The sequence below is a fragment of the Bufo bufo genome, chromosome 7, assembly GCF_905171765.1.
Source record: "Bufo bufo chromosome 7, aBufBuf1.1, whole genome shotgun sequence".
NCBI classification, from domain to species: Eukaryota; Metazoa; Chordata; class Amphibia; order Anura; family Bufonidae; genus Bufo; species Bufo bufo.
The window spans coordinates 124,488,708-124,777,065 of NC_053395.1; the positions used below are offsets into that span (position 1 = coordinate 124,488,708).

The 288,358-nt window shown below is 45.2% G+C and overlaps 2 protein-coding genes across 2 annotated transcripts; one reads left to right on the forward strand and one right to left on the reverse strand.

Moving 5' to 3' along the window:
* Positions 1-56,807: 56,807 nt before the first annotated feature.
* Positions 56,808-65,695, forward strand: LOC121007686 (gamma-crystallin 1-like). The gene is made up of 3 exons (XM_040439798.1): positions 56,808-56,816; positions 63,113-63,355; positions 65,423-65,695. Exons 1-3 carry the CDS (start codon positions 56,808-56,810, stop codon positions 65,693-65,695), a joined length of 525 nt encoding a protein of 174 aa, XP_040295732.1.
* A 53,106-nt stretch (positions 65,696-118,801) lies between these two features.
* Positions 118,802-240,301, reverse strand: LOC121008785 (carboxypeptidase O-like). Its single transcript, XM_040441479.1, has 9 exons — positions 240,183-240,301; positions 218,176-218,290; positions 209,093-209,194; positions 198,834-198,938; positions 196,016-196,126; positions 194,086-194,176; positions 150,121-150,323; positions 124,813-124,897; positions 118,802-119,100 (listed from the first exon to the last, which is right to left on the reverse strand). Exons 1-9 carry the CDS (start codon positions 240,281-240,283, stop codon positions 118,802-118,804), a joined length of 1,212 nt encoding a protein of 403 aa, XP_040297413.1. The 5' UTR covers positions 240,284-240,301.
* Between the last annotated feature and the right edge of the window lie 48,057 nt (positions 240,302-288,358).

The window sequence follows — 288,358 nt, forward strand, 5'->3', positions numbered from 1 at the left end:
CGAGGAAAGAATGTGGGTTCCAGCGTCTGAGGTAAACGCCGACAGGTTAGTTCGGGCTTTTCATGCCTCTCATCCTGAGAGACCTAGTCCTGAGTGTCCGGAGGCCCCTCGTGGAAAGGGGGGTACTGTCACGAGGGTGTCAAGAGCCACGTCTGACTCCGTTATACCCGGGGTCAGGAAGTCGCAGGGCTGTTTCTTAATGGTAGCTTTCTGGGTTTGCCTTGCAACCCTTTTTGGCTCACTCAGGGATCCGTAGCTTCTTCTCCTCAGCTGTTTCTTGTCCAGCACTGCCAACCTCCTTATATTCCCCTCTCCCACTTCTCTGGTTGCCAGATATAGAGCTTCCTGCCTGGACTTCTATACTGACCCACTGGAGCTGAGTAGCTGTGATCCCTAGTTGTTGTTCCAGAGCGTTACCCTCCGGATCCCTGTTGGACTTTTGTTGTCTGCTGTTGTCGCCCACCTGGGATTATATGTTTTGTCTGTATTGTCTGTCCTCTCCTTGGTGTTTTCCTTTAGTGTCAGTGGTGCGGACTAGTGATCCCACCGCCCTGTTCACTACGTAGGGCTCATCTTAGGGAAAGCCAGGGTTTAGGCACGTGATCGGCGTACGGGTGAGGAACCCGTCCAGGGACGTCAGGGCAGGCAGGTGCCAGCCTCAAGGTGAGTCAGGGGTCACCACCTTTCCCTCTCCCTTGGACAGGGCCTTCCCATTTCCCTCCCTTTGCGTGACGCCGGTCATGACAGGGGGTAAATGATGAAAAGTGGAGGACCTCCTCTTACCACTCCATTCCAGTCTGTATGGATCAATGCAGAGCTGCTTGTGAACTTCTAATACTTGCTGTTAGGGGTTGAAGGACCTGTGATGATGTCATCACAGGTCCTGGCAGATATACCTTTGAAACCTAGGAACTACACCATTTTTGGTGCAGTTCCTTTGCTAGATTCTGCAGGACCTGTGATGTTGAAGATGATGTCATCACAGGTCCTGGCAGATGCACTGTTCTAACCTGGGAACTACACTTTACACTGTGCAGTTCCCTTACAGGACCTCTGATGACATCATCAAAGGTCCTTTAGCTTTAGAAAGATAAACAGGAGCAATTAGGGGGCGGGGCCTCTCCTCCACTTGGGCCCCTCTTTCTCACGGGCCCCATAGCAGCTGCGTGGTCTGCCTATATGGTAGGTACGCCACTGCAGGGGGGCCCACTGATGCTTTATCGCCCAAGGGCCCACATGAACCTGGAGCTGGCCCTGCTTATCAGCCACTAGAAGCTCGCAGGTCCTTAGTCCCTACATACACACAGTTTTACACCAGGTTTCCATAACAACCCAGCCATTTTTCTTCACTGCTGTATGTCAGCTTTAAAGGGACAGGGCGCTGTGGATGACACTGTTAAGGGAGAGGAGTGCTGTGGAGGTCATAGTTAAGGGGGCAAGTAGGGTGGCCATTCAGGCCACCCTCAAAAGATGTCTTAAAAACCCCACCCTGTCCCCTGCTAAGCCATGCCCCCGGTTAGGCCACGCCGCAGCCGACGGGGATTGAAAAAATGAATGCAAAAATCAACTTCTGTCAGCTGCAGTGGTGGGAGGGAGAGTGACTTTCTCCCTGCAGCTCACGCTCAGACAGCACAGTGCTGCTGTCTGAGAGTGAGCTGTTCAAAAGGACATCCCTGTGCTGGAGGGCATAGTTAAGGGGATGGTCTGCTATGGAGGTCAGTGTTAAGGGGCAGATTGCTGTAGAGGCCACTTTTAAGGGGGCAGGGTGTTATGGAAATCACTGTTAAGGAGATGGGGTACTGTGGAGGTCACTAATAAAGGGGCGTCCACTGTGGAGGCCACTGTTAAGGGGACGGAATGCTGTGGAGGTCACTGTTAAAGGGGCCGGCGCTGTGGAGGTCTCTAAGTGGGCGGGAACGGTGGAGGTCACAGTTAAGGGGACGATCCTCTATGGAGGTCAGTGTTAAGGGGCGGGGTGCTGTAGAAGTTACTGTTAAGGGGGCGGGGAGTTGTGGAGATCACATTTTAAGGGAATGGAGCTCTGTGGAGGCCACTGATAAGGGGGAAAGTTATTGTGGAAATCACTGTTACCAAGACAGGGTACTGTGGAAGTCACTAATAAAGGGGCGGCTGCCGTGGAGGTCACTGTTAAAGGGGAGGGTGCTGTGGATGTTACTGTTAAGGGGGCAGGCTGCTGTGAAGATCACTGTTAAAGGGAACCTGTCACCGGGATTTTGTGTATAGAGTTGAGGACATGGGTTGCTAGATAGCCGCTAGCACATCCGCAATACCCAGTCCCCATAGCTCTTTGTGCTTTTATTGTGTAAAAAAAAAACGATTTGCTACATATGCAGTCGCTGTGGAGGTCTCTGTTAAGGGGGCCAGGAATGGTGGAGGTCAGTTAAGGGGATTGTAACCTATGGTCAGTGTTAAAGGGCGGGTGCTGTAGAGGTCATGGTTAAGAGGGCAGGCCCCTGTGGAGGTCATTGTCAAGCGGGTGGGGTGCTGTGGAACTGACTGTTAAAGGGTCAGGCTGCTGTGAAAGTCAAAGTTAAGGGGGTGGGCTGCTGTGGAGGTCATATTTTTAGGAGACGTGGCACTGTGGCGGGGGGTTCAGTGTTAAGGGGGTGGGGTACTGTAGATGTCACTGTTATAGTGGATACTGTCTATATCTTTTAACGACACACACAAACATTAAATTAAATAGATTAAATAAACCTGTGCGAAGCTAGGTCCTTCAGCTAGTTTACTGATAAATTCCGACATGCACAGATCGTCTTTTTTCACAGCTCTAGGATCCTTGCCAAGTATTAAAATTACCTAAAATTAACTGACAGGTCAGTGGCGGTCTCAACAGTCAGACCGAGAACAGGGGTCCCATGTTCCCATCCTTATTGAATGGCAGGCGGAGCATGCACCCTGCCACTTCATTTGTTCTTTATGGGACTACTGGAAATAGCCAAGTGCTGTACTCGACTTTCTCCGGTATGTTGCCTCTTCTGTGCTAAAAAAAGGGGGCCTGACATGCTCAGCTTTGCTGCATCATCTTTACTGAACCATGCTCACTTGACTCCCTTCCTAAAGTACACATCCTCTGCGTCTGGAGAAAAGAAGGTTTGTACACAAACATAGAAGAGGATTCTTTACGGTAAGAGCAGTGAGACTATGGAACTCTCTGCCTGAGGAGGTGGTGATGGTGAGTACAATAAAGGAATTCAAGAGGGGCCTGGATGTATTTCTGGAGCGCAATAATATTACAGGCTATAGCTACTAGAGAGGGGTCGTTGATCCAGGGAGTTATTCTGATTGCCTGATTGGAGTCGGGAAGGAATTTTTTATCTACCTAAAGTGGAGAAAATTGACTTCTACCTCACAGTTTTTTTTTTGCCTTCCTCTGGATCAACTTGCAGGATGACAGGCCGAACTGGATGGACAAATGTCTTTTTTCGGCCTTATGTACATTTGTAAGAGGTGGACCTGAGGGAGTCCATTGGGATACAGTGAACCACACAAGAATGAATGCACGGACAGTGAGCTTTGTGAACCAAAATAATTTTACTGACTTTAGAAGAGAAAACTATATACAATATAATGTACACCGTGATCCAGCCGGACCACACGGAGTGAGGTATGCTCTGGTGTACTGAAGTGGTGATACAACCTCTCTGGGTTGTTAGCAACCCAAGATTGTCCACAGTGGGACCCCAGCCGGGAATTCCCTAAATTAGGTACTGTACCTTTAAATATTCATATTTTGCCTAAATGCCACTAAATATGGTAGGATCTCCTAACCAAACACAGCGAACCGAAGCTACTAGGAATCAACACTAAATTTGGGGTCTGTGTACCTGGGATCTCGGCACTGTGGCTCACAGAGGCCAAATACAGAAAAATCCCACACTATCCCCCCAAATGCCGGTAATGCCCACTCCCCCACCTCAGCTAGACTCCCTTGAACTTCCACGTGGCTATTTGTAAATCCAGAGCGGGGATGTGGATCCACTTGCTGTCACAGTAAAGCTTTAATTGCTGCAGCGGTGCCAAAACTTGTCCTCACCCTGATTGCAGGGAGGGACCTGAGCTCAGGATTTAAGTCCCATTAAAAGTGCGCACTAACCGAGTGTAAAATGCTTCAGGCTGAGATCTCCAGTGCAGGCTTGAATGGCAGCTTGGTTTTCTTGATGATGATTCACCGCTGGCCTCAGGGCAGGCAGGCCTCTGGTCTCCTCAGCTCCTGATTATAAATGAAGACTACAGATCTCCTTTAGCAGGCAGCAGATATTCACCAATCGTCCCTTGCTTGCTGTGGATCAAGCCTTCAATCTCTGGCTGATCACAGGACACCTCAGGTAAACAATTTAGCAGACACGTCTGAATCCGTTGCTCTCCAACTGCCGACTCTCTGTCCTCCTGCCACTTCCTTTCTCCAGCCCCTGTAGCTTTTCCCAGGAAGTTAGGACATGGCAACAAAATAACAAAATGCACAAAATAAATAGGAAGCTATTTTTTACAGTCTATTTCAATAAGAAAGCCAATCAGGTGCAGCTATAAGATTACTTTTCTTTTTATATATTAATTGTCAACATCTTGCTCCATTAGTTCTAAGGGGGCTGTCCGACTAAGGGCCTCTAGTGGCCAGTCACACAAACTGCATGTTATATCACTATACAGTAGCTTATTCAATGTAGTCACAGATGTATCCAATTGGAGTATCATATGTTTCATCTTGGGGGCCCCAGACTGTGACCCCCTCACACTATGTTACTTGCTACTGTTCCACATACCAGGCTCTGCTACATTGTTAATACTGATGCTTGGCTATAAAGACTATATAGATCATATAGTAGAAGACAAGCTCTTTCAAACAAAGCTAGAACCAGCTCTGTACCTCACATGGATCCAGAGATCTCCCCAGACCCCATTCATTGCTCCAATTGCCCAACTAGATTTATATCAAGCTGGCTCAGGGGCAGTGTCCTTTCTCATGGGTTGTGTCTTTCTTCTGTAGCTCTCTCCTGATCACAGCTCAGAAGGCAGTTGGAGGATAAAACTGAGCATGCCTTCTCAGTAAGTAGGACAAAGAAATAAGAAAAAAGCAAACAGCAGGTGGTGCTATACAGATAGATTTAATTGAATAACTCAGTAACTATAATACATTTTTAATGACATTCTCTTACAAAAGTATTCAGACCCAGGTGCTGGTTTGAAAACTTTACAATATTTTTCGTGCAACAACTGCTTTAATATTTGTTTCCTGATACTACATCTTTTTGTTACCTGACTTTTTTTTCAGGTACATTTTAGGGTACTTTCACACTAGCATTTTTCTTTTCTGGTACTGAGTTAGATCCTAGGGGCTCTTTACCGGAAAATAACTGATCAGTTTTATCCCCATGCATTCTGAATAGAGAGTAATCCGTTCAGGATGCATCAGGATGTCTTCAGTTCAGTCTTTTTGACTGATCAGGACAGAGATAAAACCGCAGCATGCTACGGTTTTATCTCCAGCCAAAAAAACTGAACACTTGCCTTAATGCCGGATCTGGCATTTTTTTCCATAGGAATGTATTAGTGCCGGATCCGGCATTCAAAATACCGGAATGCTGGATCCGTCCTTCCGGTCTGTGCATGCGCAAACCGGTTTTTATTTTTCTACAAAATAAATGGATGACACCGGAAAGACGGATCTGGCATTTCAATGCATTTGTAAGAAGGATCAGGATCCTGATCCATCTTACAAATGCCATCAGTTGGCATACGTTTTGACGGTTCTGGCAGGCAGATCCGGTGACGGAACTGCTTGCCAGATCACTCTGCCGCAAGTGTGAAAGTACCCTTAGTGACCTTCACGATTCACTATATTTCCTATTATGTATTCTCATGTAGGCTGATTCTACATTTTCTGTCTTCCAGAGAATTAACCACTAGACTACCTAGTGGCATCAAGTCCTGGGGTGAAATTGTGCTCTGTGGTTGTTTTTATTGTCCTGGAATTGCAGGGATTAGACCAGGGATCAGCAACCTTCGGCACTCCAGCTGCTGTGAAACTACAACTCCCAGCATGCAAATATGCTCAGCTATTCTCAAAACTCCCATAGAAGTGAATGGAGCATTCTGGGAGTTGTAGTTTCAGAACATCTGGCGTGCCAGAGGTTGCTGATCCCTGGATTAGACTGTTACAACTGCATTGCTAGTAAACAAAGAGTTGGAAATGTTGCAAAGTGGATATTGACCTGCTGTATCACTTGAACAGATTTGGTGTGGGGCTACTTCTAAAGAGGTAATCTAAGGCCCCCCCCCTTCCCCCCCCTCCCCCCCCCTCCCCCCCCCCCCCCCCCCGGTTTTCACCCATTAAACCCTTTGCAAAGATCTGGACTCTTCTGCAGGGTAACCACTGGGCAATCTTTGGAGTAGTGTCTGTTCAAGTGAGGGCTGGCCCACGGGTGTCAAAAGACACAGGTGTGGCGCACTAAGAGATCTGCCAAAGCCATAGTCAGTAACAGGCCAAAGTCAGGGCAGTCAGAATTCATGCAAGCCGATAAACTGAAGTGTCAGGGCAGGCAACTCAGGTTCAGAAACTAGATTAAGCAGAGGTCAGGTTACGCAGTGAAGGGTCAAATTTGGCAAACAAGCAGAGGTCGGTACACAGGCAGATAAAAATAGAAAGAGGACACCTTTGCAGGACACTAGCAAGCTTAAATCTAATGCTCAGGCACAGTTCAACAAGGGAACGTGCCTTTAGTACCCCAAGGTTGTCAGCCTTTAACTAGGAAGTTTAGGGTGCATGGACTGGCCTTAAGCCAGAGGGAGCATGCATGTGCACCACTGGCGTAACTATAGGGGTCGCAGTTGTGACTGGACCCCTTGCCAGTGGTGCTGTATATTTCCCTTAATAAGATGCAGTGCATCTTATAAAGGGAATACTAGTGAACGCTTCCATTATGGAAGCGCTCACTAGTCTGCAGGAGGAGGGCGAGAAAAGCGCTGTGAGCGCTGAACAGTACTTACCACTCCTCCTGCTCGCTCTTCCCTGGGCCCGCGCTGCTGTGCCCTGTCCGCCTGCAGCATCAGGACTTACACAGCGCACTCTGACCTGACGCTGCAGAAGGTCAGGTGACAGCAGCGCGGGCCCTGGGAAGACATGAGAGCTGGGAAGACAGTCTGACCGGGAGAGGAGCGGCAGAGAAGGAGAGGTAAGTTTGTTTATTTATTTTATAGTCTGATCTAAGGTCTGATTGGGGGTCTGATTAGGGGCATGATTGGGGGTTTGATTAGGAATCTGAAGGGTTTGATTCGGTGTCTGAACAGTCTGATTTGGGACCTGAAGGGTCTGATTTGGGGCCTGAAGGGTCTGATTGGGGGCCTGATTGAGGGTCTAAAGGGCCTGACTGGGGGTCTAGAGAGGTCTCTAATGGGGGTCTGGAGGTCTAATGGGGGTCTGATTGGGTGTCTGGAGGTCTAATGGGGGTCTGGAGGTCTAATAGAGGTCTTATATGGAGGTCTGGAGGTTTAACGGGGGTCTTATCTGAGGTCTTATATTGGAGCGGGGTCTGACATGGAGATCTAATGGAGGTCTAAAGGAGGTCTGGTCTGGGATGTGGGGGGGGGTCTCATCTGGGGTTTGATATGGGGGTTTGATATGAAAGGTAAAGGGGTATTTTTTGTACTGGCACACTATCTGTGTGGTACGAGTATTTTCAGGGGGACTGTTTCTGCAGTATGGTATTGGGGGAGGGTCAGGATAGGGTGTTGAGAAGGTGAGGATGATGGAAAAGTAGGAAAGTAAGATGTCTGTTTGTTAAACTGTGCAGAGACGAGACGCTGCTGAAAGAAGTCACCATGGCAGTCTGGTCTGAAAGAATAGAAGAAGAGAATATCTACATCAGAGGAGACATCACTGGATGTAAGAGGTACATATGTGGCACTGTATTACCCTGTATGTTCTGTAGCGCTGTATGTAAGGTTTTCCAAGTATGTCTTTAAAGGGGTTGTCCGCTTTTTTTTCGTATGAGCGCTGCCTTCTCTGCTCTGTTATTGTAGCGGCGAGCAGGTGAACAGAGCAGAGAAAGCAGCTCTCATATGAGCGCTGCCCTCTCTTAAAACAGCTGATCGGTGGGGGTGCCGGGAGATATCTTGAGGATAGGTCATCAGTAGTAAAAAGAGGACATCCCCTTTAACAGCAGGACTGGACAGAATGGGTTAGGTTGAGAATTTGGCATGGGACGTTTGGGGGGACGTTTAAATTTTTGCCTCAGGCAGCAGAAAGGCTAGGTGCACCCCTGCCCCTTGCCATAAAGCACTGAGGGAAGGTGGGGGGGAAGGGGTTCCAAGCTGAACTCTTGCACCAGGGACCATGACCATTTTTCAAAAAGTTCAATTTGGGTCCGAATCTATTCGTTCAGAACCAAAGTTGCTCCAATTGCTCTGGAAATTGGTATATAACCCCCTCTAGTCCTCTTAAACACAGATCTGTTTTATGAAAAGCTCCTTTCTAGTTTTGTTAATTTTTTTTACAGTTTTTTTCATTTTCCCTCACCCATCGCCTTGGTCTGATACAATGTCAAGTGTAACTGTATCTACTTTTATCGTTGCCGCAACAAACTGCGGTTATTGCTTGACCGCAACTGACTTCAATTATCTCCTGCCTGGTGGTGACAGAACAGCTGGGCACTATTTTACAAGATTCATCCGAATTGAACCAGAAAAGATTCAGGTTTGATTCAGTGTCCCCCAAAAATCGGAGATTCTTAGTGAATCTCTGAATCTGCGAATAGATTCGCTCATCTCTACTCAGGACCATAACCCTACCAGACTACCATATAGAAGGTTTTCTTTATATTTAGAATATTCAGGATCTCATAATTCTCCACACCAACTGAAGTAGGAGAGGGATGGAACAGATAGAGTAGTGGTTAAACACAACTTGCTTCATGAGGGAAACATGAAAATAATTAGGAATGTGTAAAGAGGAAGGGAGATTCAATTTGTAACAGACTGGATTCAATCGCCTCAAAACCTCAAAAGAACCAATGAGTGTGCCAACTTGCACGCATGTACCTTAAGGGCTCGTTCACACGGCCGTGCCGTTTTTTTGCGGTCTGCAAATTGTGGATCTGCAAAAAACGGATGCCACCAGTGTGCCTTCTGCAATTTGCTGAACGGAACAGGAGGCCCATTATAGAAATACCTATTCTTGTCTGCAAAACGGACAAGAATAGGACAGGACTATTTTTGCGGGGCCACGGAACGGAGCAACTGTGTGCTGTCTGCATCTTTTGCGGACCCATTGAAATGAATGGTTCCGTGTGAACGAGCCCTAAGTCTGATGTTCTAGGGGAAGAGCCAAATTTTGTAAACTGAGAGGGAGTTACAGTGCTGCCCATATTTATTCATACCCCAGGCAAATTTTGACTTAGTTACTTTTATTCAACCAGCAAGTAATTTTTGGACGGGAAATGACATAGGTGTCTCCCAAAAGATAATAAGACGATGTACAAGAGGCATTATTGTGGGAAAAAAAACATTTATTTACATTTGAGCAAAAAAATACAAGATGTTCCGCACTGTGGAAAATCTCAGAGGACGTGGTCAGAAGCCAAAAGTGACACCTGTGCTGGCCAAGAGGATAGTTAGAGAGGTGAAAAAGAATCCAAGGATCACCACCAAAGCCATCTTGGTGAATCTGGGCTCTGCTGGTGGCAACGTCTCAAGGCAGACAATCCAACGGACACTGCACACTGCTGGGTTCCACGATTGTAGGCAAAGGAGGACGCCACTTCTCCAGATAAGGCACACAAAAGCTTGCTTGGCCTTTGCAAAAGCTCATCTGGACAAAGAAGAAGACTTCTGGTCTTCTGTGTTATGGTCAGATGAAACAAAAATTGAATTGTTTGGTCACAATGAGGTTTCCTTCATTTGGCGTTAAAAAGGAGAAGCCTTCAACCCAAAGAACACCATCCCCACTGTCAAACATGGTGGTGGGAACCTAAATGCTTTGGGGGTGTTTTTCAGCCAATAGACCAGGGAACCTAATCACAGTAAACGGCACCATGAAAAAAGAGCAATACATGAGGATTCTCAACGACAACATCAGGCAGTCTGCAGAGAAACTTGGCCTTGGGCACCAGTGGACATTTCAGCATGACAATGACCCAAAACACAGAGCAAAAGTGGTGAAGAAATGGTTAGCAGACAACAACATTAACGTTTTGGAGTGGCCCAGCCAGAGTCCAGACTTGAATCCAATTGAGAATCTGTGGAGGGAGCTAAAGATCAGGGTGATGGCAAGAAGACCCTCCAACCTGAAAGATTTGGAGCTCATTGCTAAAGATAAATGGGCAAAAATACCTGCGGAGACATGCAAAAAGCTGGTCTGCAATTATAGGAAGCGTTTGATTGCTGTAATAGCCAATACAGGCTTTTCTATTGATTATTGAGAATGGTATGAATAATTTTGGACTGGACACTTTTTGCTCAAATGTAAATAAAAGCTGAGAAATGTTTTTTTTCCCACAATAATGCCTCTTGTACATCGTCTTATTATCTTTTGGGAGACACCTATGTCATTTCCCATCAAAAAATTACTTGCTGGTTGAATAAAAGTAACTTTATGTCAAAATTTGCCTGGGGTATGAATAATTATGGGCAGCACTATATGGGCCTGTGATCAGCAGAATTCTTGTGAGCAGAATCCTGTAACAGGGAAGCTTTAAGGGTGCCTTCACACGCGGCAGATTTAGTGGCAGAAAACTCATTTTTAGCCGCAGAATTTTCTGCCACAAAATATGCCACGTGTGAAGGCACCCCTAGTCTTTTAACAGATCTGGAAGTAATTATTGACAGTGGATTTGGCTATCAGAACTCAAGAAGAGACAGGAATCGGAAGAGGAACTTATAAGGGTCCATTCACACGTCTGCAAAATGGGTCCGCATCCGTTGGGGTGCGGACCCATTCATTTTCAATGGGGCCGGAATGTGCTGTCCGCATCCGCATTTGCGGATCCGCACTTCCATTCCGCAAAAAAAATAGAACATGTCCTATTCTTGTCCTGAATTACTGACAAGAAAAGGCTTTTTCTATGAGAGTGCCAGTGATGTGCGGTCCGCAAAATCTGGAACGTACATTGCCGTTGTCCGTGTTTTTCAAAACACATACGGACGTGTGAATGGACCCTAACTGGTGTCCGTACACCACAAAGAAACAACTTACTGGTTGAGTCACTGGGATAGTTATTGTAGGAAATTTCTGCCCAGGTGAGCAAAGCAACCCAGTTGTCATGACGTCTAGTAAATGACATGTTGAAAATAGTTGACCAGGACCTGATTAATGTATTTCACCTGTCCATTGATCTGCGGATGATAGTGGTTAAACGCACTTCATAGTCACACACTACATGATGTGCAGGGTTAAACCATGCAGGTAAAAAATGTGTTTCAGGAAGAAGTTGGCTAACTGACTTGCAGATAGGAGGCCAGACAGAGGTACGAATTAAGCCAATTTAGAAAACTGGTCGGCCACCACCCAGACTATAGTACATCCCGAGAAAGGAATATTGGTGATAAAATCCATGACTACATGTTGCCACAGGACATCTGGCACTGGCAAGGGTAGTTAGAATTCTATAGGAAGCAGTTCCTGTCCCCTGCCACTCCTCTCCTTTTGGGGTACATGGAAGCCACTTTGCTCAACCATTACAGGGAGTGCAGAATTATTAGGCAAGTTGTATTTTTGAGGATTAATTTTATTATTGAACAACAACCATGTTCTCAATGAACCCAAAAAACTCATTAATATCAAAGCTGAATATTTTTGGAAGTAGTTTTTAGTTTGTTTTTAGTTTTAGCTATTTTAGGGGGATATCTGTGTGTGCAGGTGACTATTACTGTGCATAATTATTAGGCAACTTAACAAAAAACAAATATATACCCATTTCAATTATTTATTTTTACCAGTGAAACCAATATAACATCTCAACATTCACAAATATACATTTCTGACATTCAAAAACAAAACAAAAACAAATCAGTGACCAATATAGCCACCTTTCTTTGCAAGGACACTCAAAAGCCTGCCATCCATGGATTCTGTCAGTGTTTTGATCTGTTCACCATCAACATTGCGTGCAGCAGCAACCACAGCCTCCCAGACACTGTTCAGAGAGGTGTACTGTTTTCCCTCCTTGTAAATCTCACATTTGATGATGGACCACAGGTTCTCAATGGGGTTCAGATCAGGTGAACAAGGAGGCCATGTCATTAGATTTTCTTCTTTTATACCCTTTCTTGCCAGCCACGCTGTGGAGTACTTGGACGCGTGTGATGGAGCATTGTCCTGCATGAAAATCATGTTTTTCTTGAAGGATGCAGACTTCTTCCTGTACCACTGCTTGAAGAAGGTGTCTTCCAGAAACTGGCAGTAGGACTGGGAGTTGAGCTTGACTCCATCCTCAACCCGAAAAGGCCCCACAAGCTCATCTTTGATGATACCAGCCCAAACCAGTACTCCACCTCCACCTTGCTGGCGTCTGAGTCGGACTGGAGCTCTCTGCCCTTTACCAATCCAGCCACGGGCCCATCCATCTGGCCCATCAAGACTCACTCTCATTTCATCAGTCCATAAAACCTTAGAAAAATCAGTCTTGAGATATTTCTTGGCCCAGTCTTGACGTTTCAGCTTGTGTGTCTTGTTCAGTGGTGGTCGTCTTTCAGCCTTTCTTACCTTGGCCATGTCTCTGAGTATTGCACACCTTGTGCTTTTGAGCACTCCAGTGATGTTGCAGCTCTGAAATATGGCCAAACTGGTGGCAAGTGGCACCTTGGCAGCTGCACGCTTGACTTTTCTCAGTTCATGGGCAGTTGTTTTGCGCCTTGGTTTTTCCACACGCTTCTTGCGACCCTGTTGACTATTTTGAATGAAACGCTTGATTGTTCGATGATCACGCTTCAGAAGCTTTGCAATTTTAAGAGTGTTGCATCCCTCTGCAAGATATCTCACTATTTTTGACTTTTCTGAGCCTGTCAAGTCCTTCTTTTGACCCATTTTGCCAAAGGAAAGGACGTTGCCTAATAATTATGCACACCTAATATAGGGTGTTGATGTCATTAGACCACACCCCTTCTCATTACAGAGATGCACATCACCTAATATGCTTAATTGGTAGTAGGCTTTCGAGCCTATACAGCTTGGAGTAAGACAACATGCATAAAGAGGATGATGTGGTCAAAATACTCATTTGCCTAATAATTCTGCACGCAGTGTATGCTCTCCCAGGGCTCCAGCGCCTCCCATCAACAGGCGGAGGCCTGCTTCTTGCTGGCTATGGGAAGGTGCCCAAGAAATAGGTTCTAGTTTGTTAGTTTCCTGCAAAGGTGTGCCATTTGTTAATTTCCTTATTATGTGTACTGCCTTCTGCCTAGCTTCTGGAATTGACCCTTTGCTGACTGACCTGACTTTTACTCCTTTATTCAGTTCTGACACTGAGCTGCTCACCCTGATCTCAGACTGTTTATAGTATTGCTGGTACTCTGCTTACCGCTGATCTCAGCCTATCTGACTACAGCTTTCCCTGATCTTTCTTGTGCAACGCACCGGTGTCTCTTGACCCATATGGATCAGCTGTCACTTGAGGAGAGACTACTCCAAGAGGTAGCAGCATTAGGCTACTTTCACACTGGCAATTCTGGGTCCGCTTGTGAGATCCGTTTCAGGGCTCTCACAAGCGGCCCAAAATGGATCAGTTCAGCCCCAATGCATTCTGAATGGATAAGGATCCATTCAAAATGCGCCAGTTTGGCTCTGTTGCGCCTCCACTCCACTCTGGAGGCGGAGCCAAACAGATCCATCCTGACTTACAATGTAAGTCAATGGGGACGGATCCGTTTTCACTGACACAATATGGTGCAATTGAAAACGTCATGAACGAATAATGCAAACGGATCCGTTCTGAACAGATACAAGTGTTTGCATTATCGGTGCGGATCCGTCTGTGCAGATACAAGACAGATCCGCACCGAAAGCAGGTGTGAAAGTAGCCTTAAGGATTCCCCTGCAGTGTTGTCCAGGTCCCTGTATAGGCATTATAGGGTGAAGACCTGGGAAACCACTTAGATAACGCCCTTAGGAGTAGCCCCAAGTCAAATTTGTTCAAGTGACACAGCGGATCCACATCCGCTTCGATATATATAGGTCTTTGCTTTTGAGTCGTGTTCTGAGTCCTGAGTGTTCTGGGCCCTTCAGAATTTTCTATAGTTCTGCCTAAATTTGACATAAAACTACATACTATTTTCACACATGTCCTAAAAGAAGGTAAAGATAACCAAATCAAACACGCGAGTCAAAAATATTAGATTTGTTCATTCATTTGTTGAGGAAAATGTTACAATATCATGTCTGAGTGTCAAAAGTATGTGAATTTTTAGGATTAGCAGATAATATTGATGGTGAAATTATAGTTTGGGTGTTTGGAGGCAGGCAACAACCCACCAGGCCACCAATATACTGCACCTCCCTTTACAACAAGGACGGGCTTTATTTTATGGAGCCACCGCGCTCTTTACGGTACCACAGACAACATGTTGCTTCGTGATTGATTCACCTTAAACGTCCCCTGGGACCAACTAGCCAATCAACCCGGCATTGCTGGGGGTGAATTGCAAATATAATATAACAATGTAATATCAATTGGGGTGATTGCCTAATAACAACATGACTATATGTATATTTAATATAAACGTTGACTCTGGGGGGCTTAAATATTGCGAAACTATAGAGGTGTTACCACTAATAGTATAATAGTAGTTTCGTATAGTATAGTATAGTATAGTATAATACCAATATATCAAGTGAACTATATATTTCTATATTGAACAGGACATAATGATAAATAAAAAATAGGTTACCATATCAATGGTCATTATATTCGAGAGCTACACTGGTCTTTTTTTGCCATATGTCACTCATTTGTGAACTAGTGCCTTTGGCACAGGGAAACGCTTTGGAACATTGATAAATGATACATTAATGATTATAAATGAAATGATTTGTGTATATAGAGACATTATCAGTTTTATATATTTTTTTGGGGGGTCTTGATTTGTCTGATCATGTGTGCTCTGGATGAGAGGAAATATATCCGTTATATAAGAGGTATATACTAACAATCATGACTGACTGAATGCCCCATTGTAGGCATCTATTAGATTATTGTGGGATGATACAAATTCCCCCATCTTCTTTTCTATATGGGAGACTCTGGGAAGCAATCCCTGTATGGTAGACTTGATTGGACCTAGCCAGGACTGTAAGTCCACATGGAACGATTTGCTCACTTCCAATAACATATCTTTAATCAAGGTGCCTGAAGCAGGTTGGTTGGAGGTCTGGAATTGTTCCATATTTGGAGCTGAATAAATGGGTACTGAGGGAGCGAAGTGCTCTCTTACCATCTGAGTAGACGTTGAGGGCTCCTGGAGTCGCGGTATCTGCTTCTCTGGGCTGCCTAAGGATAGCAAAGATGCCATCTGCCACGTGGGTGGGCGCTCTGCAGGGCCGGGGCCTTGTCCTTCCAGACGCTGTTTGCCTTGTTTTGGAGGCCTCTGTTTCCTCTCCTCTGCAGCCGGCTGTAAGGAGGGCACCTCAGGGCTTTGCTCTGCATCTGGAGCCACTGTCGGGGAGGCAGCACCCAGGAATGCAGTGTTCGGTGGGGACGCCGAGCCATGAGATCCTTGCAGGGACGCCGGGAAAGGCGGGCCAGACCCTTCTCTCGGTCTTTCCCAGTCAAAATAAATGTCCAATTTGCCCTGCTGCTGTCTGGTTATCTTCCCTCTGGTCATCATGCGGAGAGGTGGTGAGTTGGACCACTTTAAACTTCTTCTATGAAGACTGTGGGCGATTTTAGTGTCGCTGGTTGCAGGAGCTCTTACTTCAAGCGGCCATTAGCCTTGGCTTCCAAGCCACGCCCCCAGAAAAGACTAGTTTAAATGTGATGGGGGCCATAAATGCTGTGACTTTCTTCATTGCCATTCGTGGGAGCAATGAAACACTTAGATGTTTGCAACTCAGATAAACTATAATGAAGAGAGACACGTTTTGGAGTTGGGAGAAGGGGGCCCCATTCTCCCAATAGGTGGGAGTCTTGGAGGTGAAACTCCCACCTATCAGATATTCATGGCATATACTTTCGAAATTCCAGTGTAGTTATTGTACCCAGAACCCAGGCGGATCCGTTGGTGCCAGAACCATCTCCCTAGGACCTTCTGGTGTGGAGCTATGAGCCATAATGGGCTTTGTGAATTTTTGGCTACCAACTGGGGGTTAAATGCCCGTACAGGGCAGAGGCTATTGTCTTTCTCTGAAGGAAGTCACGTCGTGTAACGTGTTTGGGGGGACCTTGGAAAACCTGCTCATTCAACCAACTATCCAAGAATACAGCTAAGGAACTACAGCTTTTGAAAACCACCTTCATATCCGGTAACTGACTTTCATTTGCTAACTGATTGTACCACCATCTGTATTTGCACATCTGACCATTATACAGTTGCAAGAAAAAGTATGTGAACCCTTTGGACTGATATGGATTTCTGCACAAATTGGTCATAAAATGTGATCTGATCTTCATCTAAGTCACAACAATAGACAATCACAGTCTGCTTAAACTAATAACACACAAAGAATTAAATGTTACCATGTTTTTATTGAACACACCATGTAAACATTCACAGTGCAGGTGGAAAAAGTATGTGAACCCTTGGATATAATAACTGGTTGAACCTCCTTTGGCAGCAATAACTTCAACCAAACGTTTCCTGTAGTTGCAGATCAGACATGCACAACGGTCAGGAGTAATTCTTGACCATTCCTCTTCACAGAACTGTTTCAGTTCAGCAATATTCTTGGGATGTCTGGTGTGAATCGCTTTCTTGAGGTCATGCCAACCATCTCAATTGGGTTGAGGTCAGCATTTACTTCTATGCTTTGGGTCGTTGTCCTGTTGCAACACCCATCTTCTGTTGAGCTTAAGCTGGTGGACAGATGGCCTTAAGTTCTCCTGTAAAATGTCTTGATAAACTTGGGAATTCATTTTTCCTTCGATGATAGCAATCCGTCCAGGCCCTGACGCAGCAAAGCAGCCCCAAACCATGATGCCCCCACCAGCATACTTCACAGTTGGGATGAGGTTTTGATGTTGATGTGCTGTGCCTCTTATTCTCCACACATAGTGTTGTGTGTTTCTTTCAAACAACTCAACTTTGGTTTCATCTGTCCACAGAATATTTTGCCAGTACTGCTGTGGAACATCCAAGTGCTCTTGTGCAAACTGTAAACGTGCAGCAATGGTTTTTTTTGGACAGCAGTGGCTTCCTCTGTGGTATCCTCCCATGAAATCCATTATTGTTTAGTGTTTTATGTATCGTAGATTTGCTAACAGGGATGTTAGCATATGCCAGAGACTTTTGTAAGTCTTTAGCTGACACTCTAGGATTCTTCTTCACCTCATTGAGCAGTCTGCGCTGTGCTCTTGCAGTCATCTTTACAGGACGGCCACTCCTAGGGAGAGTAGCAGCAGTGCTGAACTTTCTCCATTTATAGACAATTTGTATTACCGTGGACTGATGAACAGCAAGACTTTTGGAGATACTTTTATAACCCTTTCCAGCTTTATGCAAGTCAACAATTCTTAATCGGAGGTCTTCTGAGAGCTCTTTTGTGTGAGACATCATTCACATCAGGCAATGTTTCTTGTGAAAAGCAAACCCAGAACTGGTGTGTGTTTTTTATAGGGTAGGGCAGCAGTAACCAACACCTCCAATCTCATCTCATTGATTGGACTCCAGTTGGCTGACACCTCACTCCAATTAGCTATTGGAGATGTCATTAGTCTAGGGGTTCACATACTTTTTCCACCTGCACTGTGATGCATGGTGTGTTCAATAAAAACATGGTAACATTTAATTCTTTGTGTGTTATTAGTTTAAGCAGACTGTGATTGTCTATTGTTGTGACTTAGATGAAGATCAGATCACATTTTATGACCAATTTGTGCAGAAATCCATATAATTCCAAAGGGTTCACATACTTTTTCTTGCAACTGTATATATCTGTGTGTATATAGTGTTGTGTCTACAGGGAGTGCAGAATTATTAGGCAAATTTGTATTTTGACCACATCATCCTCTTTATGCATGTTGTCTTACTCCAAGCTGTATAGGCTCGAAAGCCTACTACCAATTAAGCATATTAGGTGATGTGCATCTCTGTAATGAGAAGGGGTGTGGTCTAATGACATCAACACCCTATATCAGGTGTGCATAATTATTAGGCAACTTCCTTTCCTTTGGCAAAATGGGTCAAAAGAAGGACTTGACAGGCTCAGAAAAGTCAAAAATAGTGAGATATCTTGCAGAGGGATGCAGCACTCTTAAAATTGCAAAGCTTCTGAAGCGTGATCATCGAACAATCAAGCGTTTCATTCAAAATAGTCAACAGGGTCGCAAGAAGCGTATGGAAAAACCAAGGCGCAAAATAACTGCCCATGAACTGAGAAAAGTCAAGCGTGCAGCTGCCAAGATGCCACTTGCCACCAGTTTGGCCATATTTCAGAGCTGCAACATCACTGGAGTGCCCAAAAGCACAAGGTGTGCAATACTCAGAGATATGGCCAAGGTAAGAAAGGCTGAAAGACGACCACCACTGAACAAGACACACAAGCTGAAACGTCAAGACTGGGCCAAGAAATATCTCAAGACTGATTTTTCTAAGGTTTTATGGACTGATGAAATGAGAGTGAGTCTTGATGGGCCAGATGGATGGGCCCGTGGCTGGATTGGTAAAGGGCAGAGAGCTCCAGTCCGACTCAGACGCCAGCAAGGTGGAGGTGGAGTACTGGTTTGGGCTGGTATCATCAAAGATGAGCTTGTGGGGCCTTTTCGGGTTGAGGATGGAGTCAAGCTCAACTCCCAGTCCTACTGCCAGTTTCTGGAAGACACCTTCTTCAAGCAGTGGTACAGGAAGAAGTCTGCATCCTTCAAGAAAAACATGATTTTCATGCAGGACAATGCTCCATCACACGCGTCCAAGTACTCCACAGCGTGGCTGGCAAGAAAGGGTATAAAAGAAGAAAATCTAATGACATGGCCTCCTTGTTCACCTGATCTGAACCCCATTGAGAACCTGTGGTCCATCATCAAATGTGATATTTACAAGGAGGGAAAACAGTACACCTCTCTGAACAGTGTCTGGGAGGCTGTGGTTGCTGCTGCACGCAATGTTGATGGTGAACAGATCAAAACACTGACAGAATCCATGGATGGCAGGCTTTTGAGTGTCCTTGCAAAGAAAGGTGGCTATATTGGTCACTGATTTGTTTTTGTTTTTGAATGTCAGAAATGTATATTTGTGAATGTTGAGATGTTATATTGGTTTCACTGGTAAAAATAAATAATTGAAATGGGTATATATTTGTTTTTTGTTAAGTTGCCTAATAATTATGCACAGTAATAGTCACCTGCACACACTGATATCCCCCTAAAATAGCTAAAACTAAAAACAAACTAAAAACTACTTCCAAAAATATTCAGCTTTGATATTAATGAGTTTTTTGGGTTCATTGAGAACATGGTTGTTGTTCAATAATAAAATAAATCCTCAAAAATACAACTTGCCTAATAATTCTGCACTCCCTGTAGTACGCCCTTAAGGCAATTAAATATATAAATGAATCTTTCTTTGTTCTTTATCTCGATCCACGAATCCCCACCTCCGTGTTTCGGCATAACGTTCTACACTACCTTTGGGTTGGTTTCTGACCCGATATAACCCCAATCGGGCTTATATCTAACAAGGAACTGGTGGCAGTCTACTGGGCTGGTAGGGCTCTGTTTCACAGGGGCAGTAAAAGAACCCTCTCAGCTTGTCAGGTTTGTGAGCGAGTGTTGCGCCATGCTGGAGGTTGTGTGGGCCACTCTCTCTCACTCCCCATGCCTCCCTTTACCCATGTAGACAGGGGGTGTCTGTGTAAATTGTCCAAAGCTGACCTTACGTACTCCCAAGGGGGCATAATGTCACATCTTGGTAACCAGTGACGAAACCGTAACGTGTGATCCTGATGTAGTGTGATGTCAGGTGGGGCTGCAAGGTGCGGTATCGTAACAATGATCACGTTGCTTATCCTGCATGGTGAACATGAAAAAACCTGATGTTTTTGGTCACCTCACCATCCAAAAATGATATACAGGGAGTGCAGAATTATTAGGCAAGTTGTATTTTTGAGGATTAATTTTATTATTGAACAACAACCATGTTCTCAATGAACCCAAAAAACTCATTAATATCAAAGCTGAATATTTTTGGAAGTAGTTTTTAGTTTGTTTTTAGTTTTAGCTATTTTAGGGGGATATCTGTGTGTGCAGGTGACTATTGCTGTGCATAATTATTAGGCAACTTAACAAAAAACAAATATATACCCATTTCAATTATTTATTTTTACCAGTGAAACCAATATAACATCTCAACATTCACAAATATACATTTCTGACATTCAAAAACAAAACAAAAACAAATCAGTGACCAATATAGCCACCTTTCTTTGCAAGGACAATCAAAAGCTTGCCATCCATGGATTCTGTCAGTGTTTTGATCTGTTCACCATCAACATTGCGTGCAGCAGCAACCACAGCCTCCCAGACACTGTTCAGAGAGGTGTACTGTTTTCCCTCCTTGTAAATCTCACATTTGATGATGGACCACAGGTTCTCAATGGGGTTCAGATCAGGTGAACAAGGAGGCCATGTCATTAGATTTTCTTCTTTTATACCCTTTCTTGCCAGCCACGCTGTGGAGTACTTGGACGCGTGTGATGGAGCATTGTCCTGCATGAAAATCATGTTTTTCTTGAAGGATGCAGACTTCTTCCTGTACCACTGCTTGAAGAAGGTGTCTTCCAGAAACTGGCAGTAGGACTGGGAGTTGAGCTTGACTCCATCCTCAACCCGAAAAGGCCCCACAAGCTCATCTTTGATGATACCAGCCCAAACCAGTACTCCACCTCCACCTTGCTGGCGTCTGAGTCGGACTGGAGCTCTCTGCCCTTTACCAATCCAGCCACGGGCCCATCCATCTGGCCCATCAAGACTCACTCTCATTTCATCAGTCCATAAAACCTTAGAAAAATCAGTCTTGAGATATTTCTTGGCCCAGTCTTGACGTTTCAGCTTGTGTGTCTTGTTCAGTGGTGGTCGTCTTTCAGCCTTTCTTACCTTGGCCATATCTCTGAGTATTGCACACCTTGTGCTTTTGGGCACTCCAGTGATGTTGCAGCTCTGAAATATGGCCAAACTGGTGGCAAGTGGCATCTTGGCAGCTGCACGCTTGACTTTTCTCAGTTCATGGGCAGTTATTTTGCGCCTTGGTTATTCCACACGCTTCTTGCGACCCTGTTGACTATTTTGAATGAAACGCTTGATTGTTCGATGATCACGCTTCAGAAGCTTTGCAATTTTAACCACCTCAGCCCCCAGTGCTTAAACACCCTGAAAGACCAGGCCACTTTTTACACTTCTGACCTACACTACTTTCACCGTTTATTGCTCGGTCATGCAACTTACCACCCAAATGAATTTTACCTCCTTTTCTTCTCACTAATAGAGCTTTCATTTGGTGGTATTTCATTGCTGCTGACATTTTTACTTTTTTTGTTATTAATCGAAATTTAACGATTTTTTTGCAAAAAAATGACATTTTTCACTTTCAGTTGTAAAATTTTGCAAAAAAAACGACATCCATATAGAAATTTTGCTCTAAATTTATAGTTCTACATGTCTTTGATAAAAAAAAAATGTTTGGGTAGAAAAAAAATGGTTTGGGTAAAAGTTATAGCGTTTACAAACTATGGTACAAAAATGTGAATTTCCGCTTTTTGAAGCAGCTCTGACTTTCTGAGCACCTGTCATGTTTCCTGAGGTTCTACAATGGCCAGACAGTACAAACACCCCACAAATGACCCCATTTCGGAAAGTACACACCCTAAGGTATTCGCTGATGGGCATAGTGAGTTCATAGAACTTTTTATTTTTTGTCACAAGTTAGCGGAAAATGATGATTTTTTTTTTTTTTTTTTTTTTCTTACAAAGTCTCATATTCCACTAACTTGTGACAAAAAATAAAAAATTCTAGGAACTCGCCATGCCCCTCACGGAATACCTTTGGGTCTCTTCTTTCCAAAATGGGGTCACTTGTGGGGTAGTTATACTGCCCTGGCATTCTAGGGGCCCAAATGTGTGGTAAGGAGTTTGAAATCAAATTCTGAAAAAAATGACCTGTCAAATCCGAAAGGTGCTCTTTGGAATATGGGCCCCTTTGCCCACCTAGGCTGCAAAAAAGTGTCACACATCTGGTATCTCCGTACTCAGGAGAAGGTGGGGAATGTGTTTTGGGGTGTCATTTTACATATACCCTTGCTGGGTGAGAGAAATATCTTGGCAAAAGACAACTTTTCCCATTTTTTTATACAAAGTTGGCATTTGACCAAGATATTTATCTCACCCAGCATGGGTATATAAAAAATGACACCCCAAAACACATTCCCCACCTTCTCCTGAGTACGGAGATACCAGATGTGTGACACTTTTTTGCAGCCTAGGTGGGCAAAGGGGCCCATATTCCAAAGAGCACCTTTCGGATTTGACAGGTCATTTTTTTCAGAATTTGATTTCAAACTCCTTACCACACATTTGGGCCCCTAGAATGCCAGGGCAGTATAACTACCCCACAAGTGACCCCATTTTGGAAAGAAGAGACCCAAAGGTATTCCGTGAGGGGCATGGCGAGTTCCTAGAATTTTTTATTTTTTGTCACAAGTTAGTGGAAAATGATGATTTTTTTTTTTTTTTTTTTTTTCATACAAAGTCTCATATTCCACTAACTTGTGACAAAAAATAAAAACTTCCATGAACTCACTATGCCCATCAGCGAATACCTTGGGGTCTCTTCTTTCCAAAATGGGGTCACTTGTGGGGTAGTTATACTGCCCTGGCATTCTAGGGGCCCAAATGTGTGGTAAGGAGTTTGAAATCAAATTCTGTAAAAAATGACGAGTGAAATCCGAAAGGTGCTCTTTGGAATGTGGGCCCCTTTGCCCACCTAGGCTGCAAAAAAGTGTCACACATCTGGTATCCCCGTACTCAGGAGAAGTTGAGGAATGTGTTTTGGGGTGTCTTTTTACATATACCCATGCTGGGTGAGATAAATATCTTGGTCAAATGCCAACTTTGTATAAAAAAATGGGAAAAGTTGTCTTTTGCCAAGATATTTCTCTCACCCAGCATGGGTATATGTAAAATGACACCCCAAAACACATTCCCCAACTTCTCCCGATTACGGAGATACCAGATGTGTGACACTTTTTTGCAGCCTAGGTGGGCAAAGGGGCCCATATTCCAAAGAGCACCTTTCGGATTTCACTCGTCATTTTTTACAGAATTTGATTTCAAACTCCTTACCACACATTTGGGCCCCTAGAATGCCAGGGCAGTATAACTACCCCACAAGTGACCCCATTTTGGAAAGAAGAGACCCCAAGGTATTCGCTGATGGGCATAGTGAGTTCATGAAAATTTTTATTTTTTGTCACAAGTTAGTGGAATATGAGACTTTGTATGAAAAAAAAAAAAAAAAAAAAAATCATCATTTTCCACTAACTTGTGACAAAAAATAAAAAATTCTAGGAACTTGCCATGCCCCTCACGGAATACCTTGGGGTGTCTTCTTTCCAAAATGGGGTCACTTGTGGGGTAGTTATACTGCCCTGGCATTTTCCAGGGGCCCTAATGTGTGGTAAGTAGGTAAATGACCTGTGAAATCCTAAAGGTACTCTTTGGAATATGGGCCCCTTTGCCCACCTAGGCTGCAAAAAAGTGTCACACATCTGGTATCCCCGTACTCAGGAGAAGTTGAGGAATGTGTTTTGGGGTGTCTTTTTACATATACCCATGCTGGGTGAGATAAATATCTTGGTCAAATGCCAACTTTGTATAAAAAAATGGGAAAAGTTGTCTTTTGCCAAGATATTTCTCTCACCCAGCATGGGTATATGTAAAATGACACCCCAAAACACATTCCCCAACTTCTCCCGATTACGGAGATACCAGATGTGTGACACTTTTTTGCAGCCTAGGTGGGCAAAGGGGCCCATATTCCAAAGAGCACCTTTAGGATTTCACTCGTCATTTTTTACAGAATTTGATTTCAAACTCCTTACCACACATTTGGGCCCCTAGAATGCCAGGGCAGTATAACTACCCCACAAGTGACCCCATTTTGGAAAGAAGAGACCCCAAGGTATTCGCTGATGGGCATAGTGAGTTCATGAAAATTTTTATTTTTTGTCACAAGTTAGTGGAATATGAGACTTTGTATGAAAAAAAAAAAAAAAAAAAAAATCATCATTTTCCACTAACTTGTGACAAAAAATAAAAAATTCTAGGAACTTGCCATGCCCCTCACGGAATACCTTGGGGTGTCTTCTTTCCAAAATGGGGTCACTTGTGGGGTAGTTATACTGCCCTGGCATTTTCCAGGGGCCCTAATGTGTGGTAAGTAGGTAAATGACCTGTGAAATCCTAAAGGTACTCTTTGGAATATGGGCCCCTTTGCCCACCTAGGCTGCAAAAAAGTGTCACACATCTGGTATCCCCGTACTCAGGAGAAGTTGAGGAATGTGTTTTGGGGTGTCTTTTTACATATACCCATGCTGGGTGAGATAAATATCTTGGTCAAATGCCAACTTTGTATAAAAAAATGGGAAAAGTTGTCTTTTGCCAAGATATTTCTCTCACCCAGCATGGGTATATGTAAAATGACACCCCAAAACACATTCCCCAACTTCTCCCGATTACGGAGATACCAGATGTGTGACACTTTTTTGCAGCCTAGGTGGGCAAAGGGGCCCATATTCCAAAGAGCACCTTTCGGATTTCACTCGTCATTTTTTACAGAATTTGATTTCAAACTCCTTACCACACATTTGGGCCCCTAGAATGCCAGGGCAGTATAACTACCCCACAAGTGACCCCATTTTGGAAAGAAGAGACCCCAAGGTATTCGCTGATGGGCATAGTGAGTTCATGAAAATTTTTATTTTTTGTCACAAGTTAGTGGAATATGAGACTTTGTATGAAAAAAAAAAAAAAAAAAAAATCATCATTTTCCACTAACTTGTGACAAAAAATAAAAAATTCTAGGAACTTGCCATGCCCCTCACGGAATACCTTGGGGTGTCTTCTTTCCAAAATGGGGTCACTTGTGGGGTAGTTATACTGCCCTGGCATTTTCCAGGGGCCCTAATGTGTGGTAAGTAGGTAAATGACCTGTGAAATCCTAAAGGTACTCTTTGGAATATGGGCCCCTTTGCCCACCTAGGCTGCAAAAAAGTGTCACACATGTGGTATCGCCGTACTCAGGAGAAGGTGGGGAATGTGTTTTGGGGTGTCATTTTACATATACCCTTGCTGGGTGAGAGAAATATCTTGGCAAAAGACAACTTTTCCCATTTTTTTATACAAAGTTGGCATTTGACCAAGATATTTCTCTCACCCAGCATGGGTATATGTAAAATGACACCCCAAAACACATTCCCCACCTTCTCCTGAGTACGGCGATACCAGATGTGTGACACTTTTTTGCAGCCTAGATGCGCAAAGGTGCCCAAATTCCTTTTAGGAGGGCATTTTTAGACATTTGGATACCAGACTTCTTCTCACGCTTTGGGGCCCCTAGAATGCCAGGGCAGTATAAATACCCCACATGTGACCCCATTTTGGAAAGAAGACACCCCAAGGTATTCAATGAGGGGCATGGCGAGTTCATAGAATTTTTTTTTTTTTGGCACAAGTTAGCGGAAATTGATATTTTTAATTTTTTTCTCACAAAGTCTCCCGTTCCGCTAACTTGGGACAAAAATTTCAATCTTTCATGGACTCAATATGCCCCTCACGGAATACCTGGGGGTGTCTTCTTTCCGAAATGGGGTCACATGTGGGGTATTTATACTGCCCTGGCATTCTAGGGGCCCTAAAGCGTGAGAAGAAGTCTGGAATATAAATGTCTAAAAAATTTTACGCATTTGGTTTCCGTGAGGGGTATGGTGAGTTCATGTGAGATTTTATTTTTTGACACAAGTTAGTGGAATATGAGACTTTGTAAGAAAAAAATAAAAAAATTCCGCTAACTTGGGCCAAAAAAATGTCTGAATGGAGCCTTACAGAGGGGTGATCAATGACAGGGGGGGTGATCAATGACAGGGGTGTGATCAATGACAGGGGTGTGATCAATGACAGGGGTGTGATCAATGACAGGGGTGTGATCAATGACAGGGGGGTGATCAGGGAGTCTATATGGGGTGATAACCACAGTCATTGATCACGCCCGTGTAAGGCTTCATTCAGACGTCCGTATGCGTTTTGCGGATCCGATCCATCTATCAGTGGATCCGTAAAAATCATGCGGACGTCTGAATGGAGCTTTACAGGGGGGTAATCAATGACAGGGGGGTAATCAATGACAGGGGGGTGATCAGGGAGTCTACATGCGGTGATCACCACAGTCATTGATCATGCCCCTGTAAGGCTTCATTCAGACGTCCGTATGCGTTTTGCGGATCCGATCCATCTATCAGTGCATCCGTAAAAATCATGCGGACATCTGAATGGAGCTTTACAGGGGGGTAATCAATGACAGGGGGGTAATCAATGACAGGGGGGTGATCAGGGAGTCTATATGGGTTGATCACCACAGTCATTGATCACACCCCTGTAAGGCTTCATTCAGACGTCCGGATGCGTTTTGCGGATCCGATCCATCTATCAGTGCATCCGTAAAAATCATGCGGACATCTGAATGGAGCTTTACAGGGGGGTGATCAGGGAGTCTATATGGGGTGATCACCACAGTCATTGATCATGCCCCTGTAAGGCTTCATTCAGACGTCCGGATGCGTTTTGCGGATCGGATCCATCTATCAGTGCATCCGTACAAATCATGCGGACATCTGAATGGAGCTTTACAGGGGGGTAATCAATGACAGGGGGGTAATCAATGACAGGGGGGTGATCAGGGAGTCTATATGGGTTGATCACCACAGTCATTGATCACGCCCCTGTAAGGCTTCATTCAGACGTCCGGATGCGTTTTGCGGATCCGATCCATCTATCAGTGCATCTGTAAAAATCATGCGGACATCTGAATGGAGCTTTACAGGGGGGTGATCAGGGAGTCTATATGGGGTGATCACCACAGTCATTGATCATGCCCCTGTAAGGCTTCATTCAGACGTCCGGATGCGTTTTGCGGATCGGATCCATCTATCAGTGCATCCGTACAAATCATGCGGACATCTGAATGGAGCTTTACAGGGGGGTGATCAGGGAGTCTATATGGGGTGATCACCACAGTCATTGATCATGCCCCTGTAAGGCTTCATTCAGACGTCCCGGATGCGTTTTGCGGATCGGATCCATCTATCAGTGCATCCGTAAAAATCATGCGGACATCTGAATGGAGCTTTACAGGGGGGTGATCAGGGAGTCTATATGGGGTGATCACCACAGTCATTGATCATGCCCCTGTAAGGCTTCATTCAGACGTCCGGATGCGTTTTGCGGATCCGATCCATCTATCAGTGGATCCGTAAAAATCATGCGGACGTCTGAATGGAGCTTTACAGGGGGGTAATCAATGACAGGGGGGTAATCAATGACAGGGGGGTGATCAGGGAGTCTATATGGGGTGATAACCACAGTCATTGATCATGCCCCTGTAAGGCTTCATTCAGACGTCCGTATGCGTTTTGCGGATCCGATCCATCTATCAGTGGATCCGTAAAAATCATGCGGACATCTGAATGGAGCTTTACAGGGGGGTGATCAATGACAGGGGGGTAATCAATGACAGGGGGGTGATCAGGGAGTCTATATGGGGTGATCAGGGGCTAATAAGGGGTTAATAAGTGACGGGGGGGGGGTGTAGTGTAGTGTAGTGGTGCTTGGTGGTACTTTACTGAGCTACCTGTGTCCTCTGGTGGTCGATCCAAACAAAGGGGACCACCAGAGGAGCAGGTAGCAGGTATATTAGACGCTGTTATCAAAACAGCGTCTAATATACCTGTTAGGGGTTAAAAAAAACACATCTCCAGCCTGCCAGCGAACGATCGCCGCTGGCAGGCTGGAGATCAACTCTCTTACCTTCCGTTCCTGTGAGCGCGCGCGCCTGTGTGCGCGCGTTCACAGGAAATCTCGGCCATCGCGAGATGACGCATATATGCGTGACTCTGCGCAGGGCTGCCACCTCCGGAACGCGATCCTGCGTTAGGCGGTCCGGAGGTGGTTAAGAGTGCTGCATCCCTCTGCAAGATATCTCACTATTTTTGACTTTTCTGAGCCTGTCAAGTCCTTCTTTTGACCCATTTTGCCAAAGGAAAGGAAGTTGCCTAATAATTATGCACACCTAATATAGGGTGTTGATGTCATTAGACCACACCCTTTCTCATTACAGAGATGCACATCACCTAATATGCTTAATTGGTAGTAGGCTTTCGAGCCTATACAGCTTGGAGTAAGACAACATGCATAAAGAGGATGATGTGGTCAAAATACTCATTTGCCTAATAATTCTGCACGCAGTGTATAATGTACCCCAAATGGTAACAGTGACAGCTTGTCGTGTAAAAAGAAAGTCATCACACACCTGCCACAGCTGAAAAGTAAAAAGTTTATGGGTCTTTAAATATGGTAACAAACTAAACAAGAGATTTTATGATGCAAAAGTAGTAAACATAAAAAACTATATAAATTTGGTATCCTAAGAATTATATCAATCCCACAGAATAAAGTTATCATGTTATTTACCCAGCACAATGACCCGCATAAAAATAAAAAACACTGACAGAATTGCTATTATTTGGCTACCTCAAATCTCAAAATGTCTTAGCTATACCAAAATAGCACTAATGGAAACAATAGCTTGTCCCGCAAAAAACAAATCCTCATACAGCTTGGTTTAAAGGGAGTCTTTCACCGAATATGACATTACAGACCACTCAGATCAGGTTCTCCATTACTTTCCCCAGATTACTATGGTACCTTTCATATTGGAGTACATCGCCGATTTGCTCCAAAAAACACTTTTATACCATATGGAAATTAGGTTCTGAAGGTGCCCAGGGGCGGCGTTCATGCGGCCGGTGCCCAGGCCCCTCTGAGCTTTGCTTACCAAACCCCTCCTCTTTCATCCCTCTGGCTCGCCCTTGTTTAATCTGATTACCTCCTCCTCTCCGTCTGAAATCCTGTGCCTCCGCCGGCTGGATCGGGTTGCGCAGGCTGGCGCATGAGCATTCAAAGTCCCTGTTCCTCTACCCATAATGGGCAATGCAGTGCGCACGCGCCAGGAATGTGTGGAGCGGCGAGGACGCGGGATTTCAGACAGAGAGGAGGAGGTAATCAGATTAAACAAGGGCGGGCCAGAGGGGTGAAAGAGGAGGGGTTTGGTAAGCAAAGCACCGAGGGGCCTGGGCACGAGCCGCATGAACGCCGCCCCTGGGCACCTTCAGAACCTAATTACCATATGGTATAAAAGTGTTTTTTGGAGGAAAATTGGCGATGGACTCCAATATGAAAGGTACCATAGTAATCTGGGGAAAGTAATGGAGAACCTGATCTGAGTGGTCTGTAATGGTCATATTCGGTGAAAGACTCCCTTTAACTGAAAAATAAAAAATTATCGTTCCTCCTAGAATATGATGACATAATATACATTTATGATTTTACCACATAACAATTGAGAAAAAAAGTTGCTCTCACCTGCTCCTTCTCTGCTGGGAGCCCGGAAAAAAACGCACCTGGATGCGGGTAACTTGAAGTCCAAACGAAAAGCTAAATTTTTATATGATTTTATATCATTTTATATTATGAGTCTAGTGATTTTATAGTGTAAAAGTAGTAAGACATAAAAATACTATATAACTTGGTTATTGTCATATTCATATTAACCAGCAACTATCATTTAATTTATCTCACACAGTGAACCCAATGAGAAATAAAAAAAAAAAAACACTGACAGAATTGCGATTATTACTTCGCATCATCTTCTGAAAAATTGGAAATTTATCAAAAAAACATTTTTACCCCAAAATGGTACCAATAAAATGTAATGCTAAGAAAAAAAGGGGGGAATTTATGAAGTCCTTCCCGATAGAATTCTGGTTTCAAAAAGTCGCAAGTAGGAGCTGGCAACTTTATGTGGTCACTTGCACAAAATTCAGCAACCTTTTGAGCACTACACATTCCAGCGCCACCAGCAGTTTTGGAGTGACAATTTGGTCAGATTTTCAGAGTAGATCACTCTTGTGACACATTTATGAAGTGCAAATTTTTTATATGTTGCAAAAAAGTTGCAACTTCAAGCGAGGCATCCCCCAAGCGTACTTTTACTGAAATAGTCACATCTACATTGTACCTGTGACTGCGCCAAATTTATTATTACTTTGAACCGTTTTCTTAAATTTGGTGCAGGTGCACATAGCAACTCCAGTCTAAAACCTCTACTGAAATACAACTATAATGATAAATTACCCCAATGTGATTTTATGGTGCAAAAGTACTAAAAGATTATAAAACTATAAATTTGAAAATGTCATCTATGCCATATGGAAAATCCTATAAAAAATAAGAATAATGCTCAAATTGCAATTTCTTTGACCACTTTTGCCTCCTAGAAAATGGAATAAAAATTGATCAAAAAAGTTACATCTATCCCAAAATGGTAAAATTAAAAAGTACATATTGTACTGCAAATAAAAACCTCACAAAGTTCAGTTCACAAAAAAAAAAGAGAAAAGTTATGGCTCCAAAAGCAAAATGGTGCACCTTCCCTTCTGATTTTTTTCTCAACAAAAAAGACCTAAAAACCACACTCTTGTTTTTTTTCAAATTGCATGCAATTTTATAGCATTTTTTAGCTGTTTTTATTTCTAAACAGCGGTCATCCACACAATTCAGAGAATACTGTTACCAAAAACTGACCTGCAATGTCAATTTATGCTGTGGGTTTTTCTGGCAGTGATGCCACATGAAAATCAGCCCATTTTGGGGCGGTTTTCCTTAAGGACTTGTGTAACACCCCAGAGTTGTGTTACTACATGCCTCTACCCCGCTACTGTCTTCTAAGAGCCTGTATATTGTATCTGATGTAATTTATATTATGTCTTCACAAATATGCATGTAAAACCATGTTAAATACAATTGTCCTTGTAATTTTACAGGTTTACCAGCAGATGGCAGCAACGCATGAACCAGGTACTAGTCATAGTTTAGTATATCTAGGCTGGAATGGATCATTCCAGCTTAGCCCCCTTCCCCTCTGTGAGCAGAGTAGACCGTGCCCACATCCTGCAGCATGGGTGGAGAAGGAAGTTAGAGTCAGTGTGCCAGCCACCCCTGTTGGGGAAGGCTGTGTGATAGCGTTCAGGAGATCCCCTGCATAGGGAAGACAGCAAGGATCTTGTCTCGGCTGAGACTGATCAAATTCCCAATCTGAGACCTGCACCCTTAGCTGGATCGGAAGAAAGCAGACAACCTCCAGAGTTCCAGGAAGAAAGCATTCCCTGAGAAACTTCCTGTGAGTAAAGTCCAGAGACCTAGGAGAAGCCATTCCTCCTAAGCTAGTCTGTCCCCATACAACAGAAGCTATAGAAAAGCGCAGAAGATTGGTTCCTGCCACAAAGCTACAAAGCAGACAAATTATCCTGCAAGCACCAGATTTAACGTGCAGAAGTGTTTATTCCTGCCAATGATTACTAAAACCTGCTTGGACCAGAGACCAAAGCTGTATACTGCTTGGATACAAGTTATGTCAAGTAAAGAAATGTTTGAACTTCATCTAAAGGTCTGGACATAATTTCTGCTGCAAAATTTCTCTATTACTCCTACTATCACTACACTCAAATTTATTGCAAGTGAGCCAGGAGTCCAGCCGTACCTAGGTAGGAGACACCGTTGACATATTTATCATCACCCTACAGAGACATTATAGGCCATTACACCACTCTGGCATTCCTAATCTGTTACGTGCATTGTAACACCTAGGAAGGGCCGTGGGATGGTACCCTGCGCACGCTGCAATTGGCGTCACAAACTAATATAGACTATTGTCAAGCCGTACCTGCCCACTGCATAAGTGGCGTCAGCGTACCCATTCCTGGTCACTGCACTTGCCATGTGTGCAAATAACCTAAAGATGAGATGCACATCATATTTACCCTTTTAAAATTTCCACTTTATTTTCGGTTTCAGGCACAAAAAATAAAATTTTTGATATTGTTAAAGTGTTTTTCTGGTCCGCCACCCAAACACAATGGGGGAGATTTATCAAATCAAACTGGTTTAAATAGAACTGGCTTAGTTGCCCGTAGCAACCAATAAGATTCCAACTTTCATTTTCCAAAGGAGCTCTGAAAAATGAAAGCGGGAATCTGATTGGTTGCAATGGGCAACTAAGCCAGTTCCACTTTATACCAGTTTAATCAATCTCCCCCAACATGCTTTGCTCTGTAATGTTTCACAGAGATTACTCTGGATCAATGCTTGATAAAAATTACAGTTCAAAGCAACATGAGAACCCCTTGTGACAAACTGCCATTTGCCACTGGGCATTGTAGAGGACTTATGGCTAGCCTCCTGCCCTACGACTATGGCCCCGGGACATGTTGCCCTTCAGGAATAGTGTGACAGAACTGTGCCGCATGTCTGGACTGTTCTTAGGACCGAACGCGGTCAGCGGTGTACACTAAAGAATCTATGGAACCGTTTTGGGCAGGAAATTGTGCTTGCGGTCGGTCATAGAGGACTTCACTTAACTTTTGATCCGCTGGAAGGATTTGTGTGATTTTTGGGAGTGTTTATGTTTGATGTATGCAGAGTTTAAATATGTAATTTTTATGGAGATGGAATGTATGGTTTTAAAGTTACAGTGTATGTTTAAAAACTGTATTTTTACTGTCTGTGATAGTTATGTTAATCCATAATTATATCACAGACAGAAGAGAGGATTTTGTGTATTCGGGTGGGGATTCCTCTCCTATTGTTCCCACGTGTATTGGTGATCTCCATTTGTCCTGGGAGATAATTGAATTGCACTTCGGGTGCCTCCAGGGCAGAGAGGAGGAGACCATGATGCATTGTGGGGACCTGCATAAATACGGGCGGGTAGCCCTCAATAAAGAGTTCAGCTCAGTTCATGTTTTGCTAACCCTTCAAAACGCAGCCTTATCTCGTTATTGGAGAGAATTGCTGTATCACGCTGGGGATTGCTATGCTCTGCATATTCCCTGGAGGAGAGATCTTTCCCACACGGTCCTGAATGCTGGAGGTTCATTCAGGGTGGAAGGAAGACGGCCCGGCTCCAGTTAAGCTACGGCGGTTGTGGAGTCTGCGGTGGCTGTGGTGTCCAGTGCGGTGCTTGTGGTCCTCGGCGCAAGCTAGGAAGCGTCCATTAACGGAAGCGGATCCGTTACATTGGTGGCAAGTGGTGGGATGGCTTCCCTAGTGCGAGGAGCAGCATCCTGGGAACACCAAGCAGAGCTGGAGTATTGGTATAGCCACGTACGGTTTGATGCTATGCTGAAGAGGCGGTTGGCTATCTACGGGCCTCACCTAACAGAGGAACTGGTACCGGAAGTGAGGAGAGAACTGGCGGAGTATCTGCAGCAGGAAGCAGAATATCGGGCGGAGATAGCGAAGTATTCCGTCTCTGCACCCCAGCAAAAACGTGAGTTACAGGGGGCCGAAGGTGTCGTCCTTCACCCCCAGCGGCAGTGTGTACCCCAGGGGGCCGAAGGTGTCATCCTTCCCCCCCAGCGGCAGTGTGTACCCCAGGGGGCCGAAGGTGTCGTCCTTCCCCCCCAGCGGCAGTGTGTACCCCAGGGGGCCGAAGGTGTCGTCCTTCCCCCCCAGCGGCAGTGTGTACCCCAGGGGGCCGAAGGTGTCGTCCTTCCCCCCCAGCGGCAGTGTGTACCCCAGGGGGCCGAAGGTGTCGTCCTTCCCCCCCCCAGCGGCAGCCTGTGAACCCCAGGGGGCCGAAGGTGTCGTCCTTCCCCCCAGCGGCAGTGTGAACCCCAGGGAGCTGAAGGTGTCGTCCTTCCCCCCCCAGCGGCAGTGTGTACCCCAGGGGGCCGAAGGTGTTGTCCTTCCCCCCCAGCGGCAGTGTGTACCCCAGGGGGCCGAAGATGTCGTCCTTCCCCCCCAGCGGCAGTGTGTACCCCAGGTGGCCGAAGGTGTCGCCCCCCCCCCCCCCAGCGGCAGTGTGAACCCCAGGGGGCCGAAGGTGTCGTGCTTCCCCCCCAGCGGCAGTGTGTACCCCAGGGAGCTGAAGGTGTCCTCCTTCCCCCCCAGCGGCAGTGTGTACCCCAGGGAGCTGAAGGTGTCGTCCTTCCCCCCCAGCGGCAGTGTGAACCCCAGGGAGCTGAAGGTGTCGTCCTTCCCCCCCCAGCGGCAGTGTGTACCCCAGGGGGCCGAAGGTGTTGTCCTTCCCCCCCAGCGGCAGTGTGTACCCCAGGTGGCCGAAGGTGTCGTCCTTCCCCCCCAGCGGCAGTGTGAACCCCAGGGGGCCGAAGGTGTCGTCCTTCCCCCCCAGCGGCAGTGTGTACCCCAGGGAGCTGAAGGTGTCCTCCTTCCCCCCCAGCGGCAGTGTGTACCCCAGGGAGCTGAAGGTGTCGTCCTTCATCCCCAGCGGCAGCCTGTGTTTCAGGGAGAGGAGCGAAGCACCCTCTCTCCCCAGCGGCAGCTTACCATAACAAGGGGAGACACCAATCGCCCAGACGGCGCAAATGGGACTGTGGTCTCTGCGCCTGACCTACCGGGATGCTGGACAGCCTGTCCAGATCCCCCACTACCCTCACCAGGACAACAGGAGGAGGGGGTAAGTACAAATTCCCCTCCCCAGTTAACTCCTAACGTGGCCTCAGGGTTAACAGAGGCGATGTTAACCCCTGCTGACTGCCATGTTCCTCTGGCTACTGAGCCGGACTATGGTCTCAGCACCCCAGCAGAAGAGCTGGCAGCTGGTCAGAGTGCAGTCGGCCTCTGCCCTCCCTCAAGTCCCCACAGCATGTTGCCTCATCACCACAGCAAAATACCCAGGTGCAGTAACTGTTTCTTGTGGGTGGGTCACCCTTGTACCTGTTTGTTGTGGGTGGGCTACTCGGGCATCTGGTTACTGTGGGTTGGTGGATCGACTAACGGAGGCACTGACCGACAGAAGGTCAGGTGCCTGGTTAGTCTTCCCCCCAAAAGGGAGATGTGTGACAAACTGCCATTTGCCACTGGGCATTGTAGAGGACTTATGGCTAGCCTCCTGCCCTACGACTATGGCCCCAGGACATGTTGCCCTTCAGGAATAGTGTGACAGAACTGTGCCGCATGTCTGGACTGTTCTTAGGCCCGAACGCGGTCAGCGGTGTACACTAAAGAATCTATGGAACTGTTTTGGGCAGGAAATTGTGCTTGCGGTCGGTCATAGAGGACTTAACTTAACTTTTGATCCGCTGGAGGGATTTGTGTGATTTTTGGGAGTGTTTATGTTTGATGTATGCAGAGTTTAAATATGTAATTTTGATGGAGATGGAATGTATGGTTTTAAAGTTACAGTGTATGTTTCAAAACTGTATTTTTACTGTCTGTGATAGTTATGTTAATCCATAATTATATCACAGACAGAAGAGAGGATTTTGTGTATTCGGGTGGGGATTCCTCTCCTATTGTTCCCACATGTTTATTGGTGATCTCCCTTTGTCCTGGGAGATAATTGAATTGCACTTCGGGTGCCTCCAGGGCAGAGAGGAGGAGACCATGATGCATTGTGGGGACCTGCATAAATACGGGCGGGTAGCCCTCAATAAAGAGTTCAGCTCAGTTCATGTTTTGCTAACCCTTCAAAACGCAGCCTTGTCTCGTTATTGGAGAGAATTGCTGTATCACGCTGGGGATTGCTATGCTCTGCATATTCCCTGGAGGAGAGATCTTTCCCACACGGTCCTGAATGCTGGAGGTTCATTCAGGGTGGAAGGAAGACGGCCCGGCTCCAGTTAAGCTACGGCGGTTGTGGAGTCTGCGGTGGCTGTGGTGTCCAGTGCGGTGCTTGTGGTCCTCGGCGCAAGCTAGGAAGCGTCCATTAACGGAAGCGGATCCGTTACATTGGTGGCAAGTGGTGGGATGGCTTCCCTAGTGCGAGGAGCAGCATCCTGGGAACACCAAGCAGAGCTGGAGTATTGGTATAGCCACGTACGGTTTGATGCTATGCTGAAGAGGCGGTTGGCTATCTACGGGCCCCACCTAACAGAGGAACTGGTACCGGAAGTGAGGAGAGAACTGGCGGAGTATCTGCAGCAGGAAGCAGAATATCGGGCGGAGATAGCGAAGTATTCCGTCTCTGCACCCCAGCAAAAACGTGAGTTACAGGGGGCCAAAGGTGTCGTCCTTCCCCCCCAGCGGCAGTGTGTACCCCAGGGGGCCGAAGGTGTCATCCTTCCCCCCCAGCGGCAGTGTGTACCCCAGGGGGCCGAAGGTGTCGTCCTTCCCCCCCAGCGGCAGTGTGTACCCCAGGGGGCCGAAGGTGTCGTCCTTCCCCCCCAGCGGCAGTGTGAACCCCAGGGGGCCGAAGGTGTCGTCCTTCCCCCCCAGCGGCAGTGTGTACCCCAGGTGGCCGAAGGTGTCGTCCTTCCCCCCCAGCGGCAGTGTGAACCCCAGGGGGCCGAAGGTGTCGTCCTTCTCCCCCAGCGGCAGTGTGTACCCCAGGGGGCCGAAGGTGTCGTCCTTCCCCCCCAGCGGCAGTGTGTACCCCAGGGGGCCGAAGGTGTCGTCCTTCCCCCCCCAGCGGCAGTGTGAACCCCAGGGGGCCGAAGGTGTCGTCCTTCCCCCCCAGCGGCAGTGTGAACCCCAGGGAGCTGAAGGTGTCGTCCTTCCCCCCCCAGCGGCAGTGTGTACCCCAGGGGGCCGAAGGTGTTGTCCTTCCCCCCCAGCGGCAGTGTGTACCCCAGGTGGCCGAAGGTGTCGTCCTTCCCCCCCAGCGGCAGTGTGAACCCCAGGGGGCCGAAGGTGTCGTCCTTCCCCCCCAGCGGCAGTGTGTACCCCAGGGAGCTGAAGGTGTCCTCCTTCCCCCCCAGCGGCAGTGTGTACCCCAGGGAGCTGAAGGTGTCGTCCTTCCTCCCCAGCGGCAGCCTGTGTTTCAGGGAGAGGAGCGAAGCACCCTCTCTCCCCAGCGGCAGCTTACCATAACAAGGGGAGACACCAATCGCCCAGACGGCGCAAATGGGACTGTGGTCTCTGCGCCTGACCTACCGGGATGCTGGACAGCCTGTCCAGATCCCCCACTACCCTCACCAGGACAACAGGAGGAGGGGGTAAGTACAAATTCCCCTCCCCAGTTAACTCCTAACGTGGCCTCAGGGTTAACAGAGGCGATGTTAACCCCTGCTGACTGCCATGTTCCTCTGGCTACTGAGCCGGACTATGGTCTCAGCACCCCAGCAGAAGAGCTGGCAGCTGGTCAGAGTGCAGTCGGCCTCTGCCCTCCCTCAAGTCCCCACAGCATGTTGCCTCATCACCACAGCAAAATACCCAGGTGCAGTAACTGTTTCTTGTGGGTGGGTCACCCTTGTACCTGTTTGTTGTGGGTGGGCTACTCGGGCATCTGGTTACTGTGGGTTGGTGGATCGACTAACGGAGGCACTGACCGACAGAAGGTCAGGTGCCTGGTTAGTCTTCCCCCCAAAAGGGAGATGTGTGACAAACTGCCATTTGCCACTGGGCATTGTAGAGGACTTATGGCTAGCCTCCTGCCCTACGACTATGGCCCCAGGACATGTTGCCCTTCAGGAATAGTGTGACAGAACTGTGCCGCATGTCTGGACTGTTCTTAGGCCCGAACGCGGTCAGCGGTGTACACTAAAGAATCTATGGAACTGTTTTGGGCAGGAAATTGTGCTTGCGGTCGGTCATAGAGGACTTCACTTAACTTTTGATCCGCTGGAGGGATTTGTGTGATTTTTGGGAGTGTTTATGTTTGATGTATGCAGAGTTTAAATATGTAATTTTTATGGAGATGGAATGTATGGTTTTAAAGTTACAGTGTATGTTTAAAAACTGTATTTTTACTGTCTGTGATAGTTATGTTAATCCATAATTATATCACAGACAGAAGAGAGGATTTTGTGTATTCGGGTGGGGATTCCTCTCCTATTGTTCCCACATGTGTATTGGTGATCTCCCTTTGTCCTGGGAGATAATTAAATTGCACTTCGGGTGCCTCCAGGGCAGAGAGGAGGAGACCATGATGCATTGTGGGGACCTGCATAAATACGGGCGGGTAGCCCTCAATAAAGAGTTCAGCTCAGTTCATGTTTTGCTAACCCTTCAAAACGCAGCCTTGTCTCGTTATTGGAGAGAATTGCTGTATCACGCTGGGGATTGCTATGCTCTGCATATTCCCTGGAGGAGAGATCTTTCCCACACGGTCCTGAATGCTGGAGGTTCATTCAGGGTGGAAGGAAGACGGCCCGGCTCCAGTTAAGCTACGGCGGTTGTGGAGTCTGCGGTGGCTATGGTGTCCAGTGCGGTGCTTGTGGTCCTTGGCGCAAGCTAGGAAGCGTCCATTAACGGAAGCGGATCTGTTACACCCCTTTACTGTTGTAAATAGAATAGTTATTTTGGCTTGAAACACTGAGCTAAGTAATGCTGAGGGTAATTTGACACAAGGCAAATTTGATGCAGAAATTTATAAGACTGAAAATCCATTTTATTTGTCTGAATGGGTTTTTCTGGCCTTACTGAAAGAAAAGCAGAGGGAGAGCAGCGCTCATCAGTGGGACCGTTTTGACAGATAGTTTAATCTGCTGGTGAAAAAGGCTCACCTGGATGGGTTAAGGTACTTTCACACTTGCGACAGAGGATTCCGGCAGGCAATCCGTACGCAAACTGACGGCATTTGTCAGACGGATCCGGATGCGGATCAGTCTGGCAAATGCATGGAAATACAGGATCCATCTCTCCGGTGTCAACCGGAAAAACGGATACGGTATTAGTTTATTTTGAATTTTTAAAGGTCTGCGCATGCGCAGATCGGAAAGCCGTATACGTTTTGCCGGAACACTTAATGCCTTCAATGTAAATAATGATGGATCCAGCATTCCGGCAAGTGATCAGTTTTTTTGGCCAGAGAGAAAACTGCAGCATGCTGCGGTATTTTCTCCGTCCAAAAAACATAATAGGGACTGAACTGATGCATCCTGAACGGAATGCTCTCCATTCAGAATGCATTAGGATAAAACTGATCAGTTTTTTCCCGGTATTGAGCTCCTGTGATGGAACTCCATACCGGAAAACAAAAATGCCAGTGTGAAAGTACCCTTACGCTGGTGGATAGAGGTAGCTGGGGCAGCCAAGCTTCTTCCCTCAAGGGACAGCATGCCAGGCAGAACATGTAGAAGAAAATTCAGACAAGAAAGTCACAAACAAGGAAGTCCAGACTTGAAGGTAAGTTTATAGCTTTTATTTATTCATTCACAGTTTCCAAAGATTACGTGTTTCAGGACCGGAATGGTCCCTTCTTCAGATCAAGAGATATAATGCAAAACGGTACATGTGCACAGTTTAAATAGCCATTTTTTTTGTGGAAATCCCAGCCCCCATAGGGTATGGAATATGCAAATAAAAACAAATGAATAAATGAATAATAATTAGTGTACATAGGTACAGCAAATTAAACAAATTATAGAAAGATGCATAAAAATTATGAAACAATTGGACCCATTCATAATACAAGCTAGAATTGTTAAAAATATTTACAGGGGGTTAGTGTATTGTTAGTGCCTTATACTAAATAGTACTCACTAGAGATGTGTAGTTTCTAGAACCAGCCACTAGATGTCAATGTTCTGTCCCCACATGAAGGCGAATGAAGGTGTAACTGATAATGACTTTGTGACTGTCCTACCTTCGTATCCAAGCAGTGGAGCAGACCGGACCGGCAGATGCTCAGGTTAGATGGATCCAGATGTAGATATGAGGATGCAATCAAACGTGGGTTTATTTGATCCAGAGCAGTGACATACAGTGATGCAATACAGGAATGCAGTAGATGCTGTCATGTGGATGTCTTTCCTGAGGCTAACTGCTGGTCAAAAACTGATGCCTTCACAAGCCAAGGTGTGTGTCTCCAGTCACAAAGGAATGCAGCACTGAAAAAGGCTACAGGAAGTGACAAGGACCAAGGCTGCTAAAACCACGCCCAGAGAGAAAACTTTATAGACAACGAACAAGGCGTGCAGCATATGAATTCCGGCCAGCAGATGGCAGCAGAGAACAATATATTGAAACAACATAGTAAAGGAGAGATAATAATGCAGTGCAGGAATTCAATTTGAAAGGAACAGCATCATTCCCCGTCTGAAATTCACTTTGGGGATTTCACTATGACGAATGTCCATAAAATATAAACAACCTGTAAAAAAAACATGTTAGAATGCAAAAACATAGATTAGTCCTATTTTCCAACTTGGAAAGGAGAAGATCTGCGGAGCTAGATACAGTCCTGTTCACCCATCAGGGACGTTCTCGATGGGTCTTATCCAACTGGAGAAACGTTCAAAGCGCTGACAACTGAAGCTGGCGTTTTGCTTTGTTCCAGTGACTAATGCACTAACTTCAGCGCAGATTTCTGGATCGTTATCCGGATCCTGGATGCTGAAAACTTCCTGTACACATTCGTCTGCCTCTCCAAGCAGAAACTCTGGACCTGTAAGCCAAGTAGAGTTAGTAAAGCAACCTATAGACATAGGCCTAGTGGCGTGATCTGCTGGATTAAGTTCGGATGGTACATAGTGCCATTGTTCAGGTTTGGAGGACCTCCTGATTCTCTCTATGCGGTTACTAACGTACACATAAAATCGCTTGGTCCGATTGTGGATGTAACCTAAAACGACCTTACTGTCGGTGTAATACTGGACTTCAGCTATGTCGACACCCAGTTCTTGTTGTATGAAATCCGCAATCTCCACTGCCAACACAGTCCCACAAAGTTCCAGTCTGGGAATAGTATGATTGGGCTTGGGGGCTAACTTAGCCTTACCAAAGACGAATCCAACGTGGTTTTGGTTGTTGGGTTCTGTCACCTTCAGATAGGCAACCGCTGCGATGGCCTCCGTGGAGGCGTCCGAGAACACGTGGAGTTCTTTCTTTATGCTAGAGGAAAGTGAGGTTTTAATATAGAATCTCGGGATGTGGATCTCATCCAAGGCACACAAGGATCGCTTCCAGGCTTCCCATTTTTGCTCTTTCTCGGAGGGAAGTGGGGTATCCCAATCCTTGACTAATTCAGAAAACTGTCTCAGTAGAGATTTACCTTGTATGGTGATCGGCGCTACAAATCCCAGCGGATCAAATAGGCTGTTTACTACTGATAGGACGCCTCGTTTTGTGAATGGCTTGTCTGCACAACTTATCTGAAAACCGAAGGAGTCGGCTGAGAGATCCCATCTGAGGCCCAAGATCGTCTGCACAGGTGGACTGTCCAGTCCCAAGTTAATGTCCTTGAATCCTGGTGCATGATCGCCTGATTCGAAGGCCCTCATAACGGCCAGGCTGTTTGAAGCAATTTTGTGTAGTCTAAGTTTAGCTTGGTACAACATACTTTGAGTCCTTTTGAGCAGATCGGTAGCCGCTTCTTCAGTCGGTAGTGATTTGAGTCCATCGTCTACGTAGAAGTCCTTTTCTACAAAGTCTCTGGCGTCTTTACCGTACTTGGATTCTCCCTCTAATGCAGTGCGCCGAAGGCCGTAAGTTGCCACGGCAGGTGAAGGGCTGTTTCCAAATACGTGTACCCTCGTTCGATATTCTGCCATCTCTGCGTTGGTGTCATTATTCTTGTATCACAGAAACCTGAGGAAATTCCGGTGGTCCTCTCTGACTACGAAACAGTGGAACATCTGTTCAATGTCAGCGGTGATGGCAACGAGCTCTTTTCTGAACCTCATCAGTACTCCAACTTGGTTATTCGTCAGATTAGGACCTGTGAGAAGGACATCATTAAGAGATACACCTTGATGTTTGGCGCTTGAGTCGAAAACAACCCTAATTTGATTAGGTTTCCGTGGGTGATACACTCCAAATGAAGGCAAGTACCCGCACTCGTCGTTCTTCCCTAAGGATGGAGCTGGTTCTGCATGGTTGTTGCGGAATATTTTGTCGATAAAGGCAACGATGTGTTCTCTCATCTCAGGCTTACTGTTCATGGTACGCTGAAGAGAGTTAAATCTAGACAGAGCTTGTTCCCTATTGTTCGGGAGTCTCACCCTGGTAGCTCGGAAGGGTAATGGAGAAACCCAGTGATTGGTTTCGTCTTTAAGGAACTCATTGTCCATTATCTTGATAAATTCTCTGTCCTCTACTGACAAAGCTACTTTATCATCGTCCTTGCTTGTGTGAAAGACTAATCTTCCCAAGTTGTCGGCAAAGTAGGGAGTGTTGTGGAAATTTTATTATGCAGACATTTTACTTTAGGATGTGTGTGTGTTTTTATAGTTTGTCATCTGTCTCCCTGTGTCTGATTTAGCCAGGGAGCGCTCTAGCAGAGGGCACTTTGGCTGGATTGGGACCAGTGGCAAAACCTTCAGTATGAAAACCTTCTCATTGGCTTGGAGACATATCTGCCTTTAAGACATGCATATCTGCCTTGTCGGTATACTAGTATCGTATACTGACAATAGCCGTAGCAATGCTTCGCAGATAATTTCAAACCTATGGGAACCAGTAGAATGATCTTTATTAGACACTGATCACCTTTGAGCAGTGTTGAATGAGGTCCATGCTGACAGTGATGGGGGGTGGGCGGCCACCTGGCTGATCGGACAATGGACATGACTATTCCTTCCTTATACAGGGATGGGGCGTGTGCATTGTCTGCCTGGCCACATTGGTTGCCCTGCCCTGTCCTTTGACATCACTTCCTGCATGTTATAACTTCCTGTATCCTTGTCTTGGGCCAGCCCCTTTTACACCTTTTGTGAGTAAATAAAGGTGAGCAGACTGAGAAGGGCGGGGGGAGTCTCTCAGGATTTTCAACCAAGATGGTAACAGATGTGTTGCTCTCTGACTGGGGCTGAGGGAAGGGGGACTCACCATTTTCCTTACACAAACTTTGATGCGAGCTGATTGCAACTATTAATATTTACCACAACAGTTGGCGACCACGAATTAGAAAGCAAATTTTTTTCCCCCGTTATCAGCAGAACTTAAAGGAGACACAGCTTAATTTTCAAAAAGCAAAAAAGGCCGGCATAAGGTAATATCCTTTTTCCTTACTCTCATTGTTGAGAAAGTTTTGCTCTTTGTGAATTTAAATCTGTGTACTCCAATCTGCTGATATCTGGAAAGAAATCTACTTAAAAAGAACCTATTGTGTATATGGTTGCTATCTGCTGCATCAAGGGGTGTGTAAGTGTTTTTCCCTTGTAAGTTGATTGTATGATGAGTAGTACAGGGTATTGTGTTTTTTGTAACTTCTTAACTTTTGTTACTTTGATTTTGTAAGAGGCAATTTTATAGAGGTTTATAGAGGCAGCAATTGGTTTTAGTGTTTGTACATTAGAGACAGCGTTTAGAGAGTGTTTTTATATTGTTAACCTGTAAATCACCCACAGAGTGGAGGTTTTGCTCTGGTTTCAAGGGGAAGGGAACAGGAAATATAAAAACTGTTTTTATTGCTGGATATTGTAGACACTATCTTGATTGCCTTTGTGTGATGACCATGTGCTTGTCGGCCATCTTGGTCAGTTGACTATGGAAAGCGATCTGATTGTTTTTGCCTGAAATGTTAGTTTTGTCGAATAGTTATCTTGTCTTTTTGTAACCTTTCTATGTACATTTTGATTTTGTTTTGATAAGTTTTGTGCTGGATATCGGTTGAGTGTTCGGTTATGGTATAGCTCAGTGACCAGTCTGATACAGGAACCATTGTGTGAGCATTAGTGGCAGTTTAGTGGTGAAATCGTCCTATAGTTGATGATTCTGCTTAATGTTTGTACAGTATATCTGTGGCTGTTACACTGAATTGTAGACTTGTTTGGCATAATTAATACGGGTATTACAGTGTAGAAAGGTTCTGTGCCAAAAGTATTGGGACAACTCCTAGAAATTGGTACTAGTGTTTTGTTTTTTGTAGCAACCATTGTGGTGTTTGCTTTTGTGCAATGGAAAGTATTTTTAAAGAAGTAGCAAAGTTGAAGGACACGGGGGCCATTCTTCAGGCTATGCAGGGATCTACTGATCCATGGCTGCAGGCCCAGAATTGTGTAGCAAACCTGATCGGTACCAAAAAATGGCACAAAAGGAAAGGCAAGTATGCTCTGATTTTTGCTGCTGGGTGGATAGCGGATAAATATCAGGAGTCTTGTAGGCTGAAGCTGAGTTTGGAAGGAGAAGTGGAAGATTTAAAAGTGGAAATTGTTAAATTGAGAACTCTTGTCCAGCAGGCAGCTGAAGCTAGCGCTAATTATGAATGTACTGTGAGGTGTAATACTGAGCTGCGCAAGGAAAATGCTGAAAGCCTGACGCAAGCACAGGGTGCTGTAAGGGAATTGCCAGAGTTATTGAAACAACCGTTGGAGAGTAATGTGTCTGGGATTGGAGGCAATGTATGCACTGTAAGCATGGAGAAGTCTGAGGATTGTGGTTCAGATAGTGGAACCGACTCAGGGATGGAGATGGACAATGTGTCTGACCCTGGAGTTGGGCGTATTAACACAAAGCCAGAAGATTCCTCAGATGAGTCCGTGGTAAGTGGACTCAATATGGTTAATGTTGTGCGCCAAATCAAATCGCCATGTGCCCAGACAAGGTATTATGCAAGGAATCGAGCTATCCTTTGTTTTGCATGCAGGGAATACGGGCACATTGCACGATATTGTGACGTTGCTAATGGCAACAGACACAGGTATGTTAAGTACCCCAGAACCACACCTAGAAGTAAAGTGGTTTATTCAGCACGATGGGGCAATGGTCCCAGACATGCTTCTTTGCAAAGGCAGAGAGCCCAGGAATAGCCGAGGTCATCTATCAGTGAGGCGGATTTTAAATCACAATATGAACGGTTAAAATGTGAAAGAAACCGGTTTTGGGACCTTGTGATGTTAAGTCCTGCTTCTCTGGTAAAATGAATCTGAAGCTGTTTGGGGCTGGGCAAATTAACATTTCAATTACTGGGTGGGTAGAAATTCTCCTGTACGGTTTCAGGGGAACCCTCTAAGACATTGATTTGTTAATTCAGTCCTATACAATTGTATGTGTTCCTAAGGTTTTAGTTTTTGTATGTGTTTTGGGTTAAGGTAAAATTAACTTTTTACTGAATCTCAATGTATGTAGCAGGACTGTCTGTAACTGAAGTTTGTTATGTTTGTTTTTCTCTCCTGTTTACAGGTCTTCTTATTTTACTAATCCATTTATTATTATTTTTTTAGGTTTTTATTGAAGTCTCTTTCAGTTTTTCCTTATTTACCAACCCATTTTTATTTTTTAGCCTATTATTAATTTTTTCCTTTTTATAAATTTTTTAGGTTTTTCATATTTTGGCGCTTTTCTCTTTTTCTTTCTTCTCTTTCTTTCCCTCTCTTTTCTCTGCAGATTTGGTTAGGAGTACTGGGGGTCTCATGATATTCTGTGGGAACTACTGTCTGAATTCAAGGGTTGCTGCTGAGTGAGAGGTTTTTGATCAGTCACTGCAAAAAGGGCTTCGTGTGCTGTCCTGCTTGACTATATAGAATCATATCGGCAAAGGAAAGTGAGTTCATGAGCATTTTTTTAAGGAGACAAGGTGATATATATCACCTGGGCATACCAATAGCTGTGTGAGTAACCCCATTCCCCACAGGAGTACTGTGTGTTTGTTTCCTGTGCACCCCCCCCATCCCCACAGAAGGTACTGTGTGTTCTCTGTGCACCCCTTTTTCCACTCCAGGTCAATTGGAAGCCCTATCCTGTGGTCAGGTCACTATTCAGAGCCAAAACCGAGGCTGGTATATCTCATTAGGAGACTCAGAGGGCCGCCGTGTGTCGGCGAGAGCCCTTTTCCTCACGCTGTTACTCCTTTTCCTGAGGTCTAACTTGGGTGAACGAAGTCCGTGTGTCGGTGCTAGAAACCCTAGAGCAACTCAGAGGCGAACGAATCGGAGTAGCAGCCGTCCAGGGCGTTTGTCGCAGGACACTGGAGGTGGACGCACCTACTTTTAGAAAAATTCCTTGCGTAGGTCGCGGGAAACTGTAGCTCGAGCATGAGTTTAAGGAACAGAAGGGTACCACTTCTGACTATAGGACAGCGAAGCAGCACATGAAATCCATCTATGGAGGAGGAGTTGTTAAGCCCCTCAAAGATTGGCACCAATGGACTGTAGGTTCAGATTGGACCATCCCCAAAGAAGGGACTTTTGAGGTCTGGATTTGGGAAAAGTTTGTCCGTGAATTCCCCACTAGACTCCAAAGCCATGGTTCCCTCCAGAAGGCAGAACTGTGGCTGCACGAATCCATCGAGCTCCAGCAACAGGGCTTTCAAAAGTCCCAGACAGTGCGAACTAACACTGTCATGTAATCCCGTCCCGCTAGGACTGCAGAGTCCAAGATAAGCGCTTTTCTCTTTCTCTATATCTCTCTCTCTCTCTCATCCCTTCGTCATCTCTCCATCTAACCTTGAGACGATGCACCATGTTTAATCCAGCTTATCTTCGTCCTGGTTTTAAGGACGATGAGAAGGGGGGAAGTTGTGCAGAAAACAACGATCTTCAAACTTTCTAATCTCTCAAATGTCAATCCTTTTCTTTGCTGGTACTTGGGTCTGATTTTTGCAAAGAAGGTAAAAATCATGGCCGATCCATGGCCTGAATGTTCCACTGTAACCCTTTTATTCCATCAGGTATGCCCCCAGGCAGCCCCACGGGTTATCACCCAATGTCCACCACCGGGTTCGGGAGTTCTCTTCTGGACCCAGACTCAATAACCAGTGTTCATTCTAGTCAACCAGGTGATTGGGTCGTGCTAAAGAAACATCCGAGGACGGGACTAGAGCCGAGATATCTTGGGCCATTCCAGGTGCTGCTGATGACGCCAACCTCTCTGAAGTTCGAAGGACGAGACAACGGGATCCAAGCTGCTCAACTAAGTCAAAGAATGCAGAGTATCACTTTTGTTTATTTGTTACAAGGAGGCATTTGTTGATAGACGATACATTATTAATATTAGCTCTGGCTCCTGCTCCTTGCTTATTAATCCTGTATGGGCGTCCGGGCCGCTAGGCGACCCGTAGATGTGGGATCCTCCGGTTGTGAGGAAGGTTATGCCTGGCTAGCAGACACCATTGACAAGGGTCAGGCCCATACTGACAGGAGCAGGACAGAGGTGGAGCTATGACTAGTGACGGTTAGAATCCTTTTTAAAGCTTTGGGAGGTCTTGGGGCTCACTGGTTTTCCATTGGATCCGGGTGAAAGGAAATGGGACGTGTACTTATGTTTTTTGTTTCCATTCCTTCTATACGCCGGAGTGAGATGTTCCTGATGTCTAATCGACTGAGTTACCGAAGACCGAACAGACAAGACGCCCTGAAGACCAAACCATGGACCAGATGCAGAGGATCCCAAACCAGCCGGCGACCAACGCGAAACGCCACCTCCTAAGTCACCTCCCGAAGAAAAGAAGACGTGTCAAGATTGACTTTACAAAGACTGTTTTTTTCAAAGAAGAAGATCGAGATCCGTTGAGGGACATTGGCGAGCATATGACAAAGAGGAGGGACTGTTGTGGAAATTTTATTATGCAGACATTTTACTTTAGGATGTGTGTGTGTTTTTATAGTTTGTCATCTGTCTCCCTGTGTCTGATTTAGCCAGGGAGCGCTCTAGCATAGGGCACTTTGGCTGGATTGGGACAAGTGGCAAAACCGTCAGTATGAAAACCTTCTCATTGGCTTGGAGACATATCTGCCTTTAAGACATGCATATCTGCCTTGTCGGTATACTAGTATCGTATACTGACAATAGCCGTAGCAATGCCTCGCAGATAATTTCAAACCTATGGGAACCAGTAGAATGATCTTTATTAGACACTGATCACCTTTGAGCAGTGTTGAATGAGGTCCATGCTGACAGTGATGGGGGGTGGGCGGCCACCTGGCTGATCGGACAATGGACATGACTATTCCTTCCTTATACAGGGATGGGGCGTGTGCATTGTCTGCCTGGCCACATTGGTTGCCCCGCCCTGTCATTTGACATCACTTCCTGCATGTTATAACTTCCTGTATCCTTGTCTTGGGCCAGCCCCTTTTACACCTTTTGTGAGTAAATAAAGGTGAGCAGACTGAGAAGGGCGGCGGTAGTCTCTCAGGATTTTCAACCAAGATGGTAACAGATGTGTCGCTCTCTGACTGGGGCTGAGGGAAGGGGGACTCACCATTTTCCTTACACAAACTTTGATGCAAGCTGATTGCAACTATTAATATTTACCACAACAGGAGGAATGTCGTCAGGTGGTTGTATGAGGTCTGGAGGCTTCTCTTTCACCTCATAGCGATGAGGGCAAGGCTTAATGCAAGTTGTGCGTCCATCTCCACGCACGTACGTTTTGAAAGAGCGGATTCTTGGTTGACCCAAGCATACATTTCCTATGACCACCCATCCCAAGTCCAGTCTCTGGGCGTATGGTGCATAGTCGGGACCATTACACTGTTGACGCACCTTGTGTACCCTTAGATTGTCTCTGCCTAGCAGGAGTAGAATCTCTGCGTTGTTGTCCATAGGTGGGATAACGTTGGCTAGGTGCCTTAGGTGTGGATGGTGAAATGCAGCTTCTGGGGTAGGAATTTCATCCCTAAGGTTGGGTATTTGATCGCATTCGATCAGCGTCGGTAGAGGTATTTCCGTATTTCCACTGACGGAACAAGCGATGAATCCTTGTGCCCTCCTGCCGCTAGTCTCTATGCGACCCGAGCAGGTGTTTAAGATGTAGGGTTCTGACGGCAGCAGGTGAATCCCTTGCGAGTGGAGTTGGGTGCATAGCTGAGGCATGTCTTTCACTATGACACTCCTCACACTTGATAATGGATTTACAGTCCTTAGCCATGTGCTCCAATAAAGCGCAGCACCTAAAGCATACCCCAAGCTCGGTGAGGACTTTCTTGCGCTCTTGTATGGTTTTGGATCTAAATCCTCTGCATTTGTTCAGTGAGTGTGGTTTTTTATGAGTGGGACATTCACGATTGAAGGCCTTGTCTCCTGATGAGGTAGTGTACTGTCTACCAGTGGGTACTGCAGATGATGGTAGGTTAGTCTTTCTAACATTCACGCTACTCTTAAAGTCTCTGTGTTTATGTACAATACTTTCATACCTTGATGATGGTGTCACTGAGGCTGTACTATTGAATTCCAGGAAGTCGAGGCTGGGGTCATTCCTCATCTGGCACTGTTCATCGATGAACTTACAGAAATGAATAAATGGGGGGAAAGTGACGTCATGCACTCTTTTGTACCTTGAGACTGATGCCGCCCATATCTCTTGCAGGCTGTATGGTAACTTCACGACAGTTGGGTTCACCCCATGGGCTGTATCCAGGTAGCACAGCCCGGACAGACGAGGGTCTCTTTTGGCGAGCTCCAGTTCCATGAGCAAATCACTTAAATCCTGAAGCTTATGGACATCCTTGAGACTGATCTTGGGGACGTTCTGCAGTCTCCTGAATAGTGCCTTTTCTATTGCTTCTGCACTGCCAAAGGTGCGTTCGAGCCTCTGCCAGGCTGCAGCGAGACCTGCTTCTGCTTGTCCCACATAGACAGTTCTAAGGCTCTTGATGCGATTTGTGGAGCCTGGGCCCAGCCATTTGATCAAGAGGTCGAGCTCCTGCTCTGCGGTTAGGTTGAGGTTGGTGATGGCAGCTTTGAAGGTTGCCTTCCAGGCTCTGTAGCTCTCCGCACGGTCATCAAATTTTGAGAGACTGGTGTTAATTAGCTCTCTGCTCACCATAAACCTGGCAAACTCAGACATATCTGATTTCTCACTGCTTGTTGCCATGACAACTTGTGATGCCCCTGGGGCGTATAGGTTGCGTGGCGTGAAAGGGTGAGATGCTTCTGGGTAGAATGATGTTGCTGCAGGGTTTAGCTGTGGTCTAGCCTCTGTAGATTCTGATGACTGCTGCTTGAGCTGTGGAGGTAGGCCAGGAAACACCTGGTAGCCATCTTGCTGTAATAACTGTCCTTGAGAGGGCACATCTGGGCGACTGTTATTGGATTGCTCGGGTGCTGTGGGTGTCACTGGCACTGCGGGTAGAGCTGACTTCGAGGTTTCAGTGTTTGCTTGGACAGTACTACACACTGGGGATGGTGCAGATAACTGTTTCAGTACATAGTCGCTGGTGCGATCAACTGGATCGTCCATCTCCTCTGGTGGTAAGCAGACTGAATCAAAGCCTTGGCTCAATGCTTGCTCAAGTAGTCTTACTTTTGCTAATGTGATTTCCTCTTCCCTCTCTGATTCAAGGATCTTTATTCGAGCGTCTGCTTCTGCCCTCTTGGCTTCTGCCTCCGCTTCAGCCCTCTTGGCCGCAGTCTGTGCTTCTGCCCTTGCAAGGACTTCCTTTTCGGTGAAGGAACGCCTCACTTTGGATTGCTCTGCATTTATATGGGCCTCTAATAATCTGTCGCTCAGGGCGGAGCTTCTAGAGCATGATGATCTGTAGGACCGCGAGGAATGTTTGGATGAATGCGATCTGTGTGATCTAGTTTCTTGCAAATGAGAGATGCAGAGTTCCACTTTATCTTTAGCGTCCAGCACCATGGCGTCTCTTTGTCTGTCTATTGATTCTGCCTTGCACAATTCTGACGGGGCTTCTTCAATATTAGTCTTTTAGAAAGGTTATATACCTTGTGGACAGTCTCTTGTATCTTTCATGGGCTGCGTTCAGCTGCCCGACGGCAACTTGTAAACTGGTGGTGTCGCCTGAGGAGGACTTAAGTCCTGATATGAGGGAGGAAACTCGTCCCCATAGCTCTTCCAGGTTGTTACATAGCTCATCTTTCATGGTGTGATAGTTTTCTGTGATCTTTATAGTTGGTTTGAGAGAGCGTCTTGGTTGCGTGACTTGGTCTGCTGGAAGTGTGGGTTCTACCTCCAGCTCTTCATAATGATCAGTATCAGGTTGCATTTGCTTTATTTCATCACTGGGAAACTGTACGAGGTCCTTTTCGGCCATTTTGATTTAAGGTGCGCTGTCTCTTTAAGAAATCGAACTTTTGAATTGGGGGCTGAAAATTGCAGTGCGGCTCAGATGCCTGTTTTATTTGGAAGTGGATTACCATTTGTCTGTTTGAGGCGGCTGGGGGAAAAAATGTTCTTGATGGTAGGGGCTCTTAGGAGTGACTTCTCAAGGTGAGGATCTTTTAGCAGGATGTGCCAATGTTAGGCAACAATAGAGTGAACTTTTTTTGTGGAGCTCGAGAAGGTGGTTATGACATTACTTTTGGGTGCATCTGAGTCCACCGTGTCCCCCCTTGGACGGATTTCTAGACACTGGTCCTGATTTAGAGCCTGGCAGTGTATTAATGTATTCTCAACTATTTTTTTGGGGTACCCCTTTTACAGAAACCTTTGTTCTATTTTTTTTGGATTCTGATGAAAAGGTTATGTCCTCATTTTCAAATGCGTTAAAACTGGCTGTATGGTGGTGTTATTCAACCATTTTCTGTAATGGTTACTGTTATAGTGAAGGAAGCTGTTACTGTCAACAAGTTTAAAATGGGTTGATGTGATGAATTAGCTATCATTGTGGGTGATATCGAAGTATAAAGAAGGGATTGATGTGGTTTTAAATTCAAAAGACAGACTAAGAGGTATTTGTGGAACAATTTGAGGGAATCAGAGCTGCCCTTGCAAATAAAAAAACAGATCATCAATAAATCTCCTGTATAAAATAATATGCTCCTCCCAAGCATTATTGCCACTTATGAAAACATCTTCAAAAGCCCCTATGAATAAATATGCATGAGCCGGCAACACTTTGCTCCCCATCTCTGTACCACATTCCTGATAAAATACATGGTTAGCATACATAAAATAGTTATTGTTAAGGATAATAGACAGGCCATCAATTAAAAATGTCCGCAGCTTACTAGGCATCTCATGGTCACTCTCCAAGAATTTGTCCACACATTGTAAGCCTTTTGCGTGTTCTATATTGGAATAAAGTTAAGAAACATCCATGGTAACAAGGAGGTAGTTGGGTTTCTTTCAAATCTCTAATGAGATATGTAGAATCCTTTAGATAGCTTTTTAGGGACATAACGTATTTTTTAAGACATAGGTCTTAAAAATTAGCTAGGTTGCTCATAGCGGAGTTTGTGTTTGAAATTATAGGTCGCCCTTTAGTGATGTTTTTATGGACCTTTGGAAGGTGATAAAAATAAGGTTTTGCTGGGAAAGGTATGTGATCCCACCTGTGTAAGCTGTTGATACTAGTTGGTCAAGATTTTGGCGAACTCCAGTAAATTGATCATGATGTAGATTTTGGTATCGTGATGTAGTATTTGGTATCATCGAGTATATTGAAGGCCTCTTTTTCATAGTCTGCTTAATTCTGAATGACTATGCCCCTGTCACGGACGTTTCTGCGACAGGTGGCAGGAGATTGGTAAGACTGGCAACACATGGTTTGATCTGACAGGTTTTCCCTGTGGATCAATAGGCGTCTGTGTGGTTTCTGGTATAGCCACACCCCTTGCCTCAGTGTTGCAAATATGGTCATTTAACCTTCTTTATTTATAGTTGCTTCTCCGACTATGCTGTGCGGTTTATAGCTTCAGTTTCAGTTGTGGATTGCTGGTGTGTGGATCTCGGCTGAGTTCCTGGTGCTTCCATAGCTCCTTTGAAGTTAAGTCTTTCCTTTCCCTTTTGAATTTTGTTTGGGTTCTGTGTGTTGCATTTCCCTATTGTTTGTATTGGGCCTGAAGAAGACTCCTGTTCGTCCTTCCTTTTGGAGGAACAGGTAGTCTCTTCCCTGCCATTAGTACCAGGGTCCTATAGGGCTAGATAGGACTGTAGGTATTCCTGTGTATGAACACACCTACCTCTGGGGTCTGTTCATACTGGTAAGCAGTCAGGATTTTGGCTAGGGTTTTACTAGGAGGTGTCCATCTTCCTTCCCTAGTTCTCAGGCCTGATATCCCCCCCTTCCCTCTTATGCTCGGTGGGGTGTTTCCCTCCCACACCAAAGTGTGACAGCCCCCCCTTTATTGTCTGCTGGTCTGATTACAATGTCATTGTTTCTGCGGAGTGCCTGTAGGGCTATCCTTTCTTTTTTGCTGAGGTTATTACAGGAAGCACACTTTTTCTGGCCTTAAGCACCAGGATTGTAGCAAGCCACATTAAGATAAATGCGACAATCACAGAAAGTACAAAAATGGCATCAATCACAGTGCAAGTTAACTCTTCAAAGTGCAGTAAAGTAGTGAGTTGATGGCTTTCCACAGCAGCAATAGGGGCAAAAGTGAGAAGAAAGGCACCATTTTAATTTTAAATATGCTGTATACCCCTAACTTTAAATGCAGCTTCTATACATAGATGATAATCATCCTAGTACAGATCATTTTTTTTACTGTATGGGCCATAGCAGATAGGGTTATTGTAGAACAGATAAAATTGATGGTTAGGGGCTTGTACAAGTGTTGTCTGGCCTTTTTTTTTGCTGCTAAAAAACCCTGCATGACTATTTCATGGCATCATTTATGTTTTTTTTTTTTCACACATCGATAGTCACTTTATTTTACAAAAGCATCAATAACTAGAGCATGCAGAGTTTAAAAAATGCCAGGGACATTTACCCCTTCCCAACATCCACCATACATTGAATGGTGGATGTCGGGTCTTTAAAAATGAGTGTGGACATTTGACCCCTCAGATGCCGTGGTCAAATGTGACCATGGCATCTGAAAGGCAAAAATCCTGAGAGCACTGGCTTTCAGAGCCAGAACACTTACCCCTGAGCCAGAGCCTGTACTAGGCTTTTAGTACTGTTACTGGTATATACCAATTCTGGCCTGCAGGTGGCAGCACTGTATTGAATATACCAATCTTGGTATATTGTAATGGATACAATTCCTATTACAATGGTTACATGTTTTGGTCCACTTTGGGACCCCAAAAAAGTAAAAGAAAAGCAAAAAAAAGTTGTTTCTTAAAATAAAAAAAATGATAAATTTAAATCACATCCTTTTCCCAATAGCGTAACTGAAAACAAAAATCAATATACGGTAGATCATTTGCAATATTTTCAAAAATTTTCCCATCAAAAAGTCATACATACACCAAAATGGTATCAATATAAAGTACAGATTGTCCCGCAACAAATGACTCCTCACACAGCTCCGTAGACGTAACTATAAAAAGTTATGGCAGTCAGAAGAATATGGCGATGAAAGGAAAAAATACATTTTTCCAGTTATTTTTTTTTCAATATTAAAAACAAAAGAATAACTATATAAATGTGGTATCTTTGTAATCATGACCCAGAGAACGAAGGGAACAAGTTAATTTTACCGCATAGTGAATGCTGTAAAAACAAAACCCATAAGGCCTCATGCACACAGCCCCGGCCGTTTGTGCACCACATCACGGATGCGGATCCATTCACTTGAATGGGTCCGCAATCTGGAAGGTGCGGTGTGAAACAGAGGCTCGGACCCATTCTAGTTGAATGGGTTTGGATTCGTCTGCGGCATCTGCAAGGATGATGCCTGTGCAAATTGTGGTCCCCAATTCCCGGAAAGGCCGGGCAACATAAGGCCTAAACCTGTGGCGGAATTCAATTTTTTTCCAATTCCACCACATTTGGTATTTTTTGGATGTTTACCACTACATCGTATGCAATAATAAATGGAGCCATTAGAAAGTGCAACTTTCTAAAAAAAAAAACAAGCCCTCATATGCCTATGTGAACAGAAAAATAAAAAAGTTATGGCCTCGGAAAGGCAGGAAGTGAAAAACAAAACCGCAAAAATGAAAAATCCTCCGGGGGTGAATGCGTTTCACCTGTTTATTGCTCTGCGGACGATAGCGGTTAAACACACTTCCCAGTAACACTCACACTACACAATGTGTAGTTATGGCTCTAGGAAAGCAGAGAGTAAAAAAACTACTCTGCTGTTTGTATTTTAGATTTCCAATAGACTTACAGCTAACATCTGGATTTTTATTTTTTTATTTTACAAAGGTGCATGTTTAAAAAAAAGAAAGAAACTCGGTTAAAAAATCCAAAAGTTATCAACAACGCTGTAAACTATGTGAACTCAGCCTAGGGGTAATTATTTTATGTCTGGGTACAATACATTTGAGTGAAAATAACGCTAAAAGCACTTGTGTCACACATGTCAGATTTTTGGTCAGTCTTCATTGTTTTATTATTTTTTTCTGATTATTATTATTATTATTATTATTACTATTATTATTATTACTATTGTGGGCAGAGGTTAGCAGTTCCCTATGTGTTACTTGCTGTCTGTCTATATAGGTTCCTGGTAACAGTAACATAGTAACATAGTTTATAAGGCTGAAAAAAAGACATTTGTCCATCCAGTTCGGCCTGTTATCCTGCAAGTTAATCCAGAGGAAGGCAAAAAAACTCTTTCACGAGCGTGACTGATTAGGTCCGGATGCATTCAGGGAAACTCGCACCATTTTGCAAGCAAGTTCAGTCAGTTTTGTCTGCGATTGTGTTCAGCTCAGTTTTTTCAGTGCGGGTGCAATGCGTTTTGCTGCGTTTTTCATGCGCTTGATAAAAAACAGAAGGTTTACAAACAACATCTCTTAGCAACCTTCAGTGAAAAACGCATCGCATCCTGAAGACCCAGTCACTTCTATGGGGCCAGGGCTGTGTGAAAAACGAAGAACATAGAACATGCTGCTTTTTTCGCGCAAAGCAATTGAAATGAATAACTGGATCAACGACCCCTCTCTAGTAGCTATAGCCTGTAATATTATTACACTCCAGAAATACATCCAGGCCCCTCTTGAATTCCTTTATTGTACTCACCATCACCACCTCCTCAGGCAGAGAGTTCCATAGTCTCACTGCTCTTACCATAAAGAATCCTCTCCTATGTTTGTGTACAAACCTTCTTTCCTCCAGACGCAGAGGATGTCCCCTCGTCACAGTCACAGTCCTGGGGATAAATAGTGATCTAATAGTTAACAGTGGTCGGTATAAATGGACATACAAAGTATAGATTCCATCTTCTCTGCATGTCTTCAAGTCCCCCCTGCACTGGGAATGCCTATCTGCAAGCACCGGTTTCACACTACCACATTTCTTGATGCAGTTTTTTTTTACATTCATACTGTACAGTATTGGAAACGTTAAAAGCCCAGGTCACAGGCTTAACTAAAGCAAGCCAATGTCATTTCCAGTGTAACTTGTTTCCAGACTGCAGTCATGCTCATGAATCCGACACGATATCTTTATTTGATGACAATGAGAGGAAAATCCCTGTGATAATAGATCAGTTCCCACTAGAGGTTTGTACAAAGAACAGACCCCACACCATGCAGAACACATGGTGAACTGATCTGCCTCTGCAGGCAGAAAGGGGCCTCATCTGCTTTTTGTGCACTTTTGAAGCCTATAGTTGTGCAGGGTATATATTGGCTTGCTGTTAGAAATATACTTTGACTCGCAGAGCAGCAAACCAGCTAAAATGGGGAAGGTAAGATGCATTTGAGATAATATTATTTGACCATATGCAAATTATATAATATTTCTCATTTATATGTCATGAAATAAATGCCATATATAGCTAAAGGACTTCAGATGTAAACCAGAACTCTACAATATCCCAATCTGAATCTGTAGTTTTTGATTAAGGCCCCTTTCACTGAAGTGTATTTGCAATCCATGTATGCCCTGTATTTTTTGTACCGGAATCCGTGTATGTCATCCAGATGAACTAAAATGGTGAAAGTACGCATCCCTAAATACACATGAAATACTAATCAGAAATCCGGATACAGTACGAAGCAAAATAGCGATGGAAGGAATGTGCGTGTAAATTCTGATAGATTACTGAAGCAATGCTGATGACATACGGATGGTATATCATCTAGAATCCGTGTGACGGAGCCAGAATATGGATAAGAGGCCAAAATGGGATATATACAGGAGCTGTTCACAACACTTTGGCTCTAAGCAATAGCCTTTTGAATCCAAATTGTATATGATGTAGAAATGCCAGATTGGATGGAAGAATAACATAGCAAGACACTTTTATTTTTGGATTTTGAAGACAATATGTGAAAACTGCATCATTTCTTTAAACATTACGTGTAATTTCAGCTATTTTATGTGTACAGGAAGTGATACAAATATTTTTTATTAGTAACATAGTAACATAGTACATAAGGCCAAAAAAAAGACATTTGTCCATCCAGTTCGGCCTGTTATCCTGCAAGTTGATCCAGAGGAAGGCAAAAAAAAAAAAAAAAAAAGAACCCTGTGAGGTAGAAGCCAATTTTCCCCACTTAAGGGGGAAAAAATTCCTTCCCGATTCCAGTAAGGAAATCAGAATAACTCCCTGGATCAACGACCCCTCTCTAGTAGCTATAGCCTGTAATATTATTACGCTCCAGAAATACATCCAGGCCCCTCTTGAACTCTTTTAGTGAACTCACCATTACCACCTCCTCAGGCAGAGAGTTCCATAGTCTCACTGCTCTTACCGTAAAGAACCCTTTTCTATGTTTGTGTACAAACCTTCTTTCCTCCAGACGCAGAGGATGTCCCCTCGTCACAGTCACAGTCCTGGGGATAAATAGATGATGGGATAGATCTCTGTACTGACCCCTGATATATTTATACATAGTAATTAGATCTCCCCTCAGTTGTTTTTTTTTCTAAAGTGAATAACCCTAATTTTGATAATCTTTCAGGGTACTGTATCCCCCTATTCCAGGTATTACTTTAGTTGCCCTCCTCTGGACCCTTTCCAGCTCTGCTATGTCTGCCTTGTTCACAGGAGCCCAGAACTGTACACAGTACTCCATGTGTGGTGTGACTAGCGATTTGTAAAGTGGTAGGACTATGTTCTCATCACGGGCATCTATGCCCCTTTTGATGCAACCCATTATCTTATTGGCCTTGGCAGCAGCTGCCTGACACTGGTTTTTGCAGCTTAGTTTGCTGTTCACTAAAATTCCTAGATCCTTTTCCATGTCAGTGTTAGGGCTCATGCACACGACCGTATGCCCTCCGAGACATACGGACCGTGAGCGGGCCATATGTCCCGGAGCGGCATACATCGTGCGCACGGGAGCGCACAGCATCATAGGTTACTATTATGCTGTGCGCATTGATCTTATGAGTGCAGGACAATAGCCTCATCTGCAACTTCTCTGCCAAGCCTCCAATCTATCCAGATCCATTTGTAGCAGTAAACTGTCCTCTTCTGTGTTACTGACCCCTGAGGTACTCCACTAGTGACAGTGACCCAATCTGAGTGTGTACCATTAATAACCACCCTCTGTTTTCTATCACTCAGCCAGTTACTTACCCACACACAGACATTCTCTCCCAGTCCAAGCATTCTCATTTTATATACTAAACTTTCATGCAGTGCGGTATATTTAATCTATATCAAATAAATGTTTATGTGTGTCGTTAAAAGATATCAGCACTATCCACTATAACAGTGATATCGATAGCACCCCGCCCCCAAAATAGTGACCTCCACAGCCCCCCACCCCTTAACACTGCCCCCCCCCCGCAGTGCCCGTCCCTTAAAATTGGACCTCCACAGCAGCCCACCCCCTTAATTTTGACCTTTACAGCAGCCTTCCCCTTTAAAAGTGACTTTCACAGCATACCACCCCCTTGACAGTGACCTCCACAGGGGCCCGCCCCCGTAACAGTGGCCTTTACTGGATCGGGGGCGTGTCCTTTTGAACGGTTCACTCTAAGAGTCCATTCACAGTCTGTAGGTGTTTTGTGGTCCGCTAATTGCGGATCCGCAAAACACGGACACCGGCAATGTGCGTTCCGCATTTCACGGACCGCACATCGCTAGCACTATAATAGAAAATGCCTTTTCTTGTCCGCAGTTGCGGACGAGAATAGGACATGTTCAATTTTTTTCGGGAACAGAATTGCGGATCCGGAAGTGCAGATCCGGAAATGCGGATGTGGACAGCACATAGTGTGCTGTCCGCATCAGTTCCGGCCCCATTGAAAATGAATGGGTTCGCACCCATTCTGCAAAATTGCGTAACGGATCTGGACCCAAGTTGCGGATGTGTGAATGGACACTAAGACAGCAGCACTGTACTATCTGAGTGTGAGCTGCAGGGAGAAAGTTGTCCTCCCCCCCACCTCTGACAGAAGTTGATTTTTACCTTCATTTTTTCAATCCCCTTTGGCTTAGGAGTGGGAGGGGGCGTGGCCTAACCAGATCTGGGCACGGCTTAGCGGGTCCTAGAAGTTGATTTTTAACGTTATTTTTTTCAATCTCAGTCTGCTGAGGAGTGGGATGGGGCGTGGCCTAACTGGATCAGGGGCGTGTCCTTTTGAACAGCTCACTATAATGTAGCAGCACTGTGCTGTCTGAGTGTGAGCTGCAGGGAGAAAGTCACCCTCCCTCCCACCCCTGCAGCTGACAGAAGTAGATTTTTCCCTTCATTTTTTTCAATCCCCATCAGCTCAGGAGTGGGAGGAGGCATGGCTTAGCGGCGCCTGGGGGGATTAAGTCTTTTGAGGGTGGACACATTGTGGCAAGGGGCGTGTCAGGGCTCCTTCCTACAAGAGTGACGCCCCTCTGGGCACCTTACTGGCTCATTTGCATACCAAATAAACTGGATTTTCAGAAGATAAAAACATCTATTGGTGGAACAAGGTACTAAGTGCTATTAGGCCATGGCTTTACTTCAATAGCGATTATCTTTGTGACAGATTTCCTCTAAAGCTCTCCTACAGCAGTGAAGCTAAATGGCTCTGTTATAAAACTGTGTATGTGGAGACTGGAGGACCTGCGAGCTTCTATTAGCTGATAAGGGTCATGTGACCATGCTTCTATTGGCTAATGCATTTTTGGAGAATATCTCAGGAACGGTACATCCTAGAGAGCTGAGACCTGGTCTAAAACCTTCCTGGACACCTGATGTGCCTGTGTGCCAAATTTTGTGATTGTAAATGTGACGGTGTGGATTCCTTCAGTGGACATACACATATACAGTCAGCTTTATATATTAGATTAGGTGATTTTGTTGACTTTTGAATTTAACCAGGCTATGAAGAGTTCTCTTAGCAATGCGCTAACTGAGGTACTAAGAAACGCAATCTTTAGCATGTACTGTACATAGTGAAAATGGCCTGCCTCTATTCTCCTGGCCAGCTGCATACATATATCATTACATTTGTCCCTATTTACTGTTAGGCTACTTTCACATCTGTGTTTTTAATTTAGGTTTTAAGATTTGGCAGAGGATCTCAAAACCTGAATTAAAAGGATCCGGTCCATTTAATACATCCTGATGGCTCCGTTTTGGCCGGATCCGGTTGCATTAAATCAAAACTGAACAAACCTGATCAGGCATGAAAATCATTGTAACTCAATGGGCGTCTGATTAATTTTTTTCTGTACCAAAAAAACCGATTAGGCACCATTGACTACTTGCCTTAAAGTTTTCCGGTATTGAGTTCCATCCTGGTGGCTCAATACCGAAAAAAACTGATTTATCCTAATGCATTCTGCAGGAGAGCAATCCGTTCAGCATGCATCAGGATGTCTTCAGTTCAGTCACTCTTACGGTATGTGGCTGGAGAAAATACCGCAGCATGCTGCAGTATTTACTCCGTCCAAAATTCCGAAACACTTGCTGGCATTATTTTCCATTGAAATGCATTCATTCTGGATCCGGCACCAAGTGTTCCGACAAAACGTATCCGGTCTTCCGGTCTGCGCATGCTATCCGTTTGCACACGGATTTCCGGATCCGGCAGGCAGTTTCAGTGACTGAACTGCCTGCCGGATCCTCACAACGCAAGTGTGAAAGTACCCTTAGGCTACTTTCACATTAGCGGCAGCCTTCTCCAGCAGGCTGTTCCGGCGGGTGAACATCCTGCTAGATCCATTCTGCGCTAGTGCACGTGTGCCCCGCGGAGGTCCGCTCCGCTGCCGCCCTACAGGGTATTGCGGATGTGCTAGCGACCATCTAGCAACCCATGTCCTCAGCTCTATACATCAAATCCCGGTGACAGGTTCCCTTTAAGCCCCTACCCTTCAAAATGTCTGTGAACGTCCCTGTAGAGAAGGGAGTGCACATACGAAAAGTAAAGTGGACAACCCCTTTAAAGACATACTTGGAAAACATTACATACAGCGCTACAGAACATACAGGGTAATACAGCCCCACATACTGTATGTACTTCTTCCATCCAGTGATGTCTCCTCTGATGTAGATATGTAGATATTCTCTTTCCTCATCTTCTCCTTCAGACAAGACTGCCATGGTGACTTCTTTCAGCAGCGTCTCGTCTCTGTAGAGTTTAACAAACAGACATCTTACTTTCCTACTTTTCCATCCTCCTCCTCACCTTTTTAACACTCAGATCAGACCCCCTTTAGACCTCTGTCAGACCCCATATCAGACCCCCATTAGACCTCATGGTCAGACCCCGCCCCAATATCAGACTTCAGATAACACCCCATTAGACCTCCAGACCCCCATATAAGACCCTCATTAGACCTCCAGTAGACCTCAGACCAGACCTCCAGACCCCCATTTGACCTCAGAACTCCCATATTTGACCCCTATTAGACATCTAGACCCCCAATCAGACCCCCATTAGACATCTAGACCCCCAATCAGACCCCCATTAGACATCTAGACCCCCCCAATCAGACCCCCATTAGACTTCTAGACACCCATTCAGACCCTCATTAGACCTCCAGACCCCCAATAGGACCCTCATTAGACCTCCAAACCCCCAATCTACCCCCATTAGACCTCCAGACCCCAATAAGACTTCTCTAGACCCCCAGTCAGACCCTTCAGACCCCCAATCAGACTCTTCAGACCCCTAATCAGACCCCCAATCAGACCCTTCAGACACCCAATCAGACACTTTAGACCCCCAATCAGATCCTTCAGGCCCCCAATCCTCCTCCTGCAGACTAGTGAGAGCTTTTGTTATGGAAGCGCTCACTCGTATTCCCTTTATAAGATGCAGTGCATCTTATCAACGGAAATATACAGCACCACAGGCAAGGGGCCCGGTCGCAACTGCGACCGCTGCGACGCCTATAGTTACGCCAGTGCCCCTTGGTGCCTCACAGTAGTTATCCCTGCTTATTACCACCACCTAGTAATTATGTCTCCTTAGAGCCAGAGTAAGAAGGCCGGCCCGTGCCCTTCCCTGCCCACACCATGCCCACTTTTTTTAGACCTGGCGTGACCAGGGAAAAGTCACAGATTGCAGCCCAAATTATATGTAGGCGTATTTCTGGTTAGTAAATAGCATTATCTGTCCTTAATACTTTCTCTTCTTTAATGTTCAGCTCACCGGCACCCGCGTCGCTTCACCCACGACCCCTTCGCGCGGATGAAAACATCCGGTCTGGGGGGGCAGCCAATAGCAGGTTGCAACGGGGACGAGCCTCCCTAGCGTCCCCCGTGATGCTAGGGTGACTCGTTCCCGTCGCTGCCTGCTATTGGCTGTCCCACAAGCCAGATGTTTTCATCCGTGCTACAGGGAGATACAGCTGTAACACGAAGCGATGCGGGTGCTGGGGAGCGAGTTAACTACAACCTCTGTGAGGGGCCCGGGCATATGGGGGAGCATTAAAGAACTTGGATAATCCCTTTAAAACAGCATATAAAACATGTGCATGTGGCTGCACCCTAAAATAGTGAAGGCATGGGTCTGGAGTTAATTTTGATAGTAATCAGCAAAAAACAAAACAAATATGTTTTCTGTAGAGTAAGATAATAATAATTCCCTTTGTATTCTTGCCAGATCATCTTTTATGAAGACAGGAACTTCCAAGGACGCTCTTATGAGTGTAACTCTGATAGCTCCAACTTACTGTCTCTTTTCAATCATTGTGGCTCAATCCGTGTTGAACACGGTAACTGGATGATCTACGAGTTTCCTAATTTCAGGGGATGTCAGTTTTTCTTGAAGAGAGGCGAATATCCTGATTTTAACCAATACCTGGGCTTTGGAGATACCATCAGATCCTGCAGAATTATTCCCCAGGTACTTTCTTGTAATTCCAGATAAAGAAAACTAAATCAACCGAACTTGTCACACAACTGCCTCTTGTAGTGTTAGTCCACGTTTTTTGGTTTTGGTATTTAGCTAGGGGGTCGGAAAAAAAGACTTTTTCATATCCACAAATAATTAAGTTTTTACATTTTAGAGAGCATATTGTAAAATCCTACACCCACAGCATGCTACAATTAACAAAAATGCAATGGGACAAGAACATGCCAGGAAACTGTCATAAAGGCCATGCACACCATCAGCAATTTTTTTTTTCATTTTACTCATTTTGGGCTAAAAGTCAATTTTTCAATTGGTCTTTATTTAAAAGATTAAGCCGTTCTGTCACAAAGGATTAACCGTTTGTCTAGCTGAGTGCATCCTACTTTCACCTTGTGCTGGTTATCTAATAACCCTTATCTCTAAATTATATAAAGGTCATAAACACTTATTTAACCCCTTCAGGACCCTGCATTTTTCACCTTCAGGACCCAGCCTAATTTTGTCGAATATGACATGTGTCACTTTATGTGGCAATAACTTTAAAACGCTTTTATTTATCCAGGCCATTCTGAGATTGTTTTATCGTCACATATTGTACTTCATGACAGTGGCAAAACTGAGTCAAAATATTTCATTTTTATTTATACAAAAATGTATCAAAAATGTGGAAAAATTGGCAAATTTGCAAATTTAAATTTCTCTACTTTTATAATAGATAGTAATACCTCCAACATTAGTTATTACTTTACATTCCCCATATGTCTACTTCATGTTTGGATCATTTTGAAAATTAAATTTTATTTTTTTGGGACGTTAGAAAAGCCTTCTAACGTCCCAAAAAAATAAAATGTAATTTTCAGAAGCAAATTTAAAGTTTAGAAGCAAATTTAAAGTTTAGAAGCAAATTTTTCAGGACCAGTATAGTTATGAAGTCACTTTCTGGGGCTAATTTCACTTTTTTGGCAGATTTTCCACTTTAATAAATTTTTTCCAGTAACAAAGCAAGGGTTAACAGTCAAACAAAACTCAATATTTATTGCCCAGATTCGGTAGTTTACAGAAACACCCCATATGTGGTCGTAAACTGCTGTATGGGCACACGGCAGGGCGCAGAAAGAAAGGAAAGCCATATGGCTTTTGGAGATGACGGTTTGATTGGCACTATTTTGGGGTGCATATGACTTTTTGATCGCTTGCTATTAGGCCCCTTTCACACGGGCGAGTATTCCGCGCGGATGCGATGCGTGAGTTGAACGTATTGCACCCGCAGTGAATCATGACCCATTTATTTCTATGGGGATGTGCACACGAGCAGTGATTTTCGCGCATCACTTGTGCGTTACGTGAAAATCGCAGCATGCTCCTCTTTGTGCGTTTTTCACGTAACGCAGGCCCCATAGAAATGAATGGGGTTGCGCAAAAATCGCAAGCATCCGCAAGCAAGTGCGGATGCGGTGCGGTTTTCACGCATGGTTGCTAGGAGACGATCGGGATGGAGACCCGATCATTATTATTTTCCCTTATAACATGGTTATAAAGGGAAAATAATAGCATTCTGAATACAGAATGCATAGTAAAATAGCGCTGGAAGGGTTAAAAAAAATAATTAAATAATTAAACTCACCTTAGTCCACTTGATCGCGCAGTCCGGCTTCGCTTCTGTCTCCTTCTTTGCTGATTGCAGGAAAAAGGACCTGTGGTGACGTCACTCCAGTCATCACATGATCTTTTACCATGGTGATGGATCATGTGATGGATCATGTGATGACCGGAGTGATGTCACCATAGGTCCTTTTCCTGCAATCAGCAAAGAAGGAGACAGAAGCGAAGCCAGGCTGCGCGATCAAGTGGATAAGGTGAGTTAAATAATTTTTTCTTTTTTTTTAATCCCTCCAGCCCTATTTTACTAAACAGCTGATCAACAGGGGTGCCCTTACCAATCAGATATCGATGGCCTATTGTGAGGATAGGCTGTCAATATGAATATCTCAGAAAAACTCTTTCAGGTTATATTGTTTTGGGGAGAAATTGAATATTTTCTTTTTTGTATTCCACTAGCAAACATCATGCAAGCTTAGAGTCTATGAGAAGGAAGACTTCAAAGGCCAAATGATGGAATTTACAGAAGATTGTCCACAAGTTTATGAGAAATTCCGCTACCATGACATCCACTCATGCAATGTCCTTGAAGGCCATTGGATATTTTATGATGAGCCTAACTATAAGGGTCGTCAGTATTACCTGAAGCCAGGAGAATACAGGAGATGCAGTGACTGGGGTGCAGTAAACAGTAGGGTTGGCTCTTTTAGAAGAGCCACAGACTTTCAATAACACACTGAAGAATGCATTGTTGTAAATTTTCTGCTAATAAAATGTACTAAGAACTAAATTTGTGTCACAAAGATTAATATGTCATTAAAATACAGTAAGCTATACAATATTTGTAAGGCTACTTTCACACTAGCGGCAGGACGTATCCAACAGGCTGTTCACCCTGTTGGATCCGTCCTGCCGCTATTTCGCCGTGCCGCCAGACTGCCGCTTCATCCCCATTGACTATAATGGGGCGAGGGCGGAGCTCCGGCGCAGCATGGTGAGAGGCTGCCGGACTAAAAGTACTGCATGTCCGACTTTTTAGTCCGGCAGCCTCTCGCCGTGCACTGTCGTGCTGTGCCGGAGCTCTGCCCCTGTCCCCATTCTAGTCAATGGGGACAGAGCGGCAGTCCGGCGGCATGGCGAAATAACGGCAGGACGGATCAGACAGGGTGAACATCCTGTCGGATCCGTCCTGCCGCTAGTGTGAAAGTACCCTAAAGGACACTATTACTGAATATTATTTTGGTTCACTTATTTTTGGTGCATTTGTTTGCAGGATTTTTCACAACTTTTTTAAACTTAGTTTTATGTGACCAAATGTTACCTTAAGCCCTTCCTGACATCTGCTATATATGTACGGCACAGCAGGCAAGGAGCTTCCGCATTGCACAGAACATGTATGGCATAGTGATGAGGCAGGCACAGGAGCTGTGCCTGATCAATCACAGCAGGGGCCTGTCTGTTTCTGACAGCTAGGCCTCTGCTGTACCTGCCAGCCAATAAATACATGTGGGCATAGTTATCAAATTGGGGTAACTTATTTGGGGATTTCCACTCTACAAGTACCTGAGGGTCTCTGCAAATGTGAAGTAGCACCTAAAAACCATTCAAGCAAAACGGAGCTTCTTCCCTTCTGAGTCCTGCCATGTGCCCATACAACAGTTTACACCCACATTTATGGCATTTATGAACCCAGTAAAACCTGCCTAACAATTTAAGGAGTATGGTGTGAGTCGCAGATGGCACAAGCTGGGCACAGCATATTGGGCACTAAAATGCTGTATCTGTGGAAAACTTAGGTAGGGTACAGGTGCTCCCTAAAGAGTCCAGCCCTGTATGGATGCTTCCCGAAAATGCTCCATGGTATGCAGACTTATTAGCAATGTCTCTAATTCATAGTGGAGAAAGAACTATTTTGCTAACGACACCTTGTGGAAGTGGCTCCCTAGGAGTCAAAATCTGACTTTTTAACAAGCCTTGGGACATGACAACAGAAAGTAGCCTAGTCAAATATCTATCCATTAACAGCTGTTCCAGGGTGCTTTTCCCTCATCAGTACAAAAAAAGTTGGATTTTGACTTAGGGAGCTATTTCTAGATGGTTCTATTTTCTTGCGAGATAACTCTTTTACATATTGTTTTCCCTTGGAGCATTACCAATAAGTCTACTCTCAATACCATTGAGCACTTCCAGTAAGTCTCCATACCAGGCTGCTGTCTTTAGGGTCAGCGGTATCATATCCTATCTAAGGCATATCACTCAGATAGCCAGAATCCTACTGATGAGGGAAAAGCAGCCTGAAACAACTGTCTACAGATGGATATTTGGCTTGGCTATTTTCCCTTGCAATGTCGCAACGCTTGTGGAAAACTTGCAAATTTCATTTTGCACAGTCCCATGCTCATTAATTTCTGTAAAATACCTGTGGTGTCAAAATACTTACTCCCCCTTTGATAAATACCTTGAGGGGCAGTTTCCAAATTAGGGTCACTTATAGGGGTTTTCCACTGTAAAGGTACCTCTGGGTCTCTGCAAACGCAGTGTAGTACCCAAAAACTATTCCAGACTATTTGCATTTCTTCCCTTCTAATCCCTGTCATGTGCCAATAAGACAGTTTACAAACACATTTATGGTATTTTCGTACCCAGTAGAACCTGACTAATATATTAAGGGGCATGGTGTGAGTCTCCAATGGCACAAGCTGAGCATGGCACATTAGGTACTGAAATGCCATATATGTTGAAAAATTGCAATTTTCACTTTGCGTGGTCCGCTGCTCATTAATTTCTGCAAAATACCTGTGGCATCAAAATGTTCACACCACAACTTAATCAGTACCTTGAGGGGCATATTTTCCAAAATGGGATCAATTCTCAGGGGGTCCATTTATTATTTCACCCCAGTTGTCAGCACAATCTTTGTAAATCTTTGTAAATCACCACATTGGGCCTCAAATGCGCATGGTGCTCTTTTAAGGGCTTGTTCACACGAACGTATTTTGCGCTCCGTATACGGACCATTTTATGCATTCCGCATACGGTCTGTATACGGAACCGTTCATTTCAATGGGTCCGCAAAAGATGCGGACAGCACTCTGTGTGCTGTCCGCATCAGTTGCTATGTTCCGTGGCCCTGCAAAAATGATGAGTCCTGTCCTATCCTTGTCCATTTTGCGGACAAGAATAGGCATTTCTATAATAGGCCTCCTGTTCCATTCTGCAAATTGCGGAAGGCACACAGGCGGCATCCATTTTTTGCGGATCCGAAATTTGCGGACCTCAAAAAACGGCACGGTCGTGTGAACAAGCCCTAATTCTGAGCCCTGTTTTATGAGGGTCACATGCAGGGTGTTTCTAAAATCAGGAACCACAGCATAATAATAAAGCCTTGTGTTCACACTAGCATACTATGGACACAGCATATTGGCCACTGAAATAGCAAACCTGGGGAAAAATTGTAATTTTCACTTTGCACCATATGCTTTGGATTGATTATTTCAAAACATCCGTGGGGTCAAAATTCCCACTAACTCCGTGAGGAGTCTGGTTTTCAAAATAGAGTTACTACTTGGGGGTTTCTTTTTTTATTTCACTTCAGAGCCTCTCCAGTTGTCATCCAGAGCTGTAAAAATCACAAAACTAGGCCTCATTCTCTTCTGAACCCTGCAGCGTTCCCAAACAGCAGTTTATGACCACATACAGGATATTATTGTACTCAGGAGAAATTATGTAACAACATTTGGGGTCCTTTTTCTCCCACTACAACTAATGAAACAGTTGAGACTAAAACTACATAAATTAAAATAAAATTTAAATTTTTCATTTCATGTCCCAATTTGAAAAAAAATATCTGTGAAACACCTTAGGGGTCAAGACAATCTGTTCTTTCCTCCTTATGTGTCAAGGTACATAGCTTGACAGACAGCTAAACCTTTCCCAGCAAATTTTGTCTTTATTGCAAGGATATATATCAGGTAAAACTGAGGAACAGAAAAATAATGCACTTACTAATGTAGTCTGACGTATGACAATACACATAATACAATATGCATACAGATGCAAACCATGTGAAACATACCAGCGATGCTACTGTGAGCTTAGATGAAGAGGATAGATCAGGAAACTACCAGACCGTGTGGATACCTCTGTAATGGTGGTTGTGAATGACTGCTATGAGCAGGGCTGATGATGTCACTAGAGTTCATAGGTAGGGATGAGCGAACCCGAACTGTATAGTTCGGGTTCGTACCGAATTTTGGGCTGTTCGTGACACGGACCCGAACCCGAACATTTACGTTAAAGTTTGGGTTCGGGTTCGGCGCTTTCTTGGCGCTTTTTGAAAGGCTGCAAAGCAGCCAATCAACAAGCGTCATACTACTTGCCCCAAGAGGCCATCACAGCCATGCCTACTATTGGCATGGCTGTGATTGGCCAGTGCAGCATGTGACCCAGCCTCTATTTAAGCTGGAGTCACATAGCGCCGCACATCACTCTGCTCTGATCAGTGTAGGGAGAGGATGCAGCTGCTGTTAGGGCGAGATTAGGCAGGGATTAACTCAACAAAAACACTTAATGAAGTGATCGATCTACAGCTGTGAATCATTCAGCTTCTGCTAGTTAATTGCTCACTGTTTTTAGGCTGCCCAGAGCGTTTTTCTGTCACTTTTTTCTGGGGTGATCGGCGGCCATTTTGTGGCTTGTGGTGCGCCAGCACAAGCTGCCACCAAGTCCATTTAACCATCAATAGTAGGTTTTTTATTTTGCTATATACTACATCAGGGGCTTGGCTGTGCTTATTGTCACCCCTAGAAACTCAGGATAGAATTTTCTATATTTTATTGAGGGGTGAAATTCACTTGCAAAAATAGCAATCCCCTAAATCTGGTGTTCCAGCTGTGGCTAGCCAAGTGTAATACTGTCTGCTGTCTGGCAAAGGATAAGTGTTCCAGCTGTGTTCCAGCTGTGGCAGGACAAGTTTTATAGTGTCCGTCAAAGCATAATTTTTTTTCTGGCTTGAAATTCAATTCCCAAAATAGCAATACCCTAAATCAGTGGTTTCTGCTGTTGCAGGCCAAGTGTAAATCTGTCCGTAAAAGGGGATATCACACTCAGCGTGCATCTCCAAGTGTATTTTTTTTTACGTAAAAGGGTATATTACACAAAGTGTTAAATTACAATTGCTGATAGCATAAGACTTTAAATTTGCACGCACTATTGTGCATCTCATAGTGTATTTCTGTCCGTAAAAGGGTATATTACATTCAAGGTGCAAATTAAAGTGCTGATAGGGTCATCCTCAATAACTTCACACGCTACCGTGCATCTCCAAGTCTAATTCTGTCCGTAAAAGGAAACCTTTCATCCAGGGCCTAAATACTAGGCCTACATATTATATTCAGCTAAATCTGTGGTTACTGCTGTGCCTGTATTAGTGTAATATGGTACATAAATAGATAGCCAGATAGTGTTAGGTGCCTGTAAAAAAAAAGGCCTGAATTTGAATTCAATACATTGGGCCAAATAATTTTTTTCTTATTGTGGTGAACGGTAACAATGAGGAAAACATCTAGTAAGGGACGCGGACGCGGACATGGTCGTGGTGGTGTTAGTGGACCCTCTGGTGCTGGGAGAGGACGTGGCCGTTCTGCCACAGCCACACGTCCTAGTGAACCAACTACCTTAGGTCCCAGTAGCCGCCAGAATTTACTGCGATAAGGATGGTAAGGCCTGAGCAGGTACAGGCATTAGTCAATTGGGTGGCCGACAGTGGATCCAGCACGTTCACATTATCTCCCACCCAGTCTTCTGCAGAAAGCGCACAGATGGCACCTGAAAACCAAGCCCATCAGTTTGTCACATCACCCCATGCATATCAGGGAAACTGTCTGAGCCTCAAGTTATGCAGCAGTCTCTTATGCTGTTTGAAACTCTGCTAGCAGGGTTTCCCAAGGGCATCCACCTAGCCCTTCCCCAGCGGTGGAAGACATAGAATGCACTGACGCACAACCACTTATGTTTCCTGATGATGAGGACATGGGAATACCACCTCAGCACGTCGCTGAGGATGACGAAACACAGGTGCCAACTGCTGCGTCTTTCTGCAGTGTGCAGACTGAACAGGAGGTCAGGGAGGAAGACTGGGTGGAAGACGATGCAGGGGACGATGAGGTCCTAGACCCCACATGGAATGAAGGTCGTGCCACTGACTTTCAGAGTTCAGAGGAAGAGGCAGTGGTGAGACCGAGCCAATAGCGTAGCAAAAGAGGGAGCAGGGTGCAAAAGCAGAACACCCGCCGCCAAGAGAGTTCGCCTGCTACTGGCCAGGCATCTGCATGCAAAGCATGAACTGCAGTGGAGTAAACACCTTAAAAACAAGGAACTCACTCAGGCTCCCCCTGCTACCTCTTCTGCTGCTGCCTCGGCCTCTTCCTCCGCCTCTGGAGGAATGTTGGCACCTGCCGCCCAGCAAACAGAGGATGTACCACCAACACCACCACCTCCGTCACCAAGTATCTCTACCATGTCACACGGCAGCGTTCAGCTCTCCATCTCACAAACATTTGAGAGAAAGCGTAAATTCCCACCTAGCCACCCTCGATCCCTGGCCCTGAATGTCAGCATTTCTAAACTACTGGCTTATGAAATGCTGTCATTCCGGCTGGTGGGCACAGACAGCTTCAAACAGCTCATGTCGCTTGCTGTCCCACAGTATGTTGTTCCCAGCCACCACTACTTCTCCAAGAGAGCCGTGCCTTCCCTGCACAACCAAGTAACCGATAAAATCAAGTGTGCACTGTGCAACGTCATCTGTGGCAAGGTCCACCTAACCACAGATACGTGGACCAGTAAGCACGGCCAGGGATGCTATATCTCCCTAACTGCACACTGGGTAAATGTAGTGGCGGCTGGGCCCCAGGCGGAGAGCTCTTTGGTGCACGTCCTTTCGCCGCCAAGGATCGCAGGGCAACATTCTTTGCCTCCTGTAGCCTCCTCCTCCTACTCGGCTTCCTCCCCCTCTTCTTCCACCTGCTCATCCAGTCAGCCACACACCTTCACCACCAACTTCAGCACAGCCCGGGGTAAACGTCAGCAGGCCATTCTGAAACTCATATGTTTGGGGGACAGGCCCAACACCGCGCAGGAGTTGTGGCGGGATATTGAACAACAGACCGACGAGTGGTTGCTGCCGGTGAGCCTCAAGCCCGGCCTGGTGGTGTGCGATAATGGGCAAAATCTCGTCGCAGCTCTGGGACTAGCCGGTTTGACGCACATCCCTTGCAGCACGCACGGGTCAGTCGCACTGCGTTACAGCACCACTTCACCACCAATGACTGGGCCTCCATGCGAGACCTGTGTGCCCTGTTGCGCTGTTTCGAATACTCCACCAACATGGCCAGTGGCGATGACGCCGTTATCAGCGTTACAATACCACTTCTATGTCTCCTTGAGAAAACACTTAGGGCGATGATGGAAGAGGAGGTGGCCCAGGAGGAGGAGGAGGAAGAGGGGTCATTTTTAGCACTTTCAGGCCAGTCTCTTAGAAGTGACTCAGAGGGAGTTTTTTTGCAACAGCAGAGGCCAGGTACAAATGTGGCCAGACAGGGCCCACTACTGGAGGACGAGGAGGACGAGGATGAGGAGGAGGGGGAGGAGGATGAGGATGAAGCATGTTCACAGCGGGGTGGCACCCAACGCAGCTCGGGCCCATCACTGGTGCGAGGCTGGGGGGAAACGGAGGACGATGACGATACGCCTCCCACAGAGGACAGCTTGTCCTTACCTCTGGGCAGCCTGGCACACATGAGCGACTACATGCTGCAGTGCCTGCGCAACGACAGCAGAGTTGCCCACATTTTAACGTGTGCGGACTACTGGGTTTCCACCCTACTGGATCCCCGGTACAAAGACAATGTGCCCACCTTACTTCCTGCACTGGAGCTTGATAGGAAGATGCGCGAGAACAAGCGCACGTTGGTAGACGCGCTACTGAGAGCATTCCCAAATGTCACAGGGGAACAAGTGGAAGCCCAAGGCGAAGGCAGAGGAGGAGCAAGAGGTCGCCAACGCAGCTGTGTCACGGCCAGCTCCTCTGAGGGCAGGGTTAGCATGGCAGAGATGTGGAAAAGTTTTGTCACCACGCCACAGCTAACTGCACCACCACCTGATACGGAATGTGTTAGCAGGAGGCAACATTTCATTAACATGGTGGAACAGTACGTGTGCACACCCCTCCACGTACTGACTGATGGTTCGGCCCGATTCAACTTCTGGGTCTCCAAATTGTCCACGTGGCCAGAGCTAGCCTTTTATGCCTTGGAGGTGCTGACCTGCGCAGCGGCCAGCGTTTTGTCTGAACGTGTATTCAGCACGGCAGGGGGCGTCATTACAGACAAATGCATCCGTCTGTCTACAGCCAATGTGGACAAGCTGACGTTCATAAAAATGAACCAGGCATGTGTAGTGTCCCACTAGGTGAATGTGGGCACTACACAAGGGTCAATTGGGCCACGTGGTACTCCTACTCCTGAGGGACAGTGGCAGTATATTTAACCGTCCATTTTAATGTATTTTCTATATGTTTTTATATGTATTGTTCCCCTGTGATATGAATATCAGGCCTATTAGGGTGTAGTTAGGCATCCTAGGCACTAGGGGGAGCCAGTGAACACTTAGTATAAATACTTAGACCCAGACAGGGAGGAGGTAGTCTGTAGTCAGGAGTCTGTGGAGACAGAAGTGAGAGGGCACCAGCCAGAGATATGCTGAGGGCCTCCTCCTGACATGCAGCTAGATAGTCCAGGCTTCTAGTTGCTACCAGGAGGCTAGTGAAGGATCGTAGCCTGCCTGTGGATAATGAGCCAGCGTTAGCTCAGAAGATTTACCCCATGAGAAGAGTTACCTCCTGGGAGAAAACCTGCATTTCCCACAAGCCAAGCAGAGCCAGTGTTTCCAGCTAGACAAGTAAGCTGAAGGGCAGAAGGAGTAATAATGTAAAGCAAGGATGATACCTGAGGAAGATTGTTTACCAAGGATAAAAGCCAGCATTGAGGTATCCGGGCCTTGGGATAAAAACCAGACAGGAGTTCTAAGGAACAGTGTACACTATCTCTGAGGAGAAGGTACAGCCTGGTCTGAGTGTGTTGTTGTTTACCCTCTGAGTATCTTGCAAGGAACAGTATACCTGCCATAATTGTGAAAGCCTGCTTGTGAAGTGTATCTGAGATATGGAATTGATTTGATACCCAACTGTACAAAGTTGAACTGTTTTCAGTAAAGCAAAGTTTGGTTCACCATACCATTGTGTACCTCACCTTATTAATACTACCAATCGGTGTGCCACCGTTACAGGCAATGGCGTCACGTTTCTTAAAGGGACCTTGCCCCAGGCACATAAAACACCTGCAACATCCAGGGCACCTCATCCACCACCAGGCCTGGTCCCTAGATACAGAGTGTGCCCCAGAGGACTCCTGTGCCAGCCTCTTCTTCACTGCTGTATGCAGAGGTTGCAATAACGCCTGTACAAGCGTCATAGACGCCTGTTCAGACCATTTTACTCCCTGGAAAAAGTCTAAGGCGTACCGATACGCCTTAGACTTTTCCCTGCCATTCATCAGCGCAGTGAGCGCTGTGAACGGCACAGGAAGCGCAGCGATGCTGCTGCTGCCTGAAACAACCAATGACAAAGCTCCTTACAGTGAGGAGCTTTATGATTGGTCAGTTTGAGTGGCTGCCGGAGCTTATGGCACACCGCTCTGAAGTAACTAGGAAGGAGGCGCGCGCGATTGTCACTGGCAGGGTAAGCGACCTTGCTGCAGCGCCTTGTTTTAACTCGATCAGCCTCACATGCTGTATGAGGCTAATCCGGCTGTGAACACACGGATATGTGAGCTACAGCGGTGCTCGTCCGCGGTGTGCGCCCTGTCAGGGACCAGCCCTGCTAGTAGTAACTGTTCGCTAACTCCACAGTTCGCATAGGTTACCCATAAGTGACGGCCGGCAGCATGGTGAGTGTTGTGTCACCAACAACGTTTCAGTTTCCCGCGCTTAGCTCTAGTGTACAGCTCCTAATGTGCAGGCAGTGTGCATCATGAGGACGGGAGTACAGTACAGCTGTTACGGATAGCAACCAGGGACGGCCTGTTCTGTAATTAGAGGAAGCATCCACAGTCTGTTCTTAAGTCACAGTCTGGCAGATTGGCACTGTTCTGGGGGTAATGTGGCTGATGGGGTTATGACTTAAGAACAGACTGTGGCTGCTTCCTCTAATTACAGAACAGGCCGTCTCCGGTTGCTATGGGTAACAGCTGTACTGTACTCCCGTCCTCATGACCCACGCTGCCTGCACATTAGGAGGCTGCTGCCCCATGGTTACTTGATGGGCCTTCAGGGCCTAATATGGCTGGTACTGTTCTGCCTGGGGGTAACATGCCTGGCCCACGTGATGGATGGCAAACCCCAGTGACCGGCGGCACAGAAACAGCAGCAAAAATGTAAGGGATTGTCCCAAGATCAACACTTTTTACCTATCCATACTTAACCCAGAGAACACTAGAACATGGTAACCAAGGTGGGGCCCCCAGCGATCATGTACTTGAAGGGGACATGTCTGTTTTAGTAAAAACTTGCATTTCCCATGCAATAACAATTCTGAAGAGTCAATTCTTGTGACTCTATATTGTACCATTCCTCTATTATTTCTACTAGAACTTATGAACAAATTGTTAGTAGTCTGCAATAAAGGTCCAGCGGGGGGTTACCAGTTGACAGCACTGATTGAATAATATCAGGCTGTGCAGTGACACCCCCATCTGGACCTTCACTGCAAACTGCTAGCAAGTCATTCATATCTAATAGCAGAAATAAGAGGATTGGTGCAACATAAGGTTATAAGAATAGATGCTCCAGGATTGTTATTATATGGGGGAAGGGGCGGGGGTCGGGGTGCAAGTAGTTTCTGAAACAGACAAATCCGGAGAGGTGCGGGGTCCTCTTTAACAACAGGTGATAAATATCGATCTTAGGACAAACCCTTTAAAACTCATAAAATCACTGCAACAGTGGCCTCAGTGGTGCCGACCCCCTCAGAGCAACAGTTACCTCAGTGGTGCCGACCCCCTCAGAGCAACAGTGACCTCAGTGGTGCCGACCCCCTCAGAGCAACAGTGACCTCAGTGGTGCCGACCCCCTCAGAGCAACAGTGACCTCAGTGGTTCCGACGACCCCTAAGTGCAACAGTGACCTCAGTGGTACCGACCCCTCAGAGCAACAGTGACCTCAGTGGTACCGACCCCTCAGAGCAACAGTGACCTCAGTGGTGCCGACCCCCTCAGAGCAACAGTGACCTCAGTGGTGCCGACCCCCTCAGAGCAACAGTGATCTCAGTGGTGCCGACCCCCTCAGAGCAACAGTGACCTCAGTGGTATCGACCCCTCAGTGCAACAGTGTCCTCAGTGGTGCCGACCCCTCAGTGCAACAGTGACCTCAGTGGTGCCGACCCCTCAGTGCAACAGTGACCTCAGTGGTGCCAACCCCTCAGAGCAACAGTGACCTCAGTGGTGCTGACCCCTCAGAGCAACAGTGACCTCAGTGGTGCCGACCCCTCAGAGCAACAGTGACCTCAGTGGTGCCGACCCCTCAGAGCAACAGTGACCTCAGTGGTGCCGACCCCTCAGAGCAACAGTGACCTCAGTGGTGCCGACCACTCAGAGCAACAGTGACCTCAGTGGTGCCGACCCCTCAGAGCAACAGTGACCTCAGTGGTGCCGACCCCTCAGAGCAACAGTGACCTCAGTGGTGCCGACCCCTCAGAGCAACAGTGACCTCAGTGGTGCCGACCCCTCAGTGCAACAGTGACCTCAGCAAAATTTTTAATTGTCTAAATTTGCCATTTATGCATTGAAGACAGTTCTAGAGTACTAGTAATGGTTTCCCTGCATAAATAGCAACCCCTTAATGTTATGTAGGCCTTCGTATTAACTATTTAAATTACTGTAACTTTCGTACTCCTCAAAAATGGTAAGAGGAGTATTTTTACTCTTTCAGAAAAAATGTAGCGCGACCTCTGGCTGTATGCCTGCCCAGGGTTCTCCTACAAAACTGTGAGTAACCCTCGCTTGCCCAAAAACCGTGACCTCAGAATCGCAATACCCTGCAGGTCTGGTGTGCTGCACATGGATCCCACAGGACCTGTCCATCCCTTGTGCAGATTAGACATTTATAACTACCTCCCCTTAACCATATATTCTTGTACTCCAGGGTAGAGATGGCCCGAATAGTTCGCCGGCGAATAGTTCCCGGCGAACATAGCTTGTTCGCGTTCGCCGCGGCGGGCGAACATATGCGATGTTCGGTCCGCCCCCTATACATCATCATTCAGTAAACTTTGACCCTGTACCTCACAGTCAGCAGACACATTCCAGCCAATCAGCAGCAGACCCTCCCTCCCAGACCCTCCCACCTCCTGGACAGCATCCATTTTAGATTAATTGGGAATCTGCATTCTCAGTGAGAGGAGGGACAGTGCTGCTGCTGCTGCTGATTCAATAGGGAAAGCGTTAGCTAGGGCAGTGTTCTGTGTCCACAGACTCATCTGCTGTAAGGACAGCGTCCTGACAGCACCCCAAAAAGCCCTTTTCAGGGCTGGTACATCAGTCTGCTTTTTTTTTTTTTTTTTTTTATATATATATATTGCAGTTGCCTGCCCATGTGTGAGAGGCTGCAGGCTCAGTCACAGACAGTACTGTGTGCACACCATTCATACAGGGTGTGACAGAAAATACCTCGCAGATAAAAAAATAAAAATAAATCATATTTTTCTGTGATCTAATCACAGTTGCAAGCCAGTGTGTGTCAGGCCCACACAGACTGTATTGTGGCTACTGGCTAGTGGCTAGGCCTCCACTTATACCGTTACAGGGTGTCACTCACTAACAAATACCTCGCAGATAAAAAAAAATGTATTTGAGGCTTGATGCCCTTTAGCCTGCACATATGTAGCTCTGCTTTACAAGCAATTTTTTGCTTTGTTGAAACATGAGACCCATTTGATTGTTGGTCTCCTCTGCAATCTCTGACGGCTCTGTGGTAAAATTCCCTGCGTCTCGATTGCTTGGCAACCAGCCCGCCTCCAGTGTGTAAGTATCCGTCACTCCTCCTGACCTGCGTGTCATGTGGTGCGGCGGCTCCGTGCGCTGCGTTCCACGTCTCCCCGTCCCATCACGTGCCTCGTCACGTTGAGCGCACCTCCCTCTCTATCGCTCCTAGGGAGGGGCGTGGGACGCGGCGCTGCCGTGCGCCGCGTTCCGGGGCACGCAGGTTTGGATCACATGATTGGGTGAACCCGGCCTCATGTGACCTCTGAGGGCGGTCCTGGATTACCGGCGCGCTGTGCTGTGCCTTTTAAAAGCGGCATCACTAAGGTATTTACTTGCTGACAGCCCTGCATTACGTACCCAACGTTTTGGGCCCCACAGGGACCTTGTTACACTATATGCTTTATAACACTTTGCTGACATAGCCCACTGGCATGCCGGCAATCTAGGTCCATCTGTGCATACAATTTTGTTTTCTGGTCCCACTGGTCCGGTCACTGCTCTTTGAGCCGGTTTGGTCCCACTGGCCCATTCCAGCAGCCTTACGGCTTTAATTGTTGCCAATTTTGTTATTTTCCCTTCAACTACCCTTAAATCCTATCCTTAAATGTATACTTCCCCTGATGAGTTTTTGTAATGAAACGTGACACGTCGGAAATCTTTTAGGGTATATTAGGGATACCGGCCTTCACTAGGGACAGGTATCCGGACGGGGTCGCTCCTTGCGGGGCAAGTACTCCGTATAGGTAGGCAGGGTATTAACAGCCCCTTTCCTGCACTAGGGTCTTACTAGGGAAATCATTCCCGATCCCTGCCTATTTTTGCAGCAATTTCTCCTTTTTTTGGCATCATCTCTGCATGGTTTCCAGTAACCGTAACTACAAAGAATTTGAGGACGCACTCCACGGGATCCTGACATGGCACCCTCCTGATGAGTCTCATCCACCTTGTCCGTCACGGTTGAGAGCGTTCCTTTTGTTATTTATACTGGTACCATCCTGTAATTGTCCTGGCCCACCTGGGCTTGTCTTGAATGTTATTTTGTATAGTTCCTCTGTGCGCCATTTTTTCTAACTATAAACCTATTAAATGCTAAGTTTTATTCCCTCTGTCCCCTTCTTAGGGGATTAGTTCCTGACTTACATTAGAGCTTCAATGATGCTCAATGACACAGCAGTTTTTCTAGACAAAAACAAGTTTTCAGACATAACAAGATGGATTACACCCAAGAGTGTCATTGCTGTGCCCCTGTTTATAATTTTTAAGGATTCTCTAGGGACTGGTACAGTGCTAAGTGATTGGCGCAAGACAAACGTGGTGCCCATATTCAAAAAAGGATCAAGGTCCTCCACAGGTAATTATGGACCAGTTAGTTTAACTTCTGTTGTGGGAAAAATGTTTGAAGGACTCTTAAGGGACTATATACAGGAGTATGTGACTATAAATAATATTATAAGTGATAACCAGCATGGGTTTACCAAGGACAGAAGTTGTCAGACTAACCTGATTTTTTTTTTATGAGGTGGTAAGTAGGGATGAGCGAACCCGAACTGTATAGTTCGGGTTCGTACCGAATTTTGGGGTGTCCGTGACACGGATCCGAACCCTAACATTTTCGTAAAAGTCCGTGTTCGGGTTCGGTGTTCGGCGCTTTCTTGGCGCTTTTTGAAAGGCTGCAAAGCAGCCAATCAACAAGCGTCATACTACTTGCCCCAAGAGGCCATCACAGCCTTGCCTACTATTGGCATGGCTGTGATTGGCCAGTGCAGCATGTGACCCAGCCTCTATATAAGCTTGGGTCACGTTGCGCTGCACGTCACTCTGCTGATTGAAGCATAGGGAGAGGTTGCAGCTGCGACGTTAGGGCGAGATTAGGCAGTGATTAACTCCTCCAAAAGACTTCATTCTGTGATCGATCTGCAGCTGTGGATCATTGAAGTGCTAATATTGACTTGCTCACTTCTTTGAGGCTGCCCAGAGCGTTTTTAGATCACTTTTTTTCTGGGGTAATCGGCGGCCATTTTGTGACTTGTGGTGCGCCAGCACAAGCTATCACCAAGTGTATTTAACCATCAATAGTGTGGTTATTTTGTGCTATATCCTACATCAGCTGCAGGCTGAGCCTGTGTCACCGAAGTGCATTTAACCATCAACAGTCTGGTTATTTTTTGGCCATATACTACATCAGCTGCAGGCTGAGCCTGTGTCACCGAAGTGCATTTAACCATCAACAGTCTGATTATTTTTTGGCCATATACTACATCTGGTGCAGGCTGAGCCTCTGTCACCCAAGTGCATTTAACCATCAACAGTGTGGTTATTTTTTGGCCATATACTACATCAGGGGCAAGTTGAGCCTGTCACCCAGCGCCTAAAAAATAGACCTGACATTTCTATTCAACCAAATCTGTACTGTTTTAGCTGGTCAAGTTATTTGTAGTGACCGTAAAAGCACACTTTTTGTTCTGGGTTGAAAAACTATTTCCAAAGTTGTGATTGATCATAAACGAACGACAATAGAGATACCTTAACAGACACCAGAAAGTTTTAGGGCAGTGTCTACTATATCCAGTGTTTCATTAGTGGTGTATCCTATAGGTAGGAACAAGGTCAGCGCGGGTTCTTTCTTCTTTTATTTCCAAATTTGCCATTCTCAAAATAACTAGTTTCTGGTATATGAGGCCTACTTGAAATCTATCCCAAAAAGGATATCTTACATTGAAGGTACTGATAGTGTCATTCAGAAAAACCTAAGACACACGCTACCGTGAAGATAGAAGTCTGATTCTGAGATTAAACCTTAACCTGTCACACAGTGCAAAAAAAAAACAGGTCTCACATTTCTATTCAAGCCACTCTGTACTGTTTTAGCTGGTCAAGTTATTTGTAGTGACCGTAAAAGCACATTTTTTTTTCTGGGTTGAAAAACTATTCCCAAATTTGCCATTCTCAAAATAACTAGTTTCTGGTATTTGAGGCCTACTTGAAATCTATCCCAAAAAGGATATCTTACATTGAAGGTACTGATAGTGTCATTCAGAAAAACCTAAGACACACGCTACCATGCAGATAGAAGTCTGATTCTGAGATTAAACCTTAACCTGTCACACAGTGCAAAAAAAAACAGGTCTCACATTTCTATTCAAGCAAATCTGTACTGTTTTAGCTGGTCAAGTTATTTGTAGCGACCGTAAAAGCACATTATTTTTTCTGGTTTGAAAAACTATTCCCAAATTTGCCATTCTCAAAATAACTAGTTTCTGGTATTTGAGGCCTACTTGAAATCTATCCCAAAAAGGATATCTTACATTGAAGGTACTGATAGTGTCATTCAGAAAAACCTAAGACACACGCTACCGTGCAGATAGAAGTCTGATTCTGAGATTAAACCTTAACCTGTCACACAGTGCAAAAAAAACAGGTCTCACATTTCTATTCAAGCAAATCTGTACTGTTTTAGCTGGTCAAGTTATTTGTAGCGACCGTAAAAGCACTTTTTTTTTTCTGGTTTGAAAAACTATTCCCAAATTTGCCATTCTCAAAATAACTAGTTTCTGGTATTTGAGGCCTACTTGAAATCTATCCCAAAAAGGATATCTTACATTGAAGGTACTGATAGTGTCATTCAGAAAAACCTAAGACACACGCTACCGTGCAGATAGAAGTCTGATTCTGAGATTAAACCTTAACCTGTCACACAGTGCAAAAAAAAACAGGTCTCACATTTCTATTCAAGCAAATCTGTACTGTTTTAGCTGGTCAAGTTATTTGTAGTGACCGTAAAAGCACATTTTTTTTTCTGGGTTGAAAAACTATTCCCAAATTTGCCATTCTCAAAATAACTAGTTTCTGGTATTTGAGGCCTACTTGAAATCTATCCCAAAAAGGATATCTTACATTGAAGGTACTGATAGTGTCATTCAGAAAAACCTAAAACACACGCTACCGTGCAGATAGAAGTCTGATTCTGTGATTAAACCTTAACCTGTCACACTGGCAAAAAAAAACAGGTCTCACATTTCTATTCAAGCAAATCTGTACTGTTTTAGCTGGTCAAGTTATTTGTAGCGACCGTAAAAGCACATTTTTTTTTCTGGGTTGAAAAACTATTCCCAAATTTGCCATTCTCAAAATAACTAGTTTCTGGTATTTGAGGCCTACTTGAAATCTATCCCAAAAAGGATATCTTACATTGAAGGTACTGATAGTGTCATTCAGAAAAACCTAAGACACACGCTACCGTGCAGATAGAAGTCTGATTCTGAGATTAAACCTTAACCTGTCACACAGTGCAAAAAAAAAACAGGTCTCACATTTCTATTCAAGCAAATCTGTACTGTTTTAGCTGGTCAAGTTATTTGTAGCGACCGTAAAAGCAAATTTTTTTTTCTGGGTTGAAAAACTATTCCCAAATTTGCCATTCTCAAAATAACTAGTTTCTGGTATTTGAGGCCTACTTGAAATCTATCCCAAAAAGGATATCTTACATTGAAGGTACTGATAGTGTCATTCAGAAAAACCTAAGACACACGCTACCGTGCAGATAGAAGTCTGATTCTGAGATTAAACCTTAACCTGTCACACAGTGCAAAAAAAAACAGGTCTCACATTTCTATTCAAGCAAATCTGTACTGTTTTAGCTGGTCAAGTTATTTGTAGTGACCGTAAAAGCACATTTTTTTTTCTGAGTTGAAAAAATATTCCCAAATTTGCCATTCTCAAAATAACTAGTTTCTGGTATTTGAGGCCTACTTGAAATCTATCCCAAAAAGGATATTTTACATTGAAGGTACTGATAGTGTCATTCAGAAAAACCTAAGACACACGCTACCGTGCAGATAGAAGTCTGATTCTGTGATTAAACCTTAACCTGTCACACAGTGCAAAAAAAAAACAGGTCTCACATTTCTATTCAAGCAAATCTGTACTGTTTTAGCTGGTCAAGTTATTTGTAGCGACCGTAAAAGCCCTTTTTTCTTTCTGGGTTGAAAAACTATTCCCAAATTTACCATTCTCAAAATAACTAGTTTCTGGTATTTGAGGCCTACTTGAAATCTATCCCAAAAAGGATATCTTACATTGAAGGTACTGATAGTGTCATTCAGAAAAACCTAAGACACACGCTACCGTGCAGATAGAAGTCTGATTCTGAGATTAAACCTTAACCTGTCACACAGTGCAAAAAAAAACAGGTCTCACATTTCTATTCAAGCAAATCTGTACTGTTTTAGCTGGTCAAGTTATTTGTAGTGACCGTAAAAGCACATTTTTTTTCTGGGTTGAAAAACTATTCCCAAATTTGCCATTCTCAAAAATAACTAGTTTCTGGTATTTGAGGCCTACTTGAAATCTATCCCAAAAAGGATATCTTACATTGAAGGTACTGATAGTGTCATTCAGAAAAACCTAAGACACACGCTACCGTGCAGATAGAAGTCTGATTCTGTGATTAAACCTTAACCTGTCACACAGTGCTAAAAAAAAACAGGTCTCACATTTCTATTCAAGCAAATCTGTACTGTTTTAGCTGGTCAAGTTATTTGTAGTGACCGTAAAAGCACATTTTTTTTTCTGAGTTGAAAAACTATTCCCAAATTTGCCATTCTCAAAATAACTAATTTCTGGTATTTGAGGCCTACTTGAAATCTATCCCAAAAAAGATATTTTACATTGAAGGTACTGATAGTGTTATTCAGAAAAACCTAAGACACACGCTACCGTGCAGATAGAAGTCTGATTCTGTGATTAAACCTTAACCTGTCACACAGTGCAAAAAAAAAACAGGTCTCACATTTCTATTCAAGCAAATCTGTACTGTTTTAGCTGGTCAAGTTATTTGTAGCGACCGTAAAAGCACATTTTTTTTTCTGGGTTGAAAAACTATTCCCAAATTTGCCATTCTCAAAATAACTAGTTTCTGGTATTTGAGGCCTACTTGAAATCTATCCCAAAAAGGATATCTTAAATTGAAGTTACTGATAGTTTCATTCAGAAAAACCTAAGACACACGCTATCGAGCAGATAGAAGTCTGATTCTGAGATTAAACCTTAACCTGTCACACAGTGCAAAAAAAAACAGGTCTCACATTTCTATTCAAGCAAATCTGTACTGTTTTAGCTGGTCAAGTTATTTGTAGCGACCGTAAAAGCCCTTTTTTCTTTCTGGGTTGAAAAACTATTCCCAAATTTGCCATTCTCAAAATAACTAGTTTCTGGTATTTGAGGCCTACTTGAAATCTATCCCAAAAAGGATATCTTACATTGAAGGTACTGATAGTGTCATTCAGAAAAACCTAAGACACACGCTACCGTGCAGATAGAAGTCTGATTCTGAGATTAAACCTTAACCTGTCACACAGTGCAAAAAAAAACAGGTCTCACATTTCTATTCAAGCAAATCTGTACTGTTTTAGCTGGTCAAGTTATTTGTAGTGACCGTAAAAGCACATTTTTTTTTCTGAGTTGAAAAAATATTCCCAAATTTGCCATTCTCAAAATAACTAGTTTCTGGTATTTGAGGCCTACTTGAAATCTATCCCAAAAAGGATATTTTACATTGAAGGTACTGATAGTGTCATTCAGAAAAACCTAAGACACACGCTACCGTGCAGATAGAAGTCTGATTCTGTGATTAAACCTTAACCTGTCACACAGTGCAAAAAAAAAACAGGTCTCACATTTCTATTCAAGCAAATCTGTACTGTTTTAGCTGGTCAAGTTATTTGTAGCGACCGTAAAAGCCCTTTTTTCTTTCTGGGTTGAAAAACTATTCCCAAATTTACCATTCTCAAAATAACTAGTTTCTGGTATTTGAGGCCTACTTGAAATCTATCCCAAAAAGGATATCTTACATTGAAGGTACTGATAGTGTCATTCAGAAAAACCTAAGACACACGCTACCGTGCAGATAGAAGTCTGATTCTGTGATTAAACCTTAACCTGTCACACAGTGCTAAAAAAAAACAGGTCTCACATTTCTATTCAAGCAAATCTGTACTGTTTTAGCTGGTCAAGTTATTTGTAGTGACCGTAAAAGCACATTTTTTTTTCTGGGTTGAAAAACTATTCCCAAATTTGCCATTCTCAAAAATAACTAGTTTCTGGTATTTGAGGCCTACTTGAAATCTATCCCAAAAAGGATATCTTACATTGAAGGTACTGATAGTGTCATTCAGAAAAACCTAAGACACACGCTACCGTGCAGATAGAAGTCTGATTCTGTGATTAAACCTTAACCTGTCACACAGTGCTAAAAAAAAACAGGTCTCACATTTCTATTCAAGCAAATCTGTACTGTTTTAGCTGGTCAAGTTATTTGTAGTGACCGTAAAAGCACATTTTTTTTTCTGAGTTGAAAAACTATTCCCAAATTTGCCATTCTCAAAATAACTAATTTCTGGTATTTGAGGCCTACTTGAAATCTATCCCAAAAAAGATATTTTACATTGAAGGTACTGATAGTGTCATTCAGAAAAACCTAAGACACACGCTACCGTGCAGATAGAAGTCTGATTCTGTGATTAAACCTTAACCTGTCACACAGTGCAAAAAAAAAACAGGTCTCACATTTCTATTCAAGCAAATCTGTACTGTTTTAGCTGGTCAAGTTATTTGTAGCGACCGTAAAAGCACATTTTTTTTTCTGGGTTGAAAAACTATTCCCAAATTTGCCATTCTCAAAATAACTAGTTTCTGGTATTTGAGGCCTACTTGAAATCTATCCCAAAAAGGATATCTTAAATTGAAGTTACTGATAGTTTCATTCAGAAAAACCTAAGACACACGCTATCGTGCAGATAGAAGTCTGATTCTGAGATTAAACCTTAACCTGTCACACAGTGCAAAAAAAACCAGGTCTCACATTTCTATTCAAGCAAATCTGTACTGTTTTAGCTGGTCAAGTTATTTGTAGCGACCGTAAAAGCCCTTTTTTCTTTCTGGGTTGAAAAACTATTCCCAAATTTGCCATTCTCAAAATAACTAGTTTCTGGTATTTGAGGCCTACTTGAAATCTATCCCAAAAAGGATATCTTACATTGAAGGTACTGATAGTGTCATTCAGAAAAACCTAAGACACACGCTACCGTGCAGATAGAAGTCTGATTCTGAGATTAAACCTTAACCTGTCACACAGTGCAAAAAAAAAACAGGTCTCACATTTCTATTCAAGCAAATCTGTACTGTTTTAGCTGGTCAAGTTATTTGTAGTGACCGTAAAAGCACATTTTTTTTTCTGGGTTGAAAAACTATTCCCAAATTTGCCATTCTCAAAATAACTAGTTTCTGGTATTTGAGGCCTACTTGAAATCTATCCCAAAAAGGATATCTTACATTGAAGGTACTGATAGTGTCATTCAGAAAAACCTAAGACACACGCTACCGTGCAGATAGAAGTCTGATTCTGAGATTAAACCTTAACCTGTCACACAGTGCAAAAAAAAAACAGGTCTCACATTTCTATTCAAGCAAATCTGTACTGTTTTAGCTGGTCAAGTTATTTGTAGTGACCGTAAAAGCACATTTTTTTTTCTGGGTTGAAAAACTATTCCCAAATTTGCCATTCTCAAAATAACTAGTTTCTGGTATTTGAGGCCTACTTGAAATCTATCCCAAAAAGGATATCTTACATTGAAGGTACTGATAGTGTCATTCAGAAAAACCTAAGACACACGCTACCGTGCAGATAGAAGTCTGATTCTGTGATTAAACCTTAACCTGTCACACAGTGCAAAAAAAAACAGGTCTCACATTTCTATTCAAGCAAATCTGTACTGTTTTAGCTGGTCAAGTTATTTGTAGCGACCGTAAAAGCAAATTTTTTTTTCTGGGTTGAAAAACTATTCCCAAATTTGCCATTCTCAAAATAACTAGTTTCTGGTATTTGAGGCCTACTTGAAATCTATCCCAAAAAGGATATCTTACATTGAAGGTACTGATAGTGTCATTCAGAAAAACCTAAGACACACGCTACCGTGCAGATAGAAGTCTGATTCTGTGATTAAACCTTAACCTCTCACGCAGTGCAAAAAAAAAACAGGTCTCACATTTCTATTCAAGCAAATCTGTACTGTTTTAGCTGGTCAAGTTATTTGTAGCGACCGTAAAAGCACATTTTTTTTCTGGGTTGAAAAACTATTCCCAAATTTGCCATTCTCAAAATTGTGGTGAACGAGAACAATGAGGAAAACATCTAATAAGGGACGCGGACGTGGACATGGTCGTGGTGGTGTTAGTGGACCCTCTGGTGCTGGGAGAGGACGTGGCCGTTCTGCCACAGCCACACGTCCTAGTGTACCAACTACCTCAGGTCCCAGTAGCCGCCAGAATTTACAGGGATATTTGGTGGGGCCCAATGCCGTTCTAGGGATGGTAAGTCCTGAGCAGGTACAGGCATTAGTCAATTGGGTGGCCGACAGTGCATCCAGCACATTCACATTATCTCCCACCCAGTCTTCTGCAGAAAGCGCACAGATGGCGCATGAAAACCAAGCCCATCAGTCTGTCACATCACCCCCATGCATATCAGGGAAACTGTCTGAGCCTCAAGTTATGCAGCAGTCTCTTATGCTGTTTGAAGACTCTGCTGCCAGGGTTTCCCAAGGGCATCCACCTAGCTCTTCACCAGGGGTGGAAGAGATAGAATGCACTAACGCACAACCACTTATGTTTCCTGATGATGAGGACATGGGAATACCACCTCAGCACGTCTCTGATGATGACGAAACACAGGTGCCAACTGCTGCGTCTTTCTGCAGTGTGCAGACTGAACAGGAGGTCAGGGATCAAGACTGGGTGGAAGACGATGCAGGGGACGATGAGGTCCTAGACCCCACATGGAATGAAGGTCGTGCCACTGACTTTCACAGTTCGGAGGAAGAGGCAGTGGTGAGACCGAGCCAACAGCGTAGCAAAAGAGGGAGCAGTGGGCAAAATCAGAACACCCGCCGCCAAGTGACTCCGCCTGCTTCTGATCGCCGCCTTCTGGGACCGAGCACCCCAAAGGCAGCTTCAAGGAGTTCCCTGGCACGGCACTTCTTCAAACAATGTGCTGACGACAAGACCCGAGTGGTTTGCACGCTGTGCCATCAGAGCCTGAAGCGAGGCATTAACGTTCTGAACCTTAGCACAACCTGCATGACCAGGCACCTGCATGAAAAGCATGAACTGCAGTGGAGTAAACACCTTAAAAACAAGGAAGTCACTGAGGCTCCCCCTGCTGCCTCTTCTGCTGCTGCCGCCTCGGCCTCTTCTGCTGCTGCCGCCGCCTCGGCCTCTTCTGCTGCTGCTGCTGCCGCCTCGGCCTCTTCCTCTGCCTCTGGAGGAACGTTGGCACCTGCCGCCCAGCAAACATGGGATGTACCACCAACACCACCACCTGCGTCACCAAGCATCTCAACCATGTCACACGGCAGCGTTCAGCTCTCCATCTCACAAACATTTGAGAGAAAGCGTAAATTCCCACCTAGCCACCCTCGATCCCTGGCCCTGAATGCCAGCATTTCTAAACTACTGGCCTATGAAATGCTGTCATTTAGGCTGGTGGACACACACAGCTTCAAACAGCTCTTGTCGCTTGCTGTCCCACAGTATGTTGTTCCCAGCCGCCACTACTTCTCCAAGAGAGCCGTGCCTTCCCTGCACAAACAAGTGTCCGATAAAATCAAGTGTGCACTGCGCAACGCCATCTGTGGCAAGGTCCACCTAACCACAGATACGTGGACCAGTAAGCACGGCTAGGGACGCTATATCTCCCTAACTGCACACTGGGTAAATGTAGTGGCGGCTGGGCCCCAGGCGGAGAGCTGTTTGGCGCACGTCCTTCCGCCGCCAAGGATCGCAGGGCAACATTCTTTGCCTCCTGTCTCCTCCTCCTCCTACTCAGCTTCCTCCTCCTCTTCTTCCACCTGCTCATCCAGTCAGCCACGCACCTTCACCACCAACTTCAGCACAGCCCGGGGTAAACGTCAGCAGGCCATTCTGAAACTCATATGTTTGGGGGACAGGCCCCACACCGCACAGGAGTTGTGGCGGGGTATAGAACAACAGACCGACGAGTGGTTGCTGCCGGTGAGCCTCAAGCCCGGCCTGGTGGTGTGCAATAATGGGCGAAATCTCGGTGCAGCTCTGGGACTAGCCGGTTTGACGCACATCCCTTGCCTGGCGCATGTGCTGAATTTGGTGGTGCAGAAGTTCATTCGCAACTACCCCGACATGTCAGAGCTGCTGCATAAAGTGCGGGCCGTCTGTTCGCTCTTCCGGCGTTCACACCCTGCCGCTGCTCGCCTGTCTGCGCTACAGCGTAACTTCGGCCTTCCCGCTCACCGCCTCATATGCGACGTACCCACCAGGTGGAACTCCACCTTGCATATGCTGGACAGACTGTGCGAGCAGCAGCAGGCCATAGTGGAGTTTCAGCTGCAGCACGCACGGGTCAGTCGCACTGTGGATCAGACACACTTCACCACCAATGACTGGGCCTCCATGCGAGACCTGTGTGCCCTGTTGCGCTGTTTCGAGTACTCCACCAACATGGCCAGTGGCGATGACGCCGTTATCAGCGTTACAATACCACTTCTATGTCTCCTTGAGAAAACACTTAGGGCGATGATGGAAGAGGAGGTGGCCCAGGAGGAAGAGGAGGAAGAGGGGTCATTTTTAGCACTTTCAGGCCAGTCTCTTCGAAGTGACTCAGAGGGAGGTTTTTTGCAACACCAGAGGCCAGGTACAAATGTGGCCAGACAGGGCCCACTACTGGAGGATGAGGAGGAGGTGGAGGAGGATGAGGATGAAGCATGTTCACAGCGGGGTGGCACCCAAAGCAGCTCGGGCCCATCACTGGTGCGTGGCTGGGGGGAAACACAGGACGATGACGATAAGCCTCCCACAGAGGACAGCTTGTCCTTACCTCTGGGCAGCCTGGCACACATGAGCAACTACATGCTGCAGTGCCTGCGCAACGACAGCAGAGTTGCCCACATTTTAACGTGTGCGGACTACTGGGTTGCCACCCTGCTGGATCCCCGGTACAAAGACAATGTGCCCACCTTACTTCCTACACTGGAGCGTGATAGGAAGATGCGCGAGTACAAGCGCACGTTGGTAGACGCGCTACTGAGAGCATTCCCAAATGTCACAGGGGAACCAGTGGAAGCCCAAGGCGAAGGCAGAGGAGGAGCAAGAGGTCGCCAACGCAGCTGTGTCACGGCCAGCTCCTCTGAGGGCAGGGTAAGCATGTCAGAGATGTGGAAAAGTTTTGTCACCACGCCACAGCTAACTGCACCACCACCTGATACGGAACGTGTTAGCAGGAGGCAACATTTCACTAAATGTGTGACAGTGGCCTGTTCCAGTGGTGGGTGACGTGAAGCCTGATTCTCTGCTATGACATGAAGACAGATTCTGTGCTGACATAAGGCCAGATTCTCTGTTACGCGACCTCTCTCCTCTGCCTGGGTGCCTGGGCCTAAATATGTGACAGTGGCCTGTTCAAGTGGTGGGTGACGTGAAGCCTGATTCTCTGCTATGACATGAAGACTGATTCTGCGCTGACATAAGGCCAGATTCTCTGTCACGGGACCTCTCTCCTCTGCCTGAATTCCTGGGCCTAAATGTGTGACAGTGGCCTGTTCCAGTGGTGGGTGACGTGAATCCTGATTCTCTGCTATGACATGAAGACAGATTCTGCGCTGACATAAGGCCAGATTCTCTGTTACGGGACCGCTCTCCTCTGTCTGGGTGCCGGGGCCTAAATGTGTGACAGTGGCCTGTTCCAGTGGTGGGTGACGTGAAGCCTGATTCTCTGCTATGACATGAAGACAGATTCTGCGCTGACATAAGGCCAGATTCTCTGTTACGGGACCGCTCTCCTCTGTCTGGGTGCCGGGGCCTAAATGTGTGACAGTGGCCTGTTCCAGTGGTGGGTGACGTGAAGCCTGATTCTCTGCTATGACATGAAGACAGATTCTGTGCTGACATCAGGCCAGATTCTCTGTTACAGGACCTCTCTCCTCTGTCTGGGTTCCTGGGCCTAAATGTGTGACAGTGGCCTGTTCCAGTGGTGGGTGACGTGAAGCCTGATTCTCTGCTATGACATGAAGACAGATTCTGTGCTGACATAAGGCCAGATTCTCTGTTACGCGACCTCTCTCCTCTGCCTGGGTGCCTGGGCCTAAATGTGTGACAGTGGCCTGTTCCAGTGGTGGGTGACGTGAAGCCTGATTCTCTGCTATGACATGAAGACAGATTCTGCGCTGACATAAGGCCAGATTCTCTGTTACGGGACCGCTCTCCTCTGCCTGGGTGCCTGGGCCTAAATGTGTGACAGTGGCCTGTTCCAGTGGTGGGTGACGTGAAACTTGATTCTCTGCTATGACATGAAGACTGATTCTGCGCTGACATAAGGCCAGATTCTCTGTTACGGGACCGCTCTCCTCTGTCTGGGTGCCAGGGCCTAAATGTGTGACAGTGGCCTGTTCCAGTGGTGGGTGACGTGAAGCCTGATTCTCTGCTATGACATGAAGACAGATTCTGTGCTGACATCACGCCAGATTCTCTGTTACGGGACCGCTCTCCTCTTTCTGGGTGCCGGGGCCTAAATGTGTGACAGTGGCCTATTCCAGTGGTGGGTGACGTGAAGCCTGATTCTCTGCTATGACATGAAGACAGATTCTGTGCTGACATGAAGCCAGATTCTCTGCTATGACATGAAGACAGATTCTGTGCTGACATGAAGCCAGATTCTTTGCTATGGCATGAAGAGACTGATTCTCTGCTGACGTGAAGCCAGATTCTCTGCTATGGGACCTCTGTCCAATTGATATTGGGTCATTTTTATTTTTTAAATTTTTATTTTAATTAATTTCCCTATCCACATTTGTTTGCAGGGGATTTACCTACATGTTGCTGCCTTTTGCAGCCCTCTAGCTCTTTCCTGGGCTTTTACAGCCTTTTTAGTGCCCAAAAGTTTGGGTCCCCATTGACTTCAATGGGGTTCGGGTTCGGGACGAAGTTCGGTTCGGGTTCGGATCCCGAACCCGAACATTTCCGGGAAGTTCGGCCGAACTTCTCGAACCCGAACATCCAGGTGTTCGCTCAACTCTAGTGGTAAGTAGTAGCCTGGACAGAGGGGCGGCTGTGGGTGTAGTGTTTCTGGATTTTGCAAAGGCTTTTGATACTGTCCCTCATAGATGATTAATAAGTAAAGTAAGGTCTATTGGCTTGGAAAGTCCAGTTTGTAATTGGATTGAAAATTGGCTGAAGGACCGTGTCCAGAGAGTTGTGGTCAATGATTCCTATTCAGAATGGTCCCAGGTTATAAGTGGTGTACCCCAAGGTTCAGTGCGGGGCCCTTTATTATTTAATTTATTTATTAATGACATTGAGGACGGGATTAATAGCACCATATCTATTTTGTAGATGACACTAAGCTGTGTAGAACTGTATGGTCTCTGGAAGATGTCCACAATTTACAAGCTGACTTGAACACTCTGAGTGATTGGGCATCAACTTGGCAAATGAGGTTCAATGTGGACAAATGTAAAGATATGCATCTTGGTAGTAATAATCTTTGTACTTCATATATCCTAGGTGATGTAGCACTAGGAGAGTCACTTATAGAGAAGGATTTGAGTGTCCTTGTCGATGGTAGATTAAATTACAGTATACAATGTCAATCAGCTGCTTCTAAGGCCACCAGGATATTGTCATGCATTAAACGAGGCATGGACTCGCAGGGCACGGATGTAACATTACCACTTTACAAAGCGCTGGTGCGGCCCCATCTGGAATATGCAGTCCAGTTCTGGGCACCAGTACATAGAAAGGATGCTCTGCAGCTGGAAAAAGTACAGAGGAGAGCAACTAAAATGATAAGGAGCATGGAGGGTCTTAGTTATGAAGAAAGATTAAAATAATTGAATTTATTTAGTCTTGAGAAGAGACGTCTAAGGGGGGACATGATTAACCTATACAAGTATATAAATGGGCCATACAAAAAATACGGCAAAAAGCTGTTCCATGTAAAATGTGCTCAAAAGACAAGGGGGCACTGCCTCCGACTGGAGAAGTTCAATCTCCATAAGCGTCAAAGCTTCTTTACTGTAAGAACTGTGAATCTGTGGAATAGACTTCCTCAGGAAATTGTCACAGCAGGAACAGTGGACAGTTTCAAAAAGGGTTTAGACAAATTCTTAAAAGTAAAAAACATTAATGCTTATGAAAACGTGTAGAAATCTGAGACTCACTTCCTTCTGGGATTCGCGTCCCCACCTATCCCTTGGTTGAACTTGATAGACGTTTGTCTTTTTTCAACCGTATTAACTATGTAACTATGTAACTTAGCTAAACCAGACATTCAAAAGGTCAGTCAGTCTGGTTTAGGCAGTAAAAAAGTCAGGCCTTTCCCCTTCTTTAAACTCTATTGTAGCTGTGGAAAATTACCAGCTTCTCATTCAAAGTCCCAAAAGTCTCTCAGTATTCATTAACCCTTTCGACACAGCCTCGCAAACATAGTGCAAATGAACAGGATACAAATCACAATATATAAAATGCAGTTACACAGTATTACACCATATAAGTCAATTCAAGTTAACCCTTTCAATTGAAATAAAGTCACAAGTTTATAACTTTGCATAGGGGAAATGGGCAAATGTCAACAAATGTCCAGCCTTCAAAGTACCTCTGCTCCAGGGCACTACACATGACACTAGCAAATGCCCAAGGATCCTCCAATTGTGCATAGAAGCTGCCTGTCAAGTGACATAATCACACACCTAGAGCATGATGTTCAATGATTGGCAAATGATGACATTAGAGGAAGCCTATGATTATTCCCTCTTACCACATGTGCAGTGTCTTAGTCCTGATCCCCCTGAGGAAGCCGTGGCTCTGGTGAAACATGTGGGGGGACTAAGCCTTATATTTGTGTGTGTTTTAAATAGCTGAAATTTGGATAGTGGATTTCTATTGAATATTATACGGTCCAACAAAATAAAGCACTAAATATAGAGAAAGAATTGTTCCCAATCAGCATCATACTATAGAGATAATATTGGGGCTGTTGTATTAAAGTTACATAGCATGATAACTAATCATTAACCCTCTATAGACTTTTACAATAGTGAATCTTGACCTCCAAGAACCCATATATCATACTATTGTAATATATCTATTTAACATTGTTTATTAACAGTAAGCTGGTTATCCACACTGCAGAACATTATACTATATACACTCATGTCAGCGTTCAACTAGACAACCAAGTAGTTACGCTGTAACACTCCACCATTAAACTTAATAAATACTAAGCATATTCTTCTATAACAAAATCTTAGGCACATCGCTATTTCATGCTCCTGTGGTATTAGGTCCCCTGATCAGTCACAACTACTACAAAAACATTGCATGTCGGGAGTAGCTAGGGGTATAATAGGGTATAAGACTATAAACTAGGTAGGGCAAAGTTCTGCACGGTGTAGCCCTTATCAAGGCGATCTGTAGATCTGTAGTCTCCGCCAGATGTGGCAGACATGTGCCTGACAGAGGAGTCCCCTGGCCATGCTGCCTCTGGGCTCCATCACATGCTGGTGTTCCATAGGGGCGCGCTCTCGTTGCTTCCTGACCCTGTGCACAGCGTACTCTTCTCTTCTGCAGAAGACTAGATGCCCTGGACCTTGTTTGGCACTCCTGAGAACATGAGAGGCGGAACAAAGCCTGTTATATAGCATTGCTCCTCACTGACAGTAAGGCACGTCCTCCTCAGGATGTTCTCAGTGTAATCAGGTCATAACACATTATATCTGCTTCTGTTCTTCTCAAAGGTCATTTGCCCTATGGTGGTGGACAAAGCACTCCCTTTCATCAGACTGCAGGTAAAATAGTCAGGATGTGCCGCACCTCAATAGAGCTGTGCACGCAGCATGTCCTGGTCTGGTCTCACTATAAAACAATGCCAGGGGTGGATTAAAACTACCCTGGGCTATATTAGGAATGTGGGCCCCAAACCAGTGTTAAGTTTTAAAATAATCACATATATATGTTGCATATAAATAGAGTTGAGCGAAACCGAACTGTAAAGTTCGTACCGAACTAAAGGTTTTTCGGCACCCGAACCCGAACATTTACGTAAAAGTTCAGGTTCGGTGTTCGGCGATTTTTCTAGCGCTTTTTGAAAGGCTGCACAGCAGCCATAAACAAGCGTCATACTACTTGCCCCAAAAGGCCATCACAGCCATGCCTACTATTGGCATGGCTGTGATTGGCCAACTGCAGCATGTGACCCAGCCTCTATTTAAGCTGGAGTCACGTAGCACCGCCCGTCACTCTGCTCGGATTAGTGTAGGGATAGGCTGCAGCTGCTGTGAGGGAGAGATCAGGGAGAAATCTTATGAAGAACTGCTTCTTTACTCAGCGATCTACAGCAAATGTGTTTTGTGGGTGCAGTGCACAATTGTTTTAACCCTGCCCTGAGCCAACTACTACTGAAAACAAACTTTTTTTCCTTCAGTTAGTCAATATCAATACATAATCAGCAGCCATTTTATGCAACGATAGTGCACCAGCACAGGATATCTGCATGTTTGCAAGTCCAGAAAAACTGCTTTGAGACACTGGGGTTAAAAAAAAACTTTTTTTTCATATAGTGCACATCTAGGATTATCGCTGCATAAGTGACTGTGAAATTTAGGCCAGAAATATGGCTTTCTCATACTGGGGCATACTGGGGCGAAAAAAAACCCATCTGTTTCATATAGTGCACATCTAGGATTATAGGTGCATAAGTGATTGTCACATTTAGGCCAGAAATACAGCTTTTTGCTTACTGGGGTTAAAAGAAACCTCTGATATACTGCACATCTGGGATTAGACATGCATAAGTGTCACATTTAGGCCAGAAATACAGCTTTTTGCTTACTGGGCTTAAAAAACCCTCTGATATACTGCACATCTGGGATTAGACATGCATAAACTACTGTGAAATTTAGGCCACAAATACGTATTTTTGCTTACTGGGGTTAAAAAAAAACTCTGATATACTGCACATCTGGGATTAGACGTGCATAAGTGTCACATTTAGGCCAGAAAAACAGCTTTTTGCTTACTGGGGTTAAAAAACCCTCTGATATACTGCACATCTGGTATTAGACGTGCATAAGTGACTGTGAAATTTAGGTCACAAATACGGCATTTTGCTTACTGGGGCATACTGAGGTGAAAAAAAAACATCTGTTTCATATAGTGCACATCTAGGATTATAGGTGCATAAGTGAGTGCTACATTTTGGCCAGAAATACAGCTTTTTGCTTACTGGGGTTAAAAAACCCTCTGATATACTGCACATCTGGGATTAGACGTGCATAAGAGTCACATTTTGGCCAGAAATACAGCTTTTTGCTTACTGGGGTTAAAAAACCTTCTGATATACTGCACATCTGGGATTAGACATGCATAAATTATTGTGAAATTTAGGCCACAAATACGGCTTTTTGCTTTCTGGGGTTAAAAAAACCTCTGATATACTGCACATCTGGGATTAGACGTGCATAAGTGACTGTAAAATTTAGGCCACAAATATGGCTTTTTGCTTACTGGGGCATACTGGGGTGAAAAAAAAGCATCTGTTTCATATAGTGCACATCTAGGATTATAGGTGCATAAGTGAGTGTCACATTTAGGCCAGAAATACGGCTTTGGCATACTGGGGCATACTGGGTGAAACAAACCCCTCTGTTTCATATAGTGCACATCTAGGATTATATGTGCATAAGGGACTGTTCATTGTAGGCCACAAATACGGCTTTTGCTTACTGGGGTTAAAAAACCCTCTGATATACTACACATCTGGGATTGGAGGTGCATACGTTACGGTGAAATTTAGGCCACAAATACGGCTTTTTGCTAACTGGGGTTAAAAAACCCTCTGATATACTGCACATCAGGGATTAGACGTGCAAAAGTGAGTGTCACATTTAGGCCAGAAATACAGCTTTTTGCTTACTGGGGCATACTGGGGTGAAAAAAAACATCTGTTTCATATAGTGCACATCTAGGATTATAGGTGCAAAAGTGAGTGTCACATTTTGGCCAGAAATACAGCTTTTTGCTTACTGGGGTTAAAAAACCCTCTGATATACTGCACATCTGGGATTAGACGTGCATAAGTGACTGTGAAATTTAGGCCACAAATACAGCTTTTTGCTTACTGGGGTTAAAAAACCCTCTGATATACTGCACATCTGGGATTAGACATGCATAAGTGACTGTGAAATTTAGGCCACAAATATGGCATTTTGCTTACTGGGGCATACTGGGGTGGAAAAAAAACATCTGTTTCATATAGTGCACATCTAGGATTATAGGTGCAAAAGTGAGTGTCACATTTAGGCCAGAAATACAGCTTTTTGCTTACTGGGGTTAAAAAACCCTCTGATATACTGCACATCTGGGATTAGACGTGCATAAGTGACTGTGAAATTTAGGCCACAAATACAGCTTTTTGCTTTCTGGGGTTAAAAAACCCTCTGATATACTGCACATCAGGGATTAGACATGCATAAGTGACTGTGAAATTAAGGCCACAAATATGGCTTTTTGCTTACTGGAGCATACTGGGGTGAAAAAAAAACATCTGTTTCATATAGTGCACATCTAGGATTATAGGTGCATAAGTGAGTGTCACATTTTGGCCAGAAATACAGCTTTTTGCTTACTGGGGTTAAAAAACCCTCTGACATACTGCACATCTGGGATTAGACGTGCATAAGTGACTGTGAAATTTAGGCCACAAATACAGCTTTTTGCTTACTGGGCTTAAAAAACCCTCTGATATACTGCACATCTGGGATTAGACATGCATAAGTGACTGTGAAATTTAGGCCACAAATACGGCATTTTGCTTACTGGGGCATACTGGGGTGAAAAAAAACATCTGTTTCATATTGTGCACATCTAGGATTATAGGTGCATAAGTGAGTGTCACATTTAGGCCAGAAATACGGCTTTGGCATACTGGGGCATAGTGGGTGAAATAAACCCCTCTGTTTCATATAGTGCACATCTAGGATTAGACGTGCATAAGGGACTGTTCAATTTAGGCCACAAATACGGCTTTTGCTTACTGGGGTTAAAAAACCCTCTGATATACTGCACATCTGGGATTAGACGTGCATAAGTGAGTGTCACATTTAGGCCAGAAATACAGCTTTTTGCTTACTGGGGCATACTGGGGTGGGAAAAAACATCTGTTTCATATAGTGCAAATCTAGGATTATAGGTGCAAAAGTGAGTGTCACATTTAGGCCAGAAATACAGCTTTTTGCTTACTGGGGTTAAAAAACCCTCTGATATACTGCACATCTGGGATTAGACGTGCATAAGTGACTGTGAAATTTAGGCCACAAATACGGCTTTTTGCTTACTGGGGCATACTGGGGTGAAAAAAAACATCTGTTTCATATAGTGCACATCTAGGATTATATGTGCATAAGGGACTGTTCATTGTAGGCCACAAATACGGCTTTTGCTTACTGGGGTTAAAAAACCCTCTGATATACTACACATCTGGGATTGGAGGTGCATACGTTACGGTGAAATTTAGGCCACAAATACGGCTTTTTGCTAACTGGGGTTAAAAAACCCTCTGATATACTGCACATCAGGGATTAGACGTGCAAAAGTGAGTGTCACATTTAGGCCAGAAATACAGCTTTTTGCTTACTGGGGCATACTGGGGTGAAAAAAAACATCTGTTTCATATAGTGCACATCTAGGATTATAGGTGCAAAAGTGAGTGTCACATTTTGGCCAGAAATACAGCTTTTTGCTTACTGGGGTTAAAAAACCCTCTGATATACTGCACATCTGGGATTAGACGTGCATAAGTGACTGTGAAATTTAGGCCACAAATACAGCTTTTTGCTTACTGGGGTTAAAAAACCCTCTGATATACTGCACATCTGGGATTAGACATGCATAAGTGACTGTGAAATTTAGGCCACAAATACGGCATTTTGCTTACTGGGGCATACTGGGGTGGAAAAAAAACATCTGTTTCATATAGTGCACATCTAGGATTATAGGTGCAAAAGTGAGTGTCACATTTAGGCCAGAAATACAGCTTTTTGCTTACTGGGGTTAAAAAACCCTCTGATATACTGCACATCTGGGATTAGACGTGCATAAGTGACTGTGAAATTTAGGCCACAAATACAGCTTTTTGCTTTCTGGGGTTAAAAAACCCTCTGATATACTGCACATCAGGGATTAGACATGCATAAGTGACTGTGAAATTAAGGCCACAAATATGGCTTTTTGCTTACTGGAGCATACTGGGGTGAAAAAAAAACATCTGTTTCATATAGTGCACATCTAGGATTATAGGTGCATAAGTGAGTGTCACATTTTGGCCACAAATACAGCTTTTTGCTTACTGGGGTTAAAAAACCCTCTGACATACTGCACATCTGGGATTAGACGTGCATAAGTGACTGTGAAATTTAGGCCACAAATACAGCTTTTTGCTTACTGGGCTTAAAAAACCCTCTGATATACTGCACATCTGGGATTAGACATGCATAAGTGACTGTGAAATTTAGGCCACAAATACGGCATTTTGCTTACTGGGGCATACTGGGGTGAAAAAAAACATCTGTTTCATATTGTGCACATCTAGGATTATAGGTGCATAAGTGAGTGTCACATTTAGGCCAGAAATACGGCTTTGGCATACTGGGGCATAGTGGGTGAAATAAACCCCTCTGTTTCATATAGTGCACATCTAGGATTATAGGTGCATAAGGGACTGTTCAATTTAGGCCACAAATACGGCTTTTGCTTACTGGGGTTAAAAAACCCTCTGATATACTGCACATCTGGGATTAGACATGCATAAGTGAGTGTCACATTTAGGCCAGAAATACAGCTTTTTGCTTACTGGGGCATACTGGGGTGGGAAAAAACATCTGTTTCATATAGTGCAAATCTAGGATTATAGGTGCAAAAGTGAGTGTCACATTTAGGCCAGAAATACAGCTTTTTGCTTACTGGGGTTAAAAAACCCTCTGATATACTGCACATCTGGGATTAGACGTGCATAAGTGACTGTGAAATTTAGGCCACAAATACGGCTTTTTGCTTACTGGGGCATACTGGGGTGAAAAAAAACATCTGTTTCATATAGTGCACATCTAGGATTATATGTGCATAAGGGACTGTTCATTGTAGGCCACAAATACGGCTTTTGCTTACTGGGGTTAAAAAACCCTCTGATATACTACACATCTGGGATTGGAGGTGCATACGTTACGGTGAAATTTAGGCCACAAATACGGCTTTTTGCTAACTGGGGTTAAAAAACCCTCTGATATACTGCACATCAGGGATTAGACGTGCAAAAGTGAGTGTCACATTTAGGCCAGAAATACAGCTTTTTGCTTACTGGGGCATACTGGGGTGAAAAAAAACATCTGTTTCATATAGTGCACATCTAGGATTATAGGTGCAAAAGTGAGTGTCACATTTTGGCCAGAAATACAGCTTTTTGCTTACTGGGGTTAAAAAACCCTCTGATATACTGCACATCTGGGATTAGACGTGCATAAGTGACTGTGAAATTTAGGCCACAAATACAGCTTTTTGCTTACTGGGGTTAAAAAACCCTCTGATATACTGCACATCTGGGATTAGACATGCATAAGTGACTGTGAAATTTAGGCCACAAATATGGCATTTTGCTTACTGGGGCATACTGGGGTGGAAAAAAAACATCTGTTTCATATAGTGCACATCTAGGATTATAGGTGCAAAAGTGAGTGTCACATTTAGGCCAGAAATACAGCTTTTTGCTTACTGGGGTTAAAAAACCCTCTGATATACTGCACATCTGGGATTAGACGTGCATAAGTGACTGTGAAATTTAGGCCACAAATACAGCTTTTTGCTTTCTGGGGTTAAAAAACCCTCTGATATACTGCACATCAGGGATTAGACATGCATAAGTGACTGTGAAATTAAGGCCACAAATATGGCTTTTTGCTTACTGGAGCATACTGGGGTGAAAAAAAAACATCTGTTTCATATAGTGCACATCTAGGATTATAGGTGCATAAGTGAGTGTCACATTTTGGCCAGAAATACAGCTTTTTGCTTACTGGGGTTAAAAAACCCTCTGACATACTGCACATCTGGGATTAGACGTGCATAAGTGACTGTGAAATTTAGGCCACAAATACAGCTTTTTGCTTACTGGGCTTAAAAAACCCTCTGATATACTGCACATCTGGGATTAGACATGCATAAGTGACTGTGAAATTTAGGCCACAAATACGGCATTTTGCTTACTGGGGCATACTGGGGTGAAAAAAAACATCTGTTTCATATTGTGCACATCTAGGATTATAGGTGCATAAGTGAGTGTCACATTTAGGCCAGAAATACGGCTTTGGCATACTGGGGCATAGTGGGTGAAATAAACCCCTCTGTTTCATATAGTGCACATCTAGGATTATAGGTGCATAAGGGACTGTTCAATTTAGGCCACAAATACGGCTTTTGCTTACTGGGGTTAAAAAACCCTCTGATATACTGCACATCTGGGATTAGACGTGCATAAGTGAGTGTCACATTTAGGCCAGAAATACAGCTTTTTGCTTACTGGGGCATACTGGGGTGGGAAAAAACATCTGTTTCATATAGTGCAAATCTAGGATTATAGGTGCAAAAGTGAGTGTCACATTTAGGCCAGAAATACATCTTTTTGCTTACTGGGGTTAAAAAACCCTCTGATATACTGCACATCTGGGATTAGACGTGCATAAGTGACTGTGAAATTTAGGCCACAAATACGGCTTTTTGCTTACTGGGGCATACTGGGGTGAAAAAACAACAACATCTGTTTCATATAGTGCACATCTAGGATTATATGTGCATAAGGGACTGTTCATTGTAGGCCACAAATACGGCTTTTGCTTACTGGGGTTAAAAAACCCTCTGATATACTACACATCTGGGATTGGAGGTGCATACGTTACGGTGAAATTTAGGCCACAAATACGGCTTTTTGCTAACTGGGGTTAAAAAACCCTCTGATATACTGCACATCAGGGATTAGACGTGCAAAAGTGAGTGTCACATTTAGGCCAGAAATACAGCTTTTTGCTTACTGGGGCATACTGGGGTGAAAAAAAACATCTGTTTCATATAGTGCACATCTAGGATTATAGGTGCAAAAGTGAGTGTCACATTTTGGCCAGAAATACAGCTTTTTGCTTACTGGGGTTAAAAAACCCTCTGATATACTGCACATCTGGGATTAGACGTGCATAAGTGACTGTGAAATTTAGGCCACAAATACAGCTTTTTGCTTACTGGGGTTAAAAAACCCTCTGATATACTGCACATCTGGGATTAGACATGCATAAGTGACTGTGAAATTTAGGCCACAAATATGGCATTTTGCTTACTGGGGCATACTGGGGTGGAAAAAAAACATCTGTTTCATATAGTGCACATCTAGGATTATAGGTGCAAAAGTGAGTGTCACATTTAGGCCAGAAATACAGCTTTTTGCTTACTGGGGTTAAAAAACCCTCTGATATACTGCACATCTGGGATTAGACGTGCATAAGTGACTGTGAAATTTAGGCCACAAATACAGCTTTTTGCTTTCTGGGGTTAAAAAACCCTCTGATATACTGCACATCAGGGATTAGACATGCATAAGTGACTGTGAAATTAAGGCCACAAATATGGCTTTTTGCTTACTGGAGCATACTGGGGTGAAAAAAAAACATCTGTTTCATATAGTGCACATCTAGGATTATAGGTGCATAAGTGAGTGTCACATTTTGGCCAGAAATACAGCTTTTTGCTTACTGGGGTTAAAAAACCCTCTGACATACTGCACATCTGGGATTAGACGTGCATAAGTGACTGTGAAATTTAGGCCACAAATACAGCTTTTTGCTTACTGGGCTTAAAAAACCCTCTGATATACTGCACATCTGGGATTAGACATGCATAAGTGACTGTGAAATTTAGGCCACAAATACGGCATTTTGCTTACTGGGGCATACTGGGGTGAAAAAAAACATCTGTTTCATATTGTGCACATCTAGGATTATAGGTGCATAAGTGAGTGTCACATTTAGGCCAGAAATACGGCTTTGGCATACTGGGGCATAGTGGGTGAAATAAACCCCTCTGTTTCATATAGTGCACATCTAGGATTATAGGTGCATAAGGGACTGTTCAATTTAGGCCACAAATACGGCTTTTGCTTACTGGGGTTAAAAAACCCTCTGATATACTGCACATCTGGGATTAGACGTGCATAAGTGAGTGTCACATTTAGGCCAGAAATACAGCTTTTTGCTTACTGGGGCATACTGGGGTGGGAAAAAACATCTGTTTCATATAGTGCAAATCTAGGATTATAGGTGCAAAAGTGAGTGTCACATTTAGGCCAGAAATACAGCTTTTTGCTTACTGGGGTTAAAAAACCCTCTGATATACTGCACATCTGGGATTAGACGTGCATAAGTGACTGTGAAATTTAGGCCACAAATACGGCTTTTTGCTTACTGGGGCATACTGGGGTGAAAAAAAACATCTGTTTCATATAGTGCACATCTAGGATTATATGTGCATAAGGGACTGTTCATTGTAGGCCACAAATACGGCTTTTGCTTACTGGGGTTAAAAAACCCTCTGATATACTACACATCTGGGATTGGAGGTGCATACGTTACGGTGAAATTTAGGCCACAAATACGGCTTTTTGCTAACTGGGGTTAAAAAACCCTCTGATATACTGCACATCAGGGATTAGACGTGCAAAAGTGAGTGTCACATTTAGGCCAGAAATACAGCTTTTTGCTTACTGGGGCATACTGGGGTGAAAAAAAACATCTGTTTCATATAGTGCACATCTAGGATTATAGGTGCAAAAGTGAGTGTCACATTTTGGCCAGAAATACAGCTTTTTGCTTACTGGGGTTAAAAAACCCTCTGATATACTGCACATCTGGGATTAGACGTGCATAAGTGACTGTGAAATTTAGGCCACAAATACAGCTTTTTGCTTACTGGGGTTAAAAAACCCTCTGATATACTGCACATCTGGGATTAGACATGCATAAGTGACTGTGAAATTTAGGCCACAAATATGGCATTTTGCTTACTGGGGCATACTGGGGTGGAAAAAAAACATCTGTTTCATATAGTGCACATCTAGGATTATAGGTGCAAAAGTGAGTGTCACATTTAGGCCAGAAATACAGCTTTTTGCTTACTGGGGTTAAAAAACCCTCTGATATACTGCACATCAGGGATTAGACGTGCATAAGTGACTGTGAAATTTAGGCCACAAATACAGCTTTTTGCTTTCTGGGGTTAAAAAACCCTCTGATATACTGCACATCAGGGATTAGACATGCATAAGTGACTGTGAAATTAAGGCCACAAATATGGCTTTTTGCTTACTGGAGCATACTGGGGTGAAAAAAAAACATCTGTTTCATATAGTGCACATCTAGGATTATAGGTGCATAAGTGAGTGTCACATTTTGGCCAGAAATACAGCTTTTTGCTTACTGGGGTTAAAAAACCCTCTGACATACTGCACATCTGGGATTAGACGTGCATAAGTGACTGTGAAATTTAGGCCACAAATACAGCTTTTTGCTTACTGGGCTTAAAAAACCCTCTGATATACTGCACATCTGGGATTAGACATGCATAAGTGACTGTGAAATTTAGGCCACAAATACGGCATTTTGCTTACTGGGGCATACTGGGGTGAAAAAAAACATCTGTTTCATATTGTGCACATCTAGGATTATAGGTGCATAAGTGAGTGTCACATTTAGGCCAGAAATACGGCTTTGGCATACTGGGGCATAGTGGGTGAAATAAACCCCTCTGTTTCATATAGTGCACATCTAGGATTATAGGTGCATAAGGGACTGTTCAATTTAGGCCACAAATACGGCTTTTGCTTACTGGGGTTAAAAAACCCTCTGATATACTGCACATCTGGGATTAGACGTGCATAAGTGAGTGTCACATTTAGGCCAGAAATACAGCTTTTTGCTTACTGGGGCATACTGGGGTGGGAAAAAACATCTGTTTCATATAGTGCAAATCTAGGATTATAGGTGCAAAAGTGAGTGTCACATTTAGGCCAGAAATACAGCTTTTTGCTTACTGGGGTTAAAAAACCCTCTGATATACTGCACATCTGGGATTAGACGTGCATAAGTGACTGTGAAATTTAGGCCACAAATACGGCTTTTTGCTTACTGGGGCATACTGGGGTGAAAAAAAACATCTGTTTCATATAGTGCACATCTAGGATTATAGGTGCAAAAGTGAGTGTCACATTTAGGCCAGAAATACAGCTTTTTGCTTACTGGGGTTAAAAAACCCTCTGATATACTGCACATCTGGGATTAGACGTGCATAAGTTACTGTGAAATTTAGGCCACAAATTCCGCTGTTATATAGAATAAAAAAAAAATATATGAGTGCAATACCCTACATCAGGGTTTTTATTGGCGGTTAATTATTTTTATTGGTGAACGCTAACTATGAGGCAAACATCTAATAAGGGACGTGGTCATGGTGGTGTTGGTGGTGTTGGTGGAGCCTCTGGTGCAGGGAGAGGATGTGGCTGTTCTGCCACAGCTACACGTCCTACTGAACCTACTACCTCAGGTCCCAGTAGCCGCCAGAATCTACAGCGATATTTTGTCGGGCCTAATGCCGTTCTAAGGATGGTAAGGCCTGAGCAAGTACGGGCGCTAGTTAATTGGGTGGCTGACAGTGGATCCAGCACGTTCACATTATCTCCCACCCAGTCTTCTGCAGAAAGCACACAGGTGGCGCCTGAAACCCATGCCCATCAGTCTGTCACATCACCCCTGTGCATATCGGGGAACCTGTCTGAGCCTCAAGTCATGCAGCAGTCTCTTATGCTGTTTGAAGACTCTGCTGGCAGGGTTTCCCAAGGGCATCCACCTAGCCCTTCCCCACGGGTGGAAGACACAGAATGAACTGACGCACAACCACTTATGTTTCCTGATGAGGACATGGGAATACCACCTCAGCACGTCTCTGATGATGACGAAACACAGGTGCCAACTGCTGCGTCATTCTGCAGTGTGCAGACAAAAAAGGAGGTCAGGGAGGAAGACTGGGTGGAAGACGATGCAGGGGACGATGATGTCCTAGACCCCACATGGAATGAAGGTCGTGCCACTGACATTCAGAGTTCGGAGGAAGAGGCAGTGGTGAGACCGAGCCAACAGCGTAGCAAAAGAGGGAGCAGGGTGCAAAAGCAGAGCAGTCGTCGCCAAAACAGTTCGCCTGCTACTGGCCACCATCACCAGGGACCGAGCACACCAAAGGCAGCTTCAAGGAGTTCCCTGGCATGGCAGTTCTTCAAACAATGTGCTGACGACAAGACCCCAGTGGTTTGCACGCTGTGCCATCAGAGCCTGAAGCGAGGCATTAACGTTCTGAACCTCAGCACAACCTGTATGACCAGGCATCTACATGCGAGACAGGGGCTGCAGAGGAGTAAGCACCTTCAAAACCAAGAAAGGGCTCAGGCCCCTCCTGCTCCCTCTTCTGCTGCTGCCTCGGCCTCTTCCTCCGCCTCTGGAGGAACGTTGGCACCTGCAGCCCAGCAAACAGAGGATGTGCCACCAACAACACCACCTCCGTCACCAAGCATCTCCACCATGTCACAGCGTTCAGCTCTCCATCTCACAAACCTTTGAGAGAAAGCGTAAATTCCCACCTAGCCACCCTCGATCCCTGGCCTGAATGCCAGCATTTCTAAACTACTGGCCTTTGAAATGCTGTCATTCAGGCTGGTGGAGACGGACAGCTTCAAACAGCTCATGTCGCTTGCTGTCCCACAGTACGTCGTTCCCAGCCACCACTACTTCTCCAGGAGAGCCGTGCCCTCCCTGCACAACCAAGTATCGGATAAAATCAAGTGTGCTCTGCGCAATGCCTTCTGTGGCAAGGTCCACCTAACCACAGATACGTGGACCAGTAAGCACGGCCAGGGACGCTATATCTCCCTAATTGCACACTGGGTAAATGTAATGGCGGCTGGGCCCCAGGCGGAGAGCTATTTGGCGCACGTCCTTCTGCCGTCAAGGATCGCAGGGCATCATTCTTTGCCTCCTCTTCCTACTCGGCTTCTTCCTCCTCTTCTACCACCTCCTCATCCGGTCAGCGACAGACCTTCACCACCACTTCAGCACAGCCAGGGGTAAACGTCAGCATTCTTCTGCCAAAGAGGAAGAAGGGGGGGACGCAGAGCCTCATAAAGGGGCATCATGCAGCACGCCCCTTCCTGCACAGCAGGATGATATCGTTAACCCCCAATGCACCAAAACCTGACCAAAACGAATGGGGCCCTAGAACAAGGATAGGGAACCTAGGAAAAGGGGGGAAGGGTACCCCCAGTCCCTGTACACCCTCCCAATATGGTCAGGTGTCCTCCGTTCTGAAACTGATGTGTTTGGGGGACAGGCCCCACACCACGCAGGAGTTGTGCAGGGTATAGAACAACAGACCGACGAGTGGTTGCTGCCAGTGAGCCTGTCACGGCTGTATGTGAGCAACAAGAGCATACACAGTTAATAGAGCTACTGACCGGACCCAAACTAGGGAGGATAAAGGGTGACCCCTGTCAGACCCTCAAAGCTCTCCCTATGCTGCTAAAGCACATGCCCGGATCCAAATGGTGGAACGGGGCATGCCCACGTACCTAAGACTGATGACCACTGTAACCCCTACAATAGTGGAAGGGGCACGGCCACCGGTGCCCTGCTCAGAATATGGAGGGAACCGTGGCCGCCTCAGATCCAGTCAGAAAATAAACGGATACACTACAATGTCTGCACACTTAGCTGAAGGTGCTGCAGCCGCAGAGAAGACGGATCCAAGGACAGCTGGCAATATCCGGAGTGCTTGCTGCAGCAGAACACAGGTCCAGTGAAATGATAGCTAACAAGTGAAGATACTCAAGCAAGAGCTACAACTCAAATGAGAACTATAATCCACAACCTAGAAAGGAGGAGGGGTAATTTAAAGGCAGGGAAATCAAACGCAGGAGAAACAGCTGGGAGGACTCCTCCAAGCTCTAGTAGTGACATCATCACAGGGGTGGAGAAACAGAGCTGTGAGAACGTCTCAAAACTCTGGTAGTGACAGAGCCTCAAGCCCGGCCTGGTGGTGTGCGATAATGGGCCGAAATCTCGTTGCAGCTCTGGGACTAGCCGGTTTGACGCTCATCCCTTGCCTGGCACATGTGCTGAATTTGGTGGTGCAGAAATTCATTCACAACTACCCTGACATGTCAGAGCTGCTGCATAAAGTGCGGGCCGTCTGTGCGCGCTTCCGGCGTTCTCATCCTGCCGCTGCTCGGCTGTCTGCTCTACAGCGTAACTTCGGCCTTCCCGCTCACCACCTCATATGCGACGTGCCCACCAGGTGGAACTCCACCTTGCACATGCTGGAGAGACTGTGCGAGCAGCAGCAGGCCTTAGTGGAGTTTCAGCTGCAGCACCCACGGGTGAGTCGCACTGCGGAACAGCACCACTTCACTACCAATGACTGGGCCTCCATGCAAGACCTGTGTGCCCTGTTGCGCTGTTTCGAGTACTCCACCAACATGGCCAGTGGCGATGACGCCGTTATCAGCATTACAATACTACTTCTATGTCTCCTTGAGAAAACACTTAGGGCGATGATGGAAGAGGTTGTGGCCCAGGACGAGGAGGAGAAAGAGGATTCATCTCTAACACTTTCAGGCCAGTCTTTTAGAAGTGGATCAGAGGGAGTATTTTTGCAACAGCAGAGGTCAGGTACAAATTTGGCCAGCCAGGGCCCACTACTGGAGGACGAGGAGGAGGATGGGGAGGAAGCATGTTCACAGCGGGGTGGCACCCAACGCAGCTCTGCCCATCACTGGTGCATGGCTGGGGGGATACGGAGGACGCAGACGATACGCCTCCCACAGAGGACAGCTTGTCCTTACTTCTGGGCAGCCTGGCACACATGAGCGACTACATGCTGCAGTGCCTGCGCAACGACAGCAAAGTTGCCCACATTTTAATGTGTGCTGACTACTGGGTGGCCACCCTGCTGGATCCCCGTTACAACTACTTAATTCCCTCACTGGAGCGTGATCGGAAGATGCGCGACTACAGGCGCACGCTGGTAGACGCGCTCCTGAGAGCATTCCCGACTGACGCCGGGGGACAAGTGGAAGCACAAGGCAAAGGAGGAGGAAGAGGTTGCCAACGCAGCTGTGTCAGCGCCAGCACCTCAGAAGGCAGGGTTAGCATGGCCGACATGTGGAAAAGCTTTGTCACCTCGCCGCAACAACCGGCCCCAACTGCTGATATGGAGCGTGTTAGCAGGAGGCAGCATTTGAACAACATGGTGGAACAGTACCTGTGCACACGCCTACACGTACTGACTGATGGTTCTGCCCCATTCAACTTCTGGGTCTCCAAATTGTCCACATGGCCAGAGCTTGCCCTGTATGCCTTGGAGGTGCTGGCCTGCCCTGAAGCCAGTGTACTCTCTGAACGTGTATTTAGCACGGCAGGAGGCGTCATTACAGAGAGATGCAGCCGCCTGTCCACAGCCAACGTGGACAAGCTCACGTTCATTAAAATGAACCAGGCCTGGATCCCACAAGACTTGTCTGTACCTTGTGCAGAATAGACAGTTCTAACAGCCCCAACCATCCATCCTTGTACTCGAGTGCACTTATTCCTTTTATTTATTTTTTATATGTTCTAATATTTTGGGGGCTACCCCTATGTAAAAATGCAAAATAACACACATCTGTGTTGGCTACCTATTCCTCCTTTGCCGCCGCTTCCACCTAGACCGCCACGTGAGCCTACACGGCCACATCCACCCATTCACTGCCTCCTCAAGCTCTTCCTCCTACATCATTCCTAATGTTTATTTTTTTAAGGTCTTTTATGTTTTTTTAATTCATTTCCCTATCCACATTAGTTTGCAGAGCATTTGCCATGCTATTAAGCAAATTTTGCTGTCTTTTGCAGCCCTCTACCTCTTTCCAGGGCTACTTTAGAGCCATTTTAGTGGCCAAATGTTCGGGTCCCCATAGACTTCAATGGGGTTCGGGGTCAAGTTCGGGTCCCGAACCCAAACTTTTTTTTCAAGTTCGGCCGAACCTGCCGATCCCGAACATCCAGGTGTCCGCTCAACTCTACATATAAACACTGCAAAAAAATAAATAGAATATGTAAAAGACAAACTGGAGACAGAGGGATTCATTGCCAAAGAGAGTAAAACTAACCCTAAAATGTTCTTCAATTATATAAATAGTAAAAAGTATAATTCTGAAGGTGTCGGCCCTTTACAGAGTGATGAGGGGAGAGTTGCAGAGAGCGATGAGGAGAAAACTAATCTAGTAAATATTTTTTTCTCCACTGTATTCACTGAGGAATGAAATGCAGAATGTAAAAGAAAATTCCTCATTAAGGCTCCATTCACACATCCGCAATGTGTTTTGCGGATACACGGAGACACAGATCCGCAAAACACGGAAAGCGGCAATGTGCGTTCCGCATTTTGCGGACCGCACATTGCCGACATAATAGAATATGCCTGTTCTTGTCCGCAATTGCGGACAAGAATAGGACATGTTCTATTTTTTTGCGGAAACGGAAGCACGGATGCGGAAGTGCGGATCCGCAAATGTGGATGCGGACAGCACATTCCGTCCCCATAGAGAATGAATGGGTCCGCACCCTTTCCGCAAAATTGCGGTAAGGATGCGGACCCATTTTGCGGACGTGTGAATGGAGCCTAAATGTAGCCTGTCTGACCCAGGAAGAAGTTCAGCGGCGGCTTAGGCTACTTTCACATCTGCGTTGTGATGTCTGGTTTTGAGATTCAGCACAGGCTCTCAAAACTGCAGCACAACGCTTCAGTTTTGTCCCCATTCATTGTTAAAGGGGACAAAACTGAACAAACTAGAACAGAGTGCACCAGAATATAGTTGCGTTCCCATGCTGGACACAAGCAGCGCTTTTGTGTGCGTCATGGGAAACTGAAGAAACCGGATCCAGTACTAAAAACCATGTAAGTCAATGGTTCTGGATCTGGGGTTTTTTTTGCACACAAAAAAATTGAACCAGCACCCCATGACTTAGGCTACTTTCACACTAGCGTCGGGGTTCCGCTTGTGAGCTCCGTTTTGAAGGGTCTCACAAGCGGCCCCGAACGCATCCGTACTGCCCTAACGCTTGCAGTGTTCGGGTGTCCGCCTGGCCGCGCGGAGGCAAGCGGATCCGTCCAGACTTACAATGTAAGTCAATGGGGACGGATCCGTTTGAAGTTGACACAATATGGCTAAATTTTCAAACGGATCCGTCCCCCATTGACTTTCAATGTAAAGTCTGGACGGATCCGTCTGAACTACTTTCAGACTTAGAATTTTTTTTAAACTATAATGCAGACGGATCCGTTCTGAACGGATCCAAACGTCTGCATTATAGGAGCGGATCCGTCTGTGCAGACATCAGACGGACCCGCTCTGAACGGTAGTGTGAAAGAAGCCTTAACCATGGTTTTAGTGCTGGATCCGGTTTCTTAATTTTTGATATAATACAACCGGATCCATTCAGAATGCATGCAGCCGGTTGAATTATAACGGAAGCGTTTTGTTGTGGTTTTGAGATCCCATGACGGATCTCAAAACTGGACAGCAAAAGTGCAGATGTGAAAAGATCTAAAAGATTCAAGGTACTTTCACACTTGCGTTGTTGGATTCCGGCAGGCATGCTGTGGTATTTTCTCCGGCCAAATACCATAAGAGGGACTGAACTAAAGACATCCTGATGCATTCCATCCAGAATGCATTAGGATCAGTGGCGTCTCTAGCTTTCAAATTTTTGGGGGGCACACTGGGGGCCAAGACAAAGTAGGGGGGGGGGGGGGCAGCTATAACAACGATACATTTACACAAGTATGCTTAGAAATGCTGCGATACTTTACCCAATACCTAAAACCGCAACAGGGAAGAAAAGTCCTGCTGTCTGTGGTTTTAAAAAAAAAACAATCACTCAGATTTCAACATGTTCTAGTTGTCTGTGGATGACACTTTTATAGGGAGGGGGATCTGTGGATGACACTGCTATGGAGGGGATCTGTGGATGACACTGTTATGGAGGGGGATCTGTGGATGACACATACCGTATATAGCATCTTATACTATATGTGTCATCCACAGATCCACCCCATGACAGTGTCATCCCCATTTCCCCCTCCATAACAATGTCATCCACAGATCCCCCTCCCTATAACAGTGTCATCCACAGATCCCCCTCCCTATAACAGTGCCATCCACAGATCTCCCTCCCCGCGGCTCACAGGACTGTACATTTGAAATTTCTAAACTGTAATCCATATCCTGCAGTAACTTTAACTTTAAATCAGGATTCAGCGGCCGCTCATCTCTACTAGTACCTTAACCTTACACCACTCAGCTAGCTTCGTTAACAGGGCCAGGCTACAGCCTACAGGCACTGCCTGTTAGTTGTTACCAGGCGAGTGCGGATTTCTGCAGGTCAGAGGATACGGATTACAGTTTAGAAGAAATGTACACTCCTGTGAGTGGTCCAGTGGAGGATCCAGAGCCTGGTCTCGGGAGGGGCACTTCCAGATTATTTTCTGTCCGCCGCCACAAAACAATGGTGCTTATAGAACAGACTACACAGTGTAGAGGTATACTGTATATTGTGTGACACAGTGTATGCTATATGTGTATAACAAACATATTTCACATGAAAACTTACAATTACTTGGCTTGGCCCTTGGGGATCTCGGACACCACTTCAACACTTTGGCTGGGGGTTCGGTGGAGCTGATGTTGTGTTTTATCCTAATGAGAAAGATTTCATAAGGATTTGGAGAAGGGGCAGAGGGATAGCAGAGCAGGGAGAGGCTGGTGCTGCTACTAGGGGATCATACCATGGGGGAGTAATAAAGCCCACCATTATGCCCCCCCAGTAGAAATAATTCTCCTTATAATGTGACAATGCAAAAAATACCCCCTTGTAATGCCCCCAGTTGAGCTAATGTCCCCATAGTGCCCCCATAATGTGCCAGTATAAAATACCCCCATATAGTGCCCCCAGTAAATGTCCCCATAGTGCTCCTCTCCCCCCTTCCTCCTAGTGCCCCCCATAATGTACCAGTATAAAATGCCGCATATATCGTGCCCCAGTAGATGCCCTCAGTGTCCCTCTTTATTTGCAAGTATAAAATACCCCTTCTTAGTTCCCCCCGTAGATGACTCCATAGTACTCCTCTCCCTCCTTCCCCATATTACCCACCATAATGTGTCCCAGTATAAAATGCTTCTGTACAGAGCCCCCTATATAAAATATCCCTTCTTTGTGGCCTCAGTAGATGCCCTATAGTGCCCACCAATAATGTGCCAGTAATAAGAGCCCCCAATAATGTGCCAGTAATAAGTGCCCCCAATCACATGCCAGTAATAAGTGCCCCCAATCACGTGCCAGTAATAAGTGCTCCCAATCACGTGCCAGTAACAAGAGCCCCCCATCACATGCCAGTACCAAGAGCCCCCCATCACGTGCCAGTAACAAGAGCCCCCCCATCACGTGCCAGTAACAAGAGCCCCCCATCATGTGCCAGTAATAAGAGCCCCCATCACGTGCCAGTAATAAGAGCTCCCCATCACGTGCCAGTAATAAGAGCCCCCCATCATGTGCCAGTAATAAGAGCCCCCCATCATGTGCCAGTAACAAGAGACCCCAATCATGTGCCAGTAATAAGCCCCCATCATGTGCCAGTAATATGCCCCCCATCATGTGTCAGTAATATGCCCCCCATCATGTGCCAGTAATAAACCCCCTCATAATGTGCCAGTAATAAGCCCCCCATCATGTGCCATCATGTGTCAGTAATAAGAGCTCAGCCCCCCATCACGTGCCAGTAATAAGAGCCCCCAATGTGCCAGTAACAAGAGCCCCCCATCACGTGCCAGTAATAAGAGCCCCCATCACGTGCCAGTAATAAGAGCCCCCATCACGTGCCAGTAATAAGAGTCCCCCCCAATGTGCCAGTAATAAGAGCCCAGCCCCCCATCACGTGCCAGTAATAAGAGCCCCCCCCCCAATGTGCCAGTAACAAGAGCCCCCTATCATGTGCCAGTAATAAGCTCCCCCATCATGTGCCAGTAATAAGCCCCCATCATGTGCCAGTAATAAGCCCCCTCATCATGTGCCAGTAATAAGCCCCCCATCATGTGCCAGTAATAAGCCCCCCATCATGTGCCAGTAACAAGAGCCCCCCCATCATGTGCCAGTAACAAGAGCCCCCCATCATGTGCCAGTAACAAGAGCCCCCCTCATGTGCCAGTAACAAGAGCCCCCTCATGTGCCAGTAATAAGAACCCCCCATGTGCCAGTAATAAGCCCCCCATTATGTGCCAGTAACAAGAGCCCCCCCATCATGTGCCAGTAACAAGAGCCCCCCCATCATGTGCCAGTAACAAGAGCCCCCCCATGTGCCAGTAACAAGAGCCCCCCATGTGCCAGTAATAAGAACCCCCATCATGTGCCAGTAATAAGCCCCCCCATCATGTGCCAGTAATAAGAGCCCCCCATCATGTGCCAGTAACAAGAGCCCCCCCCATGTGCCAGTAACAAGAGCCCCCCATGTGCCAGGAATAAGAGCCCCCATCATGTGCCAGTAACAATAGCCCCTCCATGAGCCAGTAAGAGCCCCCCATGTGCCAGTAATAGCCCCCCCATCATGTGCCAGCCCAGTAACAAGAGCTTAGAGCCCTTCCAATGTGCCAGTAACAAGAGCCCCCCATGTGCCAGTAAGAGCCCCCCTAATGTGCCTGTAAAACTATTGTACATATAAAAAAAAACAACACTTATACTTACCTCCATGTCAGTGATGCGATGCAGGCCTCTTCTGGCCTGTGTCCCGCGCTGTATGGCTCAGGCGGCGCGATGACGTCATAGCGCCGCCTGCACTAGCCTCTGATAGGCTGCCGGCCTAGTGCCTGCAGTCTATCAGAGGAAGGGACACGCCTCTCCCTCCCCTGCCCTGCTGCACTAGAACAGGCCTCTGTATCGCTGTCCTGAGGACAGCGATACAGATGACTATGGAGATGAGCATAATGGAAGCGCACATCTCCCTGTGCCCTGCAGCCGCTCAGTTGGGGGGCATTTCAGTTGGGGGGGCACAGCGTGACCCCCCTTGGCGACGCCACTGATTAGGATAAAACTGAAGCGTTTCTTTTCAGCATTGAGCCCCTGTGATGGAACTCAATACCGGAAAACTTTAACACTAGTGTGAAAGTACCCTAAAATAGACAAATCACTGGGACCAGATAACATACACTACCGTATTCTAAGAGAATTAAGTAGTGCCATAGACAGATCCTTATTTCTGATATTTAAGGACTCTATATTGACAGTGAGCATTCAATTGGATTGACGCTTAGCAAATGTGGTGACAATATTCAAAAAGGGGCCAAAAACAGAGACCAGAAACTATAGGCCGGTAAGTTTAACATCTGTCGTGGTTAAATTGTTTGAAGGTTTTATAAGAGATGCTATCTTGAAGTACCTCAATGAAAATAAGCAAATAATTTAATCAGTTTCTATGTGGAGGTAAGTTCTAGACTTGACCGGGGTGAGTCAATGGATGCCATATATCATGATTTATCCAAATACTGAGCCACATAAAATATTAGTATATACAATGAGAATGTTGGACTGGGAGAAAATGAGTGTGTGTGGGTAAGTAACTGGCTCAGTGATAGAAAACAGAGGGTGGTTATTGACTGTACGCACTCAGATTGGGTCACTGTCACTAGTGGGTTCAGTATTGGGCCCTATTATCTTCAATATATTTATAAATTTTTGCAGATTACACTAAACTGTGTAAAGTAATTAACACAGAAGAGGACAGTATACTGCTACAGATGGATCTGGATAGATTGGAGGCTTGGGCAGAGAAGTGGCAGATGAGGTTTAACACAGGAAAATGTAAGGAAATGTACATAGGCAGGAATAATGCAAGTCACTAGTACATACTAAATGGTAAAACACTGGGTAACACTGACATGGAAAAAAACTTAGGAATTTTAGTGGACAGCAAACTAAGCTGCAGAAAACTGTGTCAGGAAGCTGCTGCCAAGGCCAAGAAGATAATGGGTTGCATCAAAAGGGGCATAGATACCCATGATTAGAACATAGTCCTGCCAGTTTGCAAATCACTAGTCAGACCACACATGGAGTACTGTGTACAATTCTGGGCTCCTGTGTACAATACAGACATAACAAAGCTGGATAGGGTTCAGAGGAAGGCAACTAAAGTAATAATTGGAATGGGTGGACTACCGTACCCAGAAAGATTATTAAAATTCTCGGTTTAGAAAAAAGATAACTGATGAGAGATCTAATAACCATGTATACATATATCAGGGGTCAGTACAGAGTTCTCACCCATCACTTATTTATACCCAGGACTGTGATGAGGGTACATCCTCTGTGTTTTCTACACAAACACAGAAGAGAATTCTTTACGGTAGTAGCAGTGAGACTATGGAACTTTCTGCCTGAGGAGGTGGTGATGGTGAATTCACTAAAAGAGTTCAAGATGGGCCTGGATGTATTTCTGGAGTGTAATAACATTACAGGTTATAGCTACTATGGGTCATTGATCCAGGGAGTATTCTGACTGCCTGATTGGAGTCTGGAAGGAATTTCTTCCCCCTAAAATGAGGAAAATTGACTTGAACTTCACAGTTTTTTTTTTGCCTTCATCTGGATCAACTTGCAGGATAACAGGCTGAACAGGCTTATCCTCAAATGTGACGCACCTCCGCTCCTGGGCCTGAAATTTTTTTTTCTGGGCTCTGGCCCAAGTGATATGGTGGGTCTCTTGTTCTGGCAAGCATGTATGCCACTCCATTCAGAAAAATTTGACTTTCGTTAGTCCGCATATGTGCCGCACTTCCAGATATTCACCCATATGTTAGTCACCTGTTTCTAGCTGTTTCTGCTACAAGTAGCAGAACCTCCAGCAGCCAGTTCAGTTTGCTAGTTGTTACAAGATGGAACAGTTTTTTTCCGCTGCTATGCCCCCTTCCTAAACTTCTCTCATCAATGTGGAAATGTGGCGCACTTTAAATGTAATTCTGATGTATGATATTTATACTTCTCGACAGCTGTCCATTTTATTTATAAAAAAAAATGGCTTAAAATTGTCTCATTCTCTAAATTACTGTGGCTGCTTACCAATATATTTAGTTCTGTATGGCTGCTGCTGCAATCATTCCACTGCCGCTGTCTGCCTACCTACAATCATGTTTCATACCATTTAGCTACTGCTGCCACCATCATGCCACTGCTGCTGTCTGCCTGCCAACATGGTCCATACCATATGCCATGATTACCTACCCTTTCCACATCCACACTGTACTGCTGCTGCTCCCAATTAAAAGGGAGAATTTTTGTAGGCTTGTTCAGAACAAGCTTTTGTTTCTCCTGACAGTTATCACTTGTGCGTTCATAAATATGGGCAGGCATTATTTTTGGCTACTTGGTCCCCCAAAAAGTCACTTTTTTTCTCATAACACTGTATGTGTTTGAACACCACCATTCCCCGATGTGTTTTTAAAAACGCTGTTTGTTAACACCGTCAGCCATGCCATTACCCATAGTTATGTATGTCAGTGTCACTTTGACCTTAATTGATATTTTTTGTCATTGTGTTCAAGAGTTTTGGGAGTGGGGAGAGAAAATGCAAAAATTTTAAGAAAATTAACAAAAAGAGATAAGATCTTTTCCTAAAAATCTAGGAAACTAGAGAGTGTTATATACCAATTTTCAGGGATATTTGAGCATCTTTGGTTTGGGTCAGAAACTACGATTTTGAAAAATTTTGTGAATCTGAAGCCAACTTAATTTGAAAGGTTTTGATCATCTCTAGTTTATATAATTATTTTTCATATGATATCTGGATATTTTTTCACTTATTGTTACATTATCTCTTGTCTATTTTTCTCATTTATTGCATCCTTTATAGACTATTTAGTTGGACTGGTTATAGTGAAACCTTGATGCCTGTTCAAGATGTTAATGAGGCTTGAGATGCTGTGGTTATTTGGTCTGGTAGTTGGCACATAAAGTAGACAATGCCTCTGGATTTGCAATGCTATTTAATATTTGAAGAATGTAGTAGTTTGAAATCAAAGAAACAATTACAGAAATCTGTGCATTATTTTTACAGTAAAAATGTGAGTTCCTTATATACAGACTCTACATGTAATGTCAATGAAACATAATTGATTGTTGAGAAACATGAACATTCGGCCTCATGCACACGGCCGTTGTTTTGGTCCTCATCGGATGCGGACCCATTCAGGTCAATGGGGCCGCAAAAGATGCGGACAGCACTCCGTGTGCTGTCCGCATCCGTTGCTCCGTTCCGTGGCCCCGCAAAAAAAATATAACATGTCCTATTCTTGTCCGCGCTTTGCGGACAAGAATAGGCATTTATATTAAAGGCTGTCCGTGCCGTTCCGCAAAACACACCACTGTCGTGTGCATGAGGCCTTACATTGTTACTGTCAGAATTATTATAAAGCAACTATGTATATGTGTTATTTTGTATAAGCAAGAGAAAACATGTATAATTACCAAGTGAGAGCATAGAATACACAGACAGAAATTGAAACAAGTGTATTCAACCACAGTGAACCAATAGCAACTGCACTGCCGTCAAGATCGTCAAGATCGTCAAGTGGCTCTAGATAATTTTCATCTAAGTATTCAAACAAGGCTAACATAGAAGTGAATGTTTCTTCACAAGTAGGTTGAATCTGATCAGGTGGTAATTCAAATCCAAATTCACCATCATCTCTTAGTTCATAAGTATATGAAAATGTAACATTGTTGTCAGCTGCCCAGTCTCCTGAAGTTCCTGAAGTAGAATCTGAATGAAAGAAATAAAGATGGGACATTTAAAAGACAAAATGCATCAAAAATCATACCATTGACTTATTGATCATATGCTATTTTATCCATCAGACACTTGGCCTATAATATCTCTATTCATGTGTGTTGCTGTCCATCCTGTATGTGCAGCACTGAAAATAACCTTGATAACTGAAATTATTTGATCAGTTAATAATTCTTTTACATCCAGATGGTATTTTTGTATAGCAACTTTGCCTAGAATTTTAGGAATGGTTACTATAAGAATACATGGTGGACAATATGCAGTGTTATTTATTCCTTTAGCTGCAGTGCCCGAAGGAGAATACAGTATACAGTGCCTTTAAAAAGTATTCATACCCCTTGAACTTTTCCACATTTCTTCACATTACGGCACCAAACCTAAATGTATTTTATTGGATTTTATGTGATAGACCAACACAAAGTAGCAAGTATGTGTGACGTGAATAAAAACCTGCAAAGTGTGGCGTGCATTTGTTTTCAGCACCCTTGAGTCAATACTTTGTAGGACCACTTTTTACTGCAATTTCAGCTGCAAGTCTTTTGGGGTATGTCTCTACCAGCACATCTAGAGGATGACATTTTTGCCTGTGGGCTATCTATCTATCTACCTACCTATCTATCTGACAGAGTCAAAAGTCACAGGACACTCTTTTATTTCGGGAACAAATGGGAAAATTAAATTTCTGAATACTCCAGCAAGTAATAGGAGAGGGGACCTATATTTTAGGATATGTTGGGAACATGGCGGCCATCTTGAAAGCCACCATATTGGATCAAGGGCAAATATTTCCAATGGGAAGTTGGTTATGTAGCATATCAAAGAACAAATTGAACGTATCAAAAAGCTGTGCGTCACAGGAAACGTTCCCGGTTGTTGTTGCAACTTTTTGTGTTTGAAATAAAGAGTGCCCTGAGACTTTTGAATCACCTTGTATAGATTTATAAGAGTGTTCGGGGTGTATGCATGATAAGGATAGTTTCATATTAGTGGTTACTGTGCTTATATTATGGCTGAATGGCTTGGCCCAATCCATGGGTCCTATAACCCAAACTGACAGTATTATAGGGATCTATGATGCTTTTTTTTAGGACCTGTAGTCGTACTGGGACACTCAGCTGCAGTATGGGTCTAGAAATGCACCAGCGTTACACCCATATGAAAACAGTCTAAATGTTTGCAGGGACTTTCACAATATTCACTTTTGTTTAACTGAAGGTGTTGTGTGAAAGCTGCAATATTTGATAGCTAAGACGCTGGGATATGTAGGGGGGACACAGTTTTAAGCCATTGGTGTCCAAATATCTTGTCCTGTCCATGTAGGTGACCTTACAGTAATCTCTCTTCCTCTCATGCAGTGCAGGATCTGCACCTTCACTTAAACCAATCATGATACAACAAAATATGCCCACTGAATGCACAAAAAATGTAGATATAGTTATATATTTCTCTATGTTTTTTTACTCTTCCACATGGGACTTACAATGCCCTAATCTGTTTTGGCTTAAAGAGGTTGTTCCACAAAGAACATTGCTTATAGATAAATACACCCCATAATAATAAACATTTTTTGTATATACATATATTTCAAAACTGCTTTTATCCAGAGACATTGCTGAAATAACATTAGAATAGTGCTAGCTACGGTTTCTATTGAACAACTTTTCTGAGTCCACCTTAGTAACTTGCCCTTGCACCTTCGGGTGTGTAAGGGATTCCTATTGTGATGAGACAGCTGCTTGTATAGTTTTCACTGGAGATACTGAGCAAGAGGAATTATGGTAAAGCTGTCTCTTTAATATACACTGCTCAAAAAAATAAAGGGAACACAAAAATAACACATCCTAGATCTGAGTTAATTAAATATTCTTCTGAAATACTTTGTTCTTTACATAGTTGAATGTGCTGACAACAAAATCACACAAAAATAAAAAAATGGAAATCAAATTTTTCAACCCATGGAGGTCTGGATTTGGAGTCACACTCAAAATTAAAGTGGAAAAACACACTACAGGCTGATCCAACTTTGATGTAATGTCCTTAAAACAAGTCAAAATGAGGCTCAGTAGTGTGTGTGGCCTCCACGTGCCTGTATGACCTCCCTACAACGCCTGTGCATGCTCCTAATGAGGTGGCGGACGGTCTCCTGAGGGATCTCCTCCCAGACCTGGACTAAAGCATCTGCCAACTCCTGGACAGTCTGTGGTGCAACGTGACATTGGTGGATAGAGCGAGACATGATGTCCCAGATGTGCTCAATTGGATTCATGTCCGGGGAACGGGCGGGCCAGTCCATAGCATCAATGCCTTTGTCTTGCAGGAACTGCTGACACACTCCAGCCACATAAGGTCTAGCATTGTCTTGCATTAGGAGGAACCGAGGGCCAACCGCACCAGCATATGGTCTCAGAAGGGGTCTGAGGATCTCATCTCGGTACCTAATGGCAGTCAGGCTACCTCTGGTGAGCACATGGAGGGCTGTGCGGCCCTCCAAAGAAATGCCACCCCACACCATTACTGACCCAATGCCAAACCGGTCATGCTGGAGGATGTTGCAGTCAGCAGAACGTTCTCCACGGCATCTCCAGACTCTGTCACGTCTGTCACATGTGCTCAGTGTGAACCTGCTTTCATCTGTGAAGAGCACAGGGCGCCAGTGGCGAATTTGCCAATCTTGGTGTTCTCTGGCAAATGCCAAACGTCCTGCACGGTGTTGGACTGTAAGCACAACCCCCACCTGTGGACGTCATGCCCTCATATCACCCTCATGGAGTCTGTTTCTGACCGTTTGAGCAGACACATGCACATTTTGGCCTGCTGGAGGTCATTTTGCAGGGCTCTGGCAGTGCTCCTCCTGTTCCTCCTTGCACAAAGGCGGAGGTAGCGGTCCTGATGCTGGGTTGTTGCCCTCCTACAGCCTCCTCCACGTCTCCTGATGTACTGGCCTGTCTCCTGGTAGCGCCTCCATGCTCTGGACACTACGCTGACAGACACAGCAAACCTTCTTGCCACAGCTCGCATTGATGTGCCATCCTGGATAAGCTGCACTACCTGAGCCACTTGTGTGGGTTGTAGACTCCGTCTCATGCTACCACTAGAGTGAAAGCACCGCCAGCATTCAAAAGTGACCAAAACATCAGCCAGGAAGCATAGGAACTGAGAAGTGGTCTGTAGTCACCACCTGCAGAACCACTCCTTTATTGGGGGTGTCTTGCTAATTGCCTATAATTTCCACCTGTTGTCTATCCCATTTGCACAACAGCATGTGAAATTGATTGTCACTCAGTGTTGCTTCCTAAGTGGACAGTTTGATTTCACAGAAGTGTGATTGACTTGGAGTTACATTGTGTTGTTTAAGTGTTCCCTTTATTTTTTTGAGCAGTGTACTAACCAGTCCATCTTCCACAACGGGGCTGGTCACTGGGTGGTGACATCTTCGTCTCCAGGCTATTACGAGCGGCCTGGTGTCATGGTGGGGTCACTCAGTCCATGGGCCATTTGTATCCACCACCGGTGACCCAGGCTTACTGATGTCAACTCTAGGTCGCATGGGTTGCAGGACCAGCTGGATTCTGTGCCGGCATTCTACATGCAGGTAGGCGGTATATTTAAAGAGGATTCTTCCTTCAGTAGTTGCCTGTGATTGGTTTGTTCTGGACCTCATTAGCTACTCTGCCATTTGGTGATCCCTGACTCTGACCTTGCTTGTTTACTGAGCACGCCTGTGGATTCTGATTTAGCCTTTGATTCATTCTCCTGGTATTGATCTTGGCTTGGTATTTACTCTGCATTGTTCTCATTTTGGTATTCCTAACCCATGCCTGGACTTGACCTTGCTTTTCCTTGTGATTTGCACCCTGACACAACCTCTAGTGTTTCACCTGGTTTATCAATGTTTCTGCTCTTGGAATTCTGTGTTGGGATCATTTTATCCTCCTGGTTTTGAACTGGTCTGTTTGCTTATTGTCCTCTGCTTTGCCGTATATATTTTGGTATATCTAATGCCTGTCTGTCACTATGTTTATTATTTTCTGCTCGGTTGTTTTTCCTTACAGGCTTCAGCACAGACGGGATTGCCATCCAGTTGTGGGTCACAGTCTAGGGAGAATCATGCAAGTAGGTATGGACAGTTATTGCTTGCTATTGCTTGCTTAGCGTTGCAGCTCCAGAAGCAGTCAGCTCCCCACACCAAGATTCTATTGTACACCCAAAGGAGCAGAGAGAGAGAGAAGTAAGACTGAGCATGTGTTTCTATCTTAGAACATTTCCTAACACAGGAAGGTGCACAGGAACACAAAAACAGCAAGTGGCGCTATACTAACATTATTCCTGATATGAAGATATAAGCATTTTGGAAATTAGTGTAAATACAAAACATTTGTATAATTATGGACTAGATATAACTATAAGAAATATACTTCATGGAATAATCTCTTTAATATTCGCAATGTGCATCTGGTTTTAAACAGAGTTAGTCACAAATAGGCAAAATATCATTACTGGACACAGCAGGAAAACTACGAAGGAAGCAATCATGAATGGGGCATGCTACTTACTAACACAATAGCTGTCCCTTTAGGGTACTTTCACACTAGCGTTTTTCTTTTCCGGCGCTGAGTTCCGTCCTAGGGGCTCAAATCCGGAAAAGAACTGATCAGTTTTATCCTAATGCATTCTGAATGGAGAGTAATCCGTTCAGGATGCATCAGGATGTCTTCAGTTCAGTCTTTTTGACTGATCAGGCTTTTCAGAAAAACGTAGCAAGTTGTATTTTTACCTCCGGCCAAAAATCCTGAACACTTTGACTGAACGCCGGATCCGGTCTTTTTCCCATTGACTTGCATTAACGCCGGATCCGGCGCTGTGTGTTCAGTCAAACCGGATCCGGCATTTGCATGTTAAACCCGAAAAAAGTGAAAAAAAAGTTAAAGTCCATAAATGGCGGATCCGTTTTTTTTCCAATGCATTTTTTCATTGTGATGAAAAGCCTGATCAGGATTCAAATGTAATCCGTTTTCACACGTTTTTCCGGATCCGGCGGGCAGTTCCGGTGTCGCTAGTGTGAAAGTAGCCTTAGGCTTCCTTCACACAATGTTTTATAGCTGTTTTTAAATTCTTGTAATAAATGCAAAGTGTGTCGATGTGATTTAATGACATTTGAATAGAATTTTAGCACAATAGAGAGTCTCACTCAACTCCCTCAATGAGACCCTCACTGTGACCAAAGAGAGTGGGAGCGATGTGTTACTGAGCATCACATATTACACTAATCAATATAATGCTCTTCTGTGGGCATCTTTATATAGGCCTATCAGGATAACAATAGAACTGTCATAGTTGTCTTAATAATACACCTACTATCCTACTATTATAATGAGGATTACCTAGCAGATAAAATCTTCCCTTCACAGCAGCAGAAATCTGACAAATGATTACCTTTCTGCTTAGGAGGTTTCATAATTCACATTGCCTGCTACCAAAGGACAGTTTTTACATTTCATTTTTAATGGCATATCATGTATATTGAGTTTAAAATACTACTTCTTCCTGATGGAAGTGTTTACAGTGGCCACATGAAACATGCTAATGATAAAGGTCATCAAAATGCAACAAAAATGCTCCAAAATATGCCTAAAAATTTTTAAAATGCTAGTTGTAAGTGTTATTTCATAATTGTACAGTACTTACATAATATCAAAGATGCAGATCCTACTGTGTATTCATTATTATGTTCTTTTTTCATTTTTTCAATAGCTTTATTGGCAGCGGTTTCCTGGTTAACAAGAAATGAAAATAAGGTAAGGTTCTAATGAATATAATAAATAATTATAATAAACCTTTAAATGTACACTTCTATGACCCAAAAGATCCCATGTTGATAAATATACATGACTGATAAAATTTCCCACTTACCATTTAAAGGGTTTCTGTCACCCCACAAAACTCATATATTTTTTTTTGGATAGTTAGATTCCTTATAGGGCGATATAGGAGAATATAATAGTTTTACTTACTTTCATGCGGCCGATTCTTTATAAAACGAAGTTTTATAATATGTAAATGAGGGCTCTACCAGCAAGTAGGGCGTCTACTTGCTGGTAGCCGCAGCAGCAATCCGCCCCCTCGCCGTGTTGATTGACAGGGCCAGCCGGGATCTCCTCCTCCGGCCGGCCCTGTCAGTAATTCAAAAATCGCGCGCCTCTGGTCATTCGGCGCAGGCGCTCTGAGATGAGGAGGCTCATCTCCTCAGCACTCCCTCAGTGCGCCTGCGCCGATGACGTCTTCTCTTTCGGTGATGTCATCGGCGCAGGTGCACTGAGGAGACGAGCCTCCTCATCTCAGAGCGCCTGCGCCGAATGACCAGAGGCGCGCGATTTTTGAATTACTGACAGGGCCGGCCGGAGGAGGAGATCCCGGCTGGTCCTGTCAATCAACACGGCGAGGGGGCGGATTTCTGCTGCGGCTACCAGCAAGTAGACGCCCTACTTGCTGGTAGAGCCCTCATTTACATATTATAAAACTTCGTTTTATAAAGAATCGGCCGCATGAAAGTAAGTAAGACTATTATATTCTCCTATATCGCCCTATAAGGAATCTAACTATCCAAAAAAAAAAAAAAAGTTTTGTGGGGTGACAGAAACCCTTTAATTATTGCCACTAAAGACCACCAACGGAAACACTTTACAATTTCTATAAAAATTACAATTCACAGAAAAGTTCTATTTTCTTTCTTTGTCCTCTTATATGGCCTCATGATTTGGCAAATGAACATTCATGTGAATGATTGTTCCTGATTGCCACTTGGAGACATGACCACCACAAAAAAGCAAACAATAATTTGACAGCTGTTTGCTTCTTTTATGTGTAAACCAACCAATATTGACCCATAAACAAGGTGAATATGTATATGTTTAGATTCTCTCCCACTAATTTATACAACAAAGCCTCAAAGAGACATGAACATAATCTCATAAAACATAACTTTTATTAATTACGAATAAAAAATTAAGAAAATTCCAAAATGTGCTCAAATAATGCAGGAAGAAAAACATAAAAAATATATTGTATAGGCTTCACCTGAACCTCCAAAAGGTAATTGGAAAGGTCTTACCCGACCCAAGGTGGCAGTTTTTCTTTAGTTCCAGATGCCCGTCCTTCTGTTTGGTGATGGCCAGTTAGAAGTAGCAGGAGCCTGTAATATTGCTGGCAATGTAGGGATTATACACTAGCTATCCCTAAACTTGTGTCCCTATCTGGAAGAGGGTTGGGGGCTAGTTGTCTCTGCCTAGCGCACATAGAGGACCCGCTACGATAGGGGCGACCCCGTCAGGAACCTGTCCCTGATTGGGGCCTATTCCATAGAGATGTCCCTTGCTTAATTCCTAACTCCTCCCCACCTGTTCTGAATGCGCGGTGACACGCAAATGGAACGCATGCCGAGGACGCGCGCTCCAAACAGAACAGGAAGCGGACGTTACGTATGTAATAGGTCGCTAAGCGACCAGATGACGCCGGGCATCGGCGCTCACTTCCTATCACTGATTAAGGATAGCTATTTAACATGAAGAGCTAATAACTCATAAACAGATTTAAGCCAGGATCCAGCACCAAATATTAATATTCAAAGTATACAAAATACCAGGTATGTGCATCAGTGTAACATATAGTGAAGTCAAAGATGAGAGAGAGAGAGGAGGCAATAAACATGCTAAGTCCCCAATAATAATACAGTAGATGGTGTAAACTTGGGCTACATGATATCAAGCAAACTCCAATTATTCCTAAGATGACCCCTTCATTAAATCTAGATGAACAGAGTGGCTATATAAAGCAACTACAGTTTTGTTGTTCATTAAGACCACTTGGATACACAGTTTTCAGATAGAAGATCCATTTCGCTTCATATTGTTTCCCCTTCTCCCTGTCTGTTTGATGAGTTCAATCGCCATAAAGCTAAGACAATTCGTCCTACCCTCATGTTTATTTCTGACGTGATACAGGAGTATCTCTTTGATTAGTTACATCTCCAATATGTTCCCCAACCCTCTGTCTCAAATCTCTTGTTGTTTTGCCGATGTATTCCTTTCCATAAACGCATGTCACCTTATAAATGACCCCCTTAGATTTGCAATTGATCATATCTCTGATCCCATACTCTCTGTTAGTGATATTTAGGGTGGTCAGACGTCTGGTTCTAGGCCGGACAGTCCGGTTTTTAGGTTTCCTGTCCTCCATCTGGCGCAGAGCCTGGACGCACACAGGGATGTCCCCCCTCTCAGTAGCTCACGCTCAGACAGCAGCATTGTGCTGTGTGAGCATGAGCTGCAGCAACTGACTGAGGCTTCTCTCACCACCAGTCAGTCACTAGAGCCACAGACATGGGTCCCTGTGGCTGACTGAGGGGGAGAGAAGCACCCCGGCTGCCCCCATCTCATCTCCCTCCTTCCCTCTCCTCCACCCATTTTTTTTTGTGGGCGGAAATGGGGGAAATGGCTTCACGGCTACGGGGCATGGCTTCATCGATGTGCGTGTGGCTTGGGGCGTGGCTGGTGAGGTCCGGCTTCCTTGGGTGAAACCAGTGGCCACCCTAGTGACATTGCTTTAAAACTTTTTGCCACACCTCATATATTTACAGGCGCTAAAGCCTCCACATTTGAAATAGCTGAAGATCAGTTTATTAAGCCATGTCCTAGGTACTAGTGACCCTACGTAATGGCTCTTGACTAATCTGTCACGTATACTCCTCCCTCTTCTGTATGTGATACTAGGGTACTGCTTTTGAGATAATATCTCGCACACTGGATGCGGCCTCATCAAATGTACTGATGAAACGGATCTCTCTTCTATTTGCTTTGGTCGTACCACTGGTTTATCAGGCACTGCCCTAGTCTATCTGGGCATATACATTTTGCCCCTATTTGACTTTTTTTCTCTACTTAATAAGTCCCCTGAGGATTCCCTTTTATGGAATAAAACATGGCATGTAGGGACCCAAGGGACATCTCTAGAGAATAGGCCCCAATCAGGGACAGGTTCCTGACGGGGTCGGCCCTATTGGGGCGGGTGTTCTGTGTGTGCTAGGCAGGGACAACTAGCCCCTAACCCTGTTCCAGGTAGGGACACAAGTTTAGGGATATCTAGTGCATAATCCCCACATTGCCAGCAATATCAAGGGCTTCTGCTACTTCTCACTGACCGTCACCAAACAGAAGGATGGGCATCGAGAAATAAAGAAAAACTGCCACCTGTTTTCCTGGGTCGGATAAGACCTTTCCAATTACCTTTTGGAGGTTCAGGTGAAGCCTATACAGTATATATATTTGTAATGTTCTCACTGCATTATTTGAGCACGTTTTGGTATTTTCTTTACTTTTTATTCGTAATTAGTCAAAGTTACTTCTTTTATTTGTGCCTAAAAATTATTATTTGTAGGAGGCACAAGGGATGTGCTGCCAACAAAGGCAAGGTGACTAGGAATGAATGACCATACTAATGATCATTCATTCCAGTACATGTTGCATGCTACTATAATTGCTACTTTTAAATGGAGCATAAAGGTAACCTGACACCATGAATATGCTGTCCAATCTGCAGTCAGCATCTTATAGAGCAAGAGGAGCTGAGAAGGATTCAGTATAACTTGAGATTGACAACTGACTGTACATACTCAGATAGCTGTTAATGACTAAGAGGACCGCCCACTGGACTCCTAAGCTTAGAATAAACAGGGATTTAAATTAATAATTTACAAATGTCTTCCTCTCATCACGGTCATGGGTGTAAATTCTGTACTTCACATTATTCAATCACCAAAACAGCTATGTGCAGACCAAGGGAATTCTGAAATACCTAAATGGGGTTATCCAGGAAATGATAATGATGACTTAGGCCTTATGCACACAACCGTTGTTGTGTTCCGTTCCGCAAAATGGGGTTCTGTTGTTCCGTGATCCGTTTCCGTTTTTGTTTCCATGTGTCTTCCTTTATTTTTGGAGGATCACCAGACATAAAGGAAAGTAAAAAAAAATCTAAGACAGGTTTGCCATGCAAATGATAGGAAAAAAGCGGACGCGGACGCGCGGATGACAATCTTGTGTGCCTCCGTGTTTTTTAGCGGTCCCATTGACTTGAATGGGTCCGCAAACCGTTTTCCGCAAAAATAATAGGACAGGTTATATTTTTTTGACGGACTGGAACCACGGATCACGGACACGGATGACAAACGGTGCATTAGCCAAGTTGTCAATGGGTCCGTAGAAAATCAGGAAAAACGGCACAACGGACACAGAATAAAACAACGGTCGTGTGCATGAGGCCTAATGCTGAGAAAAAGTCATCATTATCAAATAAGCAAATAAGTCCCAGCACCCCCATGGTCAGCTGTTTCAGGGAGCCACTGCACTCACCGAAGCTCTGAATGGGGCTGAGCTGCAACTAGGTTATGTGACCGATGTACTGTACAGTGATGTCACTGGTCTGGAAAGAGGCAGCTGCACTGAAGGCCTCTTCTAACAGCTGATCGTCAGGAGTCCATAGTGTCGCAACCCAGCAGATCTGATACTAATCACTACAGTTGAGCGAATTTGTCAAAAATTCGATTTGCCTGTTCGCCTGATTTTTTAATAAAAATTTGGTTCAATCCCAATTTATTTGTGGTGAATTACGTAAAAAAACTGCTATTTCCTGGCTGCGGAGAGCCTTTATAGTGGTGTAGAACACTGTGCCTTGCAGTAACCCGCATAGGGAGTCTGCTTTGGTAGTGAAATAATACTGTGAGTCCGTATGACATGCAGATGACAGGAGTCACTCTTAGAATCACTGCACACTTCACTTATTTAAGAAGTCATGGGGCCATAACTGACCAAATAACTCAAGTATGAACTCAGCCTAACAGGTCGATGCTAGCACGAAGAAGAAGCGCACTCCTTTTACACCGTTGTCAGCTGATTCCACATAGATGTCTACAGAACCTTTTCTATTAAACGCTTATACAAGTAGAGCCCCCTGACAGAGTGGAGAGGGTGTCAGCAGTAAGTTTGTGTTGACGTCACTTAATACTTTGCCCTCCCTCTGATCTGTCAGACCAATAACCCACTAAAAATGGATCCTGTCTGTGGAGCATACGCCTTCACTCGGTCAGAATTTGCTCAATAATCCATCAGTATTGCTAATGACAAAAAAAAACAGGAGTGGATCAAAGGCAGAGATGACACGTGAATGGAATAATTGCATATCTTATGTGTTTTGTACCCACTCCTGCTTTTGCCTACCAAATCATAAGCCAATTTTGATGGGACCATACAGGCCTTACAGCTGCTACACAGACAGGATCTGTTGTGCGTCTCATTTTTCCTTCCTTCTGACAGATCAGAAGACATGTCAAATAAATGATGATGTCAGCCAGGCAAAAGCCAAAATAGTGGACCAGTCATGAAGTGGGGACGGTGGGAACAGCATGAGAAGTAGTGATGGAATAACATCGGCCGGAACAATTCGCGTTCCTGATCAAAAGTTTGCGAACCGCGCGTTTGCGGCGGGCCCCATTCACTTTAACCGCCTCCGGACCGCCTAACGCAGGATTGCGTTCCGGAGGCGGTCGTTTTGTTCCTCCTTGACGCGCCGGCGCATCATCTCGCGAGACGCGAGATAACGCTCACAGCCGGCCCGTGCATGCGCATTGCGGGCCGGCAAAAGTTAAAGGAGTATTTCGTCACCAGCTTGCCAGCCAATGATCATCGCTGGCAGGCTGGTGATTTTCAAAAAATCGAATCACAAGCCAGTTAACACATTATATTTATAAATATAATGTGTTAAATGGCTTCTGTGCTCCTCTGCTGGTCCTTTTCGTCGGTTGGTCCCAGCAGAGGAGCACACATCACTGTGAGTACACACCAAACACTACACTTAGCCCCAGATCACCCCCCATCACCCCAATTAACCCCTTGATCACCCCTGTCAATCACTAGTGAAAGGGAAAAAAGTGATCAGTGTAAACTGTCACTTTTTTTCCCCCACTAGTATTGACGGTTAGGTTTTAGGTTAGTTTAGGCCCCTTTGTTAGGTAGTTAGCGTCGGTTAGCGCCCAGCCCACCGCACCGCAGTCACTGATTAGCTGATTAGCATATCGCTAATCAGCATTGGTACTTTTATAGTATCTGTAAGTGATCAGAACTGATCACAGTCAGATCTATAATAGTATTAGTGTCACCTTAGTCCGCCCTCCACCCAAAACGCAGTGTTTGCACGATCAGGCCTGATCGGTCACCCACACGTGCGTTCACCCACACCCGCCCCGCCGCAGTGACAAAATTATTTTTTATTTTTTATCACTGCACAATCACTTTACAAGCGCTGCGGCGATAAAAAAAAATCAGTTTTGATATTTTTTTAGGAATCGCAGCTGCTTCCGGTACTTCGCTAGCCTCCCATTTGTAAGACAGGCTTGCTTTTTTTCTTGGGTAGTCTCAGGGAATACCCCCTAAATTTAGTTGACCAAATGGCAAATAAGGGGTATTCTTCTGAAGAGGCCTACAGGATTCTGACCCAGTCGGATGAGGAATGGGAACCCTCATCTGACGAATCCTGCGGGTCAGAATACGAACCTGTAGAAAGCAGTGGCAGTCTGACCCAAAGTTCGGACGATGAGGTTGAGGTCCCTGATACCACCAGGCGTACCCGGCCCCGTGTTGCTAGACCACAGGTTGCGCAGGATCCGCTTCAAGGGCAGCAGAGTGGGGCTGGCGCTGTCGGATTACGCGGTGAGGCATACACCAGCAGCGCAGCCCATCCTGGACCTAGTACCAGCACTGCCGTAGAACATGGTGAAGTGGCGAGCATCAGAAGGGCAGTTGAAGCTGGTACGGTGGCACGTGCATTAGTTCCCCCGTCGCAGCCAAGGCACAGACAGGCCCGTAGAGCCCCTAGAGTCCCTGAGGTGCTGGCAAACCCTGATTGGCAGCCCCCAACTTCAGCCGCACCAGTAGTTCCCCCTTTCACCGCCCAGTCTGGAGTTCGGGTTGAGACAGCTCAGATCGGATCGGCACTGGGGTTTTTTGAGCTGTTCTTGACTGCGGAGCTCTTGGACTTAGTCGTGGCAGAAACAAATCGGTATGCCACTCAATTTATGGCCGCCAACCCGGGAAGCTTTTATGCCCAGTCTTTCCGGTGGAAACCCGTCCAAGTTTCCGAATTTAAAACTTTTCTGGGCCTTCTCCTCAACATGGGCCTGACAAAAAGCATGAATTGCGGTCATATTGGTCCACGAACCCAATTCATCACATGCCCTTGTTCTCTGCTGCCATGTCCAGGACACGATTTGAGACCATCCTGCGTTTCCTGCACTTTAGCGACAACAGCACCTCTCGTCCCAGAGGCCACCCAGCTTTTGACCGGCTCCACAAAATTAGGCCCCTCATAGACCACCTTAACACCAAATTTGCAGATTTGTATACCCCTGAGCAAAACATCTGCATAGACGAGTCCCTTATTGTCTCTAGGGTGTCAAGAGCCACGTCTGACTCCGTTATACCCGGGGTCAGGAAGTCGCAGCGGGTGGCTGCGCGCTCTATGTCTAAAGACAGTGCTGTTTATTAATGGTAGCTTTCTGGGTTTGCCTTGCAATCCTTTTTGGCTCACTCAGGGATCCGTAGCTTCTCCTTCTCAGCTGTTTCTTGTCCAGCAATCCCAACCTCCTTATATTCCCATCTCTCACTTCTCTGGTTGCCAGATATAGAGCTTCCTGCCTGGACTTCTATACTGACCCACTGGAGCTGTGTAGCTGTGTTCCCTGGTTGTTGTTCCAGAACGTTACCCTCCGGATCCCTGTTGGGCCTTGGTGGTCTGCTGTTGTCGCCCACCTGGGATTATATGTTTGTCTGTATTGTCTGTCCTCTCCTTGGTGTTTTCCTCTTAGTGTCAGTGGTGCGGACTAGTGATCCCACCGCCCCGTTCACTACATAGGGCTCATCTTAGGGAAAGCCAGGGTTTAGGCACGTGATCGGCGTACGGGTGAGGAACCCGTCTAGGGACATCAGGGCAGTCAGGTGCCAGCCGCAAGGTGAGTCAGGGGTCACCATCTTTCCCTCTCCCTTGGACAGGGCCTTCCCATTTCCCTCCCTTTGCGTGACTCCGGTCATTACACTTATACATTTTACCGGTATGGGGTCAAATTGTATAAGCTCTGTGAAAGGGCCACAGGCTATACGCACAAATTTAGAGTCTATGAGGGTAAAGATCAGACCCTGGAGCCGGTCAGTTGCCCTGACTACCTAGGGAGCAGTGGGAAGACAGTCTGGGACTTGGTGTCACCCTTATTTGGCAAGGGGTACCATCTTTATGTGGACAATTTCTACACAAGTGTGCCCCTCTTCAGGCATTTGTTCCTAGAACAGATTGGCTGCTGTGGCACCGCGCGACCTAGTCGCTGGGGCTTCCCCTAATGGCTCGTTACCACCTGTCTTGCAATGGGGGAGAGGGCTGCCTTGTGTAACGAAGAACTGCTCGCGGTGAAATGGAGAGACAAGCGTGACGTTTACATGCTCTCCTCCATTCACGCAGACACGACAATCCAAATAGAACGAGCAACCAGTGTCATTGAAAAGCCCCTCTCAGTCCACGACTATAATTTGCTCATGGGAGGGGTGGACTTCAATGACCAGATGTTGGCTCCTTATTTAGTGTCCCGCCGCACCAGATGCTGGTATAAGAAGGTGTCTGTATATTTAATTCAATAGGCTCTGTACAATAGTTTTGTTCTCTACAGTAAGGCTGGGAGAACAGGATCCTTCCTCAAATTTCAGGAAGAGATCATCGAGAACCTCCTGTATCCAGGAGGTTCCGTGGCCCCATCCACCAGTGTAGTGAGCCGTCTACACGAGCAACATTTCCCCAATATCGTTACTGGTACCTCAACCCAAGCGCCACCCCGAAAAAGATGTCGTGTCTGTAGCAGGAGTGGAATAAGGCGTGACACCCGCTATTTCTGTCCTGACTGCTCTGACCACCCTGCCCTATGCTTAGGGGAGTGTTTCTGGAAGTACCACACACAGGTACACTATTAGCATAGGGATTGCTTGACACAGGACAGGCACACAGGGCTCTTAGGGCCCTTTCACTCACACTTGCTGCAAACCTCTCCTTTCACCTGGGACAAAGTGCATAATGTTCTTTTGCCACATCTCTGGGCGATTTGCGCTTTGCACATTGTCCCATGGGGAAGGAGAGGTTTGTCCTATAAAGGTAAAAAAAAAATCACCGGTAAGCAAAAAAGTTCATGTTCTGTTCCAAAAGTTCAATAAAGTTTATAAAAGTTAATGTTCTGTTCAAATGTTATATAAAGTTAATGTTAATAAATTTATTGCGTTGCGGCCTGTTTTTTTTTTTTTTTTACCTTCTAGGTGGACCAACCGATGAAAGAGCTGCAGCACTGATGTGCATTCTGACAGAAGCATTGCGCTGCTGTCAAATTACACAAAAGTCGGTGTATGCGGCGCTGCAAGACGAGATTTCTCCTCTGCAGTAAAAAAGATACGTTAGCCGAGGCATATGAGCTGAGGGGCGGTGTTCATATGCTTTGGCAAACACTTTGTATATAAAAAAATAAATAAATCCCGGCAATGATTTATTCATCCACATCAATTGATGTGAATGGAGAAATCGGGTTTGCCAGGGCATACGGGCTGAGTGGGTTTGGATGTTAGGCGGAGCTCCTTTGTCCTGGCAGACGCCTTTCCCCTCTTTTTTTTTTTTTTGGCAGAGATTTTTTCATCCACATTGATCGATGCGAATGAAGAAATCTGTGCCGTTCATTTTTTCTTTCAGCCCAGAGGCTGAACGAAAAAAAAAAATCTCATTACCCGTATGCTCAATATAAGGAGAATAGCAGAAACTCCTAATGCTGGCCATACATGTAATGATTGCGGAGACCCTCAAATGCCAGGGCAGTACAAACACCCCAAGGTATTCGCTGAGGGGCATATTGAGTCCATGAAAGATTGAACTTTTTGTCCCAAGTTAGCGGAAAGGGGGACTTTGTGAGAAAAAATAAAATAAAAATCAATTTCCGCAAACTTGTGCTAAAAAAAAAAAAATCTTCTATGAACTCGCCATGCCCCTCATGGAATACCTTGGGGTGTCTTCTTTCCAAAATGGGGTCACATGTGGGGTATTTATACTGCCCTGGCATTTTAGGGGCCCTAAAGCGTGAGAAGAAGTCTGGAATCCAAATGTCTAAAAATGCCCTCCTCAAAGGAATTTGGGCCCCTTTGCCCACCTAGGCTGCAAAAAAGTGTCACACATGTGGTATCGCCATACTCAGGAGAAGTTGGGCAATGTTGGGTGAGAGAAATATCTCTCTAAAATGACAACTTTGTATAAAAAAATGGGAAAAGTTGACTTTTAGAGAGATATTTCTCTCACCCAGTATGGGTATATGTAAAAATACACCCCAAAACACATTGCCCTACTTCTTCTGAGTACGGCGATACCACATGTGTGACACTTTTTTGCAGCCTAGGTGCCCACAGGGGCCCAAATTCTAAAAAGCACCTTTAGGATTTCACAGGGCATTTTTTAGGCATTTGGATTCCAGACTTCTGCTCACGCTTTAGGTCCCCTAAAATGCCAGGGCAGTATAAATACCCCACAAGTGACCCCATTTTGGAAAGAAGACACCCCAAGGTATTTCGTGATGGGCATAGTGAGTTCATGGAAGTTTTTATTTTTTGTCACAAGTTAGTGGAATATGAGACTTTGTAAGAAAAAAAAAAAGAAATCATCATTTTCCGCTAACTTGTGACAAAAAATAAAAACTTCTATGAACTCACTATGCCTATCGGCGAATACCTTAGGGTGTCTACTTTCCGAAATGGGGTCATTTGTGGGGTGTTTTTACTGCCTGGGCATTGTAGAACCTCAGGAAACATTACAGGTGTTCAGAAAGTCAGAGCTGCTTCAAAATGCGGAAATTCACATTTTTGTACCATAGTTTGTAAACGCTATAACTTTTGCGCAAACCAATAAATATACACTTATTGCATTTTTTTTTATCAAAGACATGTAGAACAATAAATTTAGAGTAAAATTTATATAGAAATGTAGTTTTATTTGAAAAATTTTACAACTGAAAGTGAAAAATTTCATTTTTTTGCAAAAAATTCGGTCAATTTCGATTAATAACAAAAAAATAAAAAATTTCAGCAGCAATGAAATACCACCAAATGAAAGCTCTATTAGTGAGAAGAAAAGGAGGTAAAATTCATTTGGGTGGTAACTTGTATGACCGAGCAATAAACCGTGAAAGTAGTGTAGTGCAGAATTGTAAAAAGTGATCTGGTCATTAAGGGGGTTTAAGCTAGGGGAGCTGAGGTGGTTAATAAAATCCAACACAAAGAAGAAAAGAAATCAGCGGCACTCACCACTTGCACAATGTCATCATTCCATTAATTTATTTGCGAATAGCAAGATATGCACAAAAGCATTACAGGGCTGGGGCGGACAAACCTTCACTTGGAACAAAAACCGCCTAAGCGGTGTACGGCAGCGACGGCCGTTTCGCAAGATTGTGCTTCTTCCGGCTACCTGTGTGACGCAGGCAGGTGTGCCAGCCTACTTAAGGAGGAACGTGAGTTTAACCCTTAGGCCTCTTTCACACTACAGTATGTTGATTTCAGTGTTTTGCGTTCCTTTTTTCACGGATCCGTTGTTCCGTTTTGTGGTTTCCGTTGTGTTTCCGTTTCGGTTCCGTTTATCCGTTCCGTTTTCCGTATGGCATATACTGTGTACAGTAATTACATAGAGAAAATTGGGCTGGGCATAACATTTTTAATAGATGGTTCCGCAAAAAATAGGATACGGAAGACATACGGATGCATTTCCGTATGCATTCAGTTTTTTTGCGGACCCATTGACTTTAATGGAGCCACGGAACGTGATTTGCGGCCAAATATAGGACATGTTCTATCTTTAAACGGAACGGAAAAACGGAAATACGGAAACGGAATGCATACGGAGTACATTCCATTTTTTTTTGCGGAACCATTGAAATGAATGGTTCCGTATACGGACCGTATACGGAACGCAAAAAAACGGCCCGCAAAACAAAAACAAAAAAACGGTAGTGTGAAAGAGGCCTTAAGGGGTATGCAGTTCTCAAACGTGAAGTGGCCTCACCTGTGTGCGTATTACAATGAACAAATCATCCACAGCATACAGTTAATATCTCAGATAAATACACTAAGATCGTTTCGATCATTAAGACCTAGGGGTCCCATGGCATCCGTGCGAATTATCCATCGCTCTTCTTTTTGTAATAAGAGGCAATGCCTATCACCTCCTTGTGTCATGACTGGGATTACCTCAATTCCAGCAAAACCCAGGCATTTTTTTATCTCCCCCGTGTTTCTGCCTTTCATGGTCTATCAGACGAGGGCAGCCTTTCCTTGTTCTGATAGAATTGAGGTGCTCACGGAACCTTTCTAACATGGGCCTAATTGTCTTACATATATAGAAAGCTCCGCACTCACATTTGACCACATACACGACGTATGCGGTTTTACATGTGCAGAATTGTCTCATTCTGTGCGATACACTCCCTATAGAGAGGACTTTGTCCCGGAGGATGTATCCACAGAAGGAGCAATTACCGCATCGATGATTTCTTGATTGAGTCAGCCATAGGGCTATATTTAAATACAAACACGAATCGATTATCTTCCTCAAGTTTCTTTTTTTGATGTAATAATTCTTTCTGTGTGTTTCTGTCTGCCCTAATGTGTGCCAGAAATAAATTCACTTTCCGCTGAACGTGGCCAGATGAACACAACGATGGCATGGTGGAAGGTGGAGTGGAGGACAAATGGGAGGAGAGAGGAGAAGAGGCAGGACGTGGAGCGCCGGGAATGTGGCTTTGTGTGCACTGATGGCGTTGCTCCCGCTGGCCTCAGTGATGGGAGGCCAGGTGCCTTCTTAAGGCGTTCGTCCCTAGGGGAGAGTTGGGTCTACCGCTACTTATGTGTTGACAGCACAGGCTGCAGATGGCAACACTATTGTCAGCAGCTGACGCGTTAAAAAAAGCCCACACTGCGGAGCCATGTGCCAGTGTCCTGGAAGTGACAGAAGTGACCATGCATGGTGGATGGCTTGCTCCAGATACATTTGCAGTCTGCTTCTTGCCTCCTGTGCACTGTAAGTTCTGCCTGCTTCTCCTCTCTCTCTGCTGCTCCGTCTCACCCTCTGAACTCCACTCCTCTTCCTCTCTTGTGGGCACTCACGTGACGTCCATCGACATGTCATCATATTCACATTCACCACCACTGACATTTCAGATCTCAAAGTAGGCAGCAACAGCGGGGACCTCCCTCCTTAGGCTGAACTGGGTACTGTCGTTAGACCGCTGGGTGGCGGCCGTTGCTACCTCCTCTTCCTCCTCCGATGTCAAGAATGGCTGCGCATCGGTAAGGTCTGGGAATGGATGGGAAAATAATTCCTCTGACTCGTGTGGAGTGGCTATGGTGGTGGTGGTGGATTTGGGGGTGCACACAGCAGAGAGTGAGGAGGGTGCAGATACAGAGGATGAGGAGGGTGCAGAAGCGGAAGGCTGAGTGAGCCACTCAACCGACTCTGGTGCATCCTTTGAAGTAATCTCATGTGCCTTCTCCAACTTCCCACTTAGGCTCCAGTCTGGTGCACCTGCCCAACCTCTACCACCCATGCTGAACGGCCTGCCTCTTTCTCTGCCTGTCATTTTCAAAATGACCCTGTGCCTAAGTCCCTAGAGAAGAGCAGTATTTGTGGAAACAGGTATATTGCAGGCCTCAATCAATATTTGGTGGAAGCAGGTATATCTAACCCCTTAATCAGTCTTTTGTGGAAGCAGGTATAACACACCCCTCAATCAGTTTTTTGGGGGGCAACTGGTATATCACACTAGTTGCAATTAGTTGTTCCAATAGCGTTTGTCCCTCTATAAAGCTGCTGTATCACAGCAGAACCGCACACAACTGCTGCACAGTTCAAATGCACTATATAGAAAGTATATTATAGGTATATCACACCCCTGCCTCAATCAGGTTTTTGGGGGGCAACTAGTATATCACACCTGTTGTAATTAGTTGTTCCAATAGCGTTTGTCCCTCTATATAGCTGCTGTATCGCAGCAGAACTGCACACAACTGCTGCACAGTTCAAATGCACTATATAGAAAGTATATTATAGGTATATCACACCCCTGCATCAATCAGTTTTTTGGGGGGCAACTGGTATATCACACCCGTTGCAATTAGTTGTTCCAATAGCGTTTGTCCCTCTATATAGCTGCGGTATCGCAGCAGAACTGCACACAACTGCTGCACAGTACAAATGTACTATAATATTCTATGGCAGAAGTATATTATAAGTATATCACACCCCTCTGTATATCACACCTATCAATAGCACATCTATACCAGTCCTTAAAAGGACTTTTGTTTCCCAATAAACTAGCTTTTGGTGTCCCTAACAGCCTGTCCCTGCTCCACAAAGCAACCTCTCCCTACACTCACAAAATACTGAATGTATAATGGCAGCCAGATTGGGTTCTGTTATAGCGTGGGGGTGTGTCCATGTGCTGAAACGTCTTAATTGGCTGTGCTGTCCCACCTGATAGATGTGTAATGTGTCAAAGTTTGGCGCTATGCAAAACAATATGGCGCGCACGAACATCGCCATATGTTCGCATGTTCTGGGGATCGCGAACGCTCAAAGTTCGCCGTGAACCGACTGCCGGGCGAACCACAAGGCCATCACTATTGAGAAGTCCACAGAATGTACCTATGATATAGTCTGGAGGTGGCAGCAGCATGAGGAGGCCACAGAGTGGCATAATGACGAGAGATTGTGGAGGTGGCAGCAGCATGAGGTGGCCAAAGAGTGGCATGACTACGAGAGATTGTGGAAGTGACAGCAGCATAAGGAGGCCACTTTGGCTCTGCACGATTTAATAATACACGTTCTCCCTCACAAAAGGCTTGGAAAATTGATTGTCCGGAAATTTCCATCGAAGATTGGGATAATATATTGGTGAATTTTAGTTTAGTTTCTTATAATTTTAATCAAGTTTTGGTTCCATTTAATATCAAATATTTAATTAATTTAATTTAAAAAAGTGTTGCCTAAGACAGGAGAGAATCGGTCTCTCAACAACCAGAGATTGTGGAGATGGCAGCAGCATGAGGCCACAGAGTGGCACGACGACGAGAGATTGAGAAGGTGGCAGCAGCATGAGGATGCCATAGAGTGGCACGACGACAAAGTGTGGAGGTGTCAGCAGCATGAGGAGGCCACAGAGTAGCACAACGACGAGAGATTGTGGAGGTGGCAGCAGCATGAGGAGGCCACAGAGTGGCACGACGGCAAAGTGTGATGGTTGCAGCAGCATGAAGAGGCCACTTTGGTCCTGCACGATTTAATAATACACATTCTCCGGCACAAATTGTGAGGCAAATATAGTTGAGCGGACACCTGGATGTTCGGGTTCGACGGGTTCGGCCGAACTTCACAAAAGGACCCGAACTTGACCCCGAACCCCATTGAAGGCATCAAAGTGTGGTTAAAAGCATGGCAAATGCTCTGCAAACAAATGTATAGGGAAATTACTTTAAATAACATAAAATATGTAAAAATAGAAAATAATAATCTTGATCTAGGAGGACGAGGTCCATATGGAGTAGGAGGTTGAGGAGGCGGTGGAGTTGGCGGTGTAGGTGGAAGCGGCGGTGGAGAAGGAGGAGGTAGTCTACACTGCTATTTGGTTTTTAATTTTATTTTTATTTTTTTAATTAGTGCACACCCCAAAATATTGGGAAATATAACCTGTGATAACCGCCTCCAGTCATGCTAAACACACGTTCAGACAATAAACTGGCTGCAGGGCAGGCCAGCACCTCCAAGGCGTAAAGGGCAAGCTCAGGCCATGTGCCCAATTTGGAGACCCAGAAGTTGCAGGGGGCAGACCCATCAGTCAGTTCGTGTAGGCGTGTGCAAACATACTGCCCCAACCATGTCGCACGTCCCTGTGATGTTCACGATCCAATTAGATATCTGCCCTATCAACTTTCGATGTTCTTTTCTGCACCTACCATGTTGATCACGGTTAGCGGCGAATCAGGGTTCTACCCCAGAGAGGGAGTATGAGAAAGAGAGACCACATCCAAGGGAGATCAATGGATATAATTTAATTGTGATCGAGCGGAAATGTGGGAGAAGCTATTAAAACGGAAGAATTGAAAGAAAGGAGGGGGCGCGCGGCAATTACCCACTCCTGACTCGGGGAGGTAGTGACGATAAATAACAATACAGGAATCTTAAGATGCCCTGTTATTTGAATAATTAATTAAAAATTAACGGGAATGTCACTGCGGTATTTTGTATTAGAAAACGTTAGACAGGAGAGACCCTGCTGCCGCTTTGTTGACTCTAGATAACTTCTGCCTCATCGCACGTCCCTGTGACGTCCACCATCTATTTGGATATCTTCTCTATCAACTTTCGTTGTTCTTTTCTGAGCCTACCATGTTGATCACGGTTATCGGCAATCATGGTTCCACGCCGGAGAGGGAGTGTGAGAAAGAGAGACCATTTCCAAGGGAGGTTAATTGTTTCAAATTAAATATGATAGAGCAGAAATGTGGGACAAACTATTGAAGCGCAAATGTGGGACAACTTGTTAAAGTTTAAGCATTGAATGAAAGGAGGTGGCGCGCGTCAATTAAAGAAGAATTTCAGAAATTTATTTCCCTGTCACCTATGCAGAACAGGGGTTTCTTTCCGGCAAAATTGGTAAAATGTCACCTGACAATGTAACAGATGATTTTTTTAAATTTATGTTTCTCTCACCTAAGCAGAGGTGCCCCCGTGATGTCCACCATCTATTTGGACATCTTCTCTATCAACTTTTACCATGTTGATCACGGTTATCGGCGAATCAGGGTTCCACGTCAGAGAGCGAGCGTGAAAAAGGGAGACCTCATCCAAGGGAGGTCAATGGATGCAATGGGATGAAGCTGAAATGTGGGACAAATTGTTAAAGCAGAAGGATCGAAGGAAAGGGCCAATTAAAGACTAATTTTAGACATTTAAGTCCCTGTCACCTATGCAGAGCAGGGGTTTCTATCCGGCAAAATTGGTAAAATGTCACCTGACAATGTAACAGACGATTTTTTGAAATTTATGTTCCTGTCACCTATGCAAAGGTGCCCCCATCACGGGAAAGGAGGTGGCGCGCATCAGAGCGTGAGAAAGAGAGACCACATCCAAGGGAGATAAATGGATGAAATTTAATTTTCATTGAGCGGAAATATGGGAAAAGTTATTAAAGCAGAAGGATCGAAGGAAAGGGCCAATTAAAGCATAATTTTTGAAATTTAGGTCCCTGTCTCCTATGCAGAGAAGTGGTTTTTAATCGCCAGAAACGGGTTAATGTCACCCACCAATGGAACAGATTAATTTTACAAATTTTGGTCCCTGTCAACTATGAAGAGCAGGGGTTTATTCACGTCAAATGTAACAGAAAAATTTGTGAATATTTTTAACCTGTCTACTAGGTATAGCAGTGGTATATCACACCCAAAAATTGCTGAATTTCACCCAAAAATGTAACAGACAAATTAGTGAAATTCTTTACCTATCTACTAGGTAAAGCAGTGGTATATCACACCCAAAAATTTGTGAATTTCACCCGAAAACGTGACAGACAAATTAGTGAAATGACATCAAATAAAATATGTACAAATTAAATATAAAATACTTGATTTATGAGGTGGAGGTCCATATGGAGTAGGAGTTTGAGGAGGCGGTGGACGCAGCGGTGTAGGTGTAAGCAGCGGTGGAGGAGGACGAGGTAGCCAACACTGGTTTTTGGATTTATTTTTTTATTTATTTTTTATTAGAGTACACTCCAAAAGAGTGTGAAATATCCAAAATACAAGAATGAGCAATTGCGCTAAAGTATAACAATGGCTTGTTAAAGCCGGTATACATGTCTATTCTGCACAAGGTACGGACCAGTCCTGTTGGATCCATGCCTTTTTCATTTTAATGAACGTAAGCTTGTCCACATTGGCTGTGGACAGGCGGCTGCGCTTGTCTGTGATAACGCCCCCTGCCGTGATAAACACAAGTTCAGATAATACACTGGCTGCAGGGCTGGCCAGCACCTCCAAGGCGTAAAGGGAAAGCTCAGGCTATGTGCCCAATTTGGAGTCCCAGAAGTTGAAGGTGACAGACCCGTCATTCAGTTTGTGTAGGCGTGTGCACACATACTGCTCCACCATGTTGCTGAAATGCTGCCTCCTGCTAAGACCTTCCATATCGCATGGTGGTGGTGGTTGTTGTGGTGTGCTGAGAAAGCTGTTCCACATTTTGGCCATGCTAAGCCTGCCTTCGGAGGAGCTGGCGGTGCCCCAGCTGCGTTGGCGACCTCCTCCTCCTCCTCTGCCTTCGCCTTGTGCCTCCATTGTGCCCCCGCTGTCAGGTGGGAATGCCACCAGCAGCTCGTCTACCAGCGTGCGCTTGTACTCGCGCATATTACGATCACGCTCCAGTGATGGAGTTAAAGGACGGTACGTTGTCCTTGTAACGGGGATCCAGCAGCTTGGCCATCCAGTAATCAGCACAAGTTAGAATGTGAACAACTCGGCTGTCATTGCGGAGACACCGCAGCATGTAATCGCTCATGTGTGCCAGGCTGCCCAGAGGCAACGAAAAGCTGTCCTCTGTGGGAGGTGTATCATCTGTGTCCTCTGTATCCCCCAGCCATGCACCAGTGATGGCCATGAGCTGGTCTGGATGCCACCCTGCTATGAACAAGGTTTCTCCTCCTCCATCTCCTCCTCCTCTTCCAGAACTGTGTCCTGGCTGAACAATTGTGTACCTTAGGTTTGTGGGTGCAGGAACCCACCCTCGGAGCCACTTGTGAATGACTGGCCGGAAACCCTACAAAATGATCCCTCTTCCTCCTCCTCCTCCTGTGAAACATCCTCTTCCATCATCGCCAGCAGCGTTTTTTCAAGGAGGCATAGAAGTGGGATAGTAACGCTTAGAACAGCGTTATCGGCACTGGCCATGTTGGTGGAGTTCTCGAAACAGCGCAACAAGGAACACAGGTCTCGCATGGAGGCCCAGTCATTGGTGGTGAAGTGGTGCTGTTTCACAGAGCGACTCACCCGTGCTGCAGCTGAAACTCCACTATCGCCTGCTGCTGCTCGCACAGTCTGGCCAGCATGTGCAAGGTGGAGTTCCACCTTGTGGGCACGTTGTATATGAGGCGGTGAGCGGGAAGGCCGAAGTTATGCTGCATCGCTGACAGGCAAGCAGCAGCAGGGTGAGAACGCTGAAAGCGCGCACAGACGGCCCGCACTTTATGCAGCAGCTCTGACATATCGGGGTAATTTTTAAGGAATCTCTGCACCACCAAATTCAGCACATGCGTCAGGCAAGGGATGTGCGTCAAACCGGCTAGTCCCAGAGCTGCTACGAGATTTAGCCCATTATCGCACACCACCAGGCCGGGCTTCAGGCTCACTGGCACCAAAAACTCATTGGTCTGTTGATCAAGGCCCGTCCACAGCTCCTGCGCGGTGTGGGGTTTGTCCCCCAAACAGATACGTTTGAAAACTGCCTGCTGTCGTTTACCCCTGGCTGTGCTGAAGTTGGTGGTGAAGGTGTTACGCTGAATGGATGAGGAGGCGGTAGAGGATGAGGAAGTGGAGTAGGAGGAGTAAGCAACAGGAGGCAAACTGAAGTGCCCTGCAATCCTCGGTGGTGGAAGGACATGCGGCAAACTGCTATTCCCCTCAGGCCCAGCCACCACTGCATTTAACCAATGTGCTATTATATATTGTTAGATACTGTATAGCGTCCCTGACCATGCTTACTGGTCCACGTATCCGTAGTCATGTGCACCTTGCCACAGATGGCGTTGCGCAGTGCACAACTGATTTTGTCCCCCACTTGATTGTGCAGGGAAGGGATGGCTCGGTTGGAAAAGAAGTGGCGGCTGGGCACGACGTACTGTGGGACAGCCACCGTCATAAGGCCTTAAAAACTCTCTGTCTCCACCAGACGGAATGACAGTATTTTAAAGGCCAGTAATTTTGAAATGCTGGTATTCAGGGCCAGGGATCGCGGGTGGGTAGGGGGGTACTTCCTCTTCCGCTCCAGTGTTTGGGAGATTTAGAGCTGAACGCTTCCGTGGGACACTGTGGAGATGCTTGGTGACCCACATAGTGGTGTTGCTGGCAGATCCTCTGTTTGTGGGGTGGCAGGTTGCACTGTCACTCCAGCGGAGCATGAAGAGGCCGAGACTGCAGCAGAAGAGGAAGCAGGAGGATCCAGAGACCTTTCTTTGTTTTTGAGGCGTCTACTCCACTTAAGCTCGTGCTTTGCAGATGCCTGGTCATGCAGGTTGTGCTCAGGTTGAGAACGTTTATGCCTCGCTTCAGGCTCTGATTGCACAGCGTGCAAACAACTCGTGTCTTGTCGTCAGCACATTGTCTGAAGAACTGCCACACCAGCAAACTCCTTGGAGCTGGCTTTCGTGTGCTCGGTCCCTTGCTGCGGTGGGCATTAGCAGGCATACTGTCTAGAGGACGGCCGCTCCGCTTTTGAACCCTGCTTCCTCTTCTGCTGTTCTGGTGGCTCTGTGCGACCACAGCCTCTTCCTCAGAACTACACAGGTCACTCGCATGACCTTGATTCCATGTGGAGTCGAGGACCTCATCGTCCTCCACATCTTCCACCCAGTCTTCACCCCTGCCCTCCTTGTCAGTCTGCACACTTTCGAAAGCCCCAGCAGTTGGCACCTGTGGTTCGTCATCATCCGAGACATGCTGCGATGGTCCTCCCATGTACTCATCTTGAAACATAAGTGGCTGGGCATCGGTGTACTCAATCTCTTCCACTTCTGGGCCAGGGATAGGTGGATGGCCCTGGGAAACCCTGCTAACAGAGTCATCAAAAAGCAGAAGAAACTGCTGCATGACTTGGGGCTCAGACTGCTTGGCTGATTTGCAAGGGGGTGAGGTGAAAGACTAATGGACATGGGCTGCAGGTGCCAACTCTGATCTTTCAGCAAGAGACTGGGTGGGAGACAATGTGAAGGAACTGGAGGCACTGTCAGCAACCCAATCTACCATCGCCTGTACTTGTTCTGGATTCACCATTCGTAGAGCCGCATTAGGCCCTACCGCTGCAGGTTCTGTCACCTACTCGCACATGAGGAAGGGGTTTCACTTGTGCGTGTAGCTGGCACAGATCGACCACGTCCTCTCCCTGCAAGATGAGCTCCACCAGCAGCACCACGACCTGTGCCACGTAACTTATTTGACGCTCTCCTCATATTTCTTAAATTTAGGATCTTGCCCTAAATGTGTGTTTTATTAATAGCAGAATAGAACGACAGTATGTAAAGGGTGTATCTCACACGTACAGATGTAGACTAGGCCGCAATTAAAGATTTTAGCCCAAAATGGGTGTTTTATTAATAGCAGAATAGAGCCACAGTATGTAAAGGGTGTATCTCACACGTACAGATCCAGACTAGGCCGCAATTAAAGATTTTAGCCCAAAATGGGTGTTTTGCTAATAGCAGAATAGAACCAAAGTATCTAAATGGTGTATCTCACATGTACAGATTTAGACTAGGCCGCAATTAATGATTTCTGCCCAAAATTAGTGTTTTATTAATAGCAGAATAGAACCACAGTATGTAAAGGGTGTATCTCACACGTACAGATCCAGACTAGGCCGAAATTAAAGTTTTTTGCACAAAATGGGTGTTTTTTTAATAACAGAATATGACAGCAATATATAACGCTTGAATTTCACATGTGCAGATGCAGCAAGGGCTGTAAAATAGTGTATTTTGCCCAAAAAGGGTGTTTTTTAAAACCCAGAAAATTATAGCTGTATTTCTAGCTTAAATTGCACAATGACTAATGTGGCAGAGGCCCAAAATGAAGGTTATTGCCAAAAATGGGTGTTTTTTCAAAGCCAGAAAATTATTGAAGTATTTAAAACTTGTTTTTAACAATAACAGATTCAGCAAAGGCTGCACTATTAAGTATTTTGCCCAAAAAGGGTGTGTTTTTAATAACAGAATATGAAAGCTGTATATAACGCTTGATTTTCACACGTGCAGATGCAGCAAGAGCTGTAAAATAGTGCATTTTGCCCAAAAAGGGTGTTTTTAAAAAACCCAGAAAAATATAGCTGTATTTCAAATTGCATACTGACTAATGCTACAAAGGCACCAGATGTAGGTAGGATATTGCCAAAAAAGGGTGTTTTTTTAAAACCAGATTATTATTGCAGTATTTCAAGCTTGGATTTGAATGTCACAAAAGCACATATGCAGTGCTGGTGCACTGAGCTTGCATAAAATGGCCCACCTAACTAACAGACGGATAAAAGTTGTTTTTTTGTCACTAGGCTCAGGGCAGGGTAAAAAGATTGTGCTCTGCACCCACAAAACAAAATCTATGTAGATCGCTGAGTTCAATTGGAGTTCTAAATAAAGATTCTGTCCTATTCTATCCCTCACAGCAGCAGCATCCTCTCCCTACAGTAAGCACAGCAGAGTGACGTGCAGCGCTACGTGACTCCAGCTTATATAGAGGCTGGGTCACATGCTACACTGGCCAATCACAGCCATGCCATTAGTAGTCATGGCTGTGATGGCTTCTAAGGTCACACAGTTAAAAGCTTTGCTCTTTCAAAAAGCGCCAAGAAAGCGCCGAACTCCGAAGTGCGGGTTCGCTCAACCCTAGTGGCAAATTGACTGTCCGGGAATTTCCATCGAAGATTGGGATAATATATTGGTGAATTAAAGTATTGTTTCCTATAATTTTAATCAAGTTTTGGTTCCATTTAATATTAAATATTGTTTGTGTTGCCTAAGACAGGAGAGAATCGGACAGTCTTCTGGTTATTCGACGATGTGGTTGCGATGGAGAATGCAACCACATTAATAAAACACCTTTTTTGGGCAAAATACACAATTTTACAGCCCTTGCTGCATCTGCACGGGTAAAATTCAAGAGTTATATACAACTGTCAACAGTGAAGCGCGTATATATTTCTCTTTCTGTACTGAAATAGGCCACTAAACGCTTTCGCCACAAATAACTGCAACAGTGAAATGCGTATATATTTTTATTTTTGTACTCTCAACACATATATGGCAACTGCAGAAGTGAAATGAGAATATATATTTCTTTTAGTACTGAAATAGGCCAATAAACGCTTTCACCACAAATAACTGCAACAGTGAAGTGTGTATATATTTTTCTTTGTGTACTGAAATAGGCCACTAAATGCTTTTAAGATATATAACTGCAGAAATGAACTGAGAATATATTTTTCTTTTTGTACTGAAATAGGCCACTAAAAGCTTTCACCACAAATAACTGCAACAGTGAAATGCATATATATTTTGATTTTTGTACTAAAATAGGCCACTAAACACTTCTACCACAAATAACTGTAACAGTGAACTGCGTACATATTTTTCTTTTTGTACTGAAATATGCCACTAAACGCTTTCACCACATATAGCTGCAGAAGTGAACTGAGAATATATTTTTCTTTTTGTAATGAAAGATGCCACTAAACGCTTTCACCACATATAGCTGCAGAAGTGAACTGAGAATATATTTTTCTTTTTACACAGATATAAGCCACTAAAGGCTTTTCAACATAGCACTTTTAAGACATATAACTGCAGAAATGAACTGAGTATATATTTTTCTTTTTGTATTGAAATAGGCCACTAAACGCTTTCACCACAAATAACTGCAACAGTGAAATGCGTATATATTTTTCTTTTTGTACTGAAATAGGCCACTAAAGGCTCTCGACACATATACGGCAACTGCAGAAGTGAAATGAGAATATATATTTCTTTTTGTATTGAAATAGGCCACTAAACGCTTTCACCACAAATAACTGCAACAGTGAAATGCGTATATATTTTTCTTTTTGTACTGAAATAGGCCACTAAAGGCTCTCGACACATATACGGCAACTGCAGAAGTGAAATGAGAATATATATTTCTTTTTGTACTGAAATACGCCACTAAACGCTTTCACCACATATAGCTGCAGAAGTGAACTGAGAATATATTTTTCTTTTTGTATTGAAAGACGCCACTAAACGCTTTCACCACATATAGCTGCAGAAGTGAACTGCGTATATATTTTTCTTTTTGTACTCAAATACAGCACTAAATGCTTTCACCACATATAGCTGCAGAAGTGAACTGCCTATATATTTTTATTTTTACACAGATATAAGCCACTAAAGGCTTTTCAACATTGCACTTGCACCCCAAGAACAAATTGATGGAATGACAGAGCTGTATAATGGCTATTTGGAACCCCAAATAATCTTTCCCTGCACTGGTAAATTGCTTTTCTAGCACTGTCCCTAGCATCTTCTGACGTCTCCCCCTGCACTAAGATGCTGTTAAATGATTTATCCTTTTCCTGCACTTATAAATCATTTTTTCATTTTTTTTTCGTCACAATGAGGTTTTTCCTATTGCTGTCCCTAGCGCCTTCTCACGACTGTCCTTGCACTCCGAACGCTGGAAAATGTCTGAATCCAAGATGGCCACCGTATTTATAGGGCTGTGACATCACAGGGCTGGCTTCATTATTGGTCATCCAGCCTTACCAGAGTTCCTTGCCCCATGTCCTCACATATGTAGCCGCCATTTTAGTCGCCATTTTAGGAAAAATTGCGATTCGTTATCACGAAGATGAGGAAATTCGCATTTGTTGCGAATCAAATTTTTTATGAAATTCCACTTTGTCAGCTTCGATTCGCTTATCTCTACTGATCACCTATCCTGAGGATAAGTCATGCATATCTCCTCCTGGATAATTCCGATAAGTCAATCAACATACAGTATATTAATTTTTTATGTAAAATGTTAGAATGTAGACATATAATTTAATACTTACCATTTCATTATGATATGCAGATTGGTTTGATGTATATCCGTAAGGAAGTAGAATATATTTTCCATAGTTGTGAACTGAAAGGTACATAAGCATATTGGACTTCACCTGCTCAAAAAGTTTGACCACGCCTTTGGTTTCAAGTTCTGATGCAGCACTTGGGCCACAGAATACATAACTTTCACAGTCAGCATCTGCTCCAACAGCTAAAGATTTAATTATAGCAAAAAACAATCAGGCATAAATATATCATAAGGTTTTAAAAGCAAAATCTGTCTTGTCTTTGTTATAAGAGCTTACCGTAATTAACAAATTACACATTATTGGAAGAAAGGATGGATGGATGCTAGGATGAAGCAGAGTGCTCTAAAAAGTGGCAACCTTCGTCCCCTGGATGTAATTTTCCTGCTGGAGCTTACAACCCCAATCCTCCTGCTGCAGCCTGCATAGGAGGGCTGTGGATGCCAACAGGCTAGTGCCATGGGGGAGATCAGGATTTTCATGTCACCATTCCTTACAACTGGACTCTGCCACCTGTGGGTGGCAACCTGCTTACAATGGACAAGGTTGAATTCTGGGTAGGAGGAGCAATGGGGGCTTCATAAATTGTGAGGAGGAGAGACTGGCCATCCATTGTACTTTGGAAAGGAGACAGATAATCACAGGACAGAAAGGAGAGAGAAAATGAAAAAATGAAGAAATACATCCCAAAACGTATCACTCTGTTTCCCCTGTGTTCAGAAATATCCCCATTGTGGCCCTAATCTTATTGCAAGGTCCAAAATTAAAGGCTCAGTGTATTTTTTATTAAGACAAAAACAAAAATGAGCAGAACAGTTTTAAGGATATAAAGAGACATCAGTTGATCAAACATTGGAAGATACAAGTAAGTATAGACAAAATGTCAATGCAATATACAAATAGAATAAGTATCAAGGTGTTGAATAGAGAGAGGCTGGGGTAAGGGGAGACAAAGGGGTATACGGGATATCTGTATAAATTCCAATCTGTATTATTATAATCCTAGATTGCAATGTACTAATAATTTGATTAGCTAGTTACCAGTAATCCAAGATAGCAGGAGAAGGTATATTAATTCTAGTTATGAAAAGTAAGATAGTAGGCTTTACCAGGAGGCCAATAATGAGGTTAAATGACTTTAAAAGGGAAGGAGGGTGGGGGGACCAGTTAAGCTGTAGTGTAAGGAATAGTTAGATAATATCAGTTTGGATTTCTAATCTGATATGGTTACATATGAAAAATCCTAAATTTCCCCCCAAGGGGACCAAATTGGAAGAGGTTATGTGTTTTATTTTCCCATCTTGCTAGTTCTTCTAACCTGAAAATCAACCCTATGGATCCATTTTGGTGGGTTATTGGATTTCCAGAATGTAGGGATGAGAATTTGGGCAGCTGACAGCCTCTCACTAATATTAGATTGAGTTTTGGGATACTGTCTCAAGAGATAATGGAAGCGCAATACTCGCCATTTGTAAGACTTGTATGATCTCGGAGGCACTATGTGGTGACACAACCACTGTAAGTGGAAATACATGCCTGTCTGTTCCACATCTCCAGCAGTTAGGATTGCAATGCAGGTTATATTTATGTTGTGTAAGTGGGGTTAAATGCTACCTGGTGAGTGTCTTATAGCCACAATCTTGGATTCTAATACATTTAGGTGAATTTCCAAGCTGTTAAGAAACGCAGTTTAGTGGTGGGGTGAGATAACTGCAGCTGTCTGCATGTTTTGGAAATAACTTTCTTTTGTGGGCGAGTTTAAGCCAGAATCATCTCCAACCACGTCAGTGATCTTTGGTAGTCAGGAGAACACTAAATAGTACTATATTTCTGTATAAATTTGTTATATAATAATCTATTAAGATGACTGCACTGAAGTTTTTAGTTCTTCCTAAATGGTAATTACGCCTACTTTTGTGAAAACATCAAGACCAGTTAAAAATATTTGTATATCTGCAGGAACTAGAAGATTTGAGCTGCTTTCACACTCGTTACTTTTCTTTTTGTACTGAAATAGGCCACTAAACGCTTTCACCACAAATAACTTGCAACAGTGAAATGCGTATATATTTGTCTTCTTGTACTGAAATAAGCCACTAAATGCTTTCACCACATATAACTGCAGAAGTGAACAGAGAATATATTTTTATTTTTGTACAGAAATAGGCCACTAAAGGCTTTCACCACAAATAGCTGCAACAGTGAAGTGCGTATATATTTTTATTTTTGTACTGAAATAGGCCACTAAACGCTTTCACCACAAATAACTGCAACAGTGAAATGCATATATTTTTTTCTTTTTGTAATGAAATAGGTCGCTAAACGATTTCACCACAATTAACTGCAACAGTGAAGTGCGTATATATTTTTATTTTTTCACCAGAACTTGGTGTTCTGTAGAATGTATTATTTTCCCTTATAACATGGTTAGGCCTCATGCACACGACCGTTGTTGTGTTCCGTGTCCGTTGTTCCGTTTTCCGTGATTTTCTGCGGACCCATTGACTTTCAATGGGTCCGTTGAAAACTCGGAAAATGCACCATTTGTCACCCGCGTCCGTGATCCGTGTTTCCAGTCCGTCAAAAAAATATGACGTGTCCGATTTTTTTCACGGGCAGCGGTTCGCGGACCCATTCAAGTCAATGGGTCTGTGAAAAAACACGGAGGCACACAAGTCATCCGCGTCCGTGATCCGTGTCCGTTTTTTTCCCTATCATTTGCAAGGTAAACTTGACAAAGATTTTTTTTTTCACTTTTCATGTCTGGTGATCCTCCAAAAATCAATGAAGACACACGGAAACAAAAACGGAAACGGATCACGGAACAACGGAACCCCGTTTTGCGGACCGTGGAAAAATACTGTCGTGTGCATGAGGCCTTATAAGGGAAAATAATAGCATTCTGAATACAGAATGCATAGTAAAATAGCGCTGGAGGGGTTAAAAAAAATTATAATAATTTAACTCACCTTAATCCACTTGATCGCGCAGCCGGTCATCACATGGTCCATCACATAATCCATCACCATTGTAAAAGATCATGTGATGCATCATGTGATGACCGGAGTGACGTCACCACAGGTCCTTTTCCTGCACAAAGAAAGAAGACAGAAGCAATGCCGGGCTGCGTGATCAAGTGGATTAAGGTGAGTTAAATTATTCGATTTTTTTTTTAACCCCTCCAGCGCTATTTTACTATGCATTGTGTATTCAGAATGCTATTATTTTCCCTTATAACCATGTTATAAGGGAAAATAATAATGATCGGGTCTCCATCCCGATCGTCTCCTAGCAACCGTGCGTGAAAATCGCACCGCATCCGCACTTTCTTGCGGATACTTGCAATTTTCACGCAACGCCATTCATTTCTATGGGGCCTGCGTTACGTGAAAAACGCATAAAATAGAGCATGCTCCGATTTTCACGCAACGCAAGTTATGCGTGAAAATCACCGCTCATGTGAACAGCCCCATAGAAATGAATGGGTCGGGAATCAGTGCGGGTGCAATGCGTTCAACTCACGCATCGCATCCGCGCGGAATACTTGCCCGTGTGAAAGGGGCCTAACGCTGAGACGGAGGTTGCTGTGGCAGAAGAGCGAGCACGAGGTGCGGCAAGTTGCATATACAGTGTCTCCAAGTAATAAAATAATTTGGCCTCCATTTCAAAAGGAGGAAAACATTCCCCATTTTACTTTGATTGCAAGGGTCTAAAAGCAAGGCTATCCATCACTGCTTCATGTGAATGATACATTTGTCAGTACGTAAGCAAGCAAGCATACAGCTCGTTATTCTGCCCAGTGTGCCTGAGGAGACAGTTCTTTCCGGCTCTGCCCCTCACTGAGACAATTGGGTTTGCAAGTAGGTTTTCTGCAACTTAAAGACAGAGAGGCACAATTAAATGTCCTTCCCTTTTTACAAACACAGCTTTTGACAGTTTACTTTGGGAATAATTTAGTATCAATGCCAGTAACGGATTTTGGCCTTATGTGCATTCAAATACACAGATTCAGAAAAAAAGCTGTCAAACTGCTATGAGATTATTCCCCACTCACATCAACACTTGCATCAACAGGAATGAGTATGACCCCCCCCCCCCCCCCCCTCCACACACACACACACACACACCAACAAGGTCAGGAGATGACAGACCTGTCAGGAGATGTTTTGGTTGTAACAGATTTGGACCTACTTTTTGATTTGCATTTACACAGAGATTAAAAACCATATTCTCTGGATTGTAAAACGTGCATTGCAAACTTGTATTGCGATTATCAGCCGGCCCCCTCCATCACACACACCATAACAGCAACAACTGAACTGTGCAGGGAGGAGGTTTCTTTTCTTTGTATAGTGTAATTTGCATTTAATTTTGCTGGTAAAAAAAAAAATATTTTATTGCTTTTGATACAATGCATAATGTTTAAATACAATGCAAATATGATATACTGAAACAATGTAAATTAATTGCTCCGCAGCAGAATGCCAGCTTATTGCTGTACTAGCAATAAGCTGGCAATGAACCTATGTAGAATCTTAAAGTTTGGAAAAAACAAACATATATCTTTCTTTCTGTTCAAGTATAAGAAAAAAGAATTCTTGCAGGTGGCTACTTTTAATGTTCTGCAGCAGCTGCATTATATGGCAGTAACTGCAGCTAGAAGGCACTGCCTGTTTCTGTGCCAGCCACGGTCAGCCTCAGCTACTCACACCCTGAAAGCTTTCCCTGCTTAAATGTACTATTCTACATAATTATTCTTCTTTCTAGTCTTTTCCTTCGCTTTCCTGACACTAGACTAGAAGCTTGATTGTGACTGTACACTGTCCTTAAGTTTGTTTTCTGCCAGAGACTGCTACACCCGTGCACAGTCATTCACAGCCCAAAACAGAATGACATTCTGCCTGTTCTTCTAGGGCACTACCCTGCTTGCCACCCCATTGATCGGCTCACAGGTTGACAAACAACCTGGATGAGCCAATAAACACAAGCCCTCCTCCCCACTTTCTCTCAAGGTCATGTGAGCGTCTTCTTCCGCCTTCATACTTTTTCCTACCCAATATATGCAGTAAAATGGTGAACCCCTTTTTACTGGGTTTTTCCAAAGCGAAACTGAAAAGTTGGTTCGCTTTTCGAATGAGTTTTTGCGAAATTCATAACAAACCTGGTTCTGTACAAACTGGTTTCCTCATCCTCACAGTAGATTTGTTGCTGTTCCAGAGGCAGCTTAAGCAGTCTGTCCACAAGTAAACTGCTGCACGTGTACACCATTTTGTTTTCTGTGCAGAGGTGGGGGATTGGGTGGTGGTGAAGGAGTGACCAGAGAAATATCTGCTGGTAGCTGATGGTGCAGAGTTTGGATTTACTTTTCTTCAATTAGCTTAGGCTAAGACGCCACTGTGATGTGCCCTGGCTCAAAGTCCCTTAGTGAGCACCCTAAAAGGTTTGAATTTCATTTTTTTTTCTTTCTCACCCAGAAAGGGCAAAAAAAAAAAAAACTTAATAAGTTATATAAACTACAAAATTAGTCCATCAAAAAATAATACTCATCCTGCAAAAAAATAATCCCCAGCTATGCCGCACAAGCATGACCACATTCTCCATTCATTGCTATGGGACTGCTAAAAATAGCTGAGGCAGTGTTTGGCTATTTCTGGAACTCCCATAACAGAGAACCGAGGGTGGCCGTGTATGCTCCGGCTTCACTTTGGTGCCCTGTTCTGGGAAAAAGAACAGATCCCAGAGATGGTACCTGCACCTATCTGACATTGGTGTCATATGCTAGCAATATGCCATTAATGTCCCAGATTGGAATACCCCTTTAAGGATCAACCCTATTAAACCATATAGCCTGGTTGGATTGATTTAGCTAAGTAAAGCGATACCTGACTTTTCTTTCTAGGTGCCGTTGTTTTGGCGAAATTTTGACTTTTATTCTTATGCAAATCAGCCATTGGAGCACCAAAAGGCGGGATTATATGGTTTGAGCACCATTTCAGCGACGCACCTGGTGCTGAGCGCTCCAAACACCCCCCCCCCCCCTCTTAGATTAAGGCCTCTTTCACACTACAGTATGTCCATTTCAGTGTTTTGCGTTCCGTTTTTCACGGATCCGTTGTCCCGTTTTTGGGTTCCGTTGTGTCTCCGTTTCTGTTCCGTTTTTCCGTTCCGTTTTTCCGTATGCCATATACAGTATACAGTAATTACATAGAGAAAATTGGGCGGGGCATAACATTTTCAATAGATGGTTCAGCAAAAAACGGAACGGAAACGGAAGACATACGGATGCATTTCTGTATGTGTTCAGTTTTTTTGGCGGACCCATTGACTTGCATTGAGCCACGGACCGTGATTTGCGGACAAACATAGGACATGTTCTATCTTTTCACGGCACGGAAAAACGGAAATACGGAAACGGAATGCATACGGAACACATTCCGTTTTTTTGCGGACCCATTGAAATGAATGGTTCCGTATACGGACCGTATACGGACCGCAAAAAACGGACCGCAAAACGGAAAAAAAAAACGGTAGTGTGAAAGAGGCCTAACAGTGCTAGACCTGAATGGATGTAATTTTCATTTGCAGAGATTCTCTGCAACAAAATTTACCACATGTGAAGTTATTAGGCTACTTGCACACGTTGCGGATTAGACGTTATTTTCTACACAAATTCTGTGCAGAAAAAACACTGTGTAATACAGTACCGGCAAAGTGTATGAGATTAAATAAATCTCATGTATACTTAGTTTTTTCATCCGCAGCATATCAATTATGTTTAAGATTTTTGGTGCAGATTTAACTCTTTTCAATGGAAGAGTGACACAGTATCTGCATCAAAACCACTTCAAATCTGCACCCAAAACTGCAATTAACGCATGTGGCTTTTGGGGTGGTTTTGGTGCAGAAACATAAATATGAAAAGAATTTTGTGCTGATCATCTTCATGTTTACCTGAACCTGTGGTGAGGCAGCCTTAGGCCCCTTTCACATGAGCGAGTGTTCTGCGCAGAGCAATGCGTGATGCGAACGCATTGCACCCGCACGGAATCCGGACCCATTCTTTTAAATGGGGCTGTGTACAAGTGCATTGGTTTTCAAGCATCACTTGTGCGTTGCGTGAAAATTGCAGCATGTTCTATATTCTGCAATTTTCACGCAACGCTGGCCCCATAGAAGTGAATGGGGCTGCGTGAAAATCGCTTTGCATCCGACGGTTGCTAAGAGATGTTGTTTTTAAACATTCCATTTTTTATCACGCGCGTGCAAAACGCATAAATCGCATTGCACAACCGATCGCAGACAAAACTGAATGACTTTTTTTCAATGAACGCATCCGGACCTAATCCGCACACACTCGTCTGCAAGGGCCTTGTCACGAACCGGCAGGACAGGTAGTGAATCCTCTGCACCAGAGAGGCGATGGCGCAGGTTGTACTAGAGGACCCGTTCTAAGCAGTTACTGGTCTTCACCAGAGCCCGCCGCAAAGCGGGATGGATTTGCCGCGGGGGTAACTACCAGGTCGTGTCCCCTAGTAACGACTCGACCTCTCTGGCAACTGATAAGGCGTGGTACACAGGGAGAAGGCAAGAGCGTAGTCGGACGAAGCAGCGGTCAGGGCAGGCGGCAAAGGTTCAAAGGCGAGTGGACGGTAGCAACGGGTACGGCAACAGGTAAGGCAAACTAACATCATAGGGAACGCTTTCTCTGAGGCACAAGGCACAAAGATCCGGCAGAAGGCTGTGGGAGGAGAAGGTATAAATGGGCAGTGCACAGGTGCAGCCTAATTAAGTCAGCACTGCCTCTCACAACCTTAACCCTTAATAACCCCTTTGGACCAGGCACCAATCACTGGTGCACTGGTCCTTTGAATCTAAGAGTCCCGGCGCGCGCGCGCCCTAGAGAGCGAGGACGCACACGCCGAGACGCTGGAGTGCTGCCTGGGGACATACGCTGTGAGCGCTCCGAGACCAGCAGGGGACCCGGAGCGCTCAGCGCAACAGGCCTTAGATACTTCTGAGAGAAAGGACTCACTTGTGTTGCTATGCAGACACAGGGCAAAGACAGGACTTTTTGATTTATCATCACTATGTGAGCAAAACTTATATTTTCATATTACCTTGTCATTTTGAACCCTGAAGTAAGGACTTTGGGGCAAATTTATCCAGACCAGCATTTTTGACATTGGTCTTAATAAGCCTTGTACCGGGCGGTTTATGTAGAGGTTTATAGGTTATGTGTTGTAATTCTTTTTTTATATTATCACTAGAGATGAGCGAATTGAATCAGACGAAATGGAGAAAAAATTGAATCGCAACGAATGCTAATTTCCTCTCGCTTTGTGGTTACAAATCGCAATTTTTCCTAAAATGGCGGCTACAATGGCAGCTACACATGTGAGGACATGGGGCAAGGAACTCTGGGAAGGCGGGCTGACCCATAATGCCATGCATGCAGCCAATCAGCAGCCAGACAGCCCTGTGATGTCAGAGCCCTATAAATACGGTGGCCATCTTAGAGTCAGACTTTTCCCAGCGTTCTGAGTGCAGGGACAGACGTGAGAAGGCGCTAGGGACAGCAATAGGAATAACCTCATTGTGACAAAAAAAAACAACGAAAAAACCATTTAAAAGTGCAGGGAAAGGATAGGGAGGAATCATTTCACAGCATCTTAGTGCAGGGAGAGACGTCAGAAGGCGCTAGGGACAGTGCCAGAAAAGTGATTTACAAGTGCAGGGAAAGGATAGGGAGCAATCATTTTACAGCATCTTAGTGCAGGGAGAGATGTCTGAAGTCGCTAGGAGCAGTGCTAGAAAGACCTCATTGTGAAAAAAAAGCGATTTACAAGTGCAAGGAAACATTATTTAGGGATCCAAATAGCCATTATACAGCTCTGGCATTCTAGCAATTCGTCCTTGTTATCGGGGGGCAAGTGCTATATTGAAAAGCCTTTAGTGGCTTATATCCCCGTATCCTAAGGGAATTAAGTAATGTCATAGCTAGACCCTTATTTCTGATATTTGCAGACTCTATACTGACAGCGAATGTCCCACAGGATTGGCGCATAGCAAATGTAGTGCCAATATTCAAAAAGGGTCCAAAGATAGAGCCTGGAAACTATAGGCCGGTAAGTTTAACATCTGTTGTGGGTAAACTGTTTGAAGGTTTTCTGAGAGATGCTATCTTAGAGCATCTCAACGGAAATAAGCAAATAATGCCATATCAGCATGGCTTCATGAGGGATCGGTCATGCCAAACAAATTTAATCAGTTTCTATGAGGAGGTAAGTTCTAGACTTGACAGCGGCGAATCAATGGATGTCGTATATCAGGATTTCTCCAAAGCATTTGACACTGTACCACATAAAAGGTTAGTATATAAAATGAGAATGCTTGGACTGGGAGAAAACGTCTGTATGTGGGTAAGTAACTGGCTCAGTAATAGAAAACAGAGGGTGGTTATTAATGGTACGCACTCAGATTGGGTCACTGTCACTAGTGGGGTACCTCAGGGGTCAGTATTGGGCCCTATTCTCTTCAATATATTTATTAATGATCTTGTAGAAGGCTTGCATAGTAAAATATCAATTTTCGCAGATGACACTAAACTGTGTAAAGTAATTAACACGGAAGAGGACAGTATACTACTACAGAGGGATCTGGATAGACTGGAGGCTTGGGCAGAAAAGTGGCAGATGAGGTTTAACACTGACAAATGTAAAGTTATGCACATGGGAAGGAATAATGCAAGTCACCCGTACATACTAAATGGTAAAACACTCGGTAACACTGACATGGAAAAGGATCTAGGAATTTTAATAAACAGCAAACTAAGCTGCAAAAACCAGTGTCAGGCAGCTGCTGCAAAGGCTAATAAGATAATGGGTTGCATCAAAAGGGGCATAGATGCCCGTGATGAGAACATAGTCCTACCACTTTACAAATCATTAGTCAGACCACACATGGAGTACTGTGTACAGTTCTGGGCTCCTGTGAACAAGGCAGACATAGCAGAGCTGAAGAGGGTCCAGAGGAGGGCAACTAAAGTAATAACTGGAATGGGGCAACTACAGTACCCTGAAAGATTATCAAAATTAGGGTTATTCACTTTAGAAAAAAGACGACTGAGGGGAGATCTAATTACTATGTATAAATATATCAGGGGTCAGTACAGAGATCTATCCCATAATCTATTTATCCCCAGGACTGTAACTGTGACGAGGGGACATCCTCTGCGTCTGGAGGAAAGAAGGTTTGTACACAAAATAGAAGAGGATTCTTTACGGTAAGAGCAGTGAGACTATGGAACTCTCTGCCTGAGGAGGTGGTGATGGTGAGTACAATAAAGGAATTCAAGAGGGGCCTGGATGTATTTCTGGAGTGTAATAATGTCATGCCCTGCTCAGGTTATGTGCAGAGGTCTGCCAGGTTAGCAGCACGTGTTTAGCAGTGCTGTCGCAGGGTTCATCTCCTGGCAAATGGGTTCCGTGTGCTTTTCTTTCCAAGAAGCTCTCGGTTGCCGAGAGGAATTATGATGTAGGAGATAGGGAATTGCTGGCCATAAAATTGGCCTTTGAGGAATGGCGTCACTGGTTGGAGGGGGCGTCTCATCCCGTTACGGTATATACTGATCATAAGAATTCCTTTGACCTTCTGGTTCACTTCTTCCTTTGTCTATTCCGTCTTGTCCTTGGACGCACATGTCAATGGACTTTATTACGGATCTGCCGAGTTCCTCCGGGAAAACAGTAATTTTGGTGGTTGTTGACCGTTTTAGTAAAATGGCTCACTATGTATCGTTAGCTAGTCTGCCAATGCCAAGACTCTTGTTCAGATTTTTGTTGATAATATCGTGAAATTACATGGCATTCCCTCGGATGTGGTTTCTGATAGGGGCACGCAGTTTGTCTCCAGGTTTTGGAGGCCGTTCTGCTCTCGGCTTGGCATTCAACTTTCGTTCTCTTCGGCTTTTCATCCACAGTCGAATGGGCAGACAGAGTGTACTAATCAAAACCTGGAGACCTACTTGAGGTGCTTTGTGGCTGAGAATCAGGAGGACTGGTCCTCATTCTTATCCCTAGCAGAGTTTGCTTTGAATAACCATAGGCTGGAGTCCACGGGTAAGTCGCCATTTTTTGGCGCATACGGTTTTCATCCTCAGTTTGGTACCTTTTCTGGGACTAGTTCCTCTGGGATGCCAGAGGAGGAGAGATTTTCTTCTGCCTTGACTTCTATCTGGCGGAGGATCCAAGTGAATTTGGAGAAGATGGGTGAGAGGTATAAGCGAATGGCTGACAAGAGATGTATGACTGGTCCGGACCTGTGTGTGGGTGATCTGGTGTGGTTATCTACTAAAAATATTAAACTGAGAGTACCATCTTGGAAACTGGGTCCAAGATTTATTAGACCTTACAAAATATCTGCGGGGGTCAATCCAGTAGTGTTTCATCTGGATCTTCCACAGACTTGGAGGATCCATGATGTGTTCCACAGGTCTTTACTGAAGAAATATGTGAAACCGGTGGAACCATCGCCATTGCCTCCTCCCCCTGTTCTGGTTGATGGAAATTTAGAGTTCGAGATCTCTAGGGTTCTCGACTCAAGAGTTTGTCGGGGTTCCCTTCAGTACCTGGTACACTGGAGGGGATACGGCCCTGAGGAGACGATGTGGGTTCCGGCTGTGGATGTTAGTGCCAGCCGACTGGTGAGGGCTTTTCACAGATCCCACCTGAATAAAGTTGGGCCGGGGTGTCCGTAGGTCACCCGTAGAAGGGGTGGGTACTGTCATGCCCTGCTCAAGTTATGTGCGGAGGTCTGCCAGGTTAGCAGCACGTGTGTAGCCTTTTGTTTTTGTTTTGAGTTGAGCTGTATCCGCCTCCCTTCAGGTGCACTGGGTGGGATCGTTGGTTGAGTTAAAATTACGCCCACTCCCAGTGTCCTGTGCGGGTTATAGCTTCCGTCTGGCTCCGAGGAAGGAAGGAAGGATTTCTTGTTCCTGCTCAGTAACAAGATAAGTTGGTTTTGCTTTCTTGTGGTTGTCTGTCTAGGCTGTTTGAGAGACGCCTGCCCCTCCAGGTCCTGAGGGAGCAGGCTGCCTCTTTCCCCCTTTTACCATCTTAGGGTTTTTAGGGAATATTCAGCCCAGGCACGGGGACACGTTTATTCCCACCTTCAGGGTCTGAACGTGGGCATAGAAGTCTAGGGAGAGCTGGTAGGGATTTGTCAGGAGGTGACCTTTATCCCCAGCTTCTTGCCTAGACACTTGTATGGTGGTATTCTGTGTATCTTCTATCCTGTCCACCATGACAAATAATATTACAGGCTATAGCTACTAGAGAGGGGTCGTTGATCCAGGGAGTTATTCTGATTGCCTGATTGGAGTCGGGATGGAATTTTTTATTCCCCTAAAGTGGGGAAAATTGGCTTCGACCTCACAGTTTTTTTTTTTGCCTTCCTCTGGATCAACTTGCAGGATGACAGGCCGAACTGGATGGACAAATGTTTTTTTTCGGCCTTATGTACTATGTTACTATATCTGTGGAAAAAGAAAAATATATGCGCATTTCACTTCTGCAGTTATTTGTGTTGAAAGAGTTTAGTGGCCTATTTCAGTACAAAAAGGAAAAATATATAAGCATTACACTTCTGCAGTTATATGTGGTGAAAGTATTCAGCGTCCTCTTTCAGTACAAAAAGGAAAAAAATATCCGCACTTTACTGTTGTATTTATTTGTGGTGAAAGACTTTAGTGGCCTATTTCAGTGCAAAAATAAAAATATATATGCATTTCACTTCTGCAGTGATATGTGGTGAAAGCATTCAGTGTCCTATTTCAGTACAAAAAGGAAAAACATATACGCACTTCACTGTAGTATTTATTTGTGGTAAGAGTTTAGTGGTCTATTTCAGTACAAAAATGAAAAATATATACGCACTTCACTGGTGCATTTATTTCAGCTAAAAGCGTTTAGTGTCCTATTTCAGTAGAAAAAGAGAAATATATTCTCAGTTCAATTCTGCAGTTATATGTATTGAAATCATTTATTGGCCCATTTCAGTACAAAAAGAAAAATATATAAGGCACTTCACTGGTGCATTTATTTGTGGTGAAAGCATTTACTGGCCTATTTCAGTACAGAAATAAAAATATATTCTCAGTTCACTTATGCAGTTATATGTGTTGAAAGTGTTTTGTGACCTATTTCAGTACAGAAAGAAAAATATATACGCACTTCACTGGTGCATTTATTTGTGGTGAAAGCGTTTAGTGGCTTTTTTCAGAACAAAAAGAAAAATATTTTTGTTGCTTTTAATTTATTTAGTTCAGTTAAAAGTATGTCAGACAGAGAAGAGCCATGCCATGCACAGAGGAGTGGCAGACGCATTAATGCTTCTGGAGCAGGCAGAGGTCTCAGCAGGGTAAAGGGGCATGAAGCAGGAGTCGCAGCAAGAGGCCTGAGCTCCCGGTGTCATCTAGCGGTCGTGTCTTGAGCAGCAACCCATCGGTTCTGGATTGGTTAACTCGGTCATCCACTTTATCCCAACTGACATCAGACACCCCCAGCCAACAGTCGGTGGGTTCATCAGACACACCCCTTAGTTGGCATGGCCTCGGAGCAGGCCCTGTGCCCTCACCTGTCCTCAACCTGCTTCTGTCCTTTTATGTTCCCTCACCCAGAGAAGTATTATATGCTGTGGGCTCGGCTCCACTTTTCAGCGAGGACGAACTACTAGAGGACAGTCAGCAGCTACTTGCCAGCCAAGATGTGGAGGAGACTTCTGCTGCTTCCTCCGGTAGGCAGGGAAGTAATGATGAGGAGAGTGGAGTGGAAGGTGGTATTGCGAGTAGTTAGGCTCCTGACCTAGAGACAGTTGAGGAGGACATCAGAGACATGCAGACAGTACTCGATGATGATGATGATGATGTAGCTGATCGCACTTGGGAGCCAGGTGACGAAGGGTCTTCATCATCATCAGGAGAAGAGGGTGGCAGCTTGCCCGTGAGGCAACGGCTGAGCCAGCAAGGTGGTAGCATGGCTGAGAGTCAGCAGGGTGGCAGCATTTGGAGGTTGGGAGCCAAATGTGCCCGGGGTAGACCACCTGATTCTCAGCAGCCTACCTGCCTGGGAAGTAGTGGTGCAGTGTTTCACGGAGGCAGCGGCTGTAGCAGTCAGTCAGTGCAGACTGTTAGGGGAAAAATCACCTACTCTGCGGTGTGGCAGTTTTTTGTTAAGCCGCCGGAGGAGGTAAACGTGGCCATATGTAGAATATGTGTGCAGATGTCACATGGTTAGCACTCCTTTTTTCTGAGATTTCTGAGTCTGGTTATCTAATCTAAGCAAACACCTTCAATTTCTTTTCAATGGCTTTTGTCTCAAGATAATGAAATTAGTTAAGAAATTTGAGTTAACAGCGGGAGTGCTAACCATGGTATCCTAATGCTGCAGCCATCTCCACACTATATCACCTTGCCACTCTGTGGTATCCTGCTGCTGCTGCCATATCCACACTGTCACCTTTCCACTCTGTGGTATCCTGCTGCTGCCATCTGCACACTGTCACCTTGCCACGCTGTGGTATCCTGATGCTGCTGCTGCTACTGCCATCTCCACACTATGTCACCTTGCCACTCTGTGGTATCCTGCTGCTGCCATCTCCACATTATGTCACCTTTCCACTCTGTGGTATCCTGATGCTGTTGCTACCATCTCCACACTATGTCACCTTTCCACTCTGTGGTATCCTGATGCTGCTGTAGCCATATCCACACTATGTCACCTTGCTACTGTGTGGTCTCCTAATGCTGCTGCTGCCATCTTCACACTATGTCACTCTGCCACTGTGTGGTATCCTGATGCTGCTGCTGCCATCTCCACACTATGTCACCTTGCCACTGTGTGGTCTCCTGATGCTGCTGCCATCTCCACACTATGTCACCTTGCTACTGTGTGGTATTGTCACGGCCTTTGGTTTGCGCAGTGACACTGTTGCCACACTTGCGGTTGCCCGCAGCAACGTGTGGCGATATGTAATATGTTTATTTTTTATTGTTTGTAAATTTTATATGTAAAATTGGGAAAGGAGGTGATTTAAACTTAGTATTTTGGTGTTTTTTTAACTTTTTTTTAAAACTTTTTATTTAAAGGGAACCTGTCACCGTGATTTTGTGTATAGAGTTGAGGACATTTGTTGCTAGATGGCCGCTAGCACATCCTTAAAACCCAGTCCCCATAGCTCTGTGTGCTTTGATTGTGTAAAAAAAAGATTTGATACATATGCAAATTAACCTGAGATGAGTCCTGTATGTGAGATGGGTCAGGGACAGGACTCATCTCCGGTTCATTTGCATATGTATCAAATCGTTTTTTTTACACAATAAAAGCACACAGAGCTATGGGGACTGGGTATTGCGGATGTGTCGGCAGCGGTATCACAGACCCGGCACCTGGCCTCAATAACAGGGCATGTGATCTGCGGCAATTAACCCCTCAGATGTGGCACCTGAGGGGTTAATTGCCATGTATCGCATGCCCTGTTATTGAGGCCAGGTCTGTGATACCGCTGCCTAAACTTGTATTAATATGTTTTACATTCATTGGTGGCGCTGTGGCCACAGCTCCTCCCCTCCTCCTCCATGCTATCTCCCCATTGGTGGCAGTGGTAACAGCGTCACAGTGGGCATGGAGGGACTCCTTCCTTCTCCACTGTGCTAGTGAAGAGAACATGGAAACCATGTTCTTTAACTGATACTAGGCTTCGCAGAAGTCCAGTCGTAAATGGCGACAAGACTAAAAAGTATTGTCGCCATCTGCAAATTGTAAGGCGCATTGGCGACCGTTTTGGTCACCATCTGGAGCCCTGTGAGAGCAAGGTATCACAACATTGTACTCAGGGCCGGTTTTAGACAAAGTGTGACCCTGGGCAAAATTGATAGTGGGGCCCCAAATCCTGAAATATTGGACTAGCAGTTTGACAGAACTTTGTAGGCACGGACAGCGGTTGCAACCACAGCAGCTGAGTGTACAGGGAGTGCAGAATTATTAGGCAAGTTGTATTTTTGAGGATTAATTTTATTATTGAACAACAACCATGTTCTCAATGAACCCAAAAAACTCATTAATATCAAAGCTGAATATTTTTGGAAGTAGTTTTTAGTTTGTTTTTAGTTTTAGCTATTTTAGGGGGATATCTGTGTGTGCAGGTGACTATTACTGTGCATAATTATTAGGCAACTTAACAAAAAACAAATATATACCCATTTTAATTATTTATTTTTACCAGTGAAACCAATATAACATCTCAACATTCACAAATATACATTTCTGACATTCAAAAACAAAACAAAAACAAATCAGTGACCAATATAGCCACCTTTCTTTGCAAGGACACTCAAAAGTCTGCCATCCATGGATTCTGTCAGTGTTTTGATCTGTTCACCATCAACATTGCGTGCAGCAGCAACCACAGCCTCCCAGACACTGTTCAGAGAGGTGTACTGTTTTCCCTCCTTGTAAATCTCACATTTGATGATGGACCACAGGTTCTCAATGGGGTTCAGATCAGGTGAACAAGGAGGCCATCTCATTAGATTTTCTTCTTTTATACCCTTTCTTGCTAGCCACGCTGTGGAGTACTTGGACGCGTGTGATGGAGCATTGTCCTGCATGAAAATCATGTTTTTCTTGAAGGATGCAGACTTCTTCCTGTACCACTGCTTGAAGAAGGTGTCTTCCAGAAACTGGCAGTAGGACTGGGAGTTGAGCTTGACTCCATCCTCAACCCGAAAAGGCCCCACAAGCTCATCTTTGATGATACCAGCCCAAACCAGTACTCCACCTCCACCTTGCTGGCGTCTGAGTCGGACTGGAGCTCTCTGCCCTTTACCAATCCAGCCACGGGCCCATCCATCTGGCCCATCAAGACTCACTCTCATTTCATCAGTCCATAAAACCTTAGAAAAATCAGTCTTGAGATATTTCTTGGCCCTGTCTTGATGTTTCAGCTTGTGTGTCTTGTTCAGTGGTGGTCGTCTTTCAGCCTTTCTTACCTTGGCCATGTCTCTGAGTATTGCACACCTTGTGCTTTTGGGCACTCCAGTGATGTTGCAGCTCTGAAATATGGCCAAACTGGTGGCAAGTGGCATCTTGGCAGCTGCACGCTTGACTTTTCTCAGTTCATGGGCAGTTATTTTGCGCCTTGGTTTTTCCACACGCTTCTTGCGACCCTGTTGACTATTTTGAATGAAACGCTTGATTGTTCGATGATCACGCTTCAGAAGCTTTGCAATTTTAAGAGTGCTGCATCCCTCTGCAAGATATCTCACTATTTTTGACTTTTCTGAGCCTGTCAAGTCCTTCTTTTGACCCATTTTGCCAAAGGAAAGGAAGTTGCCTAATAATTATGCACACCTAATATAGGGTGTTGATGTCATTAGACCACACCCCTTCTCATTACAGAGATGCACATCACCTAATATGCTTAATTGGTAGTAGGCTTTCGAGCCTATACAGCTTGGAGTAAGACAACATGCATAAAGAGGATGATGTGGTCAAAATACTCATTTGCCTAATAATTCTGCACGCAGTGTAGAATGCCACATCATCTCTCTTTAGCCTTTCCACTGTAAACTGGATCCTGCAGCCTCTTTGGGTATGTTCAGACAGAGTATTTTCTGTGCTTAAAATAATCTAATGCAGAATCCGCATAATTTTTTTTTTATGAGTTATTTTTCTGACTGATTTTAGGAAACACTTTTTGATGCAGTTTTGGCATGGATTTTTATTACTTCCCGTTTTCAATGGGAATTCTGGACATGGACCCCGAGTTATGAATGACCAGGGCACTTCTGTTTTTCCATCGTGCAGTTTATAAAACCACAAGCTGAAAAAAAGGGGCTGTCCCATCTGGGCCCCTCAAGTAAAGGGAGAGCAGTGTGCATGCATGGTCATCCTCCATTATGCTATGAGTGTTCTTATAATTGCTGATCACTGGCTCTCTTATTTTTCGAAATTCCATAGCAGTGAATGTGCAGCGTCCCACTCAGGACACGTGGGAACTGCAAAATTACTGTAAAACTGCATTACTGTGTTGCATGTCATTCTGCATTACATCACCTGTTGTATCCCTGTTCATAGGCTGGTTAGGTGTGTTTTATACATCCCACCACTAGAGGGGGATAGCACTTAATATATATAAATACCTTAGTCAGGCCTAGTGTGGAGAGAGTGGAGGAGAGCTGTTGTGGTTGCTATTGAAGCTATGTGGTTGTGCCAAGGTATGAGGAGCAGGAGAGCGTTTTCCTCCTGTGATCCTCTTAGTTCCTTTCATCCTACAACCAGAGGACAGAGTTTCGTCCCTGGAAGAAATCCAAGCAGAGAGACATCGGTGATAACAGCCATTACCTAAGGCTTAACGGGCACCTTTGCACATGGTGGAGGACAATCTAGCTACAGGCAGCCTCACCATAAAGTATAGAAGACAGATTAGCTACCTGTTCAAGGGCTTGGAAGATACAGAAATTATAGGACTAAGCATACCCGAAAAGCGTACTACTGAACCACAGCCTGAGTCAGGACCTAGCCAAGGCCTATTAACAGTAGCTCAACAGAATTCCTCTAAATACCAAGAATAGGGTATATTTCCACTGGACCGGGGGTCGAGTGGAGGGGTGGACCGTAGGCGCAAATACGCAACCAGAGTATTTTTATAAACCAATAGTTTTTTTTATTATTGTTACAGTGACACTGTAACAATAATAAAAAAAACTATTGGTTTATAAAAATACTCTGGTTGCGTATTTGCGCCTACGGTCCACCCCTCCACTCGACCCCCGGTCCAGTGGAAATATACCCTATTCATCGACCCAGACGGCGGCTTGGCCCCCGCCAAAGGGGAACGCGGACAGAATCGGCAGTATCAACCAGTGAGACGTAATCACTCCTATGAGCGCCTTTTTCTTTCCTTGGCCATTTTGTTACTCTAAATACCAAGATACTGTATTCTGTCTGGATGTTTATGCTGCAACTTAAACCAGCTACAGTAAAAGTTGTGAGTTGTATCCTACCACTGTCTACCTCATTATTCAATATTACCACTACAACTGGTTGTAAAACTATAAACGGTACTGGCGTCGCGACAAATACCACCAAGGGACCCAGCTGCCACAAGCACCCTAAACACTGCCGTCATCAAGGGCACCTCAACCTCCATCTAGGCTGGTGCTCCCCTATCACAGAGTGTGCCCCGGAAGGTTTCGTGTTGTCTTCCTCATCACTGTGCTGCCGGCCCAGGGAGACTTTCTGCTAACCGTGAGTAAACCGATGAACTGTATTATTTCTTCCCCTCATCGGCCCACAGTGAACCTCACGCGTCGCCCCTGCGGTTCTGGCACGCCACAAATGGAGATCATGCTGCGCATGCACACTGTTATGGGGGATCTGTGGAGGACACACTGTTAGGCTGGGTTCACACGAGCGTGTCCGGATTAGGTCCGGATGCGTCCCGGTGTATTGCGGCAAACCCGCGCGAGTAGGAATGCAATTGCAGTCAGTTTTGACTGCGATTGCGTCCCGTTGTTCAGTTTTTACCGCGCGGGTGCAATGTGTTTTGCACGCGCGTGATAAAAAACCGACTGTGGTACCCAGACCCGAACTTCTTCACAGAAGTTCAGGTTTGGGTTCGGTGTTGTGTAGATGTTATTATTTTCTCATAAGGGAAAATAATAGCATTCTGAAAACAGAATGCTTAGTAGGTGATCAATTGAGGGTTAAAAACAAGAGGAGAAGGTGAGTTAATTTTTTTTATTTTTTTTTAACCCTCAATTGATCACCTACTAAGCATTCTGTTTTCAGAATGCTATTATTTTCCCTTATAACCATGTTATAAGGGAAAATAATATAGTGAATAGACTGTCACCTAGCAACCATGCGTGAAAATCGCACCGCATCCGCACTTGCTTGCGGATGTTTGCTATTTTCACGCAACCCCATTCACTTCTATGGGGCCTGCGTTGCGTGAAAAACGCAGAATATAGAGCATGCTGCGATTTTCACGCAACGCACAAGTGATGCGTGAAAATCACTGCTCATCTGAACAGCCCCATTGAAATGAATGGGTCGGGATTCAGTGCGGGTGATTTTCACACATCACTTGTGCGTTGCGTGAAAATCGCAGCATGCTCTATATTCTGCGTTTTTCACGCAACGCAGGCCCCATAGAGGTGAATGGGGTTGCGTGAAAATCGCAAGCATCCGCAAGCAAGTGCGGATGCGGTGCGATTTTTACGCATGGTTGCTAGGTGACAGTCTATTCATTATATTATTTTCCCTTATAACATGGTTATAAGGGAAAATAATAGCATTCTGAATACAGAATGCTTAGTAGGTGATCAATTGAGGGTTAAAAATAAATAAAAAAATTAACTCACCTTCTCCTCTTGTTCGCGTAGTTCCCGGTCTCTTCTTTACTTCTTTAAAGATGAGCTATGGGCTAAAGGACCTTTGGAGACGTCAGATCACATGCTCCAATTACATGGTCCATTACATTTGATCCGAGGAAGGAAGGAAGGATTTCTTGTTCCTGCTCAGTAACAAGATAAGTTGGTTTTGCTTTCTTGTGGTTGTCTGTCTAGGCTGTTTGAGAGACGCCTGCCCCTCCAGGTCCTGAGGGAGCAGGCTGCCTCTTTCCCCCTTTTACCATCTTAGGGTTTTTAGGGAATATTCAGCCCAGGCACGGGGACACGTTTATTCCCACCTTCAGGGTCTGAACGTGGGCATAGAAGTCTAGGGAGAGCTGGTAGGGATTTGTCAGGAGGTGACCTTTATCCCCAGCTTCTTGCCTAGACACTTGTATGGTGGTATTCTGTGTATCTTCTATCCTGTCCACCGTGACAAATAATATTACAGGCTATAGCTACTAGAGAGGGGTCGTTGATCCAGGGAGTTATTCTGATTGCCTGATTGGAGTCGGGATGGAATTTTTTATTCCCCTAAAGTGGGGAAAATTGGCTTCGACCTCACAGTTTTTTTTTTTGCCTTCCTCTGGATCAACTTGCAGGATGACAGGCCGAACTGGATGGACAAATGTTTTTTTTCGGCCTTATGTACTATGTTACTATATCTGTGGAAAAAGAAAAATATATGCGCATTTCACTTCTGCAGTTATTTGTGTTGAAAGAATTTAGTGGCCTATTTCAGTACAAAAAGGAAAAATATATAAGCATTACACTTCTGCAGTTATATGTGGTGAAAGTATTCAGCGTCCTCTTTCAGTACAAAAAGGAAAAAAATATACGCACTTTACTGTTGTATTTATTTGTGGTGAAAGACTTTAGTGGCCTATTTCAGTGCAAAAATAAAAATATATACGCATTTCACTTCTGCAGTGATATGTGGTGAAAGCATTCAGTGTCCTATTTCAGTACAAAAAGGAAAAACATATACGCACTTCACTGTAGTATTTATTTGTGGTAAGAGTTTAGTGGTCTATTTCAGTACAAAAATGAAAAATATATACGCACTTCACTGGTGCATTTATTTCAGCTAAAAGCGTTTAGTGTCCTATTTCAGTAGAAAAAGAGAAATATATTCTCAGTTCAATTCTGCAGTTATATGTATTGAAATCATTTATTGGCCCATTTCAGTACAAAAAGAAAAATATATAAGGCACTTCACTGGTGCATTTATTTGTGGCGAAAGCATTTACTGGCCTATTTCAGTACAGAAATAAAAATATATTCTCAGTTCACTTCTGCAGTTATATTTGTTGAAAGTGTTTTGTGACCTATTTCAGTACAGAAAGAAAAATATATACGCACTTCACTGGTGCATTTATTTGTGGTGAAAGCGTTTAGTGGCTTTTTTCAGAACAAAAAGAAAAATATTTTTGTTGCTTTTAATTTATTTAGTTCAGTTAAAAGTATGTCAGACAGAGAAGAGCCATGCCATGCACAGAGGAGTGGCAGACGCATTAATGCTTCTGGAGCAGGCAGAGGTCTCAGCAGGGTAAAGGGGCATGAAGCAGGAGTCGCAGCGAGAGGCCTGAGCTCCCGGTGTCATCTAGCGGTCGTGTCTTGAGCAGCAACCCATCGGTTCTGGATTGGTTAACTCGGTCATCCACTTTATCCCAACTGACATCAGACACCCCCAGCCAACAGTCGGTGGGTTCATCAGACACACCCCTTAGTTGGCATGGCCTCGGAGCAGGCCCTGTGCCCTCACCTGTCCTCAACCTGCTTCTGTCCTTTTATGTTCCCTCACCCAGAGAAGTATTATATGCTGTGGGCTCGGCTCCACTTTTCAGCGAGGACGAACTACTAGAGGACAGTCAGCAGCTACTTGCCAGCCAAGATGTGGAGGAGACTTCTGCTGCTTCCTCCGGTAGGCAGGGAAGTAATGATGAGGAGAGTGGCGTGGAAGGTGGTATTGCGAGTAGTTAGGCTCCTGACCTAGAGACAGTTGAGGAGGACATCAGAGACATGCAGACAGTACTCGATGATGATGATGTAGCTGATCGCACTTGGGAGCCAGGTGACGAAGGGTCTTCATCATCATCAGGAGAAGAGGGTGGCAGCTTGCCCGTGAGGCAACGGCTGAGCCAGCAAGGTGGTAGCATGGCTGAGAGTCAGCAGGGTGGCAGCATTTGGAGGTTGGGAGCCAAATGTGCCCGGGGTAGACCACCTGATTCTCAGCAGCCTACCTGCCTGGGAAGTAGTGGTGCAGTGTTTCACGGAGGCAGCGGCTGTAGCAGTCAGTCAGTGCAGACTGTTAGGGGAAAAATCACCTACTCTGCGGTGTGGCAGTTTTTTGTTAAGCCGCCGGAGGAGGTAAACGTGGCCATATGTAGAATATGTGTGCAGATGTCACATGGTTAGCACTCCTTTTTTCTGAGATTTCTGAGTCTGGTTATCTAATCTAAGCAAACACCTTCAATTTCTTTTCAATGGCTTTTGTCTCAAGATAATGAAATTAGTTAAGAAACTTGAGTTAACAGCGGGAGTGCTAACCATGGTATCCTAATGCTGCAGCCATCTCCACACTATATCACCTTGCCACTCTGTGGTATCCTGCTGCTGCTGCCATATCCACACTGTCACCTTTCCACTCTGTGGTATCCTGCTGCTGCCATCTGCACACTGTCACCTTGCCACGCTGTGGTATCCTGATGCTGCTGCTGCTACTGCCATCTCCACACTATGTCACCTTGCCACTCTGTGGTATCCTGCTGCTGCCATCTCCACATTATGTCACCTTTCCACTCTGTGGTATCCTGATGCTGTTGCTACCATCTCCACACTATGTCACCTTGCCACTCTGTGGTATACTGATGCTGCTGTAGCCATATCCACACTATGTCACCTTGCTACTGTGTGGTCTCCTAATGCTGCTGCTGCCATCTTCACACTATGTCACTCTGCCACTGTGTGGTATCCTGATGCTGCTGCTGCCATCTCCACACTATGTCACCTTGCCACTGTGTGGTCTCCTGATGCTGCTGCCATCTCCACACTATGTCACCTTGCTACTGTGTGGTATTGTCACGGCCTTTGGTTTGCGCAGTGACACTGTTGCCACACTTGCGGTTGCCCGCAGCAACGTGTGGCGATATGTAATATGTTTATTTTTTATTGTTTGTAAATTTTATATGTAAAATTGGGAAAGGAGGTGATTTAAACTTAGTATTTTGGTGTTTTTTTTACATTTTTTTAAAACTTTTTATTTAAAGGGAACCTGTCACCGTGATTTTGTGTATAGAGTTGAGGACATTTGTTGCTAGATGGCCGCTAGCACATCCACAAAACCCAGTCCCCATAGCTCTGTGTGCTTTGATTGTGTAAAAAAAAGATTTGATACATATGCAAATTAACCTGAGATGAGTCCTGTATGTGAGATGAGTCAGGGACAGGACTCATCTCCGGTTCATTTGCATATGTATCAAATCATTTTTTTTACACAATAAAAGCACACAGAGCTATGGGGACTGGGTATTGCGGATGTGTCGGCAGCGGTATCACAGACCCGGCACCTGGCCTCAATAACAGGGCATGTGATCTGTGGCAATTAACCCCTCAGATGTGGCACCTGAGGGGTTAATTGCCATGTATCGCATGCCCTGTTATTGAGGCCAGGTCTGTGATACCGCTGCCTAAACTTGTATTAATATGTTTTACATTCATTGGTGGCGCTGTGGCCACAGCTCCTCCCCTCCTCCTCCATGCTATCTCCCCATTGGTGGCAGTGGTAACAGCGTCACAGTGGGCATGGAGGGACTCCTTCCTTCTCCACTGTGCTAGTGAAGAGAACATGGAAACCATGTTCTTTAACTGATACTAGGCTTCGCAGAAGTCCAGTCGTAAATGGCGACAAGACTAAAAAGTATTGTCGCCATCTGCAAATTGTAAGGCGCATTGGCGACCGTTTTGGTCACCATCTGGAGCCCTGTGAGTGCAAGGTATCACAACATTGTACTCAGGGCCGGTTTTAGACAAAGTGTGACCATGGGCAAAATTGATAGTGGGGCCCCAAATCCTGAAATATTGGACTAGCAGTTTGACAGAACTTTGTAGGCACGGTCAGCGGTTGCAACCACAGCAGCTGAGTGTAGAATGCCACATCATCTCTCTTTAGCCTTTCCACTGTAAACTGGATCCTGCAGCCTCTTTGGGTATGTTCAGACAGAGTATTTTCTGTGCTTAAAATAATCTAATGCAGAATCCGCATAATTTTTTTTTTACGAGTTATTTTTCTGACTGATTTTAGGAAACACTTTTTGATGCAGTTTTGGCATGGATTTTTATTACTTCCCGTTTTCAATGGGAATTCTGGACATGGACCCCGAGTTATGAATGACCAGGGCACTTCTGTTTTTCCATCGTGCAGTTTATAAAACCACAAGCTGAAAAAAAGGGGCTGTCCCATCTGGGCCCCTCAAGTAAAGGGAGAGCAGTGTGCATGCATGGTCATCCTCCATTATGCTATGAGTGTTCTTATAATTGCTGATCACTGGCTCTCTTATTTTTCGAAATTCCATAGCAGTGAATGTGCAGCGTCCCACTCAGGACACGTGGGAACTGCAAAATTACTGTAAAACTGCATTACTGTGTTGCATGTCATTCTACATTACATCACCTGTTGTATCCCTGTTCATAGGCTGGTTAGGTGTGTTTTATACATCCCACCACTAGAGGGGGATAGCACTTAATATATATAAATACCTTAGTCAGGCCTAGTGTGGAGAGAGTGGAGGAGAGCTGTTGTGGTTGCTATTGAAGCTATGTGGTTGTGCCAAGGTATGAGGAGCAGGAGAGCGTTTTCCTCCTGTGATCCTCTTAGTTCCTTTCATCCTACAACCAGAGGACAGAGTTTCGTCCCTGGAAGAAATCCAAGCAGAGAGACATCGGTGATAACAGCCATTACCTAAGGCTTAACGGGCACCTTTGCACATGGTGGAGGACAATCTAGCTACAGGCAGCCTCACCATAAAGTATAGAAGACAGATTAGTTACCTGTTCAAGGGCTTGGAAGATACAGAAATTATAGGACTAAGCATACCCGAAAAGCGTACTACTGAACCACAGCCTGAGTCAGGACCTAGCCAAGGCCTATTAACAGTAGCTCAACAGAATTCCTCTAAATACCAAGAATAGGGTATATTTCCACTGGACCGGAGGTCGAGTGGAGGGGTGGACCGTAGGCGCAAAAACGCAACCAGAGTATTTTTATAAACCAATAGTTTTTTTTATTATTGTTACAGTGACACTGTAACAATAATAAAAAAAACTATTGGTTTATAAAAATACTCTGGTTGCGTATTTGCGCCTACGGTCCACCCCTCCACTCGACCCCCGGTCCAGTGGAAATATACCCTATTCATCGACCCAGACGGCGGCTTGGCCCCCGCCAAAGGGGAACGCGGACAGAATCGGCAGTATCAACCAGTGAGACGTAATCACTCCTATGAGCGCCTTTTTCTTTCCTTGGCCATTTTGTTACTCTAAATACCAAGATACTGTATTCTGTCTGGATGTTTATGCTGCAACTTAACCACCTCCGGACCGCCTAACGCAGGATCGCGTTCCGGAGGTGGCAGCCCTGCGCAGAGTCACGCATATATGCGTCATCTCGCGATGGGCGAGATTTCCTGTGAACGCGCGCACACAGGCGCGCGCGCTCACAGGAACGGAAGGTAAGAGAGTTGATCTCCAGCCTGCCAGCGGCGATCGTTCGCTGGCAGGCTGGAGATGTGTTTTTTTTAACCCCTAACAGGTATATTAGACGCTGTTTTGATAACAACGTCTAATATACCTGCTACCTGGTCCTCTGGTGGTCCCCTTTGTTTGGATCGACCACCAGAGGACACAGGTAGCTCAGTAAAGTCCCACCAAGCACCACTACACTACACTACACCCCCCCCCCGTCACTTATTAACCCCTTATTAGCCCCTGATCACCCCATATAGACTCCCTGATCACCCCCCTGTCATTGATCACCCCCCTGTCATTGATTACCCCCCTGTAAAGCTCCATTCAGATGTCCGCATGATTTTTACGGATCCACTGATAGATGGATCGGATCCGCAAAACGCATCCGGACGTCTGAATGAAGCCTTACAGGGGCGTGATCAATGACTGTGGTTATCACCCCATATAGACTCCCTGATCACCCCCCCTGTCATTGATTACACCCCTGTCATTGATCAACCCCCTGTAAAGCTCCATTCAGATGTCCGCATGATTTTTACGGATGCACTGATAGATGGATCCGATCCGCAAAACGCATCCGGACGTCTGAATGAAGCCTTACAGGGGCGTGATCAATGACTGTGGTGATCACCCCATATAGACTCCCTGATCACCCCCCTGTAAAGCTCCATTCAGATGTCCGCATGATTTTTACGGATGCACTGATAGATGGATCCGATCCGCAAAACGCATCCGGACGTCTGAATGAAGCCTTACAGGGGCGTGATCAATGACTGTGGTGATCACCCCATATAGACTCCCTGATCACCCCCCTGTCATTGATCACCCCCCTGTAAAGCTCCATTCAGATGTCCGCATGATTTTTACGGATGCACTGATAGATGGATCCGATCCGCAAAACGCATCCGGACGTCTGAATGAAGCCTTACAGGGGCATGATCAATGACTGTGGTGATCACCCCATATAGACTCCCTGATCACCCCCCTGTCATTGATCACCCCCCTGTAAAGCTCCATTCAGATGTCCGCATGATTTTTACGGATCCACTGATAGATGGATCGGATCCGCAAAACGCATCCGGACGTCTGAATGAAGCCTTACAGGGGAGTGATCAATGACTGTGGTGATCACCCCATATAGACTCCCTGATCACCCCCCTGTCATTGATTACCCCCCTGTAAAGCTCCATTCAGATGTCCGCATGATTTTTACGGATGCACTGATAGATGGATCGGATCCGCAAAACGCATCCGGACGTCTGAATGAAGCCTTACAGGGGCGTGATCAATGACTGTGGTGATCACCCCATATAGACTCCCTGATCACCCCCCTGTCATTGATCAACCCCCCTGTCATTGATCACCCCCCCTGTCATTGATCACCCCCCTGTCATTGATCACCCCTCTGTAAGGCTCCATTCAGATATTTTTTTGGCCCAAGTTAGCAGAATTTTTTTTTTTTTTCTTACAAAGTCTCATATTCCACTAACTTGTGTCAAAAAATAAAATCTCACATGAACTCACCATACCCCTCACGGAATCCAAATGCGTAAAATTTTTTAGACATTTATATTCCAGACTTCTTCTCACGCTTTAGGGCCCCTAGAATGCCAGGGCAGTATAAATACCCCACATGTGACCCCATTTCGGAAAGAAGACACCCCCAGGTATTCCGTGAGGGGCATATTGAGTCCATGAAAGATTGAAATTTTTGTCCCAAGTTAGCGGAACGGGAGACTTTGTGAGAAAAAAATAAAAAATATCAATTTCCGCTAACTTGTGCCAAAAAAAAAAAATTTCTATGAACTCGCCATGCCCCTCATTGAATACCTTGGGGTGTCTTCTTTCCAAAATGGGGTCACATGTGGGGTATTTATACTGCTCTGGCATTCTAGGGGCCCCAAAGCGTGAGAAGAAGTCTGGTATCCAAATGTCTAAAAATGCCCTCCTAAAAGGAATTTGGGCACCTTTGCGCATCTAGGCTGCAAAAAAGTGTCACACATCTGGTATCGCCGTACTCAGGAGAAGTTGGGGAATGTGTTTTGGGGTGTCATTTTACATATACCCATGCTGGGTGAGAGAAATATCTTGGTCAAATGCCAACTTTGTATAAAAAAATGGGAAAAGTTGTCTTTTGCCAAGATATTTCTCTCACCCAGCATGGGTATATGTAAAATGACACCCCAAAACACATTCCCCAACTTCTCCTGAATACGGCGATACCACATGTGTGACACTTTTTTGCAGCCTAGGTGGGCAAAGGGGCCCATATTCCAAAGAGCACCTTTAGGATTTCACAGGTCATTTACCTACTTACCACACATTAGGGCCCCTGGAAAATGCCAGGGCAGTATAACTACCCCACAAGTGACCCCATTTTGGAAAGAAGACACCCCAAGGTATTCCGTGAGGGGCATGGCGAGTTCCTAGAATTTTTTATTTTTTGTCACAAGTTAGTGGAAAATGATGATTTTTTTTTTTTTTTTTTTTTCATACAAAGTCTCATATTCCACTAACTTGTGACAAAAAATAAAAAGTTCCATGAACTCACTATGCCCATCAGCGAATACCTTGGGGTCTCTTCTTTCCAAAATGGGGTCACTTGTGGGGTAGTTATACTGCCCTGGCATTCTAGGGGCCCAAATGTGTGGTAAGGAGTTTGAAATCAAATTCTGTAAAAAATGACCTGTGAAATCCGAAAGGTGCTCTTTTGAATATGGGCCCCTTTGCCCACCTAGGCTGCAAAAAAGTGTCACACATCTGGTATCTCCGTAATCGGGAGAAGTTGGGGAATGTGTTTTGGGGTGTCATTTTACATATACCCATGCTGGGTGAGAGAAATATCTTGGCAAAAGACAACTTTTCCCATTTTTTTATACAAAGTTGGCATTTGACCAAGATATTTATCTCACCCAGCATGGGTATATGTAAAAAGACACCCCAAAACACATTCCTCAACTTCTCCTGAATACAGAGATACCAGATGTGTGACACTTTTTTGCAGCCTAGGTGGGCAAAGGGGCCCACATTCCAAAGAGCACCTTTCGGATTTCACAGGTCATTTACCTACTTACCACACATTTGGGCCCCTAGAATGCCAGGGCAGTATAACTACCCCACAAGTGACCCCATTTTGGAAAGAAGAGACCCCAAGGTATTCGCTGATGGGCATAGTGAGTTCATGGAAGTTTTTATTTTTTGTCACAAGTTTGTGGAATATGAGACTTTGTATGAAAAAAAAAAATAAAAAAAAAAATCATCATTTTCCACTAACTTGTGACAAAAAATAAAAAATTCTAGGAACTCGCCATGCCCCTCACGGAATACCTTGGGGTGTCTTCTTTCCAAAATGGGGTCACTTGTGGGGTAGTTATACTGCCCTGGTATTCTAGGGGCCCAAATGTGTGGTAAGGAGTTTGAAATCAAATTCAGGAAAAAATGAGGAGTGAAATCCGAAAGGTGCTCTTTGGAATATGGGCCCCTTTGCCCACCTAGGCTGCAAAAAAGTGTCACACATCTGGTATCCCCGTACTCAGGAGAAGTTGAGGAATGTGTTTTGGGGTGTCTTTTTACATATACCCATGCTGGGTGAGATAAATATCTTGGTCAAATGACAACTTTGTATAAAAAAATGGGAAAAGTTGTCTTTTGCCAAGATATTTCTCTCACCCAGCATGGGTATATATAAAATGACACCCCAAAACACATTCCCCACCTTTTCCTGAGTACGGAGATACCAGATGTGTGACACTTTTTTGCAGCCTAGGTGGGCAAAGGGGCCCATATTCCAAAGAGCACCTTTCGGATTTCACTGGTCATTTTTTACAGAATTTGATTTCAAACTCCTTACCACACATTTGGGCCCCTAGAATGCCAGGGCAGTATAACTTCCCCACAAGTGACCCCATTTTGGAAAGAAGAGACCCCAAGGTATTCGCTGATGGGCATAGTGAGTTCATAGAACTTTTTATTTTTTGTCACAAGTTAGTGGAATATGAGACTTTGTAAGAAAAAAAAAAAAAAAAAAAAAAATCATAATTTTCCGCTAACTTGTGACAAAAAATAAAAAGTTCTATGAACTCACTATGCCCATCAGTGAATACCTTAGTGTGTGTACTTTCAGAAATGGGGTCATTTGTGGGGTGTTTGTACTGTCTGGGCATTATAGAACCTCAGGAAACATGACAGGTGCTCAGAAAGTCAGAGCTGCTTCAAAAAGCGGAAATTCACATTTTTGTACCATAGTTTGTAAACGCTATAACTTTTACCCAAACCATTTTTTTTTTACCCAAACATTTTTTTTTTATCAAAGACATGTAGAACTATAAATTTAGAGCAAAATTTCTATATGGATGTCGTTTTTTTTTGCAAAATTTTACAACTGAAAGTGAAAAATGTCATTTTTTTGCAAAAAAATCGTTAAATTTCGATTAATAACAAAAAAAGTAAAAATGTCAGCAGCAATGAAATACCACCAAATGAAAGCTCTATTAGTGAGAAGAAAAGGAGGTAAAATTCATTTGGGTGGTAAGTTGCATGACCGAGCAATAAATGGTGAAAGTAGTGTAGGTCAGAAGTGTAAAAAGTGGCCTGGTCTTTCAGGGTGTTTAAGCACTGGGGGCTGAGGTGGTTAAACCAGCTACAGTAAAAGTTGTGAGTTGTATCCTACCACTGTCTACCTCATTATTCAATATTACCACTACAACTGGTTGTAAAACCATAAACGGTACTGGCGTCACGACAAATACCACCAAGGGACCCAGCTGCCACAAGCACCCTAAACACTGCCGTCATCAAGGGCACCTCAACCTCCATCTAGGCTGGTGCTCCCCTATCACAGAGTGTGCCCCGGAAGGTTTCGTGTTGTCTTCCTCATCACTGTGCTGCCGGCCCAGGGAGACTTTCTGCTAACCGTGAGTAAACCGATGAACTGTATTATTTCTTCCCCTCATCGGCCCACAGTGAACCTCACGCGTCGCCCCTGCGGTTCTGGCACGCCACAAATGGAGATCATGCTGCGCATGCACACTGTTATGGGGGATCTGTGGAGGACACACTGTTAGGCTGGGTTCACACGAGCGTGTCCGGATTAGGTCCGGATGCGTCCCGGTGTATTGCGGCAAACCCGCGCGAGTAGGAATGCAATTGCAGTCAGTTTTGACTGCGATTGCGTCCCGTTGTTCAGTTTTTACCGCGCGGGTGCAATGTGTTTTGCACGCGCGTGATAAAAAACCGACTGTGGTACCCAGACCCGAACTTCTTCACAGAAGTTCAGGTTTGGGTTCGGTGTTGTGTAGATGTTATTATTTTCTCATAAGGGAAAATAATAGCATTCTGAAAACAGAATGCTTAGTAGGTGATCAATTGAGGGTTAAAAACAAGAGGAGAAGGTGAGTTAATTTTTTTATTTTTTTTTAACCCTCAATTGATCACCTACTAAGCATTCTGTTTTCAGAATGCTATTATTTTCCCTTATAACCATGTTATAAGGGAAAATAATATAGTGAATAGACTGTCACCTAGCAACCATGCGTGAAAATCGCACCGCATCCGCACTTGCTTGCGGATGCTTGCTATTTTCACGCAACCCCATTCACTTCTATGGGGCCTGCGTTGCGTGAAAAATGCAGAATATAGAGCATGCTGCGATTTTCACGCAACGCACAAGTGATGCGTGAAAATCACCGCTCATCTGAACAGCCCCATTGAAATGAATGGGTCGGGATTCAGTGCGGGTGATTTTCACACATCACTTGTGCGTTGCGTGAAAATCGCAGCATGCTCTATATTCTGCGTTTTTCACGCAACGCAGGCCCCATAGAGGTGAATGGGGTTGCGTGAAAATCGCAAGCATCCGCAAACAAGTGCGGATGCGGTGCGATTTTTACGCATGGTTGCTAGTTGACAGTCTATTCATTATATTATTTTCCCTTATAACATGGTTATAAGGGAAAATAATAGCATTCTGAATACAGAATGCTTAGTAGGTGATCAATTGAGGGTTAAAAATAAATAAAAAAATTAACTCACCTTCTCCTCTTGTTCGCGTAGTTCCCGGTCTCTTCTTTACTTCTTTAAAGATGAGCTATGGGCTAAAGGACCTGTGGTGACGTCAGATCACATGCTCCAATCACATGGTCCATCACCACGGTGATGGACCATGTAATTGGAGCATGTGATCTGACGTCTCCAAAGGTCCTTTAGCCCATAGCTCATCTTTAAAGAAGTAAAGAAGAGACCGGGAACTACGAGAACAAGAGGAGAAGGTGAGTTAATTTTTTACATTTTTTTTATAATTTTTTTTAACCCTCAATTGATCACCTACTAAGAATTCTGTTTTTAGAATGCTATTATTTTCCCTTATAACCATGTTATAAGGGAAAATAATAACATCTACACAATACCGAACCCAAACCTGAACTTCTGTGAAGAAGTTCGGGTCTGGGTACCACAGCCGTTTTTTTATCACGCGCGTGCAAAACACATTGCACCCGCGCGCTAAAAACTGAACAACGGGACGCAATCGCAGTCAAAACTGACTGCAATTGCATTCCTACTCGCGCGGGTTTGCCGCAATACACCGGGACGCATCCGGACCTAATCCGGACATGCTCGTGTGAACCCAGCCTTATGGGGGACCTGTGGATGTCACACTGTTATGGGGGACCTGTGGATGTCACACTGTTATGGGGGACCTGTGGATGACACACTGTTATGGGGGACCTGTGGATGACACACTGTTATGGGGGACCTGTGGATGACACACTGTTATGGGGGACCTGTGGATTTTCACACTGTTATGGGGGACCTGTGGATTTTTACACGGTTATGGGGGACCTGTGGATTTTTACACTGTTATGGGGGACCTGTGGATTTTTACACGGTTATGGGGGACCTGTGGATTTTTACACTGTTATGGGGGACCTGTGGATTTTTACATTGTTATGGGGGACCTGTGGATTTTTACACTGTTATGGGGGACCTGTGGATTTTTACACTATTATGGGGGACCTGTGGATTTTTACACGGTTTGGGGGACCTGTGGATTTTTACACTGTTATGGGGGACCTGTGGATTTTTACACTGTTATGGGGGACCTGTGGACGACACACTGTTATGGGGGACCTGTGGACGACACACTGTTATGGGGGACCTGTGGACGACACACTGTTATGGGGGACCTGTGGACGACACACTGTTATGGGGGACCTGTGGACGACACACTGTTATGGGGGACCTGTGGACGATACACTTATGGGGGACCTGTGGACGACACACTGTTATGGGGGACCTGTGGACGACACACTGTTATGGGGGACCTGTGGACGACACACTGTTATGGGGGACTTGTGGACGACACACTGTTATGGGGGACCTGTGGACGACACACTGTTATGGGGAACCTATGGATGACACACTGTTATGGGGGACCTGTGGACGACACACTGTTATGGGGGACCTGTGGATGTCACACTGTTATGGGGGGTATAGTTGGCCACTGACCCTTTGGGATCAGAGACAACGATGCGAAGCACCAGGGAAATATAGACTGAACACAGACCAAAGTCAAGGCAGGCTGAATAATTGTGTAAACCAAATTAAATGTTTGGGACAGGCAGAGTACATGCGTAATCCAGGTCACAGTTCCAAGGTCAGGGCAGGTATAAAGGAGCAGAATTGATAGACAAGGTACAATACGCAGGTAGACAAACAAGGGATAACCTTTGCTAGTTTCTAGCAACTAGAAAACCTCATAGCTTAGGCAAGAAGGTGGATCCACAGCCCAGCTAAATAGGAAGACTGATCAGCAACTTAACCAGCCCCTGCACAGGGGCAGGATGAAGGGATTAACTCTTGTAGTGCAGAAGCAAAGTTCACAGAGGACTATTCCCAATTCACACAGGGAGAGTGGAGCAACGTCAACGGCTGCCCAGAACAACAAGACAGCAGTAAGCACGGCACGGCCTTATGAGGCTATGTGAACATAGAAATGTATGGCTCTGGCAAGGCAGGGAGTAAAAAATGAAAACAAAAGAAAAATTGAAAATTCCTGGATCTTGAAGGGCTAAACAAATGTATAGACAGGGTATAGTGTTGAGCGAACTTGTGTTTTAAGTTCGGCGTCTAAAGTTCGGGTTCTGGTTATCAAAGAATCACGTTATGGATTCTAAATTCCGTTATGGTCCGTGGTAGCGGAATCCTTAACGCGATTCTTAGATAACCCTAACTTTAGACGCCGAACTTAAAACACAAGTAAGCTCAACACTATTAGGGTACTATCACACTAGCGTTATTCTTTTCCAGCATTGAGTTCCATCCTAGGGGCTCAATACCGGAAAAGAACTGAGCAGTTTTATCCTAATGCATTCTGAATGGAGAGCAATCTTACCGCAGCATGCTGCGGTTTTATCTCTTGCCGGAATGCCGAATCTGGCATTTTTTCTCATTGAAATGCATGAATGCCAGATCCAGCCCCAATTGTTCCGGCAAAACGGATCCGGCATTGCGGTCTGCGCATGCTCAGACCGCAAAAAATGGGAAAAAAAAATAAATGCTGGATCTGTTTTTCCAGATGACACCGGAGAGACGGATCCGTCTGACAAATGCCATCAGTTTGCATACCTTTTGACTGCCGAAATCCTCTGCTGCAAGTGTGAAAGTACCCTTAGAGGTATTCCAGTTACATTAAGCTATAACTTTTAGATTGGTGAGGGTCCTATAGCTGGGACCTCCACTGATTACAAGAAAGGTTGCACCGTACTCCCTGCAGCCCCCTGAAATGAATGGAGCAGCCAGTCGGGCAAGCGTGTGACTGTTCCATTCATTTCTATAGGAGTTCCGGAGATAGCTGAGTACAGCACTCGCCTATCTCTGAAATTCCCATAGAAATGAACAGAGTGGCTGTGCGCATGCCCGACATTGGGCTGCAGGGGATACAGTGCAGCATACGGGTAGGTTACCCGACACTGCTATATTATAATGTGTATCTCCCTTTAAGAAAGTTAGGCCTGTTGCAGGCAATTCTTATTCCAGCCAGCAGAGGGAGCCCCCAGTTCAGTATAAATAGGCTAGGGCCTAGCCTAGAGGGTTAGTTGGAAGTTTCTAGAGTTAGTTCTGAGAGATTCAGGACTCAGTAAGGAGTGCAGAAATTGCACTACTGGTGTGGAGGATCAATCCCACCCTTATTTCCAGATTGATTATACCTGAGGTACTCCAAGGATAGAGCCTGCCATCAGGAGAGAAGAAACCTCTACCAAACCTTTACTCAAGGGTTATCACCAGGATTTAGGTGTCTGGACCTTGAGGGTATTGCCTACAGCCAGGAACTAAAGCAGCAGAAGAAATAAGTGTACCCCTGCAGAGAGAATAGTTGCCTGAAGGGTATTGCTGCATTTTGCGTAAGAGGAAATCCCTGATCCTAGGAGGCCTGTCTTGAAGTTAGTCTTTTTGTGACTGTGAGTAAAAGCCTGAACTACTGCTGTAACTGTATGGTAAATTGTGGAACAACTCTGGAACTGTATTCACTGACTGTCCATCCAACTACAAATTCATTCAGTAAAGTTAACCTGTTAAATAAATATCCGGATTGCTCCATTATTCCACCTATCACTACACGGTGTGTCACCGTTCAATTGGCACTGGCGTCACGACATTTATCAACTGCCTGTTCCGGTATTGACCTGATTGAAGACGACAGTGAATCCCAGGTTAGTGGGTTGCCCTGCACTACAAAGCCCCGCATACCTAAAGCTACACTACTGACCCCCTGGGACACTGCATCGCTCTTTTTGGCGTCACGAACAGGATACGCATGCTTCTGGAGTGCAGGGAAGTGTGAACTGTGTGCTTTAACTATTCTACCACCGTATTGCAAGGACTGTACCCTTTATTTCCGAGTCGGTGGATTACAATTGTGCCTGGGAGGAATCGGAGGCGCTGTGCTGTGTTGCGCTACCCCCAGGAAAAGAAAATCGTGTTTGTGGATTACAATTTATTCACTTGTCAACACCCCTGCTTGCTGTCAGGGAATGGTGACCAAGATGGCCGACAGCCGCCTGGAGTAAAGTTTACCGCGCTGCTGAGGACCCTCATTGGCGGATCCCTTCAAAGACACAGAGAATCCCGCCCCTCTTCATCATCGCACCGCCGCGGCCCTGCTTCTTCCACGTCAGCAACGTCACCGCGTCTACAGGACGTCCGGAGCCTCGCGAGAGTTGGCCTGCGCAACCCCAGCGATTCCGGTAAGGACTTGTAACCGGAGGGAAGGGGATTGTACCGGCTCCTTTAGTTGCCAGCGGCCACATCTGGATAAACTAACATGTCAGAACCGGGAGTTCCCGAGCAGCCGGCCCCGGGAGAGCTTGCGGCTCCTAATCATCCTATAGCCCCCAGCATGATGCCCTTTACTATGCCTTACTATTTTGGGGCCCCATGGTTTCCCCGCTATAAAGGAGAGACCCATACCTTAAGAGACTTTAAAGAAAAGTTGCTGGCATTATTCAAACTGTACCCCATAAATGCCGAACAGCAGATGGAAATCCTGCTAGCGCAACTGGAGGGAGCTGCCCGCAGAGAGGTATTATCCTGGCCTGCTGCTGAGCGGAGTACTCTAGAGCAGATATTCACCCGCCTCAGGGCCACTTTTGAAACCAGAACTGCCTCAGAGATAAAGATGCACTTCTTTGGCAAGAAGCAGAAGTCCGGTGAGTCCCTCCGTGACTATGCACTATCACTTCAGGAGGCTTTGGGAGCTGTAATACAGATAGATCCCAAGGAGGCTGATAATCAAGACCAGACCCTGAGGGAACAATTTATCACAGGGGTGTCCAGTGAGCAAATGAGGACCCAATTAAAAATGCTGTCAGCCCAACACCCTAGCAGTACCTTTCTGGATTTTAAAGAACTGGCTATAAAAATTCTGGGGTCAACAGTACCTGCAGAGTTGAACATCCCACCGGAGTCACCAGCCTGCAGGCCAAAACCCCTTATCCCTGCTCAAGCTGAGGCCGGCCAAGCTGTTCAAGCTTCAGCTACTGATGCCATTGCCGTACTGACGGAACGGGTAAACCATCTCACTAAAAGTCTAGAGAGAGTGTGCAGAAAGATAGAGGAATGGGAAAAACCCATAATGTCAGAGGAAGAGTTCCTGTCACCTCCTAAACCGTTCTCACCTCCATACCAAGAGACTCACCCCAGATCCTGGGAGGCGTAATAGAGATCGTTCTAAGGACCGCAAACGGCCCGTGTGTAAATACTGTAAAAAGGTGGGACACACAGAATCCACGTGCTGGCAGTTAAACGGGCTACCCTCGAGGCTGAGGACCACCCCTCGAGAGGTAGAACATTAGGTCCAAAAGATCCAAGTTGGATGCCCCGGTATGTAGGATCCCATCCTAAAATCAATGTAGAGATCAACGGGGTCCCCTTTGAAGCCCTACTAGATACTGGGTCCCAGGTCACTACCATTCAGCTGCCCACATTTGAAAAATTCTGGGACACCAACCAGTTAACCCAGCCACCTGAATCCTGGGTGGAGATTATCGCCAGCAATGGCAAGCCAGTAAAGGTTCATGGATACTGGGAACCCACTTTGCAGGTGGGAGAAGCAACCTTGCCCCAACAGGGGGTGATAGTAGTACAGGCCGGCGACAGAGGAGGACATCCTGTCATTCTAGGCACCAATGTCTTCAAAAAATGTTATTCTGAAATACTTGCCGCATTACACCAGACTTTGCCCACTGCTTCCTCTGCATCCAAGAGGGTGATTCAGAAGACTATTACTGTGTTAAGTGCTCAGCAGAGGTTTGCTAATGGGAAAGGAGAAATTTGTACTGCCAGGATCCGTGATATTAAGCCTGTGACTTTGCCTCCTAATTCTCAAACTCTTTTATGGTGTTGTGCTATCCTGGGAGTTCAAGGCCAAGATTATCCAGCCCTGGTGGAACCAATCCAGATGGAGAACTACCCTTATGTGAGAGCTGCCAAGTGCCTGGTGAACGTCTCCCAAGGTAAAGTACCTGTCCGTCTGATTAACCTGAGTGATCATCCTGTTGCGCTTACTAAGCATTGCCCTGTTGCCCAGCTGTCCCAGGTGTCCTTCCAAGACATCATTCGTCTTCCAGTGACAGAAAAGCCGCCGGCTGCAGTCAGCGGACGTCCGCCGGTGACCCAGCCACAAGTGCCCTGGTGGGAAGAGCTCCATGTAGGGGACGAGACTACCCCCCAACATCAACAAGAAGGGATTCTACAGCTTGTCAAAGAGCACCACCAGGCCTTCAGTAAACATGCTACTGATTATGGAGAGGTTAGTGCCATACAACACACCATACCTACTGGCTCTCATCCTCCTATCAAGGAGAGATACAGACCCTTACCGCCTACTTCATATCAGACTGCAAAAGAAATGATCCAAGAGATGAAAGACTCTAATGTAATCTGGGACAGCCGTAGCCCGTGGGCTGCACCCCTGGTCCTTGTAAAGAAAAAGGATGGTGGTATCCGTTTCTTTGTGGATTATAGAAAAATTAACCAAATAACCCACAAAGATGCATACCCACTGCCCCGCATTGAGGAGTCACTAACTGCTTTGGGCTCCTCCGCTTATTTCTCCACATTGGACTTGACCAGTGGCTACTGGCAAGTACCTATGGCCCCTGCAGATAGGGAAAAGACTGCTTTCACCACTCCCATGGGCCTGTTCGAATTCAATTGTATGCCGTTCGGGCTATGTAATGCCCCAGGGACTTTCCAGAGACTAATGGAGCGGTGTTTGGGTCACAAAAACTTTGAAACAGTGCTGCTGTATCTAGATGATGTCATTGTATACTCAAAAACATATGAGGACCATCTGAAACATTTCGCAGAGGTATTTGAAATCCTTATCAAATATGGCTTGAAAGTAAAACCATCCAAGTGTCACTTGCTCAAACCTGCAGTAAAATACCTGGGGCATGTGGTAAGCGAAGAGGGCGTGCAACCTGACCCGGATAAGCTAGCGGCTGTTCGTAATTGGCCGGTCCCCACTACCGTCAAAGAGGTGAGGAGTTTCCTTAGCTTTGCAGGCTACTACAGGCGTTTTATCCCCCATTTTGCTCAAATAGCTGATCCTATCCAGGAACTCCTGAGGGGGCAACCCAAGAAAAGTCCTAGAACTCCTGTGCCCATTGAGTGGAATGAGGAAAGAGAGATAGCGTTCCAATTGTTAAAAAAGAAACTGACCGAGCCTCCGGTGTTAGGTTATCCGGACTACAACAAGCCCTTCCACCTGTATACCGATGCTAGCAAACGAGGTCTGGGAGCTGTGTTGGCCCACGAGGGTAAAAGAAAGAGTGATAGCTTATGCAAGCCGCTCCCTGAAAGGAGCTGAGAAAAATGACCAGAATTATAGTTCCTTCAAACTAGAGTTCCTTGCATTAGTGTGGGCAGTGACGGAGAAATTCAAAGATTATCTAGCCGCCACCCCATTCATTGCATTCACCGACAATAACCCTCTGGCGCATCTAAATACAGCTAAATTGGGGGCCTTGGAGCAGAGATGGGCCTCTCGCCTCGCCAATTATGATTTCTCTGTAAAATACTGTGCTGGACGTACTAATGACAATGCTGATGCTTTATCCAGGCTTCCCACAGAGACAGCTCCTGATGATGGGCGGGATGCTTGGGAAGATGTAGAAATGCCAGCCTTCTATAACAAGTTTGCTCAACAGGATCAGGCTCGAGCTACCAATGACAGAGCCGCAGCCCTTTCACCCTCCAGTAGGCCTGAGCCCAAAGAAGAAAGGTGGGTGAAATTACAGTCTGAAAGTAGAGTGCTGGGTGAGTTGTTGGATTTTATTACTAGTGGCAGAGCCCCTGAGAGGATTAGGCGTAAGAGTGCAGATCCAGAGCTCATCAAACTGTGGAGACAGCGCCATCAGCTCTTCATACAAAAAGGCCTATTGCTACGGAGAAGCCTAGACCCAGTATCCAACGAAAGAGTGCACCAGATTCTCATACCCCGGTGAGATGCAGGTATGGTGTTGGAGATGTACCACAATCAATCCGGTCATTTTGGGGTCCAAAAGACTGAGGCTAATATCCGCCAGCGGTTTTATTGGGTGGGCATGAGAGAAGACATTGAGAGGTGGTGTCGAGAGTGTATAGCCTGTGCCTTAAAACGAAGTGAGCACCACGACCAGAGGGCACCACTGAGACCCATTGTAAGTACCCGTCCTCTTGAACTTGTCGCCATCGACCATGGGAAGCTGGAGCCTAGTCGCTCAGGGTATGCTTATGCCATGACTATTATTGACCATTTCACTAAGTTTGTTGTAGCGGTGCCTGTGAGAGACCAGACGGCCAAGACTACAGCCGAACTGTTCTGGAAACACTTCCTCCTGCCCTACGGATGTCCAGAAAAGATCCTCACTGATCAAGGACCTGCTTTTGAGTCCCATCTGTTCCATGAACTTTGCCGCTTACACAACTGTAAGAAGATCCGGACAACGGCCTACCATCCTCAAGGTAACGGATTGTGTGAAAAAATGAATCAGACCTTGATAGAGATGCTGAGGGCCGTGCCTCCTGAAACCAGAGGAGATTGGCCCAGTCTGTTGCCACAGCTCATGTACACGTACAACCATACCATCCATTGTTCCACGGGGTATACCCCTTTTTATTTGATGTTTGGGCGCCAAGGGACATTGCCTGCTGATCACTCATTGGACATACACGTACCTGATTGCATTAACCCATTACCTTCAAGTTAAATGGCTTCATAGGATTTATTATACTCCTGTGAGACTATTTAAAATGGGTAAATTGCCGAACCCTCATTGTACAAGATGTGGACATGAAAACGGTTGTCTTATACACATGGTTTGGCAGTGTCCGATTATTCATGGCTTCTGGGAAGAGATCCATAAATATTTTAATGACAAACTAGGCTTTCCTAACGTCTGTACTGAACTCACTAGTCTGTTGGGAGTAGCCAACGAGATTGTTCCCACCAAATTTGGCAGGAAGCTGTATAGAATACTCTTATATTATGCTAGGAAAACTATCCTTCTCAACTGGAAACCTCCTAAGAATCCTACTGTGCAACAATGGGTACATCTAGTTAATGCTGATCTTGAATTATACAAGTTTGTGTATGAGAGAAGAGGGACCCCTGATCGCTTCATGAAGATATGGGACCCCTGGATTGGAGCCCAGACTCTAGTACCATAGATGACTGAAAGACTGTTCTGACCAATGAAGGCGTGTGTGAATGTGTGTGTGTGTGCAGTACTTTTAATCTTCCTTAGGATTGATATGTTGGGTACTGTTCATCCTGAAAGTGATATCTTTTTCTTCTGTCCCAAACTTGGGTCATGAGGAACTGTTATGATTGATCCCATGTATTTGATTTGTACTGGACTCAATTGATGATTGTCTGTATTTGATGTGTTTGTTATGCTTTTTGCTAAATTAATAAATAAAAAGATACTATTAAAAAAAAAACATTACCTAACACCGACTGGGTTGCTGAGCATCAAAGGCGATTGAATACAGCCAAAGCCATTGTTCAGGAACGTATGGATTATGCTAGAGACCGACAGCAGAGAGACTATGATCAAGCAGCCCATGCAGAACCCTTGACAATAGGGGCTGTGGTGTGGTTGAAAAATAACCGCCGTACAAGTAAACTGGACAGTAAATGGGAGCAAAATCCCTATGTTGTCACTGCAATCCCAAATGTTGGGACCCACACTTATGAGATCACCCGGGAAGGCAGGGGATCCCAAATTGTGCACAGGAACCGGTTAAAGCTCTGTCTGATGCAAGAACCCAGTGCTGAGGGTTCTAGATCTGAATCACCTGTGTCAGAGCCATCAATACAGCCCGAGGATCCTATGCAGGCTGTCAGTAATCTAAGGTATGACTCTGATCCCATGCATTGGCTTCTGACACCATGGTTGAACTTGTTGGTGCCCGCTCCGGCACCTACTGTATCTTCACCTCCAGAAGAGACGGTTCAAAATGCCCCGGATCCAGTCCCCCTTATAGGGGATCTAGTTGTTCCTGTTGTTCCTGTTGTTCCTGACCAGGGTCTCACTGATGGAGACCCTCCTGTTGCTTCTCTCTCTTCTACCTCGATGCTAAGGGAAGAGGAGACCCCTGTGTTGAGAAGGTCCACCCGGATGAACAAGGGACGTCCGCCAGTCCGTTTAGGGGACTTTGACTATGCTGGTGGTGTCTCCTCCCGAGCAGTTGCTACTGGAAATAGCTTGCTTGACGTTTGTGCGCAAGAATGGACTCCTCCACGTGAGCCCTTGCCTGTTCTACACCCGCAGGAAACCCCTGTGTAGTTCCTTTATTATACTGCAGCCAAGGAAAATGGACTAACCTGGTTCACCTTAAGTCCGCTGTGCCAGGTCAGCGGCCGTGTCTAAGAAGCAAGAAGACGCCCCTTTTCCTTGCGTCATTTGTTCATTAAGTTACAAATGTTATATCTTCTGTGTGAAATAATTATTTATCATATTTATAATGTAATGCTTAAATTATGTACCATTTTATGCCGGTTCAGGAAGGTGTGTGTGAGTACGAGGCCTTACTCACGTTAGAGTCTGGGGGTGTGCAGCATACGGGTAGGTTACCCGACACTGCTATATTATAATGTGTATCTCCCTTTAAGAAAGTTAGGCCTGTTGCAGGCAATTCTTATTCCAGCCAGCAGAGGGAGCCCCCAGTTCAGTATAAATAGGCTAGGGCCTAGCCTAGAGGGTTAGTTGGAAGTTTCTAGAGTTAGTTCTGAGAGATTCAGGACTCAATAAGGAGTGCAGAAATTGCACTACTGGTGTGGAGGATCAATCCCACCCTGATTTCCAGGTTGATTATACCTGAGGTACTCCAAGGATAGAGCCTGCCATCAGGAGAGAAGAAACCTCTACCAAACCTTTACTCAAGGGTTATCACCAGGATTTAGGTGTCTGGACCTTGAAGGTATTGCCTACAGCCAGGAACTAAAGCAGGAGAAGAAATAAGTGTACCCCTGCAGAGAGAATAGTTGCCTGAAGGGTATTGCTGCATTTTGCGTAAGAGGAAATCCCTGATCCTAGGAGGCCTGTCTTGAAGTTAGTCTTTTTGTGACTGTGAGTAAAAGCCTGAACTACTGCTGTAACTGTATGGTAAATTGTGGAACAACTCTGGAACTGTATTCACTGACTGTCCATCCAACTACAAATTCATTCAGTAAAGTTAACCTGTTAAATAAATATCCGGATTGCTCCATTATTCCACCTATCACTACACGGTGTGTCACCGTTCAATTGGCACTGGCGTCACGACATTTATCAACTGCCTGTTCCGGTATTGACCTGATTGAAGACGACAGTGAATCCCAGGTTAGTGGGTTGCCCTGCACTACAAAGCCCCGCATACCTAAAGCTACACTACTGACCCCCTGGGACACTGCAACAGGACACCCGTTCTTGTGATCCAATAGTTATCCCGTATCCTATGGATAGAGGATCATTTAATGTAACCGGGATACACTTTAAGACAATTAACAATGGTCTTGGAAGGGCCGACTTTTGAAAGCTTTGCACTGGCCCCACCAATGTGTCAAAATAGCACTGTTTAAAATGTACAATGACTTTGGCTTTTTAGCGATATCATACACATAATTTAATGGATAACGTATTATTCAAAATACGTACATTTTATGTCTTTTAAGAACAAAATTATGAAGTAAACCAATTTATCATTACAATATCTATCTGTAAACAACTTACTACACCAATGCGCATCAAAATTGCGGTTAAGGTCCACTCCAAAACAGGTTCCGTTGTTTTGAGGTGAACGATTCTTTCTCCACAGGCGTTCCTAGTTGGGAATTAAAATTAAATTTTGGTTGCTTATATAGCTCCAACATATTCAGCAGCACTTTACAGACATTATCACAAACTGTCTCCAGTGCAGCTGACAATCCTCTACAAGAGGTTACTCTTTGGCCTCTTTCACACAGTCAGTATTTGGTCAGTATTTTGGCAACAGTATTTATAAGCCAAAACGAGGAGTGGGTCCAAAACACAGAAGGGCACAGATATTTCTATTATACCTTTTCTCTGTGGGTTTCACTCCTGATTTTGTATTATAAATACTGACGAAATACTTATGCAAAATACCGGCTAAATACTGACCATGTGAAAGAGGCCTTAGGCTCCATTCACACGTCCGCAAAATGTGTCCGCATCCGTTCCGCAATTTTGCGGAACGGGTGCGGACCCATTCATTCTCTATGGGGACGGAATGGATGCGGACAGCACACAGTGTGCTGTCTGCAGCCGCAATTGCGGAGCGCGGCCCCGATTTTGGGTCCGCAGCTCCGCAAAAAGATAGAGCATGTCCTATTCTTGTCCGCAGCTTGCAGACAAGAATAGGCATTTCTTTAGGGGTGACGGGCTGGTGTGTTGCGGACCCGCAATTTGCGGGTCCGCAACACACCACGGACGTGTGAATGTAGCCTTAGGCTAGTTTCAGACGAGCATGTTCTGTGTGGAAATCCCACTTTGTGTGCGAGCGTGATTCCCCGTTATGGACACTGCTGGTTTGTCAGGAGTGCACGGCATTATAATGATTCATAGTGCTATGCGTCTCTGCTTGACCTTACTTCTACAGAATTACACTGACCTAATGCTGTTAGTATAATTCAGTAGATGTAAAGTCATGCAGAGACACACAGCATTATAACTCAGTATAATGCCATGCACTCCTGCCAAACAAGCACAGGACATGCTTGTCTGAAACAAGTCTTAGCGTAAAGCCATATTGTCAGGTTTCCTGATGCAGTTTTGGAAGCCAATATCAGAAATGGATCATAAAAGAAAGGAAAGTATAAAGGACAGATGCAACTTCTCCTCTTTTTGGTATTCACTCCTTGTTTTGGATACCAAAGGGCTAAAGGCTCATGCACACGACCGTTGTTTTTGCTCGGATGTGGACCCATTCACTTCAATGGGGCCGCAAAAGATGCGGACAGCACGCCGTGTGCTGTCCGCATCCGTTGCTTCATTCCGTGGCCCCGCAAAAAAAATATAACATGTCCTATTCTTGTCTGTTTAGCGGACAAGAATAGGCATTTCTACAATGGGCCGCCCGTTCCGCAAATTGCGGAAGGCACACAGGAGGCTTCCGTTTTTTGCGGAGCATTTCTACAGTATGGATCCACAAAATACGGATGAAATGCATATGTTCCGTATGCGTTCCGTATTTTTTGCGGACCTATTGACTTGAATTGGGCCTCGAGCCATGATTTGCGGACAATAATAGGACCTGCACTACTTTTTTGCGGAATGGAAATACGAAAACAAAATGCACACGGAGTACCTTCCGTTGTTTTTGCAGACCTATTGAAGTGAATGGTTCCGCATACGGTCCGCAAGAAAAACGGAACGGAAGCGGACCAAAACAACGGTCGTGTGTATGAGGCCTAAGTCATAGTCAGGTCTTTCCAGACAAAAGAGAAAGATATATATTTTAAAAAGTTTAAGTAAATTAAAATCGGTTTGCTATTAAACAAATCGTGACAGAAATATAAGAGATGCATAAAATATAGGACACTGACTTTTATCATCTATATTTAAAACTACAAAATGTAGTCATTATGTGATCTTTACTGTATAACTAGGAGAAATCATTATTCATCAAATTTCAGATTCTTACCACTGTCCATGTGTAAACATATCCATCAATATTTAAGACAGGTATAACATAAAAATCAACTTGTCTGAGGAGCTTTTTGATTAAACGATCACTCTGTTGTCTTGCTAGAATCTATAGAAGAAATAAATGGATGATAATACAATGAAAAAAGTCCACCAGTGGTATTACAGTTAAGGGAGGTGTCACGCACCACCATCTGCTTTTTGTGTCCGTTTTTAATGCAGTTTCTTTGAGTCAAAGCCAGAAGTGGATCCAGCTGTAAGGAGAAGTAGAAGTCCTTCCATTATATTTCTCATTCCCTTCTAACCCACTTCTGGCTTTGGCTCCAGAAACTGCATTACAAAACGACCACAAAAATCTGTGTGTGGCAAAACCCTTACCCCACTTTTCTATTAACACAAGTACTCGGATGTATATTTGGGAAACTCCACATTTCATACATGCCGTTTTTTGGTGCATTTTTTAAATTTATGCTGCTCTTAAATTAATTAGATATTTGTGAGTGTAAAGCCATACGTAGTTGCATTAAGGCAGCCAATCACGAACTGTTCAGAGATATTGTATGTTTAATGAAGCTTTAAAATTGATTGTTTAGTGCCTGCACAATTTTGTGGTTGAAACCACTGATTGCTGGAAAAATTGTGCAGCCACCTAATGCTCAGCTTGAAAATGACAACAAATGTATCTTTGTGTGGTTCTCGGTCTTGTCTCAACCACCCCAATGCTGCTGGATGTGTCCTTCCCTTTATGGTATGGAGAAAACAAGGTGACGTTCTATGTCTTAATGAGGGTGCCTTCGCACATGCAGTTTTTGAAGTCAGAGCAAGGACTGTATAGAATCGGGAGGGAAGTTCTATAGGATAGATTATACACCTTTTTTTAAACCGTGCCTATTTTTGAAAAAAATTGCATCAAAACAGCACATGTGAAGACACCCTCATTACAGAACAGAACATCACTAAGTTTTCTCAATAGCATAATAAAAACAAATCAGTTAAATAGCAGTATCAATTAAAAAACTACACCAACAGTGCACTTGTCAGGTTGCCCTTACATCTCATTTTGATGGCTGTAATGTGGTCACATCTCAGTGTTCCAAATCTTTGCCTGACAAAGGACCTACAGGTAATGACCCAAACTAACACCATTAGGCCTCTTTCACACGACCGTTTTTTCCCCCCGTTTTTGGGCCGTTTTATGCGTTCCATATACGGTCCGTATACGGAACCATTCTTTTTAATGGGTCCGCAAAAAAAAAAAACGGAATGTACTCCGTATGCATTCCATTTCCGTATTTCCGTTTTTCCGTTCTGTTGAATGAAAGAACAGGTCCTATTATTGCCCGCAAATCAAGTTCCGTGGCTCCATTCAAGTCAATGGGTCCACAAAAAAAAGTATGTCTTCTGCATCCGTTCCGTTTTTGCGGAACCATCCATTGAAAATTTTATGCCCAGCCCAATTTTTTCTATGTAATTACTGTATATTGCATATGCCATACAGAAAAACTGAACGGAAAAACGGAACGCAAATGGAAACACAACGGAAACAAAAAACAGAACAACGGATTCGTGAAAAGCTGACCGCAAAATACTGAAAAAGCCATACAGTCGTGTGCAAGAGGCCTTAGGGTCCATTCACACGTCAGCAAAGTGGGTCCGCATCCGTTCCGCAATTTAGCCATTCATTTTCAATGGGGCCGGAATGTGCTGTCCGCATCTGCACTTGCGGATCCGCACAACACCTACGGACGTGTGAATGGACCCTTAGGCTAAATGCACACGATCAGGATTGCGTGCGGATTTTCCACGCAGATTTGCGTGTGGAAAATCCGCACCAAAAGTCATGTACATTGTATTCTATGAGAATTTTAAGATCTCAATGCACACAATGCAGATTTTTTTCGCGTGGATTTTGACCTGACCGGATTTTCTTCATTCACTTAGTAAAATCCGCATGTGGAAAATCTGCACCAAATCTGCACGCAAATCTGCACCAATTGATGCGGATTGAGCGCACAGATTTGCCAGCGAACACCTGCGGATTTCAGTGCTGATTCTCCGCACATGAATCCTGAACGTGTGCATGTACCCTTATAGGGAATTAAGATCCTGCCAGTTTGCTTACATATTATGGCATTCTGTGAGGCCTTACGCACAATAAACAGGTGCACTGGCCAATGTATCCATTGCTATTAAAAAGTAGAGTAACTAATATGCAAGGAGCGATTTACAACGATGTCCTGGTATCTTATCTGACGATCACGGTTATCTGAAGATTACATTTTTATACACCTGAAGCAATCTTTTTTTATGTCTTTATTACTTTATTTTTATTTTATAATATTAACTGAAAGGCTTGCCAAATAAATGTGATGCTTGACAATATTTGAAGAAATTGACAATAACATTTTAAAGGGAACCTGTCATCAACTTTATGCTGGCCTTGAGAAGAGTCAAATCTACCTGAGAAGAGTCCTGGTTATACATAATCTCCTGCTCTCTCACCCATCTGCTGATGATTGTCAGTTCTCTCCTAGAGAGAAAGGGAGAAAACTAGGTAGAAGCCTGTCAGTCATCAGCAGGAGGGCAGGAGAGCAGGACTTCATGAATAGCCATGACTCTTCTCAGGTGGCCGGGACTCTTTTCCAGGCCCAGTCTGCAATGATTATGATGCTGGTTCTCAGCAACCACTTACTTTTAGCTGATGTGTGACACACCGCTGAAATCAGCATTTCTGTCAGTACTTTATTCTGCCCTCAGTACGGTCAGCATAAAGTTGATGACAGGTTCCCTTTAAATGATCTTTCCCAAGAATGTACCTCTTTCATAAACCACTGGCAGTAAGCTACAGCAATCCATTCTCGAGCATGAATTCCACAATCCAGAAACACAACTTTCTTAGATTCTTTTGAAGGCCGTCCCATCTGTAAAATATAACTCTTTAAAGAGTGCAAATATGTATGACCTTGATTATATCCATGCAGCAACCCAAAAAATAGTGGTATTTCTAACCTCATTACCATGCTGGAGCACAGTAATGTTATGATCTCTTACTAACAACATGTTCACCATCACTGTACAGGAACCTGCAGCAGAAGCCCATTCAAGCGCTGCTGTGCAAGGACAACTTAGAAGGCGCCACATAAGTCCAACATGGTGTCTGTCACTTTACTTCTCACAGTAGTGAATGTGAAAATGGAGGATCACATGACATAATCACATATAGATTTACATCAGGCATGGATCTGTGAGGATTTTCACACACCTGCAGCTGATGCCAATGAATAGACCTGTCAGTGGCTGGCAAAAAAAAAAAGATGGTATGGCCAGTTTTAATCCTGTGCAATGCATGGACAGGAGAGCGGTGTAAGTCATGTGACCCTTACATATGTCATGTGACCTCTGGTATTCAATTAAGGGCAAAAGTATATCATTTATGTTTTTATTCATCATAATGTAACATTTTATTTGTATAATGCCATGATATGATTTTCAGTCATACCATCTGTTATGCTAAGCTCCATCATACTTGTCTCATTTTATTCTGTCACTTGCTGTTCACATTATCGCAGTCTCACTTATTTGTCATGTCAGTCTTTCTCCATTCCTCATAATGTTTCTTGCGTTCCCTGCCCTATAATCCTTGTTTGACTCTCTTAGGCCCCTTGCAGACGAGCGTGTCCGGATTTGGTCCGAAAGCGTTGCGGATGAGTTCACTGAAAACTGCGCGATTTCACAAGCAAGTCCATTCAGTTTTGTTTGCGATCACATTCAGTTGTTGAGTTTTTATCGCGCGGGTGCAATGCGATTTAAGCCTCATTCACACGCAGTGTTTTGGTCAGTGATTTCCATCAGTGATTGTGAGCCAAAGCCAGGATTGGAGCCTCCACAGACATAAGGTATAAGGGAAAGATCTGCACCTGTTCTGTCTTTAGAGCCGCACCTGGTTATGGCTCAAAATCACTGATGGAAATTACCGACCAAAACACTGACGTGTGAAAAAGGCTTTAATGCGTTTTGCACGCGCGTGATAAAAAACAGAATGTTTACAAACAACATCTCTTAGCAACCATCCGTGAAAAACTTGCTTGCGGATGCAATGCGATTTTCATGCAGCCCCATTCACTTCTATGGGGCCGACGTTGCATGAAAATCGCAGAATATAGAACATGCTGCTGCCATTTTCACCCAACGCACAAGTGATTTGTGAAAAGCTAATGTACACAGCTCCATTTAAATGAATGGGTCCGGATTCCGTGCGGGCGCAATGCATTCACATCACGCATTGCACCCGCGCGGAATACTCGCTCATGTGAAAGGGGCCTGTAGTGTACGGGAACTGTAATACCCGTCACTACCAATGTGTCACTTGGTGTGCTGTCGTCCCTCCTAATTATGGGGAAGTTGTTAGATGTCAGTTTTATAAAATGTCATGTAATGTAATGCATGTATTTCCCTGTTGCTATGAAACTTGCAAGTACAGGCCGGCTAGGGGTGTCATTCCAGCTCTTAGGCATTAGAGGGAGCTAGGGAGCCCTAGTTTATATAAGGGCCAGACAAGGAAGGGAAAGTCAGTGTAACCTGATCTAGTGTGGAGTGCAGAAGTCAGTCTAGACCACAGCTCAGAAGTTTCTAGAGCCTGAGGAAGTGTCCAGAAGCTGAGAGAGACAGAGGCAAAGATCAGGAAAGCAAGAGGTACTCAGAAAGACAGAGGAGGTACTTATTAAAGCTATAGCCAAGGAGATAAAGCCAGAACTAGGTTAATGGGCCTTGGTGAAGATATGCTGTATTCCAGGATCAGACAGAATTAGAGTGCAAGCTCCTGTGCTGCAAGTCCTGTGTTCAACACTCTGTAATTACCCTGCTATAACTGAATTGCCTGCATCGACCGAATTGCAAAATCGACTGTATGCTTAGGAACTGCATTTCCTATATTGTCTCTGCTTGCAAAACTACTAAAGTTGGAGTTCTGTTTTAAGACTACGTTTCCTCAATTTATTCCTGCATCCGCAAACGGCGTGCCACCGTTTACTTGGCACTGGCGTCACGAACTATTTCTACCTATACCTGCCCTTGCAGAGAGTCAGCTGTACCAGGTTAGTGTATATTGCACTACATCACCCAGAAACACCTATTGCACACAACTTGAGTACGCTGCACTTCTCTTTTGGCGTTCCACGAACAGGATACGCACGCTTTCTAGTGCAAGAAGCGTGAACTTTGTGCCTTATACAGTTGCCCTGTGACCAAAGTGACAATTTTCCTGTTTTATTCAAGTGGACTTTGTGGACTGAAAATCATACCCAAAGTGTACCCAAAACTTCTAAAAAGCGCTGTGCAGTGTTGCGCTACCCAGAGGAAGAAAATCGCCGCATTGGAGTGTGGTTTTGTGGACTTTTTACAATCCTGCTTGCTGTCAGTGAATGGACAGCGTTTTGCTAAAGATGGCCACCGGCTGCCTGGAGTAAAGTTTCCCGCGCCGCTGAGGACATTCGTGGGCGGATCCCTGCAAAGACACAGAGAGTCCCGCCCCTCTTCATCATCGCACCGCTGCGGCCCTGCTTCTCCTGCGTCACCGCGGTCTCAGGACGTCCGGAATCTCGCGAGACTTGGCCTGCGCAAGCCCGACGATACCGGTAAGCACTTGTAACCGGAGGGAAGGGGAGTGTACCGGCCACTTTAGTCGCCAGCGGCCACCTCTCAATAGACTACCATGTCAGAGCCAGGAGTGCCTGAGCAGCCGGCCCCGGGAGAGCTTGCGGCTCCTAATCATCCTACAGCCCCCAGCATGATGCCCTTTACCATGCCTTACTATTTCGGGGCCCCATGGTTCCCCCGCTACAGGGGAGAGACCCATACCCTAAGGGACTTTAAAGAAAAGTTGCTGGCACTATTCCGATTGTACCCTATAAATGCCGACCAGCAAATGGAAATCATGCTGGCGCAACTGGAGGGAGCTGCCCGCAGGGAAGTGTTATCATGGCCTGCTACTGAGCGGAGTACTCTAGAACAGATCTTCACCCGCCTCAGAGCCACTTTTGAAACTAGGACTGCCTCAGAGATAAAGATGCACTTCTTTGGCAAGAAACAGAAGTCCGGTGAGTCCCTCCGTGACTATGCCCTATCACTTCAGGAGGCTTTAGGGGCTGTAATCCAGATAGATCCCAAAGAGGCTGATAACCGGGACCAGACCCTGAGGGAACAATTTATCAACGGGGTGTCTAGTGAACAAATAAGGACCCAGTTAAAGATGCTGTCCGCCCAGCACCCTAACAGTGCCTTTCTGGACTTTAAAGAACTGGCTATAAAAATTCTGGGGTCCACAGTATCTCCTGAGTTGAGCGCCCTATCTGAGTCATCAGCCTGCAAGCCAAAACCGCTTGTCACTAACCGAGCTGAGGCCGGCCAAGCTGTTCAAGTGTCAGCTACTGATACTATTGCCATGCTGACAGAGCAAGTAAATCACCTCACTAAAAGTTTAGAGAAAGTGTGCAGAAAAATAGAGGAATGGGAAAAACCCATAATGCTAGATGAAGAATTCCTGTCACCTCCTAGGCCGTTCCCACCTCCTTACCAAGAGACTCACCCCAGGGATCCTGGGAGGCGTAATAGAGGTCGCAAGAAGCCCGTGTGTACATACTGCAAAAAGCTGGGACACACAGAATCCACGTGCTGGCAGTTAAACGGGCAACCCCTGAGGCTGAGGACCACCCCTCGGGAGGTAGAACACTAGGTCCAGAGGATCCAAATTGGATGCCACGTTATGTAGGATCCCATCCTAAAATCAATATAGAGATCAACGGGGTCCCCTTTGAAGCCCTATTAGATACTGGGTCTCAGGTCACTACTATTCAGCTGCCTGCATTTGAAAAGTTCTGGGACACCAACCAGTTGACCCAACCGCCTGAATCCTGGGTGGAAATTATCGCCAGCAATGGCAAACCAGTAAAGGTTCATGGATACTGGGAACCCACCCTGCAGGTGGGAGAAGTAACCCTGCCTCAACAGGGAGTGATCGTAGTACAGGCCGGTGACAGAGGAGGACATCCTGTCATTCTAGGCACCAATGTTTTCAAAAACTGTTATTCAGAAATACTTGCCGTATTACATCAGACTTTGCCCACTGCTTCCTCTGCATCCAGGAGGATGATTCAAAAGACTATTACTGTGTTAAGTGCCCAGCAGAGGTTTGCTAATGGGAAAGGAGAAATTTGTACTGCCAGGATCCGTGATATTAAGCCTGTGACTTTGCCTCCTAATTCTCAAACTCTTTTGTGGTGTCGTGCTGTCCTGGGAGTCGAAGGCCGAGATTATCAAGCCCTGGTGGAACCACTCCAGATGGAGGATTATCCTTATGTGAGAGCTGCCAAGTGCCTGGTGAACGTCTCCCAAGGTAAAGTACCTGTCCGTCTGATTAATCTGAGTAATCATCCTGTTGCGCTTACTAAGCATTGCCCTGTTGCCCAGCTGTCCCAGGTGTCCTTCCAAGACATCATTCGTCTTCCAGTGACAGAAAAGCCGCCAGCTGCAGACAGCAGATGTTCGCCGGTGACCCAGCCACAAGTGCCCTGGTGGGAAGAGCTCCATGTAGGGGACGAGACTACCCCCCAACATCAACAAGAAGGGATTCTACAGCTTGTCAAGGAGCACCACCAGGCCTTCAGTAAGCATGCTACTGACTATGGAGAGGTTAGTGTCATACAACACACCATACCTACTGGCTCTCATCCTCCTATCAAGGAGAGATACAGACCCTTACCACCTACTTCATATCAGACTGTAAAGGAAATGATCCAAGAAATGAAAGACTCTAATGTGATCCGGGACAGCCGTAGTCCGTGGGCTGCACCCCTGGTTCTTGTAAAGAAGAAGGACGGTAGTATCCGTTTCTGTGTGGATTATAGGAAAATTAATCAAATAACCCACAAAGATGCATACCCACTGCCCCGCATTGAGGAGTCACTAACTGCTCTGGGCTCCTCTGCCTATTTCTCCACATTGGACTTGACCAGTGGCTACTGGCAAGTACCCATGGCCCCTGCAGATAGAGAAAAGACTGCCTTCACTACTCCCATGGGCCTGTTCGAATTCAATTGTATGCCGTTCGGGCTATGTAATGCCCCAGGAACTTTCCAGAGACTAATGGAACGGTGTTTGGGTCACAAAAACTTCGAAACAGTGCTGCTGTATCTTGATGACGTCATTGTGTACTCAAAAACATATGAGGACCATCTGAAACATTTGGCAGAAGTATTTGAAATCCTTATCAAATATGGCTTGAAGGTAAAGCCATCCAAGTGTCACCTGCTCAAACCTGCAGTAAGATACCTGGGGCATATAGTAAGCGGAGAGGGAGTGCAACCTGACTCTGATAAATTAGCAGCTGTCCGTAATTGGCCGGTTCCTACTACCGTCAAAGAGGTGAGGAGTTTCCTTGGTTTTGCCGGCTACTATAGACGTTTTATCCCCCATTTTGCTCAAATAGCTGATCCTATCCAGGAACTCTTGAGGGGGCAACCCAAAAAGAGTCCTAGAACTCCTGTGCCCATTGAGTGGAATGAGAAAAGAGAGATAGCGTTCCAATTGCTAAAAAAGAAACTGACCGAGCCTCCAGTGTTAGGTTATCCAGATTATAGCAAGCCCTTCCATCTCTATACTGATGCTAGCAAGCGAGGCCTGGGAGCTGTGTTAGCCCAGATCCAAGAGGGAAAAGAGAGAGTGATAGCATATGCAAGCCGCTCCCTGAAAGGAGCTGAGAAAAATGACCAGAATTATAGTTCCTTCAAACTAGAGTTCCTGGCATTAGTGTGGGCGGTGACAGAAAAATTCAAGGATTATCTAGCCGCCACCCCCGTTCATTGCATTCACTGACAATAACCCTCTGGCACATCTCAATACAGCTAGATTGGGGGCCTTGGAGCAGAGATGGGCCTCTCGCCTTGCCAACTATAATTTCTCTGTAAAGTATCGTGCTGGACGTACTAATGATAATGCTGATGCTTTATCCAGGCTTCCCACAGAGACAGCTCCTGATGATGTGCGAGATGCTTGGGAAGATGTAGAGATGCCGGCTTTCTATAACAAATTTGCTCAACAGGATCAGGCTCGAGCTACCAATAACAGAGCGGCAGTTCCTTCACCCTCCAGTAGGCCTGAACCTAAAGAAGAAAGGTGGGTGAAACTACAGTCTGAAAGTAGAGTGCTGGGTGAGTTGTTGGACTTCATTACTAGTGGCAGAGCCCCTGAGAGGATTCGGCGTAAGAGTGCAGATCCTGAGCTCATCAAACTGTGGAGACAGCGCCATCAACTCTTCATACAAAAGGGCCTATTGCTACGGAGAAGCCTAGACCCAGTGTCCAACGAAAGAGTACACCAGATTCTCATACCCCGACGAGATGCAGGTATGGTGTTGGAGATGTACCACAATCAATCCGGTCACTTTGGGGTCCAAAAGACTGAAGCTACTATCCGCCAGCGGTTTTACTGGGTAGGCATGAGAGAAGACATGGAGAAGTGGTGTCGAGAGTGTGTAGCCTGTGCCTTGAAACGAAGTGAGCACCATGATCAGAGGGCACCACTGAGACCCATTGTAAGTACCCGTCCTCTTGAACTTGTCGCCATCGACCATGTAAAACTGGAGCCTAGTCGCTCAGGGTATGCTTATGCCATGACTATTATTGACCATTTCACAAAGTTTGTTGTAGCAGTGCCTGTGAGAGACCAGACAGCCAAGACTACAGCCGAAATGTTCTGGAAGCACTTCCTCCTGCCCTATGGATGTCCAGAAAAGATCCTCACCGATCAAGGACCTGCTTTTGAGTCCCATCTGTTCCATGAACTGTGCCGCTTACACAACTGTAAGAAGATCCGGACGACGGCCTACCATCCTCAAGGTAACGGATTATGTGAAAAAATGAATCAGACCTTGATAGAGATGCTGAGGGCCGTGCCTCCTGAGAACAGAGGAGATTGGCCCAGTCTGTTGCCACAGCTCATGTTCACATACAATCATACCATACATTGTTCCACCGGGTATACCCCCTTTTATTTGATGTTTGGGCGCCAAGGGACATTGCCTGCTGATCATTCATTGGACATACATGTGCCTGATTGCATTAACCCATTACCTAACACCGACTGGGTTGCTGAGCACCAAAGGCGATTAGATGCAGCCAAAGCCATTGTTCAGGAACGTATGGACCTTGCTAGAGACCGACAGCAGAGAGACTATGATCAGGCAGCCCATGCAGAACCCTTGACCATAGGGGCCGTGGTATGGTTAAAGAATAACCGTCGTACCAGCAAATTGGACAGTAAGTGGGAGCGAAGTCCCTATGTTGTCACTGCAATCCCAAATGTTGGAACTCACACTTATGAGATCACCCGGGAAGACAAGGGATCCCAAATTGTACACCGAAACCGGTTGAAGCTTTGCCTGACACCAGAACCTAGTGCCGAGAGTTCCGGATCTGAATATCCTGTGTCAGAGTCAGCAATACAGCCCGATGATCCTATGCAGGCTGTCAGTGACCTAAGGTATGACGCTGATCCCATGCATTGGCTTCTGACACCTTGGTTGAACTTGCTGGTGCCTGCTCCGGCACCTATTGCGTCTTCACCTCCAGAAGAGCCGGTGCAAGATGCTCCGGATCCCGTTCCCCCTCTCGTGGATATTGTTGTTCCTGTTGTTCCAGTTGTTCCTGACCGAGGTCTCACGCATGGAGACCCTCCTGTTGCTCCTCTCCCTTCTACCTCGTTGCTAAGGGAAGAGGAGACCCCTGTTTTGAGAAGGTCTACCCGGATGACCAGGGGACGCCCACCAGTCCGTTTAGGAGACTTTGATTATTCTGGTGGTGTCTCCTCCCAAACAGTTGCCACGGGCAATACCTTACTTGACATTTGTGCGCAAGAATGGACTCCTCCACGTGAGCCCTTGCCTGTGATACACCCACGGGAAACTCCTGGGTAGTTCCGTTATTATGCTGTCATTTTATTGTGCAACTTCATACTAAGGAAATGTGCCCAGAGATGGACTCCACCGCATGAGAGCCTCTGTGATTTAATAAGAAATAGCCTGGGTACGGACTCATGTTTGTTCTTTGAGCCTCCAAGAACTTTTATACTGTTTTATCCATTTTGCTGTTCTATCATGGACTTATTCATTGTCATGGACTATCCTGGTTCTAATGTTACGCTGTGCCAGGTCAGCGCCCCCGTTCCATTCACTATCCTGAGAGAAGAGAACGACGCCCCTTGTCACTACCCTGCACCTTTGCCAATTGGACCTGATGTAAATGTAAATGCAGATTAATTACCTGTATGTATGCCTGCATGTCTCTTTTTCTATTTCAGGTAGAGATTCCAGTTGGGAGACCCATGATGGAGTACGAGGTCGTACTCAGCTTAAAGCAGTGGGGTATGTAGTGTACGGGAACTGTAATACCCGTCACTACCAATGTGTCACTTGGTGTGCTGTCGTCCCTCCTAATTATGGGGAAGTTGTTAGATGTCAGTTTTATAAAATGTCATGTAATGTAATGCATGTATTTCCCTGTTGCTATGAAACTTGCAAGTACAGGCCGGCTAGGGGTGTCATTCCAGCTCTTAGGCATTAGAGGGAGCTAGGGAGCCCTAGTTTATATAAGGGCCAGACAAGGAAGGGAAAGTCAGTGTAACCTGATCTAGTGTGGAGTGCAGAAGTCAGTCTAGACCACAGCTCAGAAGTTTCTAGAGCCTGAGGAAGTGTCCAGAAGCTGAGAGAGACAGAGGCAAAGATCAGGAAAGCAAGAGGTACTCAGAAAGACAGAGGAGGTACTTATTAAAGCTATAGCCAAGGAGATAAAGCCAGAACTAGGTTAATGGGCCTTGGTGAAGATATGCTGTATTCCAGGATCAGACAGAATTAGAGTGCAAGCTCCTGTGCTGCAAGTCCTGTGTTCAACACTCTGTAATTACCCTGCTATAACTGAATTGCCTGCATCGACCGAATTGCAAAATCGACTGTATGCTTAGGAACTGCATTTCCTATATTGTCTCTGCTTGCAAAACTACTAAAGTTGGAGTTCTGTTTTAAGACTACGTTTCCTCAATTTATTCCTGCATCCGCAAACGGCGTGCCACCGTTTACTTGGCACTGGCGTCACGAACTATTTCTACCTATACCTGCCCTTGCAGAGAGTCAGCTGTACCAGGTTAGTGTATATTGCACTACATCACCCAGAAACACCTATTGCACACAACTTGAGTACGCTGCAGGCCTTAGCTATCACACCTCACCGAGTTCAATTAACCTTCTATCATGACACATACTAGGTCCCCCTGTTGTGTTTCATCATTCAGGTTTTTTATGCAAATCTTTAAGCCAAAGCTAGATTGGCTTCTACATGGAGACTGTCTTCTCTTTTTCAATCCACTCCTGGCTTTAGCTGCAAAAAGTGTGTACAAAAGTCTGAATGTGGAACTCCAACTATACTCAGGACTTAAAAACAAATCCACTGATGGCTATAGTTAGATTTAGAGTACAACTACAAAGGATGTAAACTGAGTGTAAGAAATTAGTGACAAATCTGGGTCAAAATTAGTTGTTGTTATCACTATATCATGCTTGCCATCATATCCGTGGACATGTAGGCTTCGCCCCTGACACGACCCCACCACATCACAATGACCACCCAGAAACACCCATGAAACTACCATAAACAACCTACAAAGGACTAAATTTTCAGGACCCCCTCTTCCCCCCCCCCCCCCCCCCCCCCATTTCTGGACTGTTGACAACTATGCTATATACATTGTAGAGTGTGAAATCAGATGAATGGAACTGATTAGAATTTTCTGCACCAAAATCTGCTGCGTGTGAAAGTACTGTTAGAATGTATCCTCTGGAGAGGAAAAAGAGGCAGCTATAGTTATTAGTCATTATTGGTGATCAAACAAACAGAAGTGCAGTAACACCATCATATTTATACAGTATATAGTTCATTTTCTATATTACCGCCATTATTGTGTTTACATAAATATGATATACAAAATATACTATGCAACCATATTCTTGGCATTTGATGGTTTCTGAACTTACTTTGAAGTAGTAGATTGGTTTCTCTTCATATGTGTGTCCCAGAAGGTGTTGTGTTACCACATCGTTATATTTATCTTTAATCAGGTCCATCCACTCATAAATCTAATAAATATATTGACAGACATTTTATGTTTTTCTGTATCACTTACGTGTTAGATTTACAATAGTATCTGACTTCAGAAATAAAAGTTAAAGAAGGTCTTTGTAGGAGAACTACTATACTCCTGGTCCAAACAAGTTGCCCTTATATCAGATACTGCTTGTGAAAGGGGATTTTATTATGGACTAGACATTAAGCCCGTTACAATAACGGGCGCTAGAACAGTAGTGCTGGCACTGTTATGGGGGTATCTGTGAATGGTACTGTTATGGGGGTATCTGTGAATGGCACTGTTATGGGGGTATCTGTGGATGGCACTGTTATGGGGGGATCTGTGGATGGCACTGTTATGGGGGATCTGTGGATGGCACTGTTATGGGGGGATCTGTGGATGGCACTGTTATGGGGGTATCTGTGAATGGCACTGTTATGGGGGTATCTGTGGATGGCACTGTTATGGGGGGATCTGTGGATGGCACTGTTATGGGGGGATCTGTGAATGGCACTGTTATGGGGGTATCTGTGGATGGCACTGTTATGGGGGGATCTGTGGATAGCACTGTTATGGGGGATCTGTGGATGGCACTGTTATGGGGGATCTGTGGATGGCACTGTTATGGGGGATCTGTGGATGGCACTGTTATGGGGGGATCTGTGGATGGCACTGTTATGGGGGATCTGTGGATGGCACTGTTATGGTGGTGCTGTGGCTGACACTGTTATGGGGCTGGCCTGTGGCTGACAGTTATGGGGCTGGCCTGTGGCTGACAGTTATGGGGCTGGCCTGTGGCTGACAGTTATGGGGCTGGCCTGTGGCTGACAGTTATGGGGCTGGCCTGTGGCTGACAGTTATGGGGCTGGCCTGTGGCTGACAGTTATGGGGCTGGCCTGTGGCTGACAGTTATGGGGCTGGTCTGTGGCTGACACTTATGGGGCTGGTCTGTGGCTGACACTTATGGGGCTGGTCTGTGGCTGACACTTATGGGGCTGGTCTGTGGCTGACACTTATGGGGCTGGTCTGTGGCTGACACTTATGGGGCTGGTCTGTGGCTGACACTTATGGGGCTGGTCTGTGGCTGACACTTATGGGGCTGGTCTGTGGCTGACACTTATGGGGCTGGTCTGTGGCTGACACTTATGGGGCTGGTCTGTGGCTGACACTTATGGGGCTGGTCTGTGGCTGACACTTATGGGGCTGGTCTGTGGCTGACACTTATGGGGCTGGTCTGTGGCTGACACTTATGGGGCTGGTCTGTGGCTGACACTTATGGGGCTGGTCTGTGGCTGACACTTATGGGGCTGGTCTGTGGCTGACACTTATGGGGCTGGTCTGTGGCTGACACTTATGGGGCTGGTCTGTGGCTGACACTTATGGGGCTGGTCTGTGGCTGACACTTATGGGGCTGGTCTGTGGCTGACACTTATGGGGCTGGTCTGTGGCTGACACTTATGGGGCTGGTCTGTGGCTGACACTGTTATGGGGGTATCTGTGGATGACACTGTTATGGGGCTGGTCTGTGGCTGACACTTATTGGGGTCTGTGGCTGACACTGTTATGGGGCTGGTCTGTGGGTGACACTTATCGGGGTCTGTGGGTGACACTTATCGGGGTCTGTGGGTGACACTGTTATGGGGGCATCTGTGGATGACACATAGCATCTTATGCTATGTGTCATACACAGATCCCCCCATAACAGTGTCGCTGTTTAGTGTGAATGTAATGGCAGCGGAGCCCGGTGCAGTCACTGTAGTCACGCTCAGAGTAGTAATACTTTGAATAACTGTAATAATAATAACGATCTTCACTTCCTCACTTACTACATGGTGAGGCAGGAGGCCGGGCGGGCGGCCAGACACTGGCAGCGTAACTCACTACGTCATGCGCCTGCGCCGCCTGCTTCATTCATGCAGTGGGCGGAGCAGGGGCGTCACTTAGCGCCCCGCCTCCTGCCTCACCATGTAGTAAGTGAGCGGGGCCGGTGCAATACAGTGACTGCCCCCCGCTGCCATTACAATAGGATGCTGCACATGTCGTGTCCGTGGAGTGTGTGCCGCTGGAGCGGCGTATGGCCGCACTGCGCGTGTGGGGAAGCGGGCACATGCGCAGTGTGGCATAATGAGTTAGATAGCCGGCTCTCAGTGTGGACGGCTCCCCGGGATCTGTGACGGCTGCGCTGTCCCGTGTGCTCAAGGCAGAGTATAACTCTGAAAGCCGCTGTGCCCGGCTCCCGGCATCCTCCTCCCTGGGGGCGCTGCTGTGCCCCCGAGCCCGGCTCTGCGACCTGAATTGGCCTGTGTGTGTGTGTGTGTCCGTCCGCTGCGCATGCGCACTTCTATAATCGACACACACGCACGGACACCAGCCCTGAGCGCGTACACTGGGCTTTTATTAGTATAGATTAATTATCCACAACAAAGTCTTTCTGTCTTGCATGGCATTCCAAGGTGTGTAATTTTTAAAGGTGTTTTCTAGCACAACAGAATTAGGTGGTAATGGGCTTAGAGTGGTGTAAACATAAAATAACCAATACTCGCATTCACAAATTCCCCACTGCCCAGATCCCTATGTTCTAAATATCACAGTAGTGAGCACAGCAGGGTAGTAAATATGTAAATGGGGGATCGCAAACATGATCACATGTAGACATTTCATTTGTAAAAATTAGAGATGAGCGAATTTTTCAGAAATTCGGTTCGCCAAATTTTTCGGGAAAAACTTGGTTTGATCCGCATATATTTGCGGCAAATTACGTTAAAAAGGCTATTTCCTGGCTTCTGAGAGCCTTTATAGTGGTGTAGAATACTGTGCATGGCAGTAACACACATAGAGAGTCTGCTTTGGTAGTGAAATAATACTGAGTCCTTATGACATGCAGATGACAGGCATCACTCTTAGAATCACTGCACATTTCACTAATTTGGGCAGTCACAGGGCCAAAACTGACCAAAAAACTCAAGGCCCACGTTAGGCGCCAAGAAGAAGCGCGCTGCTTTCACACCATCGCCAACTGATTCCACATAGATGTCTACAGAACCTGTTCTAATAAACGCGTATGCAAGTAGAGATCCCCGGACCTGGGTAAGGTACCAGAGGTACAGGCATTGTCAGCAGGCTGAGTCTTAACCAGGAGCAACAGTGCAGTACCGAAGGATGAGGCAGAGGCCAAGTCAAACAGGCAATAGGTCAGGGCAGGCAGCACAGGTACAGGTACGGCAACAGGAGAGTCAAGGCAAGCAGGCAGGGATCAAACAGGTAGCAGAGTCCAGGAATACAAGTACGAGTCAGGAACATAAGCAGATATCGGGACCCTTAGCAGGACACAAGGACCTTTACACTGAGGCATCTGGGAAGGGGGCTGAGCCACTTATATATGTGCAGGTCAGCGAGGTCACATGAGCTAACCCATAAAGCACAGGAAGTGACGCACGTCGGCCCTTAACCACTTACCGTCACGCTAACGACGAAAGGCGTCATTTCTGCGGCGCTCCCAGGTCACACTAACGCCGATTGGCGTCATCTCGCGTGAGCCGAGATTTCCTGTGAACGCGCGCACACAGGCGCGCGCGCTCACAGGAACGGAAGGTAAGAGAGTTGATCTCCAGCCTGCCAGCGGCGATCGTTCGCTGGCAGGCTGGAGATGTGATTTTTTTTTAACCCCTAACAGGTATATTAGACGCTGTTTTGATAACAGCGTCTAATATACCTGCTACCTGGTCCTCTGGTGGTCCCCTTTGTTTGGATCGACCACCAGAGGACACAGGTAGCTCAGTAAAGTAGCACCAAGCACCACTACACTACACTACACTACACCCCCCCCCGTCACTTATTAACCCCTTATTAGCCCCTGATCACCCCTGATCACCCCATATAGACTCCCTGATCACTCCCCTGTCATTGATTACCCCCCTGTCATTGATCACACCCCTGTAAAGCTCCATTCAGATGTCCGCATGATTTTTACGGATCCACTGATAGATGGATCGGATCCGCAAAACGCATACGGACGTCTGAATGGAGCCTTACAGGGGCGTGATCAATGACTGTGGTGATCACCCCATATAGACTCCCTGATCACCCCCCCTGTAAAGCTCCATTCAGATGTCCGCATGATTTTTACGGATCCACTGATAGATGGATCGGATCCGCAAAACACATACAGGCGTCTCCCTGGAGCCTTCCAGGGGGGGTGATCACCCCATATAGACTCCCTGATCACCCCCCTGTCATTGATCACCCCCCCTGTCAGGCTGCATTCAGATGTCCGTATGATTTTTACGGATCCACTGATAGATGGATCGGATCCGCAAAACGCACACGGACGTCTGAATGGAGCCTTACAGGGGCGTGATCAATGACTGTGGTGATCACCCCATATAGACTCCCTGATCACCCCCTGTCATTGATTACACCCCTGTCATTGATCACACCCCTGTAAAGCTCCATTCAGACGTCCGCATGATTTTTACGGATCCACTGATAGATGGATCGGATCCGCAAAACACATACAGGCGTCTCCCTGGAGCCTTCCAGGGGGGGTGATCACCCCATATAGACTCCCTGATCACCCCTCTGTCATTGATCACCCCCCCTGTCAGGCTGCATTCAGATGTCCGTATGATTTTTACGGATCCACAGATACATGGATCAGATCCGCAAAACACATACGGACATCTGAATGGAGCCTTACAGGGGCATGATCAATGACTGTGGTGATCACCCCATATAGACTCCCTGATCACCCCCCTGTCATTGATTACCCCCCTGTCATTGATCACCCCCCTGTAAAGCTCCATTCAGACGTCCGCATGATTTTTACGGATCCACTGATAGATGGATCGGATCCGCAAAACACATACAGGCGTCTCCCTGGAGCCTTCCAGGGGGGGTGATCACCCCATATAGACTCCCTGATCACCCCCCTGTCATTGATCACCCCCCCTGTCAGGCTGCATTCAGATGTCTGTATGATTTTTACGGATCCACGGATACATGGATCGGATCCGCAAAACACATACGGACATCTGAATGGAGCCTTATAGGGGGGTGATCAATGACAGGGGGGTGATCACCCCATATAGACTCCCTGATCACCCCCCTGTCATTGATCACCCCCCTGTCATTGATCACCCCTCTGTAAGGCTCCATTCAGACATTTTTTTGGCCCAAGTTAGGGAATTTTTTTTTTTTTTTTCTTGCGAAAGTCTCATATTCCACTAACTTGTGTCAAAAAATTAAATCTCACATGAACTCACCATACCCCTCACGGAATCCAAATGCGTAAAATTTTTTAGACATTTATATTCCAGACTTCTTCTCACACTTTAGGGCCCCTAGAATGCCAGGGCAGTATAAATACCCCACATGTGACCCCATTTCGGAAAGAAGACACCCCAAGGTATTCCGTAAGGGGCATATTGAGTCCATGAAAGATTGAAATTTTTGTCCCAAGTTAGCGGAAAGGGAGAGTTTGTGAGAAAAAAATAAAAAATATTAATTTCCGCTAACTTGTGCCAAAAAACAAAATTTCTATGAACTCGCCATGCCCCTCATTGAATACCTTGGGGTATCTTCTTTCCAAAATGGGGTCACATGTGGGGTATTTATACTGCCCTGGCATTCTAGGGGCCCCAAAGCATGAGAAGAAGTCTGGTATCCAAATGTCTAAAAATGCCCTCCTAAAAGGAATTTGGGCACCTTTGCGCATCTAGGCTGCAAAAAAGTGTCACACATCTGGTATCGCCGTACTCAGGAGAAGTTGGGGAATGTGTTTTGGGGTGTCATTTTACATATACCCATGCTGGGTGAGAGAAATATCTTGGTCAAATGCCAACTTTGTATAAAAAAATGGGAAAAGTTGTCTTTTGCCAAGATATTTCTCTCACCCAGCATGGGTATATGTAAAATGACACCACAAAACACATTCCCCAACTTCTCCTGAGTACGGAGATACCAGATGTGTGACACTTTTTTGCAGCCTAGGTGGGCAAAGGGGCCCATATTCCAAAGAGCACCTTTCGGATTTCACAGGTCATTTACCTACTTACCACACATTAGGGCCCCTGGAAAATGCCAGGGCAGTATAACTACCCCACAAGTGACCCCATTTTGGAAAGAAGACACCCCAAGGTATTCCGTGAGGGGCATGGCGAGTTCCTAGAATTTTTTATTTTTTGTCACAAGTTAGTGGAAAATGATGATTTTTTTTTCATACAAAGTCTCATATTCCACTAACTTGTGACAAAAAATAAAAACTTCCATGAACTCACTATGCCCATCAGCGAATACCTTGGGGTCTCTTCTTTCCAAAATGGGGTCACTTGTGGGGTAGTTCTACTGCCCTGGCATTCTAGGGGCCCAAATGTGTGGTAAGGAGTTTGAAATCAAATTCTGTAAAAAATGACCTGTGAAATCCGAAAGGTGCTCTTTGGAATATGGGCCCCTTTGCCCACCTAGGCTGCAAAAAAGTGTCACACATCTGGTATCTCTGTATTCAGGAGAAGTTGAGGAATGTGTTTTGGGGTGTCATTTTACATATACCCATGCTGGGTGAGAGAAATATCTTGGCAAATGACAACTTTTCCCATTTTTTTTATACAAAGTTGGCATTTGACCAAGATATTTATCTCACCCAGCATGGGTATATGTAAAAAGACACCCCAAAACACATTCCTCAACTTCTCCTGAATACAGAGATACCAGATGTGTGACACTTTTTTGCAGCCTAGGTGGGCAAAGGGGCCCATATTCCAAAGAGCACCTTTCGGATTTCACTGGTCATTTTTTACAGAATTTGATTTCAAACTCCTTACCACACATTTGGGCCCCTAGAATGCCAGGGCAGTAGAACTACCCCACAAGTGACCCCATTTTGGAAAGAAGACACCCCAAGGTATTTCGTGATGGGCATAGTGAGTTCATAGAACTTTATATTTTTTGTCACAAGTTAGTGGAATATGATACTTTGTAAGAAAAAGAAAAAAAAAAATCATCATTTTCCGCTAACTTGTGACAAAAAATAAAAAGTTCTATGAACTCACTATGCCCATCAGCGAATACCTTAGGGTGTCTACTTTCCGAAATGGGGTCATTTGTGGGGTGTTTGTACTGTCTGGCCATTGTAGAACCTCAGGAAACATGACAGGTGCTCAGAAAGTCAGAGCTGCTTCAAAAAGCGGAAATTCACATTTTTGTACCATAGTTTGTAAACGCTATTACTTTTACCCAAACCATTTTTTTTTTTACCCAAACATTTTTTAGAGCAAAATTTATATATGGATCTCGTTTTTTTTGCAAAATTTTACAACTGAAAGTGAAAAATGTCATTTTTTTGCAAAAAAATCGTTAAATTTCGATTAATAACAAAAAAAGTAAAAATGTCAGCAGCAATGAAATACCACCAAATGAAAGCTCTATTAGTGAGAAGAAAAGGAGGTAAAATTCATTTGGGTGGTAAGTTGCATGACCGAGCAATAAACCGCTAAAGTTGTGGAGTGCCGATTTGTAAAAAAGGGCCTGGTCTTTAGGGGGGTATAAACCTGTGGTCCTTAAGTGGTTAAGGAAGTTCTGCAGGAAACAAACAGCAAGCATGCTATGGCCAGGGCAGAGAGAAAAATGTGGAGCGGATCCCAGAACAACAGTACCTACACAGATAGAGCCCAGGACTGCAGCGGTGAATGGGAAGCACTGGCAGCAGATCACCGCTGAAAACAGTGCCCGGGACCGCGGTGGTAAGCAGGGGAACAGTGGCGCACAGCAGCCGCTGTTACAATCATTCATGATGTTTTGATGATGTCACAGGTCAGTTCCCAGTGAGTGCCACGAATGTTGACACCTGAGCAAAAAATTGGTCACCAGCAATTTAGCCAAGTGATTTTAGACATGCTTAGAGAAAATCTAATAGACTTATATTCTCAAATTATTATGGGTGATGAAACATGGGTCTGAGACAAGAGACTATGCAATATAAGCACAAGGGGTCACCAACTCCAAAGAAATTTCATGTGCAGCAGTCAGCTAGAAAGATCATGGCAACAGTTTCATGCTACACAACACAAAAATTACTGAGACATCTCTGCTTCAACAAAGAAGGCATTATGTGAGGCAATCAAAGAGAAATGCTGTGGGCAGTTGTCGGCAAGTGTGTTGCTGCTTCACGACAATGCGCCAGATCACAAGTCTCGCAAACCATAAGCTGCTATCAGGGAATGCAGCTTCATGGAGCTTAACCATCCAGGCTATAGTCCAGACTGGCTCCCTGTGATTATTTTCTCTTTCGGAACCTGAAGAAATTACTGCATGGGCAACAGTTTCCTGATGATAATGCTATCAAACAGGGTTCCAGCAGCAGCAAGAAGTCTCCTATTCTGGGGGCATCTCATCATTGGAGGTGAAGTGGAATAAGTGTGTTGACGTCAAAGGGGATTACATTGAAAAGTAGTAACTTCAATTTACAGGTAGATAACTTACTGAACACCCCTCGTATATTGCTGTCACTTTAATATTACTATTGTTGTCTTGGCGTTAAAGAGCTCGAAAGTAGTTGCATATAGCCCTTTCAGACCCTAGAATGTCATATGGAACTTTTCGATTAGGGTTTAATTTTTTTCACATAAGAATTGAATCATCTGATCAAGTTGCTAGAATAGGACCTGAAATGAATTTCAAACATTTCACTCATCTGTACTCAGGATGTGTTGCAATCTTAGATTCTGTGGTCTGGCAAGACAGTACTAAACAAAACTGATATTAACTTATGAAAGTACCAGTGGATGGGCTGCATCCACTGAGAGCCTTTTACTAGGGATAACCTCATGAAATACTTTTTTGGATTACGTACTGTACAATCACAACCATTTTTATTTAGCAGGAAGCAGACTGGAATTTAAATACTGTAGTTCTATAAGATTATTGTCATTATATTTCAATGATGTAGCTTTTCCCCTGAAGGTTTATCTCTTAAGTATGTTTCAATCCCCCACTTACCTCATTCATTGGGTGATAGATTGTATAATCATACTTTTCCAGAGATATTGGCCCAGTGGTTTGCAGGCTCACACTTGAGCGATCTATTAGCTTCTGAACATCTTCTATCATGATCCTAGTAAATAAATATTTCAAAAGCATTAAACAGAAATGTTTGTTTCTGTCAAGAATAAATTATTATTATATGGCAATAAGGGTTATGCTAACTGAAAATTGGCACAAGGTGAATTATTTGTTTGTAGAAAAATAAGCAGTGTGGATTAGCGGGACCTAGAAGTTGATTTTTAATCTGTCGGCTGAGGAGTGGGAGGGGGCGTGGCCTTTTGAACAGCTCACTCTAAGACAGCAGCACTGTACTGTCTGAGTGTGAGCTACAGGGAGAAAGTCACCATCCCTCCCACCCCTGCAGCTGACAGAAGTTGATTTTTAACTTCATTTTTTCAATCTGTCGGCTGAGGGGTGGGAGGGAGCATGGCCTAAACAGATCTAGGCATGGCTTAGCGGGACCTAGAAGTTGATTTTTAACTTCATTTTTTCAATCTGTCGGCTGTACTGTCTGTCTGAGTGTGAGCTACAGGGAGAAAGTCACCGTCAGGGGCGTGGCTTAGTGGACCTGGGGGCAGTGTTTTAAGTCTTTTGAGGGTGGACACATTGTGCCAGGGGGCATGTCTGGGCCCCTTCCTACAAGAGTGACGCCCCTCTGGGCACCTTACTGGCTCATTTGCATTTCAAATAAACTGGATTTTCAGAGGATAAAAACATCTATTGCTGGAACAAAGGCACATCTAGAAATAAGGTACTAAGTGCTATTAGGCCATGGCTTTACTTCAGTAGCGATTATCCTGGTGACAGATTTCCTTTAAAGCTCATCTATAGCAGTGAAGATAAATGTCTGGGTTGTTATGGAAACCTGAAGTAAAACTGTATGTGGAGGCTGAAGGACCTGCGAGCTTCTATTGGCGGATAAGGGTCATGTGAGCAAGCTTCTATTGGCTAATCCATTTTTGAGGAATATCTTAGGAACGGTACGTCCTAGAGAGCTGAGACCTGTTCTAAAACCTTCCCGGACACCTGATGTGCCTGTGTGCCAAATTTTGTGATTGTAAATGCAATGGTGCAGATTCCTTTAGTGGACATACACACACACACATGCACTCAGCTTTATATATGAGATAGGTTAATTATGTCCCCTCTTAGATGTCTCTTCTCAAGACTTTTAATCTTTCTTCATAACTAAGACCCTCTTTATGCCCCTTATTTAGTCGCTCTCCTCTGTACTTTTTCCAGCTGCAGTACGTCTTTTCTATGGACTGGCTAAGATATACGCAAACTAATCAGATTCCTCATTCCAAATGAATCTGCAAAACGACACTTTTTTTTACATTAGTGAGTGAAACAGGGCAGGCACGATGAAGATAGATGATCACATGACCAGTGGGCTTACTCAGAATGCTTTGCAGTCAGCTAATCAGGAGGAAGGATGTTGACTGGTCTATCAGGCTCTATGCAGCCACTGATGTGATAGCTAGAGATGTCGCGAACATTCGCGAACGGCGAACGCAAATTTCCGCAAATGTTCGTGACCGGGCGAACCGCCATAGACTTCAATAGGCAGGCGAATTTTAAAACCCACAGGGACTATTTCTGGGGGTTTAAAGGGGACTAACACCTGGACTGTGGCATGCCGGAGGGGGATCCATGGCAAAACTCCCATGGAAAATTACGTAGTTGACGCAGAGTCTGGTTTTAATCCATACAGGGCATAAATCACCTAACATTCCTAAATTGTTTGGAATAACGTGCTTTAAAACATCAGGTATGATGTTGTATCGATCAGGTAGTGTAAGGGTTACGCCCGCTTCACAGTGACAGACCAAACTCCCTGTTTAACGCACCGCAAACTACCGCAAACAGTCCATTTGCACCACCGCAAACTCCCCATATGCACAAGGTTGGATACCAACCTAGCCATGTCCCGTTCCTTGTCCTCACTGACGTCATAGACGGTCTCTTCCTCCACCCAGCCACGTACAACACCAAGGGTCCCCGAAAGGTGACAACAAGCCCCCTGGGGCGCCTGCTGTGGTTGGTCTTCCACCTCCTCAAAGCCACCTTCCTCCTCTGACTCCTCCTCTTCAGACTCCTTTCTCTGCGTTGCCGCAGGACCAGCAATCGACGACGACAAGGCTGCTTCTGGTGGTGATGGTGACCACAACTCTTCCTCTTCATGCTCATCTACGGCCTGATCCAGCACTCTTCGCAGGGCACGCTCCAGAAAAAACGCATATGGGATGAGGTCGATGATGTTGCCTTGAGTTTGACTGACCAGGTTTGTCACCTCCGCTAAAGGACGCATGAGCCTACAGCCATTGTGCATGAGCGTTCAGTAACGCAGCAAAAAAATACCCAGCTCCGCAGAGGCTGTCCTCTTCTTTTTTTTTTTTTTTTTTTTATTAAAAAAATCTGTTCTTACCAGTTTAATCTCTGTTTTGTCCCCTATCAGGGGCTGGTGTGGTGTATGGGATAGATTTTAGGAACCAGGAGATGGAAAAAAAAGCTTGGTCGGTCCTCTTACTTCCAATTTGGGGCACGGCGCATCCGCCGTGCAATGTACTGTGCTACCCGATATGAGTGGTATGTTAAGTAGTACTATTCCTATCAGTTTAATCCCTGTTACGTCCCCTATCAGGGGACGTGTATGGAATAGATTTTAGGAACCAGGAGATGGAAAAAGATGCTTGGTCGGTCCTTTTACTTCCAATTTGGTAGATTCCCGTTGTGCTGTGACATCACCCTTATACGCTGTGTAAAGCATACTTTTTAACTTGTTTTGGAACTGCTGCATCCTTTCCGACTTCCAGTAATTTGGTAACATTTCAGCCACTTTCTGTTATACCGGGGGTCTAGTAGCGTGGCCACCCAGTACAGGTCGTTCTCCTTCAGCCTTTTTATATGAGGGTCCCTCAACAGGCATGACAGCATGAAAGACCCCATTTGCACAAGGTTGGATGCCGAGCTACTCATGTCCCGTTCCTCTTCCTCACTGATCTCAATGAAGGTCTGTTCTTCCCCCCAGCCACGTACAACACCACGGGTACCAGATAGGTGACAACGAGCACCCTGGGATGCCTGCTGTACTTGGTCTTCTTCCTCCTCAAAGCCACATTCCTCCTCTGACTCCTCTTCCTCAGACTCCTCTTCCAGCAAGGGATGCTGATGAGGCTGTTTCTGGTGGTAATGGTGACCACAACTCTTTCTCTTCCTCTTCAGGCTCATCTACGGCCTGATCCAGCACTCTTCACAGGGCAAGCTCCAGGAAGAAAACAAATCGGATGATGTCACTGATGGTGCCTTCGGTGCGACTGACTAGGTTTGTCACCTCCTCAAAAGGACGCATGAGCCTACAGGCATTGCGCATGAGCATCCAGTAACGTGGCAAAAAAATACCCAGCTCTGCAGAGGCTGTCCTAGCACCCCGGTCATACAAATACTCGTTGACGGCTTTTTCTTGTTGGAGCAGGCGGTCGAACATTAGGAGTGTTGAATTCCATTGTGTCGGGCTGTCGCAAATCAAGCGCCTCACTGGCATGTTTTTTCGCCGCTGAATATCGGAAAAGTGCGCCATGGCCGTGTAGGAATGCCTGAAATGGCCACACACCTTCCTGGCCTGCTTGAGGACGTCCTGTAAGCCTGGGTACTTATGCACAAAGCGTTGTACGATCAGATTCAACACATGTGCCATGCACGGCACATGTGTCAACTTGCCCAAATTCAATGCCGCCAACAAATTGCTTCCGTTGTCACACACCACTTTGCCGATCTCCAGTTGGTGCGGAGTCAGCCACTGATCCACCTGTGCGTTCAGGGCGGACAGGAGTGCTAGTCCGGTGTGACTCTCTGCTTTCAGGCAAGTCAACCCCAAGACGGCGCGACACTGTCGTATCTGGGATGTGGAATAGCCCCTGGGGAGCTGGGGGGGTGCAGTTGATGTGGAGAAAGACGCAGCAGCAGAAGTGGACTCAGCCGAGGAGGTTAGCGAAGAGGATGGAGTAGGAGAAGTAGAGGAGGTGGCAGCAGGCCTGCCTGCAAGTCATGGCGATGTCACCAACTCCTCTGCAGAGCCACGCATTCCATGCTTGGCAGCCGTCAGCAGGTTTACCCAATGCGCAGTGTACGTGATATACCTGCCCTGATCGTGCTTTGCAGACCAGGTATCAGTGGTCAGATGGACCCTTGCCCCAACACTGTGTGCCAGACATGCCATGACTTCCTTTTCCACAATAGAGTACAGGTTGGGGATTGGCTTTTGTGAAAAAAAAATTCGGCTGGGTACCTTCCACTGCGGTGTCCTAATAGCTACAAATTTTTTGAAGGCCTCAGACTTCACCAGCTTGTATGGTAAAATCTGGCGGGCTAAGAGTTCCGACAAGACAGCTGTCAGACGCCGGGCAAGGGGGTGAGTCTGTGACATTGGCTTCTTACGCTCAAAAATTTCCTTGACAGACACCTGACTGTGGGCAGATGAGCAGGAACTGCTGAAGGTGAGAGGCGGAGTGGCGGATGGTTGAGAGGGGGCAAGGAGGACAGCCGTGGTTGACGTGGCTGAAGATGCTGGACCAGGAGGAGGATGGTCGCTTTGAGTTTGTGTGCTGCTTGTACTCATCATGTGTTGATCCCATAGGCGTTTGTGATGTGAGATCATGTGCCTTCGCAAATCTGTTGTACCTAGGTGGGTGTTGGACTTCCCACGACTCCGTTTCTTTTGGCATAGGTTGGATATGGCATCGCTGTTATCAGAGGCAGACACACAAAAAAAATGCCACACTGCTGAGCTTTGCAATGACTGCATTCTGTTGGTGGCAACAGCATGCGTTGATTGGCGTGCTGTCTGGCTGACCCCGGGTGCCGATACATGCTGTCTGACTGTGCCACTAGCTCCTTGCGATGACCTCCCCCTGCTTCCAACTCGTCTCCTCCTCCTCTCTGTCTCCCCATCTGAACTTTCCCCGTGTTTTTCTTCTCTTCGAGCGGGCACCCACGTGACATCCACGGACACATCGTCATCATCAACCGCTTCACTTGTATCTGACAACTCAGCAAAGGAAGCAGCAGCGGGTACAACATCATCATCATCACACCGTACGTCCATGTGTGTAATGCTGCCTGACTGAGATATATCCCTGTTATCTACATCCTCTGGCAATAATGGTTGCGCATCACTCATTTCTTCCAACTGATGTGTAAATAACTCCTCTGACAGATCAAGTGAAGCAGCTGTGGTGCTAGTGTTGGTAGTGGCGGCAGGCGGGCGAGTGGTAACTTTAGAGGTGCCCAAAGCTGAGCTGGAGGAGGATGGTGCGTCAAGGTTCCGAGCGGAAACTGTAGAAGATTGGGTGTCCTGTGTTAGCCAGTCAACTATGTCCTCAGAACTTTTCGAGTTCAGGGTACGTGGCCTCTGAACACTGGGCATTATTCTAGGGCCAAAGGAAATCACAGCACCACGACCACGACGGCCTCTGGGGGTTTGGCCTGCCTCTGCATGTCATTTTTTTTTTCGATTAGTGGTAATATGCGTGCAAGCTACTGTGACACCAGATATGAGTGGTGGGCACTGGCAGTAGTGGGCACAGTACACGCTGTGGGCCTGAAACACACGCTTGCAGGCAACTGCAATTATATTACAGTGAATTTTTTTTTTACTGCTTTAAATGCAAGCTACTGTGACACCAGATATGAGTGGTGGCATTGGGCACTGGCAGTAGTGGGCAGAGTACATGCTGTGGGCCTGAAACACACGCTTGCAGGCAACTGCAATTATATTACAGTGAAAAAATGTTTTACTGTTTTAAATGCAAGCTAGATATGAGTAGTGGGCACAGTACACGCTGTGGGCCTGAATCACACGCTTGCAGGCAACTGCAATTATATTACAGTGAATTTTTTTTTTACTGTTTTAAATTCAATCTACTGTGACACCAGATATGAGTAGTGGGCACAGTACACACTGTGGGCCTGAAACACACGCTTGCAGGCAACTGCAATTATATTACAGTGAAGATTTTTTTTTACTGTTTTAAATGCAAGCTACTGTGACACTAGATATGAGTAGTGGGCACAGTACACGCTGTGGGCCTGACACACACGCTGGCAGGCAACTGCAATTATATTACAGAGAAAAAGAAAGAAAAAAAAGCAGACTGATGTACTAGCCATAAAAAGGGCTTTTTGGGGTGCTGTCAGGATGCTGTCCTTACAGCAGATCAGATGAGTCTTTGAGGACTGGAGTGGACACAGAACACTGGCCTAGCTAACGATTTCCCTATTAAATCAGCAGAAGCTGCACTGTTCCTGCTCTCACTAACACTGCAGCTTCCGAATGAATCTAAGATGGATGCTGTCCTTGCTTTTTGATAGGAGGTGGGAGGGTCTGGGAGGGAGGGTATGCTGCTGATTGGCTGGAATGTGTCTGCTGACTGTGAGGTACAGGGTCAAAGTTTGCTCAATGATGATGTATAGAGGGCGGACCGAACATCGCATATGTTCGCCCGCCGCGGCGAACGCGAACAAGCTATGTTCGCCGGGAACTGTTCGCCGGCGAATAGTTCGGGACATCTCTAGTGATAGCATCAGTCTGCATGTCTCTGACAATAGAATAGAGGAAATAGAGAAAAAAGATACACCTGATGGCGCCAAACTACTAGCGGATAATATAGCTGTATGATAAAATCACATGTAAATAGATGCCCCTTACCAATAAATAGTAAGATAATCAATAATCGGTGACCATATGATAGAACTATCCACCACCCGGTTCCGTTGTCCAATCTAATATAGAATACATAAAACCATATAAATTACTTAAAAAACATAAAAGACAGGTGGGAAACGCCACACTCACTTCACCAGGGAGGGGTGCTGTGGGATAAAGCTCAAGATACCCACAACAACCTCCTCCCTCGCCTGGCTCGCTCGTAGGGTTAGTGGAATATACGGCAGTCCAACGCACTGTACTTCTGGTATAATCCTTTAATAAGATAAGTCAGGTGTAGCTCAACGCGTTTCGGGGGATAACAGACCCCTTCCTCAGGAGCAAGGTTCAGTAAAAATATTAACAGATTCTCTTAATATTTTTACTGAACCTTGCTCCTGAGGAAGGGGTATGTTATCCCCCGAAACGCGTTGAGCTACACCTGACTTATCTTATTAAAGGATTATACCAGAAGTACAGTGCGTTGGACTGGCGTATATTCCACTAACCCTACGAGCGAGACAGGCGAGGGAGGAGGTTGTTGTGGGTGTCTTGAGCTTTATCCCACAGCACCCCTCCCTGGTGAAATGAGTGTGGTGTTTCCCACCTGTCTTTTATGTTTTTTAAGTAATTTATATGGTTTTATGTATGCTATATTAGATTGGACAACGGAACCGGTTGGTGGATTGTTCTACCATATGGTCACCGATTATTGATTATCTTACTATTAATTGGTAAGGGGCATCTATTTACATATATTTTATCATACAGCTATTTTATCCGCTAGTAGTTTGGTGCCATCAGGTGTATCTTTTTTCTCTATTTCCTCTATTCTATTGTCACTATATAGCGTTTCTGCTTATAGTTTAACACCTTCGGCTGCCTTACTCTTTTTCGGCTTCTGTTTTTTTATTATATGCCCTACTATAGGACATGTTCTCTCATTTGTAATACATCTATATCCACTCTGGCCTTTACCCTATATCCTATTTCTCCCTCCATAGGAGTACAGGATTAACCCTCTTCTTTTTTTCCTAACCCCGATGTCCCTGACAGGAACCAATTAGAGACACAAGAGAGTCATTATAGAGTCTTGCAGGGATAGGTCATTGTGAAGAATATATATTTAGTTAGATTGAATTGCTAGGTAGATGTCAGGTTTTTACCATTAAAGATTCCATATATTGTATACTGTGTGTCTTACAATGAGGGCAGCTGGAGCTATTCATAACTTCATGTGTTGCTTTGCAAATGTCATTTAAAAGAGACAGTATTCTTTTTTCTCTCTGCATGAGCAAGCCTTTTTTGTCCATAATCCTTTGCAAAGTTTCCACAGTTCATAAATGTTTATAGACATTTTTCACCAACAGCATATTTTTGCTGCATACACTGCACAATTGAGCTTTTTTTTTACTCCAAAATCTGTTGCAAATTTTCTACTGTAATAAGTGCACAATTAATTGTATTTTAGTCGGTCAATACCAGTGTATAGTGTGTTCGCAGTCAGAGGACATTTAATTGGGCCTATATTTCTTACAAAAAACCTGTTGCAATATGGTAACAGCCAGAGGACTTCTAATTAGGCCTGTATTTTATTTCCAAACGCCTGTTGCAATTTTTCTACTGCATACTTCTACTTAAGTATACCGTTAAGAATATTCTACTCCACCAATATCCGTGTGTAGTATGTTTTCATTCAGGGGACGTCCAATTAGGCCAGTATTTTATTTGCAAAAACCTGTCGCAATTTTTTTTTTTTACCATTTACCATAAGTGTACAAATAAACATATTTTCCAGCATCACAGACAGCACATAGTTTGGTTGCATATTGTGTCTAATTGTGCCTGTTTTTCACAACAATTGTTTAAATATAATTACAACAATTCTATTTAGCACAGGCTAGTGTCCCTAACCTGACATACTAGTCTGTTGGTGCAGGCTGAAAAGCTCTGTCAGACCTACAGTAAGTGCATCTATTAGGAGTGGTAATGTGGGGTCTTGTAGTCCTTTTTATCCAGGATGCTTGCCATTATTTTATTGGACTCTGTCCACATGCAAAAAAGTTTTTTTTTAAATAATGAGAAATGTCTGCCATTAAAGTATCAAAGTTGTGTACCTGACTGAATGTATATTGTAATGTATTCTGAATTCATTTTTCCAAAAAGGTAATGAAAATAGTCTTCAAAAAAATTGTCTTCCAAAAAGTCCATGTATGAGCTGTGTGTCTGACTTGTCATATAATGCACTGGACTTTCTCCAATTAAAATTTTTCTTTCAAATTTTTTTTTGCAAATTGTCCTCCAAAAAATCTGTATGCATTCATTACATTCCAAATCATTTCCAAATCCTCTGTCTGCAAGCCCTGCAGGCAGAGTATAAGACATGTCTTAGTCACAAATGTAGGGACTATGAAAAGAACTTGTTGTAGGTGTATTCAAGGTTAGTTTTTAGACTTTTGCTGTGCGTTAGTGTTGAGTGAGCATGCTCGGCCGAATACCTGTTTGGCTCGAGCATCGCTATGCTCAGCACATGGCGGTACTCGGCCGAGTACCGCATGTGCTCGAGTGCCATGCTAGAGTCTCCTCCCCGCACGTTTCGTGGCTGCTAAGCAGCCAATAAACGTGCAGGTAAGTACTGCCATCACTGTAATGCCAGTAGTCATGGTGGCAACTGGCATTACAGTGATTGGCTGGCCGAAACGCGTCATCAGGTGCTATATAGCACCCGATGACGCGGGTTCGGCTCACTGTGAGTCAGGGAGAGCTGCGCTTAGGAAGGGACAGATAGTGTAGGGAGTGTGATAGCAATATATTCGATAGAAAAACGTTTCAAAGACCCAAAAGTCCTTTTAAGGACTATTGTGTGTGGTGGCAGGTTGGCAGCAATATAGTTTAGCCAGTGAATTTTTTTCCCCTATACTTTACAATACTTTTTCGATAGAGGGTCTCTGCAGTGACTTGTGACCTCTGTGCTGAAATACCTTCTGTGTGTCAGGGCCAGATATTCGGAAAAATATTGCTGACAACAAATATATATTTTTGTTCCATAATTTATCCACACTTTGCCTATAAACGTTGTCTGCAGTGAATTGTCACTTCTGCGCTGCAATAGCGTGTGTCAGGGCAAGATATTGGGAAAAATATTAGCGAAAACTATTACTGTATTTTCCCGCGTATAAGACTTCTTTTTAACACATGAAAATGTTCTCAAAAGTCAGGTGTCGTCTTATATACCGGTATACGGTGTGCTGAAACTTAAGATCGTCTTAAAGATAGGGAGGGCTGGGCAGGCAGGGAGAGCTGACACACCCAATCCAAGCAGGCTTGGTATGCAGAGTGCACAGAAAATACCGGTACATCGCTTGCCGTGATTGTCTGGTTGTTGTATACTGGGTTGGATTGGCGATTCGGAGGGAAGGCAAGGGGAAGCAGGAACATCTGCATTTCAGCCAATTCTAATGTTGGAACGGCGAATCTCTAATGAAGTTTGGTGTACATCTTATCCATAATTTATCCACACTTTGCCTATAAATGGTGTCTGCAGTGAATTGTCACATCTGCACTGCAATAGCGTGTCAGGGCCAGATATTGTGAAAAATATTGCTGACAACAAATATATTTTTTCCATAATTTATCCACACTTTGCCAGCTCACCTCCAGGCCCAAACCTAAAATCTTTTACAGGGTCAGCTCGCCTGCAGGCCCGCAACTCAAAACTTTTACAGGGTCAGCTCAGCTGCAGGCCTGCCACTCACTGTGAATGAGGCCCTCCTTTATATGATATACAGGTTGTATCAGAGTGCCTCTTCCTTGTAATTTTTGGCAGCACTTGCACTTTATATACAGGTAAATATACAGGAAATAATGTTTTCAATTAATTTTTCCTGTAAAAATTGAATTTTTATTTTGGTTTTGTGCGTAAAATCTTAATTAGATTGTGAGCCTGGTGATCAGTTTAGGGCCTTTTAAGCAGCATCAGCAGCAGCATGGTGATAAAAATGAGTGGCAAAGTGGCATTATGTGGAGATGGCAGCATGAGGAGGCCACATAGTGGCACAATGACTGAGTCTGCATAAAAGACTAAGGTTGGTTTCACACGGGCGTTGCGGAAAAATGTGCGTTGCGGGAACACCCGCGATTTTTCCGCACGAGTGCAAAACATTGTAATGCGTTTTGCACTTGCGTGAGAAAAATCGTGCGTGTTTGGTACCCAAACCCGAACTTCTTCACAGAAGTTCGGGCTTGGGATCGGTGTTCTGTGGATTGTATTATTTTCCCTTATAACATGGTTATAAGGGAAAATAATAGCATTCTGATTACAGAATGCAAAGTAAAATAGCACTGGAGGGGTTAAAAAAAAATAAAAAATTATTTAACTCCCCTTAATCCACTTGCTCGCGTAGCCCGGCATCTCCTTGTGTCTCCTTTGATGAAGGACCTGTGATGACGTCACTCCGGTCATCACAAGGTACGTCACATGATCTTTTACCATGGATCATGGTAAAAGGCCACCACCCATAATGTTTTAGATGGTCAGATCAGCAGGCCCTTGCTCCTAATGTTTATGAGGGTCACCAGCAGGCCATCAATCATAATTTTTAAAGGGTGTGTATGATGCTCTCCTTTATGTGTAACTAAGAGTGTATCAGAGTGCCTCTTCCTTGTAATTTTTGGCACCACTTGCACTTTATATACAAGTAAATATTCAGGAAAGAATGTTTTCTATACATTTTCCTCTAAAATCGATTTTTTTTTTCCCCTTGGTTTTCTGCAAATTGTCATTATGTAAAAATTGCATACTATTTGGACAACATAGTTCGCGGTAGCGACCAGCAAGTCCAAGATGCATCCATACATCCTCCCCATGCTGTTTCAGAACCATTTAGGTGGTGTTACCAACAATTTCTGACATTTTCTTATGAACCAGGCACCCTCCCCTCTTCAGAGCAGGGGGTACCTGGTTTAATGCTCGGGTTCTCCCATTGACTTCCATTATACTCGGGTGCTCGGTCGCGCACCCGAATATCACGATGTGTTCGGCCTGAGCACCCGAGCACTACGGTGCTCTATCAACACTACTTTGCGTATCTGTGCCAAATATATGAGAATAGTGCATGGGCAATAAAAATTTGGCCCGAGTGTTAAGTAGTTTCTCCGATTTCAGTGAAAGCACACCTGTAGGGGATGCCTGGTATGGAGTTGCAACTTTTTTGTGACTTTTGAAAAAGTCGCTCTTCATAAGTATGACCAAATTGTAATTTCATTCTCAGTGTAAACACCATAAATAGTAGTCTGAATTCTAGGGCAGGGCATCTCCACTCAGTTCAGTTTTTGCCTTTTTTTTTGTCAAAATGGAAATATAAGTGTACAAAATGTGTTTTTTAATCTCCACACAGTTCAATTTTTTGGGGCGAAAATAGCAATATATATTGGGTCCATAAATATTGGGACATCGACACAATTCTAACATTTTCGGCTCTATACACCACCACAATGGATTTGAAATGACACACACAAGATGTGCTTTAACTGCAGACTGTCAGCTTTAATTTGAGGTTATTTACATCCAAATCAGGTGAACGGTGTAGGAATTACAACAGTTTGCATATGTGCCTCCCACTTGTTAAGGAACCAAAAGTAATGGGACAGAATAATAATCATAAATCAAACTTTCACTTTTTAATACTTAGTTGCAAATCCTTTGCAGTCAATTACAGCCTGAAGTCTGGAAAGCATAGACATCACCAGACGCTGGGTTTCATTCCTGGCGATGCTCTGCCAGGCCTCTATTGCAACTGTCTTCAGTTCCTGCTTGTTCTTGGGGCATTTTCCCTTCAGTTTTGTCTTCCGCAAGTGAAATGCATGCACAATCGTATTCAGGTCAGGTGATTGACTTGGCCATTGCATAACATTCCACTTATTTCCCTTAAAAAACTCTTTGGTTGCTTTTGCAGTATGCTTTGGGTCATTGTCCATCTGCACTGTGAAGCGCCGTCCAGTGAGTTCTGAAGAATTTGGCTGAATATGAGCAGATAATATTGCCCGAAACACTTCAGAATTCATCCTGCTGCTTTTGTCAGCAGTCACATCATCAATAAATACAAGAGAACCAGTTCCATTGGCAGCCATACATGCCCACGCCATGACACTACCACCACCATGCTTCACGGATGAGGTGGTATGCTTAGGATCATGAATAGTTCCTTTCCTTCTCCATACTGTTCTCTTCCCATCACTTTGGTATAAGTTGATCTTGGTCTCATCTGTCCATAGGATGTTGTTCCAGAACTGTGAAGGCTTTTTTAGATGTCGTTTGACAAACTCTAATCTGGCCTTCCTGTTTTTGAGGCTCAGCAATGGTTTACATCTTGTGGTGAACCCTCTGTATTCACTCTGGTGAAGTCTTCTCTTGATTGTTGACTTTGACACACATACACCTACCTCCTGGAGAGTGTTCTTGATCTGGCCAACTGTTGTGAAGGGTGTTTTCTTCACCAGGGAAATAATTCTTCGGTCATCCACCAGAGTTGTTTTCCGCGGTCTTCCGGGTCTTTTGGTGTTTCTGAGCTCACCGGTGCGTTTCTTCTTTTTAAGAATATTCCAAACAGTTGTTTTGACCACGCCTAATGTTTTTGCTATATCTCTGATGGGTTTATTTTGCTTTTTCAGCCTAATGATGGCTTGCTTCACTGATAGTGACAGCTCTTTGGATCTTATCTTGAGAGTTGACAGCAACAGATTCCAAATGCAAATATCACACTTTAAATGAACTCTGGACCTTTTATCTGCTCGTTGTAATTGGGATAATGGGATAATGAGGGAATAACACACACCTGGCCATGGAACAGCTGAGAAGCCAATTGTCCCATTTACTTTTGGTTCCTTAACAAGTGGGTGGCACATATGCAAACTGTTGTAATTCCTACAGTGTTCACCTGATTTGGATGTAAATACCCTCAATTTAAAGCTGACGGTCTGCAGTTAAAGCACATCTTGTTCATTTCATTTCAAATCCAATTGTGGTGGTGTATAGGCCAAAAATCCAATTGTGGTGGTGTATAGAGCCAAAAATGTTAGAATTGTGTCGATGACCCAATATTTATGGACCTGACTGTACATGTACAATCCAGAGGGTATCATTTTAAATCTCTGAGTGAAAACACATAACATAGTAGGCCGAAGTCTGTGACAGGGCATCTCCACATATTGTTAGTGGGAAATAATTTTCTAGCATGTTGACAACTTGTGTTTTACACCAAAGAAAGCTTTTTTCAGAATCTGTATATTTAAAGAACATACAATATTAGGCCCAAGTCTGCTAGTGGTGCCGATTTCCAAAGTAAATTGTCAGTAGCAGTGTCATTACTGAGAAAGGAAAATACATTTTATTGCGCTTCATACATTGACTGTAAAATCTCAGGAATACGGAAGGGTTCCAAACAAAAGACCCATGGTTAGGTATTGTCCTACCAGACCCAAACTTTGGGTAGTAGCAGCACCATCTATTTGCCCAGAAATAGTAGTAGTATTAAACCACAGTTTTCCCTGGCTTCAGAAAGGCGCAATATTATCATTGAGTAGAAAGAAGATGATATTGTGAATGGGATGGCCCACTCCTTCTCTGTCACAGCAGGATGACCTGGAAGTTACTTCTGAGTTTGACACTGTGCCTTGGAGCCCAGGGGTCACAGCATTCCTCCTGCTCTTCCTCCTTGCAGCCCAAGAAAAGCCTTTCAGCGAAGTCCTCTCAAGTCTTCACTGCCCCTTTCTAATGGTGCGCATTCTTTTTTCCCTAGGAAGAGGCAGTAAAACCCCACTGTACCCTACGGTAGATAATCAAGAAATTAGAAGACTAGAGTAGAAGTCCTAGAAGACTAGAGGGTGTTATATACCAATTTACAGGGCAATTGTAGCCACTTTGGTTTGGGATGAATCGATTTGGGTCTGAACCCAACTTGTCAAAAAATTCAGCGAATTGGAAGGGAACTATATCTCAAAATGTTCACTAATCTCGACTGCGGTGCTTGAAAAAATTCCCCTGTTATGGGTTTCTAACAAATAAATCGGCATCACTGGCTCACATGGGAAAATACATTTTACAGTTGTGTGCCTGACCTAACATACATTGTTTTGGACTCTATCCAATTGCAATTTGTTTTCAAATATTTTTTTTTTAGTGTCTTTCTTGTCCTCAAAAAATTATTAAAATTGTCTTCCATTTTAATGCCTTCACCAGCTGCTTAAAAAATGTCTTTCTTGTCCTCAAAAAATTGATGCTTCAAAATTTCTGCAGCAGAAAATATGCATTTTTTTCCCCATATTTCTGCATATGGTTCTTTTTTGTTGCTGAGTTTGTTCCTAAAATATTATAGATTAGACTCAGATTTGACTGGTTGTACTGGAAGGGATTATATCCATTAGGAAATCTGTTATATAAATAGACACGCTGCAGATTTGATATCTGCACCGCAGGTCAGTTTCATCTGCAGAATTTTATTGCCACTTGTGAATAAGAATTTCTAAAAAGTTTACTCACTTTACCTTTGCTGTACAATGCTTCAGATTTGATGCAGGAAAATCCATGATGGGAAATCTGGACCGCTGCTCACACTGTCATGTGTATATGGTCTGTAAATTCCTTGTCTTCACCAAATTACTAATAATTTTCTCACCTTCCAAGTAATCTATTCTCTTCAGTGTGCTCCTATATGCCAAAACATCACTGTCTGCAAGCTCTTCTTTGTCTAATTGAGCTTTTTCCCCCCCAAAATTGTCTTGTCTTCCATTATTTCTCCAAAAACATGTCTGCATTGTGCTCTCTTTGGTGGAGAATGTAGGCTGGTCCTAGAGACTATTGGTGCATGCCTTCCTGGACATGTGGAGCCACTGTTAAGGCCAGGAACAGGAACAATACTTGTCTTTCACTGCCCACTGGGTCAATGATTTGGGTGGCAGAAGTGACACTGCAATGGTCCTATTGACACCTCCATTTTTTTGCCAGTCTGGTTTTCTCACCAGGCGTTATCCTCCTGCACCTCTAAATTGGCATCCACCTGCACCTCTAAATTGGCATCCTCCCATTCCCATAGGGCAGAGTGTTGCTTCCACTCTTGCTCCATCCTTTCATATGTGTAAACTGAATCGTTGCCATACCATCTTAGAAATAATGAGCTTGGGCAAGAGAAGCCACACAGCTAATTTTCATCAAGCAACACATTTTTCACTGTATGTTTCCCTGCCAGCTACAACTGGGCAAGGTGGTGCGTAAGGACAACTGCAGCATCAACAATGTCATCCCCCTAGTATTTATATTAGTGTAAATACTCACAATGATGCAGCAAGAGATGGTGAAGCAAGAAAAGCTTCCACATCTTGTCTACCATCATGTCCAGGTAGCTGTTGGGGACTGTATGGATGAAGTTCCATGGAGAGGTAGTGGAGGAGGATAAGGATGAGGAGCTATTGCTAGAGGAAGAAGGGTAGCAGGAGGAGAAGTTGTTGGTGCAGGAGTTCAAGTCTGATGATGATGATGACACCGACTATGACTATTCATCGCAGTGTGTGACAGAACCTGATAGAACTTGGTCATCAATCACACGGGAGGACATGGCAAGCTACATGGTGACTAGTGGATAGCCATGATTTTAGACCCTCACTGTTACAGAAAAATGGAGAAATGTTTTCCTGATGCTGAAAGGGAGGGGAAATTGTATTACCAGGATATGCTTTGTAAACAGCTTGCCATAGAAGCCTTCTGCATGTCGGAGACCCCTCTCTGCTACCCCCTGCTGTCACCAACCTTCTGCCATGCTTGCTATGACAACTAGCAAAATCCAAAGCTGCAGCACCAATAGAAGCCAATTCAGTTTAGTGAACACAATGAAGCAGATCTTGCAAATTCCATTCCAAACTAGTTTACTATTAGTGTATTGTCTTGTACAGAGTACTGTCAGAGAGTGTATTCAGTGTGGAAGGTTGCTTCGCCACAGCCAAGCAGACAAAATTGTAGCATGCAGCAATAGCAGTTACTATTTATTGCCAGTCTAATCATGCTACAGCTTCTGTCTATGCCTATCCATCATATTTCATACTGTATTTCTGCTACTACTGGTGCCACCACCATAGCTGCTTCTCCCCCTGTGCCACTTCTACTGACCCTACACAGCTACACATCTCTGGTCCATGAGGTTTCATATTGTATTGATGCTGTAACTGCTGCTAGTGCTGCCACTGCTATTACCCTTACACAGCCACACTACCCCTGCTTTGTCTGTCAGGTCCCATACTATACTGCTGCAGCTATTATTGCCATGACTGCTACCACTATGCAGTTGCATATCTACTGCCTTGTCTGTTAGGTTCTATACTGCGCTGCTATTTTTGCCACTACAAGTAACCATACACAGCTGCACATCTCCTTGTCTGTGAGGCTCCACATCCACACCGTACTGCTATTGCTCCTAAAAAAGGAGAATTTTTGGATGCTAGTACAGAAGAAACCACTGCTTCATCGAATCCTACTGTGTATAAGCATGGGTAGGTCTCTGCACCATTAAGACATAAGTTTTGGACAGCTTGTTAAGAACAAACCACTATGACATTATTTACTATAATTTAGTGTGTGTGTGTGGAGGGGGGTAGAAAAAAAAACTGAAAGACAAAAGAAAAAATATGAGTTCTAGAAGACATCAGTTTGCAGGCCAATTACAGAATTTTTTTTTGTAGAATCGAGTGGGACCCAAATAAAATTTTTTAACTGATTTGTTAGAATCCGACCCAAAACTGCTTTCAACTTTAATGTAAATAAAGATTTTTATTATTTTTATTATTTATAAAGGGCAGAAACCCTTCAATCTCCGCCACCCATACCCACACCAAACACTATCATGAGAGAGGGAAATGAGAGGGACATAAGAAAAAAAAAAAAGAAAAAAAATCTATTAAACTAAATGAGAAATAAAAGAAATACATTATTTCCTTAATTTTTCCATATCAGTCATCAAAATAAATTTCCTCATGGAAAATAAACATTCAAAAATGCCTAGTTTTATGCCATCATAAAAAGGAAAGACAATGGAGGTAATTTTCCATACCCCCTGCGCAATATAGCTGGTACCAAAAAGTGTGGCACACACTGCTTTTGTGTAAAATTTTGCAATTTTTAGGTTTCCATTTTTCAAAGCAGCGAATGGTGCAGAGCCAGTGTAGTTGGCCCATCACATTCATTATGATCTAGTCCAGGAAACAGGCATAGATTATATTGGAAATCTACACCTGCTCCCTTGCCAGTGTAGATTTCCGCTTTGAAGCATGACCAATACAGATGCGCCACAACTGTTATGAGGCATGCTCCTCCTTATAATTGTGGCGCATCTGATGCAAGCAGAGGAGATGTTAAAGGGAACCTATCACCGGGATTTTGTGTATAGAGCTGAGGACATGGGTTGCTAGATGGCCGCTAGCACATCAGCAATACCCAGTCCCCATAGCTCTGTGTTCTTTTATTGTGTAAAAAAAAAAACAGATTTGATCCATATGCAAATTAACCTGAGATGAGTCCTGTCCCTGACTCATCTCACATACAGGACTCATCTCAGAATAATTTGCATATGTATAAAAAAAATTTTTTTTACACAATAAAAGCACACAGAGCTATGGGGACTGGGTATTGCGGATGTGCTAGCGGCCATCTAGCAACCCATGTCCTCAGCTCTATACACAAAATCCCGGTGACTGGTTCCCTTTAAGACCGTGGCCGATCTGATATTAATGAGCTATCCAGAGTACAGGTTGTCAGTATTATAACACTGCACAACCCCTTTAAGTGATAACATTGGCTATATCCATATATAATTATGAATTGTGGATTCCAATATTCCTGTTATGGTACAACCACACAGTGCGGTAGTGGTGCATTTGGGGCCTGGCCATTCTGCAATTGAGTACTGCACAGCTGTAATCAGAAGGGTTAATTTCATGTCTCTCCCTACCAACGAATGCAGCTAACAGATACTGTATACTGAAACTTTTTATCAGTTCTGCCTTGCATGGATGGCACTGGGCCGCATACCAATTTGTTAAAGTTTAGAGCATGCATGGTTCTTCTACACCTGTACACTGCGTGCAGAATTATTAGGCAAATTAGTATTTTGACCACATCATCCTCTTTATGCATGTTGTCTTACTCCAAGCTGTATAGGCTCGAAAGCCTACTACCAATTAAGCATATTAGGTGATGTGCATCTCTGTAATGAGAAGGGGTGTGGCCTAATGACATCAACACCCTATATTAGGTGTGCATAATTATTAGGCAACTTCCTTTCCTTTGGCAAAATGGGTCAAAAGAAGGACTTGACAGGCTCAGAAAAGTCAGAAATAGTGAGATATCTTGCAGAGGGAAGCAGCACTCTTAAAATTGCAAAGCTTCTGAAGCGTGATCATCGAACAATCAAGCGTTTCATTCAAAATAGTCAACAGGGTCGCAAGAAGCGTGTGGAAAAACCAAGGCGCAAAATAACTGCCCATGAACTGAGAAAAGTCAAGCGTGCAGCTGCCAAGATGCCACTTGCCACCAGTTTGGCCATATTTCAGAGCTGCAACATCACTGGAGTGCTCAAAAGCACAAGGTGTGCAATACTCAGAGACATGGCCAAGGTAAGAAAGGCTGAAAGACGACCACCACTGAACAAGACACACAAGCTGAAACGTCAAGACTGGGCCAAGAAATATCTCAAGACTGATTTTTCTAAGTTTTTATGGACTGATGAAATGAGAGTGAGTCTTGATGGGCCAGATGGATGGGCCCGTGGCTGGATTGGTAAAGGGCAGAGAGCTCCAGTCCGACTCAGACGCCAGCAAGGTGGAGGTGGAGTACTGGTTTGGGCTGGTATCATCAAAGATGAGCTTGTGGGGCCTTTTCGGGTTGAGGATGGAGTCAAGCTCAACTCCCAGTCCTACTGCCAGTTTCTGGAAGACACCTTCTTCAAGCAGTGGTACAGGAAGAAGTCTGCATCCTTCAAGAAAAACATGATTTTCATGCAGGACAATGCTCCATCACACGCGTCCAAGTACTCCACAGCGTGGCTGGCAAGAAAGGGTATAAAAGAAGAAAATCTAATGACATGGCCTCCTTGTTCACCTGATCTGAACCCCATTGAGAACCTGTGGTCCATCATCAAATGTGAGATTTACAAGGAGGGAAAACAGTACACCTCTCTGAACAGTGTCTGGGAGGCTGTGGTTGCTGCTGCACGCAATTTTGATGGTGAACAGATCAAAACACTGACAGAATCCATGGATGGCAGACTTTTGAGTGTCCTTGCAAAGAAAGGTGGCTATATTGGTCACTGATTTGTTTTTGTTTTGTTTTTGAATGTCAGAAATGTATATTTGTGAATGTTGAGATGTTATATTGGTTTCACTGGTAAAAATAAATAATTGAAATGGGTATATATTTGTTTTTTGTTAAGTTGCCTAATAATTATGCACAGTAATAGTCACCTGCACACACAGATATCCCCCTAAAATAGCTAAAACTAAAAACAAACTAAAAACTACTTCCAAAAATATTCAGCTTTGATATTAATGAGTTTTTTGGGTTCATTGAGAACATGGTTGTTGTTCAATAATAAAATTAATCCTCAAAAATACAACTTGCCTAATAATTCTGCACTCCCTGTATACCAGGGCTCTTAGGAGTTTTACATTTTACAGGGGTAAATTCTGACGGTAGAGAAGAGTAGGAGGGCAGGGGGGTAAAAAACAGTCTGAGCTGCGTCATCAAGCAGCATTTGGATTCAGACGTCTGCTGGGTTCACTATTGTTTTTGAACATCAGATACAACTCTCCAGGATAAGGCCTCCTGCACATGAACGTGTGCTGCCCGTTGCCGTACTGCGAACCGCATTTGCGGATCCGCATTGCACTGGCGCCGTTCCGTGGGCATTCCGCATTTACTTCAATGGGTCCACAAATCCGGAGATGCGGAATGGTGCAGAACGGAAGCACGAAATGGAACCCTACGGAAGCACTACGGAGTGCTGCTGTGGGGTTTTGTCCCGTACTTCCATTCTGCAAAAGGATAGAACATGTCCTATCTTTTTGCGGAACTGCCCCACGGCTGCCCCACTGTTGGTGTTCGTGCATTGCAGCCCGCAATTTGCGCAATTTGCTACAGGGCGCACGTGTGCAGGAGGCCTAAAGATACCAAGATTGTACTAATCTAAGGATCAATCGAAGTGACTTCCTTACTTCTGTATGTTTGCTTTATCATTATAATCAATTTGTAATCATCACTTTAGCACATTATTTACTCTTTTGCTTTATTCGCATATTATTCTCAATGTTTTCACTGCATTTGGCGTGGCATTCCTTCTTAATCGTTACCTCTCTGAACTCTCCTTTAAACAACAGCCAATAAGGCCGCACCTACCTTATTTAACTAATGAAGACTGCACTGTGAAGCCGGTCTGCTTTATTAATGGATGTGCTGTATTGAAGGTCCCATTAAAAATGTAGACCAGCAATATAGTCTGGTCTTAACTAGTTAAACAAGAGGCAGCCGCGTGCAAGAAATCTAGCCGTTTTGGATTTCTTGCGACTCCCGCGGCCATCCCATTCATTTCCATTGGATCACATCTGCTCAGCAATCCTGGCTGCTAGTCCCTGTAGCCCTAGCCTTAATGTGGTCTGCTTTCTACTCTCTAAAACAGATATAATACTATGAAACAATTAAGTGATACCCAAACGGTAAATTGTCCCATCTCATTAATATGGAATATGGGGACATTTATGATTTTGTGTTGTTAAGATGTAACAAGTGATTTAGCATGCAACATTTTGTGAAAGTTGGTTACAGATAGTAAATGTGCAATAATCTAGGTCTAATCTCACTTTCACGGCCGATGAACACAGCCGTGGCCATTTTTGTGGTCCTCAAATTGTGGATCCGAATTTTGTCCTGCCCTCTATAGAACAGTCCTATCCTTGTCTGTAAAATGGACAAGAATAGGACATGTTCTATTTTTTTGCGGGTGCAATGGAAAGGACATACTGATATGGACAGCACACGGTGTGCCGTCTGCATCTTTTGTGGCACCATTGAAATTTGACCAAATCTAGAAAAAAACGCTGTAATCTGCATGACATGTGTCATTTTTAAGCCAGAAAACTGACATATCTGATATGATAAATTACGGTTTCTCTTCGTTATCCTGCTTTTAAATAGCAGGATTAATACACAGTTGTTTAATGTACATACTTAAATGGTATATGCTGTTGAACAAGGTTTTCCTTCATCTTCTGCACATAGACCGATTGGACACGGATATGTGCTTCTCCTCCAGGATATATGTCTTGCATGATATCTGGCTTCCACAGATCAAGCTAGATAAATATAACATTTTAAAACATGTTAGAAAATAGTTGTATAAATCTAGTCATATAAATACCGTATATCTATAGATGCTTACTACAGTATGCAGGACATATTGCATGAAGCTGGTCTATGATATCTTGTGTTAGGTAGCCCTCCTCTATAAGGCCTCTTGCACACGGCCGTATTGCGGCCGTTTCGCGCACTGGGGACTGCAATTTGCGGTCCACAATGCACAGACCCCATCTATGCGGCAGCCGCGCTGGATCCAGACCCATTAAACTTAAATGGGTCCATAATCCGTCCGCACCATAAAAAATTAGAACAACTTCAAATTTTTTTGCGGTCCGGAGGCACGGACAGAAACACAATAGAAGCACTCTGTAGTGCTTCGGTGGGGTTCCATGCCTCCGTTCTGCACCGCAGCTCTCAGGATTACGGACCCATTCAAGTGAATGGATCCGCATCTGTGATGCGGGGAGCACATGGCCAGAGCCTGCATATTGCGGACCCGCTGTTTGGAGGCCGCAATACAAGCCACTGCTGTGTGCATGAGGCCTAATACTGAGACAGCTACCTAACTGCATGGATCTGATTTAACTACGTTTTTACACACTCCATACAGTATATCAGAAATAGGAACAAAAGGAGTCTTGGAAGCACAGGGAAGCTTCATTTTGAATATAATTTTCGCACTTTAAAGTGAAGTTAAGATTTGTTAACATTTTTTCATAAGCTTCCTTCCCACATAGTTTTTCTTTACAATTTTTTTTCTTTTGTAGCTTATGTTTTTCCCAGAAGCATCTATTTAACAGTAGAAAAACACCAGGGGGAAAAAACACACCAAAAAAAAAAACACACCTAAATGCCTATAAAAATGCTATGAAAATGCACTCGAAAGTCATGCCTTTTTTTTTTTCAAGAAAAACAAAATGTGTTTACAGAAGCTTTGTAGAGCTTCCTGCAGTCTTTATAAGTAGAGATGTCGCGAACATAAAATTATCCGTTCGCTAACGGCGAACGCGAATTTCCTCAAATGTTCGCGAACGGGCGAACCGCCATAGCCTTCAATAGGCAGGCGAATTTTAAAACCCACAGGGACTCTTTCTGGCCACAATAGTGATGGAAAAGTTGTTTCAAGGGGACTAACACCTGGACTGTGGCATGCCGGAGGGGGATCCATGGCAAAACTCCCATGGAAAATTACATAGTTGACGCAGAGTCTGGTTTTAATCCATAAAGGGCATAAATCACCTAACATTCCTAAATTGTTTGGAATAACGTGCTTTAAAACATCAGGTATGATGTTGTATCGATCAGGTAGTGTAAGGGTTACGCCCGCTTCACAGTGACAGACCAAACTCCCCGTTTAACGCACCGCAAACAACCGCAAACAGTCCATTTGCACAACCGCAAACTCCCCATTTGCACAAGGTTGGATACCAAGCTAGCCATGTCCCGTTCCTTGTCCTCACTGATGTCATTGAAGGTCTCTTCCTCCACCCAGCCACGTACAACACCAAGGGTCCCCGAAAGGTGACAACAAGCCCCCTGGGACGCCTGCTGTGTTTGGTCTTCCACCTCCTCAAAGCCACCTTCCTCCTCTGACTCCTCTTCTTCAGACTCCTCTCTCTGCGTTGCCTCTCTCTGCGTTATTATAACGTGTGTTAAGTAGTACTATTCCTATCAGTTTAATCCCTGTTACGTCCACTAGTATTATTATTATTATTATTATTATTATTATAATAAGGTGTGTTAAGTAGTTCTATTCTTATCAGTTTAATCCCTGTTACGTCCCCTATCAGGGGACGTGTATATGGCATCGATTTTAGGAACCGGGAGATGAAAAAAGATGCTTGGTTGGTCCTCCTACTTCAAATTTGGGGCACTGCGCGTGCAATCTAATGTGCCACCAGATAGGAGTGGTGTGTTAAGTAGTACTATTCCTATCAGTTTAATCCCTGTTACGTCCCCTATCAGGGGACGTGTATGGAATATATTTTAGACAACCGCAAAGAGTTGTCAATAGTTGACACACTCATGACATAAACTTTATACCTCTATGCGTCAATCTTGGTGTAGTTATGACTGTGCTCGTGCGCACGTTTGGGAGATTGCAGGCGATGGGTTTTTTTCAAAGCCTATGGTCATGCTGAGGTAGTTCAGTGACAGTTAAGTGACCCAGAAAACAATGATTCTGCAGTGTGGGCCCATTGTTGGCCTAGTAGGCTTTAATGATCACCTTAGATGATCACAAAGAAAATTAATGTTTTTTTTCTATGCAAAATTATCCAGCCGATCGCTTTTGGTCTGTTCATAATGAAGCAACGACCTTATCATCTGGGGTGTGCCAACATTGCCATTGCCAACACACTCATAGAGGTGGTCGCTTCATTGTGATACGCAAGCCCCTTCACCACAATAAGGTAACGATCACGAAGGGAAATTGACACATGTATGTGCCTTTTTTTGGGGGGGGGGGGGGGGGGGGGGGGGTTTGAAGCCACAGTGCAGCACCAGAGGCCAGAAAAATTAGGCATGTACACATGCCTGAAAAATTAGGTATTGTTACAGCGGCAAAAAAAAATGATGTTTGTTTTCCAGGCAGAAAGTGCCCTAAAACATTGCGGCTTGAACCCTAGTTGGTGGCGGATAAGTCACGCAAGTCATCCGGCATTCAGAGATTAAATACAGCAGCGTGTAGACCATTTTTAGCCCAAGGCAGCTCATCTCATCAGGCCTTTTTTAGTCGAATGTATCGCCCACTGTCAGTCCCTTCGGGATCCATCCCTCATTCATCTTAATAAAGGTGAGGTAGTCTAGACTTTTTTGACCTAGGCAACTTCTCTTCTCAGTGACAATACCTCCTGCTGCACTGAAGGTCTTTTCTGACAGGACACTTGAAGTGGGGCAGGCCAGAAGTTCTATCGCAAATTGGGATAGCTCAGGCCACAGGTCAAGCCTGCACACCCAGTAATCAAGGGGTTCATCGCTCATCAGAGTGTCGATATCTGCAGTTAAGGCGAGGTAGTCTGCTACCTGTCGGTCGAGTCGTTCTCTGAGGGTGGACCCCGAAGGGCTGTGGCGATGCGTAGGACTTAAAAAGCTCAGCATGTCCTCCATCAACAACACGTCTGTAAAGCGTCCTGTCCTTGCCGGCGTGGTCGTGGGAGGAGGAGGATTACTTTCACCTCTTCCCCTGTTAGATTCCCGTTGTGCTGTGACATCACCCTTATACGCTGTGTAAAGCATACTTTTTAATTTATTTTGGAACTGCTGCATCCTTTCCGACTTGCGGTAATTCGGTAACATTTCAGGCACTTTCTGCTTATACCAGGGGTCTAGTAGCGTGGACACCCAGTACAGGTCGTTCTCCTTCAGCCTTTTTATACGAGGGTCCCTCAACAGGCGTGAAAGACCCCATTTGCACAAGGTTGGATGCCGAGCTACTCATGTCCCGTTCCTCGTCCGTGATCTCACTAAAGGTATGTTCTTCCCCCCAGCCACGTACAACACCACGGGTACCAGATAGGTGACAACGAGCACCCTGTCTTCCTCCTCCTTCTCAAAGCCACATTCCTCACAATCCTCTTCCAGCATTGCAGCAGGTCCAGCAAGCGATGCTGATAAGGCTGTTTATGGTGGTGATGGTGACCACAACTCTTCCTCTTCCTCTTCACGCTCATCTACAGCCTGATCCAGCACTCTTCGCAGGGCACGCTCCAGGAAGAAAACAAATGGTATGATGTCGCTGATGGTGCCTTCAGTGCGACTGACTAGGTTTGTCACCTCCTCAAAAGGACGCTTGAGCCTACAGGCATTGCGCATGAGCGTCCAGTAACGTGGCAAAAAAATTCCCAGCTCCGCAGAGGCTGTCTTAGCACCCCGGTCATACAAATACTCATTAAACGCTTTTTCTTGTTGGAGCAGGTGGTCGAACATTAGGAGTGTTGAATTCCAACGTGTCTGGCTGTCGCAAATCAAGCGCCTCACTGGCATGTTGTTTCGCCGCTGGATATCAGAAAAGTGCGCCATGGCCGTGTAGGAACGCCTGAAATGGCCACACACCTTCCTGGCCTGCTTCAGGATGTCCTGTAAGCCTGGGTACTTATGCACAAAGCGTTGTACAATCAGATTACACACATGTGCCATGCACGGCACATGTGTCAACATGCCTAATTTAATGCCGCCAACAAATTGCTTCCGTTGTCACACTCCACTTTGCCGATCTCCAGTTGGTGCGGAGTCAGCCACTGATCAACCTGTGCGTTCAGGGCGGACAGGAGTGCTGGTCCGGTGTGACTCTCTGCTTTCAGGCAAGTCAACCCCAAGACGGCGTGACACTGCCGTATCCGGGATGTGGAATAGCCCCTAGGGAGCCGGGGGTGTGCCGTTGATGTGGAGCAAGATGCAGCAGCAGAAGAGGACTCAGCCAAGGAGGTTATGGAAGAGGATAGAGTAGGAGGAGTATAGGAGGTGGCAGCAGGCCTGCCTGCAAGTCGTGGCGGTGTCACCAACTCCTCTGCAGAGCCACGCATTCTATGCTTGGCAGCCGTCAGCAGGTTTACCCAATGCGCAGTGTATGTGATATACCTGCCCTGACCGTGCTTTGCAGACCAGGTATCAGTGGTCAGATGGACCCTTGCCCCAACACGGTGTGTCAGACATGCCATTACTTCCTTTTGCACAATCGAGTACAGGTTGGGGATTGCCTTTTGTGCAAAGAAATTTTGGCCGGGGACCTTCCACTGCAGTGTCCCAATAGCTACAAATTTTTGGAACGCCTCAGACTCCACCAGCTTGTATGGTAAAAGCTGGCAAGCTAAGAGTTCAGACAAGCCAGCTGTCAGACGCCGGACAAGGGGGTGACTTTGTGACATTGGCTTCTTACGCTCAAACATGTCCTTGATAGACACCTGACTGTGGGCAGATGAGCAGAAACTGCTCAAGGCGAGAGACGGAGTGGCGGATGGTTGAGAGGGGGCAAGGAGGACAGCAGTGGTTGACGTGGCTGAAGATGCTGGACCAGGAGGAGGATGGTGGCTTTGAGTTTGTGTGCTGCTTGTACTCATGTGTTGATCCCATAGGCGTTTGTGATGTGCAATCATGTGCCTTCGCAAAGCAGTTGTACCTAGGTGGGTGTTGGACTTCCCACGACTCAGTTTCTTTTGGCACAGGTTGCAAATGGCATCGCTGTTGTCAAAGGCAGACACACAAAAAAAATGCCACACTGCTGAGCTCTGCAATGACGGCATTCTGGTGGTGGCAACAGCATGCGTTGATTGGCGTGCTGTCTGGCTGACCCCGGGTGCCGATGCATGCTGTTTGACTGTGCCACTAGCTCCTTGCGACGACCTCACCCTGCTTCCAACTCATCTCCTCCTCCTCTCTGTCTCCCCATCTGAACTTTCCCCCTGTTCTTCTTCTCTTCGAGCGGGCACCCACGTGACATCCACGGACACATCGTCATCATCAACCGCTTCACTTGTATCTGACAACTCAGCAAAGAAAGCAGCAGCGGGTACAACATCATCATCATCACACCGTACGTCCATGTGTGTAATGCTGCCTGACTAAGACATATCCCTGTTATCTACATCCTCTGGCATTAATGGTTGTGCATCACTCATTTCTTCCAACTGATGTGTAAATAACTCCTCTGACATATTAAGTAAAGCGGCTGTGGTGCTAGTGTTGGTGGTGGCGGCAGGCGGGCGAGTGGTAACTTGAGAGGTGCCCGAAGCTAAGCTGGAGGAGGATGGTGCGTCAAGGTTCCGAGCGGAAGCTGTAGAATATTGGGTGTCCTGTGTTAGCCAGTCAACTATGTCCTCAGAACTTTTCGAGTTCAGGGTACGTGGCCTCTGAACACTGGGCATTATTCTAGGGCCAAAGGAAATCACAGCACCACGACCACGACGGCCCCTGCGGAGTGGCCTGCCTCTGCCTGTAATTTTTTTTTCGATTAGTGGTACTATGCGTGCAAGCTACTGTGACACAAGATATGAGTTGCACTGGTGTGACACTGTGCCCTGGCAGGCCCTGAAACGCACACGTGTGAAGGAAACTGACTGCTATTATTTCACAGTCCAAATTTTATTTATTTTTTAAATGTACACTACTGTTACACCAGATATGAGTTGCACTGGTGTGACACTGTGCCCTGGCAGGCCTTGAAACGCACACGTGTGAAGGAAACTGACTGCTATTATTTCACAGTCAAATTTCTAGTTTTATTTTTATGTACACTACTGTTACACCAGATATGAGTTGCACTGGTGTGTCACTGTGCCCTGGCAGGCCCTGAAACGCACACGTGTGAAGGAAACTGACTGCTATTATATTACGGTCAAATTTCTAGTTTTTTTTTTTATGTACCCTACTGTTACACCAGATATGAGTTGAACTGGTGTGACACTGTGCCCTGGCAGGCCCTGAAATGCACACATGTGAAGGAAACTGACTGCTATTATTTCACAGTCAAAATTGCATATATTTTTTTTAATGTACACTACTGTTACACCAGATCTGAGTTGCACTGGTGTGACACTGTGCCCTGGCAGGCCCTGAAACACACACATGTGAAGGAAACTGACTGTATAACAAAACAATAACAAATACAGGTGCACTCTGCAGTCTAACTAAACCCTCAAACAGATTTTAAAATTGAGAGATTAGTCAACATGTCCTATGGTGTAGAACATGTCTAAGCCCGGGCACCACGCCAAGGTTTCTCAAGTAGCCCGGGACCTAACACTCTCCTACCTGAGCCGTATGGGCAATACCAGGAGCCAGTGGGCAAATTACAGGAGCATAAGGCCGACACACAAACAGCTCACCAGGCGTGGTGCCCGGGCTTAGACATGTTCTACACCATAGGACATGTTGACTAATCTCTCAATTTTAAAATCAGTTTGAGGGTTTAGTTAGACTGCAGAGTGCACCTGTATTTGTTATTGTTTTGTTATATTGTTATATTAATTACAACATCCGCACTTGTTACCTTGTGTAGGATGCCTATTGTGGTACTTGTGGTTCGCCGCGGGCATCCTCCACCGTATGCATTTTGCTGGGGATTGCCATTAGCAACGGGCCACAAGTGCAGGATTTGCTCCCCTATATATATGCACAACTGCATGTGGGTTTGAGCAGCTCCTGCTAATGCCAACCTGTCTTCTTAGTTTGTATATAAGGAAACTGACTGCTATTATTTCACAGTCAAAATTGTATTATTTTTTTTTAAATGTACACTACTGTTACACCAGATATGAATTGCACTGGTGTAACACTGTGCCCTGGCAGGCCCTGAAACACACACTTGTGAAGGAAACTGACTGCTATTAATTCACAGTCAAATTTCAATAATTTTTTTTTATGTTCACTACTGTTACACCAGATATGAGTTGCACTGGTGTGATACTGTGCCCTGGCAGGCCCTGAAACGCACACGTGTGAAGGAAACTGACTGCTATTATTTCACAGTCAAAATTGTATTTTTTTTTTTAAATGTACACTACTGTTACACCAGATATGAATTGCACTGGTGTAACACTGTGCCCTGGCAGGCCCTGAAACACACACGTGTGAAGGAAACTGACTGCTATTATTTCACGGTCAAATTTCTATTTTATTTTTTTATGTACACTACTGTTACACCAGATATGAGTTGCACTGGTGTGACACTGTGCCCTGACAGGCCCTGAAACGCACACGTGTGAAGGAAACTGACTGCTATTATTTCACAGTCAAAATTATATATTTTTTTTAACTGTACACTCTGTTACACCAGATATGAGTTGCACTGGTGTGACACTGTGCCCTGGAAGGCCCTGAAACACACACGTGTGAAGGAAACTGACTGCTATTATTTCACAGTCAAATTTCAATTATTTTTTTTTATGTACACTACTGTTACACCAGATATGAGTTGCACTGGTGTGACACTGTGCCCTGGCAGGCCCTGAAACGCACACGTGTGAAGGAAACTGACTGCTATTATTTCACAGTCAAAATTGTATATATTTTTTTAAATGTACACTACTGTTACACCAGATATGAATTGCACTGGTGTAACACTGTGCCCTGGCAGGCACTGAAATGCACACGTGTGAAGGAAACTGACTGCTATTATTTCACAGTCAAATTTCAATTTATTTTTTTAAAATGTACACTACTGTTACACCAGATATGAGTTGCACTGGTGTGACACTGTGCCCTGGCAGGCCCTCAAACGCACACGTGTGAAGGAAACTGACTGCTATTATTTCACGGTCAAATTTCTATTTATTTTTTTAATGTACACTACTGTTACACCAGATATGAGTTGCACTGGTGTGACACTGTGCCCTGGCAGGCCCTCAAACGCACACGTGTGAAGGAAACTGACTGCTATTATTTCAGTCAAATTTCTATATTTTTTTATTTTTATGTACACTACTGTTACACCAGATATGAGTTGCACTGGTGTGACACTGTGCCCTGGCAGGCCCTGAAATGCACACGTGTGAAGGCAACTGACTGCTATTATTTCACAGTCAAATTTTAATATTTTTTTTTAATGTACACTACTGTTACACCAGATATGAGTTGCACTGGTGTGACACTGTGCCCTGGCAGGCCCTGAAACGCACACGTGTGAAGGAAACTGACTGCTATTATTTCACAGTCAAAATTGTATTTTTTTTTTAAAATGTACACTACTGTTACACCAGATATGAATTGCACTGGTGTAACACTGTGCCCTGGCAGGCCCTGAAACACACACGTGTGAAGGAAACTGACTGCTATTATTTCACGGTCAAATTTCTATTTATTTTTTTAATGTACACTACTGTTACACCAGATATGAGTTGCACTGGTGTGACACTGTGCCCTGGCAGGCCCTCAAACGCACACGTGTGAAGGAAACTGACTGCTATTATTTCAGTCAAATTTCTATATTTTTTTATTTTTATGTACACTACTGTTACACCAGATATGAGTTGCACTGGTGTGACACTGTGCCCTGGCAGGCCCTGAAATGCACACGTGTGAAGGCAACTGACTGCTATTATTTCACAGTCAAATTTTAATATTTTTTTTTAATGTACACTACTGTTACACCAGATATGAGTTGCACTGGTGTGACACTGTGCCCTGGCATGCCCTGAAACGCACACGTGTGAAGGAAACTGACTGCTATTATTTCACAGTCAAAGTTGTATTTTTTTTTTAACTGTACACTACTGTTACACCAGATATGAGTTGCACTGGTGTGACACTGTGCCCTGGCAGGCCCTGAAACGCACACGTGTGAAGGAAACTGACTGCTATTATTTCAGTCAAATTTCTATATTTTTTTTTTTTATGTACACTACTGTTACACCAGATATGAGTTGCACTGGTGTGACACTGTGCCCTGGCAGGCCCTGAAACGCACACGTGTGAAGGAAACTGACTGCTATTATTTCACGGTCAAATTTCTAGTTTTTTTTTTTATGTACCCTACTGTTACACCAGATATGAGTTGAACTGGTGTGACACTGTGCCCTGGCAGGCCCTGAAATGCACACATGTGAAGGAAACTGACTGCTATTATTTCACAGTCAAAATTGCATATATTTTTTTTAATGTACACTACTGTTACACCAGATCTGAGTTGCACTGGTGTGACACTGTGCCCTGGCAGGCCCTGAAACACACACGTGTGAAGGAAACTGACTGTATAACAAAACAATAACAAATACAGGTGCACTCTGCAGTCTAACTAAACCCTCAAACTGATTTTAAAATTGAGAGATTAGTCAACATGTCCTATGGTGTAGAACATGTCTAAGCCCGGGCACCACGCCAAGGTTTCTCAAGTAGCCCGGGACCTAACACTCTCCTACCTGAGCCGTATGGGCAATACCAGGAGCCAGTGGGCAAATTACAGGAGCATAAGGCCGACACACAAACAGCTCACCAGGCGTGGTGCCCGGGCTTAGACATGTTCTACACCATAGGACATGTTGACTAATCTCTCAATTTTAAAATCAGTTTGAGGGTTTAGTTAGACTGCAGAGTGCACCTGTATTTGTTATTGTTTTGTTATATTGTTATATTAATTACAACATCCGCACTTGTTACCTTGTGTAGGATGCCTATTGTGGTACTTGTGGTTCGCCGCGGGCATCCTCCACCGTATGCATTTTGCTGGGGATTGCCATTAGCAACGGGCCACAAGTGCAGGATTTGCTCCCCTATATATATGCACAACTGCATGTGGGTTTGAGCAGCTCCTGCTAATGCCAACCTGTCTTCTTAGTTTGTATATAAGGAAACTGACTGCTATTATTTCACAGTCAAAATTGTATTATTTTTTTTTAAATGTACACTACTGTTACACCAGATATGAATTGCACTGGTGTAACACTGTGCCCTGGCAGGCCCTGAAACACACACTTGTGAAGGAAACTGACTGCTATTAATTCACAGTCAAATTTCAATAATTTTTTTTTATGTACACTACTGTTACACCAGATATGAGTTGCACTGGTGTGATACTGTGCCCTGGCAGGCCCTGAAACGCACACGTGTGAAGGAAACTGACTGCTATTATTTCACAGTCAAAATTGTATTTTTTTTTTTAAATGTACACTACTGTTACACCAGATATGAGTTGCACTGGTGTGACACTGTGCCCTGGAAGGCCCTGAAACACACACGTGTGAAGGAAACTGACTGCTATTATTTCACAGTCAAATTTCAATTATTTTTTTTTATGTACACTACTGTTACACCAGATATGAGTTGCACTGGTGTGACACTGTGCCCTGGCAGGCCCTGAAACGCACACGTGTGAAGGAAACTGACTGCTATTATTTCACAGTCAAAATTGTATATTTTTTTTTAAATGTACACTACTGTTACACCAGATATGAATTGCACTGGTGTAACACTGTGCCCTGGCAGGCACTGAAATGCACACGTGTGAAGGAAACTGACTGCTATTATTTCACAGTCAAATTTCAATTTATTTTTTTTAAATGTACACTACTGTTACACCAGATATGAGTTGCACTGGTGTGACACTGTGCCCTGGCAGGCCCTCAAACGCACACGTGTGAAGGAAACTGACTGCTATTATTTCACAGTCAAAATTGTATTTTTTTTTTTAAATGTACACTACTGTTACACCAGATATGAATTGCACTGGTGTAACACTGTGCCCTGGCAGGCCCTGAAACACACACGTGTGAAGGAAACTGACTGCTATTATTTCACGGTCAAATTTCTATTTATTTTTTTAATGTACACTACTGTTACACCAGATATGAGTTGCACTGGTGTGACACTGTGCCCTGGCAGGCCCTCAAACGCACACGTGTGAAGGAAACTGACTGCTATTATTTCAGTCAAATTTCTATATTTTTTTATTTTTATGTACACTACTGTTACACCAGATATGAGTTGCACTGGTGTGACACTGTGCCCTGGCAGGCCCTGAAATGCACACGTGTGAAGGCAACTGACTGCTATTATTTCACAGTCAAATTTTAATATTTTTTTTTAATGTACACTACTGTTACACCAGATATGAGTTGCACTGGTGTGACACTGTGCCCTGGCAGGCACTGAAATGCACACGTGTGAAGGAAACTGACTGCTATTATTTCACAGTCAAATTTCAATTTTTTTTTTTTATGTACACTACTGTTACACCAGATATGAGTTGCACTGGTGTGACACTGTGCCCTGGCAGGCCCTGAAACGCACACGTGTGAAGGAAACTGACTGCTATTATTTCAGTCAAATTTCTATATTTTTTTTTTTATGTACACTACTGTTACACCAGATATGAGTTGCACTGGTGTGACCCTGTGCCCTGGCAGGCCCTGAAAAACGCACACGTGTGAAGGCAACTAACTGCTATTATTTCACAGTCAAAATTGTATATATTTTTTTAAAATGTACACTACTGTTACACCAGATATGAGTTGCACTGGTGTGACACTGTGCCCTGACAGGCCCTGAAACGCACACGTGTGAAGGAAACTGACTGATTTTATTTCACAGTCAAATTTCTAGTTTTATTTTAATGTACACTACTGTTACACCAGATATGAGTTGCACTGGTGTGACACTGTGCCCTGGCAGGCCCTGAAACACACACGTGTGAAGGCAACTGACTGCTATTATTTCACAGTCAAATTTCAATATTTTTTTTTTATGTACACTACTGTTACACCAGATATGAGTTGCACTGGTGTGACACTGTGCCCTGGCAGGCCCTGAAACGCACACGTGTGAAGGAAACTGACTGCTATTATTTCACAGTCAAATTTCTAGTTTTTTTTTTAAATGTACACTACTGTTACACCAGATATGAGTTGCACTGGTGTGACACTGTGCCCTGACAGGCCCTGAAACGCACACATGTGAAGGAAACTGACTGATATTATTTCACAGTCAAATTTCTAGTTTTATTTTAATGTACACTACTGTTACACCAGATACGAGTTGCACTGGTGTGACACTGTGCCCTGACAGGCTCTGAAACGCACACGTGTGAAGGAAACTGACTGCTATTATTTCACAGTCAAAATTGTCTTTTTTTTTTTAATGTACACTACTGTTACATAAGATATGAGTGGTGGCACTGGGAAAGTGGGCACAGTATACGCTGTGAGCCTGATATACACGCTGGCAAGCAGACTGATGTTCTAGCCCTAAAAAGGGCTTTTTGGGGTGCTGTCCTTACAGCAGAGATCAGATGAGTCCTTCAGGACTGTAGTGGACACTGAATACACTAGCCTAGCTATCGATTTCCCTATTAAATCAGCAGCAGCTACACTGTCCCTCCTCTCACTAAGAATGCAGCTTCCGATTGAATCTAAAAGGGATCCTGTCCAGGAGGTGGGAGGGTCTGGTAGGGAGTGTCTGCTGCTGATTGGCTGGAATGTGTCTGCTGACTGTGAGGTACAGGGTTAAAGTTTACTCAATGATGACGAATAGGGGGCGGACCAAACATCGCATATGTTCTCCCGCCGCGGCGAACGCGAACAGCCGGGAACTATTCACCGGCGAACTATTAGGGACATCTCTATTCATAAGTTATGGTGTTCCATAAAAGAGTAAATTTGTAGACAAATAATAGAAGGTGAAAAGATTCTTACCCGCCATTGTACTGACAGTTCTTGTAGGTACTGCACCTGCTGTGGTGTCTGTGGTGTGACTTTTAGAACTTGATCTCTAAAATGATTCAAATGTGCAATTATTTACTCATAAAACATGAATTTATTTTTATAAATGTGAATGTATAATTTCTATTATGATGTATTATAATATGTTATAGACAGCCTTTATTGATTAACTATGTTTCAACAACTCAGGGTGCTGATCTTCTACTGATTCAGCACTGGAAAACTAGCATTTTCCACTGCTGAATCCACATTCAGAACGGCATCAACAGATTTCCATTGACTTCAATGTAAAAATCTCGACCATGTGCACACATTGTAAAAACCCTCAGTGAACTTTTAATCTACACATTGCTATTTGAAAGAAGACTTTACACCTGTGAGCTTCATAAAAATGTTCCAGGTAAACATTTAGCAAAAATTATAACATTTGTTAACAGCCAGGATTTTTTAACATTTCACATATAATAGCAGTACAATAAGGCAGCCATGGGGGCCTTCGTTAGGTCCCTCTCGGCTGCTGGGGAAGCCCAGCAGAAGCTTATGATCGTGTCACTGAAGGGGTGACTGAAGGTATACCTTCCTCTGTTAAAACACCCTAGATGTTATATGACTGTGATCAGAGTCAGGCTAGGGCTACACGACAACATTTGTCGTGCGACAATTTTTATAATGATAATCTATGGTGTCGCACTGCGACATGCTGCGACTGCGACACAACAGTCTCCAAAAATGTATTTGAAATGTATTTTTCTGTGACTGTCGCGTTCCAGTCGCATCATTATAAAAATTGTCGCGTGGCATTGATGCGACATCAATGTCGCCCGACACATGTTGCAGTGTAGTTGTGCCCTATGTGTCGCGCGACACGTTGTCGTGTAGCCCTAGCCTTATGTCCAAGTCTAACCATTGCTGCAGACTCTAAATCATTATACAGAGCTGACCCCAGCTGCGGATGATGCTTATCTAACTCTTAGGCCTCTTTCACATGGGCGTGTCCGGATTAGGCAAACCAACGCGAGTAGGAACGCAATTGCAGTCAGTTTTGACTGCGATTGCGTTCCGATGTTCAGTTGTTATCGCGCGGGTGCAATGTGTTTTGCACGCGCGTGATAAAAAACCGACTGTGCTACCCAGACCCGAACTTCTTCACAGAAGTTCAGGTTTGGGTTAGTTGTAGTGTAGATTGTATTTTTCCAAACGCCCCCCCAGCTGCACGACAGGCACGACAGGAGGATACCCCGCCTCCCCAGGGACAGGAAACAACGTGGAGATCTTTAAATACTCCCCTCCCCTTACCCGCTCCAGTTGTTTCCTGTCCCTCTGGGAGCAAATGTGGAGTTTCGCTGGTGGGAGTTCGTTAGTTTTTCCCATCAGTAAGGTTGCCGGCAGGTCGAATAGGGGAGCAGGATTGCGGGACTGCGGTGCGGTTCTCCCTGTCTCCCAGGCACAAGTCCTCTGGTGGAGGCAGCCCCGGGCAGCGCTTCCTTGCTGATTATCGCGAGAGGAAGCCACAGGATCGCGGGTCACGTGAGCGCAAGCTCACAGGCCCCAAAGTAATACGTAATTTCCCCTGAAGATTCAAAAAAGCGGCGGGAATCGGCGGCGTCCTGAGAGCAGCCTGCATCATGTCGGCATCAGGAGAGGACGCAATGCGCAGACCCTCGGATCCATCCAAGACCGGCAGCCCGGTAAGCTACCCTCCTCTGGAGGGAAATGATAAATGCCTATGTTAGCCTGTGTTCACTGAGGGGTTAAAATTCTTACCTTCTTTTACACTGGATAAGGGACTGTACCTCTCCCTTTCTTAACAGACTAGGCAGCCCCCTTTTTTTTTTTAAACAAATTTTCTGACTTATACAGTATCTATAGGTCAGGGAAGCTCAGAAGTCCACAGAGTCTCAGCGAGTCAAAAAGTGTTCCATTTGTAAAAAAGCCTTACTGTCAGGTTATAAGAAAGCCCTTTGTTCAAAATGTTTGGAAAAAATTGTGTCAGAAGAGTCCCCCTCCTTATTGGACAATATTAGAAATATTATTAAGGATGAAGTAAGCAGCGCTGTGCATCAAAGACTAGCTGCCACGTCCCAGAAGCCTTCTACTTCTATGACTGAGATGCCTGCGACTTTAGAGTCAGAATATCAGGAAGAGGATTTTGATGACGGGGAGCTCTCGGAGTCTGAACCTCTTTCCTCTGAAGACGAGTCCGGAAAGCCTCTTTGTTCCATTGAGGACACCGAAGCATTATTAACCCCTTAACCTCTTAAGGACACATGATGTACCGGTACGTCATGATGTCCTGGTACTTAAGGACACATGACGTACCGGTACGTCATGAATGGTTCCGATCACTGCCGCTCGGCCAGCGGTGATCGGAACCCGGTGCCTGCTCAAATCATTGAGCAGGCACCTGGGGCAAATGCGTCGGGGGGTCCTGTGACCCCCCCATGTCGGCGATCGCAGAAAACCGCAGGTCTGAATTTTCTGCGTTTCCGGGATATTCGGGTCTCTGAAGACCCGATAACCCGGAACAGGATGGTGATGGTGGTGTGATTTCACTCCACCAATCACCATCCAGCGATCCTGAGTGGTGATGGTGACATCACCACTCAGGATCGCTTTCTGATTGGTCTGTGGGCAGGCCGGCGGCAGATTCAAAAGAGGCTGGCGCTCCTCTCCTCCTCCTTTTGTGTTCCGGAGCCGGAGGAGAGAGGAGCTGCCTGCACGTGTGTCTGCCATCGCTGCCAGCACCCCCAGGACCCGATCTGTGCCCCCAGGACCTGATCTGTGCCCCAGCACCCCCCATCAGGTACATAGGGACAGCACAGGGAAAGTTTGGTTTAGGCAGGGAAAAAAAAGGGAAAGTTAGTTTCTGAACTTTGATTGCATCACCCTAAGTTAGGGTGTCTGGGGTCCACAGCACAGCTGTGTGACCCTAGACCCCCCAGGGGTGCTGCCACTTCCCCGGAAATGTCTGCATTATTCCGATAATGCAGCATGTCCACCCCGAGGTGATCCTGCCCATGACCGTCTGTATAAGATACGGCCGGTCATCGATCACTTTGGGGCCAAATTCATGGAGGCCTATGTACCTGGAAGGGAGGTCGCAGTTGATGAGTCTCTCATTGCGTTCAAGGGGAGACTCATTTTCCGCCAGTATGTGCCCTCCAAGCGGGCGAGGTATGGCGTAAAGCTATACAAAATTTGTGAGAGTACCTCAGGGTGCACTTACAAATTTCGTATATACGAGGGGCGAGATTCCCGGATTCAACCACCAGAATGTCCCCCCACTCTGGGTGTTACCGGGAAACTTGTGTGGGACCTTATGTACCCACTGCTGGATAAGGGTTACCACCTGTACGTGGATAACTTTTATACCAGTATCCCCTTGTTTTAGTCCCTTGCCGCCAGATCCATGTTCGCTTGTGGGACCGTGCGGAAAAATCAACGCGGCCTCCCTGCCCTCCCCCTCCAGGTACCTATCCCCAGGGGTGAGACCCGTGACCTTACCACTGGAAACCTGTTGCTGGTCAGGTATAAGGACAAGAGGGATGTCCTTATGCTGTCCACAATTCATGGTAACGGCATCACCCCTGTCCCTGTGCGAGGTACCGTGGCAACGGTCCTCAAGCCCGATTGTATCGTCGCCTACAATCGGTATATGGGAGGAGTTGATCTCTTGGATCAAGTCCTCAAGCCATATAACGCCATGCGCAAAACCCGGACATGGTACAAAAAAGTTGCGGTCTACTTGGTGCAGGTTGCCATGTACAACTCTTTTGTACTATCCCGAAGCGCTGGCAGCACAGGGACATTCCTCCAGTTCTATGAGGCAGTCCTCATGGCCCTGATCTTTTCGGACCGGGAAAGAGCAGGCCGGAGTACCTCGGGAACTGTAGGTGCCCGGATCGTCCCTGGCCAACACTTTCCAGGTGTGGTCCCCCATACTGGAAAGAAGGGACGAACCCAAAAAAGGTGCAGAGTGTGTCACAGGAGGGGGATACGGAAGGACACCACTACTCAATGTGACACGTGCCCCGATCATCCGGGCCTCTGCATTATTGGTTGCTTCAGGGAGTATCACACTTCCATGGAGTACTAAATTTATATCCCAATTTAGCACTGACATCGGAAAAAAAAACTGGTTCTCAGACTTGAGACACCCAAAAAAATGAAAATAATTTATTAAAAGTAGACATATTAGGTATTGCCGCGTCGATAATCATCCTTTATAAAAATACCCCATGATCTAACCCCCCAGATTAACACGGTCAAGGAAAAAAAAAAAAAGGTGCAAAAAAAGATTTTTTTTTGTCACCTTACATAACAAAAAATGAGCCCCCACATAAGATAATCGGATAAAAAAATGACACCTAGACTTTAGAGATCCAAAAATTTTATTTTTGTATCAAAAAGGATAATATAGTCAAAAACCTAAATAATTGTAAAAAAAGTAGACTTATTAGGTATTGCCGCGTCCGTAAGAATCTCCTCTATAAAAATATCCCATGACCTAACCCCCCAGATTAACACGGTTAGAAAAAATAAAAAAAACGGTGCCAAAAACGCAATTTTTGGCACTTTTCCATTTCAATCCGTTTTTTCCGGTAACAAAACAAGGGTTAACAACCAAACAAAAGTTAATATTTATTACCCTGATACTGCAGTTTACAGAAATGCCACATTTGTGGTCGTAAACTGCTGTAACAGTAAAAGGGAGGCCGCAAAAGGAAAGGACCGACATGGTTTCTGGAAGGCCGATTTTGATGGCCTTTTTTATTGACACCATGTCCCTTTTGAAGCCCCCCTGATGCCCCCCTATAGTAAAAACTCCCTAAAAGTGACCCCATCTAAGAAACTATACCCTTCAAGGTATTCAAAACTGATTATACAAACTTTATTAACCCTTTAGGTGTTCCTCAACAGTTAATGGCAAATGGAGATGAAATTTCAGAATTTCAATTTTTGGTAACCTTGCCTCACAAAAATGTAATCTAGAGCAACCAAAAATCATATGTACCCTAAAAATAGTCCCCCAAAAAATGCCACCTTATACCCTAGTTTCCAAAATGGGGTCACTTTTAGGGAGTTTCGACTCCAGGGGTGCATCAGGGGGGTTGAAACAGGACACGGTGTAAATAAACCGTTCCATAAAAATCAGCCCTCCAAAAACCAAACGGCGCACCTTTCACTCTACGCCCCGCTGTGTGGCCGTACAGTAGTTTACGGCCACATATTGGGTGTTTCTGTAAACGGCAGAGTCAGGGCAATAAAGATACAGTCTTGTTTGGCTGTTAACCCTTGCTTTGTTAGTGGAAAAAATGGGTTAAAATGGAAAATTTGGCAAAAAAATGAAATCAGAGAATGGGACAAGAGCATAGCTTCACTAGAGCGGAGAGTAAGAGTCCCTCAATATGTAAGAGATTCCGTAGATTGGTGGTTGATCAACCAGAACCTAAACAAAGGCATTCCGTGGCAACAAACAGATGTAGTCTCTATTACTACAGATGCCAGCAAGAACGGTTGGGGGGCCTTTTCAGACAGGTCCGTAGTGCAGGGGGGCTGGCAAGGAAATCAAATCCTAGCCTCTTCCAACCTGAAGGAGTTAAGTGCAGTCTAGGAGGCCTTGAAGGCCCTTCACTCAGAGATCCGCGGGAAAGAAGTGAGAATACTCTCAGACAACACCACAGCGGTGGCCTATCTAAACAGGCAGGGAGGCACAAGAAGCCCATCCATGGCGAGGGTCTCAAGAGAAATTTTCCAGTGGGCAGAAAGGAACATACTGTCAATATCAGCAGTTCACATAAGGGGAGAAGACAATACAGTCGCGGATTTTCTCAGCAGAGATGTCTTAAAGGAAGGGGAATGGTCCTTAAACCCAAGGATATTCCATCAGATAGCGCAAACAATGTTCCTTCCAGAAATAGATCTGTTCGCCACGCGTCAAAACAGACAAGTAGAGAAGTTCGGCTCTCTAGCCTATACAGATCACCCACTCATAGTGGACTCTCTCTCCCACCCATGGTCAAAAGTAAACTTGTATGCCTTCCCTCCCTTTGCGTTAATCCCCAAGGTGCTGCAAAAGGTACTACAGGAGAACCACATGCTGATCCTGATTGCTCCTTACTGGCCCAAGAGGTCATGGTTCCCTCTCCTAGTGAGGATGTCAGCAGGAGACGTGTGGCGACTACCAAACATCCCGGATCTCCTTCACCAGGGCCCAGTATGGCATCCCAGGACAACACAACTTCAGTTGGCAGCATGGAGACTGAGCGGGAGATATTAAAAGGAAAGGGCCTCTCGGACGCGGTAATTTCCACAATTCTTTATAGTCGCAAGAAGGTGACTTCTAAGATTTATGACAAGATCTGGCAGTCTTTCAGAAGATTTACAGGCGGGGATACCAGAGGTCCCCTTGTAATCACTAAGGTCCTAGAGTTCCTCCAGTCAGGTCTTCAGAAGGGGCTAAGGGTAAGCACTATAAAGGTCCACATATCAGCTTTGAGTGCCTTACTTGATATAAAATTAGCAGAGGTAGACCTTGTTAAGAGATTTGTGAAAGGAGCTCGGAGAAAACAACCAATAGTGAGGTCCACTGTCCCCCCTTGGGACTTGAATCTAGTCTTAGCAGCCTTATCAGACAGTCCTTTTGAACCCTTATCTAAAATATCTCTAAAATTGCTTACCTTTAAAACAGTTTTCTTAATAGCCATCACCTCGGCTAGGGTGGGGCAGATCCAGGCCTTCTCGTGCAGGCCCCCATACCTGTCCATCAAGGATGATAGGATAGTACTGAGACATTCTCCCTCTTTTTTACCCAAGGTGGTCTCTAAGTTCCACTGTCTTCAGGAGGTGTCCCTCCCTTCCTTTGGATCCCCATCAGGCAGTCAGGAGCAAAGACGGTTCCATAACCTGGATGTAAGAAGAGCAGTTCTTGCCTACCTAAAGGCTACGGAAGATCTCAGGAAGACGGACAGACTGTTTATTCAGTTTGCAGGCCCAAATAAGGGAAACGCTGCAAGCAAAGCATCTGTTAGTCGATGGATCAGATCGACAATCTTGACCTGTTATGACTTAAGGGAGGTTCCTCCCCCAGCAGGCTTGAAGGCCCATTCAAGCCGATCTGTAGCAGCCTCTTGGGCTGAATCAGCGGAGGTTCCGTTAGAACAAATTTGCCAGGCAGCCACCTGGTCGTCACCTTCTACTTTCTTTAGACATTATCAGTTAGACGTGTTGAAGAACAGGGAGTTATCATTTGCTCGCAGAGTGTTATCTGCTGTTGTCCCCCCCTGATATGGGATTCCTATGTTATTCCTCCTGTCGTGCCGCTGGGGGGGCGTTTGGAAAGATTTCAATTACTTACCGGTAATTGTTTTTTCCTCTAGCCCCCACAGCGGCACGGGGAATTTCCCTCCCAATAATTATTCTAACTTTTATTTTAAAAAAAATAAAAAAAGGAAAGAAGGAAAACGTTTTTTGTCTTTCTTGGAGAGTATCCTTGTCTAATTTTCAATAACACATAAAGATTAATTTTGTTGCATCCATTCCAGAGTTTCTCGGCTATTTACTGGAGCAGGTAAGGGGAGGGGAGTATTTAAAGATCTCCACGTTGTTTCCTGTCCCTGGGGAGGCGGGGTATCCTCCTGTCATGCCTGTTGTACCGCTGTGGGGGCTAGAGGAAAAACCAATTACCGGTAAGTAATTGAAATCATTTCCCCTTATAACATGGTTATAAGGGAAAATAATATCATTCTGAATACAGAATGCATTGTACAATAGAGGTCTCGCGCGCAGGGCCTGTCATTCATCTCACCACCATGTCTTCAGGTACGTCCCGTTATTAGTACGGTCCCACACTGCGTACAGGGCACCCTTGCATGTATCCACAATGGGTCCTCTGTACTTAGGCGCACGTTACTTATTTTGACTCCAGCCAGTGATCTATATTTTTTGTGTTATTTTTATTGGCTGATTGTGGTGCCTATACAATTCCGTGCATGTTAGCTACGGCTTTGGGTCTACCATATTTGGTCTGTGGTACCTTGTGTACTATACCCTAATTGGGGAGACCACTATATGCGATACCAATCTGGTTATCCCAGAGCCTTAGCTTTATCTTTTGGTCGTACCCATCTGTGCCTTATATTGCGGAGCTCCATGGTGGTGTTCTTGATGTGACTGGCCTTGTGCTTCTCCGTGTACTGTATAACATCCTGTTGTTCTCCATATCTTTTATATTTTATAATAAATGACATTTTTTGATACAATATTCCACTTGTTTGGTTTTTAGTTTACTCTGGATGTGGTACAAGTGGTTACTATAGCTGTCTAAGTTGACAGAGCTGCCTTTTTGTAGGTTAATTGCATTGTACAATAGGGCTGGAGGGGTTAAAAACAAATTATAATAATTTAACTCACCCTAATCCACTTGTTCGCGCTGCCCGCATCTCTTCTGTCTTCATCTGTGAGCAATAGGACCTTTGATGACGTCACTGCGTTCATCACATGGTCCATCCACATGATCCATCACCATTCATCACAGATTAAGACAGAAGAGATGCTGGCTGCGCGAACAAGTGGATTAAGGTGAGTTAAACTGTTTTTTTTTTTTTTTTTAACCCCTCCAGCCCTATTTTACTATGCATTCTGTATTCAGAATGCTATTATTTTCCCTTATAACCATGTTATAAGGGGAAATAATAATGATCGGGTCCCCATCCCGATCGTCACCTAGCAACAGTGCATTCATTTCTATGGGGCCTTCGTTACATGTAGAGGAGCATGTTGCGATTTTCACGCAACGCACAAGTGATGCTTGAAAATGAACGCTCGTGTGCACAGCCCTATAGAAATTAATGGGTCAGGATTCAGTGCGGGTGCAATGCGTTCAACTCACGCATCGCATCCGCTCGGAATACTTGCCCGTGTGAAAGGGGACTTAGGCCCCTTGCAAGCTAGCGTTCTTCCCGCAGCAAGTCCGCAACGCAGCTCCCGGCCTGATCTCCCAGCGCTGCCGGGGGTCACATAGCATTATATTGATTTAGGATGCTATGTAACCCTTACAGTTCTGGAATGTAGTGATGGACGAACATTGTCCGGGACGATTCGCCAACGATCGCGGTCGCGGCGGCCCCATTCACTTTAATGGCAGGCAAACCTGAAAAAGCTTCAGGTCATATTTGCAGCCAGCAAACACTTACTAGAAGTACACAGTCCCACAACATGGACAGTGATATACCAGAGGGGGATCATTGGCTAAAATGCCCACAAAAAATATGTATTTTAATCAGGGGCCATTTTTATGCATCTTAAAAGGAAACTCTCAAAAATGCCCTGCTGGACCATAGAAATTTTTTATTTTAGGCCACGGGAGAACGGGCCTCAAAAATTAGGCATTCACCTGACAGAAAAGAACTTGTGATTATGTGGCTGGAGGTACATTAGGCGGTCACTGGCTAAAAATGTTACTGTCGGCCAGTACAGGCCCCAAAAATTTAGCATTCACCTGACACAAAAGAACTTGTGATAATGTGGCTGGAGGTACATTAGGCGGTCACTGGATAAAAATAGAACTGTAGGCCACTGGAGTAGAGGCCCCAAAAATTAGAAATTAGGCATTCACCTGACAGAAAAGAACTTGTGATAATGTGGCTGGAGGTACATTAGGCGTTCACTCGATACAAATGTTACTGTAGGCCACTGGAGTAGAGGCCCAAAAACTTTGGCATTCACCAGAGAGAAAAGAACTTTGGCTAATGTGGCTGGAGGTACATTAGGCATTCACTGGTTAAAAATTTTACTGTGGCCACTGGAGTACTGGCCCAAAAAATTTAGCATTCACCGGACAGAAAATAACTTTGGCTGATGTGGCTGGAGGTATATTAGGCGTTCAATGGATAAAATTTTTACTGTAGGCCACTGGAGTACAGGCCCCAAAAATTAGGAATTCACCTAACACAAAAGAACTTGTGATCCTGTGGCTGGAGGTACATTAGGCGGTCACTGAATAAAAATAGAACTGTAGGCCACTGGAGAAGAGGCCCCAAAAATTAGGCATTCAACTGACAGAAAAGGCCTTTTATGTTGCTGTATATACATAAGACAAGAACCATTCTTTGTTCTGGGTGGTAGCGGATATGTTTGGGCTGTCATGAGGAAATTCAATTAAACGTGGTCGTAACAGGTGTTGAATTCATCCGAGATCCATGCCTCATCCAGGTCACTCGACGAGGGGCAAGCCAAGAGTTTAATGGCAAATTGTGTCAGCTCTGGCCACAGGTCAAACTGCACACCCAGTAGTCCAGGGGTTCCTCGCTTCTCAGAGCGTCCACATCGGCCGTTAACCCAATGTAGTCGAACACCTGTCAGTATAGGCATTCCCTGAGGCTGGATCCGGAGGGTGGCTGTCAATGGGTTGGATGAAAGAATGATCTCATATCTGTAGTGACCATCACATCTTCAAACACCTGTTTCGCTGTGGGTGGAAATTCCTCTGCCAGCGCTCGCAACAGCAGAATGCATCATCTCTCGCAGCAAGGCTTTGAAATGCTGGATTCTGCCAGCCCTCTGTGATGCTGGTAACATTTCCACTATTTTGTGTTTGTACCGGGGGTTTAAGTACGTTGCCATCCATTACTAGTCCTTGCCCTTTATGCTTTTTATACGGGGGTCCCTTTGCAGACACTGGAGTATGAAGGCCCCCATTTGCACTAAATTTGAAGTGGTGGAAGCGCCCTGGCTCCTGCTCATCGCCCAGGAGAATGTCGTCCTTGGAATGTCACTGGGGTATTTAGGATTTGCATTTAGGATAACGTTAGCCAGGAGAGGCCCTGCTGCTTCTTTGACTCTAGATAACTTCTGCCTGATCGCACGTCCCTGTGACGTCCACGATCCATTTGGATATCTTCTCTATCAACTTTCGATGTTCTTTTCTGCGCCTACCATGTTAATCACGGTTAGCGGCGAATCAGGGTTCCACGCCGGAGAGGGAGTGTGAGAAAGAGAGACCACATCCAAGGGAGATCAATGGATAGAATTTAATTGTGATCGAAAATGTGGGAGAAGCTATTAAAATGGAAAAATTTAAGGAAAGGAGAGGGCGCGCAGCAATTACCCACTCCCAACTCATGGAGGTAATGACAATAAATAACAATACAGGACTCTTAAGATGCCCTGTAAGGCCTCATGCACACGACCGTTGTGTGCATCCGTGGCCGTTGTGCCGTTTTCAGTTTTTTTTTGCGGACCCATTGACTTTCAATGGGTCCGTGGAAAAATCGGAAAATGCACCGTTTTGCAGCCGCATCCGTGATCCGTGTTTCCTGTCCGTCAAAAAAATATGACCTGTCCTATTTTTTTGACGGACAACGGTTCACGGACCCATTCAAGTCAATGGGTCCGTGATAGAACACGGATGCACACAAGATTGGCATCCGCGTCCGTGATCCGTGGCCGTAGGTTACTTTCATACAGACGGATTCGAAGATCCGTCTGCATAAAAGCTTTTTCAGAGATGAGTTTTCACTTCGTGAAAACTCAAATCCGACAGTATATTCTAACACAGAGGCGTTCCCATAGTGATGGGGACGTTTCTAGTTAGAATATACTACGAACTGTGTACATGACTGCCCCCTGCTGCCTGGCAGCACCCGATCTCTTACAGGGGGCTGTGATCCGCACAATTAACCCCTCAGGTGCTGCACCTAAGGGGTTAATTGTGCATATCATAGCCCCCTATAAGAGATCAGGGGCTGCCAGGCAGCAGGGGGCAGACCCCCCTCCCTCCCCAGTTTGAATATCATTGGTGGCCAGTGTGCGCCCCCCCGCCCCCCCTATTGTAATATCACCCCCACCCCCCCTATTGTAATATCATTGGTGGCCAGTGTACGGCCTCCGTCGCCCCCCCCCTCCCCCCCTCTATTGTAATTTCATTGGTGGCCAGTGTGCGGCCTCCGTCGGCCCCACTCTATTGCAATTTCATTGGTGGCCAGTGTGCGGCCTCCCCTCTCTCCCCCCTTCCCTGCCCGATCATTGGTGGCAGCGGAGATTCCGATCGGAGTCCCAGTTTAATCGCTCTGGGGCTCCTCCTACTGGTAAGTGACAGGTCTGTGCGGCGCATTGCTTAATGATCTGTCACTTACCAGTAGGAGGAGCTCCCGGCCAGACACAGACATCGCAGCAGCCAGCAGGTAAGTATGATCCTTCTAATATTGTAATATTGCTAAGTAACCATGGCAACCAGTCTGCAGTACCGATCGGAGCCCCAGAGCGATTAAACTGGGACTCCGATCGCAATCTCCGCTGCCACCAATGATCGGGCATGGGGGAGGGGGAGAGAGGGGAGGCCGCACACTGGCCACCAATGAAATTACAATAGAGGGGGGCCGACGGAGGCCGCACACTGGCCACCAATGAAATTACAATAGAGGAGGGAGGGGGGCCGGGGGAGGCCGCACACTGGCCACCAATGAAATTACAATAGAGGGGGGGAGGGGGGCTGACGGAGGCCGTACACTGGCCACCAATGAAATTACAATAGAGGGGGGGAGGGGGGCCAACGGAGGCCGTACACTGGCCACCAATGATATTACAATAGGGAGGGGGGGCGGAGGTGATATTACAATAGGGGGGGGGGCGGGGGGGCCGCACTGGCCACCAATGATATTCAAACTGGGGAGGGAGGGGGGTCTGCCCCCTGCTGCCTGGCAGCCCCTGATCTCTTACAAGGGGCTATGATACGCACAATTAACCCCTTCAGGTGTGGCACCTGAAGGGTTAATTGTGCGTATCACAGCCCCTGTAAGAGATCGGGTGCTGCCAGGCAGCAGGGGGCAGTCATGTACACAGTTCGTAGTATATTCTAACTAGAAGCGTCCCCATCACTATGGGAACACCTCTGTGTTAGAATATACTGTCGGATTTGAGTTTCACAATGTAACTCAAATCCGATGGTATATTCTAACATAGAGGCGTTCCCATGGTGATGGGGACACTTCAAGTTAAAATATACCATCGGATTGGAGAAAACTCAGAAAACTCAGATCCTATGGTATATTAACTCCTGACTTTACATTGAAAGTCAATGGGGGACGGATCCGTTTGAAATTGCACCATGTTGTGTCAACGTCAAACGGATCCGTCCACATTGACTTGCATTGTAATTCAGGACGGATCCGTTTGGCTCCGCACGGCCAGGCGGACACCAAAACGACTTTTTTTTCATGTCCGTGGATCCTCCAAAAATCAAGGAAGACCCACGGATCACGGACCAACGGAACCCCGTTTTGCGGACCGTGAAAAAATACGATCGTGTGCATGAGGCCTAATTGAAATGATTAATAAAAAAATTATAGGGAATGTCACTGGGGTATTTAGGATTTGCATTTAGGATAACGTTAGCCAGGAGAGGCCCTGCTGCTTCTTTGACTCTAGATAACTTCTGCCTGATCGCACGTCCCTGTGACGTCCACGATCCATTTGGATATCTTCTCTATCAACTTTCGATGTTCATTTCTGAGCCTACCATGTTGATCACTGTTATCGGCGAATCAGGGTTCCACGCCAGAGAGGGAGTGAGAAAGGGAGACCTCATCCAAGGGAGATCAATGGTTGCAATGGGATGGAGCAGAAATGTGGGACAAGTTATTAAAGCAGAAGGATAGAATGAAAGGGCCAATTAAAGACGAATTTTAGAAATTTAAGTCCCTGTCACCTATGCAGAGCAGGGGTTTTTCATCGCCAGAAATGGGTTAATGTCACCCACCAAAGGAACAGATTATTTTTAAAAATTTCGGTCCCTGTCACCTATGCAGAGCAGGGGTATATTCACGGCAAAAAATGTAAAATGTCACCCAAGAATGTAACAGAAAAATTTGTGAAATTTATTAACTTGTCTACTAGGTAGAGCAGGGGTCTATCACAGTCAAAAATTGTTGAATGTCATCCGAACATGTAACAGAAAAATTGGTGAAATTTAATAAGCTGTCAACTAGGTAGAGCATGGGTATATCACACCCAAACATTGGCGAATTTCACCCGAAAATGTAACAGACAAATTAGTGATTTTTCTTTACCTGTCTACTAGGTATAGCAGTGGTATATCACACCCAAAAATTGGTGAATTTCAACCGAAAATGTAACAGACAATTTAGTGAATTTTTTTACCTGTCTCCTAGGTATAGCAGTGGTATATCACAGCCAAAAATCTGTTAATTTCACCCGAAAAAGTAACAGACAAATTAGTGATTTTTTTTACCTGTCTACTAGGTAGAGAAGGGCTATATCACACACAAAAATTGGTGAATTTCACCCGAAAATGTAACAGAAAAATGAGTGAATTTTTTTTACATGTCTTCTAGGTATAGCAGTGGTATATCACACGAAAATGTAACAGATAAATTATTTTTTTTTATTTATGAGGTGGAGGTCCATATGGATTAGAAGTTTGAGGAGGCGGTGGACATAGCGGTGTAGGTGGAAGCGGCGGTGGAGGAGGACGAAGTAGCCAACACTGGCTTTTAGTTTTAATTTAATTTTTTTATTTTTTATTAGTGTACTCTCCAAAAGAGTGTGAAATATGAGCAATTGCGCTGCAGTATAACAATGGCTGGTGTCGTCGCAAATTCTACGACACAACTTCTTCTTTTGTGTGGCTCCAAATCAGTTAGAATTATAAGTATGAGCTCATACAGCTTTCTCAATGAGACCAATGCAGGCTGGTATCATGGAAAATATCTCTCTTTATTACAGTTACATACACTTATATAGGCAACATGAGGTAGACAAAAGGGTGGTCCTAGATGAAAGTTTATTGGTTCTGTGACAAAAAGGGAGTAGTTTACTAACTTTATTCCTGAGTTGATTGGCACATTTGAAAATAGCAACTTAACTCCTCCTTTCTTTCACTAATGATCTTAGAACAAAGAAAATGTACATGAGGCTCCGAATTGATTTTTGCCATCTAGTGGAGACAGCAGAAATAAAATCTTGTCTCTCACACTGGTTAAGGCCGGTATACATGTCTATTCTGCACAAGGTACGGACAAGTCCTGTGGGATCCATGCCTGGTTCATTTTAATGAACGTGAGCTTGTCCACATTGGCTGTGGACAGGCAGCTGCGCTTGTCTGTGATACGCCCCCTGCCGTGCTAAACACACGTTCAGATAATACACTGGCTGCAGGGCAGGCCAGCACCTCCAAGGCGTAAAGTGCAAGCTCAGGCCATGTGCCCAATTTGGAGACCCAGAAGTTGAAGGTGGCAGACCCGTCATTCAGTACGTGTAAGCGTGTGCACACATACTGCTTCACCATGTTGGTGAAATGCTGCCTCCTGCTAAGACGTTCCAAATCAGCTGGTGGTGCTGGTTGTTGTGGCATGCTGACAAAGCTTTTCCACATTTCGGCCATGCTAACCCTGCCTTCTGATGTGCTGGTGGTGCCCCAGCTGCATTGGCGACCTCTTACTCCTCCTCTGTCTTCGCCTTGTGCTTCCACTGTGCCCCCGCTGTCAGGTGGGAATGCCACCAGCAGCGCGTCTACCAGTGTGCGCTTGTACTCGCGCATCTTACGATCACGCTCCAGTAATGGAATTAAGGATCGTACGTTGTCCTTGTAACGGGGATCCAGCAGCGTGGCCACCCAGTAATCAGCACAAGTTAGAATGTGGGCAACTTGGCGGTCGTTGCGGAAACACTGCAGCATGTAATCACTCATGTGTGCCAGGCTGCCCAGAAGCAACGAAAAGCTGTCCTCTGTGGGAGGTGTATCGTCTGTGTCCTCTGCATTCCCCCAGCCACGCACCAGTGATGGCCATGAGCTGGTCTGGGTGCCACCCTGCTGTTAACATGGTACCTCCTCCTTCATCTCCTCATCCTTCACCTCGTCATCCTCCAGAACTGTGCCCTGGCTGGACAATTGTGTACCTGGCGTTTGTGGGTGCAGGAACCCACCCTCGGAGCCACTTGTGAATGACTGTCTGGAAACCCTATGAAATTATCCCTCTTCCTCCTCCTGTGCCACATCTTCTTCCATCATCGCCAGCAGCCTTTTTTCAAGGAGGCATAGAAGTAGGATAGTAACGCTGAGAACGGTGTTATGGGCACTGGCCATTAGAGATGTCCCGAACTATTCGCCGGCGAACATCGCTTGTTCGCGTTCGCTGCGGCGGGCGAACATATGCGTCATCATTGAGCAAACTTTGACCCTGTACCTCACAGTCAGCAGACACATTCCAGCCAATCAGCATACCATCCCTCCCAGACCCTCTCACCTCCTATCAAAAAGCAAGGACAGCATCCATCTTAGATTTATTCTGAAGCTGCAGTGTTAGTGAGAGCAGGGAGAGTTCTGCTGCTGCTGAATTAATATGGAAATCGTTAGCTAGGCCAGTGTTCTGTGTCCACTCCAGTCCTCAAATACTCATCTGCTGTAAGGACAGCGTCCTGACAGCACCCCAAAAAGCCCTTTTTAGGGCTGGTACATCAGTCTGCTTTTTTTTTATATATATATATATATATATATATATATTGCAGTTGCCTGCCCGTGTGTAAGGCCACAGGCCCACAGACTGTACTGTGTGCACACCACTCATATCGGGTGGCACAGTACCTTGCAGATAAAAAAGTCATTACATTTTTTCTCTGTAATATAATTGCAGTTGCCTGCCAGTGTGTGTCAGGCCCACTGACTGTACTGTGCCCACCACTCATATCGGGTGGCACAGTACCTTGCAGATAAAAAAGTTATTTTATTTTTTCTTTGTAATATAATTGCAGTTGCCTGCCAGTGAATGTCAGGCCCACAGACTGTACTGTGCCCACTGCCCACCACTCATATCGGGTGGCACAGTACCTTGCAGATAAAAAAGTAATTACATTTTTTCTCTGTAATATTATTGCAGTTGCCTGCCAGTGAGTGTCAGGCCCACAGACTGTACTGTGCCCACTGCCCACCACTCATATCGGTTGGCACAGTACCTTACAGATTAAAAAGCTATTACATTTTTTCTTTGTAATATAATTGCAGTTGCCTGCCAGTGAGTGTCAGGCCCACAGCGTGTACTGTGCCCACTGTCCACCACTCATATCGGGTGGCACAGTACCTTGCATGCATAGTACCACTAATCTAAAAAAAAATTACAGGCAGAAGCAGGCCACCTCGCAGGGTCCGTCGTGGTCGTGGTGCTGTGATTTCCTTTGGCCCTAGAATAATGCCCAGTGTTCAGAGGCCACGTACCCTGAACTCGAAAAGTTCTGAGGACATAGTTGACTGGCTAACACCCAATCTTCTACAGCTTCCACTCGGAACCTTGACGCACCATCCTCCTCCAGCTCAGCTTCGGGCACCTCTCAAGTTACCACTCGCCCGCCCGCCACCACTACCAACACTAGCACCACAGCCGCTTCACTTGATCTGTCAGAGGAGTTATTTACACATCATTTGGAAGAAATGAGTGATGCGCAACCATTATTGCCAGAGGATGTAGATAACAGGGATATGTCTCAGTCAGGCAGCATTACACACATGGATGTACGGTGTGATGATGATGATGTTGTACCCACTGCTGCTTCCTTTGCTGAGTTGTCAGATACAAGTGAAGCGGTTGATGATGACGATGTGTCCGTGGATGTCACGTGGGTGCCCGCTCGAAGAGAAGAAGAACAGGGGGAAAGTTCAGATGGGGAGACAGAAAGGAGGAGGAGACGAGTTGAAAGCAGGGGGAGGTCATCGCAAGGAGCTAGTGGCACAGTCAGACAGCATGTATCGGCACCCGGGGTCAGCCAGACAGCACGCCAATCAACGCATGCTGTTGCCACCACTAGAATGCCGTCATTGCAAAGCTCAGTAGTGTGGCATTTTTTGTGTGTGTCTGCCTCTGATAACAGCGATGCCATTTGCAACCTGTGCCAAAAGAAACTGAGTCGTGGGAAGTCCAACACCCACCTAGGTTCAACTGCTTTGCGAAGGCACATGATCTCACATAACAAATGCCTATGGGATCAACACATGATGAGTACAAGCAGCACAGAAACTCAAAGCCACCATCCTCCTCCTGGTCCAGCATCTTCAGCCACGTCAACCACTGCTGTCCTCCTTGCCCCCTCTCAACCACCCGCCACTCTGCCTCTCACCTTCAGCAGTTCCTGCTCATCTGCCCACAGTCAGGTGTCTTTTAAGGAAATGTTTGAGCGTAAGAAGCCAATGTCACAAAGTCACCCCCTTGCCCGGCGTCTGACAGCTGGCTTGTCGGAACTCTTAGCCCGCCAGCCTTTACCATACAAGCTGGTGGAGTCTGAGGCCTTCAAAAAATTTGTAGCTATTGGGACACCGCAGTGGAAGGTACCCGGCCGAATTTTTTTTTCACAAAAGGCAATCCCCAACCTGTACTCTATTGTGGAAAAGGAAGTCATGGCATGTCTGGCACACAGTGTTGGGGCAAGGGTCCATCTGACCACTGATACCTGGTCTGCAAAGCACGGTCAGGGCAGGTATATCACGTACACTGCGCATTGGGTAAACCTGCTGACGGCTGCCAAGCATGGAATGAATGGCTCTGCAGAGGAGTTGGTGACACCGCCACGACTTGCAGGCAGGCCTGCTGCCACCTCCTATACTTCTCCTACTCCATCCTCTTATCTAACCTCCTCAGCTGAGTCCTCTTCTGCTGCTGCGTCTTGCTCCACATCAACTGCACCCCCCAGCTCCCCAGGGGCTATTCCACATCCCGGATAAGACAGTGTCACGCCGTCTTGGGGTTGACTTGCCTGAAAGCAGAGTCACACCGGACCAGCACTCCTGTCCACCCTGAACACACAGGTGGATCAGTGGCTGACCCCGCACCAACTGGAGATCGGCAAAGTGGTGTGTGACAACGGAAGCAATTTGTTGGCGGCATGGAATTTGGGCAAGTTGACACATGTGCCGTGCATGGCACATGTGTTGAATCTGATCGTACAATGCTTTGTGAATAAGTACCCAGGCTTACAGGACGTCCTGAAGCAGGCCAGGAAGGTGTGTGGCCATTTCAGGCATTCCTACACGGCCATGGCGCACTTTTCAGATATTCAGCGGCGAAACAACATGCCAGTGAGGCGCTTGATTTGCGACAGCCCGACACGTTGGAATTCAACACTCCTAATGTTCGACCGCCTGCTCCAACAAGAAAAAGCCGTCAACGAGTATTTGTATGACTGGGGTGCTAGGACAGCCTCTGCAGAGCTGGATATTTTTTTTGCCACGTTACTGGACGCTCATGCGCAATGCCTGTAGGCTCATGCGTCCTTTTGAGGAGGTGACAAACATAGTCAGTCGCACCGAAGGCACCATCAGCGACATCATCCCATTTGTTTTCTTCCTGGAGCGTGCCCTGCGAAGAGTGCTGGATCAGGCCGTAGATGAGCGTGAAGAGGAAGAGGAAGAGTTGTGGTCACCATCACCACCAGAAACAGCCTTATCATCATCGCTTGCTGGACCTGCGGCAACGCAGAGAGAGGAGTCTGAAGAAGAGGAGTCAGAGGAGGATGGTGGCTTTGAGGAGGTGGAAGACCAACCACAGCAGGCGTCCCAGGGGGCTTGTTGTCACCTTTCAGGGACCCTTGGTGTTGTACGTGGCTGGGTGAAGGAAGAGACCTTCAATGACGTCAGTGAGGACAAGGAACGGGACATGGCTAGCTTGGTATCCAACCTTGTGCAAATGGGGAGTTTGCGGTTGTACAAATGGACTGTTTGCGGTTGTTTGCGGTGCGTTAAACGGGGAGTTTGGTCTGTCAGAGTTTGGTCTGTCACTGTGAAGCGGGCGTAACCCTTACACTACCTGATCGATACAACCTCATACCTGATGTTTTAAAGCACGTTATTTCAAACAATTTAGGAATGTTAGGTGATTTATGCCCTTTATGGATTAAAACCCGACTCTGCGTCAACTATGTAATTTTCCATGGGAGTTTTGCCATGGATCCCCCTCCGGCATGCCACAGTCCAGGTGTTAGTCCCCTTGAAACAACTTTTCCATCACTATTGTGGCCAGAAAGAGTCCCTGTGGGTTTTAAAATTTTCCTGCCTATTGAAGTCTATGGCAGTTCTCCCGTTCGTGAACATTTGCGGAAATTCGCGTTCACCGTTCGCGAACGGAAAATTTTATGTTCGCGACATCTCTACTGGCCATGTTGGTGGAGTACTCGAAACAGCGCAACAAGGAACACAGGTCTCACATGGAGGCCCAGTCATTGGTGGTGAAGTGGTGCTGTTCCGCAGAGCAACTCACCCGTGCGTGCTGCAGCTGAAACTCCACTATCGCCTGCTGCTGCTCGCACAGTCTGGCCAGCATGTGCAAAGTGGAGTTCCACATTGTGGGCACGTCGCATATGAGGTGGTGATGTCACAGCGGGGAGTGGGGAAAACCCCCCACCGTGTGATGTTAAAGGAATAAGGAAGCTCCATGGCCAGGACGACAGGATCAGGGAGCAGATCACCTCCTAAAACGTCCCTAAATCTGACCCTGACTCCTAACCGTATGAGTCAACCCAGATGGTAGGAGGGCTCATACTCCAGAACCTCAGGTCCCTACTAGCCCTCAGGAAATCCCTGGACTAGGAGCAGAGTAAGACGACCTATTCCTCCACATCACGGACAAACAGGAGTCTCAACTGGCCAAGCTGCAAGGAGAAGGGAACATATACAGCATATGGATATGGCAGGTAAGTTAAACCAGTTCCACCCTACCTGCCACAGACACACTGACTGGAACCCATGCACAAGTGCTGATGTCCACACCAACATAAAAGGACACAGCACACATCACAAATCACACAGGAAACCAGGACACCATAGCTGCACTAAGGTGAGACTGCGGCGGAACATAAACTTAACATCATGACATTTACTTATGACCACAAGGGTGGCCCTCACTGGAAATATGGCATAAGAAGACCAGGAGGATGACTCCAGCATACAGCATGGCTGGAGTACCCCTCTCCTTCAGGCATCCAGCGGAAGCTAAATAGCCCAAGCAGCCACACCCACTCACACACACTAGGATGGGAGTTAACCCTTCCAACACCAGACAGGGTAGTGAAGCCACTTAAAGGGGAAATGCACACACAACTAAACCTCCTGCACACCAAACAAGGAAAATGCACACATACACTACACAAGTTGCCAGAGGCAACCGCATGCATAGACAGTGAGCAGCCCAGCAGTCAGCTCAGGCTGCTACACTGCCAACATCATGTTGCCAGCGGCAACCACACGTGAGGCAAACAACTCACAGCCCTCACCTGGGGTGAACAACCAAACTGACCGCTGGCAACTGCATGCGGCTCTAAGAGTCACGACCATGAACATAGTCGTGACAGATGAGAGGGAAGGCTGAAGTTACGCTGCATCTCTGACAGACGAGCAGCAGCAGGGTGAGAACGCCGAAAGCGCGCACAGACGGCCCGGAACTTTATGCAGCAGCTCTGACATATCGGGGTAATTTTTAAGGAATCTCTGCACCACCAAATTCAGCACATGCTCTAGGCAAGGGATATGCCTCAAACCGGCTAGTCCCAGAGCTGCTATGAGATTTCACCCATTATGGCACACCACCAGGCCGGGCTTGAGGCTCACTAGCACCAACCACTCATCGGTCTGTTATTCATGGCCCATTCACAGATCCTGCGCGATGTGGGGTTTGTCCCCCAAACAGATACGTTTTAAAACTGCATGCTGTCGTTTACGCCTGGCTGTGTTGAAGTTGCTAGTGAAGGTGTTAAGATGATCGGATGAGGAGCCGGTAGATGATGAGGAAGCAGAGTAGGAGGAGGAAGCAACAGGATTTAAAATCCTTGGTGGTGGAAGGACATGCGCCAAACTGCTATCCGCCTCAGGCCCAGCCGCCACTGCATTTACCCAGTGTGCTGTTATGGAGATATAACGTCCCTGACCGTGCTTACTGGTCCACGTATCCGTAGTGAGGTGCACCTTGCCACAGATGGCGTTGCGCAATGCACACCTGATTTTGTCCCCTACTTGGTTGTGCAGGGAAGGGATGGAACGTCTGGAAAAGTAGTGGCAGCTAGGCACTACGTACTGTGCGACAGCCACCGCCTTTAAGGCTTTTAAAACTCTCCGTCTCAACCAGACAGAATGACAGCATTTCAAAGGTCAGTAATTTTGAAATGCTGGCATTCAGGGCCAGGGATCGTGGGTGGGTAGGGGAGTACTTCCTCTTCCGCTCCAGTGTTGCTGGCAGATCCTCTGTTTGCGGGGTGGCAGGTGGCACTGTCACTCCAGAGGTGGATGAAGAGGCCGAGACTGAAGCAGAAGAGGAAGCAGGAGGAGCCAGAGAACTTTCTTGGTTTTTGAGGTGTCTACTCCACTGCAGTTCGTGCTTTGCCCTTAGATGCCTGGTCATGCAGGTTGTGCTCAGGTTGAGAACGTTTATGCCTCGCTTCAGACTCTGATTGCACAGCATGCAAACCTTTCGTGTCTTGTCAGCACACGCTATAGCTACTAGAGAGGGGTCGTTGATCCAGGAAGTTATTCTGATTGCCTGATTGGATTTGGGAAGGTATTTTTTATTCCCCTAAAGTGAGGAAAATTGGTTTTTACCTCAGGTTTTTTTTTGCCTTCCTCTGGATCAACTTGCAGAATGACAGGCCGAACTGGATGGACAAATGTCTTTTTTCGGCCTTATCTACTATGTTACTATGTTACATTGTCTGAAGAACTGCCATGCCAGGGAACTCCTTGGAGTTGGCTTTGGTGTGCTCGGTCCCTTGCTGCGGTGGGCAGTAGCAGGCGTACTGTACTGTCTAGGGGACGACCTCTCCGCTTTTGCACCCTGCTTACTCCTCTTCTGTGCTGGTGGCTCTGTGCGACCACCGCCTCTTCCTCCGAACTACACAGGTCACTCACATGACCTTGATTCCATGTGGGGTCGAGGACCTCATCGTCCTCCACATCATCTTCCACCCAGTCTTCACCCCTGCCCTCCTTGTCGGTCTGCACACTTTCGAAAGCCACAGCAGTTGGCACCTTTTGTTTCGTCATCATCCGAGACGTGCTGCGATGGTCCCCCCATATACTCATGTGGTTGGGCATCGGTGCTCTCAATCTCTTCCACTTCTAGGGCAGGGCTATGTGGATGGCCCTGGGAAACCCTGCTAGCAGAGTAATCCAAAAGCAGAAGAGACTGCTGCATGACTTGTGGCTCAGACTGCTTGGCTGATTTGCAAGGGGGTGAGGTGAAAGACTGTTGGACATCAGCTGCAGGTGCCAACTCTGATCTTTTAGCAGGATACTGGGTGAGAGACAATGTAAGGGAACTGGAGGCACTGTCAGCAACCCGATCTACTATCGCCTGTACTTGTTCTGGCCTCACCATTTGTAGAGCTGAAGGTTCTGTCGCCTACTTGCACCTGAGGAAGGTGTTTCACTTGTGGGTGTAGCTGGCACAGATCGACCACATCCTCTCCCTGCAACAGGAGCTCCACCAGCAGCACCATGACCGGGGCCAAGTCCCTTATTTGACGCTCTCCTCATATTTCTCAAATTTAGGATCTTGCCCAAAATGGGTGTTTTTTTAATAACAGAATAGAACAACACTATCTAACGTGTGTATTTCACAATGACAGATGCAGCAAAGGCTGCAAAATTAAGATTTTTGCTCTAAATGGGCGTTTTTTAAAACCCAGAAAATTCTAGCTGTATTTCTAGCTTAATTTGTACACTGAATAATGATGCAGAGGCCCCAGATGCAGGGTATTGCACAAAAATGGGTGTTTTTTAAAACCCAGAAAATTATTGAAGTATTTAAAGCTTGTTTTTAGCAATCACAGATGCAGCAAAGGCTGCAATGTTAAGTACTTTGCCCAAAATGTGTGTTTTTGTAATACCAGAATAGCACAGCAGTATCTAAAGCGTGTATCTCACACTGACAGATGCAGACAAGGCCGCAAATTAAGTATTTTGCCCAAAAAGTGTGTTTTTTAAAACCCCAACAATTATAGCTGTATTTCTAGCTTAATTTGCACACTGACTAATGCGGCAGAGGCCCCAGATGGAGGGTATTGCCAAAAATGGGTGTTTTTTCAAATCCAGAAAATTATTGAAGTATTTCAAGCTTGTTTTTAACATTCACAGATGGAGCAAAGGCTGAAATATTAAATACTTTGCCCAAAATTGGTGTTTTTTTTTATAACAGAATATGACAGCAGTATATAACGCTTGAATTTCACACTGACAGATGAAGCAAGGGCTGTACAATTGAGTATTTTGCTCAAAAAGGGTGTTTTTTAAAACCCAGAAAATTATAGCTGTATTTCTAGCTTAAATTGCACACGGACTAATGCGGCAGAGGCCCAAGATGAAGGTTATTGCCAAAAATGGGTGTTTTTTAAACCCAGAATATTATTGCAGTATTTCAAGCTTGGATTTGAATGTCACAAAAGCAAATATGCAGTGCTCTGCAGCCTTTCAAAAAGTGCCATTAACTCGCCGAACCCCGAACCCGAACTTTTACTAAAATGTTCGGGTTCGGGGTCCAAAAATCCTAAAGTTCGGTACGATCCCGAACTTTGCAGTTCGGGTTCGCTCAAACCTAGTCATTAATGGCACGTACAAGCATATACAAGGTGGAGTTCCAGCGCGTCGGGCTGTCACAAAACAGACATCTGATGGACAAGTGGTGTCGCCGCTGAACATCAGCAAGGAGAGCCATGCCCGTGTAAGATCTGCTAAAATGGCCTGAGATTTTCCTGGGCTGCCGCAAGACATCCTGGACCCCGGGGGATTTGGCAACGAATCTCTGTACGACTAAGTTCAGGACGTGTGCCATGCACGGCACATGTGTCATTTTGCCCTGTTTCAGTGCACTCAGAAGATTGGCACCCTTGTCGCACACCACTTTACCAACTGTCAAATTGAGCGGGGTTAGCCACTGATCGGCCTGTGACCAGAGAGCTGAAAGCAGTGCAGGACCAGTGTGGCTCTTGGCTTCCAGGCACAACATCCGAAGCACAGCATGGTAACGTCTCACCTGGGACGTTAAATAGGTTCTGGGGAGCTTGTGGGGCGCAGCGGAAGAGGCTAAAGCAGTGGAAAGGGAGGAGTCAGTCAAGGAGGAGATGGAGGATGGAGTAGGAGGAGAAGAAAAAGAGGCAGTCCTGCATGCAATCCGTGGCGGTAACACCAAATCCACACTGGAGCCACAGGTTACATGCTTGACGGCTGTCAGAAGGTTCACCCAGTGGGCAGTAAAAGTTATTTACCTTCCCTGCCCGTGTTTGCTAGTCCACGTGTCTGTGGTCAGATGTAACTTGGCACCGACACTGTGTGCCAGAGATATATTCACTTGCTGCTGAATGTGACCATATAGCTCTTGGATGCCCTTCTGGGAGAAATATTTCCTTCCAGGGACCTTCCATTGCAGTGCCAAGTTACAAATTCCAAAAATTTTCTAAAGGCCTCCGAGTCCACCTGTTTATATGGTAGTAGTTGGCGGGCTAGCAGCTCCGATAAGCCAGCGGCCAGCCGTTGGGCAAGAGGGTTATCCGTCGTCATCATCTTTTTATGCTCAAATTTGGGCCACGGAAGCCTGCCTTATGCCAGATGAATGCAACAATTGCACGGTGGAAAGTGGAGTGAAGGACAAATGGGAGGAGAGAGGAGAAGAGGCAGGACGTGGAGCGCCGGGAGTATGGCTTTGTGGGTTCTGACGGCATTGCTCCCTCTGGGCTCAGTAATGGGAGGCCAGGTGCCTTCTTAAGGAGGTCATCCCTAGGTAAGTTTTGGACTTACCGTGACTTATGTGTCAACAGCAAAGGCTTCAGATGGCAACACTATTGTCAGCAGCTGACACGTTAAAAAAAGCCCACACTGCAGAGCCTTGTGCCAGCATCATGGATGCGCCAGAAGTGACCGTGCATGGTGGTTGGCCAGCTCCAGATACACTTGCAGTCTGCTTTTTGCCTCTTGTGCCCTGCGAGCTGTAGCTGCTTCTCCTACTTCTCCTCCCCTCACTTCTCTGCTGCTTCGTCTCTCCCTCTAAACTCCACTCCTCTTCCTCTCTTGTGGGAACCCATGTGATATCTATTGACATGTCATCATCATCACCTTCACCACCACTGACATTTGAGATCTTGGAGTTGGCAGCAACAGCGGGGACCTCCCTCCTTGGGTTGATCTGGGTAATGTCGTCGGACTGCTGGGTGGCGGCCGTTGCTACCTCATCTTCCTCATCCAATGTCTCGAATGGCCTCGTATCGGTAAGGTGTGGGAATGGATGGGAAAATAATTCCTCTGACTTGTGTGGAGGGGCTATGGTGGTGGTCGTGGTGGATTTGGGGGTGCACACAGCTAAGAGTAAGGAGGGTGCAGATACAGAGGATGAGGAGGGTGCAGAAGAGGAAGGGTGAGTGAGCCACACCAAACTCTGGTGCATCCTTTAAAGTAATCGCACGCACTTTCACCAACTTCCCACTTAGTCTCTGGCCTGGTGCACCTGCCCGACCCCCTACCACCCCTGCGGAACAGCCTGCCTCTTCCTCTGCCTGTCATTTTCAAAATTACCCTGTCCTTAGAGATGGACCATGTGATGAGCGCAGTGACGTCACCAAAGGTCCTTTTCCTCCCAGGTAATCAAAGAAAAAGAAAGAAGACGAGCTAGGCAGCGTGAACAAGTGGATGAGGTGAGTTTAATTAATTATTCTCCATCCCTAATTTACTTAGCATTCTGTATTAAGAATGCTATTATTAATATAACCATGTTATAAGGGAAAATAATAAAGATTTGGTCCCCATCCCAATCGTCTCCTAGCAACCATGCGTGAAAATTGCACCGCATCCACACTTGCTTGCGGATGCTTGCAATTTTCACGCAGCCCCATTCACTTCTGTTGGGCCTGCGTTGCGTGAAAAACGCACAGTATAGAGCTTGCTGCGATTTTCACGCAACGCACAAGCGATGCGTGAAAATCACCAATCATGTGTAGGGTTGAGCGAACTCGAACTGTAAAGTTTGGGTTCGTACCGAACTTTAGGATTTTTGGACCCCGGACCCGAACCCGAACATTTTAGGAAAAGTTCGGGTCCGGTGTTCGGCGCTTTCTTGGCGCTTTTTGAAAGGTTGCAGAGGAGCCAATCAACAAGCGTTTAACTGTCTGACCTTAGAAGCCATCACAGCCATGCCTACTAATGGCATGACTGTGATTGGCCAGTGCAGCATGTGACCCAGCCTCTATGTAAGCTGGAGTCACGTAGCACTGCACGTCACTCTGCTGTTACTAGTGTAGGGAGAGGATGCTGCTGGTGATTTCGGGGAGAGAATAGGAGAGAATCTTTGTTTAGAACTTGAATCTAACTCAGCGATCTACATACATTTAGATGTGTGGGTGCAGGGCACAATCTTTTTACCCTGCCCTGAGCCCAGTGACCGAAAAAAATAAGTTTTATCCGTCTGTTAGTTAGCTGGGCGGCGGCCATTTTATGCAAGCTCAGTGCACCAGCACTGCATCTGAGCTTTTGTGACATTGAAATCCAAGTTTGAAATACTGCACTAATAATCTGGTTTTAAAAAAATCACCCTTTTTTGGCAATATACAACATCTGGTGCATTTACAGGATTAAGCTAGAAATACAGCCATAATTTTCTGGGTTTTTAAAAACACACTTTTTTGTCAAAATACCCAATTTTACAGCCCTTGCAGCATCAGCGCGTGTGAAATTCAAGGATCATATACAGATTTCTTTTAGTAAAAAAAACCCCACACTTTTTTGAGCAATATCCAACATCTGGATTAGTCAGTGTGCAATTTAAGCTAGAAATACAGCCATAATTTTCTGGGTTTTTAAAAGCACCCTTTTTTTTTGCAAAATCCACTATTTTACAGCCCTTGCAGCATCGGCACGTGTGAAATTCAACGGTTATATACAGCTTTCATATTCAGTTAGTAAAAAAATTTTTGGGGGGGGAATATCCAACATCTGGATTAGTGAGTGTGCAATTTAAGGGTACTTTCACACTAGCGTTAGTGTGATCCGGCAGGCAGTTCCGGCAGGCAATACCGCATGCTGCGGTATTATGTCCGGCCAGAACGCCTGACAGTGACTGAACGGAAGGCATACTGATGCAAACTGAACGGATTTCTATCCATTCAGAATGCATTGGGATATGCCTGATCTGTTCTTTTCCGGCATAGAGCCCTTTTGACGGAACTCTATGCCGGAAAAGAATAACGCAAGTGTGAAAGTACCCTAAGCGAGAAATACAGCCATAATTTTATGGGTTTTTAAAAACACACTTTTTTGCCAAAATACACAATTTTACAGCCCTTGCTGCATCAGCACATGTGAAATTCAAGGGTTATATACTGCTGTCATATTCAGTTATTAAACAAACACCCGGTTGGGGGAACAAAGTTTATTTTGGAGCCTTTGCTGCATATGTCATTGTGAGATACCGCCTTTACATACTGTCTTTCTATTCAGTTATTTGAAATACAGCCATTTTGGGCACAAATCTTTTATTGCGGCCAGGGCGTGTGTGATACACCCTTTATATACTGGGGTTATATTCTTCTATTAATAAAACGCCCTTTTTTGGGCAAAATACACAATTTTTCTGGCCTTTCAACATCAGCACGTGTGAAACTTAAGGGTTATATACTGCTGTCATAATCAGTTATTAAACAAACACCACTTTTGGGCACAAATCTTTAATTGCGGCCTAGTCTGGATAAGGGTGTGTGAGATACAGCCTTTACATAGTGTGGTTCTATTCAGTATTTTAAAAACACCCATTTTTGGCACATCTGCTGTCAAGGGCTATATACTGCTGTCAGATTCAGTTATTAGACAAAAACCCTCTGGCGAAACCAACCTCGCCACTGGGTTTTGGAGAGGCCTGTTAACCAGCTTCTTGCCTCAGGATTATGGCCCATACTAACTTTAAAGGAGAAGACAGACACAGCTTAAATCTGTCTTTGGAATTGTATTTTGTTATGTGAGGGTACCCAGACAGCTAATTTTATTGTATTCGTGTATTTTGAGTGCCATTCACCTAATGATATGCACTCAGACTTGAGCTATCTGGGAATATGTTAAATGTCTGTGTATTGTAAAGGGTGGGACATTGTATGTTGAGTAGGTGATTTCTGTCCTGTTGTCTCCACATGTGTATTGGCGATTTCCCTTTGTCCTGAGAGATAATTGAATTGCTCCTCGGGTGTCTCCAGGGCAGAGAGGAGGAAACCATGATGCATTGTGGGGATGTATTGTGTCTGTGTATCCTGAGTGCTACGTATCTGTCCTGTGTCACAGTCTTCCTTCTGGTCCCCTATGGGCGTGTCCACCAGATGGGGACCTGCATAAATATGGGCGGGTACCCCTCAATAAAGTGTTCCTGTTTTATACCTTCATGAAGTCTTGGCTCATGTTTGGGGGATGGAATAACTACACTCTTGGGGATTGCTATATCACAATACTCCCCTGAGTATAAGCTCTTGTAAGAGCTTGCTCCTGGTTCCTGTCTCTGGATTTAGGAGAGGTTCACCCACTGGAGCCTGGAGCCTTGTCGTAGGTCCAGGGTGGGTAGGAGACGGCGAGACCTCCACCAAGCTTCGGCGGTTTGTGGGGTCTGCAGTGCTGACGGTGTCAAGTGGAGTGCTTGGAGTCCTTTGGAAGCACTAGGAGCATCTATCGACGGAGGTACCCGGTCGGGGTGCTAGGCGTTCCGTTACAAACCTGTTTTGGGCAAAAAAGTAAATTTTGCAGCCTTTGCTGCATATGTCATTGTGAGATACACACTTTAGATACTGTGGTTCTATTCAGGTATTTGAAATACAGCCATTTTGGGCAAACTAATTTAATTGAGGCCTAGTCTGGATCAGGGCGTGTGAGATACACCCTTTACATACTGTGGTTCTATTCTGCTATTAATTAAACACCCATTTAAGGCAAGATCCTAAATTTGAGAAATATGAGGAGAGCATAAAATAAGGGACGTGGCCCAGGTCGTGGTGCTGCTGGTGGAGCTCCTGTTGCAGGGAGAGGACGTGGTCAATCGGTGCCAGCTACACGCACAAGTGAAACCCCTTCCTCAGGTGCGAATAGGCGACAGAACCTGCAGCAGTATTTGGTCGGGCCTAATGTGGCTCTACGAATGGTGAGGCCTGAACAAGTACAGGCAATAGTAGATTGGGTTGCTGACAGTGCCTCCAGTTCCTTCACATTGTCTCCCACCCAGTCTCCTGCTGAAAGATCAGAGTTGGCACCTGCAGCCCATGTCCAACAGTCTTTCACCTCACCCCCTTGCAAATCAGCCAAGCAGTCTGAGCCCCAAGTCATGCAGCAGTGTCTTCTGCTTTTGATGACTCTGTTAGCAGGGTTTCCCAGGGCCATCCACCTAGCCCTGCCCCAGAAGTGGAAGAGATTGAGTGCACCGATGCCCAACCACTTATCTTTCAAGATTAGTACATGGGAGGACCATCGCAGCACGTCTCGGATGATGACGAATAACAGGTGCCAACTGTTTAGGGCTTTGGAAAGTGTGCAGGCCGACAAGGAGGGCAGTTATGAAGACTGGGTGGAAGATGATGTGGAGGACGATGAGGTTCTCGACCCCACATGGAATTAAGGTCATGCGAGTGACCTATGTAGTTCGGAGGAAGAGGCGGTGGTCGCTCAGAGCCACCAGCACAGCAGAAGAGGGAGCAGGGTGCAAACGCGGAGCGCCCATCCTCTCGACAGTACGACTGCTACTGCCCACCGCAGCAAGGGACCGAGCACACCAAAGGCAGTTCTTCAGACAATGTGCTGATGACAAGACACCAGTGGTTTGCACGCTGAGCAATCAGCGCCTGAAGCGAGGCATAAACGTTCTCAACCTGAGCACAACCTACATGACCAGGCATTTAAGTGCTAAGCACGAGCTGCAGTGGAGTAGACACCTCAAAATACAAGAAAGCTCTCTGGCTCCACCTGCTTCCTCTTCTGCTGCAGTCTCGGCCTCTTTATCCACCTCTGGAGTGACAGTGCCAACTGCCACCCCGCAAACAGAGGATCTGCCAGCAACACCACCACCTGGGTCACCAAGCATCTCCACAATGTCCCACGGAAGCGTTCAGCTCTCCATCTCCCAAACACTGGAGAGGAAGAGGAAGTGCCCCCTACTCACCAGCGATCCCTAGCCCTGAATGCCAGCATTTCTAAATAACTGGCTTTTGAAATGCTGTCATTCCGTCTGGTGGATACGGATAGTTTTAAAGGCCTTATGGCGGTGGCTGATCCACAGTACGTCGTGCCCAGCCGCCTCTACTTTTCCAGATGAGCCATCCCTTCCCTGCACAACCAAGTAGGGGATAAAATCAGGTGTGCACTGCGCAACGCCATCTGTGGCAAGGTGCACCTCAATATGGATACGTGGACCAGTAAGCACGGTCAGGGACGTTATATCTCCATAACAGCACACTGGGTAAATGCAGTGGCGGCTGGGCCTGAGGCGGATAGCAGTTTGGCGCATGTCCTTCCACCACAGAGGATTGCAGGGCACTTCAGTTTGCCTCCTGTTGCTTCCTCCTCCTACTCCGCTTCCTCATCCTCTACCGGCTCCTCATCCGGTCAGCATAACACCTTTACCACCAACCCGCACAGCCAGGGGTAAACAACAGCAGGCAGTTTTAAAACGTATCTGTTTGGGGGACAAACCCCACACTGTGCAGGAGCTGTGGACGGGCCTTGAACAACAGACCGATGAGTGGTTGGTGCCAATGAGCCTCAAGCCCGGCCTGGTGGTGTGCGATAATGGGCGAAATTTCGTAGCAGCTCTGGGACTAGCCGGTTTGACGCACATCCCTTGCCTGGCGCTGAATTTGGTGGTGCAGAGATTCCTTAAAAATTACCCCGATATGTCAGAGCTGCTGCATAAAGTGCGGGCCGTGTGTGTGCGCTTTAGGCGTTCTCACCCTGCTGCTGCTCGCCTGTCAGCGCTGCAGCATAACTTCGACCTTCCCGCTCACTGCCTCATATGCGACGTGCCCACAAGGTGGCCAGACTGTGCGAGCAGCAGCAGGCAATAGTGGAGTTTCAGCTGCAGCACGCACGGGTGAGTCGCTCTGCGGAACAGCACCACTTCACCAACAATGACTGGGCCTCCATGCGAGACCTGTGTTCCTTGTTGCGCTGTTTCGAGTACTCCACCAACATGGCCAGTGCTGATAACACCATTCTCAGCGTTACTATCCCACTTCTATGCCTCCTTGAAAAAACGCTGCTGGCGATGATGGAAGAGGATGTGGCACAGGAGGAGGAGGAAGAGGGATAATTTCGGAGGGTTTCCGGCCAGTCATTCACAAGTGGCTCCGAGGGTGGGTTCCTGCACCCAGAAACGACAGGTACTGTCACGGCCTATGGTCGTGACTCTTTGTGTCGCATGCAGTTGCCAGCGGTCTGCTTGTTGTCTATCGCAGGTGAGGACAGTTTGTATATTTGTGCTCGGATCGGCTCATGATGAGAGGGTCCCCTACCTAAGCCTATACTCCCCCCCCCCCCCCCCCACCTAGAAGCAGCAGAGTTATGCCGGAACTGCTTATCGAAGGGTAGCCTAAAGGGGGCCACACCAATGATGAGTCCTGAGAAGAAGTGTCACGAGGGAGTCGAGGACCACGCCTGACTCCGTTATACCCGGGGTCAGGAAGTCGCAGCGGTTGGCTGCACGCTCTATTTAAGATGGGGCTGTTTTCCTTATGGTAGCTTTCTGGGTTTGCTTAGCAAACCCTTTTGGCTCACTCAGGGATCCGTAGCTCCTTCTCCTCAGCTGTTCCTTGTCCAGCACTCCCAGACCTCCTTATATTTCTCTCTCACACTTCTCTGGTTGCCAGAGATAGAGCTTCCTGCCTGGACATCTATTCTGACCTTCTGGAGCTGTGTTGCTGCGTTCGCTGGTAGTTGGTCCAGTACGCTACCCTCCAGATCCCTGTTGGACCTTTTTGGTTTATTGTGGTCGCCCACCTGGGTGTATGTGTTTGTATGTTTTGTCTGTCCTCTCCCTGGTGTTTCCCTCTTAGTGATAGTGGTGTGGACTAGCGATCCCACCGGCCTGTTCACTATCCAGGGCTCATATTAGGGAAAGCCAGGGTTTAGGCACGCGATCGCCGCACGGGTGAGGAACCCATCTAGGGACGTCAGGGCAGTCAGGTGCCAGCCGCAAGGTGAGTTAGGGGTCACCACCTTTCCCTCTCCCTTGGGCAGGGCTTTCCCTGTTTTCCTCCCTGTGCGTGTCGTCGGTCATTACATTATCTCTGGCCATTATTTTGTGTAGGTAAAAAAAATAAAAAATAAATAAATATTTTTTACCTACTTAGAATCCAGTATGGATCAAATTGCTGCTCTGTCCAAACAATTTCATGGCCTGTCTTTGGAGGTGGTAGGATTGAAGGCGTCGGTCCTCCAGCAACAGCAGCAATTACAACTGACTGCAAGCCCAGCGGTTGCTACTGGTAACCAGGTTGTTGCGGAACCCAAGGTCTCTCTCCCTGACAGATTTTCTGGGGGAAGGGACAAGTTTTTGACATTCCGTGAGGCCTGTAAGTTATATTTTAAACTGCGCCCTTACTCCTCTGGTAATGAAGATCAGCGGGTGGGGGTTGTTATTTCCCTGCTGCAGGGGGATCCGCAGTCCTGGGCGTTCTCTTTACCTACTGATTCCCAGGCTCTTCCGTCAGTGGATGAGTTTTTTGGGGCCTTGGGTCTCATATATGATGACCCTGACCGAGTCGCCCTGGCTGAATCAAGATTACGGAGACTCTTACAAGGAGAGCGGCCGGTAGAGGAGTATTGCTCTGAATTCCGTAGGTGGGCTACGGATACCCAATGGAACGACCCGGCTCTCAGGAGTCAGTTCTGCTCTGGGTTATCCGAAAGGGTTAAGGATGCGCTTGCATTATATGAGACCCCCTTTTCCCTTGATGCGGTTATGTCCCTTTCTATCCGAATAGATAGACGCCTTAGGGTCAGGTTGAAAAAACCGGAGCAATTGGTAACCCCTCCCAAGCAGCAGTTAGTCTGTACGGACTTAGACGAGCCTATGCAGCTAGGAGGAACTACTCGTCAGGTCCGTCCTCCTGAGGCTCGCCGTAGGCGTGGGGTTTGTTTTTTTTGTGGGGAGAGGGGTCATTTCATTAATGTCTGTCCTTCTTTCCTCAGAAACAAAAGACCGTCGGAAAAACTACTAACCCCAGGCTGTGTGGAGGATGTCAGCCGGAGGGTATACGTTTCCTCCATACGTACATCGCAATTTGTGTTGCCAGCGGTTATTATTTTTGGTGATAAGACGGAGACTATTTCTTTCTTTCTAGACAGTGGAGCAGGGGTAAATTTGATAGATGCCCATTTTGCCCGCACTTTGGGTTTGTCTCTCTGTACTTTACAGAGACCCATTCCCATATTCGCTATTGATTCTGCTCCCCTGTCTCAGAGAAACCTCACGCACATGGTTCATAATTTACACCTTCGGGTAGGGGACCACCATAACGAGATGCTTTCAGGTTATGTTCTGGAGGGGCTTCCCACTCCGGTAGTGCTGGGTCTTCCCTGGTTGGTAGCGCACAATCCAGTGGTGGATTGGCAGGCCAGGGAGATATTGGAGTGGAGTGAGCAGTGCAGAGAAAATTGCTTAAATAGCAATTGCTTAGTCGCCTCCATAACTACCCTACCTACATTTATTTCGGACTTTGAGGATGTTTTTTCTGAAAAGGGTTGTCAGAAGTTACCACCTCATCGTCCTTATGATTGCCCGGTTAACCTTATTCCCGGCGCAAAATTACCCAAGACCAGGCTTTATAATCTTTCGGGTCCAGAGAGACAAGCCATGAAAGATTATATCTCCGAGAGCTTGGCTAAGGGACACATCAGACCCTCTTCTTCACCCGTGG

Coding starts and splice junctions, on each gene's coding strand:
- LOC121007686 (XM_040439798.1), top strand. Junction 63,356..65,422: donor CCTGCAGAATTATTCCCCAG/GTACTTTCTTGT, acceptor GTATTCCACTAG/CAAACATCATGCAAGCTTAG.
- LOC121008785 (XM_040441479.1), bottom strand. CDS start 240,283: ATGCAAGACATATATCCTGGAGGAGAAGCACATATCCGTGTCCAATCG. Junction 196,127..198,833: donor GCCAGTGGTTTATGAAAGAG/GTACATTCTTGG, acceptor TTTCTTCTATAG/ATTCTAGCAAGACAACAGAG. Junction 124,898..150,120: donor CTGCATATCATAATGAAATG/GTAAGTATTAAA, acceptor CTTGTTAACCAG/GAAACCGCTGCCAATAAAGC.